Genomic DNA, 243,793 nt, shown 5'->3' with positions numbered 1-243,793 from the left:
GCTGGGGGTGACTCTGGTCAGGCACACAGCTCAGTCTCTCCACATGCCCATCACCAATATGCCGAGTCTGTCCAAACTTTCTTAAGAGCTCTCCCAGGAAGTCTGCATTGCAGGCCCAGACTGGCTGCAGCCAGTAGACTCCTTCACAGGGTGTAAACTCAGCAGGGTGTGGCCACCTTGAGTGGGGAGGGTGGGTGTACTGGATCTCCTGTGTAGGGGTGATCTAGTCAGGCCCACAAGTGTGTGTGTTGGGTTGGAATGGCCCTAACCCCAGAGTCACACAATTTAGTCTCTCCCTGTGCCTATCTCGGACACTTCCTAATACTGCCCAGTCCTCCTCAAGAGCTCTCCAAGGAAGTCTGCATCATGTGCTCAGCCTGGCCATAGCCAACAGACTCCTCCACAGAGCTCAAGCTCAGCAGGGCGGAGCCACAGGGAGTCAGGAGGATGGGGATAGTGCATCCCCCAGGCTGGTGCCCTATGGAGGGGAGTACCTGACCCAGGAAAGATGGTGTAAAGATGGTGTCTGTGGGCAGTGGAAGTGAGACTCAGCACAGGGACCTAGGTGGCTGTCCCTCTAACCCTCTCCTCGGGAACACACAACCCAGTCCCACTCTGTGACTCCAGTCCGCTCAGAGCTGCCTTTTCTCCGCCAGAGCCCTGGGCGAATAGCTGAGAATGAAATTACATGTATGGGTCCTTTAAGTGGGCATCTGGGTTTCTAACCGACTCCCATCTCATCCTGGTGGGCATCTGGGTTTCTAACCGACTCCCATCTCATCCTGGTGGGCAGAATCCACACTGATTTTCACAGCCAGGTGTTATGTGGGCTCCTCTTCTTGGCTCTGATGCTCTGGGCTGTGTAACCTGGTGTGAGGCTGAAATCCCACACTCCTCAGGGGGAACCTTTGCAGCTGAGACATCCTTCCAGCTTCTCACCCTCGCCATCTCTGCCCTTCCTACTAGTCTCTATGTGGCTTCTGTAAATCCTTGCTTATAAGACTTCTGTTCAGCTGGTCTTCAGTTGGTTATTCAGGTTGGTTTTTCTATAATTTAGCTGTGATTCTGATTTGGTCCTGGGAAGAGATGAGTGTAACGTCCACCTACTCTGCTGCTATCTTCGGAAGAATCTAGCTTCGTTCTTACTCAGGATTTCTTTGGTTCTGTAGGGTCTTTTGTGGTTCTAAATCTATACAAATTTGGGGGTTGCTTTTTCTATTTCTGTGAGAGAAAAAAAAAATGCCACTAGAATTTTCATTGGGATTGCATTGACTCTGTAGATTGCTTTGGGTGGTATGAACATTTTTCACAATATGAATTATTCCAATCTAAGAACAGGGTATCTTTCTGTTTGTGTCTTCTTTAATCTCTGGCATCAATGTCTTGTAGTTTTCAGTGAACAGGTCTTCCACCTCCTTGGTTAAATTTATTCCTAAGCATTTTATTGTTTTTGATGCAACTGTAAATGGAATTGCTTTCTTGACTTTTCTTTCAGATAGTTTGTTGTTAGTGTATAGAAATGTAACTGATTTTTATATAATGACTCTGCATCCTGCTACTTTACTGAGCTCATTTATTAATTCTAACAGTTTTCTAGTAGATGACTTATGTCATCTCTCATTAGTAAGACCAATCTCATTTCTTCTGGTTCTGCTTTACACCTAACTCACTCATTTATAAATGTTTATTGAGCATTTACTATACGACATGTATTAGGCACAATGAGGATAAAGTGGTGAACAAAATTGCCATGTAACTCCATAAACTCTCCCTACTTCAAAAAGCCTACTTCTCAGCTCCCTTCTTGCCTGGTTTCCTGAGCCAGTCCTGAGGCAACTCCTCAATTTTCTTATCTGGTGAAATTTTACAGTAAGTCTGCTTCCCAGATCTAGTGGCTAAGTGATAACTTTCCTGCTCCCAAAATGCATCACCATGAAACTCCATTGTTAGGTATGGGAGCCCTGGAGAGAGCTAACAAGTAGTTCACATCTGTATAAGCATTCTGGTTGTTAAAATACTGGGATACACAAAAATTCTGCTTTCAGGCTATGGTGAAATCCAGAAAAGTGAGGTCATTAGTTGGACTTTAATGGAAAATGATATTCTTGCCTGAGTCTGAAGGGAACAAAACAAGCACAAATTTAATGAAAAACAAGTCTCTACTATCTGCAACTGATCATACACTAAACTAAGAAATTCTAACCACATCCCGCTCCAGGTAAGAATAGGAACTTTAGACACCCTGCTTGAGAAGGCACAGGGCAGGTGGCAATAGCCACACCCTGACAACACCTCCTCCTTCAGCCTCCCCATGATCCAGCAACTAAAGGACTAATGCCAACATAGGAGGGGGCTTTAGTACGCTTTCCCAGCATTACCTGGGGCCATTCTGGTTCAATTCTCCTGGTAATACCCAACCCTACATACTCATAGTCTGAGAACACAGAACTGGGCATGTATGTGTGGTGTGGGTAAGTCAGCCTACTATCTGATCTCTCCTGGTGCTGATTTCCGGTCTCCTGAAACAACTGGACCTAAGCATGAAGAAAAGAGATGATGCCTTTTGGTCTTCAAGGAATGAAACAGAAAGACATTGCAGCCCAAAATAACTTCTAGAGAAATGCAGGGGAATTGGGAATCAATTTCCCAAGTGCTACCTGGATGTGGGGTTGGTAGGGGCAGTTTGAAAAGGTGAGACCGAAAGTAGTAAGTCTAGCCATCCCTGGTTCACATTGTCATTGTCTGGCCTTCAGGGACTGGCTTGGATAGCTCAGCAAGAGGCCACCACAAGCTCTCTGTGGACACAGTGGCATGTCCTGGCACTTTAGGTACCTTGTAAAGAATGGCCCAGGGGACGGATAGGACTGATGACAGTTTGGGGCTTGGAGATGCCTATGATATGGGTTCTACTTGTCATAATTTCCTCTTAAATTTCAACTCCACTTAATGGAAGGACTTGATACACAACTCCTAATCATTCACCAAAGGAGCACTAACACCATTAATTTTATTAAGAAAGATGAGAACTAATATCTATATATTTACTCTATGCCAGGCATCATTCTCATATATCATTCGCTGAAATATAATACTAAGAAACATGACCCCCATTTTACAGATGAGAAAAATGAGGTATGAAAAAGTTATGTAAAACTTGAGTAACAGAACTGTAATTCTAATCTTAGCAACTGCCCAAGAGAGAGCCTTCCATTAGACCTGAAGGATTACATGTGAATTAAACATGACAGTCAAAATGTTTTCATAGACCTATTAAAATTATTAAAAAGGGTGACACTGTTAATGACCTATAGCTCACCTGAGGATATGTTTTTATTGATTTTTTAGAGAGTGGGAGAGAGAGAGTTCCCGGGCGGGGTGGGGGGGAGCGGTAGTCCATTTCTCCTGATTGGAAGTACTGAAGCATAGACTGTATGTAAGCAGAGAACTTGGCAGTGATACTGTGGAAGCAATTTAAATTCTGGTGAGTATTGACTTATCCATGCAGAACTGGTTACATAATTTGCAAGGCTCAGTGCAAAAGAAAATGTTTTTTAAATTATTAAGCATTAAAAATTATTTAAAAACTAGAGGCCTGGTGCATGAAAATTCATGCAATGGGGGTCCCTCAGCCCAGCCTGCACCCTCTCACAGTCTGGGACCCTTGGGGGATGCCCACCTGCTGGTTTAGGCCTGCTCCCCAAGAACAGATCATCTAAAAGAAATAATCATATCCTTGGGTAAGGATTTTTTAAAAAGGTAATGGTTACATGAAAATTCACTGCCAGTGGGGCTGAGGGGACTGGGGGACTCTGGCAACAGGTGCGCAGAGAGGCTGGACCCACCTGGGGGCAGGCCCAGCCATGCACCTGCTGCCTCCCTCCCTGCCCCCCTCCCCCTCCCCCCTCCGTGGGGCTGAGGGGACTGGGTGCTGCCATCTTGTGAGGGCATGATGGTCAATTAGCATATTACCTCTTTATTATATAGGATTATTAAATATTTCAAGATGGTGACAGCAGAACCTTAAACCAAGTGTGGGGCCCATGTAGGCATGGAGCTTTCGGTAACTGCATAGGTGGCATACCCAGGAAGCTGGCTCTGTTTTCATATTATAAAAATCTGGAACTTAAGGACACATTTCATAAAGAACTAGAGGCCCAATGCACGAAATTCGTGCAAGGGCCTTGGCCCTGGCCCCCACCCTCCGCCGCTGTTGCGACTGGGGGCCTCTGCCACCTCTGCCTTGTCCCCTGCCCGCTGTGGCTTTGTCCAGAAGGAAGGAAGGATGTCTGGTCTAATTAGTATATTAACCTTTTATTGTTATAGATTGCACTGGTAAAGTGAAGAGAATGAGAGGAGAGTTACAAGGGAGTGAAAAGAATTTCTGGAAAACATGATGTGAATGAAAGCATGCTGACAAATGAAACAGAAAGACATTGCAGCCCAAAATAATATCGAGAGAAATGCAGCAGAATTGGGAATCGATTTTCCGAGTGCTACCTAGATGAGGGGTTGGTAAGTGCAGTTTGAGAAGATGAGACCAGAAGCAATAGAACAGCCATAGCTGATGCTCATAATTCATTTCCCTCCAGCAGCAAAGGCAGTCTTGTGATTACAGGGAGTCATAACACCGGGTTCTCACCTCTAAAGACAAACAGCCCAGGGAAAATTAATGCCGATCGAGGAGAGAAACAAACACACATCCACAACAGAAGAGCTGCCACACTCGCTATCTAGGAAAATCCGTTCAGACCTTCATGCCTGAATATGAAATGACAACCAAGAATCATCAGACAGAGAATTACAGCAGCAACCATGGGAAAGAACGAAACACGCATAAAAAGGGATACTTGAGGGAACATAATGTAGTAAACAGAGGGACCCCAGCAAGACGTATCCAAAGAGATGTCGGTGGGAACCCAGAAATCACGTGAAATCAGATAACCACTCAGCAGGAAAGACGGAACCAGTCTAAGTTAGAGCACTAAGTTTAGTGGGTTCCTAATCTTCAAGAATAATTCATTGGATTTCAAGCAATAAAGACGAATGTAAAGCTGCAAGATCGTAGAGATATCGTGAAGGTTGCAAGAAAAAGAATATCAGTTAGAAACGCTAGTAAAAAAAAAAAAAAGGAAACGGTATAATGGAATCACCATTCAATAGAAAGCAAAATAAAGCACGGAACAATTTTGAGAGCAGTATTAGAAGAGAGAGGTCATTTCTTTATCTGGGTATTTCCCTCTTCATGTGACACAGAGGTCCTTGGCTGGGCGCTGGGGGCACGGACCCCCAGCAGTCCGTCTTGGACGAGCTCATGCTATAGCGGGGGGCACACTCGTGGGTAAGGGACTCACGGTGGCAACTTCCGGTGAGTGGACCCGCAGCTACAGAAGCAGGACCTGCGGAAAGGTTCCCGTCCAGCTTCCCCAGGACCCAACACTCAGTCTCTCGCTCAGCTTCCCCCCTTTCATCCGCGGCGCTCCTGCCTAACTGAGCCTGCGCCAGCACTAACGCGCACGCGCCAAAGCCGGTCCAATCAGAATCTCAGACCCAAATTCCAGGTGGGAGGACTCCTCGCGGGGAGGGGCGGGATCTTCAGGCCGAACCACGCCCGTGATTGGTCGGTGGAGGGGACACACGTTCTCCTTTAGGCGAAGCCTCGCCCGCCGGCCAAATGTAGTGAACTCTTCTCCTAATTTGGGAAGGGTCCGGCGCGGGCCTGGGCGGGGCGGCGCCGAGTGCGCCTGCGCAGAGCCTCCGCCCGGGAGCGTTCTCTGTTTGGGTGTTGCTTCAGCTCCGGCGGGCGGGGTGCATCTCTCTCACCCGCAAAACGCGCCCCGCGGGAGCCGGCAGTTTCCACTTACAACCTGTTTGGTGCTGCCCGCTGAGGTGAGTGTGTGTGAGTGTGCACTTGGCTTTGCCGGTCTCCGTGCGGTTTGAGGGGTGCTGGACCCTTTCCACGCCCCCGCCCCATCCTCCCGCTTGCACCCGGTCCTTGCCCCTGGATGCCCACTTTGCAGGGCGCGGGGGAAGCCGAGCGTGGCAAGCAGAGTTCCCTCCTTTCTGTTTCCGCACCCTCCTGCCTTCACCCACGTGCTTTGTTGTTGTCGTTTGGTGCAGATCATGTCCAAGTCCCTGAAAAAGTTGGTAGAGGAGAGCCGGGAGAAGAACCAGCCGGAAGTGGACATGAGTGACCGCGGCATCTCCAACATGCTGGACGTCCACGGCCTGTGTGAGTGCCGGGGCCCCGCCCTCCCCTTGGAGGGGCTGGAAGGGCGTGGAAGTTTTCCAAGTAACTGCCGGCCATTGTGTGAGCGGTTGTCATGGCTTATAGGCCACCCTCTGCTTGTAAACATCACTTGTGAAGACCTTGGCTCACAAAGTTTGCCGTCAGAACGTGCTCTCTTTTGCCTGGAAAACGCGCGTGGGGGCCCGGGCAAGGATCACACAGATGGCTGCTGCTGCTGCACCTCAGCAGTTATCTGTGCGGATTGATGGCGTTTGGGTGGATTGCCCACACGGTTTACTTAATAGCCACTTTATTTTTTAATTGAAAATCTTTTTAAAAATATCATTCTTCTTTTCTCCTAATATAGGCTTTGGCCCTTGAACAAATGCCGCACAAATGTTACGTGGCAAGTGTTCTTGTGCCTGGAGTATGTTAAACATTTCTCCACTCATTACCATTTTGTGGGTCTGTCCTCTTTCGTTTAGGCTTTTGTTCTTTCCAGCTTGTGCTAAGGTGATGTCTTCCTAACTCTTCCACTTGCCTCCAGGTTTACGGACCCTGTGGCCTAGTCTCTATTGATCGCAGTGCTATTTTTTCAGTAACACAGTCTGTGTTACTCTGTCCTTTAAGCCAGGGAATACAAACTCAAAGGTCTGGGGGGTAGTCATGACCGCCTTAATGGTATCCCACCTTCTACTCAGATCCAAACAGTTGCTACCACCTGGAGAAGTTTGCTCAGTGTTGCCAGAGTGTTTTTGTTTGTTTTGTTTTTTTAAGAAAACAAGTATCCAGGTGAAACTTACCAATTTTCAGAAGTTGGCGATTCATTTCAGTATTTGAAAAATACTTTATAAAGGTGAAATCAAATACTCTTCAGGCTGAATGTGGCTTCAGTTTGGACCTTCTCTCTTAAACACTTCCGGTTGCTCATTACCAACAGTAATGTTCCAGTTTCCTTGGTGTGACTCCTGAATCTGACCACAACCCACCTTAGGTCCCGTCCCCTCCGTGCATTTGGTGTCCCAGCCATTCTACCTCATTGCCCTTCCTGAGCCAGGGCACACCCTTTCAGGTTTGTATACCTTTACAAGTATTGTTTCCTCCCTCTTCACTCTTCTTGGCCCAAAATATTTTTACTGTTTATCAAGAGTCAGCTCAGACGTCTCAGCCTAGGTAAAGCCTCTGTCTGTCCCGAGCTGACATAGTTAGTTAACCCTCTCTCCTATGAAGCTAGACATACCTTGTTTCATGACCCTCGTTACATAGGATTGTAATCTGTTTTTAACCTAGCTGTTTCTCTTCCCCACTGGGAGCCTGCAGGGGCTTAAAGCTGGGCAAAATTCATATTTGCCTTCTTTATAATATTGCCTGGAACACAGTAGGTGCTCGTGCTCAAATTGGTTGATGGATGAAAGAAAGAAGACTGGCTTAGGCCTGTGAGTTTATGAGATCCACACTAGTTTGTGACAATGGAGACGAAGGGGAGAGGTCCAGGAGACCCGAAAATATAATGGATTGCTTGTTAGGCGTGGAGAGAGCAGAGTCAGATTTACTGTGACTCCGTGGTTTGTGCCTGGGACAGACATGGGGGATGGTGCCATTGATGCATCTCTGAAAAGCTGATGAAAATTTGTAAGCTCTTAGGAAGATATCTGCCATTAGGCTTAGCTTTGTACTAATTAGCATCTCAGCCTCCTACTATGTGTTGGCCTCTCTCAGTGGTGATGGCTTCCCTGGGGCAGCAACAGAGCAGATGTCTCTGGTACTGAATTGGCACTTGTGGATCTGGGTGTGTCCCCGAGCTGCCCCTGCCTGGTCCTGGTTATCACTGGGGACACTGCTGCAGTGGAGGGAGGAGGTGAAGAGCTGCCAGCAGGAGGCCTGGCTCTGCTGTACTCTTGGCCCCATGGCTTTCTGCTCCTTGGCACTCATTTTCTCATGGGCTTGAAGAAAGAGATTGCTTTCAGCAGAAAAACATTGTATTTCTCAGCTTTCAAGAGAATTTTTTTTTTTCTGTAATATAAGTAGGGAGAGTGGTGTAGCTATTTTGGTTCAGTTGCATTATCTCTTTGAGGCCTTGACTTTTATTGAAGAAAAAAGAGCCACTTGCTTCCTGAAAAAGATGTTTCCGTTGTAATATGAGGTGGTGGAAAGTAAGATCATCCTTAATTTTTCCTAGAGAGCATACTAAAGGAAGAATGTGCTTCCTGGGGAGTTCAGGGGAAGGGAGTTTGGCCTCTGTGGTGTGTGTAGACCCAAGGAGTGGCTGCTTTCTGCTATAGCTCCCTGACTGTTGGAGCTGGGAGGTTCTGAATGCTTTCCAAAGCCTATTATTCCTCACTGGAATTCATGTATCAGTAGTGCACATCATATTTTACATATTAAAATATTTGACAAGATTATATTTATTGCAGCATGAGAAGCCACAGCCTTTCCTTATAACATTTTTAGCTGTTATCATGTAGTTTTATGAATAGTTTTATTGGTTTAGTGCTATGATAAGCCTCTTTGGAAAAACTGAAAAAAATGTAAGGGCATTAAAGGGAAATTATGAGACACGATAACCATTCTCTTCCACTGAACTCCCCAGGAAGTATGTTCATTCTTATCTCCCAAAAGATAAGAATGGAGATTTGTGCTCATTCTCATATGAGATGCCCATCTGTCTGTCTGCTGGGAGAGTTGTGTCTAAGAAGCGCAGCACTGCCTCTGAGACAGTACTTGGCCTTAAAAAATGTTTTCAGGAGCTTAGATACCAAAAGCTTTCTGATGGAGAAAACTTCCTAGGCCAGAGACAGCCAGCAGACAGGTTCTAGAGTTTCCTGTCAGATTCTGGAAATGGCCAAATCCTGCTTTGCCAGGCAGGAGAGTGCGGTACTCTTAAGTGGGACCTTGGAGTGGAATAGTGTGGCTTCAGATTCTCCATCTTCTGCTTACTGCTGTGAAACTTCAGAGAAGCTGCTTAACCTTTCTGAGCCTCAGTTTCCTCATTGTCAAATGGATATGTAAGTACCCATTTGGTTGGATTGGTTTAGTGCTAAAGGCACTGATGTATGTCAGCTGTTGAGCACTATGCCTGTACATGAAATGTTAACTATTAATGGGAAGTTCCAAATGGAACTTGGTAAGCCTCAGCTATCACCAGTTCCACCATATCGGCCTGAACCAAGAATAGCATGGTTAATTAGACAGAGTGAGGGATTTGTGTCCTATGAGGAATGAATATATATACATATATATATATATATATATATATATGTATATGTATATGTATATGTATATACACACACACACACATACATATACTATATATATGTGTGTGTGTGTGTGTGTGTATATATATATATTTTATTTCAGAGAGGAAGGGAGAGAGAGAAACATCAATGATGAGAGAGAATCATCGATTGGCTGCCTCCTGCACACCCCCCACTGGGGATCGAGCCCACAACCCAGGCATGTGCCCTTGACCGGAATCAAACATCGGACCCTTCAGTCCACAGGCCGACAACTCTATCCACTGAGCCAAACCGGTTAGGGCCTGTGTGGATGTTTTTACATGGCTTATTAGGATCTGGAGGGTATGGTACTTTTGCCTAGGGTTGTTATAGATTTAGATTGCTGTTATTTTTTTTAATTACCCCTCATTCTTTCTTTCTCTTCATTGTTTTCCTATAGGACGTGTAATCTGCACACATGTTCTCCTTAAAGCTTCCAAGTGTAATGACACCGATTTTATTCTTTTTATTAAAGAAAATTTAACTGCAGAAACTCTCCCACACAGCAGCTGTCTTCACTGGATGATAAAGTTGCTTTTGAAGGGTCCTGTAATCAGCTTCCGGGAGCTAAGAATCCCATCAGGAGCCTGCAAGATTTCCCCCATTTCTTTTACTTAAGTCTTTTGTGACGTTTTAATCTCTTCAAGTTTATTACCCTCTGGGTGTTCAGGCCTTTATCAGTTTTTTTTCAGGTTTAGGCTGAAATATCTTTCAGATCAATCTTAGAAAATAACCTGCCTCGGAGGTCTTTCTAAAGGAGCCTATAAAATAATCCACAAAAGCTCTCATAGGTTCTTTGGTTTCAAAAGCTGTGTTAAACCTGGAAGTAGTCACTTCTGTTAGGTATGTCGGTTACAGACATACCTTGTTTTATTGTACTTCACAGATGTTGCTGATTTTTACAAATTGAAGTCAAAGACCCTCCAGCACAAAGAGATTATGACTCGCTTTATTGCAATACTGACTTTATGGAGGTAGTCTGGAACTGAACCCACAATATCTGAGTATGCCTGTAGGTTGTCTTCGAGGGGAAGGTTAAAGAGCTGGGAAGACCATGTCCTGTTAGCTGTAATCTTTATAAGACCTTTTATATTTTGACTCCTCTAAGTTGCCTGTATATGCCCACCTTTGTGTTTCTTTTTTTGTGTGTGTTTTTTTTTAAGTTTATCTTTATTGTTGAAAGTATTGCAGATGTCCCCTCTCTTTTTCCCATTGACCCTCTCCACCCTGCAATATCTTGGCCTGGGCAGCCCTTTTCTCTCCCCAGCTAACTAATCCCTCCCTTGTCACTTAATGCTTATAAAAGAAAGAATGATTTATCTATCTACGTAACTCCATTGAGATGTTTCCCCACCATCCCATCCTGCCTGGGTTAAGTGGCTCTTTTGGGCAGGTGTGCTTGCTTCTGCTATCTCTGTACTTGGCATTGTGCTTGGGGAAAGTTGATTGAAGAAGGATGCTATTGCATTAATTAAGAGTTCAGTTGAGCTGGGGTGGACAGCATAGCACAGCTGAGGGAAGGTTGCCTCTGTGTCCCTGCCACTGACTTCTCCCCGACTGTCCAGAGGGAACAGTTTACAACCATTAGGAACAACATAGGACTGTTCAGTGTTCAATTTTTTACTTTAGGGCAGAGTAGAAACAAAACGTTTCATCCAGGTAGGAAATAAAATGAAGAAGAAATTGTGACCCCCTTCGATGTAACTGAAATAATAATGAATGACCTTTTACAATTTTTCAATCATCGGGCATTTCGGTTCCAGTTAGCCATGGCTTCTTTTTTGTGAGCAGCTTTATGTTACAGCCGTGGGCAAACTACGGCCCGCGGGCCGGATCCGGCCCGTTTGGAATGAATAAAACTAAAAAGAAAAAAGACCGTACCCTTTTATGTATGATGTTTACTTTGAATTTATATTAATTCACACAAACACTCCATCCATGCTTTTGTTCCGGCCCTCCGGTCCAGTTTAAGATCCCATTGTGGCCCTCGAGTCAAAAAGTTTGCCCACCCCTGGTGTAGCAGCCTGACCTTGGGCAAGTCACTTAACCTCTCTGTGCCTCAGGTTTTGCATCTGTAAAATGGAAATAGTAAGAGTAGCTACTTCATAGAATTACTGAGTCATTATCCGTGAAAAACCTTGAATACTATCTAGCATGTATGTCTTGGTCCATTCATTCGGGCTGCTATAACAGTACCAGAGGCTGGGTGGCTTATAAGTGACAGAATTTCTCATGGTTCTGGAGACTGGAAGTCTATAAGATCAAGGAATGGGCAGATTCCCTGTCTGGTGTGGACCCACTTCCTGTTACATAGATGGCCATCTCACTGTGTCCTCACATGGTAAAAAGGACAAGGGATCTCTTTGGAGTCTCTTTATAAAGGGCACTAATACCTAATTCATGAATGCTCGGCCCTCATGACCTCATCACCTCTCAAAGGTTCCCCTCTCCTAATAGCATCACAAAATAGGGGTTAGGTTTCAGTATATCACTTTTAGGGGGAAACCGAAACATTCAGTCTATCTCATGGCACATATTAGTCTTAATATTCACTATTAATATTTTAAGCTTTTATCTATGATTATATAAAATATGCAGAACAGTGTCTCTTTAGTGTTTTGAATTCTCAGTCATGGTACTTCTCCAGTGGTCTTCACTTCTTGTCTGCTGGTTCATAATGTCTGGGCACCCAGTGCCTCCTTCCTCATCTGACTGAGATTTCCTGGGAGACATTAAATGGGTATGTCAGTGTCATGGGGTCAGGAGCCAGGGACAGTGTGGGAGGTGGCTGGACAGCTGGGTCTTTAACAGGATTTTAGTTGTAGTGTGTTCCTGTCTGTTGAGAATGACAGCCATTAAAACTGTTGGCAGTTTTTCAGCTAATAATTAAGATACTGTATGTCATCCTATAGCTATTTATTGAATGTATTTATTTATTTTTGTGATGAGCACAATGTAAGCTAAGTCTTTGGGAGCTTCTTCCCTGTTGAATCTTTAAATTACCCAGTGATTAATATTTGCTAAGTTAAGGAAACTGTAAGCTAGTTAATGGATTAGCAGTAGTTAGATTTTTATAAGAAATCATAATACCCATTACTTTGCCATAATAGCCAGCTTTTAATTGTGATAAAAAGTGCTAGAGTTGATATGGATAATAATTGCAAACCAGATCCTAGATCCTCTTTTCATAAATTTACAAGAACCTGGTTTAAAGAATTCAATCTAGATATCTGAGATACATTATTACAAAGCAAAAACTAGAATTGATTTCTTTACATCACATAAAGGTCTCTTGCTTCATTGAATAGCAAGTTTGTGCAGGTTGATTTATTTTTTTATTTTTTAAAGGCAAAAGCATAAAATTTGGCCTAGGAACAGTCCATGTAGGTCAAGTGCCAGACGAGCATGGGCCAGCATTGAACCTCTGCGCGTTCCTCAGACTTCCTCAGCTCACACTCACCATCATTCACTCCTGCTTGGGCAGTTGCTTCCTCTTGCCCCGTCATGCCTCTTTCTTCAGGTAAAGGGATATCCTCTTTTATAGTACTTCCTCCTAGAAGCTTATAGCCAAAGAAACCTCCCCTTGCTATGGTCTGTCTGATCCAAAGCATCTTTATGGTTGGGGCGTTTCATAACTGCAGTGCAGCCTGAAGCCTCTGCTGGAGGCACAGGGGCTTCTGAATAGAGAGGCATTGATCAGTGAGTTTTCCAGTGAAAGATAGGGCGAATGTAATTTGCCATTGCCCCTTGGGGCATATTTCATCAGTGTGTGATGTTTAACAGTGCTCGAGCTGCCATGCACAATACCACAGATGGGATTGGGGGCAGGGGCGGGGGGAAGGGGGGGCCCTTAAACAGACATTTTCTCACAGTTTGAAAGGCTGGAAGTCCAAAATCAAAGTGTAGGCAGGGCAGGTTTCTCTGAGGCATCTCTCCTTGGCTTGCAGTGGCCGCCTTCTCTCTGTGTCCTCACATGGTGCTCCCTCTGAGCATGCCTGTCCCTGGTGTCTCTCTGTGTGTCCACTTTCCTTGTCTCATATGGATACAGTTTGGATTATGGCTGACCTAATGGCTGCATTTTTAACTTGTTTAAAGGTCCTGTCTCCAAATACAGTGACATTCTGAGATACTGGGGGTTAGGGCTTCAACACAGGAATCTTAGGAGCCATAGTTCACTCTATCACACCTACATTAGAGGTTCTGAATGGTTCGTGCTTGAGTGCTTACACCGGGGCAAATGCTTCTCACTTATAACATCAGCCCTTGCTGCAGCATTTACAGATGAGCAAGCAGAATGTGATCTAGAGGCCGTAAGTCCCAGGATCACACAGTTAGTGGCAGAATCAGAGTTCACACTTAAGTGTATCTAACGCCTTTGTTCTATGATAACCATGCTGTGTTGTTTCCCACCCCTGAAGTGTAACAGAGTTCTGGCTCAGATGTTAAGGAGTGGGATTTCTGGGGTGCCTGGGACAGCAGGCCTTACTACAAGGCATTCACTTTCAGAATTCTTGAAAACTTGGGGGGGGGGGAAGCATCATTTGGGTAGCCTGAAGCCTGGAAACTTAGGTTTATCATATTTTTTTCTTTATTTTACTTTTTTCATCCCCATTTATTCCCCCTTATACCCTCCTCCATCTTTGTCTACCCCCTGGAATCACCTCAGTGTTGTCCACATCCATGAGTTCTTTCTCTCTCTCTCTTTTTTTTTTTTTTTGGCTCAATCCCTCTATTCCCTCAGCTTCGCTCCCAGAACTGTCAGCTTTTTCTCTATAAGTCTGTCTTACCATATTGTTGCAGAGCTTTAACTGTGGAGGAAAACACTAGAAGCAACTTATTCTCTATCTGGTCAGTATTAACTGTGAACCCTTCTTTTTCCTTATGGTTTTCAAAAAAACTATTAATCTTAACTGAATTTAACGATCAGATGTGAGATGTCTTTGCACTGTATATTCATTTTTCTGTCTGTCTTCAAACTTAGAACATTAGTTCAGAACACTCTGAAGTCTGGTGCTAGAGATGATTGTGTTTGGGAAATATTGGTATATATATATATAGATATATATAGATAGATATATCTATATATCTATATATATATATCTACACTAATAAAAGAGAAACATGGTAATTGGTGTACAACCACTACCCTTTTCATTGGCTAATCAGCGAGATATGCAAATTAACTGTCAGCCAAGATGGTGACCGGCAGCCAGGCAGCTTGAAACTAACATGAGGCTTGCTTGCCTCAGTGACGGAAGACTCCAACGTTCCCCTCCTGCAGCTGCAGGCCTCTGAGCGGGCACTTTCAAACATTGTAACAAATAACCCCGGACTTCAGCCAGCAGGATCGCAACATTGTATGCAAAGGAAGCGGAGGCCTAAGAGCTGGAGCCAAGCCTCAAGTTAAGCTGGCCCAGAATAAAAAAAAAAAAAAGGAAAAAAGGAGCGGTTGGGAGCTTCAGTCACCCCCAGCCTGAAAACAGCCCTCAGCTCCTCACCCAGACTGGCCAGGCACCCCAGTGGGGACCCCCACCCTGAAGGGTGTGTGACCAGCTGCAAACAGCCATCATCCCCTCACCCAGACTGGCCAGGCACCCCAGTGGGGACCCCCACCCTGAAGGATGTGTGACCAGCTGCAAACAGCCATCATCCCCTCACCCAGGCTGGCCAGGCACCCCAGTGGGGACCCCCACCCTGATCCAGGACACCCTTCAGGGCAAACCAGCCGGCCCCCACCCGTGCACCAGGCCTCTACCCTATATAGTAAAAGGGTAATATGCTCCCAGCACCGGGATCAGCGGAGCCATGAGGCCTCCCGGCATCGGGATCAGCGTGACAGGGGGCAGCGCCCAAACCCCCTGATCACCCTGCGGCTCTGTGTATGACAGGGTGCGGCACCTCAACCCCCCCCCCCCCCCCACGGGCCCTGCTCTGTGTGTGACGGGGTAGAGCCATAACCTCCCCATTGGCCCTGCCCTGAGTGTGACAGTGGCGGCGCCCCAACCTCCTGATTGGCCCTGCTCTGTGGGTGATAGAGGGCAGCGCCCCAACCCGCTGATCCGCCCTGCTCTGTGTGTGACAGGGTACGGAGCCCCAACCCCCTTGATGGGCCCTGCTGTGTGGGTGACAGGGGGCAGTGCCCCAAACCCCTGATTGGCCCTGCTCTGTGCGTGACAGGGGGTGGCACCGCAACCTCCCCATCGAACCTGCCTTGAGTGTGACAGGGGGTGGTACCCCAACCCCCCAATCGGCCCTACCCTGAGCGTGACTGAGGGTGGCATCGCAACCTCCCAATCTGCCCTGTTCTGAGCATGACAGGGGGCGGCGCCCCAACTCCCCAATTGGCCCTGCTCTGAGCCCGACTAGGGGCTGCACCTAGGGATTGGGCCTGTCCTCTGCCACCCAGGAGCAGGCCTAAGCCAGCAGGGCGTTATCTCCCGAGGGGTCCCAGACTGTGAGAGGGCACAGGCCAGGCTGAGGGACTCCCCTCCCCCCCCCGAATGCACAAATTTTTGTGCACCGGGCCTCTAGTATATAAATAAGAGACCAGCGACTAGAAAGGCAAAACAACCAGAATGACTGGTGGCAATGATGCGCACTGAGGCAGCCAACAAGCCTGATCTGGGCTCCGATTGGCCCCCCATCCCCAGCCAGCCTGGCCCCCGATTGGCCCCCAACACCTCGATCGGGGGTGGGGCCAGCTGTCCAATCGCCCACGGCCCCTCCTCCCTACCTGCCCAGCCTGATGGGCCCCATTGGGGTGGGCCAGCTGGACCCCACCCATGCGTGAAATCGTGCATCGGGCCTCTAGTCTACACTAATGAAAGACAAACATGCAAATTGACTGTACCTTCTACGCGTTAAGCCACGCCCACCAGCCAATCAGAACAACTATATGCAAATTAACCCAACCAAGTTGGCGGCCAGCAGCCATGGAGCTGGAGCAAGCAGGAGGCTTGGTTGCCCCAATGATGGAGGAAGCCAAGCTTCCCGCCTGCTGTGGCGGCTCTGAGCTCCACTGAAAGCAACAAAGTTTCAATTATAGAAGGTAAATAAACCCCAGATACCTGCTTTCAGCCGGCCGTGACCACAGAGCTGGAGTGAGCAGGAGTGGGTTGTCCCTGGCGATGGAGGAAGCCAAGCTTCCCTCCTGCCTGCCCTGGCCAGCTCTGAGCTCCTCTCAAGGCTACAAAGTTTCAATTATAGAAGGTAAATAAATCCCAGAATAAAAGAAAAAAAGGAGAGGCTGGGAGCTTCCGTCGCCGGGGGGGGGGGGGGGGGAGGGGGCTTTGCCAGCCTGAAAACGACCCACAGCTCCTCACCCAGGCTGGTCAGGCACCCCAGTGGGGACTCCCACCCTGAAGGGGGTATGACCAGCCTTAAAACAGCCATCAGCCCCTCACCCAGGCTGGCCAGGCATCCCAGCGGGGACCCCCACCCTGAAGGGGGTGTGACCAGCTGCAAACAGCCATCAGCCCCTCACCCAGGCTGGCCAGGCACCCTAGTGGGATCCCCACCCTGATCCGGGACACCCTTCAGGGCAAACCAGCTGGCCCCCACCCGTGCAGCAGGCCTCTGTTCTATATAATAAAAGGGTAATATGCAAACTGACCGTAACAGCAGAAAGACTGGGAATGACTGGTCACTATGACACACACTTACCACCAGGGGGCAGATGCTCAATGCAGGAGCTGCCCCCTGGTGGTCAATGCGCTCCCACAGGGGAAGCTCTGCTCAGCCACAAGCCAGGCTGACAGCTGCCAGTACAGCGGTGGTGGTGGGAGCCTCTCCCGCCTCCTCAGCAGCACTAAGGATGTCCGACTGCAGCTTAGGCCTGCTCCCTGCTGGTGAGTGGACATCCCCCGAGGGCTGCTGGGCTGCCAGAGGGATGTCTGACTGCCAGCCTGGGCCCGATCCCTCTGGGAGCGGGCCTAAGCCAGCAGGTGGACATCCTCTGAGGGGTCCCAGATTGCAAGAGGTCATAGGTCGGGCTGAGGGAACCCCCCGAGTTGCACCGGGCCTCTAGTATATCACAACAAAATAAACTTGAATTACATGAAATGGTACTGTTAGTTATCATCTACCTCTGTTTCGTAAAGAAGCTTTCATTTAATATATTTTTCTGCACATCTGTTAATTATTCTTCTAAGCCCAGAATAGGTCTCAATTTTAAGTCCAAACTGGGCCACATGAAAGACACACATCAGACCACATAATTAACTGTAAGAGGTCTTGGCCTCTTGTGGTTTTTTTTTTTTTTTTTTTTAAGGCATAGTGCAGACCAGAGATTGGTAACCTGGTTTGCAACCTCAGTATATAAAAGATTTTTTTGCAAATGTTCATATGTAAGATGGTTTTTTAAGTCTTCAGGTTGTGTGAAAGTTACTTATTTAGCCTATTATACGTTTGTATTCTACAAGTTGTGCCTTCTTTATTAGAAGCATAAAAAACAGATAATATAATTAAAATGCCATGTATAATGGAGTGTATTAATACACTTGCACAAACACACATACATGCCATTTGCCAGACATTGTACTGAGCTCTCCTTATGGCTTATTTCTTTTGAACCTCACAGTTTCATTATGAATATTATCATCCTTTCCTCATCGTCTTTCAGGTTATCCCTGAGGAAAGGGATTTCTAGAACTTAAGTGACCAGCTCTGAGTCACACAGCTAATAACTAGTGGAGCACTGGCTTGGAACCCAGGCAGTCAGACTTCAGAAATTGTGTTCTTAGCTTATGCTATCTCACCTTATTTATGTCACTAACTTTTTTGACAGGCACATCACATCCTCTATAATAAAGAGGTAATATGCAAATTAACCCTTACGCCCTTACAAGATGGCTGCCTACAACCAGGTTGGCAGGGGGATTAGTGAGGGACGACCAGACGACTGAACAAGCAGGCTGTGTGGGGTGATCAGGCCTTCAGGGGGGTTAGTGAGGGACAACCAAACAACTGAACAGTAGGCTGTGTGGGGCGACCAGGCCGGCGGGGTGCCTGTGAGGGGCAACCAGGTCGGCGGGGCGGGGGGGCATTTGGGGGCAACCAGGCCAGCAGGGGGGGTGAGTTGAGGGTGACCAGGCAGGCAGGGGGGGCAGTTGGGGACGATCAGGCCGGCAGGGGGACAGTAAGAGGTGACCAGGCCAGTGGGGGGGCAGTTAGGGGCGACTGGGCCGGCGGGGCGCGGGGGGTTGCAGTTGGGGGCGACCAGGCTGACAGGGGGCGCACTTGGGGGAGATTAGACTGGCAGTGGGGCAGTGAGGGGTGACTAGGCTGGCAGGGGGAGGCAGTTGGGGGTGACCAGGCTGGCAGGGGCATGCAGTAAGGGGTGACCAGGCTGGTGGGGGTGGGGGAGTTAGAAGCAACCAGGCCAGCAGGGAGGGGGCAGTGGGGGCAACCTGGCTGGCACACAGAGGCAGTGAGGGGCAATCAGGCCGGCGGGGGGGTGGGGCGCAGTTTGGGGCAACCAGGCAGGCAGTCAGGTGAGCAATTAGGAGCCAGTGGTCCAGTTTTGTGAGAGGGATGTCCGACTGCCTATCCCTGGGATCGGGCCTAAACTGGCAGTCGGACATCCCCCAAGGGGTCCCGGATTGGAGAGGGTGCAGGCTGGGCTGAGGGGGACAAATTTTGTGCACAAATTTCGTGCAGTGGGCCTCTAGTATTAAGATAAAAAGGCTAATTCAGTAAGTGTACACTGTGTGTCTATGGGCACACCGGTCCCATTGTAGAAGACATGGCACCTGCCTATATGGGAAAGTGATTCAGTATTGATTTAGGAATGTGTTTCTGGATGTCCACATAAGTGGACTTGCTCCTGCTCATGCCAACTGGCTGAGGACACAGGAATCTTTTTTCCAAAACACTTACACATAGTTTTTAAAAATCCAGTTCAAAAAAATGTATTGAGGTGTTCATATGAATGAGTGCATGCATAATGTACAGCTTAACACATTTTCAGACCAAGAAGCAGAACAGGATCAGCACCCAGGAGCACCTGCGCCTCCCAGCTGCTGTCCCCTCAGTGATTCTCCCGATTCTGAAAGCATAGATCAGTTTTGTCTGCGCACCATTAAAAAAAAAAAAAAGGATTATATAGCGTGCACTCTCAAGTGTCTGATTCTCTTGCTCAGCATCATGTTCATGAGATTTATTCACATTGTGAAGTTGGTTATAGATCCAGTGAGTGACTCCGTCAGTTTACCAGTATTCATCCATCTGCTGTGGACAGACATGTGGGTCATTTCTAGGCTAGGGCTGATAAAGACAGTGCTGCTATCTATTTATATTTTAATCCTCACCTGAAGATATGCTGACTGAGTTGAGAAAGAGAGACAGAGAGAAACAGAGAACATTGATGTGAGAGAGAGAAATCGATTGGTTGCCTTCGGTATGTGCCCCGACTGGGAATGGAACCTGCAATCTGGGTATGTGCCCTGACTGGGAATTGAACCCATGACCATCCAGTGCACCCAGCCAGGACAGATGCATGTCTTTTTATTCGTTGCTGTTTGTAGACCTAGGAGTGGAATTGTTGGGTCGTGGAGTATGGTCTTATATACTTGTTAAAATGGAAGAGAAGAATCACCAAAATGGAAATATTTGAAACTCAGAAAAGTCCCCTTTTATTTGTGGTTTTGTTTGCTGTGGTTTTGGTTACCTGTGTCATCCTTGGTCCAAAAATATTAAAAGAAAAATTCCAGAAATAAACATAAGTTTTAAATTGTGTGCTGTTCTGAGTCTTGTGAAATCTGCTGTCTCACTCCATCCCCCTGGACCTGAATCATCGCTTTGCCCCTCGTCTCCATGTTGTAGACGCTCGCTGCCTGTTAGTCACTGAGTAGTAGCATATCTGCTATTGCAGTTCTGCAGTGCTTGTTATTTACTAATAATGGCCCCAAAGCGAAAGAGTAGTGATGCTGACAGTTTGGATATGCCAGAGAGAAGCCCGAAAGTGCTTCCTTTAAGTGAAAAGGTGAGTATAGTCAATAAAATATTTTGAGATGGAAAGAGATGCTTACACACACATTCATGTAACTTTTATTACAGTATATTGTTACAGTTAGTCTATTTTATTATTGTTAATCTCTTTGCCTAATTTATAAATTAAACTTTATCATAGGTAAGTATATATAGGAAATATCACAGTATATATAAGGTTCTGTACTATCTGTGGTTTCAGGCTGCCACTGGGGGGGTCTTGGAATGCATTCCCTGTGGATAAGGGGGAACAACTGTAGTAAGGGAGGCAATCAAACACCATGACACATTATCAAATGTGTACGCTGATCTGAAACTCCCATTAAAAGGGAAATGCTTGAGTCTGGCTGGCATGGCTCAGTGGTTGAGCATCGACTTATGAACCAGGAGGTCACAGTTTGATTCCTGGTCAGGCCACATGCCCCGGTTGTGGGCTTGATCCCCCATAGGGGCTGTACAGGAGGCAGCCAATTGTTCAATGATTCTCTTTCATCGATGTTTCTATCTCTCTCCCACTCTCCCTTCCTTTCTGAAATAAATTATATATATATATATATATATATATATATATACACACACACACACACACACACACATACACACCACAGACATACACTAGAGGCCCGGTGCACAAAAATTTGTGCACTTGTGGGGGGAAACCCGTAGCCTGGCCTGTGCCCTCTTGCAGTCTGGGACCCCTCAGGGGATGACCACCTGCTGGCTTAGGCCCGCTCCCTGGGGGATTGGGCTCAGGCTGGCAGTCAGACATCCCTCTGGCAGCCCAGCAGCCCTCGGGGGATGTCCACTCGCCAGCGGGGAGCAGGCCTAAGCTGCAGTTGGACATCCTTAGCGCTGCTGAGGAGGTGGGAGAGGCTCCCACCACCACTGCTGTACTGGCAGCTGTTAGCCTGGCTTGTGGCTGAGCAGAGCTCCCTCTGTGGGAGCTCACTAACCACCAGAGGGCAGCTCCTGCATTGAGCACCTGCCTCCTGGTGGTCAGTGTGTGTCATAGTGACCAGTCATTCCCAGTCTTTCTGTTGTTAGGGTCAGTTTGCATATTACCCTTTTATTATATAGAATAGAGGCCTGCTGCACGGGTGGGGGCCGACTGGTTTGCCCTGAAGGGTGTCCTGGATTAGGGTGGGGATTAGGGTGTCCCGCTGGATTGCCTGGCCAGCCTGGGTGAGGGGCTGATGGCTGTTTGCAGCTGGTCACACCCCCTTCAGGGTGGGGATCCCCGCTGGGGTGCCTGTCCAGTCTGGGTGAGGGGCTGAGGGCCGTTTTCAGGCTGGCCAAGCCCTTTGGCGACAGAAGCTCCCAGCCTCTCCCTTTTTTCTTTCTTTTTTTTTATTCTGGGATTTATTTACCTTCTATAATTGAAACTTTGTTGCCTTCAGTGGCGCTGAGAGCCGGCTCCTGCTTGCTCCAGCTCCGTGGCCATGGCTGGCTGAAAGCAGGTATCTGGGGTTTATTTACCTTCTATAATTGCAACTTTGTTGCTTTTGAGTGGAGCTGAGAGCCTGTGGCAGGCTGGCTTCCTCCATCACTGGAGCAAGCAAGCCTCCTGCTCATTCCAGCTCCATGGCCACAGCCTGCTGAAAGCAGGTATGTGGGGTTTATTTACCTTCTATAATTGAAACTTTGTTGCTTTCAGTGGAGCTCAGAGCCAAGGCGGGGAACCTTGGCTTCCTCCATCACTGGAGCAAGCAAGCCTCCTGCTCGCTTCAGCTCCATGGCTGCTGGCTTCCATCTTGGTTGGTTAATTTGCATACAGTCGCTCTGATTGGCTGGTGGGCGTGGCTTAAGACATAGCGGAGGTATGGTCAATTTGTATGTTGTCTTAGAATATATATATATATACATATATACATATATAATTTAAAAGGGAAATACTTGTAAAGTTTTTTCAAGTTTAGTAAAATCTTTAAGGTCCAGAGTCAGTTTTATTCTATATCTGCCTTCCTCTCTGCTTCCCCCTCCTTCTATGGGTTGTCTGTATTGACTAATTTTTCTTGCTTGAATTATTTTATCTGTGTAACATAAAATAGGTGTATTTTTTTAAATATATTTTATTGATTTTTTTACAGAGAGGAAGGGAGAGGGATAGAGAGTTAGAAACATCGATCAGCTGTCTCCTGCACACCTACTACTGGGGATGTGCCCGCAACCAAGGTATATGCCCTTGGCCGGAATCGAACCTGGGACCTTTCAGTCCGCAGGCCAACGCTCTATCCAGTGAGCCAAACCTGTTAGGGCTAGGTGTATTTTTAGAAACCAGTTCTAGAACCCTAGAAATCAAAAAGTTAAGCTCCTCATTTACAGGTAAAGTGATTTTACAGAAGGGTAAAGTGAGTTTTCTCAGGTTCCACAGGCACCAGAATCAGAACTGAACTGCAGCCCAGGTTCCCAGATTCCAGATCTTCAGCTTCTTTCCAATATGGGAAAATACTGTCCACACCAGTATGGAGTGTTCTCTTCAAGATGATGGAAACACCAGTTTTACCAAAATGAGGATTAACTTGAATGGGAAAATTCCTTTCTGTTTGAATGAAATATGACAGTTACATCAAGTAACTCAAGCAGCCCGAGACCCAGATTGTAATCCCATGAGACCCGATAAAAATCCCTGCATTTCTCTAGAGCACACCTTCCTCATTTTGAAGATGAAAGTCTGAATTCACTTATTTGATTCTGTGAAACAAATTTTTAAAAAGAGATAAGAAACAACTAATATTTTTGTGATGCCTACTCCATCAGTATACTATGTTGAGCACTTTATAGCCACTCACTAGAATCAAAAATGTTAAAGTAAAATACGGTAATGCCATTAATAACTGTCGTTTACCAAATTCTTAAAACGTGGCTGGAACAGTTGTAAGCACTTTGTTACCTCATCTATTTGTCATAATAACCCTTTACAATAGTCCTATTGTTAACCTCCTCTTGTGGAATTTTAAATGAGAACAATGAGGCACGGAGGGGTTGAGTAACTTGCCCATGATTTCAGAGCTCATGAGCAGAGAACCCTTTAAATGCTGTTTCCAAACAAGAAACTCATTCTGACCCTGTTTTTTACTGGCCAAACAAATAGAGCAAACAAATATCCACAAATGGCCAAACTGTATGGCATTTTTATCCAAAAGATAAAAAGGAATCTTAGTCCATCAGTCCATTTTTCTCCCCAAACGAGGACATGGGCAGTATCAAGTGCACATGCTTTCCTTTTCAGACAATCCGGTGCATTCTCAACTTCTGTGTGTCTCTGGAGATGAGTAAGGAGCTGGTAGGGCACAGGCACTTTTTTCTTCCCGGGGCCTGGTGGGAAATGTTTCTCTCCGGCGACTCATTTCTCTCCTTGAGCAGCCTCCAGATCTGCCTCCCTCCATACCTCTTACCTCAGCCCCAGAGTCTGGGTTTGCCTGTACAGGCACACCCCCTTCAGAAGCAGGAAGCGTGCACTCGTAGACCTGCTGCCTACACAGAGGGTGTCCTCGGAGCTCAAAGAGCTGGGAGTCCTTCAGCAGCCACTCGATGCTTGAGAACCCCTGTGCCACCTGTCTCACCCGCACCCATGGTTTGGTCTCATGGGCAGTTCATTATTTTTACCCTAGGCTTTCAGCTTCTCACCCTGTGACATGCCTTATCCTGACCTCCAGCTGCTTCCTTCCCCAGCCTCAGATAACTGGTTTCCCGGATGGACACTCAGCTGTTCCCAGCTCAGACCTGGTGTGCATTTTTTTCTGACCAGCTACAGGGTCCCTAGATCTTCTCCTGGCATGATGTCTGTCCCACAGTCCGGCTCCAGCCTCTTCCCCTGCCTTCTCCTATCACACACACTGATGTGTCCCCGATGGCCCCCACAAACCCACGCCTCACTCCAGAGACCATTAGACTCCTCACCCCTAGCCTTCTGCCCGGCAGAGCTCCAACAACATGATCATAGCAACCTGTGCATCAGCTGAACCAATGCAGAATTTCCTAGTTACTAATAAACATAACCACCATTTTTTGAGAACCTACTCTGTACCAGAATACTACTGACATCATCCTGTATTTAAGGAGCAGCATTTTTTTTTTTTTTTGCATTTTACCAATGGGAAAAATCATTATGTATTAAGAATATTAAACCTTTGCCTGTCATAGGCAGTAGTCCCCTCTTACCTGCAAGGGATACAGTCCAAGACCCCCAGTGGGTGCCTGAAACCACAGATAGTACTTAATGTCCCAATTGATGCAACCTCCCCCCCGCCCCCCCTTCAATGACCAGCTCACGGGATGTTCTCACATGTGAATCTCTGCTCTTATTTATGTATCGAAAGAAGTATCGCTTTTTTTCAATGACCACATATGATAAATTGCTTTCTGTTGAGTGAAAGAGCAATTAATTATGGCTAATGGACCCTTATCAGTTCAGTAATCAGTTTTAAAAACTTGTTACTAAAGAATTTCCAACTCTCCAAAGTAATTAATTATGAAGTAAAGGAAGGTTTTCATACCGTGGTGATTTTTTTTGAAGTTTTAAATTCGAATGAAATTTTTAAAAAATGTTTTTCTGATTCTGAGTGTGTTGATGAATATGGTATTTGTATTATATCTTGGTACCAAACATTTTGTTGTCTGTCTTCACTTTAATATATTGTCAGAAGGTGCATGTTTAAGAAGATCTGAATCGGTATCTTCCTACCATGGGTGAAATACCATCAGCCATGTGACACGGCAGGCATTGTCATCATGCATGGCGGAGCCACAGAACCCAAACTGGTCAGCACTGCTTCCTGGTGCTGACACCTGGCTGCTCCCACATCCCTGTGGAGTCCCTGAGTCAGCATTGTGTAGGGCTGTTGCTATGTGTAGCCTACTGGGGAGCCAAAATGGAAAAGCCACTTGGACCATTCTTTATCATAAAGAATAAAGTTCAAATTAATTCTTTTTGGTCTGCAACTTGGGAGGAAACAAATTAACATCGGATACTATATGCAGTGTAATTCGAGGGGTAGCACAGAATTTATTTTTTTAATTTCAGAGAGGAAGAGAGGGAGGGGGGGGAGGGAGGGAGGGAGAGAGAGAGAGAGAGAGAGAGAGAGAGAGAGAGAGAGAGAGAGAAACATCAGTGATGAGAGAGAATCATTGATTGGCTGCCTCCTGCAAGCCCCACACTGGGGATGGAGCCTGCAACCCAGGGATGTGCCCTGACCGGGAATCAAACTGTGACCTCCTGATTCATAGGTCAATGCTCAACCACTGAGCAACGCCAGCCGGGTGTAGTACAGAATTGGAATGGTGCCCCCTGGAGTTGTCAAACAAGGTGGCCCTCTTTGAATATCCCAGGAGGTACAGTGGTTCTCCCAACATGGCAATATTTGATACCACAGGAGCTGTCAAGAAGGGGTGACCATTGGCCTTCTGATGAAAGCAGTGTTTTTCTGATGGCTTCAATTCAGAGTGCAGTCCAGTTTTTGTGACCAGTGTTACAGAACCTTTCGCTTGTAACCCAAAGATGGCCGATTCCGACCTGTGACAAGGTTGCAGAAATTTTTAGGCCTCATACCACTTTGTGTGTTTTCAAGTCTCATCCCCCTAGTGTCATCCTGGCCGTGTTTTTCTCTGGCTGTAAATGTCATGCTGTAAAGCCAGAACTTTCTACCTTCTCTAAAGTGCTACCAAAGGGATAATTTGCTTTCTAATTTACCAAAATGAAACTAGAGACAATTTCCAGTGTGCCACATCTTTGTGATATGTTGGGTTATTTTGAAAGTAAGTCGATAATTTCATCTTAGGGGGCTGTGGATTTTATCATGCTTATTTTTCTCATCTCATGCTGCCTACTTTGTGCTGCAGAAGAAGAAAAAAACTGAACCTATTTTACATAATATCTGCTTCCATTGTGTTATCTAGAAAAGGCAATTCTTTTTCTAGTAGTGTTTAGTTAGTCCTTTGATTTTTCTGAGTTTATTTCATTAAGATATTGGCTGCTCCCTCCTGTCCTGTACCTTCCCTGTTTTCCATCTCAGATATGGAAGCTGGGATTGCTTCCATAACCTCCAGTTGCCATATGTCTTCCACGTCCAGCTTCAGGGCCTGGTGCACCTCTGCCCTATAGCCTTTTGGATGTGTCATTCACCCCACAATGAGTAACATTTCCTTCTCAACTGCCGTTATCCCTGCAGATATATTTCTTTCCTCAGTAATCCTTTTATACCTCACATTGTAGGGTTTCCCTTGCATTTTAAGATTTTGGGCATGTTCACTAAATTGAGTGATTAAGTAATTTGTCATCCAAACCAGTACAGTTCTGAGAGGAACAACAGACATAATCCCAGACTGTCCCAGGCTAACGAGGATGTATGGTCAACATTACTTCTACAGGGATCTCCAAAATAGCGACACCTCGACACTCAGTGTGCTCAGTAAATACCCAGTCAGCGAGTCCTTGACTGTCTCGTGAAATTTCTGAAGCAGCCAGGTCCTCTTTGAGCATTTTCCTGCTGATTCCCCTTTTGGCTAGATAACAAATGATCATAAATCATGTATACAGTGCTAGCAACCTCACCCCACCACATTTCCCTCACAAACACCTCCCTCCTAATGGTTTTGTTTCCCACTATTCATTTGGGCCTGAAATAGTGTTCACTCAAATCCCATTTCTAAAGGCTAGAGATAGAATGACAGTCAAGGCATGCTAACACTTAACTGTGTATGTCAACACAATTCTTAGTTATTTAGTTGACTTTTGAAAATATTCTACTTTCAACCATACTTCTTAGTTATTGACTTTTGAAATATACTCGTCTTTGAAAATGGCTGGGCAAAGCATAGTTTAATATTGTTGTAGGAATTTCAATAACAGTCCTCACTGTTCTGGCAGTGCCCATTCTTGACAGTTAATGGCTTAGCAGGACCATTAAAGTGTGTTATTCATACAGTGGAAGGTCTCCCAGTGTGTGAGCTAGGTCAGGGTACAGCCTGCTCCCATTTTCCCAACTTGTTTGACTAGAGTGGCTTTTGTACTTTTAAATAATCCATTCTATCTTGGTAGACCTTTTCTCCCCTCCTTCCCCTTTTTAAAGAATTTTTATGAGTTTGTTGGAGCCGAAGTGATGACAATTGCCAGGAAGCAAAATCTCAAAGGACTGAGAAAATGCTCCTCCCTTCTTTTTTAACAGTGCAGTTTCCATAGGAGACTCACAATGAACTCAACATTGCCAAGTGGGAGTGAGCCGTGGCTTTTATGAATATTCCTGTCTCTACTCGGTCTTTGCCTGTACCAGGATTTGTGATTGATTCTGTCCAATCTTACTGCTCTCCCCATAGGCCCAGCCCAGAGTCCTTTGTTGTCCTAAATATTTCCTCTAAGGTCTTTCATTAACTTTTTCTTTTTTGCTCTAATTTTTCTCCCTCTTACCTACTTTAGCATGTAGCCCTGCAACAATAGTAAGAAAAGAAAAAAAAAAAAGTACATTCTAGTAATGTGATCAGCTGAAGCAACAACTGGATTTCTGTTCTCTATTAAAAAAAAGAAACTTACACATTTCACCACTTTATTCTTGCTAAATGCTTGTTGAAACGACACACTGAAATGATTGAACAGCTTTCACTACTTAAATCTTTCATCGTAAATGTTAGTTGGGAGGAGAGCAAAATTTCTTTGTTTTTAATTAGTTGTGATATTTTAGGAAAAATTAAGGCAGGAGGAGATAGGATTATTAGTTTTCTTTATAATCACAGTTGATTTCTGTGACACTTAATTGGAGTAGTTTGCTAGTGGCAGAGGTTGTTAATTGTCTGCTAGTTTCAGTTTGCCCCATCTTTCTTGATAATAAAATCCCTCATTTTAGCAGGCACATGGTCACCTAGAATACAGACTGTATTTCCCTGCCTCCCTTGCAGCTAGGCATGACTGTATTACAAAATTTTGGTTAATTGCTTATAAGTAGAAGTGCCATGTGTAACTTCTTGGAAGTTTTCTAAAGGAGGAAGGCATTTTTTTTTTCCTTTCTGTCTTTCTGAAGGGAATGCAGACATGATGGCTAAGCTCATGTAGCCATTGTAGACCATGAGATGTGATCCATGCATTGGGGATGGTTGATCAACAAGATACCAGGAACCTCTGGATTGCCTATGTGTAAAAAAGAGAGAAACTCCTGTTATGTGTAACCTTTGTTATTTGTAGTTTGTTCTCACATGAGGTTGATCGTAGTCTCAACTGATTTATCTGTGAATCCATTTCATTTTGTTTGGTAGGAGAGCAGCTCTTTGATTTTTTTTTATCAGACTATGTAACATAGAGATAAAGGAATGCTTTGTTTGGTGGGCAAAAAAAAATTTAACTTTTATAAGCAAAACATGTATGAGATGTTCTGCAGTGTCTAAAATCTTAGATGTTATGTGACTCTTACAGATCACAAACATGCTCTTCTCCTTCCTTTTTGCCTTTTTCTTCCCCCTTCTGTAGTCGTTCAGTCCAAAAGCCAGTAAGTGGGACAGAAAAAGAAAGGTGTTCAGATTTGGGGGTGTGATGGCCTACAGCATATGTGGAAACCTGAGTGGGATGAGGGGGGCATCTGTGTGGGGTGGCAAACCTGGCTTGGGAGGTTTGAAGCCAGGCAGGGCGAGGAGGGTGAGGGCAGATGAGGAGGGTGAGTCTGACAGAGTGTGATGGTGGAAGGAGGAGGTGGGGGGAGATCTGTTGCTGCATTATTACATTGGATGGTTGAAAGTACTCAGAAGAATCCACAACATACATGGTTTAGCAGGAGTAAGAAAACATGGTGAGCCTCTGGGGTCCGGGAGGCTCACTGGTGATTCCTTAGGATGGTGTTTTTTGCTGCTCAGAACATATTTTGTCTCCAGATATGAACCATCAAGACATGTGGAAGAATCAGGGTTTCAGGGAAGCCCAGCCAAAAATGTCCAGCAGTGTCTTTTATGCCCGACTGGTCATGTACCTGTAGCCAGGTGCAAGCCATCAATCTGCGTGTCCCTCGACTTGTATAAGCTGGCTCTGGGGACTTCTGGGGCAGTTTCAACTTAGATGAAACATTAAGCATCTCTAGCCAACCTACTTGTCCTGCTTGTGACCAAGAATCTACCAGACTTCTGGGTTTCCCTGCAGATAAGCATAAGCTATAAGATAACTCTGTGCAGTTATGTATAGAGGTATCATGAAGCAAGTAAGTAGGTTAAAGGTAGTGGAAGTCAGAGGTCTCAGTATTCGAAAAGGGGATTACAAACATGGGAAGGAAGAAAATTTGAATGAACTGCATATTGAAATCAGATTTGTTGGTATGAATTCAATAATATAAATAGTGAAGTGAACACAGGTGTGTGTGTGTGTGTGTGTGTGTGTGTTCATGTGTTCTTTAGCTCTCTCCATTGAGAGGGGCTGAGAATATTGAGCCCCTAGATAAGCGGTTCTCAACCTGTGGGTCGCGACCCCTTTGGCGGTTGAACGACCCTTTCACAGGGGTCGCCTAAGACCATCCTGCATATCAGATATTTACATTATGATTCATAGCAGTAGCAACATTACAGTCATGAAGTAGCAACGAAAATAATTTTATGGTAGGGTCACAACATGAGGAACTGTATTTAAAGGGCCAGAAGGTTGAGAACCACTGTCCTAGATGGCAATGAGCACATCTAGTGCCCAGATTTTGGCTTATATATACATTTTCCACAAAAAGGAACCAGAGCTCATTTTAGAAATGGCTGATTCCAGGGCTGTGGCAGAAAAGTATCAGAAGAGCTTGAATACCTTGTGCAGAAAGCAAGGACATGCTCAGAGTAATAGGACTTGCCAAAGGAGCTTAGCAACCAGGTTAGATGGGCACACACCGTCCAACTGGGACAGTTCGAACATCAACGTACATAGTAATTTTATTTTTTATTTTATCTTATTTTTTTAAAATATATTTTATTGATTTTTTACAGAGAGGAAGGGAGAGGGATAGAGAGTTAGAAACATTGATGAGAGAGAAACATCAATTAGCTGCCTCCTGCACACCCCCTACTGGGGATGTGCCTGCAACCAAGGCACATGCCCTTGACCAGAATCGAACCTGGGACCCCTCGGTCCACAGGCTGACGCTCTATGCACTGAGTCAAACGGGCCAGGGCCATAGTAATTCTAGATTATAACTCGTTGACTAAGATAGATCAAAGCCATACAAGGATAAGTAAGTAAATCATGATTTCCAACAGCAACACCATTGACAGTTTGGATTGGATGAGTCTGTGGAGTGATCTTTTTGTCTTGGTGTGATGGTTTATTAGCTTGGATGAGGGCTTTGTGCCTTCCACACTCTTGGCTGGTTCTCTGACTGGCACAGTTACTGAGATGGATCACTGAGGCTGGGCCAGCAAAAACCAGCTCTGCAAGCAAAGCTGACTGGCCCTTAGAATGTCTGATCCTGCTCATTAATCTCATTAGCTCCAACTTGCTGTGCTGATTGCACTGCTAATTGCATGACTTTTCTTAATTTGGTTTAACATTTACCGACAGTGTTATATGAATTCTTGAGTCTGTTTTTGTGAGAGGTAACACTTCAACCTGTGAAAATAATTTAGCACTTTACATTGTAGGAGTGTAACTATAATTTGGGTACATTAACTAATTGTGTGATTTTTTTTTTTCTTTTACAGTCTCCTTATCCCACATCACACAACTGGTCCTCAGCCACAACAAGCTAACAAGTGAGTTGACTTTCACATTTGTTTCATAGTGTCTGCCTTGTCGGTAATGTGGTGATACTGCTGACTCTCTTGTTTCCTTTAAAGACACATGTTTATTTGGGGAATCCTAAAGTTTATTTTGGTGACACTAAGATACATGAGCATATTGTCTTCCCATATTTTGTACATTGCTCTATTTTGAAGACTCTTTCTTATTGAGTGTGTAAGCTGAAGAAAGAAAGTGACATTTTGTTTCTGTGGAATTAGTCCCATTTAGGGATGATAAATGCTGCAGTGACCTGAACTCCTGGGCCATTCATTAGTATTTTATGAAAAAAAAAGTGTAAAAAAATAATTAGAATAAGAGTTTTTGCTTTCATCTATACTTCCTCTTCAAAGGGGAAAAATTTATCTGTTGATGTACTTTCCTTCCCTGCTTAATGAGGGGAGCGGGGGAGAAACCAAAGAGTTGTATAAACTATATATATATTTATTTGAATCTGCATTTTAAAAAATTATTGAGTCTGGTTTCTATTGGACATTAGTAGAGTCATGGTATGGTTAACAAATAGTAGGTTTAATACCAGCTCTTATAAGAATATCTTGCATGAATGATATGGGCCATTTTATTCTTAGCTGTGGCTTTAAAGATTTTTTAATGACAGGGCCCCACTCTCCTTTCTCATTCCTAATTGACTGTCACTTCTTTGTGTTTGCCATATTTCCTGCAGCCTTGAGTGATTTTCTAATCATGTGGCAAGAATTTGTTCGGGAGCTTTCTGAGTCCAATGAAATTGAGCAGAATGTCATCCTGAGGGATTTGTGCCGTGAATTTATGTGCATCGTGTACAGCTTGAAGCAGTGTCACAGAGCTGTTGATTATTGAGAATTAGGAGTGGCAGGGCCCCTCATGTGCAGGAGACGGGCAGATTAGGTCATTTTTAGCAAAAAGTGCATATTTGTAAGGCAAAGGCAGAGAGCCACAATTGTCACATTTTAGTAGTAGGGACCACAGAAGCTGAAAGTGAGGGCGACAGTCACTTGTGGTCATTTTTGTAACAGGTGACATGCAGCTGTTTTTATTGTTTTTGTAGCAAATGGTCCTGCTGTCCACTGAGAATCTAATCCCAGTCAGAGGGCTTTGCTGTTTCTTTAGAAGGGTGGACAGCATGATTCCTGATTTCCCCAAGATTTTGTGAGAATTCCTGAAGCTCTATACTCAGTAGTTTATAAAAATATTTCTTAATTGCCAAGCTTATATTATGCATCATTATTAGAGTGAAACACTTTACGTTTAAACAAGAAAGCAAAACTTGCTTTAATCATATTATTTAATTAATTGATCTGTTCTTTAAAATATCTTTCAGATGGTTGTAACTTATTTGTTTTTATACTTCCACAGAGATAGAAATCTCAGCTATCCATGGATCAGTTTCTTTCTCCAGGCATATGATAAGAGATTAACTTAGAGACATACAAATATGGACTTAAATTATGTTCGTAAAAAGGTTGACTGTGAATGGATCCAAACTTCATATTTCTTCCTTCCTGTTTTATTTTCTTCTTCTTCTTTCCTCGTTTGAGACACACTTATCCAGTAAACTCTAATTAATCATCTTGGTAAATTCTATTCCATGCCATTGTGAGTAGTGTCAGTGACACCCAGTCTGTTCCACTAAGGTCAAATTAGCATCTTTTACTGTTTTTCTGGCATTTAAATGAATGACTTTACAATGGCTTTTCAAGTGTTTATAGTAAATATGTCCATTTGATGGCAATATAAATATGCATTATGTGTAAGTGACTGAGCACATCCTCCTGTCATGTTTTATTGTAATCAGTGTCTTTCACTTTCTGTGGTTTTTAATAGGGGCTGCCTCAGTACTGCTTTTATCTTGCAAAAGTGTTTGTGTTTTTCTCTTAGCATACTAGTTCCACTGGTCTCTAAAATCCCTGCTGTGGACTTATGGGATGAATGACTGGCTTACTAAAAGTGGGGCCCTGATCAGGGACACCGATTGACTTCACGCATTTGAGTCAGTATCTGTGGGGACACTGATGTTGTGTTAACTTTCTTTTCCTGCTGCTAGTTTTGATATTGACAGGTCCACTCAACAGTACAAGTGAGGCCATGAGGAAGGTGAAAGTGGGCTGATGGTCCTTAAATTCCTCTAAATCCTTGATGCTTTCTAAATTACAGTTCATAGAAATATTTCAAAATTGTCAAGGTAATCACTGATAGAGGTTCGTCATTAGTACAGTGACATTACTGAAATTTAAACCTGGGGCACTGGGGCAATGTTGACGGGTTTTGGAAACTGGGAAGTCAGTGGCAAATGGCCCTGCCTGCAGCCACTTTCCTAGATGCATGCATGTCCAGGAGGTGGGAGGCAGAGTAGCCACTGGACCATTTCCTTCTGCTATGACTGGACAGGTACGATCTCGGAACCCAACGGAGAGTTTCCCTTCTGGCCCAATGGGAATGGTTTCAGAGTAAAGATGAGGTTCACCACCAGACCAACCCTTCAGAAACTCCACTTTCCCTGTGATACCACACATATACTGTAGAAGGCGCTGTTTGCCTTTCCAAACCAGCTCTGCTCTGGCCGCCATCCTACAGCCAGCCTTTCCTCACTATGTGCTGCCACAGGTGCCTAGCCCTGCTCTGTTCTAGGCTACCTTGTCCCTTACTCTCTATCCTGCAGTGGCCTTGCCCCCACCCTCCCCTCCAGGCTCCCTGACTACCCTGGCCAACTTGAAATCTTTCTTCCCCAAACTCCTACTGTTCATAGATTCTTTTTTTTTAAAAAAACATACTTTTTTTTATTTTATTGATTTTTTACAGAGAGAAAGGGAGAGGGACAGAGAGCTAGAAACATCGATGAGAGAGAAACATCGATCAGCTGCCTCCTGCACACCCCTGACCAGAATCGAACCTGGGACCCTTCAGTCCGCAGGCCGACGCTCTATCCACTGAGCCAAACCGGTCAGGGCTGTTCATAGATTCTTTACACCAGTGTCACACATCCTTGTCCGCGTGTTTCATCTTTCTCTCTCTCTAAACAGATCTTAGGCTTTATTGAAAGCAGGACTGTGTCCTAGTCTTCTTTCATGTCCTGTTCTTGCTGAACACACAGTGGCCTCCCAGTAATACCTGTATAGACCAGCTGATGGGAGGAAGCAGTCCGTGACGGGGAGGAAAGCTGGCCTGAGGTGAATGGTCAGTGTAGGAACTGGACGGTTTTTGCAGGCTTTCCCAGTATAGGGGCTTGAATAGGCGTGGTCACCACAAACTTCTGTTTCTAACTCATGGGTCCATTTCAAACGTGCTGGACTGTGAGAGCTGTAAAGAAACTTCACCTTATGTCCTGGAAATTGGTGTCATATCATCTTTGTAGTTATTGGGGCCCTTTCAGACTTGAGGAATGGCGTGCGGGCTGGCGCTCCTCACAGACACCCAAGGATCCGCAGGGAGGGCACCTGGCACCACACTGAGCCGCTCATGGTTCTTCCCCAGCGACCTCGTGGGCCTCCTTTTACCACCCTCGGCCTCACGTCTTCGTCTTCTAGGCCCATTACTCTGTCACTTAAAGTTAGTTTTATATTCTGTATTTAAGGTCCCAAATTAGTTGCTAATTTCTTCATATAATTAACTATTTTAGATGTTTCTTGAGGGGAGGAGCCCTGTCGGATGCTATGTATCCTACCCCCGACAAAAGTGCCCAAAGTATGGTGAACATGAAATAGGTACTCAGTTAATGCCGATGGAGCATTGGATTGGTAGCTGATGAGTTGTGCCAAGTCCCAGCAGACCAAGATGATACCTCCAAGGGCTGGCTTTGGGCTTCTAAAGAAGGAAACATAGCAGTTATTCCAGTCTGTCTTCCTCAGTCTCTGCCCTGATCCTCCACCTGCTGCCTTTGTGATTACCCCCTCTTGTAAGCCAGTGTTAGCTAAGTCTTTTAATCTACTCTTTAATCTTATCCTTGCTTCTTACAGTGTTTGGAAGCGTTAGTTTTGTGTTTTCCTACTCCTTTTCAGTCTTAGACAAGTTTTTTTAAAACAGCCATTTTAACACTTGTCCACTAGAGGTCACTGTTGAGATAGGTATTTTTCCCCCCTTTCTGGTCTTGGGCCTAACTAAAGATTAAAAACCAAAATGGTATCAGATGAAATTTTTTCCAAGCTTTTCAGCTCTGTTCAACAGGGCATGTTGTTCTTTCATTTTACATGTATAGTTTACCATAATTAAAGTAGACTGTTCTATAAGGAGCTATGTTATTTTTCTGTTTTGCTCCTAAAATTGTACATTCATTTTCACACATCATTTTTTTAGTGTTATGATGGCTACTTTCTCAAGTTAGAAACTTTCCTTCCAATATCTTTCCATTGGAAGGATTTTATTGCCTTCTGCAGTATTTTGTATTGAGTATATATGATTTTCCTCCTGTGGAAGAAAGTTTAGAATAAATATGTATGTATGTATGTAATCAGATTGAATTTAAAAATAAGTTAGGAATGTGCCTTTTGTGCATATTTATACTGATTCTTCTACCAAAAACCACTGTCTAAGAAAAAACACTGTACATTATGAAATGAATTATATTCTGCATCAGTAATAGAGCAATCCCTGGGCATTAATTTTCTAACATGAAGCTTTACTTAATATTAAAGATAATTTTATTCTTACAGCAAAATCCATATGTAGACATTGCTAGAACCTTAAATATGACAACAATATTTTTTTCGTTTTGTGACCCATGTATATCGGGGATGAAGCACTCATCATTTTGTGCAAGAAATACGAAGGGTATCTTTTTTTGCTCTGTGCGAACCGTTAGCAGTTCACTCTGTGTAAACCTTTTCTAAGTGCGGGTCTCTGAATATAATTGTTAGGTTTTATACTTTGAACTTTTAACTGCCATGTAAAACCTTTTCTTGAGGTATTAGCAGTTTTGCCTGCAGTTTCAGGCCTTAATGGGACCATATCTTGTCATTTAATGTATCGGAAATGGCTAGACAGGCAGTAAACTTAGGTTTTATGGCAAAACGTGTGTTTTTTAAAACAGATTATTTCCTATTACTTAGCTGATGTATGAATTTGAAATTACAGTGAACAAGAAATGCTAGGGGTTTTTTTAGTGATTTCAATAATTTCTTTATCAAAGATAATGTTCTAAGTACATAGAAGCTAATGTAATGTTTTGAAATTTTATGCAGATGCACATATTGATGGGATTTCCATAAGTGTTACTATAAATGAATTAAGCACCATGATCTACATAAAATAATTCATTCTCCCAATATGCAGATCCAATTATAATGAAGAAAATTAAGCAGTTTTTTAAAAGCATAATAAATTGAAACGCTTTCCTATAGACATAATTGATTGTTGAGATGAATGAGAAAACTTAACTATTCCAATTCATAGGATGACCTTCACCAGTCTTTCAACACCTTCCTGTTCCAAAGTCTCTAGTTATTTCCTCTCTCACAGATTATTTGTCATGCCCTTATGCAAAAGTTCTTGTGCATGGCTTGTATGAAATTAAACTGAGGAGGAATATGCAAAATAAATCATTTCTCTGTCATGAATTTATCTTGGGACAATGTCAAAACAACTTGTTGTTTGCATTTTAACAAAGTATAAATGTATTTATAATACAGAGGCTTTGATCAATAGCTTATTTTTTTAATTAGTGTGCACTTATCAGTTTGTTACCATGCCATTATTTGAAAGACTGGATTTGAAAAAAATATATACCTAGCATTTTTGAGTCAGACAGCTTTGACTTACACACTATTGGATGGTACCCGTGGGTTAGGTTATCATAAAATGCTGCCTATAGTTGGCAGTTTGGTGTCATTTTTGGTTGTAGTAAGAGGCATGCAAAGTCATCCTGTAAAAGAATCTGTTGGCCTGGCCAACACAGTCCCAGTCAGTGGGTGACATTGGAGAAATAGGCTCTCAATGGTATAGTGTCCTCAGCTCAGAGACTGATGTCTTTCTTGCCACCCCCACCAGCCACAGTGGACCTCTTCGGGAATCCCTTTTCTTGGAGTCCTCCTCTGTGCTAAGAGGAAGCTAGCTACGTGTGGAATGTTAATCCTTCCGCAGTGTATTTCTAAGTGGAAGACTTCCATCGTGTTAATTCCAGAATGCTGGTCGGCTGTGGAGTAAATAACGTGGGGGCAGTTTGAACCTGTCCCTTTCCAAATCATAACTAGGTCCTTTGGGGGAGCTGATGCTGAAGAGGGTTTCTCTTCCTATTTACAATAGAACTCTCAAACAAAATGGACTTAATAGCAAAAATGTATGTTCAATCATCTCTTGGTCCTAGGTAGTGTGTGTGTGTGTCTGTGTGTACACAGGTGTGTAGTGTTGAGGAGGCTGGGAGAGGATATCTAAGAGGTGCCCCACTTGCCTATATACAACATTCTTTTGGAACAGCTCTTCTTAACATTTCATAACTCACTGACCTTTATAAAGAACTAGAGGCCCAGTGCACAAAATTTGTGCACAGGTGCGGTCCCTGGGCCTGGCCAGCGATTGAAGCGCGAGCGTCTGGTGTGGAAGGGCAGGTCCCAGCTGACCTCTGGGCCCTGGGCAGTACCCGGGCCTCTGGCCTCCCACCCCCCTGCCCTCCCTCTGCCTGAGTCATGGGGCCCCCACCTGGCTCCCTCAGCGCCTGGGAGCCAGGCGGCAACCCCATCCCCACTGCCTCTGGTCCCCTTCGGCAAGGCACTGGGCGGGGTGATCGGGCCCTGCTCGCACCTGCCTTGGCCTGGTGCCACCTGCTCACCTGCTCCACCATCCTGCCACAGTCCCACTCTCATCGGGGCTGGCAGCGCTTCTGCCGCCCACTGCCAGTACTGCGTTGCCGATGCCCACCATGTTCTGTGTCGCCCCCTGGTGGTCAGCACACATCATAGCAAGCAGTCAAACTCCGGATTGAGGGGACAATTTGCATATTAGGCTTTTATTATATAGGATAGGGTGAAAGCTGTGTTCATGATTCCTAGAAGTGTGTACATAATGGTTATAATTTCAACCAGTTTGTGGATCCTGTTAAAATTATCCATGCATTTTTTAGGGGTACATTTAGCTCTGATTTAGAAACACTAGAATAGGGGAAAGATAACATTAGTGTACAGGGTGGGGCAAAAGTAGGTTTATAATTGTGAGTACCTATTATCTTGTCTTTGTCTTATCTATAAATTATTGTAGTATTTTCCAAATGAACAAATATAAACCTACTTTTGCCCCACTCTGTATTTGTAGTGTGGATATACTGATGCTATTTCTTAAAGGAGTGTTTCCTGGAAATTGTACAATCTTTAAAATGATGATATTTAATGTCATGTGAAGTTCATTGTTGATAGTTTTTTAAAAATGTTCATAAGCACCACTTGTCTGCTTCAATTAAAATTTTTAAATTTAAAGAAGAGATTAAATAAGAATTGGTAACCTTGAGTGGAATAGTGGAATGTGTGTGTGTGTGTGTGTGTGTGTATACTAGAGGCCCGGTGCACAAAAATTTGTGCACTCGGGAGGGAGGGGGGAGTCCCTCAGCCCAGCCTGTGCCCTCTCGCAGTCTGGGACCCTTCGGGAGATAACGACCTGCTGGCTTAGGCCTGCTCCCGGGTGGCAGAGGGCAGGCCTAATCCCTAGGTGCAGCCCCTGGTCGGGCTCAGAGCAGGGCCGATTGGGGAGTTGGGGCGCCGCCCCCTGTCATGAACAGAGCAGGGCGGATTGGGAGGTTGCGATGCCACCCTCAGTCACGCTCAGGGTAGGGCCGATTGGGGGGTTGGGGCACCACCCCCTGTCACACTGAAGGCAGGGTCGATGGGGAGGTTGCGGCGCCACCCCCTGTCACACACAGAGCAAGGCTAATCAGGGGGTTGGGGCGCTGCCCCCTGTCACGCACAGAGCAGGGTCAATCAGGGGGTTGGGGAGCTCCCCCCTGTCACGCACAGAGCAGGGCCCATCAGGGGGTTGGGGAGCTCCCCCCTGTCACTCACAGAGTAGGGCCGATAGGGGAGTTGGGGCACCGCCCCCTGTCACACACAGAGCAGGGCGGATCAGGGGGTTGGGGCGCCGCCCTCTATCACCCACAGAGCAGGGCCGATCAGGGGGTTAGGGCGCCGCCACTGTCACACTCAGGGCAGGGCTGATGGGGAGGTTATGGCTCTACCCCGTCACACACAGAGCAGGGCCTGTGGAGGGTGGGGGGGTTGGGGCGCCGCACCCTGTCACACACAGAGCCGCAGGGTGATCAGGGGGTTGGAGAGCTCCCCCCTATCAGGCACAGAGTAGGGCAGATCTGGGGGTTGGGGCGCCTTCCCCTGTCACGAACAGAGCAGGGCCGATAGGGAGGTTGTGGCCCCGCCCCCTGTCACACACAGAGCCGCAGGGTGATCAGGGGGTTTGGGCGCTGCCCCCTGTCACGCTGATCCCGGTGTTGAGAGGCATATTACCCTTTTACTATATAGAATAGAGGCCTGGTGCATGGGTGGGGCTGGCTGGTTTTCCCTGAAGGGTGTCCTGGATCAGGGTGGGGGTTCCCACTGGGGTGCCTGGCCAGCCTGGGTGAGGGGATGATGGCTGTTTGCAGCTGGTCACACACCCTTCAGGGTCGGGGTCCCCACTGGGGTGCCTGGCCAGTCTGGGTGAGGGGCTGAGGGCTGTTTTCAGGCCGACTGAAGCTCCCAACTGCTCCTTTTTTTCTTTTTTATTCTGGGCCAGCTTTAGCTCTGGCTCCAGCTCTGAGGCCTCAGCTGCTGAATGGAGGTATCTGGTTTGTTTCGTTCTATAATCGAAACACTGTATCAACTCCAGCTCTGAGATCCCCGGCTCGCTGAAAGCAGGTTTCTGGGGTTTTGTTTAGCTTCTATATTTGTAACAATGTTTCAAACTGCAGGCTCAGAGGCCTGCAAGGCAGGCAGGGAAGGTTGGTTTCCTCTGTCACTGAAGCAATCAAGACGTATGTTAGTTTCAAGCTGTGTGGCTGCTGGCCGCCATCTTGGCTGGCAGTTAATTTGCATATCTCGCTGATTAGCCAATGGGAAGGGTAGCGGTCGTACGCCAATTACCATGTTTTTCTTTTATTAGATAGGATATATATATATATATATATATATATACACTCCAATAAAACCTTGAGAATCTCTTTCCCATTTCTTTTTTTTTTTTTCTCTTTGTTACTTAATATGACAGAACACCACTCTTATATGGTTGACCAGTAGTTAAACTCATGGACCGTTTTTTCAGCTATTTTTAGTGAATCCTCTTTTGTCTCGTTTTTTGCTGTTTCTTTACCCTTTTATCTTGCCTATATATTCTCTGGCCTAATCACCTGATTCTTCTCTGATCAGAATTGCCTGCCCCTCTCTCCAAATCTTGCCCTTCCTTCAAGAAATTGAGAAGCATCCTCACCTTTCTCCATGAAGCCCGGGAGCCAGCACTAGAGAGTGTAGTTAAGGCACCCCACAGCGTACAGACTCTGAAGGACCACTCTCCAAGCATATCATGACTTCAGGGTGAAAGGATGGGGAGAAAAGAATTAGTGTTTATTGACACCCTCCTCTGTATCCATGGGAGCAAAAGACTTAAAGTGATTCTATAAGGAGAGGCTGTTGTGGGGGCGGGGGGGGAGTGGCGGCGGTGAAGAGAGGGGAAGGGGTCGGCTTTGTATGGCTCTGCCTGCCATTCCCCTGCCGCCTCTGCCAATGCTGTGTGTGTGCATTTGAACGCCCACTGAGGCAAATCTAGGAGCTCCTTGGGTGAAGCATTGGCCCTGGGTCTTCACTTGTTCAACTAGAAGAGCAGGGAGAATTCCTGAGGTCCCGAGAAGGAGTTAACAAAGCTACTGTGTGGATTTTTCCAGCAGTGGGCATCTCCCTCCACCCCCAGCCTTCCTTCCTTCCTTCCTCATGTAATTACTTCCTTCCGCAGCATCCAACATAAGGCAAGGAAGGAAGCTCAGCAACCCAGTGTGAAATAACTTGCTGAAATAACTCTTGCTGAAATAACTCTTAGCTGTGAAAGAAGGCAGATACTACTGGCAGAGCGTGTGGGTGTGTGTGAGAATTTGACTTGTTTACTGTCTCCCTCTTAATGGTAATAATAATCAAGGATTGAGAATGTGCATGTATAAAATAATATATTGTAATTACATTTATTTATTTGTTTGTTTATTTGTTTATTTATTTATTTATTTATTTATTTGAGAGCCTACAGAGCCATTTTTTATGACTGAGCTTGCACCCCTATTGATGGAGTGGAAGTTTTCCATGTTCTCCTTTTACTTCTCACTCTTTCTCATGTTCTAGAACTTCTTAGGTATTTTTTCCTAGAGGAGCTCCTATCCATTTCTTGCCCTTCACCAGATGTCACTTCCTTCCAGGTTATCGAATGTCATTTCCTCTTCTTAGTGCTGCTTCTTCAAATCTCCTCCCAAATTATTGAGTTCTGTATTGCTGCATGGCCTTGCTGGCAGTGTAATTTCAATTAAATTTATCTTTATTGTTGAAAGTATTACAAATGTCCCCTTTTTCCTCCCATGGAGCCCCTCCAGCCCACTCCTACCTCCTCCCCAGGCCTTCACGGCACTATGGTCTGTGTCCATGGATTATGCATGGAAGTTCTTTGGTTAATCTCTTCCCCCACCCTTCCCTCTGAGATTCCTCAGCTTTTTAGATTTGTTTGGCTCTGTGTGTATACTTTTTATAGCCCAGGGACATATATTTTTGCATGTTTGACTTTATGCTGTAAAAATCTGCCTACTGCTTACTTGTAACTTTTCCACCTAATTTTTGTATAATTGATTATTCTCATTGTTGCTGAAAGAGTAGGATCATTTTTTTTTCTTGTAGTGAATTAAGTCATGGATATTTTTGGTTAAAATTACTTAAGCTGCAGAATCTTAGGAGGCTCATGATGGAATACAGTAAGTATGTACTTGTAGGTGTGAGTACTTGGTAAATACTGCTGAATAAACGAAAGTAGCATTTACTATTGTTATTTATAAAGCTGATAAATATTTGGGGGGGGGTGCTGGCTCTTACAGGCTGGATATTTAGATATTTTGCAACTTTATTTTTACCTTGAGGACCATGCAGATCATTTTAAATGAGATTTTGCTTTACTGTTTCATAAACTTTATGTTTTTAAATAACCCATAACTACTGTAATTCACTGTTTTAATACCTGCTTTGGGGGAAATCCCATAAAATCTGCAAAGTTATCATTAGTATATACTTTTGAACTTCAAATTCTTATGCTAACATATCATTAGTTCATTATTTACCTTGTGTTTTTTTGGCCAGAAAACAAAAGCCATTAGTCACTATAAGTACAAATGAATTTATTTGCATGAAATTCTGAAGAGCTTAATTATTTGTATGTGAGCATGAAGAGGTTCTTTTACATGTTATCACTGAAATGGCATTCAAGACTATGATCCTAATTGGCGGAAAGGATTGGCATCTGTATAATTAGTCTAGACATTAGCCCTGTGGTGTGAATAGACTATGTCTGCTAGCTATTGTGGCTGAGGAGCCAAAGGACTGTCCTTTCACTCTGACAACAATGTCTCAAGTCATGTTTTATGTAGTCCCGCTTATTTTGCTACTTCCTACCTTGCCTCATTCAGGGCAAAGGCGGGTGGTTGCTATCCAGTATCCCATTCATCAGATATTGAGGCAAAGCAGTGTTTGCTTTCACCATTTTCTCTTAGATGGTCTTCCTCCCCGCTGTATGTATGATGAATAATCTCACTCATTTTCATGTATTCTCATGATTTTTGTAATTTTTCTAATCACTTTGTTGTTAGCAGTGTAACTTAGGAATCTAAAAACCCTATCTCATTTTAATATCCTTTACAGGCCCTCTCTGTTACTTTATTCTTCTCTGTTAAAGGAAAAAATTTAAAGCTTTATAAGTTTAAAAATATTTTTTAAGTCAACAGAAGCATGTGAAAATCTGACCAGGCATATTTATTTGTGAAAACAGACAAAAATATTTTTTTAAATTTAATTTATTGGGGTGACATTGGTTAATAAAATTATATAGGTTTCAGGTATACAATTCTATAATACATCATCTTTATAGTGTATTGTATGTTCACCACCCCACGTCAATTCTCCTTACATCACCATTTTCCCCCCTTTACCCCGTTTTACCTTCCACCACCCCCCCTTTCCCTCTGGTAATCACTGTACTATTGTCTGTGTCTATGAGTTTTATTTTATTTATTTAATTCCTTTAGTCTTCTCACCAAGCCTCCAACCCTTTCCTCTGACAGCTGTCAGCCTGTTCTCTGTATCCATGAGTCTGTCTCCACTTCATGTTTTTTGTTGTGTGTTTTTTTAGATAATTGAAGTTTTATTTTTATTTTATTTTATTTTAATATATCTTTATTGATTTCAGAGAGGAAGGAAGAGGGAAAGAGAGAGAGAACATCAATGATGAGAGAGAATCATTGATTGGCTGACTCCTGCACATCCCCTACTAGGGATCAAGCCTGCAACCCCGGCATGGGCCCTTGACCAGAATCAAACCCGGGCCCCTTCAGTCCGCAGGCTGACGCTCTATCCACTGAACCAAACCAGTAAGAGGCAATAATTGAAGTGTTTTAAAAGCATTTTTATGTGCAAAGAGCTAGCATTCTGCAGTAAGGTAGATGTCTTGAATGACGCATTCATAGAAGCCATGTCAGATTTGGGGCAGCGTGCTAGTCACTGCATTTTGCTTTACCTTATCCCAGATACGGTATCTTCAGGCCTTGTTTGGCCCTTGGGTCTGTAACACTGCTGTCCCTGGAAATGGGCACATGTTCGCAGTGTTTCACCATCGCAGCCCAGGGAACAAGTCCACCGCCGGTTGTGCGCTCCTCTCAGCCTTTGCTTCCCATTAAGGGTTCCTCTTCTTCACAGGGTGCTTCCCAGGCCATCCCTGGTTTCCCGTGAAGGGGGCAATGGCTGAACCATGAATTCTGGTTTTCAAAGAGGCATGTGGGTAGCATTCCTGGTTTTCATGTCCCAGCCTAGCACCCCTCCTTTGCAGGGATCACCAGAGCTAAAAACAGTCTGGGTGCTTCTGCAGAAATAGTTGGGCAGGGGCAGAGAGTACTTCTAACTGCTCAGAAGGCTGCTGAAGGTGGTGATGGAGTTCACCTCCAGGTTTCGTGCCCATGCTTATGACAAAAACTTACATGTGTTCTGAGCAGCTTCTGGCTTCCCGGGAGCTGTGGGTGGTAACATGGTGCCTGGTCTGTTACCACCCTTTTGTAGCTGAGGGGGACCTGACTGCTGGTGCCGACCATACGGCTCTCAAGACCCATGCGTGCCCCACCGGCCCTTCTGTGGGCTGCACGCTGGCGAGCTCCTGTCCTTATGTTTTGTGTGGTGCCTGCTGCTGCCAGAGCCTGTCACTCTTCACAGTGTTGTTTCTTTGCCTCAGGGGCCACAAGATGCTTTTGCTCCAAAAGCCCCGCCTCTGATCGGCTGCACCCAGCTGGCCTGTCTGCTGTCACTGTCTCCTAGGATTCTACAGTTAGGGCTCATGTTTCAAAGGCCAGAAGTACAACAAAGGGCACCTCACCTTCTGGCCACCCTTGGGCATGATGAAGTTGCTGCAGAGCAACTTAATGCCGTGGACTACGGAATTCAGTTTTGTTTTTCACCATGCTCCTCCATAGTGATTCACCTTAGAGATCTGTGTGGGGAAGTGAAGTCCATTGGGAATGGTTAGATGGAAGCCTCTAGGTCGGATGCATTGGCCACCTAGACTGTCCTTTTTGTGTTTTACTGTCATCCTGCGGGTTCAGTAGCACTGAAGTGACAGAGGAGTCTTAATTTGGATAAGATTGATTGCTATAATCTCATTCAGCATTATTGTGCAGGGTAAGGGACATGTCTATTAGGTTAATGATTTTGATGTCACCATGAGTTAAAAGTTTTCTGAACCAAAATATTGTCACCAGGCCAGCAGCATCAGCATGTCCTGAAGACTCAGGCCCCACCCCAAACCTATTCAATCAGAAACTGTGCAGTACCCCCAGTCTGTGTTTGAACAAGCCCTCTGGTAACTATGATGCACTTGAGGTTTGTACACTGCTTTAGAGCAGCACTCTAGAAATTTCTGTAGTGATGGCAGTGTTTTTTTTTTGTTTTTTTTTTTTACATGTTAAGATGAATTTTTTATTGTTTAAGTTATTACATATGTCTCCTTTTTCCCTGATAGACACCCTCCCCGGCCACACCCGCCCCCCAGACAAGTCCCCACTGCCCCAGTGTCCGTGTCCATTGGTTATGCTAATATGCATGCATACAAGTCCTTGGTTGATCTCTTACCCCCTATCCCCTGCACCCCACCTTCTCTCTGTGGTTGGGCAGACTGTTCAGTGTTTCTTTGTCTTTGGATCTATTTTTGTTCATCAGTATATGTTATACATTATATTCCACATATGAGTGAGATCATGTGATATTTATCTTTCTCCAACTGGCTTATCTTGCTTAGCATAATGCTCTCCAGGTCCACCCATGCTGTTGCAAATGGTAAAAATTCCTTCTTTTTTTTTATAGCAGCTTAGTATTCCATTGTGTAGATGTACCACAGTTTTCTAATCTACTCATCTGCTGATGGACACTTAGGCTGTTTCCAAATCTTAGCTATTATAAATTGTGCTGCTATGATCCCTCCAACTTTGTTCTTCTTTATCAGGATTGCTATAGCTATTTAGGGTCTTTTTTTATTCCATATGCATTTTTGGAAAGTTTGTTCTAGGTCTGTGTAATATGCTGTTGGTATTTTATTGGGGATTGCATTGAATCTATAAATTGCTTTGGGTAGTAAGGATATTTTAATGATGTGGATTCTACCAATCCATGAACACGGTATGTCCTTCCTTTGTTTGTCTTCCTCTCTCTCTTTTTTCAATGTCCTGTAGTTTTCTGAGTACAGGTCCTTTACCTTCTTAGTTAAGTTTATTCCTAGGTATCCACGATGGCAGTGTTTTGTATCTGTGCTGCCTTGGACAGTCGCCACTAGCCAAATGTGTCTACCAACTCTTGAAATGTGGCTAGTGTGACCAAGGAGTTATATTATTAATTTTACTTAATGTCAACTAATCTAGATATAAATTTATTGATTTTTTTCTATTTCTTTTTAAATACCTTTATCCAGTTCCTTCATCCCCCCAAGCCCTGCTTCTGGTAACTACAAATCTGATTTCTTTTTCTATGAATTGTTTTTGTTGTTTTAAATTCCACATATAAGTGACATTATACAGTATTTGTCTTTCTCTGTCTGACTTATTTCACTTAGCATAATGCCTTCAAGGTCCATCCATGTTACAAATGGCAGGATTTTCTTTTTTCCTTCTTTTTTTTTTGCTAAACTATCAGTTATCTGTCGATGGACATTTAGATTGTTTGGCTAAATACCCAGGAGTAAATTTTGCTGGATCATATGGTAGTTCTATTTTTAACTTTTTAAGGAACCTCCATCTGTTTTCTGTAGTGACTAGACCAATTTGCATTCCCAATCTAGGCTTAAATTCAACTAGTGGCTGCATATTGGACAGCGCACCCCAGAGCATACCCTGCTATTTATTATTGTGTGGATAAACTCCTAAAATGCTTTACAAATAAGTTATTGGTTGTGGAATTATGAAATTTATATTTCAGAATAAAATGCTCCTAGAGTGATCTGCGGTTGTTACTACTAGTACAATAGTTTATTAGGTTCTTCGGTTGGAGGAGGTGGTTCGCTCTTGCTGGCTGCTGGGGCAGCATATTCTTGCGTGTAACACTGACTCTGGCCTGCTCTTCGGCTGCGCAGGGCCTGGGAGCAGTGCCTGCTGTAAATGTAACTGATGAGGACAGATCTGTATGCTTCTGGAAGTCATGCTCTTACTCAGGAATAGAGCTGGGTCAGAGTTTTCTTACAGGTGGAGCTCAGGTCTGTCCTCTGTGTCCAGCGAGTGTTTTCTGCCTGAGGGAGCTTTTTAAGGAGACTTTAATGTAGGAGATTAGGTGAGTCCCCTTTGTGCCCCCCACTTTTGAGTCCTGCTAGGCACTTTGGGCTTCTTGTGGAACCATCCAAAAACGGGTGGGGGGCTGACTGCTGAGTGTGGACCTGCATGAGATTCCTGAGGAGACGGGACTCTAGCGTGAGTAGCCTTCAGATTCTTAGATTGCCCGAAGATGCTTTGAGACCTGTCTTGGGGCATAGTTTTGGGGGTGACATCATCACATCTTTGTCACCTTTTTAAAACACAGTGGAGGCTCTGGACTTAGAATGTGCCCAGTGCTCCTGTGACCTGAGCAGAGGTGGCATTTAGAAGCTAGAGGACACATGAGAGTACTCAGGGACTTTTCTCCCAAATCTAGCTACCGGAATCAAAGCAGCCATCATAGCTAGGCAGAAAATGATACTAAAAAAATAAATTCTTTGTCCTAAGCAAAGTTCTACATGACTGAGCTTCCTGATTGAGGGCCCGGTTTGTTGCATTATATAAATCCATATCCTTGATTTTCATAGTCCAACTCTTCTTAGAATCATAAATGTCAAAGCCAGGAGGTAGAGAGTTTACAAATGGTCACAATCTGGCCTTCTCACTTCAGCCTGATGGAAGCAGAGCCCTAGAGAGGTTGAGTTGAGTGAGGACACACTGAGATTTTAGGGCTGATCAGGGGAGGCCAAAGCCAGCCCGGGTGGCCAGGAGGGCCTCCTGTGTTCCTATGTTATGCTGCCTCTCATCAGTGTGCTAAGTTCGGGGTTGTCTACAAGCCGCACATGTACTGCTGGGATCACAGTCAGAATCTGGACAGATTGATGAGAAAGGAACATGACAAACCCATAATAAGAAATATACAGGTGCTCATTGTTTAGTTAATAGTTTAAAATACTACCCTTGCTAATGTGTCACATAGGTATCTTGAAAAATTCCACCAGAATATTCTGACCAGTGACATATTGCTGCCATCTTTTCATGATAGCGTTTCATAAATTAGTTATTGCACAAGTTATTATGTTAGTTGGTTATTTTTTATGGGCAGTTTTGTTGTAGTTTGTTTTCTAAGCTCTAGGCCTGTTTCCATTTATCGACTACTCCTTTTGTAGATTACTTTTTTAAATAGTATGCCTCTCTTACTTTATTCTCAAAGTATTGAAATGCTAGGTGCTACAGGTATAGTGCTATGCACATAATAAGCATTCGCCAAATATTGGTTGAAAGAGCGAATGTTATCCCATCCACACAGATCTGAGTGTTAATTTCTTTTGCTTTTTACTTTGGCCATGGGAAAAACTATGGTTTAGGGAGAATATTAGCTGTGTAATTTTTTCCCCTGTCTAGCTTGAATGGAGTCTTAAACACACAATTCACATGCACACCAAAAGGCTGGAAGAGGTTTAGTAAATTGAATGTGGGGTTATTGTTTGTGTCCACAAAACAGGGCCCTAAATCACATTTCGCATAATTTGTGGCTTTAAATTGGACTGATTTAGCAAGGAGAGTGAAATAATCTCTCATCCTGTCAAAAAGGCGATACCTTCAGACCAACATTTAATTGCATTGGCAAAGTAACTTTGGGAAGGCAGCAGTAATTCTGGCTGCATTATTCTTGGTTTGTGGCTAAATTGGGATCATCATTTTCTCCTGGTTGCACTAAGTTTCTTTAATGCTCTTCAAACTAATCAGATGAAGGCAGGAGAGAAACTTTGTGGTAGCTGGAGGGGGAACAGGAGAACGGGCGGGCCTCTGAGCAATGTTGTCATCTGTGGAGCTCATATACTTCATGGTCCAGGTTCAGAAAAGGTAAGCTGACACCTGGCGACTCAGCAGGCACAGCCTGATTTTCTTCAGGATCATTTACATAAAGTGAATACCATTCATTTGCATAAAAGTGTGTTTTTGACTACACATCTAAAAATGTGCTTTTGTAGTCAAATTGTATAGGCAGGGCTCACATGCATTCATATTGGTGTCCAAGAGCGTGGTTTCCCAGCTGCCACTATTATCCCCTTAAAATCTGTCCTCTTGTCTCCATCCCTACCACCAGCCACTTCGGAAACAAATCTGTATGCCCTGCTCACTTTCCATCTGGATTACTGCTTCCTCGTCCCTTAGTCTAGAATGATTTGTATTCTTCACAGTCCCCTCCTCCAAGGACAGCATTTCCCTTATGTCTTACCAAGCCTCCTCCCTTTCAAAGAAATCCTGTCATCGATATCTTAGACATTTTATAAAGTTGAAATGATGACCCCAGACTAGATTGAACAGTGTGCCTGTCCTCTTTACTTATTCCCCCGCAGTTACACATTGGAGTTCTTGGAATGGCACTCTGTGTAAGTATTTTAGATGTCTGTCTGGGATTTCACACACACCTTTGCAGTGGTACTAAGCAAAGGTGCTCCTCGGTTTTCTCCGCAGTCTGGAGCATTCGCTGGAGGGAACTGGTGGGATGGAAAGTACATGTACTGACATGAGACAGAATTCTTGTGTTGTGCCCAAGGCCCGTGTCAATGGCTTTAGTTACCTGCATAGTCTTGGGATTGGGGTTTGTATGAATCATGGACAATAAGTTCATGGCCAGTAAAATATTTATAGAAAACTTGAATCAGCAAATGGATACATGAAGTACAATCTATGGGAAGTATTTCTGCTACCAATCAAGAGTTGGTACTTCTGAGATAAAGAAGCCTTTGCTTTTATTTTTATTTTTTTTAAATATATTTTATTGATTTTTTACAGAGAGGAAGGGAGAGGGATAGAGAGTTAGAAACATCGATGAGAGAGAAACATCGATCAGCTGCCTCCTGCACACTCCCTACTGGGGATGTGCCTGCAACCAAGGTAGATGCCCTTGGCCGGAATCGAACCTGGGACCCTTCAGTCTGCAGGCCGACACTCTATCCACTGAGCCAAACCGGTCGGGGTGAAGCCTTTGCTTTTAAATTTGTATTTGCAGGTATACTGTAGGGAAGGAAGAATCTGTCAGGCCCTGTCTGTTATATGTTAACCTTTGACCTGCCTATGAGTATTCCTATCATGCTACTGAGTTGGTTTTTCCTATTTCTGTATAATAACAATGCATTGATCTGTTGCTAAGCTGATATAACGTGTGTGTGTGTGTGTGTGTGTATGTGTGTGTACTGATCAAGTGCAAAGGTCAGGGCCAAAATAAGAGACTGGGTAGGTTGAAAATTTTATCATTTAAGGTTGAACTTAAATTGTGATTTAGTGCAATATGAAGAGAACAGCTCTTCAGATACCAGAGTATTGACACAGCTTGATGAACGTATCATTAAGAATGGGACTTGGAGTTCGCTTGCTGCAAGGAGACCAAAAGGAAGGAAAGTGCATTTATCAGACATTGTATGACGATTATAAAGCTTATATGCTTCGTAATATGCACTTATAGGCTGTTTGTGGCACAGACATTCTCTTTGCCTTTTGAATAAACATTTCCCTTTCTACTCAGTGGTGAGTTACAATCTTGGAAAAACGTACAAAATGTAAGTATACGTGAATTAGATGATTATATTGGATGGTTCTCCTTCATGTGAAGAAAAATACAGTGTGTTGCTGGCATTCCCTGTGAGGAGTGAGGTTCCTGAGTTCATAATCAGCATTTTTGTCTTTTAGCTGTGCCTGCAAACATAGCAGAACTGAAGAATCTGGAAGTGCTTAACTTCTTTAATAACCAGATTGAGGAGCTGCCCACGCAGATCAGCAGCCTTCAGAAGCTGAAGCACCTGAACCTCGGGTGAGTGTCGGGCAAGGGAAGCGAGGAGGAGGTGGAGGGCTGTGGTGTGGGCAGGGGTTCCCGCCTGGGAGGAGCTGATTCCTCATTTCCTTTTGTGTTTTAGGCTTTTTGAAAGTTTTATTGTTTTAATACATCCTTACAATGGCCTACATTAGCCCAGATCTCTTTGAGAACTAATTGAGAAGCTAATTGTTGGTGCAGTAAGGGTTGTGTGTTTTTTTACTGTATTTTGTTTCCAATAAAATTTTATTTCAGTGATATTGATCCTGAAGGGACTTACTTGCTTAGCTGTAACTGTTCGGGCCAGTTGTAATGTGTGGACTCTGCTCTCTGTGTCAAGCAGAGGTAGTTCACAAAGCACCTTCCTTCTCTGAGGAGAGGGTACATTTCTTACCATGGCTTTATTGATTCTTGCAATTCTTTTATGTAGTCAGGAGATTCTAATCTTGTCTGTCTTTATACAAAGATGAAGAGGGGAAGTTTGGTTCAGTGGAGGTTGCAGAAGCAGGTGTCAATGAAGAATAATCCCTTGCTCTGTGTATTACTTGATAGTTTTCAAAGCCCTCATGCCAGCTTTTGGCCCTCTCAGCCATTACAGGGGAGGGCAGGCAGGCACTCTTGCTTTCATGTCCAGGAGAGGAAGCCAAGCCCTTTCCAAGAGGTGAAGTGACTTGTTCCCAATGGCCCCTATGGTTAGGGGCCATGCCAGGCAGAGGACCCTGTCCATCAGACATCATAGATAGCACCCAGAACGTGGGCTTCTGAATGCCAGCTTCATTGTTATAGCTCTCAGATAAAAGTGCCCACTCATGCTTTATTCACTGTGCAAAGTAATATATTCATGAAATCATAGCCATTAAATGCTCTAGTAAGGTAGTGATTTACATGGAGTGGTAATAGAAGCTGGCCAGGTATTTATCAATTTAATAAGAAGCAATCATGGAGAAAAATCTCATTCATGGAATGAGTTTTAGTTTAGTTCATTCTTTCCACGGGGAGTTTTTGGTGAGACACTCTTTATTTTGATGTTCATTCTGGTTGAGAGATGAACATTTTTAAGATCCATGAGCATTTTTTTCTCTAATGTCAAAGGGGAGGTAGTGTTTAAAGGAGGGGAAAGAACACTTTATGTCGGATGGGATTTCCCCCTATAAATATGGAGGCTATATACCCAAAGAAAAGATCTTTGTTTTGAAAATTGTCATACTATTTAATTTGCATCTGTAAAGAATCTAAAGCTAGATACATATACTAGATATATAAAACTAGATATATTCTTACTATTAACTTGTTCCTGTATTAAATTAGTTGTTATTTACATATCAGGTGCTAGGTACACTACTTGGCACATAGTAAGCGGTACATAAGTATTAACTATTATCATCACCATTTTTGTGGGTTTTTTTTTTATTAATTCATTTATTTTGTGACTATGTAAGTGCCTATGCTGCATCAAGAACTTTGCTATTGTTGGGGGCCAATGGTGAAAATTACAGTCCCTGGCGGTAAGAATGGGGGCAAAGCTGGCTGTTAGCGAACAGTGACAGTGTACAGCTGGGTCACTGATGTGTGGCAGGTTCTAGAAGTGCAGTGGGAGAGGGCGCAGGGGCACAGTAGTCTACAGGGAAGATTCTCAGGGAAAGAGATCCGGCAAGGGTAGTATTTGAGCCCAGACTGGATGCATCAGAAGGAATTTCTCAGACTCCAAGCAGTGGGAAGACATCTCTGATTGTGAGAATGACATGTTTGAAAGCTCAGAGTCCTGCATGTTCTGGGCATTACAGGTGGTTTGGTGTTGTTGAGTATGAAATGTGAGGGATGGTATGGTATGGTAAGAGGGGAGAAGAGGAGCATGAATCTCTGCTGTTCATTTAATGAGTATTTCTTGGGCTTCCAACTATGTACCAGGCTGTGTTGTAGGTAGTGGCCATCCAGCCCATATGGGGCATACATCACAGTTGGGGAAGTAGACTGTAAACAAATAAATCATCAGCAAGGAGTCAATGTGCTAATGAAGGGCCTGAGTGTCAAATAAAGGAGCTCCAATTTTATCATGCTGACCATTGAAGAGTTTTCACAGTGGAGTGGCGGGAAAATATGGGTTCAGATTTTTGTATGAAGGATGTGTGAAGAGAGGCTACAAGGAGGTATGGCTGGAGGTCAGGAGCCTCGTCAGAATGCTAAATTAACGTTCCTGGTGAACTTGGGCAGTGAGAACGGAGGCAGGGAGGGATGGTATGTGAAAAATACAGAGGAGGTAAAACTGGCAAGACGGATACGGATGAGATGGGTTGATACCTAGATATCTGCTGTGGGCAGCTGAAATAGAAATACAGGTGGAGCCAGGTCTCGGAAAGTCCTGAGCTCAGAATTTGTTTGGCTGGGTTCCAGATGCCTCAGGATGGAGTTGTAAAGGTTCCTTTTTACTGAATGTGTCCAAGTCACCTCTTTATTGTCCTGGGAGCTGTTTGCATATTTCTGGCTCTCAGTGCTTTATTGATTGTGTAAAGTTTTCTGTATTTAATTATCTGGCTACATAGATAGGATTGTCAAAGTTTGAACTAAATTCTTAGTTTTCTGGGAAAGAATTAAGATGGGTTTCAAGAAAGGATACTTCTGTCCTCAATGGCATAAGAAATTATACTTAAAGTTCTGTTTAAGGCAAGATATAAAGAGCATACTCCTTAGACTAAGCAGCCTGAATGAAAATATATAAAATGAGATGCGACAGTTAGGCCACGTGCGTGCCTAATCTGAATGGCACACTCCACCAGACTCTGCTTTTCAAGTTTATATAGTACTATTTGCTGTATATTCCGGTGAAAGGACTTTTAGGCCATCTGAATAAGTAAAGGAAAGTTGAGTTATGTTCTTAATTTTTTAATGTGGCTCACTTTATGAGTTATTTTCCAAAAAATGTCAAGCCACAAAGGTTACATCTTAGTAATTATTTCAAGGATGATCACATTTCCAGAGGACCGTGGCCAGCTGTCTGGAATAACTTTCCGCTATGAGAGGCTGGAGCTCATCTCATGAACAGTTAGGAGTTTTCACCAAGCACAGCGCTGAGTGTTATGGATTTGGGTTTTTGATGTTTATCCTGCTAAGTGTATGAACCGGTCACTGTGGAGGTGAGAAGGTTTTATTGAATTAAGAAGAGCCCAGGAGCACCTCCAGAGATCCAAATGTTTCAAAAGGGAAGCATTAGTATGGGCTTTCCTGTGGCTTTTGAGGAAGAGGAAAAAAAAAATCTGATTTTGTAAGTTTCTCCGTCATATGCAGGCGTTTTCCCGTTTCCAGTACGCAGGTGGAAAATGTCCACATGCAAACAAAGAATTGATGCCACTTGGCGTGGTTGAGCCACAACCTTGGAGTGACTTAGGGTAAGCTGGTTTGGTGCAAATAGAAAAACCATCCTTGATAGTTGAGGTTTCTACTGTGATCTTTTCTCCTAAGGTGAGCTTGCCTCTTTGGGGCTGAGTCAGAATTCCTCTCAAACCTCCTCTTGAAATACAATTGTAGTTATAGCTGTCATTTCTCAAGAACCCACTCAGGAGCCACGGATTGTCTTAAACGCTTCACGTGTTTTCTCTCATCCTCCTGGTGAGCCTGCCGGGAAGGTATTGCTAGTCTTATATTACAGATGAAGAGGAATTGGGTCTCAGAGAAGCTGAATAACTTCTGCAAGTTATTGGAGCAGGTGCTAGAGCTGGACTTCAAACCTAGATCTGTTCTTCCACTGCCCCTACTGTAACCTCTTCTGGACATCTTGAGTGGCAGTGCTCAGGGGACCCTGAGGACACGTGTAGATGGAGGTAGATGTTCGTGCCCACTGTGGGGGAAGCCTCCTGCACAGCCCGTCATTCTGCGGAGATAGACTCTCTCTGGTTGTTTTGTGTGTGCTGGTGTTGAGGGAACCAGCCAGTATCCTTATGGCTTCTTGCATTGTTTGTAGCTGGGGCCATTGGCAGCACCGCTTCTGGACTGTCAGCGTCATTTCAGTCAGGGCTTCATTTCCACCCACCAGGTCAGAGGGCCTACTCCTGTCACGTACTGCTGGCAGCTTACAGGGCTCTGCTGTGTTCCTGACATTTGTGGGGGGCGGGGAGGGGGTTATTGCTCAAAGAGAAAGAAAACCTACAGTTTAGTAGATTCAGGCTCACTATATGTAGAGATGGGATGGGGACTCTCTTCAGTGAGATGCCACTTGCTTTCAAGGCAGCGATTTTCACCTGGTGTGCCACAGGAATTTTTAAACAGGCAATACCTGACTAGTCAGGGCACTGAGCTCTTTTCCCCTAGATTGTCAAATAAAAGAATAACAACAGCCAATGCAACAATAGCCATCAGGTGTGAATGAATAAAATTTATGACTATTCTTTTTTTGTCGAATCGACAAAAAACATTTTTTCTGGTGGGCTGCATAATTTTGGTCATTAGTTTGTGTGCCATGAGATGAAAAAGTTTGAAGATCGCCGACGTAGGTAAGGTATACTTCTGTTACTTCCCACTATCATACACTTAGCAGGATAAACATCTTTTTCTTCAGTTGCATCGTAGTCTAATGATGAGGAGTGCCTTGCCTTCCATGAGGTGCTGGGTGCTCTCAGACATCTGTCACCCTCGTCAGTTGAGTCAAAAGTCCTTAGTCGTTAACCTCTCTCAGCCTGTTTCCCCATCTCAACATTACAGAGATGATTATAAGTGCTGTCCTGCCTATGTTACACGATAGTTTTGGTGATTCAGGTGAAATACATGATATAAATATGCTTCACAAATTGTGAATTCATGGAGGTTATTTTGTTAGATGTAAAGTTAACCTAGGACTTTTCTAAGCATTCAGAGGTGGTCACTCTTTCTTTTGAGGCTTGTTTGGTGGGTGTGGTCAGGATTGTAGCTCATATGAGATGGATGGATGTCTAGAATTATTTGTAGTGTCACAGTTCCTCCCACCTTTTCACATCTGCCAGTCTGTATTAGATTTAAAAAAAAAAGATTTTAAAATCACTTTTAACTATGCACAAAGTTCGGAACTGTGTTAAGAAAAATAGGTTCTTGAAAAAAATGATAAAAGAGTAATAGAAAAATTTTTCTTAGATTTCATTGGAGATTTTATATATATATTTTTAATTTTCAATTGTAGTAAAATACACATAACATAAAATTAGCATCTTAACCGTTTTAAGTGTATGACTTGGTTGTGTTAAGTCTATTCACACTGTTGTGCAGCCAATATCCAGAAGTTTCTCATCATGCAAAACTGAAACTCTACACCCATGAATCACTGCTCCCCGTTTTTCCTCCCTCAGTCCCTTGTAACCACCATTCTAATTGGACATCAGTTTGAATGTTAGGAGCTGCAGAACAAAAAAGTGATTCTCCCCCTCTCCCCTTGGGAGAACTAGTGAAATAAAGTCAAGTGTGAAAACTACAAAGCTCATTGTGTCTTTTGAGGTATTATTGCTACATTCATAAGGAAGTTTTCTCTAGAAGACAGATATTTTTGTGAAGATTTAATTTTCTGTGTAAAATAGTGATTGACCATCACCATTGGAGAAAATGACAACGAAGACATTTTCAAATATTTCACGGCCTGGAATAAAAATACTAGGCTAGTTAAATAACATAGTGCATAGAATTATGACTTCTTTTAAGCTTTCAACCCCTCACATATAACTCTTAGACTTGTGACATAGGTGATCTGAATATTCTGTCTAAACATATGTTTTATATGTGATGTCTTGTTTTTTTCTCCACCCACAGCATGAATAGACTAAACACTTTGCCTCGAGGATTTGGCTCTCTCCCAGCTCTTGAGGTCCTTGATTTGACTTACAACAACTTAAATGAAAATTCCCTTCCTGGAAACTTCTTCTACCTGAGTAAGAAACTTTTACTTCTGTAATTCTCCTTAAAATGGTACTGTGTGTTCTAAAAAAATATATTTATTTACCAAGGCCCAAACTCCGAGAGAAATTGGGCATATAGATTTGTTTTCTTTACAGATTCCCTTTGAATTTTCTTTCGTAGCTCAGCAGTATGTGTACTTGATATATAGTTATCTGACACCATTGCACTGAAGTGGACTTTAATAATGTCATATTAACTTTCTGATAGAGATTATGTATCTAAATGAGATATTTAGCTAAGGAGTTTGAGTTTCTTTTTTTAAAGAACATGAAATATGTAGTAATATATGTGTTGCAGGTAACTTTTTGTAGGATATTTGCCCAAAGATATTCCAATCACTTATTTATAAAAATATCTATCAATAAACCACTGACAGAATTTTTAAAATTTCCAGCCATGATTATTGTGTTAATCCTTTTAAAAAGTGCTCTTATTGTCCTAGGCAGATTGGCTCAGTGGATAGAGCATCAGCCTGCAGACTGAAAAGGTCCCAGGTTCGATTCCTGTCAAGGGCACATGCCTGGGTTGCGGGCTTGGTCCAAGGTGCCGGAGGCAGCCAATCAATGATTCCCTCTCATCTTTGATGTTTCTATCTTTCTCTTCCTCTCCCTTCCTCTCTGAAATCAATAAAAATGTATTTTAAGCCCTGACTGGTTTGGCTCAGTGGATAGAGCGTTGGCCTGCGGACTGAGGGGTCCCGGGTTTGATTCCAGTCAAGGGCATGTACCTTGGTTGTGGGCGCTGCCCCCGTAGTGGGTGTGCAGGAGGCAGCTGATCGATGTTTCTCTCTGATCGATGTTTCTAATTCTCTATCCCTCTCCTTTCCTCTCTGTAAGAAATCAATAAAATATATTTAAAAAATATATATATATTTTTAAAAAGTGCTCTTATTGATGTATTCTATTTTGTTGATAGTATATAATTAAACACTTTTAGCTTTTCATATTGCAAACAGATTCTTGTTGCAAATGGTCATAAATAATTGGAAAAACTTACTTTCTCAAGAACTTGTGAAATATTTAGGAAAGAGTTACTTTCCTTCAATGAGTGTCTGCTTGTCCAAATAGTGATATGTATGGCATCCAGAAATATTGAATTTTCTGAGCTAGTTTCTAAAGTTACATTTTTTACCTTCTCTATACCTTCTCTCTGACTTCCTCAAGCACGTGAAAGCAACTCTAAAATATTTTCTTGGGCTGTGGAATATATTGTTTTTTATTATGTAAATTAATATACAATTCTCTCGAATTTTAAAACATTTGAATGTAAATGAATGCAACAACAAGAAAACATACATCTGCTTATACTCCTTTTTGGTTGAGGATAAAAAGATTCTTTGGGATTTTAGTAGTTTGGATCATGTTACCATTGTGTAATACTGTGAACAAATTTCTGATTATTCGTATTCTGCCTAAGTTAGTGTTTTCTCTATTTTTAGACTCCAGGTCATTATTTTAGCCCTTTGTCTTCATTTATTTTTGTTGTTAAGGCCATAGAAACAAGTAATAATATAATTGACCCTTGAATACACAGACTTGAACTTCAAAGGCAGGTTCACTTATATGTAGATTTTTAAAAATAAATACAGTAAATATATTTTCTCTTATGATTTTCATAATAACTTTTTTCTCTAGCTTACATTATTGTAAGAATACTGGTATGGTATATACTACACATGACATATAAAATATGTGTTAATCGGCTATGTTTTTGGTAAAGCTTCCAGTCAACAGGAAGCTATTAGTAGTTAAGCTTTTGGGGAGTTAAAAGTTATGTGTGGGTCCTTGACTGTGCAGAGAGTCCTTTCCTCTAACCTCCTCATGGGTCAGGGGTCAACTGTAATGAGTCTGATCATGGAAACAGTAAACAGTGATTATGGCTTCCACCACCGGAAAGCCTTTTACTAATTGATTTATTTTTAACACTAAAGGCCCAGTGCATGAATTTGTGCACAGGTGGTGGGGTCCCTTGGCCTGGCCAGCGATTGGGGCCAATCGGTGCCATCTCACCCAGTCCTGATTGGGGCCAGCCGGCCAGGGGGAGAGACTGCAGAAGGTTGGCTGTGGGAGCACACTGACCCACCAGGGGGCAGCTCCTGCATTGAGTGTCTACCCCCTGGTGGTCAGTACGTCCTCATAGTGACTGATCCTTTGGTCAACTGGTTGTAACAGTTGCTTAGGCTTTTATATATATAACTAGAGGCCTGGTGCACAAAAATTTGTGTGCACCGGGCCTCTAGTGCACACCGGGTGGGGGGTCCCTCAGCCCGGCCTGTGCCCTCTCGCAGTCTGGGACCCCTCGGGAGACAGCAACCTGCTGGCTTAGGCCTGTTCCCGGGTGGCAGAGGGCAGGCCCAATCCCTAGGTGCAGCCCCTGGCCGGGCTCAGAGCAGGGCCTATTGGGGAGTTGGGGCCCCCCCCCTGTCATGCACAGAGCAGGGCGGATTGGGAGGTTGCAATGCCACCCTCAGTCACGCTCAGGGTAGGGCCGATTGGGGGGTTCGGGCACCGCCCCCTGTCACACTCAAGGCAGGGTGAATGGGGAGGTTGCGGCGCCACCCCCTGTCACGCACAGAGCAGGGCCCATCAGGGGTTGGGGAGCTCCCCCCTGTCACTCACAGTGTAGGGCCGATAGGGAAGTTGGGGCACCGCCCCCTGTCACACCCAGAGCAGGGTGGATCAGGGGGTTGGGGCACCGCACCCTGTCACACTTAGGGCAGGGCCGATGGGGAGGTTATGGCTCTACCCCGTCACACACAGAGCAGGGCCCGTGGGGGGCGGTTGGGGCGCTGCCCTCTATCACCCACAGAGCAGGGCCGATCAGGGGGTTGGGGCACCACCACTGTCACACTCAGGGCAGAGCCGATGGGGAGGTTATGGCTCTACCCCGTCACACACAGAGCAGGGCCTGTGGGGTGGGGGGCGGGCGTTGGGGCGCCGCACCCTGTCACACACAGAGCCACAGGGCCGATCAGGGGATTGGGGAGCTCCCCCCTATCAGGCACAGAGCAGGGCTGATCAGGGTGTTGGGGCGCCTTCCCCTGTCACGAACAGAGCAGGGCGGATAGGGAGATTGTGGCTCCACCCCCGTCACACACAGAGCCGCAGGACGATCAGGGGGTTTGGGCGCTGCCCCCTGTCATGCTGATCCCGGTGCCGGGAGGCCTCGCTGCTTCACTGATTACGGTGCTAGGGGGCCTCGCGGCTCTGCTGATCCCGGTGCTCGGAGGCATGTTACCCTTTTACTATTTAGGATAGAGGCCTGGTGCACGGGTGGGGGCCAGCTGGTTTGCCCTGAAGGGTGTCCTGGATCAGGGTCGGGGTCCCAACTGGGGTGCCTGGCCAGTCTGGTGAGGGGCTGAGGGCTGTTTTCAGGATGGCGGGTGACTGAAGCTCCCAACCGCTCCTTTTTTTCTTTTTCTTTTTTATTCTGGGCCAGCTTTAGCTCTGAGGCTTGGCTCTAGCTCTTAGGCCTTGGCTGCTGAAAGCAGGTATCTGGTTTGTTTGGGTTCTATAATCGAAACACTGTTTCAACTGCAGCTCTGAGATCCCGGCTGGCTGAAAGCAGGTTTCTGGGGTTTTGTTTAGCTTCTATATTTATAACAATGTTTCAAACTGCAAGCTCAGAGGCCGGCAGCGGCAGGCGGGGAATGTTGGAGTCCTCCGTCCCTGAAGCAAGCAAGCCTCATGTTCGCTTCAAGCTGCCTGGCTGCTGGCCACCATCTTGGCTGGCAGTTAATTTGCATATCGCCCTGATTAGCCAATGGGAAGGGTAGCATAGTGACACCAATTTGCATGTTTCTCTTTTATTAGTATAGATAGTTCTCTTTACATGAAAGAGCCCTTTTGCCTTAAGTATTGATATAAGTGACACAGTGGTTTTCTTTGTTTTACTTTGGATGCAAATGGGATAAGAAATGTGAATCGGAAGTAATAGGAGAAAAATAGCTATCTTTTCTGAGGGTATATTGACATTTTGTGCCAAAAACTACTGGTGCCCACAGTTGTTAATTGTGTCAGTCCTTTTGGATATAGATGTTTTCCTGAACACACCAGCCCCACAATAAGCCAGTAAATCTAAGTTTGACCTGCTTGTTATTATTGTGAGCCCTAGGTATGTCACAGGCTTCTCACCAAGCCAGGGTTATTAATCAAAGCTGACTCCCTTGTATTGATCAGACCTCAAATGGTTGGGTTCCATGTCACCCTGTTTATATATTGCTGTTTAATTTGCAGCCACCCTGCGTGCACTCTATCTAAGTGACAACGATTTTGAAATCCTGCCGCCAGATATTGGGAAGCTCACAAAGTTGCAGATAGTAAGTAATTTATCTAAATTCTGAGAAAATCAATTCACTTCTGCAGTCCCTGTAGGAGTAGAATCAAGTCAATTTGAGCAGGAGTAGGGTTTGTTCTGCAGGAATAAACCACTACTCTTGGTGATGTTTCTTGTTCATCTGTAGTCACTTGTAAATAAATTGAAAGGATTAAGGCTTAAAGAAGAGAGGGCATGGAAGAGGACAGAGTTTATGTTGAACGCCTCTTTAAGGGAATTTATGTGAAATTGTTTTGACAACTCCTTGTTTTCTTGTATTTAGCTCAGCCTTAGGGATAACGACCTGATCTCGCTGCCTAAGGAAATCGGGGAGCTTACTCAGCTTAAGGAGCTCCACATTCAGGGGAACCGCCTGACCGTTCTACCCCCAGAACTAGGTAAGGTTGCTGATGAATGAGCTTACTTCTGGATTTAATTAATACCAGTTACCCAAATGCAACAATTCTGAACAACCCTCCCTCCCTCTTGTTGGCCATACCCTTCACCGAGGCACCCAGTTCTGATCATTTACTGGCATTTGTCATCGACCAGCATTCAGCTGTGCCAGGTTTGGCCTGCCCTGGCTCTGCTTTCAGTGGCTGCCACTGCAGTGTCTCAGAGGTGGCTGATGAGAGGTGACCCAGCCCAGCTGCCTGCACCCTGCAGTGAAAAGAGCCCAGATGCGTGGCGATCCTCTTATCTATGGCTCTTCCTTTACTAGCTGGAGATGGGTTTTGGTTTTTTAATCAAACAAACACTCTTACTTTTTTTAATCCTGTATTTTTAAATTTTAATCTCTTGAAAACTTACTAAATAGTTGTGTTTCTTACAGCTGCTTGAATACCTTTCCCAGTCATGAATTTGGTTTCCTCCTGATTCCACCTCCAGAGGGAATTTGAAATGTGTTCTAGCTGGGAATTCCTCTGTCCTATCCCATTTCCCGTTGGCAGCTGAATCTTACTACTCTGCCTGGTCACTCAAGTGGCCCCTTTGGCCTCTGACCTTCCTCGGAAATAACATCCAAAGCTGTTCTTCTGTTACTAGGCTACGCTACTCTTCCAGAAAAAGGCTCATGAGTTCCCTTTGCTTATGCATACCCTCGGTATCCTCTCATTTCTTCTATACATCGAACTGCATTGTTTCTCAAACTAAGACTTTGCTTTTCTGCCCCCAAATACTATCATTTTAAAAAACACACTTAACCCAATGTAAGCCCACTCAGAGCAGGGGCTTCTATATTTGTTCTCCCCTGCTTACTATGTACATGGGTATGTGCTCAAGGAATATGTCCTGAATGATTAATGAAGTGAGACCCTCGGATAGGCTAGCAAGGTTTCGGAAAGGCCGTGAGCAGGCAGTCTGACTTCGGTTCAGAGCTGTGCTGTTCAGCCACGAGCCACATATCAGTGTTCAGTAGCCACGTGTGGAAAATGCAGATAGAGAACACTTCCATCAGCACAGGAAGTTCTGTTGGGCAGCGCTGGTCTAAAGGGAAAGCATTCACATGCTTATATGGAACAAATGGAAAGTTTTACCCCCACTTTTCCTATATCCTTGAGCTCCTTTGTTAGTGTAAAAGGTCTAGAGAGAGTTGTGCTGCTTTTCAGCACCTCCCCTTCTCTGAGTTAGAAGTAGCCCAGTCTCACTTTAGGAGCAGGCTACAGGATCAAGAAACTTTTTAAAAAATATATATTTTTATTGATTTCAGAGAGAGGAAGGGAGTGGGAGAGAGAAAGAAACATCAGTGATGAGAGAGAGAATCATTGATCGGCTGCCTCCTGCACACCCCACACTGGGGATCGAGCCCACAACCTAGGCATGTGTCCTTGACTGGAATTGAACTTTGACCTCCTGGTTCATGGGTAAAAGTTCAACCACGGAGCCACACTGGCCTGGCACAGATGTTTTAAGGCAGAAAACTTCTTTCAAAAGAAAGATTCTATACAGTGGTTGGTAACCACAGGTGTTAGCGTTGGTAATACCAGGCAAGCTTTTGCACAATAGGAGTACCTGCTCCCTCCCAACCTGTGAAATGAGAATTTCCCTGCAGGAGAACAGTTCTTGTCTAATTTGGTAAAGCTTACTTGGTGCATCCTTGATTAGTGTGATTAGGAGAAATGAAAAATAAAGTGTATTTTGTTGTTTTATCTTACTTCATTTGTCAAGCAGTGAGGCAGTGTAGGGCATTAGATTATTCAATTATTTCTATCAGATAATAATTTGTTAGAAAAAAATCTAGTTGAACCTACACATACGTATGTATTTATATCTTAAAATCTTACATTGCTTATCCTATTTAAATACTGCTTGTTATCATATTTGTCTAACATTTCTGTTAAGCTCTCTGATAACAACTTACATGTTTTTTACTCAGTAGTGGAATTAAGGAGAAAGTCTCCAAATAACTTTATTTTTTTGTGTGAGCCATATCTAGAAAAGCGTAATCTTAACATCTGCCTGGTGGCAGTTTTCCCTAATTATAGGTAAACACTTAGCTGGAAATAAATGATAAACCCCTGGGAGTTTCTGTTACAAATATAACCTCAAGATGAAGACAGATTTATTTTTACACTGATTTTTTTTTAAAGTCAAGTATAATAAATAGTGATATAATAATATCACTAGCCAGCATGTGTTCTCTCCTGTCATTGTCATAAGCACAGTAAGCTGACTTTTTAGAGGTGAAGAAACTGAGGCTTGGAGAAGATAGGTGACACGTTTGTAGGGACACAGTGAGTCACAGAGGTGAGATCTGAACCCTGACTGACTGTCCTCCAGGTCCACATTCCTAACCAATGTGCGGTCCTCCTCCCCATTTGTGCCAGTAGAAGGATTCCTAGAAAGCGGTTTCTGAGTGTGCACACGATGTGGCACTGCTCGCTTCCCCACGCTGTGGCAGGGGGACAGATGACACAGTATGGCCAGTCACGTGGCCGACTGGGCTGGTGTGCAAGCAGCAGGGCTAGGGTAAAACTGCAAAATGCTGATGAGATGGCCTCTGGGAAACAAATTGCTGTTCCCCTTTCCACTCCAAGCCAATTGCATTGTCGCTGTCGTTCTTTCCCCAGTAAACACCCAGCTACAGCAGGAGTGCCTGTCTGTGTGTTGGATGCACAATGTGCTCATATGGCTAAGGGCCAGTGCGGGCCTGATGTACTTGAACCTTCCTGTATCTGTCCCACCAGCATCCACTGGCTGCAGGTTTGCTCTGGGTGCATTTTAAAGTGTGGATAATGGTCTCTCCCCTATATGTTTATTTTTTATGTATCTGAAAAAGCAAGATTAGTGCTTTGGAGATTTCTGTGAAATTTCCTTTAAAAATAAGTTCAGAGTTTATTAACTGAAAACATGGTTGGTAAGAGTATTTGGGCCAAGCAAGGGAATCCAATTGGGCTCTGACCTGTCAGATATAAGAACATGCAGGGACACAGCAAAATAAAGTCAGGGGCTTGAATGGAGTTTAACATGTAATTTTATTACTTTCTTTTTGTTATGTAACCCTGAATAAGTTACTTTAACCGTTGTGTCAGATTTCTACCCAGTAACTCACTTGATTTGATGTTAGTCCAGTTTATCCATTGAAAATTAGATATAAATTGGGTCTATCATCTACCCATCCATTTATTCATTCATTTAGACATTTACTGAGTTCCTACTTTAGGCCAGGTCTTGTCTCTAAGGAACTTACTTTTTGGATAAAGTAAAATTCACATATTCAGCAGCTGTTTATTGAGTCCCGGCTTCATGTTTTATTTTCTGGGGTTGCAACAAGAGACGAAGCATGCCTTGTGGCATTCTAGTTGGGGAGGATGAATGGATGATGGGTGGATAGCATATCAGATACAAGTGCTCTAGGTAGAAAAATCAGCATGGGAGGGAATGTCCATATTGGGGTAGGGGAGTGTTGCTCTATTACAGAGTCAGCAGGGAAAGCCTCAATACTATGATGATGTCTTTTAATCAGAGACCTTAGGGAGGGAGCTTCTCTGGCTGAGGGAATAGCAAGTGCCAGGGAATGAGGTGGGCTTGTATGTTGAGGGGTAACAGCAAGATTAGTGTAGCTGGGACAGAGTGAGCAGAGGGGAGAGTTGGAAGATAAGAGCTTAGGTAGAAAGTGGGGACTACATCCTGTGGGAACTTCTGTGCAGTGTAAGGACTTTGGCCTTTACTCAGGGTGAGACAGTGCAGGAGCATGAATAATGGCCCAAGAGGCCCTCCTCCTATCACCAAAACCTGGGGTTACCTTGCATGGTAAAAGGACTGTACAGATGTGATTTAGAATCTAGAGATGGGGATATGATTCTGCATTACCCAGGTAAGCCCAGTAGAGCTATAGGGTCCTTAGAAGAGGGGAGCAGGATGATAAGAGACAGTACGAAGTAGATGTGATGACGGAATCACGAGGGTGTAGTCATGCATGGAAGGGGCCATGAGCCAAGAAATGCAGGCAGCCTTCAGAAGCTGAAGAAGCCAAGAGAATGGATTTCCCCCTGAAGCCTCCAGAGGAATGCCACCCTCTGCATTCATCCAGCTGGCAGTAACGGTCAGATTCTGGGCCTGTCTCTACGGCAGAACTGACAGGAATTGGTGACGATTTCAGTGAGGGGTGTAAGAATGAGGATTGCCTGTGAGGAGCTGGACCTGGGGAATGGAAAGGATGGAGAACATCATGGGAAGGGTAGATTAGGAGATGGGGAGAGGAGAGGAGTTAGTCATGGACAGAGTTTGGGTGTCTTAAGTCTGAGATCCTTTGGGGATTTTTAATCGAGAAGACAATTGGACATTAGAATCTGGAATTCATAGGAGAGGTCTGGATACATAGGTAACTTGGGGCATTATCAGCAGACTGCAACGCCACAGATTGGATGTGATTGCTTGGATGTGACTGTAGAGATTGGAAGATTGGTCCGTGCAGCACTGTGCTTCCTCAGCACTGAATCCAGAAGCGTCGGGTACCTGACGGCCAGGCTGGCTTCCAGGCAGGCATCTGTGCCAGGTCAGGGACTGTGGCTTCCCCTGGAGGCCCCACGACAGCTCAAGTGCTAGTGCAGTGGGACGCTTGTGTTTCATAGGAAAACTGCTTTTCCCAATGTGTGTAGTTAACTGTGCCAGCGAAGGAGTGAAGTAGACACAACTGACATTTCCTGAGTCTGCCTAAATCCAATGTCTCTTTTGGGACCAGTATTTTCAGCTCACAGCCAGTTTCTTCCTCTGAAAAAGCAGCAACACGCCTAACTGGAGTTTCACCCACTTTTAATTAGCTGAATGGAGAAAAGGCATTGGTAGGGCAGGAAGGAAAGGCAGGCATCCCCACCTCGCCTCAGAGTAGATGAGGCCCAGAATAGAGCCTAACGGTGATGTCAGAGCTGGTAACTCTCTGGGCAGTCCTCTGTTCCACTTCTCTATTTTCTTACACACGACAGTTGTCCTATGAGATGAAGATGTGAAATGTGTTTTGCCTGGTCTCTTCCTTAAGTTCTCCAGGGTTCAGTTGCTTGTTCTGGATGCAATAATTACTGGTTTTGTGGCTTCTGCACAGTCATGGGACCTCTTCTTCTGTAGGTGTTTGCCCTTGGAGAAGGAAATGGCATAGGTCGGCGAGGCATGCAGTGAAGCACGTGTTTGAGATATCAGTGCCTTATCTACCCGAGTTGGAGCAGTGCATGGGAGGGCTGTATACAATGCTACAGGCACCTGGGGCCAGCGGGCTAGTGGCCTACTCATGGTGCCAGTAGTCAATGGCAGCTTTTATTACAGAAATATGAGGAGCATATGCATTCTTTCTAGCTCTCAAGGGTGGAAACAAATATTAATCACATTCAGAGAGTAAGTGATGTCATGAATTGAGAATTTCCCTCCAGTTGTATTCTGTAGAATGAACAGAATTAATAAAGAGTAGATATACCAGTGTAAATTTCTTCCTATTATACTTCTTAATCCTTTTCTTTATGGTTGTTAAGAAGCTAAAGTACTTTCTCTTGGAAGCAAGCAAGAAGGAAATGAGTATTTTCTTTTTGGTCTTCAAATTTCTGATTTAAAACGTCTTATTGTCTCTTGTGTTATTGTCATTTTGTCAATTGATTCCCAGTTATCTTATCCAGGTGTTTAAACACAGGTTTTTTTGTGTGTTTTTTTAAAATTAAATTGATTGGGGTGACATTGGTCAACATGAAAATATAGGTTTCATGTGTGAGTTTCTATGTTACAAGATCTGTATATCCAGATGTTTTAACACATTTTAATGTATACAGTAGATTGTAGAGGTTTGACTCATCATGGAGGCTTGGGCTCAAACCTTACTCTTAACCCCAAGTTCATGCTCTGTGACTGTGGATAAGTTATATTACCTTGTCATAGTTGTCTCCTGTAGAATGAGAGTAGTAATAGCCCCTTCTCATAGTTTTTTTTTTTTTTTGTAGGATTAAAAGAATAATCTATGTAATCTTGCCTCATGCCAAGATTAAATAAAAATGCTCAGTAAATATTAAGTAAATGAACATGTACACTGGTGCATGTGTGTGTAGGTACATACACACAGGATGTTTATACTATTAGGCTGTATTTAGAGGCTGGCTTTCTGAAACTCCTGGGCTCTTCTAAAACAGTCTAAGCCTAGAGGTTGCTCAGAGTCCCACACTTTTGACAGGAGAGAAATGCAGTTAGTGGCTGAGCACCTGGTGAGAAAGATTGACCTGGAAGGTCCAAGAGCCAGTCTCTGTCACACACTTTGATTGGTCGGTTTATCACACAGATAAAAGGAAAGCTGTGAATTAGCTTCTTGTGTGAAAGCTGAGAAGACTCATTGGAGGTGACAGAAGAGCTAGGAATGGGAAGAGAGGGGGCAAGAAGAGAGTGAAGATCTGATGGGGAGCGGCTCCACATGGGGAATGCTCAGGGTGGACACAAAGTCCCAAAAGATGGGTTTCACTGCCATCCTTTCAATTCCATCATCACAGATTTAATGTTATTCTTTTAATTTCATAAATTATTGTCCTAGTCTAGTGATGGCGAACCTTTTGAGCTCGGCGTGTCAGCATTTTGAAAAACCCTAACTTAACTCTGGTGCTGTGTCATATATAGAAATTTTTTGATATTTGCAACCATAGTAAAACAAAGACTTATATTTTTGATATTTATTTTATATATATTTAAATGCCATTTAACAAAGAAAAATCAACCAAAAAAATGAGTTCGCGTGTCACCTCTGACATGCGTGTCATACGTTCGCCATCACTGTCCTAGTCTATGCTTTTTTGTGAGTTTTATATTGAGGCTGGGACCAGGTCAGCTGGTTCTTCTACCTTGAAAGTTCTGTAGTTACCTTCTGATTGGACCATTGGTTGCTTGCTTTATTTAGTGATTCCCTTCTTTACTTTTTGACATCCTTTGTGTGACCATGAACTTGTCCCTAAGTGTGGAATATGTCGTGCTTGCACTGATTAGACTCACTTGTTAAACCATGTTCAGATCTCCACAAGTGGCAGCTTTGCTTCCCAGTTGTTTAATTTGTCACTGTCTTACGTTACCTTTTGTGACAGTGCTCATTTCATTGACAATTCCGTTCTCCCAGAATTTCTCAGGATAATCACTGTTCTGAACTAATTGTTTTCATTTTTTAATATAACTGATGTGTGCATACACAGTCCTTTCATCATTTGTCTACATACTAGTAATTTGCTTCATGTTTAAAGCATACTATATAAATCCATTTTTTAAAAAATCTGTCTTATTTTGTTATAAATTACTAGAGGCCCGGTGCACAAAAATTTGTGCACTCGGGGGGGGAGGAGGGGTCCCTCAGCCTGGCCTGTGCCCTCTCGCAGTCTAGGACCCCTCGGGAGATAACGACCTGCTGGCTTAGGCCTGCTCCCAGGTGGCAGAGGGCAGGCCCAATCCCTAGGTGCAGCCCCTGGTCGGGCTCAGAGCAGGGCCAATTGGGGAGTTGGGGCGCCGCCCCCTGTCACACTCAAGGCAGGGTCGATGGGGAGGTTGTGGAGCAACCCCCTGTCACACACAGAGCAGGGCCCATCAGGGGGGTTGGAGCTCTGTACCCTGTCACGCACAGAGCAGGGCCCATCAGGGGGTTGGGGTGCTGCCCTCTATCACCCACAGAGCAGGGCGGATCAGGGGGTTGGGGCGCCGCCACTCTCACACTCAGGGCAGGGCCGAGGGGGAGGTTATGGCTCTACCCCGTCACACACAGAGCAGGGCCCGTGGGGGGGGGGGGAGCTCCCCCCTATCAGGCACAGAGCAGGGTGGATAGGGAGGTTGTGGCCCCACCCCCTGTCACACACAGAGCCGCAGGGCGATCAGGGGGTTTGGGCGCTGCCCCCGTCACGCTGATCCCGGTGCTGGGAGGCATATTACCCTTTTACTATATAGGATTGAGGCCTGGTGCATGGGTGGGGCCGGCTGGTTTGCCCTAAAGGGTGTCCTGGATCAGGGTGGGGGTCCCCACTGGGGTGCCTGGCCAGCCTGGGTGAGGGGCTGAGGGCTGTTTTCAGGCTGGGGGTGACTGAACTCCCAAACTCTCCTTTTTTCCTTTTTTTCCTTTTTTTTTTTTTTTTTAATTCTGGGCCAGCTTTAGCTTGAGGCTTGGCTCCAGCTCTTAGGCCTCCGGCTGAAAGTAGGTTTCTGGCCTTTGCTTACAATGTTGCCAATCTGCTGGCTGAAGTTGGGCGTATTTGTTACAATGTTTCTTAAACTGCCCGCTCAGAGGCCTGCAGCGGCAGGCGGGGAACGTTGGTTTCCTCCGTCACTGAGGCAAGCAAGCCTCATGTTAGTTTCAAGCTGCCTGGCTGCCGGCCGCCATCTTGGCTGACAGTTAATTTGCATATCTCGCTGATTAGCCAATGAAAAGGGTATCGGTCGTACGCCAATTACCATGTTTCTCTTTTATTAGATAGGATAACCATTAAAGATTCAGTGTGAAGTCTGAGTGTTCTGGAGTTGGGCAAGTTTAGCTACCACCTGAAATCTCTTAAGTCTTAAGAAAATAAATGTAATGGCAGTTATTAAGCACTTCCAGAATAAGCGGGCACAAAGGCCATAATAAGAAATTAAAAATGAGGTTTTATTAGCATGGATTCTCCATTTTAGACAATTACCTGCCATTACCCAAGGCATAGTTATTTACCAGGTGTAATGAGCATATTTGTAATAAAAGAAAACACGATAATTTCAAGAGAAACATCAAAAGTGCTTTATTCAAAGTAATGTCCATCTCTAGCTACACATTTCCCCCATCTTTCAGGTAATTTGTGGATACCGTCCCAAAAGAACTTTTCTTGTTTTGAGGCAAACCATTCAGAGACCCAATTTTCCACTTCTTTGTACGTTTTGAAGTGCTGCTCAGAAAGTGCGTGTGCCATCGATCAGACCAAGTGGTAATCTGAAGGAGCAAGGTCTGGTGAATATGGCGGGTGGGTTAATACTTTCCAGGTAACGTGTCTTTAACTTGTTTTGAAGTGTGTGATGGTGCATTATCATGAAGCAAAATTACTTTGCTGTGTCTTCTGGCCCATTCTTGTCATCTCACGATCAAAGTGTGGTTCAAATTGATTATTTGTTGTCAGTAGCGATCAGTATTAACGGTTTCACCTGGTTTTAGAAGCTCATAATATACCACACCTTCCTGATCCCACCAAACGCAGAGCATTATTTTCTTTCTGAAGCAATTTGGCCTTCCAGTCAATGTTGATGGTTGACCTGGATCAACCCATGATTTTGTGCATTTGGGATTCTCAAAATAAATCCATTTTTCATCGCCAGTCACAATTCGATGCAAAAAAGACTTTATTTTGTGCAGTTGAAGCAACATTTTACTGATGACTTTTTGGTTTTCCATTTATCTTTCGTTCAGTTGATGTGGCACCTATTTTTCCTTCCTTTAAAATCTTTCCCATTGCTTGTAAACGATCGGAAATTGTTTGCTGAGCAACGTTTAATCTTTCTGCAAGTTGTTTTTGACACGCATCTTCATCCAATAATGCTTGTAATTGTTGGTCTTCAAACTTTTTTGGTTGACCTGGACGTTCTTTGTCTTTCACATAGAAATCATCACTTTTAAAGCGTTTCAACCAGCGTTCACAAATATCTTGAGATGGAGCATGTTCACCGTAAGCTTCCTGAAGTATACGATAACTTTTTCTTCAAAATAAAGTAATGAATTAAAAGTTCCCACAAATGCCCTTTTTTTGGCACAAAATTCAACATTTTTAAGCGTAAAAATATCTTTGATGTTAACACCTTCAGAAAATTTGACATAAGAAGTTTTGAAGCTTGTTGTCAATACAGCAAAATAGCATACTTATCAAATTGCATATATATCAACATATGTGTAACTCTATCTATTGAAAAAATCCACATTATTAACCGGTATACCTGGTATTTATTATTTTATTTTTCAATTACAGTTTACATTCAATATTATTTTATATTAGTCTCAGGTGTTCAGCACCAAGCCATCTTTATATTTACCAGAATTGGTTTTCTCTGCGTAAATCCAGCTACTTGTGAAAGGTAGAGCTGGATCATGTTTATCTAATTAGGTTGAGAAGTAGCACTACTGAATTGGCCATCTTTTCTACTTTTTGTTTTTTGTTTTTTTGTTAATCCTCACTGGAGGATATTTTTTCCATTGATTTTTTTTTTTTTTTTTTTTTTTTAGAGTGGAAGGAATGGTGAGCGAGAGATAGACAGATAGAGAGAAACATCGATGTGAGAGAGACACACATGGACTGGTTGCATCCCACATGTGCCATGACCTAGGCTGGGAATCGAACCTGCAACCCCAGTACTTGCCCTAGATTGGGAGTTGAACCCATGACTGGCCAGGGCCTCCTTAGTTTTGTTGATGTGTCCATCTTAGTCTTGTGAATGAAGTCAAGATGTGGGCAGCATAGTTGAATGAAGTATGTGGCCTCTCCCAACTGGGGTACAATTTCTAGGTCACCAGAACTTCAACTGAGTCACTTTGATTGTTTACAATTCCTGGTAAAATGAAAAAGAAGAAATTACATAAGAGGTTATACAGTGTTTTGTATATATTTTTTTAAATTTAATAGTCAAAGTTTTAATATATAAAAATATGGCATGACATCCTCTTATTCACTGGACAATTATAGGTTTTATAAAATTCAGTTTGGAGTGCTACTGGCCATGTCAAAATAGTGGTGCACAAGTGTAAGATTATACAATAAACAGTCTCATCTCACGCTCTCTTCTAGCAAATGTCAACGATGTCCCTTAGAGCCTGGCCTGAGTGGCTCAGTGTTGAGTGTCAACCTGTGACCAGGAGGTCATGGTTAGATTCTGGTCAGGGCATATGTCTGGATTGTGGGCTTGATTCACAGCAAGGCGTGTGCAGGAGGCAGCTGGTCAATGATTTTCTCTCATCATTGATGTTTCTGTCTCTCTCTCCCTCTCCCTTCCTCTCTGAAATCAATAAAAATATATTTTAAAAAAATAGAGAATGTCGCCTTGAGACTCTTCTGAAAATGCTATTAGTCTAGCCCCCTTCCTCACATTATTGTTTCTTTTGCTCCTCTTACTGCATTAATTTCACTGGCCACTGTGTACAGTTGAGTTTTACTTTATTTCTGGACCCTGATTTTATTTCTGGACCCCGTCTTCTAATGTGGGAATCGCTGGCCCCAGGAGCCCAGCGGCCAGCTGGCAGGAAGCATTGGGTACATGTTTGTCCATAACAATCGCTCTCGCAGTTACTTGCCTCCTAGTTATTTCAGCATATTCTTTGCTTCTGTCTCTGCCTTTGAGAAGTAGGGACTGACTCTGGCTGAGATGCACCTGCCGGAGCCTTCAGAGAAAACTGCGGTCAGGCCTGGGTGTGGCGGAGGCGTCTGGCACAAGGTCTGCAGGGAGAAGTGGGTGCAGGTCCTCTGAGAGGAGCCAGGGCAGGGAGGAGGAGGAGAGGGGACAGGAGGTCCTGCAGTGGGAACTAGGAAATGACAGAGCACCTACAGTATTTGTAAGTTTACATTGTGTATGGGTTAGAAGTTCTATGGTTTTGTTTTTATTATTTTAGTTTTTCTGCATTGATATGAAGAAGCCAAAAGGATATATGGGGGAAAGGCTAATATTTGTGGAGCCCATAAGTTGTCCCATTAGGCATTGTTATATGTGTCTTCTCACTTAAATCTCAATAGCTGTGGGAGGGTGGGGCTTCTCATTTTATATGGAGGGAGCATGAGGCTCTGAGAGGTTGAGTAGCCTGCTGAGGTCCCACGGCTGGTTAGACTGGGACCTGGGACGCAGAACTCATGTCATGACCTGTGATAACGGTGCCAGATTAACTGAGGGAAGCACCATTTGCTGCTTTTGTTTTATGCTAGGTCAAAGTATAAATTAGTCTATATAAAGAAACAGCATTTTATGGAAAAAAGGCTCTCTGGATTAGAAATTAATGAAGATACATATTCCATAGACATAACTGTTATTCTGTGAAATGGTCGCAAAGTGCCGTGATATGTTAGGTTAAGAGAGCAGAAGGTAGTAATGGGATTATAAATTCTGCCACTTGTACAAAATTGAATTTGTCAATTGATAATGAATATTTTTGAAGCTACTTTTAAGCTAAATAGGATTATAAGTATCTCAATTTGTATTCAAAAGATTATCATTTACAAAATGGTTTCATAGACTTTATCTCAGTTCTATCAATGTGGGGAAGGAGAGTTCTTGGCCACTTTTTAAAGGTGGTGAAACCAGTGTTTAGGGAGATTGTGACTTGCCCAGAGCTACAGTATTGACATGGCTTGTTATTGACAGAATCAAATTTTAATTCAGATCTTTTGATTTCAAAAATTATTATTCCTTTTAGTAGGATATCCATAAATGTACAATACTGAGCCGGTAATGGCATCATTTATCTTTAGGTAACAGATTGCAGTCGTCCCAAATATCTTATTTTTTTTTTTCTTTAAAAAATAAAAAAAATGAGGGATAAGAAGTCTTTACCCAACTTTAAATTTTGACTTGAATTATATGACATGCTCTTACATTTTATTTCTGTGTTAACATTCCTTTTACCATACTTTACACAAAATTATATATCACTAGAGGCCCAGTTCATGGATTCATGCACCAATGGAGTCCCTCAGCCTGGCCTGTACCCTCTCGCAATCAGGGACCCCTCAGGGGATGTCGGGCTGCTGGTGCCAGTCATGAGCCCGGAGTCTGGCGCCCATCCGTCAGCTGAGCGGCACTTCCACTGTGGGAGCGCACTGACCACCAGGGGGCAGCTCCTGCGTTGAGCATCTGCCCCCTGGTGGTCAGTGCTTGTCATAGCGACCGGTTGTTCAGCCATTCATTCCCTTAGGCTTTTATATATATAGATTATTTGTCCCCATTCTTTTAGTTGATAATCAAAAACGACTCCCGTCAGGCCTCCTACATGATCTTTTTTAACAAGTTCCACTTTCTATATATTCATTTCAGTGAATTTTTAGCCCCGGAAAATGCTTTAAGTGTGGATTTAAAAAATGCTAAGTGAATTATATTTCTACCTGGTGAGTTATTGCCTTAAAGAGGGTAGGAAGATGCAGCACATAAAACGTTTCCATTCGGCGTGATGGATTTCAGGAAGCCCAGTGTCGGGTTAAGTGTGATTGAACATGCGCATCAATCTGTGTTAACACCTGCTGGTAAAGCATGCCTCCGTTGACAGTGGACCATCCTTTGATTTAATAGGACACTAAATGTATTCTTGCCCTCGGAGAAATGCCGGTGATATGAGATTCCAGATTTAATTTTTTTTATTCCAGAGGTATATCTGTAAATACAGTTTCTATCACTTGCATACATATATAATATCTTACATTTATGTAGCATCTCCCTCAAAGCATCTCCAATATATTATGCCTCAATAAAAGATAAGCAATATTATTCCGAGCCAGACTCAAGTGGAATTGCTTGTGTGAATGTGGGTTTCTTTTGGGGGCTGGGGCTGAGGAAAGGGTGACTGGGGGGATGATTTGTCAACACCAGAACTTAGGAAGAGACTCATGATAGTTATGCCTTATCATAACTCATCATGGATCAGCCATCCTGTTCATCTTTATTTAGACCTTTCCAGAATCGTTCACATTTTCAGTTGGGTATTAGTTCCATAGGCTGATCACTTACTGCACAAAAGCATCTAATGGTGCCATTTGTGCTTCTGTAAAGTTTTAGACAGTAGCCACATTCTAATATTAGTAAATAGGCCTTTGCTCATTCTCAACATATGTTTAATGATTTTAATGGGCCTCGCTACTCTCACTGATACTTTATATTTGCTGTTTTATAAAGAAAGACTCTTTTCCTTGGACAAGACTTACCATGTCTGATTCTGACCTGTGGCCCCATATACAGTGTTCCTATAATCTGTTGGGTTGGGGGAACAGGGATAAATAAAATAGACATAATCTCTGCCCTCATAAAGAGAATCTTTGAAAGAAACAAATCTCTAGAATGTCTGTTCTGTGTAAACCTTGAGTGTCCATCCTAAGAAGAAAAGAGTACGCCATCCTCTTCTCTCAACTGGGTGTCTGTAAGAGCCTCCTAACTGGTTTCCCTCCTTCCTACCTGGCTCCTTCCAATCCATTCTTCAAATAGCCAGCAAGGTGATTTTATAAAATCACAAATTGGATGAAGTCACTTCTGTGACTAGAACTCTTTTTTTTAAAAAAATCCTTACTGGAGGACATGCTAATTATGCTCATTGATTTTCGAGAAAGGGGAAGAGGGAAGAGGAGAGAGAGAGAGAGAGAGAGAGAGAGAGAGAGAGAGAGAGAGAGAGAGAGAGAGATGTGAGAGAGAAACATCAGTTGGTTGCCTTCCCATACTCTCCTCCCTGAGAGTCAAACCCACAACATTTCAGTGTATGGGATGACACTCCAACCAACCTGAGCCACCTGGCCAGGGCTGTGATTAGAATTCTTTAATGTGCTTTTGTGAGCTGTAAGAACCCTTATGACCAGGTCTCCATGTGTGTGTATGTGTTTTTGTTTGTTTGTTTGTTTGTTTGTTTGTTTTTATGCGTATCTTCCTCCTCATTCACTCATGGGCAACTCCCAGTGGCCTCCTCTCAGTTACTTGTGATCTTTGCTCTCTGCTTAGAATTCTTATCTACTGAATATTTGCAGAGCTGGCCAGATGCCAACTCACATGATTTTTTTCCCTCCATGAGCCCTTTCTTTGTCATTCTCAAGAGTCCCTTTCTGTTATTTTCTACTATGGCATTTTTAAAGAAGGCACAGCTCTTTTTTTTTTTTTTTTTTTAACAAATATTTGTTCATTACCAGCTGTGTGTGTCATGTACTCTTCTAAGTCCCTTGGGAGATATCAGTGTGTGTGGTGGGAAGGCAAGAAAGAAAGATCCCTGCCCTGATGCAGGTTTAGGTCTATAATCATCAGATAAAATTTTGTGTAAGATATGAGATCAGTTTTTTCCATATAAATAATTGCTTCAGCACCATTTATAGAAAAGAATTTCCTTTTCCTATTGAATTGCTTTAGTGCGTAGTCAAAAACTAATTTACTATATAAGTGTGGGTATAAAAACCCATTTACATATGTGTGGGTATGAAACCAATTTACTATACGTGTGGGTATATTTCTGGACTCTGTTCCATTTTTAAACCTTTATAGCAGGACCACACTGTCTTGGTGACTGCAGCTCCATAAGAAGTCTTGAAATCACATAGTGTATGTCCTCTAACTTTTTCAGAATTACTTCAGCTATTCTGTATCCGTAGACATGCTTATGTGTTTTAGAATCAGCCTGCGGGATGGTGATTGGGATTTGACAGCACTCACAGCTTCGAGGAACCTTGCCCTGGACATTCGCAGTTACTCAGCCAGACTCACGAGGTCCCCTGTGCCGTTTTCTGGTTCTCTTGCTTTCTCACTTTTCTTTTCCTACTATGCTCCCCACACACCCCGCTCCCTCAGTAGCCTCCAACTCTGACCTCTCTCCTTTCAGCTCCGTAATGCCACTGTACTGCTACATCTCCCACTTCCTCATGACTATCTGGAAAGGCTTCCAGGAGAGAGTAGGGTGATCATGGGGTTCCACTCAGCTCCCTTCTCTCAGGGATCATCATCCCATGCTGCCTATTGCCCCATAGCTACAAGCAGTTATATCATTTACTTTGTCCAGTTGCTTCATTTTTGCTAGAAGCAGATTAGAATTGTGAATTAATTTTTGAAAACTTTCAGTGTGGGCAGGTGTAATATAATTATTTTTCTGCCTCTTCCTTGCCCATTTATTTTTCATTTTTTATTTTTTTGTTAATCCTCACCTGAGGATATTTTTTCCCATTGATTTCTTGGGAAAGTGGAGGAGAGATGGAAGGACAGAGAAAAACATGGATGTGAGGGAAACACATTGATTGGTTGCCTCCTGCTCGCGCCCCAACCAGGGCCCCGGCCTGGGGAGGAGTCTGCAGCCAAGGCCCATGCCCTCGACCAGAATCAAACCCTGGGGCCCTTTGGTCCGAAGGCCGACGCTCTACCCACTGAGCCAAACCGGCCAGGGCCTTGCCCATTTATTTACACAGCTTCAAGAAATTATTTTTACTGTTTTTCCCTTCAGCCTTATTTAGTGGTTGGCGCCATAGCAGACAGAGACATGTTATCATGCATATCATCCTCCATGTTACTTACAATGGTCATTAAGACCACTTCCAGTCTCATTCTTGGTATTACCACATTTTTAACCCTCAGAATTTTTTCTTCATGTTTGTTGCTGTTTAAATTATCCCTTAATCCATTATTGCAGCTAAGATCACCTATATAAGTATCTCAGACTGGGTGGTTTAAACAACAAAAATATATTTCCTTACAGTTGTGGAGGTGAAGTTCCAGATCATAGTGTCAGTAGAACTGTCCCTTCTAAGGGCTTTGAGGAAAGGATCCGTTCTCCTTGGCTTGTAGACAGCCGTCTTCTCCTTTTATCTTCACATCATCTTCCCTCTGTGGGTGTCTGTGTCTTCATTTTCTCTTCTTATAAAGACACTGGTCATAGTGGAATAGTTCCCACCCTAATAACCTCATTTTGACTAGCTCACCTTTGTAAAAAGCTACCTCCAAATATAGTCACATTGAGGCACGGGGGGTTAGAACTTCAACATGAACATTTTGGGAAAGGACACAATTCAACCCATAATACTAACCATTTCTCTTATCTCTTTTTATTTATAAACCTTGATGTAGAGCTTGATGTTTCTTGATATTGTTTCATTGTTTAGATCGTAATTTATGACTTTAATTCTTTTTATTTTGCAACAGAAGGCCATGTTCCCTTATGCCATTATTTTTAATCTTTCCATGAATTACTGATCCCTTTGAGAAACCAAAGAAATCTCTAGAGCTACATTCCCTGAAATGCATATTTTTGCGTATAAAGTTTTGTTTATAATTTGGGGAATTTTAAGATGTCCCCAAGTTCATTCATAGACCCTTCAATATAGAATTCCCACCCAAATACACTTAGTTTTAAACCCTGTGTTCTAGATTCTACTAGCTGAGTATCACGGTCATCATTTATGTGTACGTCCTAAATTATTTTCTGAATTACATGCAGATAAAGAGCAGTGTGAGCCTAGGACACAGGAAGGGATTGTTCATTAAGTTCTAGCCATCTAAAGAGAAATCCATCACTCACTTGATTGGTTCTCTTTTGAATCTAGTTCATAGGATAGAGTGGTAGATGGTCATATATAAACTTTAAAGAGGTGTTAGCTTTTCTCCCCTTGCATTTAAAAGGTTATATGCTACAGTGTGAGACAAATAAATCATGATTCAGTACAACAGCAGCATTGCATTCAGCTATATAAATTGCCAGTGAAACACTAAATCTGTCACTTGTGTGTGTTCTGACCACTTAACAATTGGGATAGTGTTGGAAAGGAGGGCTGACTGAGAACAAAAGAAGCAAATATAGTGGCAGATGCAATTAGCAAGATCAATGGTTGGTGTTAAAGGTTCATTGTTTGGTCATTTCGTGTGACCCAAGTAAAAACAATTGCTATACAAAAGCCTTCCCTAGCTATAATTTTCTGTAAAACAATGCAGAAAAGTGAATTGCACAACTTTACAACATCTTGGAGAATGTTATTTCTCAGCTTACTGTGTTCCTAGGACAATGATCAAAAGATCAGCCTTGTTCTTTGGTTCATTCTTTTAATTGATAGTGCAGAACTGTGTACTCAGTATCCTTTCCTTTTAATTGATTTTTTTAACTTCAGCTGTTCACATAGTTCTTTCACAAAAATCTTGTCTGTGTTTGCATCCTTCATAACAGTTCTTTGAACCTCAACTTACCACTTTTTTTTCCTTCAGACTAGCAGATTTTGCACTGTCAAATGATAACCTTAGGATGACTACATGGACTGCAGCAAACACCACTGAATAACATTGAGTTTTCTGTGTTAATAAGATTTTTTTATAACTTTGCCTTTCATTGAATTACTGCTTCCCACCCCAAATACACTTGATCAGTTTTTATAAGTGAATAAATTTGAAAATTTCAGTAATAATAATAAATAATAAATACCATTTATCAGTGTTTATATCTTCTAAATAAAATATTTATTTGAAGTAACACCACTTTATCGGTATACAAATATTGAAGTGGTGTTACAGTTTTACCCGTCTTACAGGTGAGGAAAGCGAAGCTTAGCAAAGGTAGTGACTTGCTGAAGTTACACAGGCAGAATCTTTATCTGTCAGACTCCGTGCTTTTAACCATTAACTCATTTTCTGGAACAGGTTAGGAATCTATTAAATGTTTATAGAATGAATATTATCTAATATCTTTGCAGGTTTTGTGAAAGACACAAAGTTCTCTTGTAACAGAGCTATTGACCAAAATGAAATCTGAAGAATAATTAAGGAACTGTTTAGTTGGGACACCAAATGTAATTGCAGTATGATTGCAGGCTGCGCAAAAATTATCATGGCTTCAGATAGTCAGAAAAGACTTCAGTTAGGGCTGCTTTAATAGAAATGACACATACTAGGTGGCTTACATAACACATTTATTTCTTTTTAAAAAATATTTTATTGATTTTTTACAGAGAGGAAGGGAGAGGGATAGAGAGTTAGAAACATCGATGAGAGAGAAACATCCATCAGCTGCCTCCTGCACACCCCTACTGGGGATGTGCCAACAACCCAGGTACATGCCCTTGACCGGAATCGAACCTGGGACCCTTCAGTCCGCAGGCCAATGCTCCATCCATTGAGCCAAACCGGTTAGCGCAACACATTTATTGCTTAAAGTTCTGGAGGCTGGGAAGTCCAAGATCAAGATGTCAGTTAATTCAGTTCCTGGTGAGGACCCTCTTCCTAGTTTGTAGGCAGATGCCTTCTTCCTGTGTCCTCATGTGGCAGAGAGATCATCTCTCTCTCCAGTCTATTCTTCTAAGGGCACTAATCCCACTCATGAGGGCTCTACCCCGTGAGTTACTCAACTCTCAAAGCCCCATCTCCTAATACCATGACATTGGTGGGTAGGGCTTCAATTACAAACAGTCCGTTTACTAGTATAGCAAGCAGAGCTGAGACTTTGGTTGGCCTTCAGCAAGTCAACAACAAGAAAAAGAAAAGGGAAGGCAATGGTATATATTAAATTTCATGACTTACATACAATTTAATTTATTATGCCATCGTCCCCATTTCCTTGTAAATCTTCCTTTGGCACTCATCAAAACATCTACCTTTCATTCAGTTAGGTATTCTGTGACTGGTTGGAACCTTTGAGTATCTCCATGGTGAAACCTGCTCCTACTGTTCTTCCTCATTTAGCCCAGTTGCTTTTTCAGTGTCTATGAGATCATGGATCACTTAAAGAAGCTGATGAAAGCTATGGATCCTCTCTTGAAAAGAATGTATAATCATGATCTTTGGACCTGATGTTAAAAATCCCTGCCTTGGCTCCATAATATCAATTTATCTTAACTGACCTTAAAGGTGTTGGCAGAGCTCCTTTATATACCTCAGTGTGAAAAAATTAGCAAGAAAAGATGTTCTACAAGAGAAGATTGATGGCCAACCATATGAAAAATGGGTCAACTTGATTAGCAATTAAGCAAATGCAAATTAAAACAAGATGTCATTTTTAGTGTACCAACTAACAAAGATTTTAGAAAATTATTCAAATGATGTGAAGGTTTGGTGAAATGGACATTTTTATACAATGCTGTTGGGTTGTAAATTAGTGGTTGATTAGACTGTATTTGAACCATATATATCCAGTTCTGTGAAAACTTTCCACCTTTTGTGGCATGTTCCTTTCTGGGAATCTGTCATCAAGAAGTCATCAAGAACTCTGACAAAAGTTTGTACGACTATGTTTTGTTTTGTTTTTTTCAGCAGTATTTATAATAGTGAAATTTTAAAACCACCTTTAAGTCAAATGATACAAGAATGGATAAATAAACTGGTAAGTTATGGAATATAAAATGACATGAGAATACTTAGCATGTTATTAGGTTGAATTTACAGTGTGAGTCTAATTATAGAGAATATTTATATAGCTACAGAAAATGAATTAATCAGAACATTATTGATTTATGTTTTTTTATGTTGGGATTCCAGATGATCTTTTATCTACTTGTTTGTTTTTTCCCCTCCAAATTTCTATGAAGTATTTTTGTTAGTTTTATAGAGTCTATCAAGTTATCTCTTCTTGCATAACAAACTACCCCAACACCTAGTGGCCTAAAATAAAGCCATCTTATTTGCTCACAATTCTGTTGGTCAGAACTGTGTCAGCTGAAATTTATCGACTCTGCAGTGGGTTTGGAGTCAGCTGGGGGCTGGCTGGTGGCTGATGATCCAGGTTGGTTTCACTCACATCACTCCCATGTCTGGTGACTGGCAGCTCTCAGCCAGGGCTCAGCAGTGCCCTTCCATGTGACTTTCCTCTTCTGGAAGGGTAGTTTGGGTTCATTCACGTGGTATGAGCTCAGGTGCACAAGCACTTTGTAAGTCTCCGCTTGCTCACATTTGCTAAGGTCCACAAGTCACATGACTAAACCCAGAATCCATGTGCAAGGAACTAATGGCTGGTTGCAGGGAGATGGCTGCCATCTTCACAAGCAATCTTTGACATAAACAATGAAATAAATGCCATAAAAATTTTTAAAAGAAACCCCTGACTAACCTGAAGTCCTGACTTTACAACCTCGGGAGTCTTTATCATTTAGAGACATTGACTGTATTTTTTTCTTTCCTGTGGTTATGATGAGTAAGAAAGTAACGGGCATATAGTTAATTTTCCTCTAGCTTTCTTGCCTTCATCTCCCTACCACTCCATTCCCCAGCCAGGGTAGCCAAGAGCTCTGGCTTATCCATTATTTTTTCTTTCTCTCTTTTAAAAAAATATGTTTTTATTTATTTATTTATTTTTATAGAGAAAGGAAAGGAAAGGGAGAAAGAAACATTGATGAGAGAGAATCATTGATTGCTGCCTCTGCACACCCCCTATTGGGGATCAAACCCACAATCTGGGCATGTGCCCTGACTGGGAATTGAACTGTCTACCTCTTGATGCATGGGAGGACATTCAACCAACTGAGTCACACCAGCTGGGCAATTTTTCTTTCTCTTTAACTAAAACTTTCTACCATGCACAGAAGAAGAATCAATAGCAAGAATGACACAGAGGTTAATGGAAATTTAACAGAAGAATGCCCATTTGATGGGTTTGGTAAGGAAGTATATTTTTATAATGTGGCTAATAATGTTTTATAGCCTTCTGTGAAAAAGTGTATTTGAAAATTTTCTGTGCTGAGATAAAAATGTATATATAATGTTACCCTTACTTTATGTAACAGAAGGTAACAATTTTCATAGACATTTATGAATAGTGCAATAGAACTTGAAATGTTTCCTACATTGAAGAAGGTGACCTTGCGACTAGCTGAAAGAGAGAATGTAGTTAAGCACCCAGAATGCTCTTGTTTAGTAGTTTCCCATTGCTGCTGTAATAGGTTAGTATTGCTTAGTAGCTTAAAACAGCACCAATTTGTTCTCTGACTGTTCTGGGGTCAGAAGTCACTAGATTAAAATCACAGTATTTGGCAGAGCTGGTTCCTTCAGGAGGCTCCAGGGAAGAATCTGTTTCCTTGCCTTTTTCAGCTCTAGTGATTCTGCATACCTGGGCCTTGCTTCTCCTTCCTCTGTTCTGTCATCACATTGCCTTCTCTCAACACTAGTTCCTCCCACACTCCTCATAGAAGATCTGCTTTGATGAGATCAAGCCCACCCAGGTAGTCTCCCTTCTGAGGATCCTTCATCACATTTGCAAAATTCCTTTTGCCATGTAAGCTGATATTCACAGGTTTCAGAGATTGGGATATGAACATATTGGGGAATTGGGGGAGCACTATTTAGCCTATCACTCATAGTAGTGCACACATGAGCTGGATAATGTGGTCACATTTGTGAAAATAATTTATTTTAAAGCCCCCTTAAAATTTTGGTGGTCCCACATCTCATACTCTAGGATCATGAAGCTGGCTGGTTTTGTGGTTCCTCTTGACTTCGGATTCTAATTCCACTCAAATTTAGGCCTGGGTTTGATGAAGAGCGTAGGTGTATGTATGACTGATTTTCATGATTCATATAGGGGAGAAATGAAGTCTATATTGCCTACTTCCTTCATTCTATATATTGATATTATGATTAATGGTTTTTGACCTAGAACTGTTTTAAATAGGAATCTTTTATGATGTATTTTGACAGCAGTAATGTCATGCTTTTAGCTGTTCTAACAAGAGTGAATTATGGGGACTCCTAGCTTAATATTTCCTACCTGAGTAATCAACCAAAGATGGCATGGCTGGAAATATCACTAAAATGTCAAGCACAAATCCTCTAAAATAATCTCATTCAGAGGACTTGAATCTTCTTTACTTGCAGTTTTGAAATATCAAATGTGTTAAAGACAGGGAGCCCTAAGTTATTTCTTTCTTTTTCAGCGATGGCAGATGGATGTTGAATTAGGTCCAGTTTTTAGTTTTTCTTCTGATAATTTTTTAAGTGTGCGGTGGTGTTTTGGATCGTTATCAGTATATCGAGTGTGCTCCTCCTCCAGTCCCCCACAGCTCCCACAGCCTGGCACCAGCGTGGTTGCCTTGGTACCTGTTCCTGAAGGCTGTCTGCAGTGAAATTGGGTTGTTTAAATAGCACAACTTGTCAGCTAAAAGTAGAAGTCATTAGCACGACATCGTTTGGCTAGTGGTGTTTTGAATACTGTTTTGCATTTTTTCTTATTTTATCATTTCACTTTAATGTTTACTCATACCACTGCTGGTAATTTCAGGGCCCAGCTCACAGTATGGATTTGGAGTGAAGAATGCAAAAGTTCTCCTTAAGAGTCTCATGAAATTTGTGCCAGAACAGCGCTTGTGTTAGATGTTTTGTATATTTTGAGATTCAGACTTTGAAATTCCAGCTCCATTTTTACCTTGTGTGATCAGTAATACTTAGATGTTTGTAGCTGTAATCCACAATTGAACAGCCTTCTGCTGTTGAAAAATGATTTCTAAATTTCTTGCTAACTTCTGTTTGAATTTAATTGGCCTTCATTGTGATTGTGAATTTGCCAGAAACACATATTTTCTCAGTAAAGATAATGCTTATTTTTGTTTAATATAAAAATTGAATTGGGTGCTATGGGAGGACTTTTCTCCATTCTAGTTATCTACTCCACATAATTATTACAAAAGATGCAGCCAGTCGGAACATCTTTACTCTTCCCACCCAGGTGATCGACTTTGCATGGACGGCTGCTGTCACTGCAGGTGAGAGGGTAGCAACCTGCTCCTTAATTGGTGGACACCTCGGTGGAAACTACCAAACAGCAGCCTGTGTTGGGAGGGATGTGCATTAATTAATTGCTTGAAAGTCTTCCCTCGTTAACTCTAGGTAAATTGTTAGAGAATATATTCTGGAGTTTGGATTGTTGGTTTTGATAACATGAAAAAAGTTGTCATCAGAGTATGCCATTTTGCTTGTAAAATAGTCAGATCATATACAGTTTCTTTCCTTAGGGAGATCCCATTTTGTCATTAGGGTTCTGATCTTCCTTGGACATCATGGCGTGGGTACAGATTGTAGAGAACGAGGTCTGTGTTTTAGGCACAGTAAAATTTGTGGCGAATGGAGGGTGGTGGGTAAAGGAGAAGGGATACCACGTTTTGGTTTGGAAAAATGTATTGTATTGTTATATAGTAATTTATATTCATTATTTTAAAGAACTAAAACCTTCATAAAGCTCAAAAACTTACCTCAAAGTCCACCAACTTGAAATGACAATTACTATGTTTTGGTGGCCGTTATTCATGATATGTGGCACAAACAGAAGGGTGAGTCAAAAGGCAGAAAAGCAAATATTGATAAATAAAAAAACATAATATTTTTTAAAATATTAAGTTTTATTTGAATTTAAGAAATGAAATTACTAAAGTTTTACTACTTGAGATCAAGAATATTAAGGTATTAATTTATTAATGCTTACTAATATTGAATTTTATATTTAATATATAAATAAATATATGAATATTTAATATTATTTATAAGATCACTCTAAAAATAAAAATTATGGACAACATTGAGGTATTTTATACATAGATATACATTTATATGTATGCTACATATGCCTTATACATAAATATATATAACCAAATTTTAAAACTACATTTTTCAAAATAGTTTGATGGCTTTTTGATTTATTGTTTAATTAGCTGGATTTAATTGTCAAATTGTTTTTCAAAGAGGTTATTTTATGTCCTGAGTTCTTGCATATTTGAGAATATGTGCCCTTTCTTATTTGATAGATAATTTGGGTATAAAAGTCTTAAATAAACTTTTCTTTTTCTAGAACTTTATAAACATTGTCTTTTGACATTGAATCTTGCTAGGGAGACATCAGAGGTCAGCTTAATTTTTCTACATACTGGGTGACTTGTTTTTTCTACTAGGGTGCCTATAGGATTACTTAATTTATTTCCTCTCTCCTTCTCCTTTTTTCTTTCCCTCTCTCTTCCCCTCTATACTAGTAGTTATTAAAGTGTAATACATATACATAAAAATTCATACAACATTAGCTTATAGCTCAGTGCATTGTCAACGTGAAAAAACTCAAGCTGCAGCTGCACAGGTCAAAAATAGAATACCACCAGTCTCAGAGCTCCTCCCCACTAATCAGTGGGCCTCTCTTTCTGCCCCAAGGTAACCATTCTCTTAACTTCTAATATGATTACTTAGTTTTTATTTTTTTGAATTTTATGTAAATGAAACCATTTGGTATATATTCTGTCTTCTTTCTCTTGACATTATATTTTGAGATTTATCTATATAGTTGCCTTTAGCTGTATTTCACTCATTGTCATTGCTTCCATTATATGACTTAGCTATGCATCAGCCCCATTTCTCATTTGAGCTATGTATTTGCTTGAACAACATCCCTCTCACTTCAGTCCTTGCCATTGGGGCCATCAGTGGAATGTAAGCTCTCAGGGTGCTGATGCAGCACCATCACTTTCCCTCAGACAGTGACTTACCCTGTAGCTTACCCTACAGCTCCTCTTCTGTTGTTTGCTGTGGAACAGGGTTTCTCTGGGGATAGTCACTGCTTCTGTTTTCTTCTGGTAAGCCTGCACCTTTAAACATCAGTGCTTCAACCAAAGATTCATTTGATTGGGTTGTTTAAAAATTGGGGTATAATTGACAAAGAACATTAGCTTCAGCATAATGATTTGATATTTGTATAGATTGTGAAATGATCACTACAATAAGTCTAGTTAACAGCCTTCACTACACTTAAAAACTTTCTTTTCTTGTGATGAGGACATTTAACATTTACACTCTTAGCAACATTCAAATATACAATATAGTATCATTAACTATATTCTCCATGCTGTAATTACTGTCTTTATTGCCCTTTGTCTTTGGAATAGAGGCATTCTAACAGGTATAAGGTGATACCTCATTGTGGTTTTGATTTGCATTTGCCTGATGACGGGTTCTCTAGGACTGTTCTAAAAATTGACATTGTGCCCTAACCGGTTTGGCTCAGTGGATAGTGTCGGCCTGTGGACTGAAAGGTCCCAGGTTCTATTCCAGTCAAGGGCATGTACCTTGGTTGAGGGCACATTCCCAGTAGGAGGTGTGCAGGAGGCAGCTGATCGATGTTTCTCTCTCATCGATGTTTCTAACTCTCTATCCTTCTCCTTTCCTCTCTGTAAAAAAATCAATAAAATATGTATTTTAAAAAATAAAAATTGAAATTGTGTCTGAATTCTGAGGAGCTATATGTCATTTACAAATGTTCTCCCTCTTTTTAGGCTAAATTTCTCTGAAGTCAGCTACTATTCATTATTATTTATGATATGAGACCGTGACTTTTTACTTGTTTCATTTAAGAAATCATTCTCTCCCTTCTCCTAGTGGGTTTTAAGGCAGGGAGACTATAGAAAAAACATGCTTTTATTCCATCCTATTTAACTATGACTCATAACTTACCTTATGAATAAGTACTTTTAAAATCTAACATCAATAGTACAAACTTACCAATATGGAAGACTAGTTCAGGTTCCTTTCGGTGCCATCTCGGTCTGCATTCTTTCCGCTTCCTCACCCCAGCAGGGTACCTGCTCCCTTCTGTGTCCATCTCTTTACAGGCCAGTCTCTCTTCTGTCCTGTGTCAGCCCTGACACCTGACATCCTATCTGAAGCTTCCCATTCTTCTTTGAGGCTGGTGATCTCAGAAGCGTGCTTTAACCAGAGTGGGTAAATTATATTTAGAATCAAGCTTTATGTTCCTTGATAGGTTTTTAATATCAGGGAATGGAGAATTATTGTATGCTGCCTTTGAGTAGGAGCTAAATATTATTCATCATCGGGAAGCATCTGAAAACTGCCATTGGCGCTCCCGCGCCTGTGCGTCCTTGGATTGTATTGAGATGCTTTTTGTTCTGTTGTGTATAATTTGGTGCCAATGTGGCGGCCTCCTGAAGATGGAGCTGTAACTTTTACGAAGGAGAAGTCTTTTTTTCAAGAATATACACAGCTTAAAGATTTAAAGTGACAACAACATTTTTGAGGAAATATTTTATTTAAAGGATGAAAAAATCGTGTATATTGTATAAGTGAAATTTAACCTTTATATCTGATTGCATCCTTCTTTTCCCAACCCACCAAAGCAGTACCCCTAGTTGAAAATGCCAATACAAATAATGAAGTCAGATTGCCATGCCCTTTACTCCCCTGCTTAAATTGTCAATTAATAAAACAAATTGTGTATTTTATATAAAGATATAGTAGTTTGAGATATTTTCAAATAGTGGGCTCTTTGATAGCTTGACTTTCTCTGACCTCTCTTGTCTGGGATATTGCGTGTTTGGCCCCTCTGTAAATGTTATATGGACCCATTTCTTAAAGATGTTTAACTTTAATTGTGAATCGGTTTACTCATGAGTTCTAACTCCATATCCTCAACCTAGCTACCCCTCGTGACTGCTGTTCAGGCTGTATGCCTCGCTGCCTGGTGGCTCTCTCCACTTTGGCATTCCACAGGAACATCACATCGAACGTGCCTGTCATTGTGCTCTTTGCTGTTCTTCCTGAATTCTGGGTTGAAGTTGGTGACACCATCCTTCATGCATTTGTTAGGTAAAAGCCCCAGTGTCAGTTCTTACATTTTTTCAAATCAGTTTTCTAGATCAGAAGTTCTCATCTTTACCTTTTTCGTTATAATAGTGTAGAAATGGTAGCAGTAATGAAGTATTTGTCTCGTGTACTTGCTGTGTGCTAGGCACTGTTCTAAAAGTCTTATACATTTATTAAACATTTTAATCCCTCAGTAGCACTGTGAGGTAAACACAATCATCATCTTGCAGACGAGGCAGCTGGCACACACGCAGGATTCGTGACTTGTACAAAGTCTGTGTTAGTAAGTGTTGCATCTGGGTTGTGAATGGAAATGTATAGAAATGGACAAGGAACACCAGAGCATTGTTTTCCCATTGCAATTACAGGCACACTAGCTGTTTCCCGCCCATTTCTCACCCAAGTGTATGAGCATGTTGACATTAGAGAGTTAGTCCTGGACCTAGCCTGATTTATAAAAGACATTTTATAAATCATTCAGCTATCATTGGGAACAAATTGCTTGGGAAGCAGCTCGAGGCCACGAATGAGTGCCTGTGTAGCAAAGACTGCCCCTCTGTACAGGGTGACTAAAGTGCTCATCAGAAAACAGCGTCTGACCCGCTGATGTCAGGCTTTGCCCCTTTCCTGGTTTCATAGCATGTGTAAGGCCCATGCTCCTTAGTGTGGCTGACGAGGCTGCTGCTGATCTAGCCCCTGCCTGCCAACCTGGGCTCATCTCCCATGCTTCCCAGTTCTCACTATCATTTGCTTTTTGCCTGTAGAACTGTCTCCCTCTTTCTGGAGATTCCACTAAGGCCGGGGTTAAGTATCACCTCCCCTAGACAGCCATTCGTAACTTCGGCAGCCATCTCCATTCTGGCTCCAGTGCCTATTATGTTCTGATTATTTGTGCTATTTATCCACTTGAACCACTAAGCCATGAGCACCTTAGGGACAGTTTCTTCTTGGTCTTTGTGACACAGGCTGTACTAAACAAATGTTTATGAATGAATGAGTACCTTGATTAATTAGAACCAGATATGTAGGGCAGACTTTCTCCTTCTCCAGTTACTCAGCTATTAAGAAAATAAAAGAGCCCTGGCTGGTGTGGCTCAGTTGGAGCATTGTCCTGTATACCAAAGGGTTGTGGGTTCCGTTTCTGGTCAGGTCACATACCTAGGGTGCAGGTTCGATCCCCTGTCGGGGCACTTAACAGAAGGCAATCAATCGATGTTATCTTTCACATCGATTTTCTCTCTTTCCTCCTCCATCTCCCTTCCCTTCTTTCTAAAGTCAATAAGCACGTCCTCGGGTTAGGATTAAAAAAAAAGAAAAGAAAAATAGTAGCTGTTTTTAAAGAGGTGATTAAGCTAAAATCAGGCCCTTAGGGTGGGTCCTGATTTAGTTTGCCTGGTGTCCTTATAAAAAGAGCAAATGTGTACATACCGAGAGACACCAGGGCTGCGCTCCCACAGGGAAAAGCATGAGAAGACACAATGAGAAGGCGGCCATCCACCAGACCATGAAGAGAGACTGAGGAGAAACCAGATCTGCTGGTACCTTGATCTTAGACTTCTAGCCTCTAGAACTGTGAGATAACACTGGTAAATTTCTGCTGTTTAAGCCAGTGGTCTCCAACTGGTGGTCTGTGAGGTCTGCAAGGTTGGTGACCACTGGTTTAAGCCACCTAGTCTGTGACTTTTAAAAAAAAAATTATTTTTATTGTTGAGAGTATTATAGATGTCTCCCATATTTTCCCTCTTTGCCCCCCTCTACCTGGCTCCTGCCCCATTGCAGGCCTGTGGTAGTCCTAGCAAACTAATACAGTGGCATAGAAACAACTTCTAAAAACCAGTGTGATATTTGGATATGTATGTACGTGTGTGTGTGCACACGTGTAGGCATGAAAGAGAGTTGCAGTCCTTGAAATAATTTATTTTCTATCTAGTAGAATTACTACTAGTATGAGAAACTCCTCCAGTATGTGAGAAAATGTTTAGCAAGAATAGAAGTAAAGATAATTTTCTGCTTACCCTGTATTATCTATAAAATTAATAGGACTTTTTAATTATACAAATTGTTTTCTATTATAAAATAGTCAAAGATTACCTATGTAATTTGATCACTATCTGTAGTGATTTAATGATTTTCTGCATTTCTATTTGAAACTTTATTTGGTATTTCTATTTGTAGATATCTTCCTAAAATATATATTTATTTGCTATTCAGGAAATTTTATATGCTGCATTATATACTTTATATTATCATAGGATTGTGCACTATTGAGCCAGGTGTCCTGACCCCAGCACACATCAAAGTCTATTTGCCATTATCAGTCTTATTTATTTATGTATTTATTTATTTATAAGGGAAGAAAAGGGAGTCAAAATGGGTTAGAGTTGGGCGGAAGGAAGAGAATGAGCAGTCAAATGGGTCCTTTCTGACAGTTGACCATGTCCTGTAGAAAGGAACATGCCTTAGTGTGAATCTCAGCTCTATTATTTTGTGGCTCTGTGGCCTTTGGAATTCTCTCTGAACCTCATTTTCCTTAACTGTGAGGCACCCCCCTCAGTTTGCAGATGCCTTTGCAGCCTGAAATTATATGCATACAGTAAAGCATCTAGTCTGGTCTCTGGTACATAAATGTAATAAAAGAATTTTTGCCATTTTTGAATTATTAGATTATCACTTAAGCCAAAAAAAAAAGTGTATCTTTTTTATCCTCGGATGAAATGGAGTTGCACTTATAAACAAACACTAATAGTCATCTAGTTTGACTCACCTTAGAGTGCTGTGACAGTGCTTTCAGCCTCGTTTCTGTGTCCTTCCACGCCCAGTTCACTCATCTCTGTTGTGTCATAACTGTCGGTTGAGACGGCAAAGGGGGCATTTCAGAATCTGTGGTAGGGGTGGGTAAGGGTAGATAAACTAGTGTACAGTTGTTTTTAAAACCCTTTCCCTTGGGATCATGTGAAAGACACCTTTAGAGGGATCGAATTTCATCCCAGTCAAGAAGTACATCCCTATTGTGTGCAAGACACCAGGGAAAAAGGATGAGTAAGAGAAAATGCCCATCCTGCTTACTAAGCTGAAGCTCGGTTGTTGTGGAGGACAGACACAGCAGTCAGTGCTGCCCCGGGGAGCAAGGAGAACACCAGAAAAGGGCATTTGAAGTAGTGCCAAGCACAGAACACGACCGTCATGGCCTCTGTGTCCGTGGAGCTTATGGTGAAGCTATAGAAACAAACCAAAGAAAAAAATAAATTCAACAAAATAATTATAGAATGTAGTAAGTACTACAAAATAAACCCGTGCTGTGATATTCCAAGATGCGAGGGATCAGGTTTCAGTGGGGAAGTCAAGGCAGGCTTCTCTGAAGAGGTGACATAGAATGACATTATCTTGTGTGAGGAACTGCAGGGGAGTGGGCATTTGGGTAAGTTCAGAAGCAAGAAAGGCCCTGGTGAGTTTGGGTCATCACAGGTAATTCACACATTGTCTGGGAAAGTGAGTTTGGTTGTCCTGTGCTTAATAGTTCATGAAGTATAATTGTTTCAGTATTGAAGCCATGGTTCTGACCACTGTGAAGAGTCTAGTTTGTTTATTGCAGACTTCACTTATTATTTTACATTTACATCATTGACTAGGAGACCTGGCTCTTGATGAAGCCATATAGGACACCATTTTATATAATAAAAGGCTAATATGCAAATTGTCCCCTTGGGAGTTTGACCGACTAGGAGTTTGACTGCTCGCTATGACGTGCGCTGACCACCAGGGGGCAGTGTGGAATGAAGGAAGGCCCTGACTGGCAGCCAGAAGGCCCTGATTGGCCCTGATGGCCAGCCAGGCCTAGGGACCCTACCCGTGCATGAATTTCATGCACCAGGCCTCTAGTTTGTTTATATTTGTTGATGTCCAATTACTACTCCCAAATTTTCTCTTGTGAACATCTCTCTAGTTCTCCAGATTATGAAGATTAAATAAAGTGACGTATATAAATAATTTATTTACGAAAGATTGTTATTTTGTAAATTGAAAATTCATTGAACACTCATAAATTCTGGTAACAGTGTTTATGATAATAAGGAATATCAGGATAGTCTGAAATTTGGGGACTGACAACACTTAAACCAGTAGCAATGAGAAGAGTTGTTTAGAGGTGCCAGTGCCTGGAGCCACACCAAAGCTTGGCTAATTTGAGCTCTGTTTTTTTTAAGTAAATAAATTGAGCTTCTGAAACAACTTTACACATTGAAGATGATTTTGTATTTGTTGATTTTTTTTCCCTTGAGTAGAATAGCATAGTACTTTCCTTTTTTGTTGTGTGTTAACTGTGACAGTATTTCATATTTTTAACCCAAGCTAGTTGGCTTTCCAAAAATACAAGGAACAAATTCATGATGTAATCCTCCTCACCCGAATCCCAGAGCGTGGTTAAGCTCCATTTTCTCTCTGTTATTTATAGGTAACGCTGTTTCATATGTGAGGGAGGACTGATGAATTGTCTAAGTAGATCCTAGGGAAGCTGGGTAGACTTGTTTCTCTGAGCAACATAGTTATTTTGCTTTGATTTTTCTTAAGCCTTATTAATGTTTTTAAACATATTAATTTATGTCTTTGGCCTGTTTCTTAACTCCGGATTAGCACTAGAGAATAAGATACTATTGTCTATATTAGTTTGAGGTAGTTACTGGCCTTTTATCACTTATACCAAAAAAAGTACATAGTCTTCTATAAAAGTAAGAACATCAAATTTTTTTCTACATTTTCCCCACGACATTCTTTCTGCTATAATGTGTAGTGTTTGCTTTTATTGTATTTCTGCAGTAGGGTGTGTGGATGTGGGTGTGTATGTGTGTATTTATACACATAAAAATACTACTTTCAGGTAAAAAATTTTTTCTTTCCATTGTCTCTTCTCAGGTCTTACTGTTAAACTTGAAAATAAGTTTTATCAAAATATATTAAAATAGCTTGCTAATACATAACCTAAAAAAACATTTGGCACTTTATTAATGTGAATAATTTTGAATTTAATGGAAATTAAGTTAACAATTTTTGCAGTTTTTTCATGGAGACTTAGCATTTGTGTCACTCAGAATTCTTAATTATCTTACTACATATTTTATGTGACATAATATCCGCACTCTTACCACCTATAGCCTCTTCAGAGAGCATAGCACATGGCACCAAAGTAATAAAAATATAAGCTCTAGAGTGGGAAGCAAAGCCGAAACAAGCCGTTTTTACATATAACTTAAGTTTAGGTTCTGTGTAGTAGGTTGATCCCTTACTTAACCTTTAATAAAATTGGATTCAAGGGTATTTATATATAAATAAAAAATAAAGTTAATTTTGTTTCATACTTCCATGTGAGCAAGTGCCTAGTAATGCATTACAATGACATTTAAACTTCAGTATTACTCCTATTGGTTGAAAAAATGGCATACTTTTGTAGAAGGATTGGCATTAAAAAGGTAAGTTGTCATTTGGGAAGGTTATTAAGATGATTATTAAGTTTATGTGCTCATATTCACACTGATTGAATCAGTCTGCATTTATCTGACATTTTATCGCCTATGAAGTTAGCTAAGAAGTTGTTTCCTTTTTTTACATAATTTGGAAGTTAAAATTAGATAAAAAATCTGGATATGTTGAACACTTTATCCCCACAACCCCTACAAAGGAGCAAGTTTTTGAAGATAGAGAACACAAATAAGAGGTTAAAACAGAGTAAGCGTCTTCCGTGTCAATTAAACATGGAACAGGCTTACCTGATACTTTCAGGCGGCCCGGCTCCTCCCTTTGATGCTGATGCTTCTTCCGGGAGCCTCTTCAGCCCTCCGCACCCGTTTTGGAGAGGGGCCTCTCCCTCCTCCCTCCTCCCTCCTCCTTGGGGGTGGAGCAGTTCTTCTTTCAGTGCCCTTTTCCCTGCACAGGGGACAAGGTGTCTTCTGCACTTTGGGTGGCCCTTTTCAGGACACTCTTGGCTCCAGTGGTCTGGGCTCCCACAGGAGCAACGTGCGCCCTTTCCTAACAACTTCTGGGGAGAGAGACCCGTGGGTGGTCCCTGAGGGGACCCTTCCGCTCCGCTCGCGAAGCAGCTGCCAAAGGATTGGCTCGCTGCTTCGTCTTCTTCAACCTTCTCTTGACTGTGGAAGACCCAGAAAGCCACAGCGAGTGATTCCTTCACGAGGTCTGGGCGCCTAGTGCCAGTCGCTGGCGTTTCCTCCAGATATTGGAGGTGGATTGATTAACAATGTACATGGCTAGCACTGTCTCCACTCCAGGCGAATCCAGATCTGTGCCGCTATATTTGTGGACGGCCTCTGTTAGACGAGTGAGAAAGAGAGGGGTTTTCATCTGGGAGCTGAGTAATTGCTCTTACTTTGCCATAATTGACAGCCTCCATACTTCTTTTCATGCCTCCTAAAAGGCAGAAAATCATACGGTCTCTACAAGCCAGTTCTCGTTGCCCCGGTTGATTAGGGTCAATCTAGGATATGGCAGTCATTTCTACGAGAAACCTGTTTGGCTGAGCTCAGTGTAAAGAAGCTGCGTATTCCTGGTTGGCCTCCCAAAATGGAGTCTTTCCTCAGGTTGGCAGCTTTGGGAGTTGAAGGGCCATGAAGTCCTTCCAGGTTATATCGTAAGTCAGAGTTATCACCTGAAACTCCCCTATAAATCTCACACATTCTTCTGAGAACCTACCTAGCGTGCCCTGCAGTCTCTTAAATCTGACAGAGAGCAGGGAATATGAATTCAGGTGATCCCATCCGGCCCTCCTGACCTCCTGTGGGGTGCAGAGAAGGTTTGATTCCAGACCTCCAGTAGAGGCATCTGGACAATGTGAGGGCCTGGGGGTGAATTAGTGAGTGGGGGTTGCATGTAGGCCATTGTGGAGACAAATTTACCCATTGTCTTCGAGGAGAGAGAATTTCCTTCCCTGCAAAAAGAGGGAGGTGTTTGGGGACACGGGTGTCCCCAGTTTTCCCTAGCTCCCTGGTGGCATCGCCAGGGCCTAGGATGATGCACACCCCCCCACTGCCAGTCTCAGTGCCTGGAGACCTGAGTCTCGCCTTCCCACACAAAGGGCGGAGACCTTCTCCAAGCGCATGGCAAGCTTTATGCCCCACAATAATGCCAGAAGTCCCTGGGTGCAGACCTTGGGAACAGGCATCCTTGAGATTCCCAGATCTCCAAAGATCCCATTTTCCCTGTTCTAAGATTGCCCTCAGTAGGGAGAGACTGGCCAGGGCCACGAGGGCTTCTGGCGCGTCGTGAGGCCCCCTCCGGAATCTGGATAAACATCTCAGTGTCCCATATCTTACAAGATGTCCCTTGTTCTGTCCCCTCCCCGAGGTGCTCAGAAACTGAGACCCCATGGCATGATAGGAGGTGTAGTATTAAACGTGCAATAAGAGCAAAGTCTGGCTGGGAGGCTTTGCTAGCTAGGATGAAGAGATGTCTTCGCTTAAAGCAGTTGTGCCAGGTTGCCAGATCGGTGCTGGAAGAGGATGGAAAGAAGCAAGGCACATGGATCAGTAAGGGCCCTACCGAAACTGCTTGACCTACACCCTTGGAAGGGTGCAAGTGCAGCAGGTGCCTGGGCCCTGGGGAGGCGATGGTTGGCCCAAACTCCTGGCAGGAGGTGGTGGCGGCTGGCCCAAGTCCCAGGGAGGGGGCTCCATGCTGTGCCCCAGTGGCCTGTGCAGAGATGAAGCCTTGGGAAGGGGGGTAGTTCTGGGTCCTAGCTGGAGCAGGGAGACTGGGAAAAGGAGTGCATCTCTGTATCTCCAGCCACTGGAGGAAACTGCTGGGAGGGGCATATACAACAAAAAGGATATAAACTGCAACTCTGTCATGACCGCCTGCAAAAATCAGGAATGTGGGACCCCCACATAAGGTGTAAAATGGAACTAAAATACCAGTCAGCCAGGCAGCAGAGGCAAAGCAAGGAGAGTGAGATGACATTAGGAAAAAATTGGTTAGAGCACCCTAGTGTCTTCAAGTAATTCTATCAGGGGATTGCCTCAGGGTTTGGGCTCTGAGTTTTGCTTGTGAACTTTGTGTTCCTTGGTGAACAGTGAATGAGTTTGTCTTGATCCTGGCAGGCAGCCTTATGCATCTGGCTTATCTCCTTACCAGGTTATCCTCTCACAAAGAGACTTCTTTATTTGGTGGCAGGTGCCCTAAGGGCATTTAAATGCCTGACCATGCCCACCATCAGTTTGTGGCTTGAAATTACCTAAGGCTAAATGTGGAAAAAGGAGACAGAGAGGCAGGGGGAAATGGAGGTGGGGACGGGGATACAGGGGATGAGCCTCCAGCTCCATGAGGAGCAAGGCCCCAGATCTTACCACACGCAGCTGCTTCTCCCTCCTGGCTGGCTCACGAGTCCGTTGCTGGTGAATGTGATAGGTTCTTTTGTGGTGACTTGAGAAAAGAATTCCAAAGTACTTGGATAACTTTAGATGTAATGGTAGGATTTTATTGTGAACTAGGGGCCCGGTGCACGAAATTCGTGCACTTTGTGTGTCGGGGGGCGGGGAGTGTCCCTCAGCCCAGCCTGCCCCCTCTCACATACTGGGAGCCCTCAGGCGTTGACCCCATCACATACTGGGAGCCTCAGGCGTTGACCCCCATCACCCTCCAATCGCAGGATCGGCCCCTTGCCCAGGCCGGACGCTTCTGGCCTAGGCATCCGGCCCGGGCAGCGGGGACCTGCAGTGGCAGCGGGGGGCGCCGCGATTGCTCGGGCTCCGCCCCTGCCCCTGCAGGATGCCTCTGGCTGAGGCGTCTGGCCCGGGCAGCGGGGACCCACAGCTGCAGCGGCCCCGGGATCGTGGGCTTCGCTTTAGGCCCAGGCAAGGGGCCCCTAGCTCCCGGGACTGCCAGCTTCGACGGTGCCCAGCTCCCATCGCTGGCTCCACCCCTACTTCCTGCTATCACTGGGCAGGGCGGAAAAGGCACCTGATTCTCCAATCATGGCTGGGGGGCAGGGCAAAGGTGGCCCCAGGGCCGCCTTTGCCCTGCCCCCCAGCTCCCCCCTGGGTTTCTGATCACTGTCAGTGGCAGGGGGCTTCTTCCTGCTTTCCCTTTCGCCTCCCTGCATTGTGCCTACATATGCAAATTAATCGCCATCTTGTTGACAGTTAACTGCCAATCTTAGTTGGCAGTTAATTTGCATATAGCCCTGATTAGCCAATGAAAAGGGTATCGTCGTACACAATTACCATTTTTCTCTTTTATTAGTGTTGATTAAGGGGAATTAATACACCCTCTGGGACCTAGAGGGTGGGCAGGCTCTAAAAGCACTGCCCTGAGACTCCTGTTAATCCTCCATTTATCTTCTTGTAAAGGTAAAGGATAAAGAACCATTCAAATTATCCAACCTGAATTCCTAACCTTTCCCTGCCTGGATTGGGCCCTCTTCCCATTGATTTCTGTTGGCCTTTCATGTCCTCTATCCAATCTGATTACCTTTCCAGTTGTTCCTGGCTAGGCCCTGCCCCTCTGTTTCCTTGCACCTGTCCAAAAGTTCCATTTTTCATTGAATCTCTAATGCCCAGGAGCCCCGCAGAGGAATTTCCTCCACTCCCTGGGCACCCCTGGGAGACCAGCAGTCCCCTGGAGTGTGTGAACACATCTGTTTACCAGGAACGTAGATGGAATTCTGCTCTTTTATCAGTTTATTAAAATTACTTAGTTCCCTTTTGCTTTGTTCCTTATATTAATAACTAGAGGCCTGTTGCACGAAGATTCACGCAATAGGCCTTCCTTCCCCTGGCTGCCAGCACCGGTTATCCTCTGGCACCCGGGACCCAGGCCTTTCGTCTGGCCACAGCGGAGAAGCCAAGCCTCTCCAGTCTTCAGTCTTCAGTCGTCTTCAGTCTTCGCTCAGGCTAGAGTCTTCAGTCTTCGCTCCGTGCCTGTGTATGCAAATTTACCCACCATCTTTGTTGGGTTAATTTGCATACTCACTCTGATTGGCTGGTGGATGTAGCAGAGTGATGGCCAATTTACATATTTCTCTTTTTTAGTGTAGACTAGCTATCTTCCTTATATCAATAACTAGCTACCTTTGCTGACAATACCTGTGTCTGTGCATGTGGAATATCAAAGTGTATATTTGGGTGAAAAGGGAGGAGTCTAAGGTCTGCTTGGTTAGACACCTCTTCATGTGGTGCTGATATCATCGTGTGATGGGAGGTGACAGAAGATAGGGTGAGGTGGGGCATAATTCCCTTACCTCCCGTTTCTAGAGTTCCCCAAAAGCAGCATTTGAAAACTGTCAGAAACGTGTGAGACCTTTCAGAAGTGCTTATAATTAGCCATGCACGGACAGTTTGAAACAGGAATCATGGCTGTTTCTTTGCAATAGTGTAGAGGTTCCCATTTTTAAAAATAAACCACTCCTGCCCCCAACATTCACATCCTGGCCCTGGCATCGCCCTTAACCTGCCCCTGACAGCTTGTCTGTAGTGCCCTACCCAGCCAGACTCAAACCTATCCTGCTTTTTCCTGTGATCAAAATTCCCCCTGGGTAATTTCAGTTCTCATAATCATGTAGTGATTTTCCTAAACAGTTCTAACTAAATGAAGTTTTATTCTTTTAAAAATAATGATTTGTTGAATGTATAATTACATGAGATTCTATTCTTTTTAAAAACTGTATAAAAAGTAATTTATATATTTTTAATTTAATTAGTTTTAATTTAAACAAAATAATTCCTAGACTGGGTGGTGTTTTGACTTGAATAGGAAAGTGCATGTCTATATTACTGCAACCTGTTAAAAATATTCACAGTCATGATAATGAAAGTGTTATCACCCTAACTTGCTTTTCTGCCAGGGTATTTTAATTTAAAAAGAAAATTCCTGGAGGCAACTGAGGCTTTGGGCTCTAAGAAAATGGTTCTGATGGTAGAAGTCTGGGCTCTGTTGAGTGATGGGGGAGGGGAGAAATGCTTCAATAGTATTCTTTAAACCATGACATATTATTGACTCTTTCAACACTATCTCAATACCTTTTCACACTCGAGGAAATGTGTGTCATGTATCCGAAAGACCCAGGGCTTTGGATGAGCCACATAAATTGTCCTTTGAATCCCACTACTTATGTGACCTTGTGTGTGGGTTTTAGCCTTCCTGAATGTTAGTTGTTGTTTTTTCTTTTTTTAAATGAGATATTAATAATCCTTCCCGTGAAAGATTGTTGTGGCTTCTTGGAATAATGTAAAGCCCCTGACAGCTCCTAAATGACATCTGTACTTTAATACATGTTCTACAAATAATAGTAATTATGACGATGATGATGGTGGTAATGGGAAGTATTCATTGGTTTGTGGGTTTATTCTTCATACCTTTAATAGAATTGCTAGGAATATTGAAAAATTCAGATATTTTTGGCCTTGAGTTTGTAAAAATATGCAACATCTGTAAAGCAGAATAGAACAAAGTATTCCTGTATATGTTGAACTTAAACAGCTATGGTGAAGGCTGGTTGGATCCTATAAGAAGTGATATTCTTTGAATATACTTTTATGTTGCATTTATCAGTGACTTCTCCTTCGGGTCTTTAGTTTAATGGATGACTGATATTTTCTTGGTGCTGATATTTCCAGCATCGCAGGTGGTCAGAAAGATGTCCTGAACTCAGTCCCTGTGAACTGGGAACTTGAGTGGAGTGGGGGTTAGAGTGAGGAAGTGTACTCTGGGGACCAACCGTAAGGGATGCTCTAGACTGCTGCTGTTCATAAATCTTTCAGTCTTCTAGGAAATGAAATTAGTTCCTAGTTCTGCTTTTGATCATGGACCTTTGAGACGCTTATGAAGGTGCGGGGGGATAGAGGGGACTTTCCACAGAAAAGTGCCACCTTGCAAAATATTGTTTATTCAGTTTCAGGAGATTATTAATTTCTTGAGCAATCCCTGTTTTGGGCAACTTATTGTCAAATGTATATTATCTCTCCTTTGCATATCTCATTTCAAAGGATAATGAATAATGTAAAGAATAGTATATATTTATAGTGATTTCCAGATTACAGAACTAGTATATACGCTTTTGTCCACCATCCTGTCATTTAGTACTATTATCCCTGTTAGGTCCACACCCAAAGGAGCCAGCCCAAGAGACACTGAGTGTTTAAGAAAATTTATTGCATTCTTTCAGTGGGCTGAGACCAGTGTGGTGGTGTCAGCCCAAGGGGGGTGGTTAGGTTCTCTTACATATGGTAAAAGTATGCAATGTAGGTCAGTGTGTGGGTGCATGAGTTAGTCAGGGGGAGAGGAATTCTTATCTTGGCCATCTCCCCCAAGCTATGGGAAAAGCTTATCTATAATAATAAAAGACTAATATGCAAATAGACGAACGGTGAAACAACCGAACAACCGGTCACTATGACGTGCACTGACCACCAGGGGGTGTGCGCGGAACATGGCAGGCATCAGCCATGGCGGGATGGTGGAGCAAGTGAGCGGTGGCACCAGACCAAGGTGGGGTGCTGGTGGCTGTCATCGGGGCAAGCCTCTGGTGGTTACTGAAAATTCTTTGCTCCCCGTGTGCTGTGGTCCCGCTGGGCGCTTACACCTGCTGCTGGCGCTGGAGCCAGGCAGGAGCACGGAGGATGGGCCGAGACCTGCCCCTGTGCCCACCATACCCTTGCTTTCCTTTCAAGGTGCACGAATTCATGCACTGGACCCCTAGTAATAATATATATTTCAGAAAACATGTCCAAGCAGGGGAGGTTAGGGGTAGGTAGTTCGCCCTAACAATCCCTACTTTGGCCAATGAAGAAGCTGAAGCTCAGGTATTTACCCAAAGTCTCTTGGTCAAAGTCCATGAATGTACTCGTGATGAGGAACCAGGTCTCTGGCCAGATCCACTGGGATTTCTCCTTATTTGATATCATTACATAAATAGAGGAAATCTGCAAGCAAAAATATGATGACCTCCCATATTTAGAAGAATGGTTGGGAAATCCTACATGAATATCAGATTTAAAACAGGAATTATTTAATATCCATAGAAGGAGACTTGCAAGAGAAAGTGACTGCGGTGGTATGTGTTGGGGGTGCCCAGTGCTCTGTTGCTGGGTCATCATGGGACACAGATACCAATGGCCAAGGAGAACATCCCAGGGAAACTATGTAAAACACTATTTTTCCTCATTGGTAAATAGGTTTTTGGTCCCTTTCATATCAACATGCACATTAAGTCGGATGCTGTTTTTGTTGGAGCCATTTGGCGGGGTAGTTTTGTGTGTGTTTTTTAATCTTTTTTATTGAACTCATACTCTCCCTGCCTAAATCAAAAGAGTAACAGTTCATTTAAGTATGTTTCATAAAGCAGCAATGCATTGTAATTGTTAAATGAACAAAATGCCCATTTTAAAAAATGTGATGCCAGAAAGCTATAAGCAGACACTTGCCAGAATGACAGTGTAGCCTCGCATTCCCCACAGAATAAATTTGAGAGCTGTCATGAGACCCCCAGCTCACTGTGGTTGCATTGATGATGCGCAGACAGAAGCATCCTCAGACGTAGGCTTTCAGTTCTGTTAGGGCTTCATAGACTGTCTTCCGTAAAGCATGGCTTTCATTGCAGTAGGATGCCGTTTCTAACAACATGCACTGCTTTGTACTAATTAGTGCATGCCATGTATCTCGGATTTTTTTTTTTAATCCTCACCAGGAGATATGTTTTACTGATTTTAGAGAGAAGGGAAAGGAGAGAGAGAGACAGACAGACAGAGAGAGAAACATCGGTCTGTTGTCTCTTGTAAGCACCCAGACTGGGGATCAAACCCACAACCTTTTGGTGCATGGGACAACACTCCAACCAACGGAGCCACACCGGCCAGGTCTTGAATTTGTTTGTTTGTTTGTTTGTTTGTTTTCTCTCAGTGTACTTTATTCTTTTTTTAATTATAAAAAATAGCCCATACGTGTAATCACATGAAATTTTCAAAAGAGAAAATTATGTTTACCTCTCATTCTGCTGGTCCAAATTCCTTTTCCACCCAAATTTCCCCTCTTTGAGGAAACCACCATTTACAATTAGATATGTATCCTTACTGTCTTTCTCTTCTTCACATGGGTATTTCTTCATACACATATATGGGATTTCTTTCTTCTGTATTTTTTTCCAAAAATTAAATCATAGCAAACTTAGTCTTTAAAAAAATCTTTGTTTTTTTTTAATTAAGTGGAAAAACAAAAGCTCTCTTTTTAAGTCTGTATAGGCAAATAAATTTATTTCATTCATTTTAATTACTGAATAACATTTTGTTGTAAGGCTATAGCAGATATAATTCAGCTTCTCACCTGTTGTTGAACATTCTGGTTGTTTCCACGGTTTTATTATTGCAAACATTTACTATTAGCATCATTTTGTAAGCCTTATGGTCATTTTCCACTCCGTAAAGTATGTTGTTAAAGAAATGAAAAAGTAGGAACCTCCCATCTTCAGCTATTTTCTGTAATAATGCACTTCCATAATTAGTAACCTGTTACCTAGTAATAAGAATTATAGAGATTCTCTTTATATCTGAGGCAGCTGCAAACGTAGCTTTTATTTTGTGCGGGAGTCATTAGTGGTTAGCTTCTGTGTGGACTCACTGCAGAGCAGAGGTGATCTTTCAGCTGTCAGAACGTCCCATCTAGACCCCTTCAAGGGTGAATGATTCCTGGGTTGGGGCAAATCTAGTAATCTAATGATGGACTGCCCACTCAACCAGGGTTTGCTGGTTTTACCTTCTTAGGCCGTGGCCTTACATTTTTATGAGTGAGAGAGCCTGGCTTGTAGAGAGAATTAATTTTAAAAGAGCTCTGTGATATTTTAGAATTAGGAAGGAAGGAACTCCTGCTTTGATGATATGAAAAATTTGCCCTGACACCATTAATTGCTTAATATGTGATCAGTAATGTTACTGGCCATATGTTTCAGGATTTTTGAATACTCAGGGAAAATTCTTAATCATGTGGTTATGAAAACAACCAGTTTCTATAAGTGAAAATGAGCATGCTTATTAATGCAATTGCCTAGTGCATTCAGTCACATTTATAACTCCCAAGGAGAATGATTGTTTTGCATGATTTAGTATTTACAAAATTACAGTCGCACGGCAAAGCTTACTGTATTTGAAGCATATGTGGTCCTTTTGCAGGTAATAAAATGGAAAATCCAATTTGCAATTGCAGAATAAGCCTCTGAGTGATATATGATCTTCATAGTAGCATCGGTCAGAGGGTCATCGCTAATCACGGCGCTGGCTGGCTTCCCCTGTGGCCGGGCCATCCTGCTGAAGAGTGCGCAGGGGGAATCTCTGTTTGGGAGGCAGCCAGCGTGGCTGTAGATGCACCACTTTCTAGCTTATTAGATCCTCTTTGTCACAGTGCTTAATCCTGCTGCCTGATCCTTGTTAGAACAGCGCCGGAGCGCCGCTCAGGCTTCTAATAAAGGAGATGGGTGAGGGCTCCTAACTAGACGCGCTGAAGCGTGCAGCCGTTCGGGCGATTGCAGCCCGACTGACAGTGGGGTGAGATGCTTCCTGCATGTTATTACTTGAAAGGGAACTTACCTCCGACAGCTGACAGATGAGCTTTGCTGAGGCAAGGGTAACTTGTTGCTAGGCCAATATGAGACGGGTGTCATCTTTTCACACAGTATAATGGTCTAGCTTTACTCTAATTATATTAACCCTCTTCTGAAATGGCTGCATTCCAGGCTGGTGCTGAGTGAGGCAGGAAAGCCAGAGACAAATAGCTGGCTGGGAGGATTACAGCTGCACAGAAGCAGGTATTGTGTTCTCCACCAGTGACATTAAGTGGAAAAACAAAATAAGCATGCCCTATTACGGCAAGCCGGTGATAACTCTGAAGAGGCAGAGCTTGGTTAGGCTCACACGGTTTCCATCTCTGTCATCTGGAATAGTCTGCTTCAAGGTTTGCTATGGACATTAAACATAGTTTTCATGGCTCTTTGTTAAAAAGAAAACACTGTCAACGACAAAGCTATTGTTTTGGGGTTTTTTCTTCCCCCAGTGAACCCGAATCATTCTTTTCCATTAGGCTCCCTATTTCTGGTCACTGTGAGAAACCCCTGTGAATGTGATTATGTAGCATTGTTTGAGACTAAACTAAACAGCTGGAGTTACAGATGCGTTGTAAGTGATGCCATTGAAAATGCTCATGAAGAGCCTGTGGGTCTCTCTGTGTACCCTGACTTTTCAGACATCAGTATAAGACTCCTTTTGCCTTGAAGGGAGTGTGTCCAGCTCACATCCCGTGTTTCCCGCCTGCTCCAGGAGTTAGCAGGAGTCATTAGCAACCCCTACGCGCCTCCTCTGTCTCCATTGACAGCACTTTAATAGAGACATTGCTAGGGATTGACAGATCTCCGGGGGTTAGAGGCATCAGACAAAAGGGCCCCAAGATCGTGGCTGACCTTTCTTGGCATTATTCCCCTAGCTCTGTCTTCCATGTGTTGCAATCAGGGAGCATAGAATTGAGTACATCATTTTTAGAGGATTATTACTCAAAAGGCTGCAGGCTTAGTCAGACGCTATTAATAAGTTAACAAGAGGCTGTGTACATTCCAAAGTGGGTATGTAGGTAGTTGGTAGAATGCAGGCTCTCCTTTTCCATAGGAATATGCACCTGTACCTTAAATTCAAGGATAATTAAAACCTGCATCGCTCATAACAGCTGTACTTTTGGATTATTGGGCCTGAGTGGGAAAGAAGAGTCCTCTTTCTCTCTCTCACTGTCTGTTCCCTGGAAGTCATCCCTGGACAGATGTGGACTAGCTGAGGCTTGTCTGTAGGGTCCTTCCCAGAGTGTTTCCCTGGTCCTGTTGCTCTCAGCAGAGCCAGGACCCTGAATATGCAGCATTGTGAGGAATGCTCTGTGTTCCAAATGTAGCTGTCTTCCCTCTTTCCTCTCTTCTTCCCCAGAGTAAAACAATCTGATTCCCGTGTCCCCATCTGAAATAGATGTTAAGAGGAAAGCCATCCATTTGGGTTAAATCATGGTAATGTGTGAATGATGCGAGTTCCAGATGCATGTGCAGCTGATCCGATTCTACCTATTAGAAATTTAGACTGTGTTTCTCATTAGGATGACTGACTTTGGGGGGTAAGGAGCAAAGGTGTTTAGGTCACAGGTAGTCACCAACAAGGAGATCCTCTTTGCTTAGGAATTAGTTAATTTCTTTATGCAATTTATGCTTTTCATGGCCTCTTTTCTTTTTTTCACTTTGAATTGCATATATTTTCCCAAAGGTCTTAGTAATTTTTCATAGTTGATTCCATTCTGATGTCAGTGAGCAGGGTTTAGAAGCAGAAAGATGATCATATGTAAGCATAAGTTGTTAATTAGATGAATGTTTTAAGAGAGATGTGCTCATCTCTAGAGCCTCCACGCCCAACTTATTAGTGAATTGCTGCAGCGCACTTACTGTCACCTGGTACTCAGCCCTCCTCAGTGACCATGCTTCCTGAGAAGAGTGGGCAACATAGACACTGTGCATGTAAAACAGGACACTTTAGAAAGAAACTTAAATGGAAGACTTTTCCAGAAATTTCTATTATATTCATTCTTAGGAAAAGTGGAAATGGGAAAAAAAAGAATAGGAGAATGAATGATATGGAAGAGAGGACATAGACTATAGCAGTTAAGATCCAAGAGGAAATAAGAATTATACAGAAATTTAAGCAGATCGGTTTTATTCTAAAAACCCCCTCCCCAAGTAAAGATAAAAACTAAAAAGATTGCTGAAACCGGTTTGGCTCAGTGGATAGAGCGTCGGCCTGGGGACTGAAAGGTCCCAGGTTCGATTCCGGTCAAGGGCATGAACCTGGGTTGTGGGCACATCCCCAGTGGGAGATGTGCAGGAGGCAGCTGATCGATGTTTCTCGCTCATCGATGTTTCTAACTCTCTATCTCTCTCCCTTCCTCTCTGTGAAAAATCAATAAAATATATTTTAAAAAAAACAACAACAAAAAAAACTAAAAAGATAAAAGGCAAGGTCACACCCAGGTAAGATACCCAACTAAACAGACTCAGTGCAACTCTTGGATTTTCATTTGCCCTAGGCAGTTTTCTGATTCATGGTTTAGAGAATAAAGCCCATTAATCTCCCAAATGATTAAATATCTGACTAATGATGTTTAACCATTAAGATGAGGAAATTGACATTATTGACAATCTTGGAGAGAACTGTATCTGCTTATTTTTGTACTTAACACCAACAGATTCTAAGTAGCTTTGGAAACATCATGATGAATTGCTCCCTCTTGATATTTAGTAGTATCTGTTTTCTTTAAAAGCATTTTATGAAATTATAATCACTTTTATATTGGTCTTTTCTTCATATTTTTGAGTAGTTACAAGTTCATATAACAAAAAGAATATGGATTCAAAGAATCAGTTCTTTTGTTTTAAGGAGAAATATATCATCATCCTCATAAAAATATTAATTTGTTTTCATTTCTAAAGATCAGATCGCCTAGGAAATTTTGTGCTTCATGGTATACTTGCACCCTAGAATGTGTTTTCGTTATCCTGAATTGTCAAAATTATAACAAAGTTATGACAAAATTTGCAGTAGTGCCCCATAATAGGACAAATAATGTTACTTTGGTTGTGTCCTGTGAAGAATAATTGCTGGATTTCTGTGTTTAAAAAGCCTTAGTCTGTGGATCAGGAGTCTGAAAAAGACTTCCTCAGTAGGACTTTTAGGGAAAGGCCTTTGGTGAGGCTGGTGTCAAGTAAAACCACATATATCTCTGCTGCTTAGCTTCTCTGTCCTTGTCCCTTTCATAAGCAGGCAAGTTATCGGAAGCTCATTCACACACTGTCTTTTCCATGTTTCAGTATACCAATAAATAAGTAAAATAGTCGATTGATCATCAACAGATGGTGGCACTTACTGGCTTTTTGATGTTACTTCATTAACTCATCTTTGGTTGATCTAGATGTAACCCGATAGTTTCACAAGACTTTATAGAAAGAATATGAGATTTGCAGTTAGGAGTCAGGTTCACATCCCCACTGTCATTTTCTGATCTTGTTACACAGTTTCCCAATGTTTCTATTTATTCACCTGTAAAGTGATGTTAATAAGTGGACTCAGGGATTGCTGGAGAATCAAATGAGATGCTTTGAATGTATACACTGATGAGGACTATACAAATGTGAGTTTCTGTCATAACCATGTTAACGAAATCCATTTGGTGCTGATTGTGAGATTTTCTTATGGTACCTGAGAAATGTAATAATAATTTTACGTGGGCAATAGTTTTATCTCTCTTCATTCATATTGTTCTTTGGCTGATGAAAAACGGTGATGTTGATCGGATGGGTCTAGATCAGATTGAACAAGCAGTGATTCACATTGTCAAGACAGAATTTCAGGAAGTTCTCATAGCACTTCTCTTCATTTTGGATGGGGTCATTTTAGTCTCTAGCAAATACGTAGGAAAAATAAAGCATATACTACCTATGTAAGAATTCCTTCCAGGTTTACCTTCTTCCTACTTCCTTCCCTCCACTCCCTCTCTCCCTCCTTCTTTCCTTTGTTCTTCATTTCTTGGTCTATGGTACTAATTACTTGTGTATCAGTGATGAGTTGGGGTAAGAAATTTTAAAAATAAATCAAGTGAACCAAAAGGTACTTAGGATTGTGCTGTGGTTACTGCACAGGACTTCTTAGTCCTGATCCATGTAGGATGAAAGGACCTTCATCTTTTTTTCTTCTCCATCTTTTTCAGGAAACTTGGATCTGACTGGTCAGAAGCAGGTATTCAAAGCAGAGAACAATCCTTGGGTTACCCCAATTGCTGACCAGTTCCAGCTTGGCGTGTCCCACGTTTTTGAATATATCCGTTCAGAGACGTATAAGTAGTAAGTAGACTAGTTGTTTTCCAAAATAGTACACTCTGGTTTTATAGTATTTGTAATTATGTGATTTTAAGACTATCATGTGACATTGTCGTCTTGGTGGCAGTTAGTTCATAGCATTTTTACATGTTTTATTAATAACCACATGTAGTAATTATCTTGTAGTGATAGATTATTTTAATTGGTTTTATCAAAGGAAATTTATACCAAGTTTGTTTAGAAAATTTAAGTTATTAGTTGAATATTCATGACACTAAGGAAATTGGTCAGACACATTAAGATCAGAACATAATTTTTTTCTCCTTTGAATGCAAAGAATAACAGCTATTATGAACAAAATTGTTAAGCAGTTTGTTTATAACTGAGTAGAGAATACTAGAACACACCATTCTATTCTAGAGAAGCTTCCACTCTGGTGAGATGGTATTATTTCTAAGAGAAAAAGGAAGGAAGAGCAGAAAAAGAGGAGGAGGAGTCAGCTAGCTCAAGTCACAGCATCAGAATCCCTCAACTCTTCACCTCAGGTCAAAGGAGATTGTGAGGAGCCCGCCCTAAAACCCAGCTGGTTTTACCCTTTTTCCCCAGTGTGTCCTGGTTGGAAGGAACTCTCTTGGCACCATCTGCTCTGTTACATCTTCTGTCATTATTTCCCCTCATCCCACCTCCACCCCATGTTGAGATAATCATTTATCCTATGCTTCAGTGGCCCCCTAATGCTGAAATCTAGTCACCCCTAGTTTTAAGCAAATGCAAAAGACATAAAAATCCACAGTCAAATTTAATCTATTTTGACTTTGTTACCAACATTTGAGAATTTAACATCCCAAATATTAGAGAAAAATTACAGGATCATTGAAGGTCACGTTCAGGTGGGAGTCTCTCTCTCTCTTTTTTTTTTTATTTTATATAAGAAAAATGCCCCACACTCAATGTGGACCATGGGGCAGTGCTGACTGACAGGGCAGGCTTCCTATTTATAAATGGCCAGCTGTGGTCCTGTAGCCTCTTCCCCGGACACCATGCTCCTGGTCACAGGAGCTAGGGCTTAGTTCACTCATATTTCCTATTTGACAGAATCACAGAGAAGATGAGCTCTGAAGAACAATGACATTAAAACTAAATAGACTAAAATTGCCAAAATGATAGCATATCTTCATAAATGGAAGAAGCTTAAATCATGGTTTAGACTTTTTATGACATTGACAATATATTTTAAGACTTACCATTAGAGTAAAATGAGAGAAGTATAGGATGTGTGTTATGTTTCACAAGCCACAAGTTATGTGTAATATATAGATATATAGTTTCTTTAAATATGAATATAGCTCATCCTTGGAAATTGGTTTAATTAGTTATGAATATGTGTGAAAATGTAATTGCAAATTAGAAGATTATTGTTCATTTTATTCCTCTTAAATTGTTAATCATTGCCATCATTGGTTTGAGGTAGAGGTTTAATTTTTGTTAGTAAATGGGAGCCTACTTCTAATTGGTTTGTAGGGAATCGTTTTAGAAAATCATTGTATATATTTTAACTTATAACAAAGTACACAAATGAGCTCCTGTTAAACCAGAATTGGGGGAAATACTGTTTATTATTTTGGTTAACCATTTTTTTTTTATTTTACCATACTTTAATTTATAATTTACAGAGAATTAAAATATATTGCACATAAAATGCTTCTAATTTCATTTTAAAAGATTAAGTTGTGAATTTGTTAATTTTATATTACCTCAGTCATTATTGGACAATTAGTCACTATTAGATGACTAATTCTATTTATTGATGATGATTAGGATTCTGGATGAATGAGAGGCATGTTTCTTTGATTGAGTTAATTGGTATGTTATTTGACAGGGACTATATGACACAGCATTTTAATCAATAACCAATTTGATGTATGTATATTCTTATCTCTATTACTGGTATCCTACATTTGGGAATTGGAGTAATCCAAGCAATTTGCCTATTAGCATGCCTTTCTGTATTTGATTTCCTCATGAAGAATTATATTATCTTTTATACAGTTAAATCTGTATTAAAAAGCTTAAATAAGCTTAGGAGAGTCATTGTCCCATTTTTAGGAGGACCAGTTTGTACCCCGCTCACTGCTTTTAGAGGAGTCTGTGAGCCTCTGCTGGGAGAAAACACTTGTGGTGAACTCAAGGGCTGGTCTTTGGAGCCCGGAGAGATCATCTCTTCTCTCCTTGGGAAGGAGAATGTTGACCACTTCCTACCACTTCCTGCATTTCAGTCCTTTGGTTCTTCACCCATTCTTCCGTAGTTATTTTCACTCCTTTATCAAATGTACCAGCCAAACACGTGGACTAGTAACTAAGACACTAATCAGAATCTTAGTCTTTTAAAAATACTTGTATAAAAATACCACTATTATGTTTCCCTGATTTTTAAATTTAAGCTCGTCTTTTATATGAATATAGTATGTATACAGCTATTAATGTATATTAATTACCTTGATTTTTAAAATTCAAGTTTTTTTAAATAAATAAAAAAAGTGTATTGTCATGTAACTAGAACCCAACTGAAGTTTTTAATGTTCTTAAGCAGCCACTTCATAATTAGAGGACTTAAAAAGTTGTACTTGTAGTGACCTTCAAAAAGGTAATGTATTCATTATACTCATAATTTTCTTAAAAAAGCAAATTTTACATTCAGTACCTTAGTCATAACTCTAGTCTAAACCTTGTGGTTTCCAATCTTCACTTCTTTGTCTTTATAAAACCATAAACACCTCCATCCAATAAAATTTCCTTTTTTATTATGTAGATCTTCAGATTATATGATAGCATATTTTAAATTTTGTCTGGGCATTGAAAATACTAGTGAATCTCCTTCCTTTAAATTTTTTTTTTTTCTGACAAATTGACCCATCCTATATAATAAAAGGGTAATACGCAAATTGACCCTAATGGTGGAATGATCAGAACGACCTCTTGACCAGTCTCTATGAGGTGCACTGACCACCTTTGGTCCCTTTTCCTGGCTGGCAGGCTCCGATCGCCCAATGGTGAATGGGGAGCCAGGGGTGGGTGGCGCCGGGGGGTGGGGCCTCTAATTAGTTAAATAAAAGTAGTAAAGAACTTACTAGCATGTTTCATTTTTGTTCCTGTCTGTTGTTGACTTTCACAGTGACCTTCGTTTTCTAAGCATATCCTCAGAGGCTTTCTGAGTCTAGAGTAGCAACAATCAGAGAAGATGGATTATGTGATTTCCAGGTTCTAATGGACTCCAAGAGGAGATGTGGACATCTGAAACAAAACAGTGAAGTTAGTGTTGAAGAAAAGTTTAAACACTGTGAGGTGATTGAACTTGATGTGGAGGTGAACTTGTGTAGTTAAGCTAGAGGACATGTGGGTAGGAGTGGCTGGGAGCATGTTGTGGTATAGTTCCTTAGGAGTTGGTTCTTTGGAGTACATTTTGGGCATTCATCATAATATCCTCGTCATTTCTCAAGTGGAGATTACTCTGCTCATTTATCGTACTATCAGCCAAGGGAACATACTGGCTGGAGTCACAGCATTGCCCATTCATTATGAGTTACTCCCTCTGTTAAAGCAAAATAACTTGCTTGGTTGGGTGGTTGAGGGCCAACCTCTGCAAGCACATTACTGTTTTCAGGCTGTTGTAGAGTAATACAGACACCTCTTAACTCATTATTTGATAGTCCTCATCTCTCTATGACCTCTTTTATTTCTGTGCAGCACAATTATGATAGAATAGTCACCACGTGTTAAGTTTTCAGAAGATAGATTTTTTCCCCCTAGGAGGAGAAGTCAGATTGGAGTCAGGATCCTTGACGAGATTCTTTGTGAAGGGGAGTAACTCACACTTTTCTCATTTCTGTCAAGGAAGGTGGATACAAGCCACAAGCCATTGTGCAAGCTGACAAGTTAACTCTTAACAAAAGGAGAGGTTTGACAAATGTTAGGCTGAAAACGTGTCGGTGGATGAGGCATTTGGAAAACAGGAATCCTCATGAAGGCTGCAATTTGTGAAGCATGGCAGTCCTATTTCCAGGGCAGCCTAACTCAGCAAGCCTCTCTGTCATCTTCCTGTCTGTGACTTCCTTTCTCCCTAGAGAGGGGCCACGCTCACTTGTTGTTTTGTTTTGATTTTTAGTCTTAAATGAAGACTGGCTATACTATTATTCATGTTAGTTAATAGAAACATTTTAACAAAGCAATGTTTGGTGAATGGTGAGCAATGATGAGAAAAATGCTGGCAATTTCTCTTCACTAGCAATCTAGCAAAATAAATCATCCTGTTTGATTTGTAAGGAAGGATACTTTTTGGTTATTGTTTCTCAAATTGTTTTACTTGTAGTATTAAGACTAAGTAATGTTTTCTTTTTTCTGTATTGTGTGCAAACCTATTAGAAGTTATTATGGACATAAATGGGCTTTATTAAACAGCTGCTGTATCCTCTAATGGCTTCTGAGACAGTGGCCTAGAAGATCCTTAAAATAACAGATTTATCTGGTCTACCAAAAGGCTGGAGCATTTCAACCTAATTGGTGATCCCATTCATTTTACGACAGCCCTTTGCAGAAGAGATTTTGTCTCACAAAACTGTGTAAACCTTATTATTTTCTGGTGAAGTATGAATGGCTGCACAGAGCTAGCAGATGGTTTTTATAAATATCACAGAAAAATGGAGGAGAGGGTTAAACTGCCAGGGCCTTTCTAGCAGAGAGGGAATTTTATATAGTAAAAAAATTTTAACTAGTAAGCAGAACAATGTAGACTTTTCTTTATCTGCACTACATCTGAAAATAGTTCAAATTAAGCCAAAGAAAAACAATATTTCTTTATGGTAACATGAAAATGAAGAACCAATTTTGTTCCTACAGCTTTTGACATAGAAATTGTTTTTATATTTATAAGTTGACTATGTATTGTGTTCCTGGTTATTTATATTTCCTTTATATTTCCTATACATATATTTTGGTTCCTTTTTTATGCTAACAAATGTTTATCATATTTTTTCTATAATACAAATTGTGATTAAAACTTGATATCTCTGGACCTATTTGTATGCAAATATATTGCGTATAACTAACATTGCTAAGAAGTGTCTAAGAGAAAAGGTAAACCCATAAAATGTTATACTAGTATTTTGGGTAGTATTGTGTCATATTCCTTATTTCATGTTTACTTAAATGGTAAAATTACATAGCATTCCTTTTCTCCAGATAGTATATTACCAGTGCACAGAGTTGAAGAATGCTTATTTCGCTATTGAATAGATATGTCAGGATGTAATAGCAACTGTTGACCTATGATGTAGTCACTCAACTATTTCTCAGTGACGCCATGAGCTATTAATTGCCCTGGTAAATTAATATCTCTCCTCTTCAGGTAACAGGAAGGAAACAGACTATTTGAGGAAGAGTACATAACAATTTTCTACCTCTTTCAAGATTTTTTAGATTTAAAAGGATTTCTGCTTTTTAACTTGTTTAGCACTATTATTCAGAGATAATTGGTATTTTTCTTTTTTCTGTATGCATTTTCACAATTTTATTTTGATACATAAAGATTTTTGCAAGCTTTCACAGCTTTACTATCTATAATTTTATAGCTCATACAGAATGCTTCAGTTTTTAAAGGGAAGGTGCTTCCCATTTGGCATTTCCATTGGATTCTGAGGGAGTTACAGTAGGGAACCTCCACCCACCCCTCCACCTTCCCCCACACCAGACCTACTGTTAATGGAGGGGACGGTCCTCATCTCTCCTGGTTGCTTAGATTTCTTGCAATATCACAAGAAAAAATAATTTTCTGAGACTCACATGGGAGAACGAGTGAATTAAATCCCCGAGTTCCCAAGGTTTCCTTTCCTTCAGCCCGGCGATAGAACAAGTGCAGCAGGGGCTTCAGCAGAGCTAAAATGAGAGTCAGTGTCCAGCGTTTCTTTTCAGTGTTGGAGCCGGGTGCAGTCCAGCGTCAGGCTAGCTTAGCTTGTGTTTCCAGTTGCAGTTCATTTGCCCATTGCATGTGGTGTCTGCAGGGCCTCATGGCTGTGAAGAACCCAGGGGCAGATGCAGGGAAGCCACAAGTGAGCCACAAGCCCAGGAGTCACCAGAATCATGAGCCAAGGGTGCCAAGAGAGTTCATTCCTTTGTTTAGGGGCTTATATATTCCCAAATTTTCATGCACTTGCAGTGGCCATGCCCATTCTGGCTAATGCTTTCTGTTCCCAGGTGTGATTGACAAGCATGCATCTGTCTCCCCTCTGTCCAGTCCTTTTCCCAGTGTTTTGCAGGGAATAGGCCAGTGGTTCCCTGGGGAATGTAAAGTTGAAGCTCTCTGGTGCAGCTGCCGAAACGGCATACCTATAAAGCCCCCCTTTGTTCCTTTCCCATTATTAATAACTAGCTAATTGCAGTGGTATCACTAGGAAGGTCAAAGGTGAACCCTGTTAGGGTTTAAAAATCAGTTTCAGGTGGCTAGCTTGTATTCCTGAGAAACCTCAGGAACCTCGTCTAAGAAACCTCATCTTATGTATATTGTGGAATGTTTTTCGCTCTGATGTACATTAGATATAAATCCAGACTTGGAAAAGGTTCACCTCACATATCTGTGTGCGTTCTCTGGCCCTCTAATGTGGTCACGCCTCCGACTCTGTGCTGGCCTGTGAGCTCTGCAGGGACCTGGAGGATCAGGCTGGACCAATGAGCAAGAGCCATGTCAGCCTTTCTTCATCCTACTTCACTGACTAGTGTGCGTATCATTAGAGTTCTGAATAAATTCGGAGGGGCAAAAGGGAGACAGACCAGCGGCTGCAGCAGGGGGAGAAGAGTTTACTCTGAACCTTGCACCACAAAAGGCTTTCACTTAGGACTTTAAAGAGCGTGATCTCTCTGTCCCCCTCTGTCCTTATCTCCACCTCACCTGTCTGTTGATTGTAATGCCTGTACTCAGCATGTTTTGTGCAGCCCTGTGGTACAGTGTGACATATTGCAGTATCACTTTAGGGTAAATAGAATATCGTTTGTCCCACTTAACAAAAGGAAAAGTGTTGGGTTACTTCCTCTTCCAGAGAAGCTATTTTGAGTTCCATTTTTAAATGCTACTTATTTGATGTAATTATATTGAACTATTGAATATTGACCTATTCAATGAGATGAAATTGTTTAGCCCTACATATTGATAACCTTTATTAACTCCCAGTAATCTTCAAAAATTCAATGCTTGATGCTTTCTCTCCAGCTAAGATGAGTTATTGCCAGCATTTGATTTTTTTATTTGAGAAATAAATTAATAACTGGCGCTTTTATAATCAAACAAAACTCTGTGATTTCTATTCTCTACAAAGTAATATCTTGTTTTATTATGTGCTGACTTTTTATTGAGCTCTGGTCTCTTATTCTGGTCGGGCATTGTTGTTGGGTAGGCAAATTCTGTTTACTAGTGAATGTGCTTAAATACTCTCTAAGGCTTGGCCCCCCAGCATACGCTTGGCATTCTGAGTTGTATGTTTTTCCAAAACATGCAGTTCAACGATGTTTCATTTTAGGAACACACTGTATGCGCTGTTGTTCTTGGGAGAGGGGTAGGTAATGTTACTTCAATCTTATTACAAGAATTGACCATGTTAAAGCAAGCTGGTTAGAATTTGAAGGCCCCTTGGGAATGGAAAGCACCTAACACAATCCCCTGCTTCGTCCTAGTTAGCTAGAAAATTCAAGAAGGGAGGGTCACCCACCATGGACCTGACGTTGTTTTGTTCACAAAATCCTTATGGAGGGAATCAGCAGTGTGGATGGTCTTGTGATGGGATCCCCACTGGGAGGCGTGGACTGTCCCTCTGACTTTGTGTCCTTAGTGGTAGCTGCTGGTGCCTTGCCCTGTAAAATGTGGAGTCAGGATTTTCTGTCTCATCTTGGAGTTCTAATAACCACATCTGGAGCCCTTTATAACTTTGGCTTAATTTTCCTACCTTGTCTCAGTAGAACTCAAGACTACTAATAACAGGGCACAGAGTTCTCTTCGCATGTAATTAAAGCTGTTTGCTTCCCCAGAGGAGATGGGGACATCAGAAATGGGGTGCGTATTTCCATGTGGTATACATGGCATAAAGATGCAGGGCTGCGCTCTGCTTGAAACTGTGCAGGAGAAGAGTGGAAGTAAGGCTGTTCTTAAAGGGCTGGCATAGGGATAGCTTCCAGTCCCAGTTCTGTCAGTGCCAAGTGACCTCGTCTCACCCACGCTCAGCTTCGCCATCTTGAGGGCAGGAGGTTCAAGCTAGATCATCTTAGAGTCGCCCCAGCAATGGTTTCTAATTCTGAGGTCTTTATTTTTCTGGGAAACATGATGTATGGTGTATATCAATTCATTATTTTTTAAATTTAGTTTAATTCTTGAATTTTCTCCCATCTGGATTTACTTTATTGATTTTTTCTTTTAAAGGGAATGGAAGATGATGATGACCCTGAATATAAATTGTTACAGGAAAATGGTATAAGATAAAATTATCAGATCAACCCTTTTATTCTATGTTTTATGGAATACCTAATATATGTTTGGCAGTAACTTAATAGTACACATGAATTCCTGACACTTTCGATTCTTCAGACTTATTAATCAGTGTAGTCAGCACTGGAGCAATTTTATGAGACTTTCCAGTCATCAAAAATTTATTATCAGATAAATCAAAGAAACAACAAGCATCTTAATAGGGTAGAGAAAGTGGCATGTAAAGGATCGTTTAAGACTATGCCTTTTGTCAGTTGTGTGTTATATTTACAACCAATGTCAGAGAACTTACTCATAATTTCGTGCAAAGAGTCAGTGGTGTGATAGTTATCTTCTTACGTAAAATCTTCTGTTTTCTTCAGTAGAATAGTGTAGACTCTGAATGCTAAATATACAGACGGTAGGAAACATCATGTTCTAATGTTAAACTTACAGTATTTATTTTAAAACGGTGTCTACATGTTCTTCAGAATTTTATTATAGTAGTCCTCCAAAGTTAAGAATTATCAAACTCAGTCCTTTCCTTTCAGACAAGATTGCTAAACTTGAACTCTTTGCTACGGCTTGGGAAATAGCAATATATATGCACATCCCCTTTCTTGTGGATGCGTACCCTGTGGACCTTCTAACAAATGTGAGGCCCGGGCTTATGTCTACCATATTCCTGGCCCAGTTTTGACAACTTTCTGACGGTATAATAAAGACTTATATCTTCATTGTGTGAGATTAGTTACTTGAGGAAAGTTTTTCCATCACCCTAACCCTGTCCTGATAGTACCAGGATCTCACTATCTGCCAGGACACAAGGATCATGGCAGTTAGCCAAGTGAGAGCTGAACTAGCTCCGTAGTGCCTGACCCAGATACACTGGGAGTGGACCCAGCAAGACAAGGCTGGGTTACTTCCCATCAAAGTTGCAGCCTATTTTCCACCTAAGATCTCCATAAGTGCTATGTTTTCTATCTGGTATGTTCCTTCTGCCCACATTTACCTATTGAATGTCCAGGTATTTACCAAGTGTCAAGTAAATATTGCATTCTCAGAGACCTTGTTTCTCAGGTCTCCATGTACTCTAGGTCCCTTTTAGCATCTTTCTGCAGAGCCTTTACTTTTTCTTCATAGCAATTTTAACAATAATAATGGCTGTCAGTTATTGAGTATTTACTGTGTGACTGACATTGTGCTAAACTCATATGTGCTGTTCATCAGTGTGTAACTCAGTATTTATTTCTGTGAATACTATTTCTGCTTGGGGGGGTGGTATTTAAATACATGTTTTCTTTCCCTTAGGAGACTGGAATCTTTTTGAAAGCAAGGCCCTCCTGGGCTTAGCATGGGGCATGCCCTCGTGTCATATGTAAATGACCCGTTTCATACAGAGGAGCCTCTGGCAGGTTGCCCTGATTTCTGAAAGAAAACTGTTCTGACATCCAGAATGGACCACAATATAGTTCTCTGTTTTTGCTGGTTCATAATAAACAATACTCGAAACATTAAAATGTGCTCTCAATAGAGCGTATGAAGTGAAGATTTTGTCTTCACAACAGTCTTTCATTGCTTGTATAGATCTCTATTTCCCACATTACTCTCATTAGAAATGAAACAGTTCCTTAGCTTCACAAAGAAATGAATTATGTATGAAAATGAGACTTTATATGAATATGCAGGCTCTGTGGTCATTTTGTGTGCCTCTCTTTGTCCATCCAGGGAGTGTTTCTTGGGTGTGTGGACTGTGTGGTTGTATTTGTAATGTTTAGTGTATTTCTGAGGAAGACACAGTAAGCTAGTACTGGTGATTATGTTTTGGAAGGAAATTGGATGGCTAGAGGCATGAAGGGGAGGGCACATTCTCTTTTATCCTTTGTATCTATTTAACATTCTATTTTGTACATGTATTCTCTAAGACAGCAGTTGCTAACCTTTCGGTCCCAACGGACCACCGGTTGGCCACCGCAACTCCAAAGGATTCCTTAAACCAGCGGTCGCCAACCTTTCGGACCTCTCGGACCACCAGTGGTCTGTGGACCACGGGTTGGTGACCACTGCTCTAAGAGATTATTTAAAAAGAAAAATTTAGTAACCAGTAGGGCCTATGGAGTTTAGAAGGAAGAACCACAAAAAATGTAGCTATATAATTAGTTTTGGCTCCTATTATGTCCCCTTTCCATTTGTTTGCCTAATGTAGGGGTGGGGAATGTCCCTCCCGAGGGCTAAGGCCCATGAAAGCATTTGGTGTGGCCCTGCCAAGGCATTAGGGGTGAATTAATTAAACGTTTGACCAAATATAGCAGCTAATTTTTAAGTTGATAATTTTGTATGGCCGGAGAATTACGTTATAAATATCCAAATGGGCCTTGGCAGAAAAAAATGGTTCCCTACCCCTGGCCTAGTGGAATCCATTCTTAAGGGTCTTTCTTTAACCAGGTACACCAGATACCTTCTACCAGTAAGTGATGTTGCCTCTTAAATGTGTCCCAAATTTTGGACAGGGACTGTCTGAATGAGAGTTTGAGAGGTTTCTCACGGGATGCATGGATCTTTCCTATTCTTGGCTTAAGCATTGTGAAATCTTCCATCATTTGTAAGACTTCTCAGGCTTTCCTATATCCTTGGACAAATATATAGTAATTGCTTTTTCTTCCGAATCCTACGTGAAATAGGAAAAGGTGGTCATTCACAAAGACCTAAGAAAGAGAATAGGAAAAATAAACAAGAAAACATACTTGTTCGTTGAGTTTCTTTATTGTAAGTGATTGAAAGGTAAGGTTTTCTGCACTAGAGAGGTCATGATGGTTGAAATAAGGAAAAACGAATCTTGGAAGAACTGATTGTGTATTAGAGGGTGAGACTGGGCTTCAACTTCCCATTTACAAGACATGGATATTTTGTTTTAATTATTTTTAAAATTTCTTTCTTTCTCTCATTTATTTCTTTATTTTTTGGCTGTATGCTAAGATAACGTGTGCAGTTTAGACTGTTTATGTGAGATTATGAGCATTTTAAATCTGTTTTTGTGCATACTCAATAGAAACTGCATGAGTGGTGATTTTTTTTTTTATAGTTTAATAACATGAGTGGTGATCTTTTAATAGTATGTGTCTTGTAACTAGCCAGTTTATTTTGGTACTAAATTCTAGATAATTCCTAAGGAATGTAAATTTTATCAATAAAAGTTTTTGTTTTGAAGTACTTAATTTTTTAAGTTTGTTTTTTTGAAGATGGCTTCTGCTTTATTTTTATAAGTTTAATTAACAAGATAGGTCAATAAGAAAAATACTGATCATCAAGCTGATGGAGTAAAAATAGCCTTTATTAATTTAAACTGAAATGTAGTTAGGTAAAGAAATAATGGCAGATGGGAAAGTGCTGCTTCAAGGCCACCATGTGCCTGCTCCTTACATTACTGATGATCCAGAGCAGCTGTTATTAGAAAACTTCAGAGCATACATGATAAAGTCAGCTACTCCCCATCCTTCCCTCCCTCAGTTTCCTCCGTTCATGTGCTAACGTCCAGGTGGGTTTATGTGTGTCACAGTTCCCTGTGTCACACCAAGGAGAGACTTGACAGTCACTGACTTCTTGCTGTGTCCCAGGACCCAGTGGGTTCCTTACAGGCTTTGGCTCCCACAGGCTGATGACTCCACAAAATGTAGGTGTTCACCCAGCTTTCAAATGAGAAAACCAGTCGCAAAACAAGTAAAATGACCAGTGGTGTAGCCTAGTGATGGAGCCAGAGATCAGAGTCCATCTGTCCTGCCTCTAACTTTCCTTGTTGCTTTTAAATAGTATCTAGGAGGAAAATGAGGAAATGCTGAGTTAATGATGATGTCCTCCACAGGAAGTTGGTGTATGGAACTTAGGGGTGCTTACATGTGATCATTTCACTTGTCTGTTCTTGAACTAAACTCAGCCTCCAGCGAGGCCATATCCGTATCCTAGAATTGAAGGCACAGGCAGCATTCAGGGGTGCTGAAACAATATTCTTGTAACCAGCTTTTCATTCCCACAAGTCTATCTTCCTGCATCCACCCTGATTCTGATTTAACAGCCTCTTATGGGGTGGCCTGGTCCAGCCAATACAAATTCATTTTCTTGCCAGCTACATACAGACTATGGTTCAACATTTGTGTATTCATCTATGGAGGGCTACATGTTTATATTGTTTTGTAGTTGGAATTCAAGCAATAAATACATATTCCAGGGTGTGACCTTTTCCTACCATCCTATCTAATAAAAGAGAAAAATGGTAATTGGCGTACGACGATACCCTTTTCATTGGCTAATCAGGGCTATATGCAAATTAACTGCCAACTAAGATTGGCAGTTAACTGCCAACAAGATGGCGGCTAATTTGCATATGTAGGCACAATGCAGGGAGGCGAAAGGGAAAGCAGGAAGAAGCCCCCTGCCACTGACAGTGATCGGAAACCCAGGGGGGAGCTAAGAGCTGGGGGGCAGGGCAAAGGCGGCCCTGGGGCCGCCTTTGCCCTGCCCCCCAGCCATGATCGGAGAATCAGGCGCCTTTTCCGCCCTGGCCATTGATAGCAGGAAGTAGGGGTGGAGCCAGCGATGGGAGCTGGGCACGGTTGAAGCTGGCAGTCCCAGGAGCTAGGGGTCCCTTGCCTGGGCCTAAAGCGGAGCCCACGATCGCGGGGCTGCTGCAGCTGCGGGTCCCTGCTGCCCGGGCCGGACGCCTCAGCCAGAGGCGTTAGGCCTGGGTAGGGGCAGAGCCTGCAACCGCGGGGAGCTGGGGGTCCCCTGCCCAGGCCTGACACCTCTGCCAGAGGCCTCAGGCCTGGTCAAGGGGCTGATCCGGTGATTGGTGATCGGAGGGTGATGAGGGTCAACTCCTCTGGCCGAGGCATCAGGCCTGGGCGGGGGGCGGAGCCGGGGATTGGGGGATATGATGGTCCCCTTGCCCAGGCCTGAAGCCTGGGTCAGAGGCGTCAGGCTTGGGTGGGGGTGGAGCAAGCGATCAGAGGGAGATGGGGGTCCCCTGCCCAGGCATGATTCCTGGGCCAGAGGCCTCAGGCCTGGGCAGGGGCCAGAGCCAGTGATCGGGGGGAGATGGGGGTCCCCTGTCCAAGCCTGACACCTCTGGCGGAGGCGTCAGGCCTGGGCAAGGGGCCGATCCTGCGATTGGAGGGTGATGGGGGTCAACGCCTGAGGGCTCCCAGTATGTGAGAGGGGGCAGACTGGGCTGAGGGACACTCCCCCCCACACATACACCCAGTGCACGAATTTCGTGCACCGGGCCCCTAGTACTTTATATTATTTATTGCTTTTGACATCATATGGACTCGTGGTCTCTCTCAGCTCATCTTGTCCCAATGACCAGTATCAGTCTTTCTCTGTGGTCTCTTCTTTGTGTTTTTGTTTTCTTTTCAGCTTCAGACTGAGGGTATAACTAATTTGCTCCAACAAAGAACTGACTCTTTTCCAAGGAGCCTTACTTATTTTGAGCAGCAGTAGCATTAAAATTCAAAATCTGAGGCCTAGAAGTGCATGTTTTCCAAAAGAGTACCAAGGGTAGAGTGATTCGGGTATGCCAACCACTTGAGTGAGAGCAAAAAATTAGCTATGTCCAAAGGAGCATGAATGCATTTTGATGCCTCCCGTTTCTTTATATCTTTGGTAAGTTTGTTTTGCCCTTACTCTCTTACTGGAATTTATTAATCCAGTTCCCCCTTTGCCAGTCTACACATGCTAAATCATTCATTTGTTTACATGACAAGCAATCCCACATTTGCATGTCTTCATTTTCTTCCTTACCTGACCCTAGATTCACGTGTTCTAGAATTGGCTAAGTGGGTAAGTTCAGAAATCTTGTCACTGCCTCCAGAATACTTGAAAATAAAAGGAAATAGTAACCCCCTTCCAGGTTTTATTTTAAAGAAACCAAGTTTGGGCCACTCAGTAATATAAAGGTGTAGGTCACCTAATATCTAGATAAAATCCTATGAGGTTAAGAGACAATGATAGCAAAGCAGGAAACCATACCCATACAGCCTTTGGAAGTTTTGTGCATTTCCTGGTCATTTTCTTGGGCACTAATGTGAGTCTTTTAACACCAATAGCTTTACTCTTGCACTCAAGTTATTGACTGGTTGATTGGTTTTTGGCTTTTTCCTCCATCTCATTCAAGTATTTGCTCAGATGTTTCTTCACAAAATACTCCCATATCACTCTGTCTGAAACAGCCCACCCCCCACCCGCCCCTACCCTCACTTTTCTTCTCACACTTCTCTGCCCCTTCTAGAATGGAGGTTCCTCCAGGAGCAGGGACTTTGCTGCGTGCACTGCTGTGTCCCCAAGAGCCACAAAATACGTGGGTTCCCAAAATACTTGATGAATGAGAGTGATTCTTTCAACCACATTGTAGCCTGCAATTTAAACATTTCTGCAAGAGGAAATTTTTTAAAACCTTCCATCACACATTCATTACACATTTTTAGTGTTTCCCTTTTTCTGCTCGTGCCTTGAGTTGCTGAGACTTCACAATATTATTAGCTGCTCCCATCACCATGAATGTTTCTGTGACGTTTCCAAGGCTCAGCCTTCGCCAGCCAGCGATTTCCCATCCAGCCTAGTAGCTCCGTTTAGCTAGACTTTGAGAGAAGCTGCATCCATGGAATTTTAGAGGATAATATGGAAAAATACCAGCACTGTGGGAGGGTATCTGACCTGGACTCAGCCTAGCTGCCTGTTTGGGTTTGATTTTGAATCAGCCAGGCCTCCAGCCTCTAGCACAGTGGTTCTCAACCTTGGCTGCACATTAGAATCACCTGGGAATCTTTTTAAACTCCTGATCCTCTGGAATGAGGCCCAGAAATCAGGATTTTAAAAAGATTCCCAGGTGATTCTAATGAGCAGCCAAAGTTGAGAACCACTGCTCTAGCAGATATCTCTCTCTGTGTGTGGAGCCCTGCACTGACTGCTGAGCACCTCAGGATGCAGGTGGCCCTTGTCCTCCCTTATGATGGTGGGAATGAGTCTATAAAAGGTGAATTGGCAGGCTATGGCTGTAGCAATTGCTTAGCAGTAAACAGCAAAGGAGAAGAATCGGAAGGGGAGGCAGTTCTTTCTCCCAGTCCTCAAAATGTGTTTTGTTAGCAAGTCAGAAAAACTGATCTCTCAACCCAAGAAGCTAATGTGAAAGGACACTTTAGGTATCCTTTGTACCCACTCAGTCCTGGGGAACCAGAGGACTCCTGGTCAGCTGCATTGAGGAGCCTTCACCTGCAGCAGGTGGAGTGTCATTACTTACCCCCCTCACCTGTGGCATGTGAAGTGCAGTCTGTCCTTTTGACTCGGGAGACGCCCAACAAAGGTGAGGCATGATGGTGTGCTTAAAGAAGTGTTTGGCTTATCCACACAGAATGGTCCTGTCAGTAACACCACTGCCAATTTTTTAGTAAATTCTTCAGAGTGTTAACGCAAAAAAAAAACCATTGAAACCTGCAAAGAATTTTTGTGAGTTTATTTGAGCCAAACTGTCGACATATGCCAGGAAGCAGAACCTCAAAGAGTTGAGATAATGCTCCGGAGAATGGCGGGGTTACATTTGTATTTATACATTGCAATCAGAGGAGGGACATAGGTGGGTTACATGAAATTCATTGGTGATAGATTAAAGAGGAGGGATAAAGCAAAGCAGGGGAAACCCCTGGGATTGGATAAAAAGTAAAATGATGGACACATACTTAGGTGGGTGAAGGACAATTAACATGATAATGAAGGAATCTGTGGTATCTGTCCTGGCGCCCAGCACATTTGGATGTGCCCCAGGGCCTCCAGAAAAAGGGAAGTTACAAGTTACTCAGATATTTCAAGGGTATGTTATCATAGATGCAAAAAGACAGATAGACTCAGTTAAGGTAAAGGTTGACCTTGTCAGTGAAGATACTGGCCTAGGACATAACTGCCCACCATAACTGCTTTTAAAGTTTAATTTCAGATCATCCTTTGTGGTTACTTTAGGTCTCTGAGTTTGCAAGACTGCCATGCAGGCCTCCCCTGAGCTTGTCAGGTCAGCATGTAGCCCCTTTTGTCCACAAGAGGTTGCATTAATTTTCTATATTTCAAACAAAAGTCCTCCTAGTCAAATTTTCATTGTTAACTGTGTTGAGGACAAAAAGATGGCATTTTACATATTTTTTCCTAAGAGTATAAATACTGTGAATTGGTTTTAATTATGTTTATCAGAGAGAGAGAGAGAGAGAGAGAGAGAGAGAGAGAGAGAGAGAGGCAGCTGCTTTATTTACATTATGCCAACATTCCTGCTTCTGAAAATCAGTGCAGCTGCCTCCTTTACAAGAGACCAGAGACTACTGCAGCCAGTGTCACCCAACTCTGGTCTCAGAGCCTTGCCAACACCTGGAGGCCAAAACTGCCAAAGGAACTTGGGGACCCTAGAGAAGCATTTCCCTGGGGCCAAGGGACTGCTGAACACCCCTGGGCAATGAAACAAATTGTAAATGTCTCCCAGGAAGAGAAGGCCTTCCCCTTGGAGAAAACGCTGGCTCCAGGAAGCAGGCAGGGTTCCCCTCCACAGTGTAAGCCGTCGGGTGTTCATTGATCTGCCTGATTTGAATCCCATTCTGTAGAGGGTTTTATATAGAGAGAGATGCATAATTATTTTGAGAGTCATTGTTACATATAATTAATAGTCTGTTGAGTGGGTATACCACAATTTGTTTATCCAGTTGCCTGTCGACAGACATTTGGGCTAGTTCCATTTGGGGCTATTATAAATTAAACATCTATGAACTTTTATTTTAATTCTTTGAACATGCACTGTCACTGTAAATACCTAGGAATGGAATGGTGAATCATATAGGAGGTATAGTTGTTCCACATCCTTAATTTTGTTAAATTTTATTTGTTATAATATGTTCTCAAATAGTTTTAATTTACATTTAGCTGATAAATAATGATGTTGAGCTTTTACCACTCCTATATCTTCTTTAGTGACATTTTTGTTCAAATCTATTTTATTGAATAATTTATTTTTTATTGTCTTGAGATTTTTAAATGTTCTGTATACAATCCTTTATCAGATGTATGCTTTGCAAAGCTTATCTCTCTGTGTGATTTGTCTTTTCATTTTCCTACCAGTGTCTTTTGAAGAATAAGTTTTTAATTTTGTTGAAGTTCATTTTATTAGTTTGTTCTTTTCTGGATTATGCTTTTGATATCATTTCTAGGTATTGTTTGCCTAATCCAAGTTTCTCAGAATTTCTCCTGTGTTCTTATCCAGAAGCTGTATAGTTTTGGGTTTTGAATTTAAATCTATGATGCATTTTGAGTTAATTTTTGTATATGGTATAAGGTATAGATCAAAGTTTATATATTTTGCTTATAGATATACAATTATTTTTGTACCACTTAACTGCAGGTTGGTTGATACTGTTGCTTAAATTTTCTATATCCATAGTGATTTTCTGTCTACTTGTTTTATTAGTTATTGAGAGAGGGATATTGCAGTCTCAGACTATAATTATGGATTTATCTATTTGTCTTTTTGATTCTATCAGTTTTTGCTTCATATTTTGAAGCTATATAGTTATATCCAGAAATATTGAAGCTTGTTTATGCCTTATTTATTAATTGACCTTTTCTTCATTATGAAGTGAAATTCCCTAACTCTAGTTTTTGGGCAGAAATATACTTTATCAAATATTAGTATAGCCACCTCATTTTTATTTGGATTAATGTTAACATGATACATATTATTTTCCATTCTTTTGCTTTTAATGTATTTGTACCTTCATATTTAAAGTGGGTTTCTTATAGGTTGCATAGTTTGGTCTTGCTTTTTCGTCTTATCTGACAACCTTTGTCTTTTAATTCGAGTATTTTGACCATTTACATTTACCGTGATTAGTGATATGGGTAGATTTTAATCCACTTACTTTATTTTTGCATTTGTTGCATCTGTGTTTTTTTCTTCTTTTGTGCCTTTTAGATTATGTATTCATTTAACATATCATTTTGTCTCCTTTGTTGGTTTGGTAGCTATAGTTTTTTATTCTCTAATTTTAATGTATTCATTGGGGTTTATAGTTTACATCTTTGATATTTCACAGTGATGCTATACCAACTCACATATAATGTAGCAACCTTAAAATGATGTATTGTCATTTCCATGGTTTCACACTTCTGTTGTCATACATTTATTTCTACTAATGTTATGAACTCCACATTACGTATTTACCATTTCTGTTTTAACAGTGAAATATCTTTACTAGAAATATAAATACAAATAAAGCATCTTATATATCTTGTTATGTATCTACTTCTTTTAGTGCTCGTCATTTCTTTGGGTAGATCCATATTTCTGTCTAGCATAACTTTTCTTATAGCAGAAGGGCTTCCTTGTCATGTAGCTCTGCCATGTATGAATTCTTTCTGATTTTATATATGTGCAAAACTCTTTATCCCACCTCTGTTTTTGAAAGATATTTTCACTGGATATAGACTCTTGGAGAGAGTTTTTATCTTTCCATACTTTAAACATTTTTTACCACTGTTTTCTCACTTGCATTGTTTCTGACAAGAAATTTGTCTTTGTTCCTCTGTCTTTGTTCCTCTGTCTGCAACCCTTTTCCCCGTGGCTGCCTCAGAGGTGTTCTCTTTACCTCAGGTTTGGAGCCTTTGCTGTAGTGTGCCTTGGTGTGGTTTCCGTGTGTGTGTGTGTGTGCAGTTTGTTGTCCTTCATCTGTGAGTTTTAAGTTTCCATTGAATCTGAAAGTCTTCAGACATTCTTCTAGATGTTTTTTCTGGTCTCCCCCAACTCCAAATCCCGCCTCTCTCTTCTCTGTGTGCCTGCTCCATCCTCTTGTAGTTGTTCCACAGCTTACTTGTGTTCTATTTATTTATTTTAATCCTTTTTTATCTCTGAGTTTTATTTTAGATCATTTCTGTTACTTTGTTTTGAAATTCACTAATCTTTTTATCTCATACATTTTTGTCTCATTATTATTTTGGGTATCTTTTATATCATCTAACAGGTTACTGATTAACTCCAGAGGAAAGGGAGATTTCAGGAGAGGGGCTCCAGCTCATTCTAGGTGTCCTAGGTGATGGTTACATGGTCATTCATTTTTAAACTCTTGTCAGTTAAATGAGCATGTATTTTTAATGCACTTTTTGGTAATGGTTGTATTTTCATAGTTTAAAAAATGTTTAAAAATACAGAGATTTGGTAGTATATTCTATTGAATTAAATTCCAGTGACTAAAGAACTGAAAAAATTAACTTTTTAGATAACATTATTAATAATATTATTTCTATTATTTTTTTAAATAATTGCATATAATAATATAGAGCAAATAGGTAATTTTGTTAATGCCACTAGGGACTAAGATTTTCAGCAAAAGAGAGAGGAAATAAAAATTAGAGAAATTAATTAAATCTAAAGTCTTGAATTTGAAAAGCAGTAAGAATTCATGATGTTTTTCCTTTTAAAAAAATGTTTTTTTGTTTTGCACCAAAGAGGCCTTGAAAAAGAATAACCAACACAGTAGCAATGAACACCCAGGTATACTGGAACATTTTTGTAAATACCATTTCCCCTAAGAAAACTTTGAAATCTTTAGGAAAATGACTAATTCCAGATCTCTATCAGGAGCTTGAAATATCTTGTCAATTCAGAAAGCAAGAAAGCTATCAAAGACTATGTCAGAGAACTCAGGGTGCCAACTTTAAAGAAGTATCATTGGCAAAAAGTGGGACAGTTTGGTGGTTATTAGTAAAAATAATAACTAAAATGTTAAAACACTTCCAACGTGCTTTTAGAAAGTTTCATTCAAAGAAACAAGGTGTAAAACTTCTTTTCAAATAATGAAATTTGAATACTGGATATTTGAAGACAATAAGGAATCATTAATTCTTTATGTGTGATCAAGTTTGTGGCTATATACTTAAATGTTTATGGAGGAATTAATACAATTTCTGGGATTTGCTTCAGAACAAACTAGTGGGGTTGGGGGAGGCAGGTAGAAGTGAAAATAAATGAAACAAGATATGCCCTGAATAGATAATTTGGGGAGCTGATGATGGGACATGAGGAGCTATATTGTTCTTTTGACTTGTGTATGAGTGAAATTTTCCAAAATAAAGTTTTAGAATATTTTAAATATAATGAGAAAAATAATAACATGTCTACTATGGAATTGTGAGGAAAAATGTCTGTAAAGTCATCACATTACTGGACCTTAAAAAAGAAAATAAAAATAGCTCAGATCCCATGCATTGCACCCCAGCGCCCCTACCCTGCCCCAAGCTACAAAAGATTCTTTCATTTCAGTCCTGCTTGGAGCTGAAATTCCCCGCGGAGCTATCCATGGTGCTGACCTGTATTGACCAAGGACACACTAGAACAGTGGTTCTCAACCTTCCTAATGCCGCGACCCTTTAATATAGTTCCTCATGTTGTGGTGACCCCCAACCATAAAATTATTTTCGTTGCTACCTCATAACTGTAATTTTTCTACTCTTATGAATCGTAATGTAAATATGTGATATGCAGGATGTATTTTCATTGTTACAAATTGAACATAATTAAAGCATAGTGATTAATCACAAAAACAATATGTAATTATATATTCAATATGTATTTTCCGATGGTCTTAGGCGACCCCTGTGAAAGGGTTGTTCGACCCCCAAAGGGGCTGCGACCCACAGGTTGAGAACCGCTGCACTAGGAGAAAGGGCAGGGTAGCATGAACAATAAGTTTGGTCTTATATACGCTGAATTTGAAGTTTCTGAATATCCCTAGAAGGATAGCTATCTAGTAGAAAAGAGGTTTTATAGGCCTAGGATTCATGAGGTCCATAAGTTCTCCCAGGGCTTTGACTAGTCACCAGCCTGCCAGCCCGTCATTGATGTGTAGCCCAAGATAGGTAGCAAAACACTTTTCTACTGCTTGGTTTTTTGCTTTGAAGAAGTAAGATATCATCTGATCAATTCATATCTATATGTATGCACCACTAGCTGAGTTGAGGAAGTTGTTTGTCAGAGATTAAGTGCCTATATTTTGGATCTTACCAGTGAATGAAAAGGAGTCTAGTTATATTGCTCTTTTGACTTGTGTATGAGTGAAATCTTCCAAGTATGGGGAAGATTGGGTAGACTCTGTGTCTTCTCCTTTTAGGTACCAAGCCAAATCTAGTCCTTGTGCTCTCCTCTTTAAAAAATATATCACAAAGCCCTAGCCAGTTTTTCTCAGTGGATAGAGTATTGGCGTGCAAACTGCAGGGTCCTGGGTTCGATTCTGGTTAAGGGCATGTGCCCAAGTTGTGGGTTCAATCCCCAGTGTGGGGTGTGCGGGAGGCAGCTGATCAATGATTCTCTCTCATCATTGATGTTTCTACCCTCTCTCCCTCTCTGTAATATATATATTTTAGAGGCCCAGTGCACGAATTTCTGCACCGGTGGAGTCCTTTGGGATCGGGCCGAAACTGGCAGTCTGACATCCCACAAGGGGTCCCGGATTGCGAGAGGGAAACACTACAAGGGAACTTGGAGTGCTGTTTCAGAGTGAGGAGACCTGGGTTTACATCACAGCTCCACAGTCTGGGTGGCCACAGTATTTAAGTGCTCTGAATCTGCCCATCTGTAACATTTGAAGGTCTGCAGGATTATGGGCCACACTCTGAATAATCCTGGTCTAAAGTTTGGTTAGTAAAAATAGGCACTGACAGCACCAGCACCTCTGAATTCTGAATTTTGTGTCACTGTTCATCTTAAACAGTAGAAATTTCAAAATACTTCCAGTTGACTAGAGGTTGAAGTAGTGAGGCTTGAACTCCTACAGAAAGCAATACACAGCTGTGTGGAAGGAAAAGTATATGCCTCTCAATGAGTTGAGAATATCTTACAGCCATAAATATATGAAATGTTAAACAGTTGTTTAATTTAAACTTGTGTTTGTCCATCTTTGTATACAGTAGGCCATTTGATAGGATACAGCTGCCCAGAATCATGCCAATGGATGATACTCCTGAAACAGAAAATCGACATTACAGTTGGAGACGTGTAAACCACCTTCAAAGGCAGAGAATGAGGTCACTGCAGTGTGATTTCTTTTATTTACAGATGTCAGAAAGTTAGTAATGAGGGAGATCAGAGCAAGAGGAGTCGGAAAGAGATAAAATGGGAATGTTCTTAAAATTTACCTCTAAGGACCTTTTGGCTGCATTTAGAACCATGGATAGGAGTAAAATGCTCAAATTTTATAGAATTCCAAATATCATAAAACCATAGAAATAAATCTAATTTTTCTCCTGATTTTTCTGATGATGAAATTGAGTCCCAAAATGGTTAAGTGATCTAAGATAATCTAACTAGTTAACTTCATATTGTGCTCACAGAACCTATTCAGATAGTGGTAAAAATGCATGTCCACTGTCTGACACACTTATCCTACCCAACATCTGTCCTCCCCTATAGCTTGGTTAATTCCCACTGTCCTGCAGATTTTAGGTCATTTCTCACTTTCTCTAAGTGGTCTACCCTCCCTGACCACTGTCCCCACACCTCATCAAGGTCAAATAATAGCAGAAATCAGCCACAGTTGTTTATTTAAACCTTATTTAATCATCATAGCAACTCTGAGGTAGTGGGTACTATCATATCACCATTTTATTGAAGGAGAAATTGAGGTACAAGAGGGTTAAATAACTTGCTCAGGGTTACAGTTAATATGTGGTAGAGCCAGGATTCAAGCTGCAAAATCTGAGTCAACTCACCACACTACTCTACCAGTTATCTACTATCTGCATACCTTGCATCTCTCTTAGCACTCACTGCTCTTAATGTTGTATTTATTTGTGAGGTCACGTAATACATTTCTTCCTACTAGATTGTAACCTTCAGGAGGCCTCAGATCATGTATCGTTTGATTTATCATTTTTGCTTCGCTCCCAAGTACCTAATGCCTAGCGGGCTCATTACATATCTTTTTTATATGTAAAACTGAGTTAATAATAGTATGTTTATGGTGCTATTTGTTATAGTTGTAGTGTCCTGTAGTGCCACTGCATAGAGTACTCTCATACAGTTGCACTGTTGTGAGAACTAAGTGAGAAAATGCACACAAAGTGCTCACTAGTTCAAGTCACTTGGTAAGTGCCCAGTAACTGCAGGGCTATGGTTGTAACAGTAGCGGCAACTTAAGACACAAAACAGAATCTCTACTCAAGTGCTTAGTGCTCTTAACTTTTTTACCTCACCCCTTTTTATCCCTATAATGAAAATAGTTAGAAAAGGGAATCTTAGAAAATATATCGCTTTCCAGAGCTGATTTCTTAATTAGATAGACAGATAAAGTACAAGTTTAATTCTTGGCGAGTGCTGATTTCATCCGTGAGTCTAAACCAGATCCCAAGTCTTTATGATCTAGTGTTGGTTACAGGTAACTTTCTGCACCAGTCTCTTGAGCCTGCACCATTAGCAAAGGCTAAAGTCAGTTCTCAAATCAACACATTATTTGGGAATAGTTGTCATGTCCTCATAACATTGACAGCAGATGAGTGCTTGTTTCTTCAGCCTTTGGTTCATCTTTTAGGTGCATTTATTTATCCATGTATTGCATATCTTCCTGTATATATTTTGGGTGGTGCGGATAGTATTTAATATTTCAGATCATATCCTTGCAGTTAGTTCAGCAGTATTATCTTTAGGGGTGAGATATGCATTTGGCAAGTGGTCAGCAATGTATTCTAGTGTGTAGAACCTAGCTGTAGAATAAAACTTGAGCTATAAATTAATCTATGCAGTAGTCACAGATAAATGGTGGAGAGATCAAAATTAATCTTAAAGCACAAGACAAAATGCAGATATCTTAGAATCCAAAATAGTAGTATTCATGATGATTAATTATTTAATTCCAAGGACAGACACATTATACCTAAAAAATATATTGCAGGTTCACACTGACTAGCTATTTTATATGGCAAATTACCAGCTTTGCATATTTATTAAAATTATTCATAACTGCATAGCTGCCTAGATGAACTGTTGAGTTCTTATTCCTTGATCCAGTATATTATCTTTCCCATTTTATCATGGCCCTGTAATAGAAATTTGTCTAAATTTTAGAGTGATCCATGGAATATTTTCAGTATCAGCATCTCCTAAATACATATTTTATCATTTTCACTTTGCCTAATGTGATCTTTTACATAGCTTTATGAGACATCATCTATCTCTATAACAAAACTACAGTTTTTTTTTCTTTAGGGAATAAATTTTAGACAAAAATCTTTATTTAACATTTGTTATTATAAGTCATTAATATTTAGGAATCAAAATATTCCTATTACCTAAAAATTTGGACAAGACATGAATTCTTTGGAATAGTAAAAAAAGAGTGGAAGTTCATGATCTTTATGTGGATTTTATGAAGAACTCATTGCTTTTGTATTATTCATTGAGTATCTGGCATGTCGCTGTGATCAGTATAACAGTGTAGTTGGCATGGTGAGTTCAAGAGCCAGACTGCCTTCAGTTGATACCTTATATTCACCACTTGCTATTGATTTTATTTAACTTTTGAGCATCAGTGATCTCATCTGTAAAATTGAATGACAATGCCTGCCTTAGAGGGCTATTAGAGAAGACTTTATGATATAAAGCAATAGAGTTCTTAGAACTGGGTAAGGCACACAGTAAGCACTCAGTGAATATCAATTAGGTGCTATAAATGTTAATCTATATATAAAAGGCTAATATGCTAACTGTCCTTCCACCCGTCCCACCAGTCACTATGACGCACACTGACCACCAGGGGGCAGACAATGCAGGAGCTACCGTGACGCACACTGGCCATTTACAAAGAAACGGCACCATGGGCCTGGTGCCCACAAAGCAACACTCAGCTTCCCCCAAGTGGGACACAGGCCCCGCCACAACCCCAGAGCCACAGCCCACCAAATCACAGCCAATGCTGCCAAGATCCCCGTGGCACAAAATGCGGCCCACAACCCAGCCCAGCCCGGAAACGGTCGCCAGCCCGGAAATGGTCACTGTAGGTGCCAGGTAATGATGTCACACAGCAACGCCTGGCTTCCTCTCCCTAGCACTAGCCTCCTTGCAGTTTCTTCAGCCCAGGAACACGACTTGCTTTATAGCCAGGTGGAATCATTTACACTTTAACCAAATGTCTGAAGCGTTTTCCCATACCTCATCTGATTTGATCCTCACAGAAGTCCTGGAGTAGGTAGATAGGAGACTCAGTGGAATCCTTTTTTTTTTTCCATTAGCCGGAAAACAGAGATTTAGAAAGCTTAGAAACTTGACCCAACTGAAAAGAAGTAAGAAATGGTGGATGTTGAAAATGACTTCAGGTTTTCTCACTGCGCAGAATATAGTCAAACACTGCTGCAGTTAAATATTTTACCCTTTGTTCTCCCTGCATGATCTACAATAATAATCTGCTTCGTGTTAATATTTACTGCTGTGTTGCTGACAGTTACCTGAAAGAGAAGTTGGGGTGCTTCACTGGGCTGGAAAAAGTTTAGCTAAATCAGAAAGCAGGTCTAATTAAGCAAGTTTATTCTATATCTATATAAGGCTAAGTTGACTTGTGCATGTGTGATACATATAAAGCTCTCGCTGGCGCCAATCACGCATGTGTTTCCATCTGTCACTGTTGATCATGAATTTGGTTGACACTTCTATTATAGAGAAAGGGCAAATAGCGATATTAAAATATTTCTTCTAATTAATTTCCTTTCAATGTGCATGAATCCATGCACTGGGCCACTAGTATATCAAAAAATGCCACAGAAGGTGTAGGTTGGGGTTTCAGCAAGAATACAAGGAAGAGATGTTTATCTCCAGTAACATGTCTCTAAACTGGTAAAAACTTAGGTCATTTTAAGAAAGAAGAATAGATGCAACTTTTAAAAATAGAATATTAATTATAAATAGTAGAATTCAGTCCTGGCTGGTTACTCAGTGGTTAGAGCATTGGCCCTCTGACTGAAGGGTCCTGGGTTTGATTCAGATCAAGGGCATGTACCCCAATTGCAGGCTTGTTCCCCGGCCCCAGTTGGGGCGTGTGTGGAAGGCAAACAATCAATGTGTCTCTTTTCACATTGCTGTTCTCTCTGCCTTTCCCCCTCCTTTCCACTCTCTCTAAAAAAATCAATGGGAAAAAAAATATCCTCAGATGATGACTAACCTTCCCCAAAATAGTAGTAATAATAATAATATAGAGTTCAAAAAATCTTAGATAATCTAGATTAATGCCCTCTTTGCACGGGTGGGAAGTGGGGTGGGAAGTGCAGCTCCAGAAAATTTACCGTAAGTGACCTCCCAGGATTACTCAGCCAGTAGCCAGGACCACAGACTCACCACTCCTCACTCAAATTCTAGTTCTCTGTCTATTTTAAAATACCGACTTAACACAAGAAAGATTCACTGAACCCCTACTGGATGTGGTCATTGTTTAAAGACCAAAGCGTATGACACCTTCACTATATAGCACTTACCTGCTCTTCTTGGTTTGGGGTCCTAGTGACTATTAATCCTCTAGGAGTATTTCATGCAGAAAATGGTTCAATCAGTGAGTTTGAGCAGCTCCATCCGGATGCCTCAGTGGGACTGCAGCTGTGGGTCTGGGGAGGGTACAGAAAGGGGAATGTTTTTGAAGTCTAGGATTTCCCTTGAGATCTCATAAACTCCTGAAATTAAAATGAGTCATTTCTTCCTTATAAAATAGAGTCATGTGTTCAAAGAGATGCATTAGATGTTTCTGAGCTATAGTTTAATGGGTTCTATAAAATACTCAATACAGGTCAGAGTTTGTACCATAAACAGTGTTCATGGAGGTATATTTAACCCCCGTCTCTGTGGTTTGCAGAGTGTATAGTAATTGAACTCTTCTTTGAAAATGGCCCTGACCCATCACCTCCTTAAACGACCCACTGCCACCTGGACGCTCTCTTTCTTAGCAGTACTAACCCACTGTCTCTGGGGCCAGCCTTTTACCAAAGGGGAAAATGAAAACAAGGTGATTTCATCTTGTTAACAGCATGGGCTTAGGAGCCTGCCTTTGGGCTGGACTACATTTTGTATGTGTTGTTGAAGTGAAAAGATTGTCGTCACACCAATTTGTGGGTGGACTCCTGTATTTTGATAGAGACCATGTGTGAAAATAGGAAAGACTAAGGGGTGACCTTTGTAAAGGGACAACACAAGTAGTTGTTCTGCTCAGCAAGTGGCGATTTTTATGACCTTTCTGGTTGTCAGCACAGCCTCCCAGCTGGCCAGCCTCCTGCACTGTACAATGGCAGAGCTAATAATGGGCCTGCCCTGCTCTGCAGAGCCGCGCGGAGGCTTAATTGGAGAATATTTTTAACCCATTATCAAGAGCATTAGGAGGAAATGTTCAAAGAGTCTGGTTACAGCTCTTTCCATTTAAGAAAGTAGATATATCCAAACAAGCAAATTATAACCTTAAATAGTAACCCATCTTTATTTTCAATTCATTCATCTTTGCAAAATAAATAGTCTTCTGTCTGATGCATGAAAAGGAGCAGAACAAACGGGAATGTTAGATTCTTCCTCCTTGCGTACATGCACACATAGCCTGAGCCCCACCCACGTTTAAAACAGGATGACTTTGGACCATCCTGAACACATTTTCAGAACAGCAGTGAGCATGTCTGACAGGCTGGCCATGACACAGATCTGGCTGAAAGATATTTAAAGGTGTACAGGCCACGTGAAGTGTAAGCAACAGTCTGAGGAACATGAATGGACTTTTCTTTACGTCATTATTTCTGTCTCTTTTCTATTTTTATACTGAACAAATATGTTTTCATCCTTTCAAACTTAAGGGGTTGCTGAGAGATGTCCCCAAAATCATTGACATCACCATAGCCAACATGTCAATCATGGATTATAGTTAAATTTAATATTATCTTGAACTTCTAAGCGTGATTATTTTTTGCTTGACTTCTTTGATTATTTTGTCTTGTAGTCTTAAAATATAGTTTCCAATTTTTTCTTTAAATAAAATAAATCCTTATGAGTTGGTTTATGAACTATCAGAGAATGTCTAACTAATTGAAATTTGGAAGCTCCTTTGATCTAAATGCATAGCATTTTAACAGCACTTTCATTGATTGATTCCTATATTCTGGGATTTAAAAAAAATGTATATCAAGTCACCAAAAATACACTTCTCAAGCTGTGACTGAAATTAGCCACAATTAAAACACCCACCAGTCTACTAAGAGTTAAAATGGGTTAGATTATGTACATGAAGGACAGTCAAAAAGTGGCAGTATAATTTTGTTAGGAAAGTGAACATACAAACATCTTTGTGGGATCAATAAGAAGCTACCTTGTATATTTAACAAAAATATAAGGTAACATCTTTTTCAAATATATAATAGGAGGTTCATAAGAATTTCTAGTCTTTCATTATATCAGAAATTCATTCAAAAAATTCCCTGATGTTTCTCAGGAGAAATGCTATAGATAACAAGGGCACATTGGGTAAAATGGTCAGTGAAAATGCTTTGTCCTAAACTTGTAAAAATAGGAATGTCAATGTGATAAATGTGTTAGATTATAACAGATTTATGGGTGTTGCAGAATGCTTTTAGTCTAAACTTTGTAATTTACAGAAAAGCTATCATTTCAAAGTTTTTCCTGCCTGTTTGCATGGTTAACTAATTTTAACCATCTCTAAAAGTCACTTTAAAAAAGAAAAAAAGCAACCATGGCGGTGGGGTGTATGGACAAAACAACAAAGAAATTATAGTTTATGGTTTTCTCAACATGAATGATAGGTGTAGACTAAATCAAAGGAACATGCCTATTATAAATATTGTTGAACGTGTAGGGGAGGAAGGCAAATCCCAAAGGGACAAAACGTCTGCAGTGATGTGAAACCAAAGGGTGTGGTAGAGACCAGGATTGCCACATGCACTCCGGTGTGAGGAGTCAGCCCTTCACAGCCATGACTAGCCCTGGGCTCTGGGGAAGGTTGGAGGACCAGACATGAAACATTCTCACAAAGCTGGAGTGTTCACAGAGGCTGCACTCTCAGTGAAAGTCAGAACTGGAAAAAAGTTAGCTCACCAAGCAAAGGAACAGATGAGGAGGAGGTCTGTCTTTGCTATTGCTCTAGGGGAGGAAAAATAATAATCATATTTCCTGAGATTTTGCTATTGTTTAAGTTTATTTTTGGATGAATGTGTGGCATAAATTTATAATTCTTGCAGAGCCATGTAAACCCTAGCCTAAACACATTTAAATAAGTGGTTCCAGATCAGTGGGACCCCGTCACTTAGTGGAGAGATAAGCATGAATCCTCTTTTAAGGGACACATTAGCATCCAGTTCCCTTAGATTCCTACAGATTCAGCTTATATGAAGCTACCATAAAAATTATCTAACACTCAACAGAAACAATTATCAAATAGGGAATAACATAAATCAAATTTTACAAGCATCAGTAGAGACAATAAACATTTAGATCTCCTATGCCTTATGGCACTTGGATGCTGAATACTGAAGATAAAACAAATGCATGTGAAATATATAAAGAAAAAAATTGAGCAAGGAATAAAACACCATGAAAAGTGATCAGAAAGATATGAAAGAGAACCAGATAGAATGATAAGAAATGAAAAATATAATCATTACAATTAAACATTCAATAGATAAGTTAAATGGAGGCTTACACACAACTGAAGACAGAATTAATGGACTTGAAGATCAAGAAAAACTTACCCAAAATGAAACACACAGAGACAGAGGAGATGAAAAATAGTAAAGAGAGAGTAAGACATAGGGTTATTTAAATGAAAAGGTCTAATTTGTATAAATAAAAACAATTTTTAAAATTTTTATTTTAATGAATTAGCTTGTTACAGTTTTATGACTGCTGTTTGAAGATGAGATTCCTGGGTCAGAGCAATGGACTCTTAGTACTCAGCACAGTGAGCAGCATGAGCTTTATGGCGAAGCCAGTTCGTCCTGATCTCCAGGCCCCACGGGTGTTGCAGAGTGCCCGGTGGGCCCTGGGTGTGCACAGTTACAGTCACATCTAAAGGCGCCTGAGCTTGGGCAGATAGTCTTTGAGAAGAGACTGTAAGCAGATACGCTCTTTTCTTGGAGAGAGGCATCATCTTTATTCTCTAGGACAGTAAACAAATCTGCCCTCTGTCCACGGAACCTCCACCTCTATCTTCTAAGGCTCTTCCCTGTACAGCTATCCTTGAGTAGTTATCCCAGAACTAAAGCTGTCAGTACCCCTGCTCACAAAATATGCAGAAGTATGAGAGTCCTGTGGGAAATTACTTATCAGTAATGCCGAGGCAATTTGTTTAAAGTATAAAGACAGAATTTTCCAAAAATGTTGAAAGATTGGAATTCTCTTTAGTAGGAGCACACTCTACACTAAGCAACATAAACATTTAGACACTAGAGGCCCAGTGCACGAATTCGTGCATGGGTGGGGTCTCTCAGGGTGACCTGCGGGGATCGGGCCCCAGCTCATGCCCTCAAGCTCACAGCCCCAGCTTGCACCCCCAGCGTTGCAGCCCCACAGCCCCGCCTGGTACCCCGCTGTGGCCTGGTGCTACCCCCTCACCTGTTCTACCATCCTGCCTACGGGGCAATCTATCAGGCCTGGTCCTCCCGCCTGGCTCCCTCAGTACCACTGGTCGCCATCGGCGGGGCGATTAGGCCCTGCTTGTGCTTGCATTGGCCTGGTGCCACCCGCTCACCTGCTCCACCGCCCTGCTGCAGTCCCACTCTCATCGGGGCCCATTGGGGCCGGCAGCGCCTACACTGCCGCCCACTCCCAGCGCCGCATCGCGGATGCCCGCCATGTTCTGTGCCGCCCCGTGGTGGTCAGTGCACGTCATAGCGAGCAGTCGAACTCCCGGTGGGATATGTATCCAAAGGCAAAAGAGGAGACATTAAAAGCAACCACAGAGAAAAGACATTTCAAATTGAGAAGCTAGTTCTATAATTATTTGGAGAAGTAAAGGGCCAAAATTAACCAAGACATTCCTAGGAAGAACCAGAGTAGGAGAGAAGGGGGTGCCTTATTTTCTAGAGACCAAGGTCTATGATAAATCTATAGTAATTAACACAGTGTGTTATTAGGTTATTAGTGTAGGTATAGACAGAGAGCCCAATGGAACAGAATTGAATGCCCAAACATAATCCCATGCATATGTGCAAGCTTGACTTATGACAGATCAATGGGAAGATAAACTATTCAATAAATAAGGCAGTTATAATATTGTAACTGTGGAGGAAACAAATGCGACCTGATGGTGACATATATACAAATAATCATTTCCAGGTAGATTAAATATTTGAATCTTTAAATTACCAACAGAAGTTTCAAAGAGAAAGGAAAACTATAAAGCTTTTAACGAACAAGCACAACATCAAAAAGGAAAAAGTAAGAGGATATCTTTATGACCCCAAGCTCTTCGGGAGCTGAAGGAAGAACTGGCTGTAAAGGTGATGTTGCTAAATCGTCTCCAGCTGTATGTGCAGATCCAGGTCTGTCAAACTGTACCACACACATCCTGAGAGTAACTATTTATGGAGATGAGGCTGAAAATGTACGACCTAAGCCAAAGCCAGAGCATGGCGAATTTGTCATAGTTATTTACCAAAGAATGACCTACTGAAGAGATCTGATGCTCTGGTAGTTGAAGAACACCTTCCAGTGAACATGAGAGTCTATCCCTGTGCTCTGGCATGGAAACATGCAAACACAAAGCCATTTGAAGGGTCCTTCCCGAAATTTGAAGGCCAAAGGCAGTGGTCATAAAGTTTTGTAAGTGAGAAACCACCAGGCCTCTTTTGATAAGACTTTGCATTCAGCTTAGTTTAATGTAGATTTGAAATAAGTGTGTTTTTTAATATAGTTTTATTTATTTCAGAGAGGAAGGGAGAGGGAGAGAATATAGAAATAGCAATGATGAGAGAGAATCATTGATTGGCAGGCTCCTGCATACCCCCTACTGGGGATTGAGTCCACAACCTGGGCATGTGCCCTTGACCAGATCAAACCTGGGACCCTTCAGTCTGCTGGCTGACGCTCCATTCACTGAACCAAACCAGCTAGGGCTTGAAATAAGGTTTTTATAAAATAAAAGCTACTCGGGATATAAAACAATAAAATAAATTAGGAAGGATTTTTTTACTCCAAACACAAAAAAGACACAAACAATGAAGGAAAAAATATGATAAATTCTACTACATTAAAATAATTTTTGATTTATCAAAGAATCACATTAACAAATTGAAAAGACAAGCCATGAATGGGAGGAATTATCTGCAACACTTATATCTGACAACGGATTTAACACAGATAAAGAAATTATATGAATCAAATAAAAGGTAAAAGCTATGAACAAGCAATTCAAAGAAAGAACATAAATGGCTATTATTCATGAAAAATGATCAACCTCATTATTAATTAGAGACTACAAGTTAAAACCACAATGATGCCATTTTACAGCAGGTTGGTAAAATTGAAATTTGGAATACTACTATTTGTGGGCAAGGATGTGGGCCCACAGGAATTTTCATGTTCTCGCAGTCGAGTTCATTCAAAAACCCAAGTAGATCATCTACCTTATCTTTTGTTGTGTCATACATAATGAGAAAAATAATTTAACAAATTGTTATTCTGTGTTTTTTAACCACCACCAAGTTATCTTTTAAACTAGAATATTCTCTGATCAAAATTTAAACCTTTAGACTAACTTGATTTATAATTTCAAGGGGAAGGAAATATCTTCAGAGGAAGATCCACAACAGACCTGATGACACCAGTTTGTTTGTTTTTTAAATCTCAAACTCCAAGGTTAGATAATTCAAAAGAGAACATCTATATATATAAAAGCCCAGCAACCAGAACGATGGGTGGCTATGACGTGCACTATGGCAGCCAACCAGCCTGATCTGGGCCCCAATCGGCCTCTCCCCCCACCCCCCCGCCAGCCCAGCCCCCAATCAGCCCCCAACACCCTCATCAGGATGGGGCTGGCTGGCCAACCTCCCATGGTCCCTCCCCCCACCGGCCTGGCCCGATGGGGCCCCATCTGGGCAGGCCGGCTGGACCCCATTCGTGCACCGGGCCTCTAGTTAAAGAATAATCTTCTAAAATATATTGTGGTTTTATTTCTAGTGTAATTAAATCTGATAACTTGGCTTACCAAATGAAAACTCAAGCTATACAGTGATTCATATAAAGGAATAGGCACTAAAATTCCTTGTGTTTGAGGTGAAGAGAAACTATGCCACAAAACCAACCAGAAGAATAGGATCAAGTTGGGTCTCGTCCTGAGCAATGGGGAAAGGTTATAGGACCTGATGACCATGGGTACAAGAGCTGTCTGTAGGATGACCTGGCAGCCGAAGACAGTTGTGGGAGAGGGGAAACAGAATTTCCTGAACTCTTAGTTTATGCAAACACAATTTTTTTAAAATTATTTTTTTATTGATTTTTAAAGAGAGAGGAAAGGAGAGGAGTAGAGAGGTAGAAACATCAATGAGAGAAAAACACCATCAATTGGCTATTTCCTGCATGCCCCCTACCCACAACCCAGGCATGTGCCCTGAACAGGAATCGAACTGGTAACTTCTTGATTTATGGGTTGATACTCAACTACTGAGCCACACCAGCTGGATGCAAACACACAATTTTAATATGTAATTATAAAATCTAGCCTGGAATTGTTCATTTTTTTGAGGTATGATAAAGATTTTAAGGTAATCTTTTAAAATGTCACCAAATTCCCCAGAAAACTAAAATCTAACTTAGAATAATGACATTGACTATTGCCTAATTCTTCAAATTTTTAGTTTTCAAATAACTTTTGTTATCTAATGAGGTATACGTATACATACTCTTTGTATTTAATAGCCTGTTTATTAACAGTTCTTAATGTTTGAATTAAACTAGATACTCAAGTTAGTTACCAGATTAGGCAGATAAGCTACAAGAAGTACTAGAAGTTACATTTTGGGGCGGGGGGTGGGGGGAGGAGGGACTTCCCAGCGTGGATTTGAATACTTATCAAAGTGCGTGACAGTAGACTAGGACTGAATCGTTCAATATTTCTGCCTGGAAGTCACATAACCTCCATGAGAGATTAATGTGGTTGCTGTCGTACTCTGTGTCCTCCATCAGCTAAGTATGTGCACTTGTCATTCATAACTTTGTTTTTGGCTTTTACACTAACAGGAAAATCTCTTAAGAATAAAGAAGAGATTTTTCTGAGCATGTAAAGCTATACTATATTTGCATATTTCTAGGATTTAAAGGGAAATGTGTTTTTTCTTGGAACATTATTTATCTAGTTCTTCTGCTTATACCAGTATGATACCGAAAAACTTATATTTCTGCCTTTCCTTTTTTTTTTCTGCTGATAGTCAATTTTGTTGATTAAAAAGTACCAGAAATAAAGGGAATTTGTTTTATTATATGACGTATTTCCAAATAATTTTCAGTAAAATGTTTGACTTTTGATAAAGCTATTTTTCTCTTCGAATTACATAATGGATGCATAGAACTACATTGTAAGCCAGTTCTGTTAGGTCAGGTAAGTCATTCCAGTTTTACCTCCATAAGTGCAAATGCTTGACTGGGCATCTCCTGGTGTACTAGTACACTTGGTTGGTCAAGGACGCATGAAACTACCTAACATCACTTGTTTAAATACATTGATTTGTATAAAACAACCCCTACAGCCACAAGCTAAAAGTTGAACAGAAGTAGAGTTCTTTAGCTGGTGTTCACTTTATTTTGCATATGAAGTAATAATTTTCTTAACAAACAAAAACTTAACCTCATTTATAATAACAACGGTTGGGAATAGCAAGGTGCTCCACAATATATAATTGAGTAAATAATTGTTCAACAATATGATCAAAAGCAATCAGCCATTTAAAGTTGTGTTGTAAAAAAAAAAGAAAGAAAGAAAGTTGTTTTGTGTAAGACTGTCTAATGATTTGGAGAATTTTCATAACATTATAAATTTTAAAAGCAGACTGTATTCTAGTACCTCTTAGCAAATTTGTATTTTAAAAATAGGTTTAAGTGATACACCTTAAGTATTAATAGAAATGTTCTCAAGTGGCAGGATTGTGTGTCATTTTTGTTCTTTTCTTTATGCTTTCTATTTCTAATTTTTCTCCAATTATATGCAACTTTATAATTATTTTCACTAACAACATGTACATGTTTGTAAAAATTTCATGATTAAAAATGTGCTGAGGAAAAAAGGAACCTCATACTCTATTTTTATTATCACAGCAATATTCAAAATAATTATAGAATTCTCAGTTTATATGCATTATATATATGCAAAATTACACATAATGTAATTATGTAACTATTGAATACATATACCACATATTCTGCTAAGCCTTTATATAACTTTTTTTATTGATTCCTCAGAATAATCTGAGGTTGACAGAAAATATAATCATCCCCACTTTATAGATCAGCAAAATGAGGCTTTGGCTAAGTTCTTTGCCTTCAGTAATGTAGCTCCTTTGAACAAGTCCAAGTCACAAGTCTGTGCTTTTCATTATTATTATTTTTTTTTAAAGAGAGAGAGGAAAGGAAAAGGAAAGGAAGAGGGAGAGGGGGAGGGAAGAGAGGGGAGAGGAAAGGGTCAGGGGAGGGAGAGAGAGACATTGATGTGAGAGAGAAGCATCGATTGGCTGCCTTCAGCATGCACCCCAAATTGGGATCAAACCCATGATGCAGGCATGTGCCACAACTGGGAATTGAACCTGAGACCTTTTGGTGCACAGCACGACACTCCAACCAACTGAGCCACATGGGCCAGGGCACAAGTCCATGCTTTTAATCACCACGCTTTTCTTATACCTTTTGTGTTATTATGTATTAGCAGTGGTTTTGCCTTGATCATCCCATTTCTTGTTTTTCATTCCTCATTGTGGAAAAAGATACAAATTTCATTTGAGAGGAAATTATCAGTATTGTCACCACTGGATTGAAACAGGTGGTTCACATTTATATTATATCCTCAAGAATTTCCTAAGCTTTAGGTTGAATTTTGCACATTTTACCAAGTAATATAAAATATATTTTTGATATTCTAGCTTTTTAAAATATATACTTATATATAGTTGGTCAAAATGCATTTTTCTGTTGAGGAAGCAAAGGCCAATGTGGGTTGTATCAATGATTGTGATTATGAAATCCACACTAATGGATTTCCTTCATTATGTGTGTGTATGTGTTTAATTGAGGAGTAAGCACAGTGAGCCAAATATGCAAACTCTGTGTGTTTCGAGGTCACCCTGACCCTCCTAGGCTGCACAGTTGGAGCTCCTGGAAGCTGTATGGAAAGAACATATTAATGCAGGATCCTGCTTCTGTGTTTAGGAACCCGGGTGGTCTAAGTGAGAACATGGCTTCAGGCACCAGCCAAGGTACCCATTAGCTCTGGTGTCACATTTGGGCCTCGGTCAACTTCTGTGAAATCCGTTTGGGCGTACCATTTCCCCCACTTTTTATAACTTTCAGAAAGTACATCTCAGTTAAGTAATTCACAGATAATGCCGTCTTGTGGTATTATCTTCTTTCTGCTCTTCTGAAATCAACTACAATTAACTTCAATCAAATCATAATAGAAATTGTACTAAAATAATAAAATTATACTTAATATTTTTAGTCAAAGAGCCCTTTGGGCTGTAAGTATTTAGCTGATACACATTTGCATGCCCAAGTACACCGTGTGGCAGCTTTTTAAACCAGTGCATGGATGAATGTTTCAGAAAAAGAAGTCCTTGATTGTTTCAGTTCATGCACTCAGTTTCCAGAACTTTAACACCCACCAGTCCTGTGTGGTGGTGAGGTGGGGAAGTTTTATCACCACTGTGGGAAGCTCATAGTGGTCTGTATTTTATACGTCTCACACACACACACACACACACACACACACACACACACACACACAGAGTTATGCACACAGTATTGTTTTGTGAGAATAATTACGAGTCGATCTGTTTGCATCCTGGCCTTTTCCTAATTGTGTGTCCTTAGGCATATCTCTGAACTATTCTGTATATTTCACAACCTTTACATGGGGGTACTGTGAGTAGCCTGCTATAAGGCAGAAGCTTGTTTATGAAAAATAGCTAATATATGTCAGAGGTCTTCAAATATGAGCCATTACTCCTTTTCTTTTCTCACTTGCCCCCATGAGCACTAAATATTTAAGCCTTTGTAAATATTTTTTTCCAATGGTGACTCAAAGTTTAATGATTTTTCTCTGCTCTGCTCCTTTTTTTCCCTAGATGTACTCTCTTCTCCCTTTTACATTTTCCTATTTTAAAGAATGCTATATAAAAAATTAACCGAGATTCTTAATTTTGCATCTAATGCCTTACAATTAGCACATATTTTTGTGTTTTAAAAAATTTAAAATGTAATTGCATATATAATGTACAGACCATAGGGGTATAGTTCCCTGTTTTGACAAATGAATATATTTGTACTAGAAGCCTGATGCACGAATTCGTGCATGGGTGGGGTCCCTTGGTGGCTTGCAGGATCCAGCCCTAGCTCATGCCCTCAGCCTTGCAGCCCTGCCTGGCATGTCGCGGTGGCCTGGTGTCACCCCCTCACCTGCTCCATCATCCGTCTGTGGAGTGATCAATTGTGGCTGGACGCCCCCCCCCACCCCCCCTCAGTGCATGGGAACCGTGTGGCAGCCCCGCCCCCTGCCGCTGCCGTTGGTTGCCGTTTGCGGGATGATCGGCAGGGCAATTGGGCCCCGCTCGCACCTGCCTTGGCCTGGCGCTGCCCGCTCACCTGCTCCACCATCCTGCCACAGTCCTGCTCTAGTTAGGGCCCATCGGGGCCGGTAGTGCCTCCACTGCTGCCCACTGCCAGCACTGCATCACCAACACCCGCCATGTTCTGCGCCACCCCCTGGTGGTCAGCGCACATCATAGTGAGCGGTCAAACTCCTGGTCGAACAATTTGCATATTAGGCTTTTAAAATACAGGATAACCAACATGCTGGTCAAAGTACAGTAGTGCCGTCATCTTTAGTTCCACTTTCTGTGGTTTTGCTTTCCATGGTTTCAGTTACTCATGGCCAGCTGTGATCTGAAAATATGTGTCTCAATTGGTTGGGCATGGTTTGTGTACTGAAAGGTTGCCAGTTTGATTCCAGGTCAAGGCACATGCCCAGGTTGCGGGCTTGATACCCCAGTGGGAGGTCTGCAGGAGGTGGATGATTAATGTTTCACTCTCACCTCGATGTTTCTCTCTCTCTAAAAATCAATTAAAAATCTTTAAAGAAATAGAAATAAGCAGCTTATTATAAGTTTTAAATTGCATGCAGCTCTGAGTAGTATGATAAAATCTGGCTCCTTTTCACTTCATCCCACTCATGAGTATATGAATCATCTCTGTCCAGCATCCACAATGTATATGTCCCCTCATTAGACGCTTAGTAGCAGTTGGTTATCACGTCAGTGGTTGCAGTATCACAGGGCTTGTGTTCAGGTAGTCCTTATTTACTTAATAATGCCTCAAAGCCCAACAGTAGTGATGCTGGCAATTTGGATATATCAAAAAGAAGCTGTAAACTTTTCCATTGAAGTGAAAAGGTATGTATGTATGTATGTATGTATGTATGTATGTATGTATGTATGGGGAACAACATAGTAGGGTTCGGTACTACCTGAGATTTCAGGCATCCACTGATGGGTCTTGGGACACAACTTCTGTGGATAAGGGGGTGTAATGCTGTGGAACATTGACATCATCCCTGAAAGTTTATCTGTGTTTGGATATGGCTTATTTCGCCAGGTTCTTATTTGGTTTCATTGCCTTGGGCCAGGTGAATCACCCACCGCTTCACAATGTCAGTGCCCCTCATAGCTTCGGAACAGACATGTCTGAAGTAGCCCCTTGTGCTGCTGACATGCTTTTTGAATGGGAGGAAGTTCGCTTGCTTTCTCTATATGAATTTTCCTGTCATTTTGCCTGTCTCTCTTCCCACTCGTACTGGCAAATGTATTTTGTGGTTTAGCACCACTGAGAGCCAGCTTCCAAAGAGGCCATTGAGGGTCATGAAGGGTTCCATATAAGAAATGTTTTAGTATCGTCTCTGAAATTGATCTTACATCATCTGACCCCTGCTATTACTCAGAATTTATATATTTTGGGGATACATAAATGCTTTATCCCCTTAAAAAATGTGGTAACATAGTAAAAGTGTAGGTTACTGTTAATGTTAGGAAACTCAACTCAATAGCAAACCGTTCCTGTGCAGTGGAAATAAACATTTTTATTATTGGCTTCATTTTGTTTCCCTCTTGTGATTCTTGATTAGGTCAAAATTCTTCATTTGTATTTTCAATCAATTATTTATGATTTGGAAAAACACCTTCCTTAGATAAAAATGATATCCATAAATAAAATTTTCTAAGTACTATTAAAAGTTGCCAGTCATCATTCTATTTTTATTCTTTGAATTACTAGCTAACCTAATACCTTTAGAGTAATATTTCAAATGAGCATTGCTTATTGAAACTGTTTTGTACAGTACAGTGTGTTTTTCCACCTTCCCTGTATATTTACACCTCTCCGATTCTACTTTATGAGCAGCAAACACATACTTGTCACTATTTGCTGTAAATTGAAGCTTTTAATAACTATGTCTGTTCTACAACATTTGTCAGCTTTTAATATTTTGTCAGTAGCATATAAAAATAGCAGGGAAACTCAGTGGCAGTGACACTGAGAATTTATTTGCTTATGCTACAGGAAGGTAAAAAATACATAATCTTGAAGGGTGAGCATTTGGCATTTTCCCTTCAAATAATGCAAATTAGAACTGGCTCTTCCTCTAATAAATTTTAAATGAAAAGTTAGCAAAATAAATGAATAAGTTTCGTCACTAAACACCGAACACTTTTTTTAACCTGGAAAAAAACACACCAGAACATCTTTTAACCAGAAAGAAGAGAATAAAGAGGTGATTTCAGGTCATTGATTCAATCATATATGCCTTGTTTGACACAAGCTTGAAAAACTGGTTTTATAAATGCATAAAAAGAAACATGATAGCTCAGTAGTAAAAGCTTTGATGCATATAGCATTTAAATTTTTAAACTATTTTGTAGTAAAAATTCATGTGCAGAGGATTGTCTTGTATATGTTATAATAAAAAATTAATTTACCTAATAAAGATGATTTGAGTAAATCAAATCTAAATAAATTTCATAGCCCACATTTTTGTTCGTAGATTGCATGTGTCAGTTATAAATATTAAAAACATGAATGAAATATATATTGTGAAAAATCCACAGCTTTCTCTTTTTAGATAAAAAGAAAAAGTTTTTCATTATTCCTTATTGTTGCTAATTTCTAGCTTGTTAATTTGAAGTCAGTTCTTGTTATTATGCCTTTCTTTTCTGTGCCTATCTACTTGTGAAACAGTCTCTTCCCAAAAGAAACCTTTATCATTATCTTTATCAATAATAACATTTATGCAGTACCTACTATGTGCCATATTTGATAGACATTGACAATAGGTCAATAGTATTTTGAGTAGGAGGAAAAGTGTTGTTAAAATCAGGCCTAGCTGTACTACTGTACATCTTCATTTAAACCTCTATTGTACAGAAAGGTGATTAATGAGACTCTATGGGCCTGCTTATTCCTGTCAGCCTTGTGACAGGCCTGCAAATATGAGGAATTTAAAAAATAACCTCAGTGAGCTAAGGAGCTCTCTGCTTTTACAGAATGGACATGTCTGTATATTTTTACTTTAGTTTCATATTAGCATTATTCATTACTACAGATTGAGCGTGATGGAAAAGGTAAATTAATTATTGTCAAAATTAATCAGATAATTGCATACTTGTAATTTTGCAGAGGACTCTACAAGTGCCCGGTGAGAAATGTCTTGTCCTAAGTTATCGTTTGGGGGGAATGGAAGTTTGAAATGGCAGGATGTGTAATTGGTTTGTGTGTGTGTGTGTTTTAAACCTAAGTCCTAGAATAGAGTTAAATGCTATAAAAGTTTTTGACAATGGCAAGTTGGGAACTTATCTTTGTGTTTGTGCTTGTTCATAATTCCCAATAAATGTCCTTATGTCTCTTATAAACCTTCAACCAAGATTAAGGAGTGATTTCCAGTGAGACGGGGATGTGAGTCAAACATTAATGATTTGTGAAGATAGTGGTATTCTTTTCTGCAAAAGATTTTCATACTGAATTCAGTGAAGAATTCAGTTGTTGTTGTCTACTTCCCTATAAAGAACTTAATAGGGAAGACAGGAGCCTATAATCTCACTTTGTTATTTTCAAGATACTGGTAACAAAGCCTTTGATTTAGTTTTTCCTTTTGTGCTTCTCCTGAGTAAGAAAGTTAAATTTTTTGGTTTGTTTTGTCTCCTTTATTAGCTCTGATTTTAAATACCTCTTGGGATTTAAAAAGCTGTGTCTTGGATTCTTCCTAGTACATTTCTTTTTAATTCTGATAAGATTCTTCTCCCCTTTGAATGTGCTTTTTCTTTTTAATTTTGTTAATTGATTTGGATAAATAAGTTATTCCACTTGTTTGGGTATTGAAGAAATAAGATGCATATCTCGCAGAGGGAGAGTAATTTAATGCTCAGTTTTCACACATGCTGAATATTGTGTCTTGGTGATTCACAAGGGCCACCTTTAATCTGCATTTTGTTTAGGTGTTTGGCTTGCTTATGAGTAAATGTGAGTTAAAACCTTTTGAAGTAAAAGCTTGCAGATGGTTCAAAAAATAAATTAAAAATGAAGATGAGTTTGTTTAAATCTTTGAGCAAGTCTATATGGTTCTCATGGCATATTTTAAAGAAATATTTAAATGGATTTTTCTTAACTGTTTAAAAGTCTCAGAACAGAACCTCATTTTACAGGACACTTAGTAGAAAGAAAAAGAGGAATATACTACAGAAAAGTCTTTCTCTGTAAATAAATGAAATCCAAAAGTCACCTGCCTTAACTAACGCTTTTAAACTTTGTGACTTGGGCAAATTTAACATTTGTTGCCCCACTATTTCCTATTTTTGATAGGTTAGTAATTAAACAGTATTTTGCTTTTTGAAGTAATTATGGAAACTCTTGTTATAAATCTTCTGTACATATTTCAGGTACATTTAATTCTCTATAAACCATTGCTTTTAAGTATAAGATGAATGATTGGATTTTTCTATTCAATTTAATAAAAAATGAATATTTGTTGTTTTAGCCATCTCATTCCCCCCTCTCTCACTATTGTCTTCTTTATGCTTCCTCCGGCAAGTTCTAAACTTGACTAATTGGATTGCAGCTTCTCCTGAAAGTAGCTACGTTCAGAAGCTCCTAACAAGCTTTGACGTCTCCTCACAGGCATATGAGGGAGAAAACCAACAAGCAGTATATCCAGAGAGTCAGCACATTAGTGAGCATCAGAGAAATCACATTAGCTGACCTTGATAGTTTCAACTATGTTTGAACTGCTTCAGTTTCCCCAAAGTGATCAGTCTGAGAAACTGAAGAAAAAAAGTGATTCAGAGAGACCTCATTCTGAGGTAAGCACTAAGCTTAGTGACCACCCCAATTCCTCCTTATGTGCCAAAGAATGGCCAGATGCCATAGAGCTCACGTGTTGTTGGTTTTTTAATGGTTTTCTTGAAATATAACTGACAAACCATACACTCTATCAGAGGGTACAGTTCAGTGACCTGTAGTATGTTCTTCCCGTGGCATCCATCAGCACAGTCAATTATAGAACACTAGAGACCCGGTACATGAAATTCATGTACGGGGGGGGGGGGGGAGTGTCCCCTCAGCCCAGCCTGCACTCTCTCCAATCCAGGACCCCTCAGGGGATGTCCAACTGCCCATTTAGGCCCGATCCCAGGGACATCTCTCTCACAATCTGGGACCGCTGGCTCCTAATCACTCACCTGCCTGCCTGACCGCCCCTAACTGCCCCCCCCCACTGACCTGGTCACCCCTAACTGCCCCCCTTGCTGGCCTGGTTGCCCCTTACTGCCCCCTCTGCCGGCCTGGTCACCATTCACTGCCCCCACTGCCTGCTTGGTTGTTCCCAACTGCCCCTCCCTACCAGCCTGGTCACTCCCAACTGTCTCCCCTGCCGGCCTGGTCAACCCACGCAGCCTGCTGTTTAGTTGTTTGGTCATCCCTCACTAATCCCCCTGCCAGCCTGGTAGCAACACACAGCCTGTTGTTCGGTCGTCAGTCCGGTTGTTTCGGTTGTGATGGCCCCTGGCTTCTTGTATGTTAGGATTGTTACTGCCCACAAAACCTACACCCTTAGCATCATCCTCAACCCTCTCCCCAGCCCCTGGAAGCCACTATCTACTTTTTGTCTCCAGACAGTTACCTACGCTGGGCATTTACATAAATTGAATCATAAGTTATGTGCTCCTTTGTGACCGCTTCCTTCACTTCAGCGTGATGTTGTCGGGGTTCATCCGTGAATTAGTCTTTTATTTCTTTTTATAGCCGAGTAATAACCCATTGTATTGTTATGCCACATTTCATTTATCCATTCATAGATTGATAGGTATTTAGGTTGTTTTCCACCTTTTATTTTGTTTTGTTTTGGCTTTTGTGAATAACATTGCTGTGAGCATTTGTGCACAAGTTATTGAGTAGACATATGCCTTTATTTCTCTTAGGTATATACCTAGGAGTGGAATTGCTGGGTCTTATGGTAACTCTGTTTTTAACCAATTGAGGAACTGCCAGAATGTTCTTCAAAGCATGGGCACTGTTTACATTCCCACCAGCTATGTATGATGGTCCCAGTGTCTCCAACCACCGCCATTACATTGGCAATTTGTCTTTCTGATGACAGCCATCCTATTGGACGTGAAGTGATATCTCCTTGTGGTTGTAATTTGCATTTCTCTTATGGCTATGATATTGAGCATCTTTTCGTGTGCATGTCATGTTTTAATATTGTCAGTTACTGTATCTTACAAACTGATGCTTATTGCCATAGTCCCTGATGACCCCAATGCTCAGAAGTATCTAAGAGCATGTACTGTGTATGGACTGACCCCTGAAGCTGAAAAGAGCTCTGGGCCCTGTCTCAGTGACATACAGGGTAGAAGGACCGAAAAACCATGTTAACTGATATCTGAAATAGTCTTTGGGGAGCTATGGTGAAAGGAAGTGTGGGCAGAGAACAATGGGAAAGCTAGGGTGGAAAGGTTTAATTCTGCTAGAGGAAAAGAGGGGGATTGGTCAAGAGAAAAAAGTCACAGAGTGACTGATACTGGTTTTCCTGTGAACAATTATGTCTTAGGCATGGAAACAAGGAGGGGGTGTGAGAATGGAAAGACATGGCCCCTGCCTGTGTTAAGAGCTATCAGTGGTCATTGTAGTCTTGACTTTTCACCATCGAGATGTTTTAGAGCACAGTTTAACATTTAACAGCTCTTCTGAGCTGGCCTGTTTCTCCTTACCCTCCCTGACTGGGGAGAGACTAGATCAGGTAAGAGCGGGGCCAGATGTCACAAAGCCGAACAAGAGCTGTGTCCATTTGGTCCGGAAACTGTTTTTGTTGTTGTTTTTAATACACTTGTGGATTCCTTTTAGTGCCCAGTTGATACCTGGAAAAAAAAAATCCTTTTAGAAAAAAGTGATTTGTAACCTTCAGTTTATGAAATGACCTCCCTACGGCTTTTGCATTCATGAAATTTTTTCTTGTGCTTTTATTATTATTCTTTCTCTTTCTGATAGCTTTTATGATGGTTTTGGAGAAAAGATCAGCTTTTGTGAAGCATGCAGATAGAACCACTTAATGTATTGAAACTCACGTGGAGCACTTCTTAAAACTCCTAATGGTCTTCAGGAGATATACAGAGCTGACTTGCAGTGTTCTTGGCCAGCCCAAGTCCTCTGATGTGATATTTTAGAAAGCCATATAAAATGATGGTACCTGTTGGTTAGGACGTTTGGTGGCCTGAGGAAAAACAAGATTTGTACCTTGAGACTTCTGGGCCCTTTCCAACATTGCTGCTCTCCGCCCCCTAGAAAGGGGGTCTGAGAAATCAGAGCTATTAAATATGCACAATTTACTTTATTTGATTTTTCTGTAGATAAAATTAGATGAGGTACAATGGGTTTTCTGGAATGCTTTTATGAAAAAATAGGCTATCGCAGAAGTGCCATGAAATAATTAAAGTTCTATCACTGGTGGGGTGTTTTTTTTAAATATAGTAATTTAACATATATATATGTATTTGCTTAAAAATCACTTTTATTAATAGCAGGTGACATTTTATTTCTAGTCCCTCTGCAGTGAGGGACTAGAATTACTATGGCTCACCGCCCATATGCCTTTTCTTCTTCCTGCAGACCATTTAATGTGCACACTCAAAACTCCACCCCTGCCTGGCGGTTTATTCCTTGGGCCTCAGAGATCCACCGGGTCTGGTCAGAGCCTGGTGTCACCACTATGTAGCTCTTGACCTTGAGCTAGTCCTTTAACTTCTGTTCCATCTCAGTTTTCTCTTTTGTAACATGTAAAATCTGTAGTTGTCCACATCCTAGGGCTGCTGTGAGAAAAAATAAATAGCACAGGGGCAGAGCCCCTGGCACATGGTGCATAGCCACTGTGTGACCTACCGCTGCTGTCTTTGTAGAGCAGTGGTTCTCAACCTTCCTAATGCCATGACCCTTTAATACAGTTCCTCATGTGTGGTGACCCCCAATTTCATTGTTACAAATTGAACATAATTAAAGCATAGTGAGTAATCACAAAACAATATGTAATTATATATGTGCTTTCCGATGGCCTTAGGCGACCCCTGTGAAAGGGTCGTTCGACCCCCAAAGGGGTCACGACCCACAGGTTGAGAATTGCTGCCTTAGACTCTCAAGAATCATTTTTGTGGTGGTGGTAAGTCACTGTGAAAACATGAACTTCCTGTCTAATTTGTAAGTCATCTCTACCTGGGTATGTAGTGATAAGTTGTTGATAATAATCACCACAGCATATATTTGTTGAGGGCTAGGCTGGGTGAGGCACAGCTCAGGGACACAGGGAGGTGTAGAGAACTGCACTTGTATTTTGTAATTTAGCTTAACAATGGCTCTAGAAGGCAGGTGTTCCTAGTATCTTCATTGTGTAGATTTGGAAACTGAGGCACAGAGAAGTTAGATAACTTTCCCAAAGTCACATCATTAATATAGGTGTACCAGGTTGATAACTATACAGATCATTTTATATATCAGTCATTTTTATTTTATGTGAGGGGATGAATGATGATACAGAGGCTATTTTAATTCTTTGAAGGCGGCAGAGTAAGGGAACAAGAGTTCACCATATACTTGTACCTAACCTAATTTTTTGTATGATAAATAATTCATATAATATATTTAAGTAGTTCATTCTTTATCATAAGTGAAACATTGCCTCATAAAGTGCTAAGCTAACTAATCTAATGAATTCTTTCATGTCTGAGCATGATTCATATACTGAAAGTAATCGTTCTCTCTCTGAGTGTCCACTAAAGTCCACTCTGAAATGAAGGGTAGCCATCACTTTTAAGGTATTTATGGCATATCATGTCTCAGTAACAGATGACATCTGTCCTCCTTTGTGTGCTTGATGTTGTCCAGAAAAATCTGTCTGATCCACATGGCCAGGCGTTGTTGGACTGACTATTCTTACTGTATTCTGATTCCTGTACAAAGCAGTTCTGTACAGGTTCTTAACTGTCATTCATGGTAGTACCTTTGATAGCCATTTTGTTATAAATCCCTTTGTTATGAAAATTTTGATCACTTTTTTTGTCTCCGAAGTAAATGAAACAGTAAACCCATGAACAGATTGAATAGAATTACTATTTTAATTTTAAAGCACCCCTAAATCCTTATTCTGGCCTTATTCTGTTATGTAAAAAAGAAGCATGAGATTTTACTGTACATAAATTATATTCCAGGAAACCTGTCTTTTAAAAAGTAAAGCATAAATATTTGAAATCTTGAGGCTAGCAACAAAGAAACATATATAAATTCAAAATAGGAAATTCACAAGGATTTGTTCTCTGTGGTGGTTAGTCTTTTGGAAATAGTTTTAAGTCTAGTGCCTTGATAAAATAAATTGTTATTTCTGGGCCATTTGGAGAATATCTATCTAGATGAGTAGAAAAGAATGTTATAGATAGGGTTTCAAGAATAATGGTCTAATTTTACATAACACTGTTATTCCTCCAAAGCCAAGAATGATGTTTCTTTGTTTATGTACCATATGAAAACATGTCATCTGGGTTATAATTAATGGCCAGAAAATTTTAGACAAAAGGAAGCGGCTCTTCCCCAGCACGCAGCAGCAGACAGTCTGTGAACAATCACTCATGGGGGAAGTTAGAGAGCCAATTCTATTGCTGGTAGTAGATTTTATTGCTGAGCAGAGCACAAAGTCAAAGGCTGGCGTTGGTGCCGTTTCTACCTTTCACAGGCACTGTGTGGCTCTCTAACGGAGCAGGGCTTCATTTTTCTGTAGCGGATCTTCTGTGTTCTTCAGGGTGTGGTTTTCCAGACCATTGATTACCAGGCTCTTCGCTGCTTTTGCTCCTCCCCTACCTGCCCGCCTTTGCACATTTGATTGCTTTTTTAATCCCTTTATTAAAGAGAAAGTGAGTATCAGAGAGTGGCTATGTATGTTAGGTGGCAGAGGAAATAAAAAGTTGACTAAAATCAAACTGATATCCAGATCTCTTCCACCCGTTTCCATGCCCATGAAAAGTCAAGAGCAGGAGTTTTTGTGAACATAGAATGGCAAGTTTACAATAATGAGCTGTATCTTAGGCTCTTAGCACAGAAAGGAATCACCTAGGACACTTCTTAAACTGAAAGCAGCCAGCTTACAGGAGTCCCTGGGCGGGGCCTGGACACACCCCTTTGCCATGTGGGCGGGTTTCTGACCCCCCCCCCCCCCGCAAGGGCTGGGTCCATGAACAGGAAGACCCAAGTCCTTGCTTTATGGTTGTTCTAAAAGAGATGTGCTTACGCCAACTCCTACCATATATTGGAGTGTGTGTGTGTGTGTGTGTGTGTGTGTGTAAGTAACCTTTTTTAATTCTTTGAGGGAAAAAATATTTGAGTGGAAGGTCGTCCTGTCTGATGTATGGGGTTCTGCAGAGCCTTGAATTTACTGGTGGTGATAAGTGGGAAGGATGTTCATCATTTACTATTAATGTGGTGAGGGGACCCATTGATCAGCTCCATTCCTTCAGTCATCTGTGTTCATTGGACACCTATTTTACATTCACGACAGGCCTTCTGCTAAGCGATTCATAGGTGAAGATACATATGTCCCCTGCACATAAGAGCTGGGTACACCTAATCAAATATCTCATAGATTGATGTGTGTTATAAAGGTGGTCAGTACGGAAATGGAAAAGAACACTGTGCTCTGACAGCTTGTCCCAGGGGATTTGCCAGCTGAACGAAGCTCTGAAGGGTGGCAGCAGCTAACCAGGGGAAAGAATGAGGATGGGTGGGTACCAGCATGAAGCCTGTAGGTGTTCCTGGCAGGGACCGCTGCACATGCAACGTCCCTCTGGCAACAGAGGGCAGGCTTATCCGAGGAATTGACAGTGCTGACATCCCGGGTGAAGTCCGAATTCTGTCTGGACAGGAACCACCACGTATTGGCTGTGCCCATGTTAAGGCTTTTTATCCCCGAGCAAAGGGAAGTGTGAAAGTGTGGAGACTGCTCTTTGATATGATCACTTTAGACTACACGGATAGAATGGAGTGAAGGGGCCAGTAGAATTGAATACCCATTGCTGGGCGATCTCGGAGGCCTATATGAGAGACATGGTAGCTTGGACTAGAGTTTGATGAAGAGGTTGAGAACATTATTGAGGGTCGAGAAGCTGGTAGCACTTATGTGATGATTGGATAGAGGAGGGTCAAGGATTGTTCTGTTCCCACTGCAGGCAAAATAAGTACAGGGTCAAGAATTCAAAATAACCAGAATCCAACAGCCATGTGTTTTGTTCCCTCCCTTCTGCCCACCTTTCTCTTCTCTCTCTCTCTCTCTTTCTCCTTTCCTCTCCCTTACTTTTCCATCCCCTCCCTTACCCCTTCTTCTTTCACTCCCTCTCCCTCTCTTTCTCTCTCTCCCTCTTTCCTTCTTTTATAATATTTTTAACTTTTTGGTTCAACTCAGGAAGAAAGAATGGGTACTTGTAAAGAATTTTTGGCCAATAACTTGGAAATGACCAAATCTTGATCAGTTTCTATTACTATGAAATGGGGGTTTGATACGAAATCATTCTAAAATATATTGTCTCATTCTTGTTAAAAGCATACAACTTTTGAGCACTTTAAAATCGCTGGCGAGATAAAACATGCTCTGGCTGGGTGGTTTCTAGCTGGTACACTTAATGTCCGCATGAATTGCAGTGTTGCTGTAAATATTTCCGGGCACAGACAGGTAGATGCAATAGGAAAAACCTGAACAAATTCTGAAGATGCCAATATTGTCACAGAGTCTCCATGCAGAATGAAGTTATTTGACAAAGTGTTTCCCTGGTGATTTGGCTGCAGATGAAAATGTCTTCAGCAATAAAATTCCATGCTTGCATCGCTGCTCTGTGCACTCATCAGTCAGCAAATGACATATCAAGGATCTTTTTTGCAGTATTAATATGCTGGCAGAAATGTGTGAAACGTTGCTATTCCCCTAAATTTCTGTGCATGGATTTTTGTCTATCTTTGAACATACATTGATTTACCAAAATATTTGCCAGCTATAAATCTGTGACTAATCAATAGGATTGCATTAAAACAGAGATGGGAAGATTTTTATTAGAAGGGTTTTCTTAGATACCAGGATGAGAAGACTTATAATAATAGCAAGAGCTGCTGTTTCGCCATCATTTGCAAATAGTTTCAGGGAGATTTAAGGATTGGTAAAGCAATTAAGGGTGAAGCATATTTTAATTATAGTTATTGGAATAGCTGTATACAGCTTTATGAATTAATACATTATTGTTTAATAGGTCACAGTCACATGTGTCTTTAATCACACTTCTTATTGTAGCCGGTTTCATTAGCAGTGGTGTTTTATAACTTATAATAATTTATACATAATGAGTTCAGAAGTTGTATTTGCGTGATATCAAAGAAATCGTTTACCCCATACGTTACCGCTCAGTAAAGGAGCAGAGTCCAGCAGGATGCAGTACTTTCCATAATGAGGTCATTTTACACTTAATTCTGTGGATGCCAAGTCTGGTTTCACAAAATCATTTAAGAAACTGGAGGGAAGACGAATCACAATCATTTCACACGTATTTAATGAGCATGAATTATCCAGTGAGGTAAACATCCATTTTTTCCGTTGTGAAAACTATCCAGGTTATGAATTCATGCTGTACTGGAGAATTTCCTTGTCCAACACCGCCCCGCCCCCAGCCCCGGCAGGCCTTGGTGCGTGTCAGAAGCTGTTCTGTGCGCTCGATTGAGCTGTCTGTGTTTTAATGGCATGTGTATCAGACTTTAGCTTAGGTTTTGCGAAGCCTCCATGTACCCTTGCTTCTGGGTGCCCACTGCCACCCTCAGGGACAGCCCACCCTCATCTTATCCTAAACGAACCTCTTTTAGGGCCCCTGTGGGAACACCTCAGGGCCCTGTCTTTGCGCGGAAGCCAACACACTGACTCCGTGGCTGACAGCTTTACAGCAGGCACGGGGCTAGTTTACACCTGTCATTTCATAAAGGTTTTATTTAAAATCATGGGCCCAATGGGGCTTCAGTTCTGGGAAGTCTGTTGAGGCCACCAAGTGATATTGGACAGTCTCCAGGCTAGAGCAATCTGCGTAAGATGCAAAGATATGAATAGGTTCTGCGCTGAAGAGGATGTTCTGTTCCAATAAGCTGGCAGAATCTTGGGGAAACTTTCCTCATATGTGAGTGCCCAGGTTCGGTATCCAGCCGGGGCATGCAGAGTGCAGTATTTTCCAAATGTTATTGACATAGAACCCTTTTGGGGAGAGTGCCTTACCCTGGGTTTTTTTCTCTATAAAATATATAAATATGTAAATGTATAAAAAGTACACAGTTACACTGTTTAGTCCACAACAGATTTTGTCAGGGTAGAGGAAATATTGTATGTTCATATGAACTTCAAGCTGTAAAGTGCCATAAAAATGTAACAGATTATGGTTATTTTTCTCCCTTGCTCTTGTTGGAAATAGTGTCAAAAAAGCATGTACCACATTCTTTACTTGTTCAGAGTCCATTGATGTGGAGACTGCCGTTTGTGTCTTCTGCCCTCCGCACTGGCAAATCACTTCTTAGTTTGAGGGTTCATGTTATTAATTACAGAAAATGATCATTAGTCTGCGGTTGATCTGAGCATTCATTTTAAGTGGATTTTCTAGTTGAGTTTCCGCTGCCTTCGCGACATGTTCCCTGTCAGTTCTAAAAACCTAAAGTAGCTTTTCTTTGTATTAAGACAGCCCTGCAATTATCTGCATGTTGCCTCAGTTTTCTGCAGTCAGCTTTTCCAGGTTGTTTTAAGCTTTAAAAAGGGGAGTGCGGGGAAGTGAGGCTCACAACAAATTCCTGCTACACAGATATGTAGACTGCCAGCCCTACAAGGAACCTCCTTCTGGCTTCAGCTGCCTGATTTTTCCTCTTTAGTGATCACCGTAGCATATTCATAAATGCTTATTAATAAGTAACTTTGCGTGCCATAAATGCTCTTTTGGTTTCATGTGGAGGCAAGATTGAATTTCTTCATGGTTCGATTCAATGCTGTTGATTCTCTTATGTAATTTGGAGAACATACAGCTTTTTAACAGTGGTCTCAGTGAACTAATTTGTTGATAATGTAAGTTATTTATAGTGCTGTGGTTGCAGGAAGTAGAAGGGACAAGTTCCACCCATCCAATGCATAGTATTCTTTTGCTGTTTATTTATTCACTTAACCAGTATTTATAGATCCTACTACTGGCATGGATAAAACAGGGAATAAAATACAACCCCTTCCCTCCTGAAGTTTGCATGCTAGTGGGGAGAGAGAGTGAGTAAACTCCAGGGTGTGTGGTAGACGGTGGTAAGAGGGAGGAGGAGGGAAGTGTCCAGGAGGCTCAGAGACCTGAAGGATGTGCAGAAATTTAGGGGAAGAGGGCTCCAGAGGTAAGGTTGGAGGTGCACAGGAGTGAGGCCATGGTGGGGTCAAGGAAGTGACAGGAATCAGAGTTTGGTTTTGCTCTCATGAGCTAGGAAGCTACTGGTGTATTTTGAGCAGAAGAGTGACAATATAGGTTATCCATTTAGAAGGACCACTGTTACCTGAAGGTTAAAAAGGGGAACAGAGAAAACAATTTGGAGGCAATTGCAGTGACCTAGGCAGGAGATGATGGTGGCCATGCCCACATGGCAGTGGTTTAATGATAAGAAGTGGTTCAACACTAGTTATTTACTTCAGGGGGAGAGGCTGACAGAATTTGCTGATGAATTAGATGTGGGATGGAAAGGAAAGGAGTCAGGTTTGACTTTATCTCAATAGCTGAGCACCTAGAAGTATGAAGTCTGCATTACTCAAATGGGGGATCCTCAGATGGGGTGGATTTGAGAGAGGGGGCAGTTTGGGAATAGTTAAAGGAAGGTGCATTCAGACAGCCAAGGGGAGATATTCAGTTGGCAGGTGGCTCTCTGAGTCCAGTGGGAGGATTGGGATCTTGGCTGGAGATGCAAAGGTGAGTGTCAGTGGTATATAGACTGACTGGTGGTCACGAATCTGGAGGAGATCATCTGGGGAGTGAGTATAAAGAGAATTCTAGAGGCAGAGATCAAGGACCCCCAATGTTTAAGAGTCAGTGGGGAGACAGTGAGGGGAGGCAACACAGGAAACCGAGTCATGCAGTGAAGGAAGAGAGTATGGTGTTCCAGGAACCATGTGAATGAAAGGATCTCAAGAAGGTGGAAATTATCAGCATTGCCAATGTCATTGGTAACCGGAGTAAGGTAAGATTGAGATGGGCCTTTGGGAATTAACAGTGTGGAGGTCTTACCAAGGCTCGGCCCTTGCTTTTGTGACAAAGGGGAGCTGGAATAGACAGCTTACATAGCTTGGAATGGGTTCAACACAGATCAGTCTTGAGAATTTGCTCCAAGTAAAGGCAGGAAGGTGGGCCATAGCTGGAGGGGGATGTTGGGCTGGGGGATGGTGTTTTTAAGATGGGCAATAATACAATGTTTTACGGTACTGTGAATGGCTAGTAGAATTAGATGCTGTAGGATAAAGGGACAGTTGTTGGAACAATGTCACTGTGTAGGTAAAGGGCATTGGTGTCTGGAATGGAAGTGGAGGGTTGGCCTTGTTTAGGGGTCCAGGCAGTTCATGCAGAGGGAGGGGGAGAAGGCAGAGTGTATGGCACAGACACAGGTGGGTTGAGAATTGGTGCTGAAATTGATGGACTTCTCTTTGGAGTATTTGTTTTTTCAGTGAAATGGTGAGCAAGGATAAGAAGGAGGATGGAGGAATGCCGGGGTCCTGCCCCAGCGGGTCCAGGGGTTCCCCAAAGGTGTGGACGGAGTCGGCGAAGAAGGAATGACACGGAGACAGTGTTCAGTTGATCAGCAGCCTAGCCAGGATCTCTAGCCAGGATCTCCAGCCAAGTTCTGGTCTGGATCTCCAGAGAGGTTCTGCTGTTTATTGTCTTGTTACATACGTATTTATACCAGTTGATTTTAATCCTGTCAATTTCTATTACAAAGGTTAGGGTGTTTCTTATCTCCATTCCAGGGAGTAAAGATTATGTAGCTTAAGCATGATTGTTTGTAGTGATTAACTACCTGCCTGGCACTTAGTTAAGGAGTTTCATCCCCTCCCTGACTTCAGGGAAAAATTCCTACCTGGGGAAACAACCTTTCTAGGAGAGGCATCCCCTCCCTGACTTCAGGGAAAAATTCCTACCTGGGGAAACAACCTTTCTTGGAGAGGTGACCTTGGTTAAAACACACAGCGCTAAGGGGAGCAAACATGTTAAGAACAGTATGCTATATACGCCAGGTCCCTTGAAACATATGCTGTGCAGATGTTTCTTTCCTGCAGCGACTGTGTCAGGCAGCAAGGATGGACCGGCTTCCGGCAAATTCCCCCTTTTTTATTTTTTAAATGCTCACGCATGCAAATCAGTGGCCACCTCTCAGATTGGGCCATTTAAGTCTCGGAAGAAGAGTGGCAAGCAATGATAGTGAGCATAGCTATAAACATAGTGGATGGAGCGCAGAAGGAGCCCCATTCCTGTAGAAGGTTGCCAGCCTCTTCAGTCAAGGGATTTCAGCTGTCCTCAAGTTATTGGTTTGATTGTCTTTGTTGGTCTGGCTAGCGGGCGGCGTCACTGGCGACAGGCTTCCTGAAGCGTCTGCAAGTTGAAGGACTGCATCAAAGGGTCCATCAGGGCCGTGGTTGATGGTGGTGTCGATGTCCGAGGAGGAGTAAGCTGTGCCCTCTGGATCCAGCTGATATGGAAAATGGAGGGTAGTAGAAAAAGAAGAGAAAGCAAAAGAACTACAAGGCATGGAAGTGTTTAGAAAAAAGAGGGAGAAGAAAGGGAAGAAGGCAGCATCCTGACACAGCCCTTTCCTTCAGCTTCCCCTTTCCCTGTGGTCCCAGGTAGAAATGGGAAACAAGTCCTGTTGCAGTGAGAGGGCAGCTGCTGTCAGCCAGTCTCTGTCTTTACCTGGGTCCCGATCTGAGCTGGGCTTGGGAAGCAGGAAGCAGCCATGGGGACAGGAGACCTTCCTCAGAAGGGGCGAGTGTTCAAGCCCCTGCACCATTGGGGAGGGGGTCTGTGCCCCACCTTTGTTGCACCCCAAGTTTTCTCCTACTGGCCCCCGACTGTGCCTGTCTTAGGTTGCCCCACCCTGTGGAGTCTTACCCGTCGTTGACTACCAGCCATCTCTGGGCCAAGTAGGGTGATGTGAGGTTCAGTTTTGTCTCCTTGATAGCCTATGTCCCTCTGGCCTCCATGCCCAGCAACTGCCTTTGGATTCCCTCGCTTGCTGGCGGGGCTCTGGCATTGATCATAGGGAACTCAGGTTTCTTCTCTAGAGAGGGCCCAGCTTACGCCATTGGGCCAGAGAAAGATCCATGGTACCAGCCACCATGAGGCTTCAACCTCAGCATGAACAGAGAGCTCAGGCAACAGCTTATGGGCAATTGGATTGTAAGAAGAGGGTCCCTCTTGGCACAAGGGTAAGAGGCGCCAATACAGGACAAAGGAGAGTCCTGGAACAGGGCTTTCTCAGCCCAGGATGTCAGGCTCTTGGCACAAGACAACTCCATGTATGGGACATATACCAGACACCCCCTAGTTATGGCAGAAAAGGGAGGTGCCCTTCCTGGAACAGTAGGGTAGGGAGATTCTAGAAAAGGCTGTGTTCAGGAAAGAAGGAGACAGGCCAAAGAACCAGCAAACAAGTAGTTAGATTTTTAAAAAAAGGAAAAAGGAAAGGAGATGTGGGGCAAAGCTGAGACATGTGGAAAGACAAAAAGGAGGCACATGTGATCCTCCCAATGGACAGATTGTTCCAGCTCAGGGCTGCACATCTGCTGCAGACGGGCACTGGTCAGGTGTGCTATGATGAGGCAGAGATGGCAGGCGGTGAGACATAAGGTCGGACTAGACGGTCTGGAATCCACACAGGTGAGTCTGCGTCCTGTGGAAATATACAAGCATATCCTCTCCCCCAGGTTAAAAGTACATCAGGTCCCTTCCAGGCTCCTGTAAGCAAGTCTTTCCATTTGACAAGGGCTTTAGGTTTAGTTAGATCAGGGTTCCAATGCCTGTACATCGGGGAATTTCCCTCAGAATCTACATTTAGTATATTAATTACAAATTGAGCATGTTGTAGAACATGATGAGGAGAGGAATATTTAAACTCATTTTCTTGTAATTTTTTAATTTGTGTTTTTAAAGTTTGGTGAGCCCTTTCTACTATTGCTTGGCCTTGAGGATTGTAGGGTATTCCTGTAGTATGTGCGATGCCGAATGTAGAGCATAAGTTTTTAAAAGCTCTAGAGGTATAGGCAGGCCCATTGTCAGTTTTAAGTGCCCTTGGTATTCCTAGGTAGGAAAAGCATTGGAATAGATGTTGACTTACATCTTTAAAGGCTTCTCCTGTACGTGCAGAAGCAAGGATAACATGAGAAAAGGTATCAATACAAACATGCACATAGCAAAGTTTGCCAAAAGATGGGACATGAGTAATATCCATCTGCCATAAGTCACAGGGTCTAAGTCCTCTTGGATTAACTCCAGTAGCAGGGCTAGGAAAATGAGTAGGACAATGGCCGCAGTCACGCACAATACTTCGAGCAGCTTCTCTAGATATGCGATAATATAGACGGAGAGCAGAAGCATTTTGATGGTGAATGGCATGAGACCGCCGGGCTTCTTCTAGAGCTGTACAAACTACTGGGCGAGTTAGTAAATCCGCCTGATAATTTCCTTCGCTTAAGGGTCCTGGTAGGCAGGAATGAGCTCTAATATGTCCAATATAGAAAGCCTTTTCTCGTTTGTGAATGCAAGTTTGTAGCTGAGTTAACAAAGAGAAAATGGCTGTTCTTCCTTGTGGGAGAGAGGCGGTCTCAATATGAGGAAATAATTTAACTATATATTGAGAGTCAGTGTACAAGTTAAAGGGAACCTGTTGCAATTGTTCAAAAGCATAAATGACTGCCAAAAGCTCTGTTCTCTGAGCTGACGTCTCTAGAGTTTGTTGAACATGGGTTATTGAGTCAATGATTGTTACTGCCCTACCATTAGAGGAACCATCTGTGAATACTAAGGAGGCAGGAGGTGATAATGGTTCTTTTGAACATTTAATAGGAAATATAAACGGATGTAGGGAGAGAAATTGCAATATAGGTGATCTTGGCAAATGATGTAAAATTTGCCCTGGGAAGTTACCTATAGCTATTTGCCACTCTTCTTCAAATTGTAATAGTGTGTCTAATTGTTCTCTTTTATAAGGTATTATTATCTCAGTAACTTCTCTTCCAAAGAGTTCGATACTGCATCGTCTACCTTTGATAATGAGAGTGGCCACTAGGGAGGGATAGGGTGGTACAATCTTCCTAGGAGTGACAGGTAAATGTATCCATTCTAATGGTCCTTCCTGCCACAAGCATCCTGTAGGAGTATATTTAGTGGCTAGAATAATTAAGGCCCAAGATTTGGAATAATCTAGATACTGTAGTTGCTGTTTATTGATGGCCTGTTCTATTTTTGCTATAGCCTTTTCTCCTTCTACAGTTAATTGTCGGGGAGACTTAGGGTTAGAATCTCCCTTTAAAATGTCAAATAGAGGTTTTAAGTCAAGAGTGGTTATTTTTAGATATGGCCTGACCCAGTTGATATCACCTAATAGTTTCTGATAATCATTCAATGTGTTTAAATGATCTTTTCTTAATTGTAGAGGCTGATGGGTGATAGTAGAGGTATGTAATATTCTGCCTAAGTATGAAAAAGAAGGTTCAGTCTGAATCTTTTCTGGGGCTATTTTTAGACCATGTTCTTCTAAAGCAAGGATGGTCTGAGTAAGAATTTCCTGTAAAGTAGCCCGATCTTTATGAGCTAGTAAAATATCATCCATATAATGAATAAGATATAGATCTGAAAATTTCTTTCTAATAACTTGCAATGCCTGATCTACAAACTTTTGACATAATGTAGGACTATTTTTCATCCCTTGTGGGAGAACCTTCCATTGGTATCTCTGATAAGGCTGTTTAAAGTTTTCTGATGGTATGCTGAATGCGAATCTTTGACAATCAGCTGGGTGAAGAGGTATAGTGAAAAAACAATCCTGTAAGTCAATAACAACAACACAATACTCCTGTGGAATTGCCACAGGGGAGGGCAATCCAGGTTGTAAGGAGCCCATATCTTCCATGGTGGCATTTATGGCTCTTAGATCTTGCAAAAGTCTCCACTTGCCTGATTTCTTTCTTATTACAAATATGGGTGTGTTCCAGGGACTATTTGATGGCTCTATATGTCCCTCTGCTAATTGCTGATCAATTAATTGTCGGGCTGCTGATATTTTCTCAGATGTTAAGGGCCATTGCTCAACCCATACTGGTTGTGACGATTTCCAGACTATGGGATCAGCAGTCCTAAGGGCAATGGCCCCAATTACAGATCCTGTCGAGGAGTGTGAGGTATTACTTTCCTTTCCTAATCCCTTTCCTGGATTAAATCTCGTGTCTAGCATCTGTGATGTTACTCTATCACTGGGGCTATATAATACAACTCCCATTTGAGACAAGATATCTCTTCCCCATAATGTAAAGGGGATAGTCGTAATTACATAGGGACAGAATGTCCCTGAATGTTGATCTTCATCAGCCCAAGTTAAAATCTGAGAACTCTTTTTTACATTAGATGCCTTGCCTAGTCCTACTAGGGAAGTGGAGGTGGTGTGCGTGGGCCATGAAGAGGGCCAATCCTTCCCTGCTATGCAGGAAACATCTGCTCCTGTATCCAATAGACCTTCAATTGGTTTTCCCTGAATTTGTAAAATTTTTGTAGGTCTAGTAGCATGGATTTCTTGTATCCAAAATGCTGCATCGCTAGATCCAAAGCCTCCGGCCCCTCTAGCTTCCTGGGTAACAGCTGTCCCTATTTTATGTATTGGTAACAGGATTAATTGGGCAATTCTCTGGTTGGGCTGAATCTGTATAGTTGTGGTGGGTGGGGAAAGTAAATCTGTATTTCTCCTGTGTAGTCTGCATCAACAACTCCTGGGATGACTAAGATCCCCTGTAAGGAGGTGGAGCTCCGCCCTAATATTAAACCTACGGTTCCCTCAGGCAGCGGCCCAGACACTCCTGTAGGAATGGCTGCTACTGGCGAGTCTGGGGTTAGTATTGCGTGGGTGGTTGAGTGGAGGTCCAATCCTGCACTGCCTGGGGTTGCCCTGAAGAGGTCACTGACTGATCGAAATTTGCAGAGGGGTTGAAGGTTGATGCCCCTATTATTGCAGGGGCCTGGGGCTGGCCCCTTCTCAAGTTTCCCAATTGAGGTGATGGGATATAACCTCCTTGGGAGCTATTTGTAGAGTTTAAAGGCCGACCATTTTTATGGTATTTTGATCTACATTCCTTTGCCCAATGGAATCCTTTCTGACATCGGGGACAAACGGTTTTTGGAGGGTTAATATTATTCCCTAATCTATTTCCAGGCTGTCGAGGAGCTTGCCATCTGGCCTGAGTATTATTATTATTTTTATTTGGGCATTCTCTGCTAAAGTGCCCAGATAAGCCACAAGAGTAGCAGTTCATATTTCTTTTATTACCTGTATTATTGCTGGCTTGTCCTATAGCCTGTACATATTGAGGGTATGTCTCCCCTTTGAGAGCTGCAGCTATAGCTACACCCTGTATAAATGCTGGACTTACATCAGCACACTGTTTTATAAAATCATTTATAGTTCCTGTTCTGCGAATCGGCCTTAATAAAGCCTGACAGGTATTATTAGCATTTTCAAAAGCCAGTTGTTTGATTAGGATATCGGCTGCCTCTTTGTTATTGATTACTCTCTTGACTGCCTGCATGAGGCGAGAAAGGAAATCCTGATATGGTTCCTCGACCTTCTGTTTAACCTCTGTAAGGGTGGTTGTTTTTCCTGCTGTACAAGGTAGGGATTTCCAGGCACTTACTGCACAACTGGTTACTTTGGTAAGTGCCTCTGTGGGCATATTCATTTGCTCCTCAGCCGTGTTAAAATCACCTTCTCCTAATATCATGTCTAGGGTTATTCCTTTTCTGGTTTTTCCGCTAGTGGCTACAGCTTTCTTAGCAAGATCATCATATTCAGTTTTCCATAATAAGTAATCGCCTCCTGAGAGACAGGATTTACAAACCTGTGACCAATCATAAGGAGTCATCCATTTACTGGCTAGGGTTTCTACCAAGGTTTGTGTGTAAGGAACTAGAGGTCCATATTCAGAGCAGGCCAATTTTAATTCTTTAAGTACTTTGTAAGGTATAGGCTCCAAGGTGGGGTTTCTATTCCCACCAGACTCATTCTCATATGTAACTGGGAAGCAGAGTGAGAATTCAAGATCTCCATTAGCTTCAGCTTCTCTTATCGCCCTTTGAAATTTAGACATGGAGCTCCTAGGAGCCACAGGACCTGGTTTAGGCTTCCTTTCTAATTTGGGGAGCCTGTTTTGAATGGGAGGGCCACTCTCCTCTCTACTGACTGGAAAGGACCAATGGTCATGTTTATGATATTTATTCTCCTCCCGATCAGTAGGCATAGCTAAATTGCTTTTAGATTGAGCTGAAGACAATGATGATGTATCCTCTCTGGGTGGAGCCGAGGGACTATTTAAATTTTGAGAAAGTTCAACCGTTTTTGCCTCTGGTGCCAAGGTGTCACAGATTGAATCCCAGAGGGAAAAGAAACATGGCAGGACCTCGTCAGATCCATGGTGTTTCTTTAATTGCTTTCCTACTTCAACCCAAGTTTTTAAATTAACAGTTCCATCCTCTGGAAGCCATTGACATACTTCTTCTATAAAACTTTCTGTCTCACTGGGAGTAACCTTAACTCCAATTCTGCTAGTAAGCATATGCGTTAAAAGATTAATACAAAGTCTTTTTTCTTTAGACTCAGTATGACCCATCTTGTCAATCTAAGTTCTGTACTAAGTACCCGCTTACCCTACTTATCCTCTATAGGGGGGGTCTGAAGCACCCTACGGTGCAGTCCTATCCGTCCCAAGTACAGGGGGACTTACCTAAGAGGTCCCTGTTCGGGCGCCAGATGCCGGGGTCCTGCCCCAGCGGGTCCAGGGGTTCCCCAAAGGTGTGGACGGAGTCGGCGAAGAAAGAATGACACGGAGACAGTGTTCAGTTGATCAGCAGCCTAGCCAGGATCTCTAGCCAGGATCTCCAGCCAAGTTCTGGTCTGGATCTCCAGAGAGGTTCTGCTGTTTATTGTCTTGTTACATCCGTATTTATACCAGTTGATTTTAATCCTGTCAATTTCTATTACAAAGGTTAGGGTGTTTCTTATCTCCATTCCAGGGAGTAAAGATTATGTAGCTTAAGCATGATTGTTTGTAGTGATTAACTACCTGCCTGGCACTTAGTTAAGGAGTTTCATCCCCTCCCTGACTTCAGGGAAAAATTCCTACCTGGGGAAACAACCTTTCTAGGAGAGGCATCCCCTCCCTGACTTCAGGGAAAAATTCCTACCTGGGGAAACAACCTTTCTTGGAGAGGTGACCTTGGTTAAAACACACAGCGCTAAGGGGAGCAAACATATTAAGAACAGTATGCTATATACGCCAGGTCCCTTGAAACATATGCTGTGCAGATGTTTCTTTCCTGCAGCGACTGTGTCAGGCAGCAAGGATGGACCGGCTTCCGACAGAGGAAGAAGTATTTTATATAGTATCACAGATCTGAGAGAGAGACAAGAGTATACAATAGTTGGCTAGGAAAGAGAGAAAGACTGGCCTGAAGAAGTGAGGTTGAATGGCCAGGGGTACAAAGGGCTCCTGGTAAAACCCAAGAGAATTGAAATTTTTCCTTTCTTCATACTGTATTAGGAGAACTTGCCCGGGATATCTACAGAAGTAACCACTGTTCCATTGTAGAAATACAACACAATTTGTTTATCCATTTGCCTACTTCTGGATATTAATGTTGTTTCCAATTTGGGGCTATTAAGAATACAGCTGCTATGAATATCTTTACAGAAGTCATTTTATGGACATATGTTTTTATTTCCCCTGGGTAATGTTCTAGAAGCAGAACCACTGGGTTGTAGAATAGATATATATATATATATGTAACTTCGTAGGAAACTGCCAGTTGTCTCCAGTGGTTCTGCAAAAGTAACCAGGCAAATGCTTTGCCCTTGGGTGGAAAATAAGCTCTAGTAAATGGAAAGTGCAAGGTAGTAGGAATTCAGTCGCAGCTTAGTCATTCGTTAATCTTAGGAAAGTCACTGAATTTCTGTGGATCCAATTTCCCCAAAAGCTACATGGAGGACATCAGCTAGGTAATCTGCTAGGTCCCGTTCAGATCCCAAAATCTGCACTTTGGTGAAATTCAACTACATGGTAAATAAATAAACAGAAAGCCATATCTCTGCACATTTTTATTCTGTGGGAGTTCAGCAACATTTAATGTACTAGACACAGGAAGAAAATCTTAGAACATAGGGTACAGAGGCAAAATGATTAGGCTTACATGAAGCACACAGTTGCCTGTGAAAATCACATATTCCTTTAAAGAAAACATTGTAAGGTGATAGAGGATTCAACTCAAAATTTGATATAGAGAGTTGTAATACCTATGAATAGCTCCCACTCTGTTTTCATTAGAATATATACTAGGAGATGCAATTGGATGGTTCAAGAAAAAAAACTGCTTACACATCCAATGCTTGGATTGTGTGGCTGGCTTTGAAACTAGAGAAACAAAACATTGGCTTCTCTCACTTTTGCAGAACTACTGGGTAGTTCTAGTTATCTGTGCTCCCTCCAGCCAAGAGCAAAGTAAATGTCTGTCCTTCCAGCTCCAGGAGTGATGGCCCATGGCCACCTTTCCCTACATCCTGTGTATAAACAGATCTATATGCACGCCAACAAGTCTTTGTCTGCCACTTCTTGGCTGCCTGTCCCTGCACCTCAGCAGTAACGGTAAAGACTGAGGAGTCACGGTTCACTTGGTTGAAGCCGCCTGATAAATAGAGGAAGCTAGAAAAGACAGATTGAGCATCAGTGTGAGATCACGTACTTCTGTGATTTGTCTTTCGAGTTAATGAGAATTCGGGGTGGGAGGGGGGGAACCAGTTGGAGATAACTCTGAGCCAGGTGGGGAGTCTTGACTCAGCTGTGATTGGTGGGGAAGATAAATGCCCAGTTGCTGTCCATCACCCTCCCAGGTCCTGGGGTTATGAAATCCTGCCCCGACAGGGCAGGACGAATGCCCTTTCTCAGAAGGGTCTCTGAAGAGTCCAAGCATTGCAAAGCAGACGTAGGCCCATCGAGAGTTGGATCTGAATGTGAGAGGTCAGTTATGCCAACCTCTTGTCACATGTGGATTCCCTTCCACAGCATCTCTGGCCTCACTGCCTTCTGGCCTCCACTTGAATTCCTACAGTGACCTGGAACTCCCTGCCTCAGCACCGTCACTGTAGGACACACACGTGTGCTTTTCAGACATTCTCTCAGGTGCAGCCTCACCAAGCCAGTGCCATGCAACCTTTTTTCCATGGCGCCATCAAAGTATCTAAACACAAAATCAACCCACAGCTCCATGGGTGGCAGTTCTGGGTGATTTTGTTTCCTCAGGTGGAGATGGGTTGTGGGCACCGTAAGCATTTTATTTCTGATCTTTCTTGGTGGTCTGAAGAAGCACAAATAAGGTCATCCCCCCCCCCCCCCCAGTTCCCCAGTCAGGGACCATTGTATCCTAAGTGGCCCTGATATATCCTTCCAATGATCTAGATTCTAGAAAGATGACTCCTTTCTCACATTGGGCTTGTATTTTTTCTTATCTGTTCAAAAGTCTATCTATTGTAATTCTAAAGCAGTGATTCTCCACCAGATCTACCTTGTTTATTGGGGGACATTTGGCAGTCTCTAGATGTCTCAGTTGTCACATCTGGTATAAGGGGTGCTGTGGTATCTGATGGTTTGAGACCAAGGATGCTGCTAAAGCCCTACCGTGCACAGGACAGCTCTCCATACCCAGCCCCACCACAGACAAAGTATTATTTGTCCCAAAATGTCTTTGCACTGGGATTGAGAGACGCAGGTCTGAAGGAATCAGTCATTCCAGCCAATAACCAGTAGTACAGTAGTACCGTCCAGTAGTGGCCAGCATAGTTGACTTTTTTCCCCCCTCGGGCACAAAACTTTATGAGAACCTAGGAAGATTCAAGAGTTTTAATTCATAAGCAGAAGAGCTTCTGCATTTGTGTTTGTTTTCATGCTTCTTACAGAAGAGTTAGAGTAGACTCAAGCAGTTTGCCACAGAAAAGATTCATTAAGAATCAGTTGTTGGGGACACGCTTTTAATATGATTCTAGCGGCAATGCGCTTTGCTCACTTTAATCCATAACTGTCCTCATGGAGGTGTGGGTATCTTTGAATCTTAAATGGGGATTTTTTTTAAAGGCCACTGGGTTTTTAAAGATCTTTCCTATTTACTGCTAATAAACCTAGTTGGTACAGGTTGTTTGTTGTTACCTGGTCAGCTCCGACTCCTGGTGACCTGTGCCTGCGTGCTGTGCACTGCACCCTGGACTCAGCGGCCCTGCTTGGCTCCCGTAAGCCCCTGCCTGTGGCTCTCTTATGGAATCAGTTCATCTCATATAGGCGAGGCCCAGCCAAGAGCAGAGTGGGCAGTCAAGAGCAGAGTTGTAAAAGGCTTTGCTTTTTCAATAGGTTAGGTACAAGCTTTCAGAGAGCATTTGTTTTTAATAAATTACATAGAATTCTAAATCTGTTGCACCATTGATTGCTGGTAGGGGTTTTGTTTCCGTGGTTTTATATGTGTAGGAGGGAAGACAAAAGAATTTTTTGAATAAAATCTTGTGAGGTTTTTATTTCCTTCACATTGTCTTAAGAAGGCAAAATTACTTTTGATGCCAGTTTTGATATATAACAGCATAACAGACATAAACATTGGATCATTTCCCCACCACCACCCTTTTTGGGGTAGAACCCCTGCTGAGAGAGGCCTCAGAAGAGCTTGTCAGCCTAGGCAACAGCTAATTAGATTAGCTCCAGTGCTTCCCTGGACAGCTTTCAGACACACGCCCTGTCACATGTGCCGTGAGTGTCAACGCAGGTCCCTTCTTCCCCAACTCCTTTGACTCAAACCAATCCTAACTTGAAAATGGATGGGGTAAACATTCACAGGGTGCCCACTCTGTGCTGGACTCTGTGTTAGGTGTGGGTATTAGAATGGGAAACAGGAAACACATTCTTTGGGGCCATAAAAGTAGGCGCAAGAAGGGGACGCCTGATTCACAATGAATGTAACTCCATGAAATAACACAGGGATAGTATATCTGCAGTATAAACAAAGAAATTAATTGCTCCATCAAGTGAGTTCCTTTTTTTATTTTCCTGGCTTGTAAGCATAATTATTGAATTACTCTTTTTACTTTTAAATGAAAATTGGCAAAACTAAAGTTAGTGAACTGTTGTTAAGTAGTGGTGGGCCCATTGGAATTTGAAGGTGTTCTAGAAATCCTCCTTTGGTGGTGGGGAGATATATGTGTGTGTGTGTGTGTGTGTGTGTGTGTGTGTGTATATATATATATCCCCTTCTCCATTTTCTTTTATTGTGAGGCTCACAGAAACACACACAGCCAGCTGGGTCCTGATGGTGAATGCCACTGGGCCAGAGTGCTCTCTGAAGAGTGTCTGCTCCCCGCTGTGCTAGCAGCACCAGCCCCCATGCACCCGGCTTGTTCCTGGCTTAAATCATCTCAGTGCTCTGAATTCCTCCCTCTGGAGATGTGCTCTGAGCCAGCCCCACCCAGGATGGCATTGCAGCTCTCATGCAAAAGCTTGTCTTCTGATCCTCCCATGGAACATGACAGTTTCTCTGTGATGGCCGAATTAATTATCAGAAATGGTTTGCTACAGACAGTTGGGTGCTAATTATGATTGGGACCTTTGGGGCCCTTAAGCCCAAATCTGTTGTTTGTTGTTAAAAATGAAAAACCATAATATATTAAAAGAATTGTGCTGGTGTTTTGTTTTAACAACTGAAAGTGATGCAGATTGGGCCAGGAAACTTTGTGCTAAACTGTGACCTCCATTAAAGCTCTTTAATCTTTGATTGTGGGGAAAGGGATTGAAGAAGTGGTTAATTAATTGCTACTTTCTGGTAAAGAAGGGATTGAGTTTGGATATTTCAATGCAAAGCAAAAAACAAAAAAAAAAAAACAAAAAAACCTGATTAAACTGGAGGTGACGTTTGGGGAGGTGTTCTCAGAATTTCTAAGTTTGATTACCTGATTTGACTGCATGATGTATCCCAGGTTTGTGAAGTCTTTCTAGCCAGTTCTGACTGGGAAGAACTATTTTCAATTAAATGGATCGTGACCATTGGAGAGAGAATCATGAAACGCACCTGTGGTGTGGGGTCATGGTGTGAACAAAACTGCCCAGCTCACAAAGCCATGGTTTAGGAGTGCGCCTGTGCTAATACTGGCCTTAGGTATCATTTCATCCTTCCCATCAACAGCTTCGTTAATGAGGTAGAGAGAGGAAGGCGGGGGGTCCCGCCTGGAGCTCTGTGACAGCAGATGGTGGATGCTTTCACTGGCTCTCATTGGAGGAAATGAGGAGACCCACAGACACTTGATCATTGGAAGGGATGATATCTATTGGGATACTGTTCAAAAAGTAGGAAGAGGACCAAGTATTAATGGGAAAGCAGAAAAGTAGAGAAAATAAGGACAGGGAACTTCCTAGTCAATTCACATAGGTATGTGAATGAGCTGGTTTTCTTTCTTTTTTCTTTTTCTTTTTTTTTAGGGGGTGGGGAGTGGGGGTGTAAATCCTCACCAGAGGATATTTTTAGAGAGAGTGGAAGGAAGAGAGAGAGAGAAACATTGATGTGAGAGAGACACTCTCACATCAGTTGGTTGCCTCCCGCACATGGTCAGCCAAGAGCCTGTAACCGAGGTATATGCCCTTGACTGGAATTGAACCCAGAACCCTTCAGTCTACAGGCCAATGCTCTATCCACTGAGCCAAACCGGCCAGGGCTGGGCTAGTGTTCTTTTGCAAGGCTTACGATGTGATATAGGCAATGTTCCAAGCATAAATCTAGAAAAATCTTGAATAAATATATAAACAAAAGGCACCCAGAAAATGAATACTTTTGGGAGATTCCATAGTGTTTTTAAACAAGTAGGGTTTGTTTGTTTGTTTTGTTAAATCAGGTGGCTGATATAAAATAAAAATATGAAAAGTACATGTATCTAATGTTGCATCTGAGACATTACTCGTCAGAATAGACTGTCTGGCAGAAACATGCACTGCCCTTTAGGTCTTACTTATGGACATGGCAGTGCGTGGAGTCCTCACTCATGAACCACTGTCAGTGCAGAATCACTTTGGGGGAAATTAACAGAGGCAAAGACAGGAGTATGAAGTAAGCGGCAGTGTTCCATGCAGCACAGGCTGGAGTGGAGGACACATTTCTGTATAAGGCGCTATTTAAAGGCTCTGAAGTATTCCTCCAATTACACTTTGGTTGAATTTCCTGATACTTTTTCTTCCAAGGTATGAGTGCAAGATAAAACAAATGGAAGTTTAGAGAATTGTACTTATTAAATCTCATTTCTCTTTTTCTCTTCCAACTTCTTCTTGATAATTTTAATTCTTACCATGCAGCAATTCAGGACCCCAGTTTTCTCTCTCACGAGCCAGAGGGCAAAGCCCTCTGTGTTTAAAGAGACTCAGTGCCTCCAGTCTGCCCTAGTTCTGCTCCAAGGAAGCTGTGCTGTAGCAGAGCGTCACCTGGCACAGGTAGAGATGGGGAGCTTGGCTCTGTCGGAAAGAGTGAGGCAGGTAAGGGCTAAGCCGGCAGCATGGACACCAGGATTTGTTCACAAGTTTCCTCGTTCATTTAGTCACACACTTGTTCACTCACTAATTAGCTCACAGTAACTTGCTGCGCGTGAATAGAGTGCCAGAAACTGTACATCCATCATTGTGGAGAAGACATGGGCCCCACCCACAGGGTGCAACTCCCCACTAAGCATTGCAGCAACCATGTGGCCTTATGACCTCACACCAGCAACTTCCATATACATGAAGCATGTGGGAACCAGGTTAATACAGTCCGAGAGCTGGGCACACCCTTTTATGAATGGGCACAGGAATTACAACTTTACACTCCCCAGTTTCTGAATATTAGAAAACTACGACGCGCATCAGTGGTTTAATCAGTGTATCTCTGGACACTGTCAGCTTTTGTGTGAGACCTTCCGGGTGACTTTGGGCAAAGTGATGCAGTCAGTCTGAAAATAGCCTGCACCAGGCTTCCAGCAGTTTTTTGCTTTGTTTTATTTTGTTTTGAATCCCCACATGAGGATTTTTCTTTTAAATTGATTCAGGGGGGGGGGCGGGGGGGTAGGGGAGAGAAACATCAATCAGTTGCCTCCCGTATAGGCCCTAACTGGGAATCGAACCTGCAATCTGTTGGTGCACAGGATGACACTCCAACCAGCTGAGCCCCCAGCTACAGCACTTCCAGTAGTTTTGAACATGTTTCTGCCACTGACTATCCCTGTCACCTTAGCTGACTGGTGCCCCTGCCGAGTCCCAAGTTCTCATTTGTAAAATAAGACATTTAAACAAAGTAAATTTAAGGCCCTAATTTTTAAAATCTATGCTTTTTACTTTAATGGGTAATATCATCCCAGTGATTTTAAAGTTTAACCCAACGATTGTGTTACCGTAATGGGGAAGAAAACCCAACCAAACTTTTTTTCCCCCTTTTAGGACAAAATATATTTCAAAAATGTCATCTGAGCTGCCTGAGGTCAGAAGCAGTATTTCAGTCATAACACCTATCATCTGTTGAACAATTAAAATGTGTTGACCTAACAGACATGATCTCAGTTAATACAACAACTTAGGAGGGAGGTTCTGTGATTACCTTTGTACCATTAGAGTGTTCATACTGTCCCCAATGTACAGATGAGGAAATCGAGACTCAGAGATTAAGCAACTTCTCAGAGATCAGTGAATATTAAGATGGGGTTTGAATCCAGTCCTTCTGTGTGCCTCAGAACCTGCACACTCATCGTGTAATCAGCTTTCTAGCCACAGCACCCGTCACAGTGGAGAGCTCCAGTGCCTGCCTGGTGGTGGGTGGAATAAGGTTGAAAGGATTGAAGGTGATCACTGCAGATGTACTCATGTGGCCTTTATGTGTATTTCCCGTTATTGACTATTTTGTGTCACAGGGCACAGAGGAATCAGTGTTTCCAGATCATTTTCTTGCCAGTGGTTCCAGTGATAAACCTTCATTAATTAAAATAATGATGTAGTCCTCTGGCAGCACGATACTCAAGTGCGGTCTCTTGAACCAGCGGCATTGGCATCGCCCGGTAACTCCTCAGAGCCACCGAATTAGACTTCGCACACGCACAGATTCCCTCCACGTGCGTGGGGTGGGGAGCTCTTCGTGTCTAGCGGGTCCTGAGAGAACCCTGTGCTGCAGGCAGAGAAACACACCACCGCTCATGATCGTAGTGTTAGCGCTGTGACAAGGGGGAAGGTGCAGTGAGCGGGACAGCCAGGAAGAGTGAGGCTGATCCAAGCACAAGAAAAGCTGTAAAATAAAAATCGATTTCCATGGGCCTTGTTACATAGTTGAGGAAGAAATATTCTTTATTCTTTTGGAAAGAATCATTCTAGATTGTTTGGAAGTTCAAACAACAAAGTCCAATTAGTGAAAAGTAAGAATTAATAAAAAGAAGATGAAAACTTAGTTATAAAACACTTCTTAAGGCTCTCATTTTAAGCTCACTGCAGGACTCCTAGCCCCTTTGTGTGTGTTTTTCTCTCCTAAAAATTCACATTTCCTATGAAACAACTCCAAAGTGAAAAATCATATGTGTCGTATGAAATAATTACCGTATTTGTTGTTAAGAGGAAATACACAGCATGCAGCCCCAAATGCCTTTCCTCCCTGTCTCATGCGGCTGTTTCTTAAATGCACAACATTTTATATTCTAACATAGAGTAAAATATGTAAGATTTCTTGCAGTCAGTTTAGTCTAACCTACCAGTGAACATTGAAGCTTAGCTTATGTAGAGGAGGTCAATTATGTGTTCAGTGAAGTTTTTAGGTTTACTTTGAAAAAACTAAGAATTGTGTACAAAACATAAATGGATGATAGTGTAAATCAAATCTGTTGTGAACTGGGGGAATGTAAGTAAGTTAATACGCGTGTGTACATAATGTGCTCGGATGCGGAGGAAGAGTTTTACAGACTCCTTGACCTTGTGGTGTGCTGATATGTTAGAGCAGGTGGCCGCTTTGCCAGGATTCCCAGAGCGCTCCATGCCAACGTCTAGGCTCATGTTCTCCAAACTGCTAATTAATGTAAAGTCAGCTTCATATATTGAGATGTTTAATCGATTGGCAGACTCCTGTCAATAAATATCTCTTAAGTGGTTTGTAATAGACAGGCTAATGAAGTCCTCTCGTGCGTGTCAGAGCTATTGGGAAAAATCTCTCCTCCTGAGCGTCCTGCCACACGTTGTTAGTCTCCCTCCGACACAGGGAAGAATGTCTGTCCTTCAGCATCGCTGTCTGACCTGTGGAGAGGGTATCTGGAGAACTAGAACTTGAACTTCATTTTATTTTTTTTAATGTATTTTTATTGATTTCCGAGAGGAAGGGAAAGGGAGAAAGAGAGAAACATCAATGATGAGAGAGAATCACTGATCGGCTGCCTCCTGCACACGCCACCCTGGGGATTGAGCTCCCAACCAGGCATATGCCCTGACTGGGAATTGAACCGTGACCTCCTGGTTCATAGGTTGACGCCCAGCCACTGAGCCATGCCAGCTGGGCATGAACTTCATTTTATGCCAGTGGTCAGTCAGGCAACGCGAGGGGGAAAAGATGGTCACTGGTGATATGAATGATTTTAATAGTAACGTTCCCTGAGCAGTCACTGCATGCAAGGCTCTGTGCTCAGTACTCTAACTTCAGTTACCTCACTCATACCGTCTTAGCAGCAACTCTGTGAGGGGGGGCACATTTCTCAAACCTCTCAGACCCTTCTTTGTAACCAATGTTTTTGTCAGGCCACTGCAGTCCTGAAACAGATTGCATTCCACATGTCATTGTTTTGAAAAAGTCATTGTAATTCCATTTTTCGGAGCTTTGAAGAAGGAAACATCACCAGTTTATCAGTGCTGCTCACATGCAGAGCTAGGGAGGTGCCACCACCTCCGTCAGAGCACCCCCGGCCTCTGCCCTTACAGGCGCTGACCACTTTGAAAGGACAGTAATTTTTCTGTCTTGAGATCTTTTCCAGTTTAAAATTTCCAACTCCACCCATCCCAAGAGCTTATAGGCCCAGACAGGCAGACCTGGAATATTGCATTGGAAAATGCAATATTAGTTTTATTAATATTGAGCAATGGTGTGTTTCTCTGCCCGCAGCACAGGGCATTGTGAGAGTAGACAGGCGGCAGGCCTGGTGGGGACTCCCTGGACCCAGGGGACACAGCTCTTCATAGGTGGACACTGGGAGAGGAAGCCTGCCTCCTGCTCGAACCTGGTCCCCATCCTCTGGGAAGCAGGCAAGAGAAGGCTCCCTTCAGCATGTATGGAAGGCTTAGCGTGAAGGAGCACAGTGACTGATTCTGCCTGAATTTCCCCACGCTCCTCCACTTGCCTTTGTTTATTAATAAATACGGTGCACCTAGTGTTCCCATCTGGCAGCGCACAGAGAGGGGCATCAAAATGAAGTAGTGGTTATAGCCCCTAAATACTAATGAAGGTGAGATCCACTTGGCATGGTAGAAAGGTGGGTCTTTACTTTAGAGTTCTTAATTAAGAATTGCCAAGTGACTAATATTAATTAGGAAGCCAGCTGTATCCTTCAGTTCTGTGGTATATTTCTTCTTAGGAACCTTTGAAGGGAGTAATTCTGAGCCTCTTTTAATCAATCAGCCATGAGCAATTATCTATTAAGTATACTCTGTCTGTGGGGCCAGGCCATGTGGACAGAGATTTATAAGGTACAGTCTCTGCCTTCAGAGGGGCGCGCACCAGCAGAGCAGTGTTTCAGGACAGTGAAGCGTACACAGCTTTTTATCATCGGGGCCGGGTGAAGAGTGTGGCGGTGCAGTGGGGGGGAGCTCTTTCACACTCCACAGGTGCCCTCTCTCCGCCAGGGTCGCAGGGGCCACCAGTGTAAGTGATGGGAAGACCTGTAGCCCTAGGCCTGGTGGGTGGACGAAGGCTGAGGGCCACCCAGCAGACTGGAAAGTTGGAGTTCCAAAGAAGGAATAAGGATCATGGGCTGAAATAGTGAGGATGACTAGAATGGGCTGCGAAGAGAGAGGGACAAGATTTTCAATGGATAATGAGCCCTGCGCAGCCCTCAGAGGTGGAAGGAAAGGGAGCAAGCCCGTCAGCCAGAAAGGGAAGGAATGGGCAGTGCTGGTACTCACCCCAGCTCTTCAGAGCCCAGCCTCTCCCCAGCTGTTGGGTGATGGTGCTGTTGGTGCCGTTCATGCCTCCACACATGTACTTTCTAATAGGCAGTATTTCCGCAATGTTTTCATGCTGGACACAGTGCAGTGGCCATGTACTAATATACTTTTAAATTCCATCTGCATTATTAACACATTTTCAATCACTTTCTTTAGTCTAGATCAGGGGTGGGCAAACTTTTTGACTCCAGGGCCACAATGGGTTCTTAAACTGGACCGGAGGGCCGGAACAAAAGCATGGATGGAGTGTTTGTGTGAACTAATATAAATTCAAAGTCAACATCATTACATAAAAGGGCACGGTCTTTTTTTTCAATAGTTTTATTCATTTCAAACGGGCCGGATCCGGCCCGCGGGCCGTAGTTCGCCCACGGCTGGTCTAGATGATCAACAGTGCCGTATATGAAACCCATGATTGTAGTGTTTTCCAGTTTCCTGCCATGGCCAATCTCAAGCTGCCAATATGACGGCGCTGGGCATGGAGTTGGAAATAGCGGTACATACATCCATTTATTCTATTTCCGGCGCACTGATCCAGTAGCTGCAAACAACCTCAAGAGCATAGAAAAGAATGAGATGTTGTCCTAACCGGTTTGGCTCAGTGGATAGAGCCACGGCCTGCGGACTGAAGAGTCCCAGGTTCCATCCCGGTTGTGGGCACATCCCCAGTCGGGGGCGTGCAGGAGGCAGCTGATCAATGTTTCTCTCTCATCGATGTTTCTAACTCTCTACCCCTCTCCCTTCCTCTCTGTAAAAAATCAATAAAATATATTTTTTAAAAAAGAATAAGATGTATAAGCATAAGAAAGTGAGAAGTTTTGTTTTTTTAAAACATGTTAATGTATATATAATTGATTCAAAATAATCTGCACATACTTAAAGTGTGATTTTTAAAAAAATCCTCAAATGTGGCCTCCTGCAGGGATTGAGTGCCCTGAGCTGGAGGGTCGGGGGAGTGGCAGGGCAGTGGCAGGATCATGGACTCATACTCTCGGGTCTTAGAATGAGGGGCTTTATAAGAAGCACTTCAGTACCTCTGTCCATATCCCTGTGTTCTTAAGTCTCTTGACATTGATACATTAATATCCATTGAATTCTAGTTTCTTGAACCCCTAGCAATTGAAGATGGATTATATGAAGATGAAGTTGTAATATACTTTTGACTTTGCCTGGCGCGTATTAATTTTAGCAGGGCTTGTGTGTGCGTATGTGTGCGTGTGTGTGTGTGTGTGTGTGTTTCAATCTCAAATTGCAGGTCAGTTTGTAATTCTCTCTTACTTTTTAATTTAATATGCCCACATTTATTTATTTTATTTATTATTTTTTAATTTATCTTTATTGTTGAAAGTATTACAGATGTCCCCTTTATTTTTGTTTTTCTGCATTGACCCCCTCCACTCCGCACCCGCCCCTCCCAAGCCTTCACCACACTATTGTCTGTGTCCGTGGGCTATGCATATATGCATATAAATTTCCCAGTTAATATCTCCCCACCCACCCCGCCTTCCCTCTGAAATTTGTAAATCTCTCTTCATTTCATCCTTAGAAGCACAGATGGCTGAGTTGTATCTGGGAGTGAGTGCTGTAGGTCTTCTCCTGCGGGGGTCCTGAACCCAGAAATCTGCGGCCCTCCATGTTCCCTCACACTCTCTGGGTAGCTTTTCCTTCAGATGACCTGGGAGAGCTGCGGGCTGAGAACCCCTAAGTGCGAGCCCAGCCGTGCTTCTTCGCAAGTTTGTTCTCTGTAGACTTGGACTCAGCTTAGGGAGCAGTTTGATGTGCGCGTCTCTGTAAGCTCTGCCGCTGACCTCTTTCTTCTCCCATCTGTTCTACTGGTGCTAATTTCCTTCAGGTTGCACGCGCGCATGTGCGTGCATGTGTGTGTGTGTGTGTGTGTGTGTGTGTGTGTGTGTACAGCCTCCAGCCTTGGTTTATAAACAGCCGTTTTCACTAAATCGAACATCCAGAACCAGCTTTTTTCCCAAATAAAACACTTTTCACTGAGGGCTTTCTGGACCCCTACCTGCTGGTGCTTTGGTGAAGTCCCGATCAGCTGCCCTGCTTGGAATGCTGCCCTAATTCTGTGGCTCTGAAATCTTGTTATTATTACAGACAGTTTCCTTCAGAGAAGAAGCAGCCTTGGAACTAGTGGATCCCTGCTTTTCTCTTTGTTTTATAACTTGGAGAATTTTACTAACTTGGTGTCACCTTCTTCCTCAGGTTGAATCTGTTAAATAGCTACATATGAGCGGGATCGATACAGAAAACAAAAGAAGTGCAGAAATACTGTTCGTGGAGAGAGATTTTGCCATATCCACAAACCCCTGTGTTGTTATAAGGTTTAATGTTTTTCCTGAAATCAGTTCACATCCTTAAATTAATTCTTAAAAGAAACTATATTGCACTTGAGAAAAATACGTACGTAGAATTAAAATGTAAAGTTTGCATCACTCATCTCACTGAACACCTCTGAGAAGCATGCTTGGGGGAGATGGTATATCAAAGGCTGGGTGGGGTGAGGGAAGCAGCCGTTTATCCCTTGCTTTAATATTCAAGTTTAATTTCACTTGCTAGTTTTGTTTATCCTGGGATTTTTCAGCCTCCGCACTGTTGACCTTTTGGAGCAGACAGTTCTTTGTTGGAGACTATCCTATGCATCATAGGATGTTTAGCAGCATCCTTGGCCTGTAACCACTACATGCCAGTGGCACACCCCCAGTGTGACAACCACAGGTGTGTCTAGACATTGCCAGTCGGGCCCCTGGTGGAGGGCAGATCTGCCTGGTTGACAGCCATTGTGTAATACACAAGTCATTATGTTGCTTTTACTACTGTGGTGGTTGACTTGAATTGTTACTTTAGTAAGTGTGCATATTTAAAATACACTGCAGCGTTTGAGACCCTGATTGATAGCATTCTTGTGACCATGCGTATAACTCCCCGGTTATAGGAAAATGGAAGTGGCCTTGGCCGCTCTCTCCTGAGACTGCCTTGGGCACACTTTGTCCCTTCCCTATTGAGATGAGTTGCCTCTGCCTACTATTTGTCAGTTCCCACAGGACTCCTTGGTGAATGAAAGACTGATCTTCCTGGCTTGTTTCTAGCTTATATGCAGATATGCTTCATTTTAAGAAAATTCAATGTCAAGTGACTTTATTCACTATTTACATCAACGGAGGCCTGCATTCTTGTGCGATACCACTTTGAATGTATTATCTTTTTTACTTTTACAGAAGTCCTTTTTTATTTCCTGTGAGAAAAACTAAGCTTAGATAGGTTAAGTGGCTTGCCCAAAGCCACAGTGCTGAAGTTACTTTTCCATTAAAGGGGATACTGGAAGCTATGTGTCCCCAACAAAGAAATGCTTACATTAATGATGAAATACAGCATGGATTCAGTAATTTGTTTATGATTATGTGGTAGATACCGATGCTGTACTTTTGTTTAAAATCATAACCCTATTATAAAATTATAAACTATGATAATTACTGCTTAAAAAATACTTTGGATGTAAACTTGAAAGAAATTTACTGAGATACTAGTAAAAGTTACGTTTAAGTAGAAGACATCTGACTTTCTAAATAGGTTGAAATATGTTTCTATTTCTTTAAAAAGTGAAATTTTTAAGTTAAAAACAAAGGAACATATAGTTCAAATTACTGCTAAAGTTTCCTTTTCTTATGATTCTAGCTAAGAAATGTGTATTTTCTGCACATGTACAAATGTTCATGTGTCCATATGTTTGGGGTCAACATTCTTTCAGAGTTGATTTAATTTTTGCTTTATCTCTGGCCAGCTACCTCTGTTGACAGAAAGAAACTCGGAATATTTCTATGGGGTACCCAGCCAAAACAATAAGCACTGATGGGAGAGGCAGTGGGTCTGCTCCCTCTGTTTTTGGTGGTTGGTTTGTTTGTTTGTTTTGTTAATCCTCACCCAAGGATATTTTTCCCATTGATTTCTAAAGAGAGTAGAAGGGAGCCGGGGAGGGCGGGGGGGGGGGGGGAGGGCGCGAACAGGAAGGGAGATCAACATGCGACACATCGATTGATTGCCTACCACATGCGCCATGACAAGGGCCAGGGATTGAACCTGCACCCTCAGCACATGCCGTTGACCAGGAATCAACCCAAGACCCAATGCTCTGACCATTGATCCACACAGGCCAGGGCTGTTTGTTTCCTCTGGGGTGAGACTAAGCCTTACCTACTGAAAGGCAGGGCAAGGTTGGTTCCCTCCTACTGACAGCCATTGCTCATGTTGCTGTCACAGAGGGGTAATGATAGTAGGCCATGTTGTCATCAAATTGATGAGACTGAAGTGCACACATGGTGTGCTCTGTTATATCAGCTAAATAGACACTTGTTGTCCTGCAGGATTCATAGTACATTTTTTTAAAAACTGCATGGGTGTTATCGCACATGATATTTTTATTTAAACTTTTTCCCTTAGTGTCTTTCCACTCATTCTTAATTTCTTAGTACTTCATTATTGACAGATGTGCTTTGAGTGGAGTATTTGGGTAATAATCATGAACTTTGTTTTCAAGATTTGCTAAGTATCTTACCTTTAGTCCTCATAACCATTGTGTTGGTGATAGAGAGAATGCCCATTTCATATGTGAGTAAGGTGAGGCTCAGACAGGGTAACAGTCCCCACCTCTGTGGCTCTATATCAGGGGACCTCAAACTTTTTAAACAGGGGGTCAGTTCACTGTCCCTCAGACCGTTGGAGGGCCGGACTATAGTTTAAAAAAAAAACTATGAACAAATTCCTATGCACACTGCACATACCTTATTTTGAAGTAAAAAAAAAAAAAAAAAAAGGGAACAAATACAATATTTGTATTTGCATGTGGCCCGCGGGCCGTAGTTTGAGGACCCCTGCTCTATATGGTGGAATATTCCACAGTGACTCCTTCTGAACATGGGGTAAGTCAGTTCCATTTTAGGGAGCTTTCTTTTAGGTGTGTATAGTTCTTGTTAAATGCTATCTGTTTCTTCACTTAATATCTGCTAAAAGTTTATAATGCTTTTTGCTTATTGACTGTTTCCCATGTACACCTAAATTGAAATTGAGATTTTGGTTAAATAATTGCCCTAGCGGATTTGGCTCAGTGGATAGAGCATCGGCCTGCAGACTGAAGGGTCCCAGGTTCGATTCCAGGCAAGGGCATATGCCTCGGTTGCGGGCTCTGTCTCTAGTAGGGGACGTGCAGGAGGCAGCCGATCAATGATTCTCTCATCATTGATGTTTCTCTCTCTCTTTCCCTCTCCCTTCCTCTCTGAAATCAATAAACAAATATATTAAAAAAAATAATTGCTCAGCAGGATTATTTCCCTTAAGTACAGGAGGACGTGATTTATTAATGTTGTCCCTGTTCGTAATGGGAGGGTGCATACAGCTCATCTCAACTTTAAAGGAACTCTTACCCATAGTTGGAACTCTTTTTTTTTTTTTTCTGGACTTGATCCTGTACCTACCTTCCCCATAACCACTCAATTTCCAAGAAATATCACCTGGTGTGAGGTTGTTTTATATATGTTTGCATACATGCGGTCCTCACACGCATAGATAGATATTCTTCTGCACTCACCAAAGCATTGTGTCCTGACTGGAAAAAGTTTTAAAATGTTGTTTTTAAAGAGCTGTAGGCGTTTTAATAACAGTTTCTTCTTAGCTTTTCTCTGATGTGCCTCAGAAGAAACGTACAGTAACAGAATATGGCATTACTGCAGCATGCCTGTCTGAATAGACTTCAGGCCTTCGAGCTAGATTTCCCTGAAAAGGGAGCATTCCTAGCCACATACCCATTAAAGAGACACCCAGGGTGGCAAGCCCAGACCTTTGGTGCCTGCAGGTGTCATTTTCTTATTCTCACTATTTGAAATTATTCCCCAGCACCATGGCAAACAGGACCAGAGCTCATGGCCTTAATGAAAAGGAACACTGCCCAGTATCCAGTGGGTGTGGACTGAAACCTCAGGCCCAGACAGAGTGTAAAGTTGTCATGTCAGTGGCCAAGCGTCCAGCCCGTGTGGTCTCCGAGCCTTTGTGCTGGTGGCCTGAGGCGTCGCAGTGACGTGGTCTCGCCAGGGACTCACAACCTGCTTATAAGCAATTCCAAGTGCTTGAAGCACAGAGGCATATGGACATTTCACTCTCGGGCTGAATATGCAACATCAAAATGAATTTTCACATTGGGTTTTTTAAAATGGGAAAAACTCCAGCTTTTTCTCACTGGTGTGCCTTTTGGAGTTAGCGCCCTTCAGAGCAGCTGGAGAGGGACTGACTGTAATGTAAGCAGAGTGGCGTTTGCAAGTGAGAGCTGTATGAGAGGATGATTTTGGAAACACTACTCTGGGTGTCGAATTGAACAAAGAGTCATTACTGAGGGAAAAAATAACCAGAAACACATTGTTAATACTCTCTCGGATTTGGGCCTGGAGAGCCATACTGTGAAATGAGGGGAAGATAAATAGAGAGAAAAACAGCAAATTAAGAGGACAAATAACCTGGGGGAAGGTGGGGTGCCCACTGGCGTTGGCAGAGAACATATAACCAGCGTCTGACGCATTTCCTTAAGGTTCAGTGTGTTTGCAAATTGCTCTGTTGCATCTTACAGAATCTAATCTGAGCAACGAAGAGCTGACTAGTGAACATAGTTGGTTGAATTCCCTCAGTACTCCTGAAATATAACAGAGCAAGGAACAGTATAATGAAAAATAACAGAGAGAGTAGCTAGGGGCTTAACTTATGATCAGTGTTCATTACAACAAATGACACTCACTGCAGAGTTACCATAAAGATTATTGACTCTTATGTAATGTGGTTCCCATCTGAATAGATTCGGGAACAGCTTAGCATGTGAATGGGAGAGCCGAAGCAAGAGGAGGATGGAAGATGCACTCAGTGTCCTTACTCGTTTGTCCAATTAGGACTAGTGAGCCGCCCATTCAGAACCCTGGACAGAGCAGAGGCTGGCCCTCCTTCCACAGGACTGCGTGCGTGGTCGTCTTGAGCATTGACCAGCATGTGATAGGAAGACCGGGCTCGGAAAGTGATTAAACTTTTTTAAAATTTATTTTGCAATTTTAGTTGACATTCAATACTGTCTTAGTTTCAGGCATACAACACAGTGATCAGACATTTTTATGTACTTTACGAAGTGATCGGTTAGATACGGAAAGTGACTAAACTTGATAGCTTTATATCCAAGCTTTATATCCATCTTATGTTCTCTGCCAGTTTTGTTTCTCTCAAGCATACATGTTACAACATTTAAAAAATATCTCCTTGGAAAGAAACTCATTTATGTGATTTCATCCTCCTAATGATTCTATGAAGTGTGTACTATTATTAACAGTCCCATTATCCAGATGAAAAAGTATGCTCAGAGAGGTTTAGTTCACCAGGTTTATTTAGCTGCAAATTATTATAGATGAACTCCAAACTAGGTCTCTCCTGCCAGACATTCCACGTAGGTGCTGAGCATAGAGAGAGAGTTATGTTCGTTCGTTCTCTCTCTCTCTCTCTCTCTCTCTCTCTCTCTCTCTCTCTCTCTCTCTCTCTCTCTCTCTCAGCTGGATTTTAACCTCTCTTGCCAGTGGTTGTAATGAAAAAGAAAGTTTATGTTTAATGTATGGCTAGAATGATTTCCTCATTCAGTTCTCCCAACTGTAAGCAGTGTAGGCCTGATTATTATACCCATTTTACAGGTTGAAAAACTTAGGCTTACAGGAGCCCAGGCTGCACAGCCAGTGTTCAGGAGTCATATGAGCCTTGCTCACTGTGGGCAGTTTGTAAGTCAGCTCTGCAAAATGGCCTTCAGAAGAGAGGTTCCCCAGTAATGTTAGTCACAGGTGAGGGTGGCGGCCCTCAGTGACGTGAGAGATGCAAGCACAGGGGACCCCAGTGAGGCTAATGTGTGGGGGGCTGTGTTGTTGCAGGGAAAGGAGCAGTGGCATTTGGGAACAAATCAGCATTTGTCAAAAGAATAATGAAGGCATCTGTGGGAGTTCAACAGTGGATGGGTCTTTGGGTCTTCCCTTCCTTTAGTTTTCAGTTTCATATTTCTGAGTTCTATGGGGGGGAAAAATATCTTGAGAAGGACTGGGGAATTTAAAAATAATGTTACCTAAACATAGCCAACAGGCTTAATGTATGTCCCCTATCTCTCCTGAGCACCGTGTTCTCTCCTTTGTAAAAGCCTCGTGGCTGCCCTAGCCGGTTTGGCTCAGTGGGTAGAGTGTCAACCTGCAGACTGAAGGGTCCCAGGTTCGATTCCAGTCACGGCACATGCCCAGGTTGCGGGTTTGGTCCCCAGTAGGGGGCGGGCAGGAGGCAGCCAATCAATGATTCTCTTTCATCATTGATGTTTCTATCTCTCCCTCTTCCTCTCTGAAATTAATAAAACTTATATTTTTTAAAAAAGCCTTGTGGCCACCTGCAGTGAGATTCTATAGACCTCCCTACAGCCCACCGCCCACACTCTCTGGCCCATCAGTTGGAGATGGACAGGGGACGGAACAGGAGAGGGTTGAGTACCAGAGTCCAGATTTAGTATTTGCCACTTTAGAAGGAGCAGAGCTGAGTGACAGGGTCTGGCTTGCCTGGAAAATGGCAAATCTGATTAATGCGCTCAGCCTATAGCTGCTGCTCCTTGGACCCTCCTAGCATAAGCCTCTGGGATGTGTTCTCTGGCCAATGTCAAGCTGAGCGTTTCTGGCTTTTGTAGGGGTGTTTATGTTTTCTTGCTTTTGGGAAAGAGAGGGACTGACTATACTTTCCTCCAACCAAGCAGTGTACATGGGCTTTAGGACTCATTTGTATTGGTCTAAAGACCTTCCCAGGTTCATACTCAGAACTATTATAAACAATTAAAGATATTGGAAGGACCTCTAGATAAGTGAGATTACTTTTTCAAAAAATTATGTGGTACATATATTCATCCTTCCTTTCCCTAAAGCACTAAAAGTAACCATGTGCCAAGAAAGGGTCCCTCAGCTTTCAAAAAGAAGGTGGCTCCATCCCACCAGACTCCCATGTCCTCTGTCTGTATTGTGCAGAACGGTGACTGTGACGACCTGTGGCTCCTGGATTCTCCTTTGTCTGATTGGGATGTGCCTTAAGAGTAAAATACTCACCAGATTTCAAAGATACTTAGTACCAAAAAATCGTTACATGTATATGACATACTTAACAAATCATTCATCTTTAAATTGAGGATACAGTTGATCATTAATTGTTTATATTGATTACATGTTGAAATGATCATATTTTGGATATACTGGGTTAAATGAAATATATTATTAAAATTCATTTTATCTGTGTCATTTTACTTTTTAAATGTGGCTACTAGAAAATGTAAAGTTATATTTATAAATCTCATATTTTGGTCAGAGATATTCTATAGCTAAGATTTTTTAAAATAGCTTTTTTGAAATATTTATGAGGGGGAAATTAACTCGCTGAAAATATTCAACATAGCAAGAACTACTCCCTAATAAGAGGGGCTTGTTTTACTATTCTCTGGAAAATATGTTGGGCAGAAATCGTCTTGGTTATAATAGCTATTTAGGGAGAATATTTTTCCATGAGAACATAGGTGAGCTTGAGTCCATTATTGCAGAACATGGTTTGTTAACATTTGAAGAACTACTTTGTGTTTCCTCTGTGATTTTTCACCCAGGCGTTGTTGTATCAGCCACCTCATGACCACACGCACTGGATGTACTAGAAACCATTACCAAGGGCAGGCCCAGGCAGTATTCCATGGGTACTCTGGTCGTCTGGCACCTCCACCTCATGCTTTGACTTTCACCTTACTCTCACCATCTGTGTTTAGACGCTCGAACACCTTCCAGGAGTGTTTGTGGGTGAGATTCCTAGATGAAACACTGGAGATTCTTGGAGGAAAAGGTCTGTGTGACAGGCTGTAGCTCTTCTCTCCCCACCCACAGCCGCAGTTGTGCTCTGAGCTGACAAGGTCTCTGGGGAGCATCAAATGACTAAGGCTTGAGCCTGAGAAAGAGTCAGACCCTCCACTTGATACATCCCCAGGGTCCCCACCCAGATTTACTGCTGATGCATAGAATCTTCTAGGATGTCGTTTTTACATCAGGCATAAACCACGAGCATCTTAGTTTTTAACCTGTTTTCACTCGAAGACCATACGTTTCTGGGACTCTTAAAAATCTGATTTTAAAAAACTAGGCGGAAATGGATGGCATAGCTAAACATTTGCTGAATATGTCAGGGTTAAAAGTATTTTTTTAATCCTTAATTCCTTTTGGAGTATATTTTTCCACAAAATTCAAAAACATGAAAGTGAAACTAAAGGGAGGATGGGATCCAAAGACTTGAGCTCTCACAGATGTCTTCTCCATGATTCTTTTGACAACTGTTGGCTTGTTCCCAAATACCACTTTGTTCCTTTGCCCATGAAAACCTCATTCCTCCCATTCTTCCAGTCTCTCCTTACCATTGGCCAGTGTTTCAATGATTGGGATCAGGATTGGAGACATAGCACAAATCAACTTCATAAGCCATGTCCCAGGTATGGGGTTTGGGCACTTCAGAGAGAGCCCAGCTGACGCGAGGGAGTTTGCTCTGCCGGAAAATGATAAGAGGTCATGCATGAGTTTTACCTGTAGCTGCTTCTTCCTGACATTCACCTGGTGAGAGTCTTCTGGTCAGAGCACCAGATAAGTCCATCTGTAAGGTAGATGGATGCATTCTCGGTTTTGTTTACTAAGTTTATTTTATTTTTTTAATCTCTTTCCTCTGTCTATGAGTGAAATGTGACTCTCCACATAGAAAACCAGTGGAGAAGGGGAGGGGCAAATGATACAATGCTGTCTAAAATCTCAGGCATCATGCCATAATCTGACCAGAACATACAAAGAACCTTATAGATGTGAGCCCTGAAGGTTTCAGTTAACATGATTTTGCTTAAGGTTAAATGAGCTGATAAACATAGTGTGGTATAATTTTTGTAGTAAAGTGTTCAAGTTCCACTCAGATGCCCAGCTCTGACCAGGTTAGTGCTGTAAGTGGGTGCAGTCTGATCCAGCTCCCAGTCAGGGTGTGAGGGCAAGAGGCGGCCTGCGTGCTAGACAGTTACCGCCTATGTAAGTCCACATGCACCATTTTCTGACTAGGGAAACGCAGATTGTGGATTAATTCTAAAGAACCTCATTCGGTGTTATTTGCCCTGCACTCTGGAACCTGCAGGCTTGTAGGTAAAGAGATGTTTAACTTTCTACTAACTTAACCATGAGTCACCTGCCATGGTCAAATCATCAGGTCCCCTGGACTGAGAGAAACTGTGAGGGAATTATGGTCGGTCCCAGGAACAGAGTCTAAATTGTTAGCCACAAACAAGAGGAAGATGAGAACAATGAGTAATACCTCTATATTTTACCACTTGTCCTCATCTGCAAAAGAAAAGGAAAGAAAAGGAAAAGCCTTCTCTGTTTAGACACTGTCATTTCTAGTTCAGTGACACTAACTCTATATTTGTGACATCATTGCTATCTAGAGCCACAGGACAAATATGCCCCCCACAGGGTTTCTTTGATTCATGTGACATTGTGTAAGGTTTAAATGAGTTAATATATAGAAAACTCCACAGAGGCTGCATGTGCAAATGCTACAGTGTAGTCAGTGCTGCAAGAGTTTTGCTACCGTGATCACTAGCTTAAAAATGTTAGAGGTTGTTAACAACCTGGAGCCATTCATGAAGGAACCATGTGTGAGCAGAAAGACTCATATATCCATAGTAAAAATTGATTCTGATTTTTAACTTGTCCAAAGGAAAAGAAAAAACCCACTGGTTTTATGATGTTCATTTTAACGTAATTCTCTGTTATAAGCAATTACTATCTTCAGCTAGTTCTTACTAATCGCACATATGATGAACACTCAACAAAAGCCCATTGTACCTTAAAGGAATTTAATGGAAACTCTGGTCACAGTACTGTGAAAGAGCCTCTAAGAGAGGATGACTGACTGGGCTCCCAGTGGCCTCACTAAATGGTGCCAAGATCCATTTACTCCATCCCCAGCCCTAACTTTAGCCTCCCAGACTCAGAACCCTTGCAGTAACTGAGGAAAACACATAAGAAACTGATGTAGGAACCAGACTAGATCAGCCCCTTGGCCTGCACAGCACACATTCTTTCAGTAGACAGCTCTAAATGTGAAAGGGATATATAATCAATTGATGAGCACGGAATTGGGATATTGGGAAATGTTCCTTGGCTAAGATATTCTCTCAATTTACCAGTAAATATTTATTAGGTGGGCTAGTGTGTGGCAGGTACTGGAGAAACAAAATGATTAAGATAGTCCTGTTTCAGAGGCACTAATGACACTCACATAGTTGGATATTTCCATTACATCATACAGTCATTCATTTAGTCAACAATCATTTATTGTGTGCCTATGGCATAGCAGTCACAGAGGATACTAAATAAGGCAAAGTTCCTACTCTCTTGGGAGACAGGAAGCAAGTAATCATATAAACAAAATAATTATATTGTGACTACTTGTGTGAAGGAAATACATATGGTTAAAGATAGATAATGTGGGCAAAAAAGACCTCTCTTAGGAATTCATACTGGAAGCAGAACTATATTTTAAAAACTCTTGGGAGACTTTAAGGGAAAAATTGATAGCATTACCGTCATAGTGGGGGACTTGAGCAGCCCACTGACATCACTCAATATATCTCGAAGGGAAAAAAATCAGCAAGGAAACAGTGACCCTAAGTGACACACTAGATCAGCTGGATTTAATTGATATTTACAGAACATTTTCATCCCAGAGCAGCAGAATATACATCTTTCTCAAGTGCACATAGAACACTCTCAAAGATAGACTATATGTTAGTGCAAGGAGATTGAAATCATATCAAGCATCTTCTTGTATCACAATGGCACGAAACTAGAAAGCAACTACAACAAAAAACATTCAAGCACATGGAGGCTAAATAGCATGTTATTAAACAATAAATGGATTTCCAATGAGATCAAGGAAGAAATCAAAAACTTCCAGGAAACAATTGAAAATGAACACACAACAAACCAAAATCCATGAAACACAGCAAAAGTAATCCTGAAAGGGAAGTTCATAGCATTACAGGCCTACCTAGAGAAACAAGAAAAATCTCAAATAAACAATCTAACTCTACATCTAAAAGAATTAGAAAGAGCCCAGTCGGCAGGGCTCAGTGGTTGAGCATCGACCTATGAACCAGGAGGTCTCAGTTTGATTCTCAGTCAGGGCACATGCCCAGATTGTGGGCTCGATCCCCAGTGGAGAGTGTGCAGGAGGCAGCTGATCAATTATTCTCTCTCATCATTGATTTTTTTCTTTCTCTCCCTCTCCATTCCTCTCTGAAAACAATAAAAATTAAAAAAGAAAGAGAATGACAAGAAAAACCCAGAGTAAGTAGAAGGAAGGAAATAATAAAGATCAGAGTGGAAATAAATGGCATAGAGACTAAAAAAACAATACAAAAGATCAATGAAACCAAGAACTGGTTCTTTGAAAAGATAAACAAGATTGATGAACATTTAGCCAGACTTATCAAGAAACAAAGAGAGAGGACCCAAATAATAAAATCAGAAATGAAAACAGTGAAGTAAAAACTAACATCACATAAGAATTATGAAAAAAATATTATGAACAATTAGATTCCAACAAGCTGTACAAGATGTATGGAATGGACAAATTCTTAGAAACATAGAATATTTCAAAACTCAATCAGGAAGAAACAGAAAATGTAAATAGGCTGTTAACAAATAATGAAATTGATGTAATAATAATAATAATAATAAAACTCCCAGTAAACAAAATTCCCAGTACAGATGGCTTCACAGTGAAGTTTAACCAAACATTTAAAGAAAAACTAATACCTGTCCTCAAATTATTGCAAAAAATTCAAGAAGAGGGAAGACTTCCAAGTTCTTTTTATGAGGCCTGCATTGTCCTAATTCCAAAACCAGATAAAGACACTACAAAGAAAGAGAATTACAGGCCAATATCCCTGATGAACATTATATTAGCAAATTGGATCCAGTAAAACATTAAAATGATCATACACTACGACCAAATGGGATTTATTTCTGGGATGCCATGTTGGTTCGATATTTGCAAATCAATAATCATGATACATCACATAAACAAAATAAAGAATAAAAATCACATATCATAACAATAGACAAAAAAGGCATTCGATAAAATCCAGCATCCAATTATGATAAAAACTCAGCAAAGTGAGAATAGGGATCATACCTCATATTAATAAAGGCCATATATGACATACCTATAGCCAACATCATAATCAATGGACAAAAACTACATGTGTTTCCCTTAAGATCAGGAACAAGACAGGGATGATCACTTTCACCACTCTCATTCAACTTCATACTGGAAGTCCTAGCCACAGCGATCAGACAAGAAGAAAAAATAAAAGGCATATGAATTGGAAAGGAGGAATAAACTTGTCATTATTTACAGATGACATAATATTGTGCAGAGAAAAACCTTAAAGACTCCACTAAAAACCTATTTAATAAGTGAATTTAGCAATGTAGCAGGATACAAAATTAACACCTGGAAATCGATGGCATTTTTATACAACAATAATGAATCCTCAGAGAAACTAAAAAAAAAAAAAAAAAAAAAAAAAAAAAATCCATTTACCATTGCAACAAAAACAATAAGATACCTGTTAATAAACTTAACCAAGGAGGTAAAAGACATACACTTAGAAACCTATAGGATATTGAAAAAGGAAACAGGAGGATACAAACAAGTGGAAGCATATACCATGTTCATGGGTTAGAAGAATTAACATCATTAAAATGTCCATACTACCCAAAGCAATCTATATATTTAATGCATTTCCTATTAAAATACCAATGGTATACTTCACACATCTAGATCAAATACTCCAAAAGTTTATATGGAGCCAGAAATGTCCGAATAGCCACAGCAATCTTGAGAAAGAAGAACAAAGTTGGAGGAATCTTAATACCAAATGTTAAACTATACTACAATGCCATTGTAATCAAAACAGCCTGGTACTAGCATAAGAACAAGCATATAGATCAACGGAACAGAACAAAGACCCCAGAAATTGGCCCACACCATTATGGTCAATTAATATTTTACAAAGGAGGCAAGAACATACATTGGAGTAAAAACAATTTCTTCAACAAATAATGATGGTAAAATTGGACAGATACATACAAAAAGTTGAAACTAGACCACCAACTTATACCATACACAAGAATAAACTCAAAATGGATAAAAGACTTAAATGTAAGTCATGAAACCATAAAAATTCTAGAAGCAAACATAGGCAGTACAATCTCAGACATCTCATGTAGTAGGATTTTCACTGATATATCTGCTAGGGCAAGAGAAACAAGGGAAAAAATAAACAAATGGGACTACATCAAACTAAAATGATTCCTACAGCAAAGGAAACTATCATCAAAATAAAAAGGAAACCCAATATATGGGAGAACATATTGGCCAGTGATACATCTGATAAGGGGCTAATTTCCATAACATACAAAGGATTCATACAACTCAACACTAGGAAAACAAACACTTCAATTACAATATGGGCAAAGGATCTGAATAGACACTTCTCCAGAGTGGACATACACATGGCCAATAGGCATATGAAAAATTGCTCAACATCACTATTCACCTTAGAGATACAAATTAAAACTATTATGAGGTATCACCTTATACCTGTCAGAATGGCTACTATTAATAAATCTACAAACAATAAGTGATGGCAAGGATGTGGAGAAAAGGGTACCCTAGTACAGTGCTGATGGGAATGTAGATTGGTGCAACCACTGTGGAAAGTAGTATGGAGTTTCCTCAAAAAATTAAAAATGGAACTGCCTTTTGCCCCAGTGATCCCTCAGCTGAGAATATAACCTAGGAATCCTGAAACGCCAATCAGAAAAAATTTGTGCACCCCCTATATTCATAGCAGTGTTATTTTACAATAGCTAAGATCTGCAAGCAGCCTAAATGCCCATCAGCAGATGAGTGGTTAAAAAAGCCGTGGTACATTTACACAGTGGAAAATATATGACTGTGAAAAAGAAGGAGGTCTTACCCTTTCAACAGCATGGATGGATCACGAGATCATTATGCGAAGCAAAATAAGCCAGTGAGAGAAAGACAGATATCACACAATCTCACTTATATGTGGAATCCAATAAACAAAATAAGCTGACGAACAAAATAAGTCCAGAGGCATAGATGCGTGGAAAAAAATTGGCAGATGTCAGAGGGAAGGGGATTGGGAGGGTGGGAGGAGGGATGGGAGGAGATTAACCAATGAATTTATGTGCATATATTCATAGCCCATGGACACAGACAATAGGTGAAGGCCTGTGGTAGGTTGGGGGCTGGGACATCGGTAATACTATCAACAATAAATAAAGAAAAAGAAAAAGAATAAATAAATATATTGAAATTTTGAGTAGTGCCTCACACTTACTCTGACTGTTGTAATCTCTCCAGCCAAGTATGTATTGGCAGAATGTAAAAATTAAAGTGGGTTATGTGATACGGACAAAAGCAGTAATTTGTAATTATATAGTATTAACATCCAGCTATCCATATTAAAAGGATGTATTAGGTATTTATTATTTAGCTTTTAGAGACAGATTCAAGTTAGTGAATTTTAAGGCAGTAGTTTTTTGTTTTGTTTTGTTTTAGGAATCATTTTGAAGGATGTATGCAAATATAAAATTATTTTTCTTTCTCACATTTATGAATAGGTTTGTATATCTGTGTATTATAAACACATAGAAACATGCAGTTGGATCTTTTTATTAAAATCTCTACAGTTGCAAGTACTAGATTACTAGTAATTCTTTTTATAAATAATATTTAATCTCCAGATATGAAATCTATTAAGGAAGTAACTTATTTGGGAACTTAAACAATCCATTAGACTTGTTTTCTTTTTCCTTTTGGCTTATTCTGGAATTGCAACATCTAGCATTTTGCAGTTTAATTTAAAAGGATTACCTATTTTCTTAAATGCTTAAGCGGGAAGCAAGGTGCAGTTATCGATTTTTCTCTGCATGTATTCCGTGGAAGCTGTATTTGCTCCTTCCCCGGGGACCATACCTCTGAACTGCATGCTTGCTGGTGACAGCTCAGACCTCTGATACATAACCAAAGACCTTGCCTAATATCCTTGCAACTGCTCAGGGAATTTTTATTAAGTAAAAGCGTCATTAAAGTAGACAGGATGATGAAGTTTAATGAGCATCTTTTGTGCATGAGATTGTTAGTTTTGGTCTGCCAGAATCCTTGTTTCTGTCCTTCAGTGGGGCAGATAGCAAGTCTAGAATATACGGCATATTTTAAAATCTGCTTTATATTTTATATTTTTGTGTAGCTTAACATCTGTTCTAAGCCAGCTGTTATATGTTTTTTGGCTATTTATATAGATGCCATTGGCACTGTATGTTTATGCTTCTTTTTTATACTGTGTGTTGGTGATAATGTGAATGTGAAAGACACATATTACCGTTGGTGAATTACATGGAACCATCACTTGGAGGTTTGATCTCCAAAAACCATTGCTTTTTGAATTAATGAGACTTCTCATGAGAATATGCTAACTGTTAATATTTTTTTCTTTAAGGCTCAGCAGTTTATGTGCTAAGGTTCTGTCATCAGCCCCTCATAGCTTCTAGATGGGATAAAGTTATTTCAAATGCTTATTAATAACCTCGGCTTCCCACTCTGTCCGCAGATTTATTTGTGGAGATTTTAAATTTAGCACCCTACCATAAGATTACAGAGTATAAACAAAATTATTTCTCTTCATCATTGTCACTGGCCATATACTTAGACTTTAAAATTGGTTCTTTTCCTGGTCTGTGTAAGGACTTTCCATGGAAACCACTAAAACAACATGAGGGAGGCAGATGACGTGAGCACATGACTTAAGAATAGCATATTGTTCCCCTCACATACCTGGCATTCTGAAACACAATATTTACCTAGCACACATGTGCTCCTAGCAGTGCCTGAGTATACAGACTACATTAGAAGTGAAGTCAGCTTTCAAGAAAGTGGACAGCTTATTAGGAAGACAAAACTGAGAAATCCACAAAGTTGGGAAACAAGATAACTTAGTGAATCAAGAGTTTGATCTTCGGGAGTGATTGCCTGGGTTTGATCAGGGCCTAAACTTGCTACACCTCGATTTCCTCATTTGAAAAATGAAGACAGTAAAGCCTCCACTTCGTTGGATTGCTGTGACAGCAAATGTTGATCAAATGGTAGCCATATTTTAATGTGTCCCTGTAAAGGCACTCTACTGATACTTCGAAATAGCACGCCAGGAGCAGGAATCACTTTATGGATCATCCAGGACTTAATGGTGAAATCCTGATAAATCCCACAGAAATCGGGGTACAGGGGAAGTGGAGGAGGCTGTGGAATGCCTAAAAATATGAATGAGATCTGAATTACAGAAAAGACTCAGACGGGCATTCCAAGAAATAGTGACACAGATCAGCAAAAAACGGACCAAAAGGCGTGCAGGCGGGCAGGAAAGCCAATCCCAGGCCTCGGGTTGATTTAGCACTTCTGTATTTTTCACAGCATTTCAGTGAACTGAAGCAAGTCTGATGGCCAGATACACCTGAAGGGCAGACGTGCAGATACTCCCATATGCCACCTAAGATAACAGATATTCTGGAAAGAGATGCAACTCTAGGTTACTCAACTAATACGTGGCAGAACTCGCACTCGGTCCCTCTCTCCTACACTCCACGCTGCCTGCCTCCGGACCAGCCTTACTATACGCAGGTGTGTTAGTGAAGAGAGATGAGGTTGGGTAAATTAAGTGTGACATGGCATGTTCCGTGGCGGCTGTATGCCATATACCAGGCTGGGTACTTGATCCCATGGGCAGGGGCTGCTGTTTTTCATGAGTAAACCAAGGAGAGATTATTCTGGCACTTGTGTGTAGGACACAGTAGAGGAGGGAATGGATTAGCATCAGGGAGACAAAAAAGGGACCCATTATAATAATCCAGTGGCCATGTGATAGGGGCCTGGATTAGGATAGGAGGAAAAGAATGGATAAGATCATTGGATGATGAAAGTAAGAATACTCACCATAAAGCGACTAATTAATCCACTGAGTTATGAATCTTTTGAGAAGCTAATGAAAACTGTTCCCCTTCTGCTGAAAAATGCAGCTTTGCTTGGAGTTTCAGATACTTTCCTGGTCCCAGGCTAAGAATGTCTTTTGTAGAGGAAGTGTCAGTCAAACTTGACTCATGTGGTGACGGGAAAAAGAAGCAGACGTCAAAATGACTTCAGTGGTGACTTCAGTTTTGACCCCGAAGGTCTGGAGACATAGAGGGACAGACTGGAAGTTGGGGTAGAGACCTGTTATATGCTTTGTTTGTGTTTTAGAGCAACTTGTCCAGGTGGGAACAAGGCACAGCAGGGGTTGAAGGCGGTGGTGACTTGGAGGGCTGCTGCTCAGAAATAATAGTTGAAGCTATAAAATTAAATGGTTGTTCCAGGGAAGAGAACACAAAGAGATACATGCAGAAACCCAAAAATCAAAGAAGTGTCCAGAGAGAGAATAGCAGCCAGGATAGTGCATTGCAACCAAGGAGGTAATTTTGAAGAAGGAATGAGGTGTTCCACTCTGGTCTTCATTGCTGCCGCCAAGACGGGATTGAGGATCCACAAGAGACCCTTGGATCCAACAGAAACAATAAGACATACAGATTTTTTTCTAATGAAGATACACGTAGTAAATAAAGTTTACCCATCAATAATAGAAAAGCGTGCTTACCATCCTGCTTAATATAATAATTGTTTGCAAAATGTATTCTGATTTGGGCATGCTAGAATTTTCTCCTGTGCAGTCTTAGATGTACACAGGCAGAGTGTTCAGTTGCATGGAGCTTCAAGTGGCCAGTGTGCAGGCTGCTTGCACAGGGTGCCTCAGAAGGGATCAGGCTGGTGACCCCAGCAGCCCCTGAATCACTTCAGGATGATTCCTCTAATTCTGGTCTTTGGCAAGGAATCTTCAGGTGACTGCTCAGGGCAGGGCCCATCCCAAAGGGACAAATGGAGAGCCCTCAGGGCCTAGTGGTTCTGGCTCGCTCATGACCCACCGCAAGGGCATGCACACACACATTGCCTTCTGTATTCTCTTCAGCCTCAGGAGCCTGTTCATCAGACCCTTGAGCGTAATGGACCCTTACCTGTCGTTTTAGATTGTTCTTTTTTGGCTTCTTTTCTCCTCCTTAATCATCTCCCAGTGATCATCTAGAAACCTCAGATTTCAGGGGAGAGATTTTCTAAGACTCTGTGCCATAGGTTCTCTTCATTTTCTTGGTTAAAGAGTTTGCCCACTGGCGGCAGCTGCCACATTGGTGACCTTGAGCCAAGCTCCCTTTGCCAACATTCTCAAGCTGGCATGGCTGATTTCATTGCCCACCAAAATCCCCACTGAGAAGGGATCGATGGCAAAGCAAGTGGCATTCCTGGCTGTCCTCTGTGCATGAGGCAGCGGCTGAGAAGTGGAGGGAACTGGCCATCTTGGTCTGAGTCATGGACCTTCATGAGAGGTTAAGGTAGCGTAGCAGCCTGGAACACCTGTTGCGTGCCTGAATAGACAAGACCTTGTCCATGTCTGAGTTAATCTTCTCCAAAGCTTTGTGAGATAGCTGCAAATTTTTATCCTCATTTTGCAAATGAGAACTGTGGCAAGTTAGTCACTTGGCCAAAGTCACACATCGTTCAGAGCCAGGCAGGGTGTGGGGAGGAGAGGTAAGTGAAGACTGGGACTGTTCCCCGGGGATCCTCAGGGCAGGCGGGTCAGTCCATCTGAGCAGAGTGCGGAGGCGATGTGCTAGTCTGGGAAGTGCCTTGTGCCAGGGTCTGAAGGATGGTTGGAATTTCCCAGGTGGAGGAGGCAACTGTAGTCACCAAGGCCCTAAGGGGAAGAGTACTTCACAAGAGGAGGCTATGGGTAATCAGGACAAAAATCCACCCCAAAGGCTGTGGGCTATTTTAACTAATCATGTCTTTTCTATATTTTATGAAGCTTTGACATATGGAGGTCTTGCTGGCTGGGGAGTGGCTGCCCTTCCCAGGGCTAGTTAACTCCTAGAGACAGCAGCCAGCATGCCTGCAGGCATGCCTTTCACATACAAACCAACCACTCCAAAGCCCGTACCCCAGCCACCCGCCATATCTAAAGTACACGCACCAAGACAACATTTCCCCTCTTCCCCGTATCGGACAACTAGACCATCCCTGTGGCCCAGAGGCCACTGAAATTATTCAAACTCTCCAATTCTAAACTCTCTCAAACCTGCCTACTCTACCTCACCCATTCCTTTCCAGGCCCTGCTCTCTCCTACACTCCTTCTGTCTCCTGACCGACCCTCGTACTTCCCCACGTGGCCCTGCATGGTGTGGTATCTCCCCCTCCTCTCAGGAACTGCATATTATTATAAAACTTCTTTCAGTGGCATTGACCTCTCTGTGTCATCACTCAGTGACGCTCTATAAATTAAACTCAGATACATTCAAAACATGAGCCGTGAGTGTTAGCTTCAGAGAATGGAGGCAGCCGGACCATCGAGTCTAACTACAGTAAAGAGGGAAACAGTTTGCCCGCCTGTTCCCCTTCTTCTGGTAGAAACAGTACCCATTATTCCTTTGGGTACACTTTGAGTCTTTTCTGAAATGTAGTTTTTCACTTTCCCTTCTTTTCAGTGCTACCTCAGACAGTTTCTATTTTTTTCTGCTTAAATTAAGCAGCATCTCCCCGGTGGGCTGCCCTGTGTATGACCCAGAGGGTTTCACTTACTGTATGAGTTCCCTGTTGCTGCTGTAACAAGTGGCCATGAACTTGGCATCTGAAAACAAAACAAATGTATTATCTTATAGTTCTGGAGGTCAGAAGTCTGAAATCAAGGGGTCCACAATGTTGCTTCCTCTGGAGGCTCTAGGGGAGAAGATATTTCCTTGCCTTTCTAGCTTCTGGAAGCCACCTACATTCATTGGGTAGGAGCCCCTTCCTCCATCCTCAAAACCAGGAGGGTCACAGGCTCAAATATCTCTCTGACCTTGACCCTCCTGCCTCCCTCTAGCACTCTTGCCATTCCCTTGGGCCCACCTAGAAAATCCAGGTTAATTTTTCCAGCTCCAGATCCTTCATCACCTCTGCAAAGTCTCTTTTGCAATGTAATACATTCCCAGGTTTCAGGGATTGGAATGTGGACGTGTGGGGGCCATTATTCTGACCCCCACACTTCCCAGATGGAGGTCCCAGGACTAATCACTGGTGGGGCCAGGAATGGAGTCTGAGGCTCTGGACCCTGAGACGCTTGTCCTTACTGCTCTGCCACAGTGACGTCTCCACGGGGGACTGGCCGCTTAGTAAAGCGGCGACTTGCCTCTGCCCACAAAGCTGGAGGAGTGAAAGGATCACGCCGAGAAGGGAGGGCAGTGTCATCCCGGCTCTGCGGTGACTCACCCAGGAAGTGGGGCGCTGCATTTAGCTCTGCCGTGGCTGCTTTCTTCACAGGGGATTAAGACCTTTCTTCCAGAGATGCTTGGGGATTTGCGTTGATAGAAAACACCTTGTTATTTTTTTCAGAGGAAAAATCCCTTAAGAAGTAAAGTAATCATATAATTATCTATATTTAATCTCTCTGACTGTAACCCCACGTCGGTCCTATTTTTCAACAGGCATTTGCTGGCCACTTGCAATAGGCTTGTCATGGTGCTGGCTCTTCTAACCACAGCCACCCTGCGAGGAAAACCATGTCATTTGTTCTTTACATATGGAGAAACCTAGGCACGGTGAGAGTGAGAGGCGCTAATCATTTGACCAGAGTCAACAACTAGGGGGTGACAAAACTCGGATTTAAACATCAGGTTCAGCACTGCTGTGCACCTGGCCCTTCATAGTGACTTGCTGTGCAGCCCCAGGAAGTTCAGGCACAAAGTGGGGTCTGGAAAAAGGAATGGAAACTTTGAAACATCCCAGTTCCTTCCTAAAAAGAGGAGCCTTGCTGAGTCCCAACAGCTTTTGCACCCTCTTCTGAAATGACTTTGCTAGATGAGCGCTGTCAGGGTCCAGGTAACCCCCACCCCTCTGGGAAGCCTTCCAGGCCTACGAGGCAGGACATGGTATAGCAGGCCCTTAGCAAATCTTGCTTCTCCTTCCTCCCACCTCATTTTTGTCATTACCACTTTCTAGCACCAACGTGCCCTGCATTTCCAAGTGAGGAACCGTGGCATTGAATTTATGCAGATTTTTGTAACTTTTAAAGTTTGATGTTGTCTGCGAGTAAGAACATGTAGCTTTTTTTTCCCTTATGGGGATAAGGACTCAGACAGTAGAGGAGAGCTACATAAGCTGTAAGAAAGCTGGATAACTGACAATCCTGGGGCCATGTGAACGCACAGAGTAGACGCAGATCTTTGCTTTGTGCCCAATGAGAGGAGCCTAGAGACCAGAGGCCTCCCTCCCGGCACATCACACTGAGCTCCAAGCCCCTGGGCTTGAGGAGGTCAGGCTGGTAGTCCATAAGCATGCTTCAGAGACCGTGTGATCAAGGACTGTAATCCACAGGTCTACTTTGGCTCAGCGTTTCCTCTCCATGTCAGATGCACCTGGGAGGGATGCTGGAGGGATGAGAGAAGGGGGTGTGCAGGCCCCCCCCCCCAAATAATGCAGGATAATATTCCTATCTCAAGATCTTTATTTAATCGCCTCTGCAGAATCCCTTTTGCCATATAAGGTGCAGTCATAGGTTCCGGGGATTGGGACAGGGACAGCCCTGGGTTGAGGTGGCCATGTCAGTGAAGCTGGACTGGCTGGTCTTGCCTCTCTGCCTAAACCAGTGGTTCTACATCTGGGATCCAGGGCCCCTGGTGTCCATGATGTAGACTTCAGGGAAACCTGGCATTTGTGAAGTGTGAGGGAAAGCAGCAAACATGGGCTTAAGGATCTGTTTTTCTTGGTAGCAGAGTCTCTTGAGGAAGGAGGAGTTTTTCCTGTAGAAGCTCAGGGTGGCCCCCTGTTGGCCTGGGTAGGCCTGGGCCTCTCCGTTAGATTTAGCAAAAAGTCTAAGCACTTGCAGAAGTTGAAAGCTAATTTGCAGGCTCCAGTGGTACCTGTCCAGGAAATGTCGTACCTCTTTGACCCAACAGATGGCCCTCTGCTGCACCTGGCGAGCCTCCCGCACCTGGCTGGGTGTATGCGCTCCATGAGCTCCACATGCTCCAGCTTCTGGTCTGTCCCCCGCCAGCTCCAGGCTCTGCATTCTGAGCTCCTGGGAGCAGAGACCTGTCTTCAGATCACTATTGGTCTTTAGACCACTTTTAAGGAGATGCTTGGAAACTCCTGGAAAAGACAGAATACAGGATCACCTGTCAAAACCCTAGTGGCCAGCTTTCCCTAAGCACTGGATCAGTTGTCCAACTTTGTGTGCCAGGTCCACCCCTCAGCTGGCCCACCGGTGTCATCGAGAGATATGTACATGCCAAGTAGTGCTGCACTGTGCGCTGGTGAAATGTGAGTGTCAGGGAGGGCATCGCTTCCTTGAATGGGCCTTAGGACAAGGAAAAACTTGAATATGGAGGTCAGTCTTTGTGTCATCCCTCCTCAGTTGGCACAAGTCAGCTGCAACAAGCAGAGTCAGGCAATGCCTCCCCTATTGAAGCTGGACACCTGCCAGTCTCCTGGGGACACAGTTATATCAGTCAGGGGAGTTGAGGTTGAGCTGTATTATTTTAGGGTGGCTTTTAATTCAGTTTAACCAGAATTACTCATAAATTATCAATTAATGACTATCTGCTGTTCATTTCAATCCTCTCAGCCACAGAGCTAGCTTGCTCTGCGACGAATGCCATCGCCGTAATTGCAGGGTGCTCTGTCAACATTTAATCAGCAGTACTTATTAAGGCGACACTGATGTGTGGTCGCCACCCCAGCACTATCCATCAGGCCTGAGCAGCCAGCGCGGGCTCGGACACCATTGCTCTCTGTCACATTATCCAGCCCCCGAGCTTTCGGCCAGGCAGGATGCTCACTTTTCACTAAATGGATACTCTGTCTCTCCAGTTCTACCCAATTTTTGTCATTGTCTACTTAAACACTCACAGCCTTCGGAGAGTCTGTCTGGAATGTCTGGGCTAAGCATTGTCAGTTCTCACAGGCCTGTGTCTCTCTTCCTTCAGTGTTTTTGCACCATGCCCAATGACTGTGAAATTCCAGAACTGGACCTCCTGGAATGCTGTGTGTGTGTGTGTGTGTGTGTGTGTGTGTGTGTGTGTGTGTGTGAGAGAGAGAGAGAGAGAGAGAGAGAGAGAGAGAGAGAGAGAGAGAGAGAGAATTTTTAGTTCTTAAATACAGTGAATGACCCAGAGAAAGCAGGTGATCTTTTGGTTTTTTGTTTTATTGGCTTAGTGAATATTCCTGGAGATGAATCTGTTGTTTAAAGCTCTAGCAGTACAAGCATGTCTTGTATTAGGAAGGGAGATCTCACTGTTTCTCTCTTTCTTTTCAGTCTCTACGGCAGACACATGCAGGCAAATCCAGAACCACCGAAGAAAAATAATGACAAATCGAAAAAGATCAGCCGGAAACCCCTGACAGCCAAGAATAAGTAAAGGGTTCGCATGACCTGGACTTCTGGTCTCTTTTTTCATTATTGCTTCTGTTCTCTCTTGCTCTGTCCCACAAACAAATACAGTTAACCCCTGAACAACACTGGTTTGAACTGAACGGGTCCACTTATTCATGGAATTTCTTCCATAAATACTGTAAATGTATTTTTTCTTCCTTATGATTTTTCTTAATGAGACTTTTCCTCTAACTTTATTATAACAATACAGTATGTAATACATATAACATATAGAATATGTGTTAAACTGTTTATGTGATTGGTAAGGCTTCTGGTCAAAAGTAGGCTATTAGTATTAAATTTGGGGGGAGTCAAAAGTTATATGTGGCCCTAGCCCCGTGGCCGGCAAACTGCGGCTCACGAGCCACATGCGGCTCTTTGGCCCCTTAAGTGTGGCTCTTCCTAAGCCTTAGGAGTACCCTAATTAAGTTAATAACAATGTACCTACCTATATAGTTTAAGTTTAAAAAATTTGGCTCTCAAAAGAAATTTCAATCGTTGTACTGTTGATATTTGGCTCTGTTGACTAATGAGTTTGCCGACCACTGCCCTAGCCGATTTGGCTCAGTGGATAGAGCGTCAGCCTGCAGACTGAAGGGCCCTGGGTTCGATTCCAGCCAAGGGGACATACCTCTGTTGCAGCTCGATCCCCAGCCCTGGTTGGGGTGTGTGCGAGAGAGTCAGTATATCTCTCTCACATCGATGTTTCTCTCTCTGTGTCTCTCCCCTTCCCTTCCACTCGCTATTAAAATCAATGGAAAAATAGCTGCAGGCGAGGATTAACAACAGAAGTTATATGTGGATTTTCAGCTGCATGGGGGTTGCGAGGGGTTGGCACTTTTCTTCCTAGTGTTTACCACCTTACCTTTTAATTTCTTTTGGTAGGTGGTAGATTTTTATAAGTTCTTAAAACCATTTCCATTTGTTTCCTTAAAATTACCAAAGGCAGGAAACAAAGCTCTAATTCAACTGCAAATTTCATAGTAGGCACAGGTTTCAGTTCCTTGAAAAGATGTTCACAAAGCTGCTTGTTATCCAAAGAATAATTAAATCATGTAACATTTAATGTCACAGTTAACACTGTTCACTCTTCTGTTTTTTCACATAACTCATTCTTTTGCGTTATTAAAAATGTCCCCGCACCACTGAGATATTATGTTAACTTAACTTACAAATGATTTTAATAAAATCTTGAATTTGTATCATGTGTTGTTTCTTGAATAAAGAACAATCTTCTCTTATGTGTATACACATTTTTTACTTTTTCCTGCAAATTTCCTTGTCCACTTTTATTGGTTATAGATAATAAACTCTGAAACTTTCCATGAAAAAATGCAAAATTAGAGCCAGTTTCTTCTCATATTGACTTGTCAGTTGTTTTGTTTTTTTCTTTGAAGACTGTTGCTAATTTGGGAAGGAGCAGAAAAACAGATCTCGGGGAGATTCTGCCAAAGGATTTTGGAAAGGAGCATTTCTTAACTGAAGAAATGGTGACAAATGGTGACTTCTGTCCATGGCTGGCAGTCAAGAGCTGTGAAATGGAGAGAGAAAAAAGCTCAAGTATGTTTCTTGTCACTGCAAAAAATCCACTCGTATCAAAGCATTCTTCTAAGGGGATTTAGTGATGTCAAAGAAGTGTAAATGTGCACACTCTACCCCACACCCGTGTAGAAACGGCACTTGCAGAGTCATCCAGCACTGATTGTTTAACAGCTGTGACAGGCAGCTTTGTTCTTATCAACAGTAACACGTGTGTAAGTGAAAATACATCCAAGCAGGATTTTTGTGCTAAGAGGGCTGCCAACACCGGAATGCCGGGAAACAAAAGGTGTGTGAAGATGTAACGTACTCGAGAATGGTAGTGGATCTACACCAGCATCATCTCCTTTCACAGTTGAATCCCCAAGGCCAGGACCACTGGAACATGTAAAAAGCCAAACTCAAAATACAACAAAAAATCCTGTTACTTAGGAAATGCATGAATGAGAGAGGCCGCCAATCAGGATCTTATTTCTGGATCAGTCCCTGGTCGAACATTGGCTGTGGGAAGAGGAGTCCCCTCTTGCCACCACCTGTTTGGGAGTAGAGTTGATGTGATTTTTCTAGGTGCAGTCTTTGCCTCAGCCTAAATTTTTTAATTGATTTTTTTTGCTCATGAAATAGTAAGAGGAAGAGCAATGCTTCACTTGTTGATTGGAAAGACATCTAAAATTAAACTAACAACAAAGCAAAGTAAAATATATGAGAGTTAGTTTAACGTAATGTTTAATTAAAATATCAGTATACTCTTATGAATAATTTTTTAAAAGATGAACACTCTAGGTAGAAATATGGGTAATACACATAAGTCTCCATGGAGAAAATATCTCCAAAATATGTGCAAAAAAAGTCCAAACTTACTAGTAATTTAAAAAAAATACAAATCAAGCAATCTGTAACAATGGAATATGTGCAATCATTTTTAAGATAGAATTAAGTGCTAGAGGAATAACATGAGATAGACATTCTTACACATTGCTTTTGGGAATATAAATTTCTCTCCAGGTAAGTGGTAGCAATTTGACAATAAGTAGCAAAACTTTTTCTGGAAAAAGATGGGACATTTCTATTTGAAAATATTAGTTTTGATAACTGGAAAGAATAATTCAAAGGAACATAGGGATGTAACTTTTTTTTTAAGAGTTTACAATATTTTTTCTATCTGATTCCATTTTCTAGTGTAGATTCCTTTTTTAAAATTCCCATCCAATCCCCTATCCTCGCCCCCTTGGCATCCATCAATCAGCCTGTTCTATATATCTGTGGGTCTGTTTAGTTTTGTTTATTCATTTATTTGTTAATTTATTTTTAGATTTGACTTAGAAGTGGAATAATACAAATTTTTTTTCTCTCTCTGACTTATTTCACTTAGAATAATACCCTCTAGGTCCATTCATGATGTTGCAAATGGCAAAATTTCATTCTTTTTATCTATACTAATAAAAGGGTAATATGCTAATTAGACCGGGTCAAGCGGACATATTCTGGTCGTCTGGTCCTCCTTCTGGACTAAGCCACGGTGGCGGGGGCCGAGGCAGAGGAGATTACGGGCAATCAGGCCCGCAGGGGAGGGTGGTTAGGGGCTATCAGGCCGGCAGACAGAGGGGTTAGGGGCGATCAGGCAGGCAGGCAGAGGCGGTTAGGGGCGATCAGGCAGGCAGGCAGGCAGGCAGAGGCGGTTAGGGGCGATTAGGCAGGCAGGCAGGCAGGCAGAGGCAGTTAGGGGCGATCAGGCCGGCATGCAGAGTGGTTAGGGGTGATCAGGCCTGCAGGCAGGTGAGTGGTTAGGAGCCAGTGGTCCTGGATTGCGAGAGGGATGTCCCAGATTGGAGAGGGTGCAGGCCAGGCTGAGGGACCCCACCCCCCATGCACAAATCTCATACACTGGGCCTCTAGTTGCTGTATAATATTCCATTGTATATTTATACCACATTTTTATCTGTTGATCTAGTTTGCTTTCATCTCTTGGCTATTTTGTAAATGATGTTGCAATGAACATAGAGATGCAACTATCTTTTTGAATTAGTGTTTTTGTTTTCTTTGGATAAATGCCCAGAAGTAGAATTGGTAGATCGTATAGCAGCTGTATTTTTAAAGTTTTGAGGATCCTTCATACTGCTTTCCATAGTGGCTGTACCAATTTACAATTCCACCAACAGTGTATAAAGATTCCCTTCACATCCTTGTCAGTACTTTTTTTAAATATATTTTTTATTGTTATAGTAGTATAGATATCTCCCATTTCCCCCTCCTCCTCCCAGGCCATACTCATCTCTGGTCTTCACTAACCTACTGCCTGTATCCATGGGCTATACATCTAAGTGTATAACTTCTTTGGTTCATCTCTTCTTGTCCCTTGTCAGCACTTTTTTTTTGATTTATTGATGATAACCATTCTGATAGGTGTAATTTGATAGCTCATTGTGGTTCCAGTTTGCATTTTCATGATGTTGAGCACCTTTTATCTAAGTCTTTTAGCCATCTATATGTCCTCTTCAGAGAAATGTCTATTCAGGTCCTCTGTCCATTTATAATCAGATTATTTTGGTGTTAAGCTGTATGAGTTTCTTATGTATTTTGTATGTTAACCTTTTATCAGATGTATCATTTGCAAATATCTTCTCCCATTCAGTAGGTTGTCTTTTCATTTTGTTGATGGATTCCTTTTCTGTGCAACTTTTTTTAGTTTGATGTAGTCCCATTTGTTTATTTTTTTCTTGTGTTTTTCTTGCCCAAGGAGATATATCCAAAAAGACATTACTAAAATCAATATCAAAGAATTTACAGCCTATGGATAGTGGTTTTATGGTTTTGGGTCTTAATTTAAGTCTCTAATCCATTTTGGGGGGGGTATATTTTTGTGTAAGAAAGTGGTCCAATTTCATTTTCTTGTGTACTTGTCTAGTTTTGCCAACACAAATTGAAGAGACCGTCTTTACCCCATGGTGTATCCTTACCTCCCTTGTCATAGACTAATTGACATAAAGTGAGGATTTATTTCTGGGTTCTTCATTCTATTCCGTGTGTGTGTGTGTGTGTGTGTGTGTGTGTGTATGCGAGTACCATACTCTAGCTTTGTAGTGTAGTTTGATATCAGAGGCATGCTACCTTCAACTTTATTCTTTCTCAATATTTCTTTGGCTATCCAGGGTCTTTGGGGTTCTATATGAATTTTAGGATTTGTTCTAAATCTAAGAAGAATGCTATTGGTATCTTAGAGATTGCATTGAATCTGTATGTTATTTTAGGTATAGACATCGTACCTTTATTAATTCTAATCTATGAACATTTATTTGTATCTTGTTTAGTTTCTTTCTTTGGTGTCTTTTATTTTTCAATCTATCAACTTTTTAGTTAAATTCATTCTAGGTATTCTTTTTGATGCAGTTGTGAATGGAATTGTTTTCTTCTGATTGTTCACTATTGGTGTATAGAAAAGCAACAGCATTCTGTACATTGAGTCTGTATATTGCAACTTTACTGAAGTCATATATTAGTTCTAGTAGTTTTTTGGTGGAGTATTTGGGGTTTTCTATATATAGTATTATGTCACCAGCAAATAATGAAAGTTTTACTTCTTTTTTTCCAGTTTAGATGCCTTTTATTTCTTTGTCTCGTATGTGCTGTGGCTAGGACTTCCAATATTATGCTGAATAGAAATGGTGATAGTGGGCATCCTTGTCTTGTAATAAGTAGCAAAACTTTAGAGTTTTTATTTCTAGGAACTTACCCTGAGGAAATTATCAGAGATACACATACAGAACTATGTTTGGAAAATGCCCTATAACACTGCATATACAAATGGAAATGGAGAAAAGCCAAATGCTCAATGGAAAAAGGGTTAATTGTGGTGTATCTACATGGTAAACTTTTATGAAGACATTGAAAATCATTGAACAATATCTAAGGGCAAAGGACAATAGTTATATCATCCAGTTAAATAAAGCAGGATGTATAAAACTATATCCCCGGTTGTGTAAAAAAGAAATTGTATTTGTAATATTTTTGTGCAGAAAAATTAAATAGAAAGAGACTGGAATTTTATGGCTGATAAATTATCTCTGTGTGGCACTTTTAAGATTTTTTAGATGTTATTTTTATACTTATTGTGTTCTTTAAATTTTCTATAATGAGCATGTATATCTTTAAAGTATTAAATGCATACTTTTAAAAATAAAATTGGTATATTACACAATCCAGAAAATATGATTCAAAGCATAATATAAAATCTTGGGATGGTTTTCTTTTTTCTTTTGTCACTAAAGTTAGTTCCCACATCTTTTCATACTTGTTCTAATTACTTAATACCTGGATTAACAAAAGACCCACAGTTTAAAAGGTAGCTTTTCCAAAATCCCCTTGATTTTATTGAGATATAATTGACATACACTGTGTAAGTTTAAGGTGTATATCATAATTACTTGACACAGATATTGATTCCACAATAAGTGTACTTAACATCCATGATCTCATACAGATATAAAGAAAGAAAAAAATGTTTTTCCTTTATGATAACTGTTACTCTTTTCACTTTCAAGTATACTGAACAGCACTGTTAACTGTAGTCATGTTGTACATTACATCCCTAGTACTTATTTGTAACTGGAAGTTTGACTTTTTGATCACTGTCATCTCTCACTTCCCACCCCCTACCTCTTGTAACCACAAATCTTATCTGTTTTTCTATGAGTTAGTTTTTGAAGTTTTTTTTTTTTTTTTTAGATTCCACAAATAAGTGAGATCATACTGTGTTTGTCTTTCTGCATCTGACTGGTTTCACTTAGCATAATGCCTTCAAGGTACATCCACGTTGTCACAAATGGTAGGATTTCTTCATTTTTGGTAGCTGAATAATATTTCATTGTATATGAAATGTACCACAACTTCTTGACCCATTTGTCTGTTGATTGACACTTAGGTTGTTTCCATGTCTTGGCTACTGTAAACAATGATGCTATAAACATAGAAATGCAAATATATCTTCAACATAGAGTTTTCTGCTTCTTCAGATGTATTTCCAGAAATGGAATTGCTGGATCATGTGGTACTTCTATCTTTAATTTTTTGTGAAACCTCTAAACTGTTTTCCGTATTGCCTACACCAATTTACATTTTCATCAACAGTGCACAAGGGTTCCTTTATCTCCACATCCTCACCAGCTCTTATATCTCTTGGGTTTTTTTATGGTAGCCATTCTAGCAGGCCTGAGGTAATATCTCATTGTGGTTTGATGTGCATTTCTCTGATGATTAGTGATGTTGAGCGCTTTTTCCTGTGTCTGTTGGCCATTCATATATCCTCTTTGGAAATATATCCATTCAGGGTTTGGCCAATTTTTAAATTTGGATTATTTGTTTTGTTGATGTAGGGTTATATGATTTCTTTGTATATTTTGGCTCTTAACTCCTTATCAGATATATGGTCTGCAAATATTTTTCCCATTCCATAGACTGTTTTTCATTTTGTTGATTGTTTCTTAAGCTGTGCAAAAGCTTTTTAGTTTGGTATAGTTCCATTTATGTATTTTCTTTTAATAAGAGAGTCATCTTTTTCTTTTTTTAATATATTTTTTATTGATTTTTAGAGAGAGAGGAAGAGAGAGGGATAGAGAGGTAGAAATATTGATGAGAGAAGAACATTATGGATCGGCTGCCTCTTGCACACCCCCTACTGGGGATCAAGCCCGCAACCCCGGGCATGTGCCATGACTGGGGATGGAACCAGCTACCTTTTGGTTCCTGTGTCTACACTTAACCACTGAGCCACACCAGCCAGGCCCACTTGTGTATTTTTTGTATTTTGTTGCTTGTGTTTTAGGTGTCATCAAAAAAAAAAATCATTGCCAAGAATCATGTCAAGGAGCTTTTTTCCTATCTCTTCTGGGAGTTTTGTGGTTTCTGATCTTACATTTAAGTCTTTAATCCACTTCCAGTTAATTTTTGTGAGTGTAAGATAGGAGTTTAGTTTTATTCTTTTACATGTGAATACCCAATTTTCCATGCACCATTGGTTGAAGACACTGTGTTGTTTTCATTGGGTATTCTTGGCTTCCTTGTCAAATATTAGTTGAACATATATGCATGGATTTATTTCTGGGCTCTTGATTCTGTTCCATTGGTCTATATGTCTTTTTTTTTTGTCAGTAGTATACCATTTGATTACTATAGTTTTATTATATAGCTTGAAATCAGGTAGTCCAATGCCTCCCTTTTAAAATAGCTTTGGATATTCAGGGTCTTTTGTGGTTAAATACAAATTTTATAATTGCTTTTTCTACTTCTGTAAAAAATGTCACTGGAATTTTGATATGGATTGCATTGAAACCATATATATATCCTATATAATAAAAGAGAAAAATGCTAATTGGCATACGACGATACCCTTTTCATTGGCTAATCAGGGCTATATGCAAATTAACTGCCAACAAGATGGCGGTTAATTTGCATATGTAGGCACAATGCAGGGAGGCGAAAGGGAAAGCAGGAAGAAGCCCCCTGCCACTGACAGTGATCAGAAACCCAGGGGGGGAGCTAAGAGCTGGGGGGAAGGGCAAAGGCGGCCCTGGGGCTGCCTTTGCCCTGCCCCCCAGCCATGATCAGAGAATCAGGCGCCTTTGCCGCCCTGGCCAGTGATAGCAGGAAGTAGGGGTGGAGCCAGCGATGGGAGCTGGGCACGGTCGAAGCTGGCAGTCCCAGGAGCTAGGGGCCCCTTGCCTGGGCCTAAAGCGGAGCCCACGATCACGGGGCCGCTGCAGCTGCGGGTCCCCGCTGCCCGGGCCGGACGCCTAGGCCAGAGGCGTCAGGCCTGGGCAAGGGGCCGATCCTGCGATTGGAGGGTGATGGGGGTCAACGCCTGAGGGCTCCCAGTATGTGAGAGGGGGCAGGCTGGGCTGAGGGACACCCCCCCACACACACACCCAGTGCACGAATTTCGTGCACCGGGCCCCTAGTGTGTGTGTGTGTGTGTGTGTGTGTGTGTGTATATATATATATATATATATATATATATATATATATATATATATATATATATATATGTCTTCATGTAGTATGGACATTTAAAAAATATTCTTCCAATCCTAGGAAAACTTTCTATTTATTTTTGTCTATTTCAATTTCTTTCATTGGTGACTTATAATTTTTAGTATAGAGATCATCCATTTTTTTGGTTATATGTATGCCTTAAGTATATTATTGTTTTTTAATGCTATTGTAAATTAGATTTTTTTCACTTTATTTGTTCAGATAATTAATTGTTACTGTATAAAAAGGCTACTGATTTTACATGTTAATTTGTATCCTGCAACTTTACTGAATCCATTTATTAGATCTAATAGTTTTTGTTGAGTCTTTATGGTTTGTATATATATATTATATGTAGTATGATCTTATGACCATATTCTAGATGTAGAGAGATATACATGAATGACTAATGCCTAATTTGAGGTCACAATGTATCTGGATAGAACAGAAGCCAGTAGTACTTTGGCTGCTGGCCCTGCCGTCTTTAAACATCGTTTCTCAGAGTGTATTTTGGTGAAGGTTCTCTTGCAGTTAACTCACACTGACAGAGCACTTCGGGTTTTACATTTGGGCCCTTTCTCTAGCGCAGCCGTGGACAAACTACGCCCGCGGGCCAGATCTGGCCCGTTTGAAATGAATAAAACTAAAAAAAAAAAAAAGACCGTACCCTTTTATGTAATGATGTTTACTTTGAATTTATATTAGTTCACACAAACACTCCATCCATGCTTTTGTTCCGGCCCTCCGGTCCAGTTTAAGAACCCATTGTGGCCCTCGAGTCAAAAAGTTTGCCCACCCCTGGTCTAGACTCATAAAAAGTAAACTGGGTACAGGGCGCTTCCAGTTCAAGCTGCTACACAGGAACTCTCTAGTTATTTAAGGGCGGCTTTTAAATAATTAAGTATGCAACAATTAAGTCATTACAAGAGAACCAAGAAGGTGAAAGTTTGACATTTTAGAGGTTTGAATAAAGTGTCACCTCTACTATTCAGAGCATATTAGACATCTAGATATCATTGGATGTATGGATGCCATTTCCACTGGATAAGTCAAATGTCTTGCTGCTATTTTATCTAAGCATCGATGCATATTTTATAAATCGGTAGGCCATGTCTAATTAGGGATATGAGGAGACCTGAAGAATGGGGCAGTACGTCTAATAAGTTTGCAGGCTCAGGAATCAGGAGTGAGCTAAATAAACAGGATTGGGTAAGAACGTAGTGTTATCAGGAAAGGTCTCTAATTAGGAAAATTGCTCATCACCTGCTACTTACGGAATGCGTCAGCTCCTCGTGTAAGAACTGAACAAGCTGTTGGTTCCACAGCTGACAGCACACACTGCTGCCTGGGGTCGAGGCCTGCTCTCCCACCCCAGAGAGCATCCCCGCGTCCACATTCACAGAACCAGCCTGGCCCGTCTCTGGAGGCACCGGTTCTTGATGCTTCTGCCCTGCATGCTCTGAGGTTGGCATTTTCTGTGAAAACGTGTGGTCAGCACCACTGGCTGGTTCCTGCCCAGGAGGAAAGCAGCTTCCACTGGCTACAGCTGAGAGTAGGGGAAGCAGTCCGTCCATTCAAACTCCCCCGGAGCACCACCCAAAATATCCCGCCACGCCAGGCGGCCGGTCTTGCTGCCTGTGTGGGCTGCTGTATTTGTCACTGTGCAACCACGTCAATCACACCGCAGCCATGAGACAGAGGCTCCCATTACAGAAGGCCCTGCCCAGAGGCGCTGTCTGGGCTCCAGATTGCCTAGCTGATTTAAACTCGTGTGGGCTGCAGCTTTGTGGTGGTTGTGTGGTTAGCATCAACAGTGGAGAGGGTTTAGGTGAAAGGCAATAGAAACCACTTTTGATCTCAGAGTAAACTGTTTGAGAGAGGTGGTTTGAAATGCAGTTGCGTGGAAGACACACGAAGATGCCTGGGGTCCCAAGGCCTGGGAGGGAGCTGCACTTGGGGGAGCCATCCGTGTTAGTGGAGGCGTTCAGAGGGGCCCTGGCCTTGGCTTGCCTTGGTCACAAGTCACCTGCCTTTGGTACTAGGCTGGGTTGAATAGTTTCCCCCCCCCCCAAAGATTCATGTCCCCCTGGACTTCAGAATGTGACCTTATTTGGAAATAGAGTCTTTGCAGATATATTAGTTAAGATGAGGTCATACTGGATAAGGTGGACCTAAATCCAATAACTTTTGTCCCTAAAGAAGGCCATGTGATGACACGGGGGGGGGGGGGGGGCAGGGGGGGCATACTTGGGAAACGTGGCCAGGTGACCAGAGGCAGGAGCTGGAGTGATACAGGTGCAAGGATTGCCGGCAACATCAAAGCTGGAAAAGGCAAGGAAGGACGCTTCCCAAGGCCTTCAGAGGGGCACGGCCCTGCTGACACCTTGATTCTGGACTTCTCACCTATGGAACTGTGAGATAATCTATTTTTAGTTTAAGCACCAAGTTGGTGGGACTTTGTTACACGGGCTCTAGGAAAGGAACGCAGGCACTAGAACCAGCACAGAACTCACATGGCTGCCCCCTGGGAGAGGCCAACCTTGATTGCCCCGCTCATCAGACAGAAGCCAGAGCAAGCAGGGCATCTGTGGTTTTCATTGTGCTGGAGGCTGACCCAGAGGAGGTGTGGTCCACTTTCTAGGCTCCCGCCTGTGAGCCTGGACTGGGACCCAGGACTGTCCTAGGGAGATGCCGCACCCCATTCCCAGCTGTGCGTCCAGTTCCCCAATTAAGAACCCGAGTGATTCCTGTTTTATCAGGTAGCTTCTTTGCCTGCAGAAATGTCTAAAAATGGAATTCTCTCTTTTGAGGAAAGAGACCTTTTTGGTTACCTCATTAAAGAAATCTCATTTCTTTATAGGTGTTGGTTGACAGTCTGTATTCATTCTTATTTTCTGGCCCAGAACTGTAAACAAAGACGAAAAGAATCGATATGAAAAGGGTTTTTTCTGTGCTGCCAAATTATATATTTTTTTCTTTGTTGCCTAGGTAAGACTTAATTTATACAGTTTTGTGTACAGAATTGAAAACTCTCATCTAGCTGCCCCCTGGAAAACTTTCACAATGGTTTTGTGCTAATAGAGGTGATTCATTAACTCGTTCATCAGAGAACACTTGGGTACGTGTGGAATATGTGCTAATTCTCACAGAGCATCTCTGGCAGGACACAGGTAATGAAGCAGAGGTTGCCTCTGGGGATGGGAATTGGGGACACATTTTTCACTGTCTGCCCTTTTTAGAAAGTATCTACATGTATAAATATTTGGAATAAATAAATATATTTAATTTTAGAATGCCAATGGTTTCTCCAAAATATTTGTTGAGCATGCAGTATAGATGGACACTACTAATTACAGAGTATGCAGTTTTAAACAAAGCAGATACAATTCCTGCCCCAGGGAATTTTATAGTTTATTCCAGAGATTTTCAACCTTTTTCATCTCATGGCACACATAAACTAATCACTAAAATTCCGCAGTCACCAAAAAATGTATATTTTGCTGATCTGGCAAAAAAAATAGGTATAATTTTGATTCATTCACACCAGACTCCTATTGTTGTATTGCCTATTGTCATTTTTGTTTTGACAATCTAAGGGAAAAGAGATCAGTGCCCCTGACTAAACAGTCAGGTATTGCATGTTTTAAAAATTCTTGCGGGACACCAGTTGAAAATCACGAGTCTAGTCTAATGGGAAAAACCATCTACACATTAATAGTCACACAAATAATTATATAATCACAAATGTCATAAACCTCTGTAAGAGGAGAAGTGGGTGCTATAGGAAAGGATAATATAAGGGACAAAATAAGATAAGGGCATCCCTGCAAGCCTGAGAGAATGGTGTTTTGTCTGAAGGAAGGAGGGAAATCGAGTTCAGGCTGAAGCCTTGAGCAGACCAGGAACTGGGGACATTTCTCAAACTAGACCAGGTCAGAGTGGCTGGAGATGAGTAAAGAGAGGTAGGAGAGGTGAGCAGGGACCAGATCCCACAAGATTGTCATCCATCCAACAAATGATCATGCCTTCTATGGTCCCAGGACGGGAACTACAGCAGTAAACAAACACTTGGCTCTATAAGCCATCGGTGGAGTCTGGATTTCATTAAAAGCTCAGATGGAATCATTGAAGGATTTGAACTAGAGACTGTATGTGATCTGATGTAGACATTTAGAAGACCGCTTTGGGGAAGGGGAGAACAGATGTACACACTGCTTTGGCGGCACCTGGGCGGTGAGCTTGGTCAGGCCACTTTGCTGTGTGGGTTCCAAAGTTAAGAAAACCAGTATTTATTTCACCAGCTTTCACAAAATGGTGGTCATCTGATCCCACAGTCATGGTGTGTCCATTCTGAGAAAGTTTCTCTAGGAAAGGAAAAACTTAGAAGGTGGCATTTAATCTGGTTGTTTTGACCACTAACTTTCAAAGGAGCTAATAAACTTTATTTCTCCACGAAGATCAATTAGCACAAGTTCCCTGTTGCACCATCATTTAACAACCTGTCATCAGCGCAGGGCTGTGTAACGAAACCAGGACAAGACAAGACACCAAATCATCACACTGGATCAATTAATGATATTTCTGTTATAACTTTTATTTTGCTATTTTACTCTTCAAGGACATTAACACAGCCCTCCTAGCAAGCAGCTCATTGATTTTTTTTTCTTTATGATTTATCACTGCAGGAGAACAGAGATCACCAACTTTATAGAGATCATATGTGTGCAGTATAAAAGTTCTTAGCATATTTATACTTTTCATGTTTCCCCCTAAAAAAAATACTTTCTTGCATATAGTTAGCAACTTAAGCTGTTATATCTGGAGACCAAAGTAGAGAGATACCAGTTTTCTATTCAGCCAATTTAGTTTAATCAAAGGTTTGGGAAATAAAATATTGCCATCTTATCTATACCCTCCCCCCTTTAAAAAAAAAAAAAAAAGAAGATCATAGCATGAAAACAAGAAAAAGTAAGAGAACCTTGGAGATTCATTCAGGCAGTTTTTGGAGATCATGTTATCCAACCCCTGCATTGGACATAGGAGAACACTGATGCCCAGAGAAGTCAGGTGATCCCAAGAAATTCAAGAAGATCATGGTCAACGAGCAGCAAAATCAGGACAAGAATCAGGATGTCCAGATATAATTTGGGGATCATTAAAAAATGGTAAAGGGGAAGAATAGAAGAAAAGCAACAGAAAGTATGCTAACACTGTAATCACCACACTTAAGTGCACCCCACTTCCCACCTCTGAAAAGTGAGAATGACACCTGCCTCTTCTCTCTTCTCTGAGGAGTTGAGTTACTTAAGAGATCTGATGTTCCAGGGGTGCTTGGAGTTACAAAAGGTCAACAGCGTCAGTGGCCTGAGAACACGGGTACCATTATTTGCCCTGGAGCAGACCCTCAGCCCCACCAGCGCACATGAGTCAAACCTCCTGGATCCATTCGGATCCAATTTCAGCTTCCTTGACGGCCACATGGCGAAGCCCCTTGCCTGGAACAGAATAGAGCAGGATATTTATATGTGTAATCCCAGAGATTTGTTTGCGGGGAGGGACCCAACCCCCAAAAGCAAAAATAAACCCTCTTCGTCAGTTACCTGAGCAAAATAGAGCAACACGCTTCCAAAGATGATCATTCTGTTGGGGGGGGGGGGGGACTAAAGAAAGATCTAATTGCAGTCAACGTATAGTGGAATGAGACTGGTGGTTTCATATACATTTTGAAAACTGCCTGAAGCAGAAGACTCTATTTGAGTAAAAATCCATCTAACCTAACTTAACAGAGACATATACCGTCCGCAGGTCTCTGTGGGCCAATCTGTTCAGGTTGAGACTAGATTTCCTCTAAAGTAACAAAGAGGTAGAAGACCATCTCTTCTTTTTAAGGAAAATGCTCATTTTTCCTGACCCCTAATGTGCGCCTGGGTATGTGTAAGTTGTTTCACCTAAATTTCAATAATCCAGCATCATGCATTAGTGCTAAATATTAGCTTTGCATATCTCCTGTCATTGCTCTTTTTCATGATTCTAAGATGGCTTACACATTAAACCTGGTTGACATTCGCAGAAGCGTCTTATTGTAGCTTTGCCCCTGTGCTCTCTCTCTCTCTTCCAGCCCTTTACACCCCGTCTCCTCCAAGAGAAGATTACAACAAGCCCTAAGCAGCTCTGCCTAAGTTAGGGGGAGCTTGAGTAAAGGAAAAATCAGGGGTGACCAGAATAAATGAGCATCTAAAAGGATGTTCCAGTGAAAACCCTTAGCAGACTGGTTCATGGGCATCAAAACCTAGAACCTAGTACAATAACATTAAGGAGAAACAGAAGCATGGCAAAAAGATGGTCATGAAAATCCACCATAAAATAATTCACCATTGACAACTGGAATGATGAGATTCACATTTTTATTCAGTATTATTTGAAGTAACAATAAATAATAACTAAGTGTCCTTCATCATACCTCTATTTCCAACATACTAACTAGCCTGTTTTATTTCCATCCGTATCGACGGGAACCCTCCTGTTAAGAGACACAAAGCCCTTTACCAGTGTGATGTTAATTGTCGTTCGGTATTACATAGCAAAGCAGTGTACTTCCAACCTCTTTTCCACAGAAAAGTTTAAAATGTAGACGTTTATAGAATGATGTTGTCAACCATAATTTTAGGCTTAGATCTGTGTGTGGGGCAAGCAGTTGTTAAACATCAGCAAAGGCTGTGGCGAAATTCCACTATTTATAAAGGTGCCCAGGGGCTGGGATCTGAAGCATCCCAGTCACAAAGGGTTCTGCGCTGGTGGAGGGGCTCACATTACGGAAGAGTCTATAATAGATGTGAACCTATTGCTGTATTTCAAAGGCTGTGTTTCTTGAAACATTTTAATGTCCTCCTCAGTTGGAAGTATCTGTGTCCAAAATAATAAATGGTCCCATATTTTTCCCTTCTGTACCTCAGGAGGCTTGCTTTTTTGAAGTAGATGGAAATTGGTGTGGAAATCATGAGGCCCAGGGAAGACTAAAATCAGCCATTCACAGCTGCCAGCCACCGCTGGACCCCCCTCTAAATTGCTATTTCCATGTCACCGAGTTTTTTCATTTTAAAACATTCTGAGATATTTTCCATGGTGTTGTGGCTAACCATTTTTAGTCAGTTAAAAAAATGCCTTTATCACCTCCCACCAGGAAACTCATGGAACACACTGTCGGAGATGCTAAAACTTTGTTCATTTCTCCTTAAAAAATATTAATGGTAAGCATTAAAAAAAAAAGAAAGGAAAAGTATTTAATTTGGTTTTCTGAAAGCTAAGTTTGAAGTTATAAATTGTACATCTAACTGTGAATAAAGCATGTGTGCGTAATCGCAATTAGCAAACCTGATCATTTTCATCGGCAAGACAAGTGCCAGGTTCTCCATCCGGCGGGGGTGCAGAGAATGTGCCCAGGTGCACGAGTGGAAGCAGCTTGTCTTGGATGGTTCAAATGTACAGCATTTAAAAGCTCTGGTTCCCAAAAACTAGTAGGTCTGGTAGAAAAGAATGAAGGAAGAGGGAGGTGGACAGGGGCTGGGGGAGTGCCGGTGCTGAGACCAGACTGCTGCTCAGGTTGGCATAACGAATGAGACTGCTGTCCTGCCGAGGAACAGCATGGAGAGGCCCTATTAGTCCCCTCTCATCTTCCATCTCTTTCCAGAAATGAAACCCATGGCCCTAGGTGAGAGCTGGACAAACCGTGCAGATGGCCTTGGTGTTCCCCTCAAGCAGCTGAGAGCACTCGCTGAATGTTTAATAGCTTACAAACTCTCCCTGCACCTGGGAGAACATGTTAGCTGGTAACAAGTATTATGCTTTGTTTACTCTGTGGTCAGCATAAACCATGGCCGAATTCCAGGGACAGCCTCAGCAGGAAACAAGGAGGCAACAAACAGCACTTTCGCAGACTCTTGGTCATTGGTTTTCTCCCCCATGTTGGGAAGAAATGCAAACTATTGTAATGAGATTTCTTTCCTTAAAAAGGACAAGGAAATAAGTGAGATGCAGTTGAAGGGGAACAGAGTAAAGGAATAAAACCAGGGAAAACAATATAATCCTATATAATAAGAAGAGCCCAGCAGCCAAAATGGTGGAACAACTAGAACGACCAGAGACCAGAATGACCACAGACCCTCACCCCGGCCAGCTGCCTCCCAGCAAGTGGTTAGGGGCGATCAGGCAGGCAGGCAAGCAGTTAGGGGCAATCAGGCAGGCAGAGTGCTTAGGGGCAATCAGGCAGGCAGAGGCAGTTAGGGGTAATCAGGCAGGCAGGTGAGTGGTTAGAGGTGATCAGGCAGGCAGAGCGGTTAGGGGCGATCAGACAGGCAGGTGAGTGGTTGGGGCGTTCATGCATGCAGAGTGGTTAGGGGTGATCTGACAGGCATGCAGAGTGGTTAGGGGCAATCAGGCAGGCAGAGGCAGTTAGGGGCGATCAGGCAGTTAGGGGCAATCAGGCAGGCATGTGAGTGTTTAGGGTCGATCAGGCAGGCAGGTGAGCAGTTAGGGGCCAGCAGTCCCAGATTGCGAGAGGGATGCCTGACTGCTAGTTTATGCCTGATCCCACAGAATCAGGCAATCAGGCAGACAGAGGCAGTTAGGGGTAATCAGGCAGGCAGGATCAGGCCTAAACTGGCAGTCAGACATCCCCTGAGGGGTCCCAGATTTCAAGAGGGTACAGGCCTGGTTGAGGGACCCCCTCATCCCCTGTGCATAAATTTTGTGCACTGGGCCTCTAGTCTATAATAATATAAGTGTAATATGCAAATTGACCAAATGACCAAACAGCAGAACGACCATCTGGACAACCTTCCAGACAACCACGTTGTGACACTTATTGGGGTCAGGCCAGCCAATGCAATTGGTCAGAGCCCCGACCAGGTGGGCAGGACCTACTTCTTTGGGGCAATCGATCATGGAGGTCCTATACTATGAGAGGGCACAGGCCAGGCTGAGGTACTGGACTTCCCCGCCCGAGTGCATGAATTTTGTGCACCAGGCCTCTACTTCTATATATATGAAAGCACCAGGTCTATACACAATTTCCCACAATGGCTTTCACCTCCAGGTGGATCATAATAAATCCACCCATAGTAAGAGAAAGAGAGTTTGCTACTTAGAAGGGAGATCTAGTCCTCTGAACAGTTGGCCCATTTCTTACTTATTTTCTCTTTCTTAAAAGGAAAGGTCTTTTTAAAAGTATTAGTAAAGACACCTGGACTAAAGCAAAGTGATGAGCAGTATTATGGGTTGAATTTCCTTGCCCCCAAATTCATATGTTGAAGTTCTAACTTCCCCTAGTACCTCCAAATGTAAACTTACTTGGAAATAGAGTCACTGCAGGTGCAGTTCGTTAAGATGAGGTCATACTGCAATAGGATGTGCCCCTAATCCCATATGACTGGTGTCTATGCAAAGAATGCCATTGAAGAGAAAGGCACAAGAACAGAGAGGACAATGTGAAGAGATGCAAGGAAGGGATAGACATCTACAAACCAAGGAGCCGGGTTAGAACAGAGCCTGCCTTCACAAGGAACCAATCCTGCTAACACTGGATTTCAAATTTTATCCTCCAGAACTGTGATACAGCAAGTTCTGTTTATTTAAGCCACCTCGTCTGTGATACTTTGTTATGGTAACAGACTAATATAAGCAGTTTTCTGTGGAGCAAAATAGTATCACATAATACCAAAAATAGTAGAAGCTAACATCCATTAAGGAATTGCTATGTGCCAGGACCTATGCTTTATATATGCATGACTTAGTCCTCAAAGTCTATCTCAGTTGCCTTGGGATGTGATGCCCAGAGCTGTGGCAGCCATTTGTGTATGTGAATATGGACAAGCCAGTAGACTGAAGCCACTGTTCTGAGGATATCAGAGGGGAATGACAGAAAGCACGTGGGTCCTTCGTGATGAAACTGGGCCATGGAATTAACCAATCCTAAAATCTATCTTGAGACTTTTTTATTTGAGATAATATTTTTATTATTTAAGGCACAGCTTTTTAGATCTTTTGTTACATGTAGTCAAGAGCATCCTAACTATACAGTTTTCTCCTAGTAGATGTCATTTTACCAACTTCCTCTGACGGTAAGGCTTATGTTGCTTTTATTCGTATATTTGAAGATCCACTCACAGGGATCAACATGTGGAGGTAAAATTCAATCAGTGTTTGTTGAATAAGCAAGTAGAACAATGTGCCCTTAAACATATCATATCGTGGCATTTAACAGATGGAGAGATGAGAACTCCATGAATTGAACTGCTTTTCTGAAGATCATGGGCGTGATCCCATGATTCACTGGCGGGCGGGGTCTCCTGACCACCTCCTTTCACATTGCCTTGCTTTTGGTATGATTACAGAATTCTCTACCCAATACCGCTTTCCTCCTCAGTGCTCTCAACTTGTGTGCAAACTTCCTATTTCTGCTTTGTTTAGAAGTTTTGATTCTGTCTATAAATACTTTACCTATTTGTAAAGTCAGAGTCTAGAAGCCAGGGACCACATCTGTGCTATTATTTTTGTGCAATACCTGATACAGCTCAAGCTTAATTTGGCAATAACTAAATACTTCCGGATAATGATGATATCTGAAAATACAAAATGAACTCCTCAGAGGCATAATCCTTTCTTCTCAGCCTATATCCTATATGCGCTTTAGGAGGGAATGTCTAAATGAGAAATTAATAGGATTGGAAACTCTTCATACCTGGTGTTTTTTGTTTTGTTTTTAAGTTTGTGAGTTCAGTTTCTTTGTACAAGTTGCAATTATATGGAAGAGATTCATGGCTACCCACAAAACTTGTCTCACCATCTTGAGGCCATACCTCGCAAACAGTAGGCACTTGGTTCATTTTAGGGAAGTGATGGATGTGGCTCAAGCAAGCATGCAGCCTGGTACTGAATACAATCCAGCGGAGATGCTGGACCAGCAACCCTGTTTCCCACATCAGGTAGGGTGCGCGTGGTGGTTACCTCTAGGAGACTCTCAAGTCATCCCTATCCTTCGGTTTCCTTAACAGCTGCAAATAAAAACAAAGGGGAAAGTGAAAAGCCCGCATCCCTGGCACTGCAACCTGCCGGATCCTGGGGCCAATGGGCATCTTTTCACCACGTTGGTTGATAGCGTGAGTCAGTACCTTTAGGATAAACCACGCAAGGAACGTTCTATAAGGAAATGTGGTCTTCCTTGGGTGACTACAGTCTGTCATTTTGCTGTAACCAACACTCTGCACATAGCAAAATTCTTGCTCCCCCAGAGCACCCAGAGCTCAAACTTGTCATGAAAAAGTAATGGCAAGAAGTTCCGCAAAAGAATCAAATTGGAAATAATTTGAGTAGAAGGGATATGAAAAAGGTGCTTTTTATTATTAATTATCTTTTTATAATATAAATGATCATTTGTAATACATTTATTTTGACAGTATTCCAAGACTTTAAAAATATTCTCAGGAATCAGTTATAAACTGTGGTAATCAATTTCTTGGAGATTATACTGATTAAGGAAACCATTCATCTACTATATTTTTTATCTCAGATATTTTTCAAATGTCACTTAAGTCTCTTAAACTTAAAAAGCCTCACTGTTAGCCAGTGTGCACGATAAATGTAAAACTGATGGCACAAATATTATGAATAGTATCTCTGAGGACAAAATTTGATTTGTTTGAAGGCAGATGACATTATAAAGTATAGTCAAGATGTCAGGTGAAGGAGTTGATATGCAACTTGATTTACTTAGCATCTTTGTCACTTTATAGATTGAGATATGATTGATGGTAACATTAATATAGAAAGTATGTTAATATTAGAACAGGCTTTAAGATTCCCCTAACTAAAAAATTCTCCCTGCCCTCAAGCTGATGTAATTTGGAATAAAGTGCCCTAAGGATACAATCCTTCTTAGACTGCAAGGTTTTGATGTAAGAATTCTTTCATTTTTTAAGTTAAATCAATTTTATTGAGGTATATGTTATATACAATAAAATGTACCTATTTAAAGCATGCATTTCAATACATTTTGATAAATTTATACACAAATGTAACCACCACCACAATCAAGGTATATAGGACCTTTTCATCTCCCCAAAAGTCCTCCTTTCTTTTTTGTCTTTTCCTAGTCAGCTCCCCCTCCTCCTCCAACAGAGGCACCCGCTAAACTATTTTCTGCCACTATTGTTATTTTGTCGTTTCTAGAGTTTTATATAAGTTGAATCTTATGCATTATGGTGTATTGTGTCTAACTTCTTTCACTCAGCATAATGCTTTTGAAATTCATCTACCTTATTGCATGTAGCAGTAGTTTATCCCCCCCCCCCATTTTTATTTTTTTATTTTTTTGGCTTGTTAGGTCTCCGGTATCTGAAGATAGTGCATGTGTTTATCCATGCACTTGATGATGGTCATTAGTTTGTTTCCCCTTTTTGGCTCCCATAAATGAAACTGCTTTACATTCATGTCCCTCAACCCAGCCTGCACCCTCTTGAAATCTGGGACCCCTCGGGGGATGTCTGACTGCCAGTTTAGGCCTGATCCTGCCTTCCTGATAACCCCTAACTGCCTCTGCCTGCCTGATTGCCTGATCCTGTGGGATCAGGCCTAAGCCAGCAGTCTTTCTGTGAATATATGTTTTTATTTCTCTTGGGTAAATATGCATTAGTAGTATGGGAAGGCACATAGTAAGTGTATATTTATAAGAAACTGTCCAACTGTTTTTGAAAGGGGTTGAACAATTTTATATCCCCACCACCAGTTATTCCCTATATTGGCCAACACTTGTTATTGTCACATCTTTTTAATTTTGGTCATTCTAATGGGGTGGAGTGATATCTAAATGGGTGATGACTACTGATGTTGAGCATCATTTCATATGCTTATTAGCCATGAACAGATCTTCTCTGGTAAAGTGTCCCTTCACATCTTTATCTAGTTTTATACAATTGGGTTGTTCATCTTCTTGTGTAGTTGTAAAAGTTCTTTATATTTTCTACATATATTCCTTTATTAGATGGATGGATAGATAGATAGATGATAGATAGAGTATTGCACCCCATAACAATGTTTTAGTCAATGACAGACTATATACAACAGTGATCCCATAAGATTATAATGGAGCTAGAGTGTTACTGCCTAGTGACATCATAGCTGTATATAACATTGTTAGGTAGGAAGTTAGACAGGAGCGGCTGGGGTGGGGTCTGCCCTGGGGTCCTGAACAGGGGTCAGACCAACATTGCTTTTAGCCTGCCTCTGTGTGGGTGGCCCAGCAGCCAGCAGACTGACAATGAGCAGGTTTGGAACCAGCCAGTAACCTATCCTCTTCTAGCATATCAGTGGTCATGTGGTTTGGACTACTAATCTTTCATATCATAGGTCAGGCGATTTAGACACCCTAGACCTTTTCCTCCCTAAAGATAACATCCAGGCCTCAGTCGTATTTCATATCTGGGCCCAGAAAAGCACCAAAACCAGACAGATGTCACCATGGCTGCCTCAGGACCAGCTACGTTGACTAATGACCCCCTGCCCTGGCACCGGCCAACCGGTGGAGACCACAACCTGAAAGGGCACACCTGGAAAGCTGCTGAATATTCTATTGACACCTCCCCCTGAGACCTCCCCTAAGATCTCCACCTGCAAAAGAGAGATAAATAGCCTGGCTGGTGTGCCTCAGTGGTTGAGTGTTGACCTATGAACCAGGAGGTCAAGGTTTGATTTCTGGTCAGTGCATGTTCCTGGGTTGCAGGCTTGATACCCATTGTGGGACGTGCAGGAAGCCGCTGATCAATGATTCTCATCATTGATGTTTCTATCTCTCTCTCCCTCTTCCTTCCGCTCTGAAACCAATAAAAATATATTTTTTAAAGAGAGAGAGAGAGAGAGAGAGAGAGAGAGAGAGAGAGAGAGATAAATACACTCAGGATAAAGTACCCAGGGTGCATTCTCCCTCTAAGGAGCATGCCTGTGCGGTTCCCCCACAGACACATATCCCCCAACCTCTAAGGGACCCCAAGAGACTGCAATCAGGGGAGCAATGGGCAGTGGCAACTCTTCCTGGGCTCATCCCCTGAACCTGTCTCCAAGGCCCCCTTTTTTTCCGACTTCCCAGTGAGCTAAAGCAGCCCAGCCATCATTCATTCTCATTCTCTTTCTCTCTCTCTCTCTCTCTCTCTCCCCCTCTCGTCTACTCCTCATTTGGAGTGTATCTTCAATAAACCCCATTTTGCTTTACTTTTCATTTTCGTTGACCTTAAAATCTTTTTGTGTCCATGAGAAGAACCGAGGTCCTAGCCAGTAACCCCAATTGGTAGCAACGCCGTAGCTGATTACTCACGCGTGTGTGGAGATGTTGGTGTAAGCAAATCCTTGCTACCAGATGTATAAAAGTGTAGCACATGTAAATATGTACAGTACATAATACTTGGTAATGATGATATGTAATACTTGATTATGATAATGACAACCTATGTTAATGGCTTTTGTATTTACTATACATTTTATTATTATTTTAGAGTGTACCCTTTCTACTTATAAAAATAAGTTTGCTATACCATAGTATGCTGAAACAGCAGCAACATTATACATCTCCTGTTTACTTATCTCTTGGTTACATCATTTTTTCTTGTGCTTGATTTAATCTTGTGTTGTTTTGTATAGTTACATGCAGCACAGGCCTGTACCCCAGGAGCAATAGGCTATGCGATATAGCCTAGGTGTGTAGTGGGCTATACCATCTAGGGGTCTGTAAGTGACTCTATGATGTTCACACAATGACAAAATCACATAATGATGCATTTCTTAGAATGTATGTATCCCCATCGTTAAGTGGCACATGACTGTATCCTATATAATAAAAGCCTAATATGCTAAGTGTCTGGTCGTCCCATCATCCGTTCAACCAATCAAAGCATAATATGCTAATGATATGCTAAGGCCACTCAACTGCTTGCTATGATGTGCACTGACCACCAGGGGGCAGATGATTGACCAGCCACTATGACATGCACTGACCACCAGGGGGCAAATGCTCCGACCAGTAGGTTAGCTTGCTGCTGAGGTCCAGCCGATCAGGACTAAGCAAAACAGGCCAGACACACCCTGGAGCCCTCCCGTGGTCCCTCCCCAGCTGGCCAACCTCCCGTGTCCCTCTCAGACCCTGACTGTGCACCGGTGGGATCCCTCGGCCTGGCCTGCACCATCTCATAATCCGGGACCCCACAGGGCATGTTGGAAAGCCAGTTTCAGCCCAATCCCGCTCAATGCAGGAGCTGCCCCCTGGTGGTCAGTACGCTCCCACAGGGGGAGTACTGCTCAGCCAGAAACTGGGCTCACGGCTGGCAAGCACAATGGTGATGGCAGGAGCCTCTCCCACCTCCATGGCAGCACTATGGATGTCCAGGGGAGTGGGCCTAAGCCATCAGTCGGACATCCCCCGAGGGCTTCCAGACTGTGAGAGGGTGCAGGCCAGGCTGAGGGACCTCCTCCCTCGAGTACACAAATTTTGTGCACTGGGCCTCTAGTATATATACTTTCAGTCCTCACTTAATATCATTGTTAGGTTCTGTGACTTGAAGTAAAACAACACATAATGAAACCAATTTTACTATAAACTAATTGATATAAATAAGAGTTAAATTCCTACTACATCTCTTCAATGTTAAAACAAAATAATACTGAATGAAATGATATTATTTAAGGACCTGCTATATAATATTTTCTCCAATTAGTTTATTGCCTTTTCTTTCTTCTTTCCTTTTTTTAAAATATTTATTGTTGAAAGTATTACATATGTCCCCTTTATTGGGTGGGGAGAGATCAACCAAAGAACTTGTATGCATATATATGCATAACCCATGGACACAGACAACAGTGTGGTAAAGGCCTGGCGAGGGGGAAGGGAGTGGCCTAGAAGGGGTCAATGGGGCCTTTTTATTTTTTTAACATGGTCATTTGAATTTTGATGAAAAGGGACTCTTTTTAATACCTGCTTCGTGTCTCCTCCACAACTTTGAACTTTGAATAGAACTCTTTGAACACAAAAGTAGACCCTTAGACAATCTTTGTTTATTTACAAACTAGGAAAAGCAAAATCATTAGCTCTGAATTGAGAATTCTGTTTTAAATGTTAACATTCTAGCTTCCTTCAAGTAAATTATACAGATTTTAAAAAATCAGCCTTGTGAGATAGAGAAAAGATCTATGCTCCCATTTTATAGGAAAATAATCTCAGGGCGACAAGCCGATAACTGAAGTACCTGACCCGAGGTGATGGGAAGTGGCTGAGCGAGCAGGGAGTGCAGTGCAACTAACTGGTCACAGTGACGGTTCTAATCCAAGCCCTTTAGGGTGACTCACTTGGTGCCCAAACACATTGAGCTAAATAATTATAGCAAGGCCAGGGCCTGAAGGGATCAACCACTTCTGCTGGTATTGGTTCTTTTCATTTATTTTGTTTCTTATCTTTTCTTGCCCTCCATCCCTTCCTCCTTTCCTTTTTTTCTCTTTCTTTCATTTCTGTCCTCAGTGCCATTATGTGCTTCAGTGAACTATGCTTAGTTTTGCCGTTCCTTCTGTTTCCCTTTCTTTCTTCCTCTCTTCTTCTCCCTCCCTCCCTTCCCCTCTCTGCCAGTCTTAAATGAAAAACTCACTTTTTTAAATATATATTTTTATAGCTGACAGTATTACAGATGTCCCCCATTTCCCCCCTCCACCCAGCACCTCCCCCTCCCCCATTTCCCCCCTCCGCCCAGCACCTCCCCCTCCTTAGGCTTCACCACACTATTGTCTATGTCCATGGGCTATGCATATAAGTGTATGTCTGTTTCTCTTCTCATCTCCCCTTCCCCCACTCCCTGCCCCCCCTGCCCCCCCCCCCGAAATGCCAGTCTGTTCATGCCTCGGAGACTTAACGAAGGACCTCTTAGCCTTTGAGACATGGATAGACCTGGCGGAACTCACTTTTCATAACTAAGCAAACCCTGATTTCACAGTGCGCAGGAGAACACCCATTTGTCTATATACTCTCCTGATGGTGGTAGAACCTAATGCGAAGACCAGACTCCCATCCAGTGCCACATGCTAGCTATGGCAGAAGTGCCGGCTGCATGGGTGAGTCGAGTAACACTGAACAAATTCACCTAATTTCAGGAGCAAGCCCTGATATTTTAAAATTAATTCCACTAGAAATGATCCCCCCCCCCCACCCCCCGCTATATTAAGCCTCCGTACAACAGCAGCCATCTAGGTACATTTTTAAAGGAGTGATCTTTGTATCATACAAATCTTATCATATTTCCCTGTTTCAAGATTGGATGAAGTCCTCAATCCTTACAGCAGCCTGCAAAGTCCCACATAACTAGGATCTCTCTCTATCCTCACCTCATCTCTGGCTACTCCCTCATATTCCAGGGAGAGCGAGAGCGAGAGCGAGAGCAAGAGAGAGAGCACGCTTATTTATTTGTTTGTTTGGTTGTGTGTGTGTTTGTTTTTACTCCAAGCCCCTCCTACTGCAGGCTGTTCCCTGTAGGCCTCTCCTGGCATCAAACTCTCTTCCTGCCCGTCCAGGTGACCCTCCTCCTATCCCTCTCCTCACCCTCCTTTTTCTTCATAATAACATAATAACTAGATTTACTTATGAAAACAATGCCTGCTTGAAATAAACCCAGCCGATACAGAGAAGTTCAAAATATAGCTTTTTAAAAATTCATTATATATATATATATATATATATATATATATATATATATATACACATATATAATGTATTTTGTTTATATTTTTATAAGAATGATAGATAAATGCTTAAAATTTTATTAAAACATGATTGTATTATATAAAGATTTTAAGTTAAAAGTTTTACATTTATTTGAACTTATAAAATAAAAGAAACTCAGGGGAAACTGAAAGATAAAGGTTTCTTCATCATAAGTAACATCACTTCCTAGAAAATCCCTCTAAAGTTAATAAAAACTCAAATTATTAATAGAAACATTCTGTTTTATAAACATTTATTAAGATATAATTGGCATGCAGTGAGCTACACATAAAATGTGCCATTGCATATAAACTGCACAAATTATACAATTACGATGTCTGATTTGGTAAGTTTTACATGTGTACACACCCATGAAATGATGACACTCAAGATAGTGAACACACCTTCATCCACAGCAGTTTCTTCATGTCCCTTTGCAAATCCTCTCTTTCACCCCTCCCTGCCAACCTTGCCTCATCAAAGAGATGTGTTTTCTATCATGTAGATTAGTTTGAATTTTCTAGAGTTTTATATAAATGGAATCATGTAGTATGTACACTTTTTTGCCTGGCATTTTTAATTTTTCCTTTTTATTGATTTTAGAGAGAAAGGGAGAGGGAGAGATAGAAACATGGATAAGAGAGAATCATTAATCAGTTGCCTCCAGCACACCTCCCCTCCCCCCCCCCCACACACACCAGGGATGGAACCCACAACCTGGCCATATGCCCTTACCAGGAATCAAACCCAGGACCTCTTAGTTCATGAATTGATGCTCAACCACTGAGCCACACCAGCTGGGCTTGCCGGGCATTTTTCACTTAGTATAATTATTTTGTGATTCCTCTGTATTGGTGTGTACATCAGTGATTCATTCCTTTTTATTGCTACACTAGAGGCCCAGTGCACAAAATTCGTTCATGGATGGGGACCCTAGGTCTGAGGTTGGCCGCTGGCCCCAGGAGGGAGTTGGCCTTCAGCTCCTCTGGGAAAGGGGCCACATCCGCCACCACCCATCCCCGGTTCCCCATTCCAGCCTGGGGCCTGCCAGCCAGGGAAAGGGACCACGGGAGGTTGGCCAGCTGGGGGAGGTTGGCTGTGGGAGCACACTGACCACCAAGGGGCAGCTCCTGTGTTGAGCGTCTGCCCCCTGGTGGTAAGTGTGTGTCATAGCAACTGGTCGTTTCGATTGTTCGGTCACTCCCGTCGCTTAGGCGTTTATATATATAGAAGATAGTATTTCATTGTATGTATATGCAACGATTTATTTGTCACATCCTGTTGATGGGTATTTGGGTTGTTTACAACTTGAGGCTACAACAGTGATGAATTGGACTTCATCAAAATGTAAAACTTCTGTCCTTCAAAAGAAATTGTTGAAAGCATAAAAAGACAAGCCACAGACTTGGACTAGATATTTGCAAAGCATGTATCTGATTTGTGTCCAGAATATAGACAGACCTCTCGAACCTCAAGAAAATAAACAACCCATTATAAAATTTTAACTACAGATTTTTATTTTAACAGAATCTGCTAACTCCTTGCTACAAAAATGATGAAATTAGAACTTACACTTCCTCCTACAATTTCCCCCTTCTCTTCCTATTTTTATGGTTATATTACTGTTTTTATATTGTCAAGATTTATAACATATTCAATGTGGTCTGTAACCATAATTGCCACTATATTTATCCTTAGTTCTTTATCTAAATAGATTCAACAGCTAGCTCTTCGCCACATCTGCTTTATTCCTAAAGGTTTTATTTTATTCATTTACGACTGGCTGGATCTTGTCAGCAAGCGACTCTGTTCCAGAAGGGCTCCTGTGCTCCCTGCGTGCCTGGCTATAGCTCCGTTGCTATTGTTCTTGACCATTTTTGTGTCCACTTACCTCTCATCCTAAAAATCAGTGTCTTCCATGACTTTAAAGTTAATACCCCTGTACTTTGTCTTCCAATTGAACAGAATTATAATTAATTAATTAGTTGTGTAATTTTTGTTTAATGTCTTTCCCAGATGATATCAATTTTAAAGATAAAAATCATGTCTGCTTTATGATGATTACACATTCCTAGCACAATATATGGCTCAAAATAGGTACTTGAAGCATTTGCTCATTTTTTGGACAAGTATTTATTGTTTGAGGAGCTAGAGATATAACTGTAAGTAAAATACACTCTCCTCCCTGCCCCCCAAAAAATCCCTACCGTCATGTAGCTTGCATTGGGTTTGGGGGGCGGGTAATGGCAGAGGAGGCAGCAAATGAACATATAAACGTATATAGTATTTGGAGTATTTTAGAGAGAAAAATATATAAATTTTATAGAAATAATTTATATATAAAATATATAATATGTAGAGAGTTTTAGAGAACATTTTAAAAAGGGTAGAGATCATGGTGATTTGAGATACGGACTGTTGGTGGCCAAGGAAGGCCTGTATTACAGCAAAGTGATATTTAAGGAAAGGCCTGACGGAGGCAGCATTCACTTAGGACCGGAATGAGGATGGCAAAAGGGAGAGAAAAACTGTAACTGATACAAAGATGAGGAGGAAGAAGGCAAGTTTAGAAGGGATTAGTAATCCCTTTCTGGTCACCCACGTTCAGCCAGGAATTGATGCTGAACTAAGGAGCAGACATGTAATTTGGATTTTTTTATTCACTTTTTTTCTTCAACCATTCCTGTTCTTGACCAAGAAAGGGGAAGGTGTTGGAAGGCAGCCTTAGGCCTCTGTTGGGGTTGCCTGATCTCAGTAACAAACTGGGAACAAAAAGTAACAATAAACTCTAAAACAAAGAATTTTAATAAAAGAAACTACTGAAAGGTTAGGAACTTCTGTTTCCTATATATTTCAGAATAGAGAAGATAGAGAGGACTTCATCCTTTAAATAAGTGTATTTTGAGCATCTACCATGCATTGCCATCAGCTGTACCAACTCCTGATGTGCAGCATTAAGTCAGCAGATAAGGGTCTGCCTTGCCCTCATTGAGCTTCTAGCTTAGTGATTAACATCTGAGGATTACATTAAGATTTACACCAGAGAAATTGGCAAGCACCACACATCTGAGGTTGTTTTATTGATTATCTGGACTTACGATTAAGTGAAGAATATTAAAGAGACAAGTTTGAGAAAGCTTGTGGGAATTGGACTGTGGGTGGGTGAACCAGGAAATTCCTTTGTCACTCAATTTCTTTCTTTTTTAATATATTTTTATTGATTTCAGAGAGGAAAGGAGAGGGAGAGAGAGAATCATTGATTGGCTGTCTCCTGCATGCCCCCTATTGGAGATTGAGCCCCCAACCCAAGCATGCACCCTGACTAGGAATTGAACTCTGACCTCCTGGTTTATAAGTCAATGCTCAACCACTGAGTCATACAGGGCGGGCTGTCATTCAATCTCTTCATCTCTAAAATTGAAATAATAATAATAGCACCAAGTTCACAATGTTATTAAGAAGATTCAATGTTTTAATACCTATGCAGTTCTTGGAATACTTTCTGGCTTATAATAACTATTAAATTAATGTTAATTAGTATATTAAAAGATTAAGTGATGGATAAAATGTTCACCATACAGATTAAATTTTAAATTGTGTCATATTTGTAGCTAATATATTGAGTAGCACAAAAATGAGGTAGAATTCTAGTATTCAAAATTATTACCTGATTCAGCAGAGAAGTTACTCATGTCATTGATAAATGAGTGAAATTCCAACATATGTCTTCTTTGTTGTTTCATTTCCCTCTTATTCATTAATGTAAATGAAAATATCAGCCACTTTCATGTCAGAACTAAATTCATTTATCATTTGCAGCCATGGCTTGCCTATAGATACAAGAATTCATCAAAAGTCAACAAAAACATGCTGTGGAATCAATCTGCTCATGTTTGAATCCATTGTCATTTGTTTCTGTCCTTAGCATCATTGTGAGTTCAAAATCAAAGGTCAGAGGTCAAGTGCTCTGTATTGCCTGTTGTTTATAACCAAACATCTTCTCCTGTGGGCTGCTCTCTCATGGCCCACAGGGGATATGGCAGACGCTGATTGATGCTTCTTTTCCCTGGCAAATTTTCATATGAGGAGTTGACTGTACTGCTCTTCCACTAGGGTTAGATCACATTGAATAGTTCTTTTCTCTGTCTGCTTAATGCTTTCATCAGGCTACTGATGGGTGGGACATCTTGGGATGGGTAAGTCTAGTAATTGGGTCAGCATTCACAAAACAGCCTTACCTCTGTGAGACACTGAGAGCTGTATGGACACCCATCCCCAGCCTAGGCCGTGGACTAGCTTTTAATGCATAACACATGTTAAGTAAAGGAGTAGTGCAGCACTGACACTTCTGTTGGTTTACTGAGACTTTGCATCTGAGTGTCTCTTCCTCTGAACATTTTCTTTTTGTAAATTTAAGTCATATGTAGCATGCCATAAAGGGGGAAGGAAATTTGAAATTTTGTAACAGTCTGGAATTCACCCCTTTGAGGAAGTGTTTCTACTTCTTAGGGGAATTTGCCAGCATGATCAAATCAGTAGGATTCTGAAATGTCTCATTTTACTATAGATAAAATATGTTGTTAAATAACTAGAATACCTTGTATATCTCTGCTTCTGATACTTGCTAATTCTGGACTTTGTGGATTTAGGCCAGTGATACAAGTCAATATTGAAGACATGAGAAGATGATAGGGAAGAAGGAGGGGGTAGAATTTTCTTCTGATTCCCTTTCTAGACTCAGTTTCTAGTAGAGAAGGCTAAGGACACCCAGAGATTGGTGATGCCACAGGTTAGATGGGATTTCTAATCAGTTCAAAGATCTATCTGTGAAAGCCTGCAGCACATTGTTTTACTAAATGCAAACAGCAGTGTTCTTTTAGAAGTTTATTACTAACCTGAAAGCATTCTGGGAGTGGTGATAGTCCGTCCACTGAATCTGCTTGGTTCATTCTTTTACTTAAAATTTTCATTCATAGATAGATAGATAGATAGATAGATAGATAGATAGATAGATGATAGATAGATGATAGATAGATGGATAGATAGATAGATGATAGGCATATGGACACACATGACTCCGGGAAGTTTTATCAGTCAGGGTCTAATCAGGAATCAGACAGAAATCATTAGAATTTTTTTAAAAGGGGCTTTAATGGGAGTGGGTTACCCAAGTATAGAACAAGTGAGAAGCTAAAGGTGGGGCAGTAAGGTGAGCCTAAAATTGGCAACTTTCAGGGAGCAAGGCCAGTGAGAAGAGGTGGAATCACTGGAGCCTGCAGGCAGGGTGAAGTGCGATGCGCTTCTTCTCTATTCCCCCCTCCCTTACTTGTCTACTTCCCTTCTCCATCTTGCCTATAGCAGTTTTTGATGTCTCTAACCCCCAGAAGGGGGAACAAGAGGAGGGGCAGTGGAAGACAGTTCTTACCTCATGGCAGCTGGAACCACCATGGGAACACAGTGATTATCCCAGGAGCCATCTGCAGCAGAGAGGCAGAGAAAATATCCTGTTTTCTCCTAACACCTCCATTTCCTGCAGTACCTCTTACTGACTGAACCCAGCTAGAGCCCAGCTTACATGGGAGCCTGGAATGTAGACTCCAGAATTAACTCTCCTGTATTAGTTTTCTATACCTGTATAACTGGGTATCACAAACTTAGATGCTTAAAACAACACATATCTCCCAGCTCGTGTGGCTCAGTGGTTGGGCATTGACCTATGAACCAGGAGGTCACAGTTTGTTTCCGGTTAGGGCACATGCCCAGGTTGTGGGCTTGATCCCCAGTATGGGGCATGCAGGAGGCAGCCAATCAATGATTTTTCTCATCATTGATATTTCTATCTCTCCCTTCCTCCCTGAAATCAACAAAAAATATATATTTTAAAAGAGTAAAATCCTATTTAAAAACAACAACAACAACAACACGTATTTATTATTTCATACTTTCCCTGGGTCAGAGTCCAGGCATGGGTTGCAGAGGTTCTCAACCTGTGGGTCACGACCCCTGAAAATACATCCTGCATATCAGATATTTACATTATGATTCATAACAGTAGAAAAATTACTGTTACGAAGTAGCAACGAAAATAATTTTATGGTTGGGGGTCACCACAACATGAGGAACTGGATTAAACGGTTGAGGCATTAGGAAGGTTGAAAACCACTGGGTTAGGAGGGTCTTTTACTTAGAGTCACACATATTGAAATCAAGGTGTTGGCCAGGGTTGTGGTCTTATATGAGACTCTGGTCCTCCTCCACACTCATGCAGGCTGTTGGCAGGATTAAACTCCTTTTGGTTGTAGGACTGTGTTTTCTGGATGGCTATGCAGTCTCAAGAAGCTCCTGGAGGTGACGCTCATGTCCTAACAATTAGGCTCTCTAACAACACGGCAACTTCCTTCTTTTAAGCCAGCAGGAGGTTCCCCCTCTCCAGTGATACTGAAGACAGTGGATGAGGCAAAACATGGGTTTGGAGGCAACTAGATTCAGGACCAGTACAAATGCAATAGCAAAGCAACTTTATTTCCCTTTTGCTGAAATACCATTAGTAAGGCTCCTTAATTGCTTACCTTTGATGAAGATGGTAGCAGACCCATGACTTCTCTGATCATTCTTAGGTCATAACACACTGAGTCAGTTAGTGGTGGGAATGTCCAGTTGTGTGGAAGAGTCAGTACTTTAAAGATGATCAAAGTTGATGCTTTTCCTCTTTCCATCTGGAGTCCAGATGCTGTCATCTGGGAAGGTGGTGTGATTAATTTCTGCTCTGTTTCCTTACTTTGCTCTTCTTCTCCGCCTCCACCCTGCTACTAAGGGGAGGTTCTAACACCCCCACCATTGAAGCAGAGAGGAGGGTGGGGTTTCACAGTGAGGGTGGAAGGTGGAAGGACTGTTGAAGGTTGGTTTCATGCTCTCTAGCCTGGCAGATGTTGAGTGCTTTCTCTTATGAATGCTTCTGTTCTTTGGTGATATCTTCATGGCTGTCCCACCTACAGTTCCCTGAACGCAGGAGAATGAATCTCTCTTCCCTGTGGTTTCCTCAACCTCTGTGAATCTGGATTCACCTTCAGCCTCTTTCAGCCACTGTCCCTTCATCTGCTGTGTGGCCATCTTAGACTTCATTCAGACTGTTGCTGCTCAGCTCTCTCACACATGACCCAGCTCCAGTCTACAAGAGACACTGGTAAACCCTTTTACACTGGTAAACTCTCATAGACAGGGTAATGCCCAGCTAAACTGTCCTTCTTTGAGCTAGCTGGCCTGCTCTTCATCCTTTAGGACAGCAGTTAGGAATCAGCCCACTGAGCCCACCGTGTCATTCTAACTGTGGGGTTCCTGATGGACCCCAGTAAGTTGTAAGTGCAGGGTACAGTCTCTCCACCCAACTCCCTTGGGTGGATGTGGAAAAGTAGGGCTCAATGTAACCTAATAGCTCATTTTTATACCTGTTTATTCCTTAGATGTGGGTAAGGGCTTAAGAATAATACCTTTTGATCTTCTCTTTTGAGAAAACTTGCACCTTTGTCTGGCACCTGACTTAGGAATATCATCTAATAAACTTGATGTCTCAGTTATAAAAAACACAAACAAACAACTTTATTTTTTCCAGATGGAGAATCTTAAAATCAAGAAAGGACATACCCTTGTTTTGAGGGGAGCTGATTAATTTTCAGCCCCATTGTTTTCTCCCATAGAGAGACTCAAACTGTTCTGAGAAGCTGTCCCACATATACTCCCAGGAAGATCATTGGATTTTAGAAACTGGAATCCAACACAATATTCAATAGCTTTCAGACCTATGCAGTCATTCTAATAAAGTTAATAGCTTGGACATGTGTCTATGAACATTATAAATCATGTTCCATCAGCAAGCTGTCATAAGCAACTTGAGTTGACTTACAGCCCAAGAAAAAGAATGGAATCAATGTTGTTTCCCTGCAGCATTCTTGTAATGCCACTGGTGTTTCAGAGATTTCTCATGTCTCGGCATTGAAACATCCATCTTGACTAATGGCGAAATTACACCCACGGGGTTTCACAAAAGACAAAAATTTGTCCTCATCTTTACCTGAGTATCTCTTAGAATGCTGCAGTCTGGCATCTCGGAAATGCCATGTTTCTTTGACCATGCTTATCCATGTGTGGATGGTAGGCCCTTCATGATTTTTCTTCTTCCTGTTTTGCTGATAAAGTGGCTCACGGAGATATTTTCCATGCTAGAAATTAAGAGGAAAATATCAAACTTGTCTCAGGGGAAGACAAACAAGTTGTCCATGCAGGAAAACAAAAAGCCCACCAAAAATATATATAATAAACCACACGTTGAAAGCAGACATTTCACAGTAAACTGTTTGTTAACAAATCCTCCATTCCAAACTCATTTTCTGCCTTTGTCTTATGCATCTCTTGTCACTCACAATTTCACATGTTTCCAAATACCGATTTTTTCAGATGTCCCCAGTTCTCAAATATGTTTCTGTCTGCCCAGAATGCCTTTCTCCTTTTTTGATGCCTGATAGCCAAGGCTTAATTCAAACATCTACCTCTTAGCTCAGTGGTTCTCAACCTTGGCTGCACATTAGAATCACCTGGGAATCTTTTTAAAATCCTGGTTTCTGGTCCTCATCCTCCGGAAATCCTGTGTCTTTGTTATGGGGTGAGACCACAACATTAGTAACAAAGAAAGAGAATTTCTGGAGGATGAGGCCCAGAAATCAGGATTTTAAAAAGATTCCCAAGTGATTCTAATGTGCAGTCAAGGTTGAGAACCACTTGTCTTAACTGATGCTCAATTCCTTGTTATCCCCTAACACAGAGCATGGAGATAAGCAAACTATAGTCCTGTTGGTCAAATCCAGCCCATCACCTGTTTTAATCATTCAAGTTCTATTGTAATACAGACACCTCATCTGTTTACATATTGTCTATGGCTATTTCTTTCTTCTAAGATGGAGTTGAGTAGTTGACACAGGAGCCCTATGACCACAAAGCCTAAATGTTCATTATCTGGCCCTTGATGGAAAAACTTTTCTTACCCCTCCCCCAAATTTATATAGTAGGGTCTTTGGCATCTTGGGCTGACACTGTTTGCTTAGTCACCATTTTGCCCACATACATCATCATAATCTTAGCGCTTCAAGATACAAACCCTTAAGAACAGGGGCTCTGGAGGCAGACTGCCTCATTTCCAGTCGTAGCTCTGCCGCTTGTGAGCTGTGTGACCTTGAGAAAATGGCTTCATCTGTCTGGGTCTCAGGTTTCTCTTTGGGAAAACAGGGTGGTAATAATAACTTCACAGGGTTGCTCTGAGGATTAAATGAGATATTACAAAAGTGCTTCAAATAATGGAACAAATATGTCAGCTATAAAGAATCTTGGTATCCCAGGTGCCGTTAACATGCTCCTCGCTGTGAGAGTGCCTGGAATCTGATGCGTTCTCCATGAAGCTTTCTGGCACGTGTTGAAAGGGTGAATGAAGAGAAAAAGACATAAATATTCCTGAGAGATTAAAATAATGGGAAACAACCAATGTTGTAGACTAATTCCATGCCCAAAGCAGATGTTTGACTCAACATACTTAAAGGAGGGACAGTAAATACAGGACATGGAAGTCTTCATAGAAGAAAGAAAAAAAGGACAAATTGGGAAGTTTTTGAGAAATAGTAGAAATTATCCTCCAGTTACATGGTTAATTAAACAAAAACACACAGAAGAAAAAAGCAATGTTATAGGAAGGCACCCTCCCATATTCCTTTGAGTTGAAAGGAAGGAATCCCTGACACCAACATAACCTTTGTAACCTTTGCCTGTGGTGTATGCTAAGAGAGGAGCCCTGTAAGTTCCCATTACCATGGCTATTTAAGGAACCAAATATGTACCTACAAGAAATACCTTCACCTGCCCCACCAGCTCAGTGGTTGAGATCAAAGTGTCAGGAGGGTTGTTTTCTTCTGGGAGCCCTGAGGGGAGAGTTTGTTCCCGGCCTCTCTCCTTGGCTTGTAGATGGCCGTCTTCTCTCTGTCCTCACTGGGTCTTCCCTCTGTGTGCCTGTGTTCTTATCTCCTCCGATGAGGTCACCAGTCACGGTGGATTAGGACCCACCCTCATGACCTCATTTGAGCTTATATCTCCAAAGACCCAACCATC

At 41.9% G+C, this 243,793-nt stretch overlaps 1 protein-coding gene across 2 annotated transcripts; it reads left to right on the top strand.

Annotated features, from left to right (window-relative positions):
* The first annotated feature begins 5,689 nt into the window (after positions 1-5,689).
* On the top strand, positions 5,690-208,508 carry RSU1 (Ras suppressor protein 1). 2 transcript variants are annotated; one of them, XM_059660211.1, is made up of 9 exons: positions 5,708-5,886; positions 6,118-6,229; positions 31,129-31,179; positions 50,814-50,934; positions 56,698-56,816; positions 61,080-61,162; positions 61,442-61,556; positions 108,604-108,736; positions 207,190-208,508. In XM_059660211.1, the coding sequence occupies exons 2-9, from the start codon at positions 6,121-6,123 to the stop codon at positions 207,290-207,292; spliced, it is 834 nt and encodes a 277-aa protein (XP_059516194.1). In that variant the 5' UTR covers positions 5,708-5,886; positions 6,118-6,120; the 3' UTR covers positions 207,293-208,508. The 2 variants fall into 2 exon arrangements, with proteins under 2 accessions (XP_059516202.1, XP_059516194.1); XM_059660219.1 differs by lacking the exon at positions 108,604-108,736 and having other exon boundaries at positions 5,690-5,886.
* The last annotated feature ends 35,285 nt before the right edge of the window (positions 208,509-243,793 follow it).

The sequence above is a fragment of the Myotis daubentonii genome, chromosome 1, assembly GCF_963259705.1.
Source record: "Myotis daubentonii chromosome 1, mMyoDau2.1, whole genome shotgun sequence".
Taxonomy (NCBI): Eukaryota; Metazoa; Chordata; class Mammalia; order Chiroptera; family Vespertilionidae; genus Myotis; species Myotis daubentonii.
Note: the sequence above shows the minus strand (reverse complement) of the source record. Positions and strands in the feature narration are given on the sequence as shown.

Excerpts from the sequence above, each read along its gene's own strand:
- RSU1 (XM_059660211.1), top strand. The coding sequence starts at position 6,121 with ATGTCCAAGTCCCTGAAAAAGTTGGTAGAGGAGAGCCGGGAGAAGAAC. Across the intron at positions 31,180-50,813 it reads CAGCCACAACAAGCTAACAA|CTGTGCCTGCAAACATAGCA; the intron begins GTGAGTTGACTT and ends TTTGTCTTTTAG. Across the intron at positions 61,557-108,603 it reads CGTTCTACCCCCAGAACTAG|GAAACTTGGATCTGACTGGT; the intron begins GTAAGGTTGCTG and ends CATCTTTTTCAG.